At 41.2% G+C, this 260,606-nt stretch overlaps 5 protein-coding genes across 28 annotated transcripts; 1 reads left to right on the forward strand and 4 right to left on the reverse strand.

Moving 5' to 3' along the window:
• Window positions 1-20,152: 20,152 nt before the first annotated feature.
• celf6 (CUGBP Elav-like family member 6) lies at window positions 20,153-158,507 on the reverse strand. Of its 13 annotated transcripts, XR_011239640.1 has the most exons (14): window positions 158,138-158,504; window positions 147,642-147,724; window positions 70,715-70,763; window positions 60,163-60,291; window positions 56,242-56,321; window positions 46,942-47,115; window positions 45,922-46,069; window positions 44,547-44,696; window positions 43,638-43,700; window positions 42,979-43,059; window positions 39,111-39,254; window positions 34,001-34,150; window positions 30,149-30,222; window positions 20,153-27,895 (listed from the first exon to the last, which is right to left on the reverse strand). XR_011239640.1 is itself a non-coding variant. In XM_069517326.1 (13 exons), the coding sequence occupies exons 1-12, from the start codon at window positions 158,385-158,387 to the stop codon at window positions 34,023-34,025; spliced, it is 1,443 nt and encodes a 480-aa protein (XP_069373427.1). In that variant the 5' UTR covers window positions 158,388-158,507; the 3' UTR covers window positions 20,153-27,895; window positions 34,001-34,022. The 13 variants fall into 13 exon arrangements, 12 of the variants coding, with proteins under 12 accessions (XP_069373427.1, XP_069373387.1, XP_069373324.1 ...); XM_069517326.1 differs by lacking the exon at window positions 30,149-30,222 and having other exon boundaries at window positions 42,979-43,056; window positions 45,922-46,066; window positions 46,972-47,115; window positions 158,138-158,507; XM_069517286.1 differs by lacking the exon at window positions 30,149-30,222 and having other exon boundaries at window positions 45,922-46,066; window positions 46,972-47,115; window positions 60,163-60,288; window positions 158,138-158,505.
• A 36,458-nt stretch (window positions 158,508-194,965) lies between these two features.
• Window positions 194,966-217,579, reverse strand: LOC109624759 (protein mono-ADP-ribosyltransferase PARP6). Of its 5 annotated transcripts, XM_020079654.2 has the most exons (23): window positions 217,267-217,579; window positions 215,716-215,873; window positions 215,145-215,222; window positions 212,646-212,740; window positions 211,304-211,364; window positions 211,008-211,098; window positions 210,781-210,847; window positions 210,272-210,421; window positions 207,898-208,048; window positions 207,371-207,502; window positions 206,568-206,663; window positions 206,271-206,363; window positions 205,995-206,120; window positions 205,660-205,725; window positions 205,267-205,334; window positions 204,761-204,809; window positions 204,489-204,601; window positions 202,572-202,644; window positions 200,452-200,521; window positions 198,911-198,990; window positions 198,509-198,572; window positions 197,944-198,028; window positions 194,966-197,017 (listed from the first exon to the last, which is right to left on the reverse strand). In XM_020079654.2, the coding sequence occupies exons 2-23, from the start codon at window positions 215,716-215,718 to the stop codon at window positions 196,915-196,917; spliced, it is 1,914 nt and encodes a 637-aa protein (XP_019935213.1). In that variant the 5' UTR covers window positions 215,719-215,873; window positions 217,267-217,579; the 3' UTR covers window positions 194,966-196,914. The 5 variants fall into 5 exon arrangements, with proteins under 5 accessions (XP_019935213.1, XP_019935215.2, XP_019935216.2 ...); XM_020079656.2 differs by lacking the exons at window positions 215,716-215,873; window positions 217,267-217,579 and having other exon boundaries at window positions 211,008-211,023; window positions 215,145-215,267; XM_020079657.2 differs by lacking the exons at window positions 215,716-215,873; window positions 217,267-217,579 and having other exon boundaries at window positions 207,371-207,424; window positions 215,145-215,267.
• Window positions 217,580-218,899: 1,320 nt separating this feature from the next.
• On the forward strand, window positions 218,900-236,978 carry pkma (pyruvate kinase M1/2a). 8 transcript variants are annotated; one of them, XM_069517625.1, is made up of 11 exons: window positions 218,900-218,961; window positions 226,817-227,001; window positions 227,766-227,857; window positions 229,962-230,093; window positions 230,211-230,397; window positions 230,539-230,809; window positions 231,067-231,217; window positions 231,412-231,564; window positions 233,206-233,372; window positions 235,408-235,589; window positions 235,741-236,978. In XM_069517625.1, exons 1-11 carry the CDS (start codon window positions 218,915-218,917, stop codon window positions 235,845-235,847), a joined length of 1,674 nt encoding a protein of 557 aa, XP_069373726.1. In that variant the 5' UTR covers window positions 218,900-218,914; the 3' UTR covers window positions 235,848-236,978. The 8 variants fall into 8 exon arrangements, 7 of the variants coding, with proteins under 7 accessions (XP_069373726.1, XP_019935569.1, XP_019935570.1 ...); XM_020080010.2 differs by lacking the exon at window positions 218,900-218,961 and adding an exon at window positions 220,407-220,779; XM_020080011.2 differs by lacking the exons at window positions 218,900-218,961; window positions 233,206-233,372 and adding exons at window positions 220,407-220,779; window positions 234,178-234,344.
• Window positions 236,979-237,790: 812 nt separating this feature from the next.
• Window positions 237,791-241,858, reverse strand: dhdh.2 (dihydrodiol dehydrogenase, tandem duplicate 2). Its single transcript, XM_020080013.2, has 7 exons — window positions 241,701-241,858; window positions 240,757-240,868; window positions 240,383-240,546; window positions 239,634-239,886; window positions 238,793-238,917; window positions 238,370-238,520; window positions 237,791-238,155 (listed from the first exon to the last, which is right to left on the reverse strand). The coding sequence occupies exons 1-7, from the start codon at window positions 241,788-241,790 to the stop codon at window positions 238,046-238,048; spliced, it is 1,005 nt and encodes a 334-aa protein (XP_019935572.1). The 5' UTR covers window positions 241,791-241,858; the 3' UTR covers window positions 237,791-238,045.
• Window positions 241,859-242,773: 915 nt separating this feature from the next.
• Window positions 242,774-247,633, reverse strand: LOC109624939 (trans-1,2-dihydrobenzene-1,2-diol dehydrogenase-like). Its single transcript, XM_020079874.2, has 7 exons — window positions 247,396-247,633; window positions 247,193-247,304; window positions 246,943-247,106; window positions 245,689-245,941; window positions 244,740-244,864; window positions 244,388-244,538; window positions 242,774-244,111 (listed from the first exon to the last, which is right to left on the reverse strand). Exons 1-7 carry the CDS (start codon window positions 247,483-247,485, stop codon window positions 244,002-244,004), a joined length of 1,005 nt encoding a protein of 334 aa, XP_019935433.2. The 5' UTR covers window positions 247,486-247,633; the 3' UTR covers window positions 242,774-244,001.
• Between the last annotated feature and the right edge of the window lie 12,973 nt (window positions 247,634-260,606).

Raw genomic sequence — 260,606 nt, forward strand, 5'->3', positions numbered from 1 at the left:
TGTGCCATTATTGGTTTGTTGTCCTATTTCATGACCCCTTTTCAATGAATATGGAAGCCCTGTGAGGCATCCTTCACATTTACATGTTAATGTTTGTAATTTGTAAACATAAATTGAAAATGTCAGAGGCTCAATAGCTAAATGGAGATAAGTAAACATATTATTGAAATGCTGTGGCCACTTAAAGTCAGACACCCATTCCATACAAAAGCTGCAAATTATTAGGAGGAAGAGAAGGAGGAGGTAGGAGAAGCAGGAAGAGGACAAAGAGTTATAAGAAAGAGAAAAAGAGGGCAGGGGCACTTTAATTCGCACAGCACGTACTTGCCGAGGGGGTGAGACGATTAGGTTTGTGATGAGAGGCAGCAGTGTGACGGAGAGGGCATGGGGGGTGTCAGGATGAGCGAGGATGAGGGAGATGAGAAAGAGAGAAGTATTATCTTGCTGTGGTTTCAGAATCACACACATGCACGTCCACAAGCACATGTTTTACCTGTAGATACCTATACATTCACTTTAAACCTACCGTAAGCATGCATATTAAATGCATACATGTTCGCACTTTGTGTCTTTGTCTCCCGCACTTTCAAACACACACACATAGATGTCCACACAGTCGGTGGACAAGTCAATGCAGTTGGCACCCGGTTCCCCTCGCTGCACACACATTCATCACTCAGTCGTGGGCCTGACAGAAGCCTCTGCCCCACAGGCCATGGGTCCACACATCCACACAAGCATACACACACACACACGCATGTACTCTTTACCACACATACATAGACAAGAGAAGTCGATTGAAGAGAGATCAGCAGCACTATCAAGCTATAAAACTGCCCACAGGCAGGGGACCTGCATTTAAACACACTTGCACTGTCCGTAAAATGTTTTTTCAAGGTGTGGTACTAATGTTTTCTTTTTTTAAGAAATAATCCCCTCATTGTATGTATTGAACCATTATAACAATTAATTTGGGTGAATGAATAGCTCAACATTTTGGGGGGAAAAAGTTATTCACTTCTTGCCAGAGGTTGGACTAAAGGATTGACTACTTTATGTTCGCTAAATAAGAAACTATTGTGCCAGCAGACGATTAGCTGGAGCACCTCGAAAACTCACTAATTAAAATATTATATGGCATTTGTTCAAAAGTCTGCTGGCCTGACTTAGCCTCGTATTTACTTTACAGACATTAGAATGGTATTGACCTTTAGAAGTTGGGAAAGTAGATTCTCATAAGGATCATGAATTTTACCCTCTACAGTTCAGAATCAGCTCGACGGATTTTGTACATCATTAAGTTTTGTTGACGGAGCAGAAAAGGTGAAACTCAACTCCTGAATGTTGTCGACGGTACACACGCTAGAGTTATCTTGCAGTTAATCTTCAATAAAGGCTTTATTTTTTAAATTTAATAACTATGTAAATGTTTCTAATGCAAAGTCAACTATTTTGTGGATAATTTTTACTGCATCACCTGGAAAGCTGATGTTAGTAGCTTAGGGGAAAGGTCAAAGTTTCATACGAAACCATGATAAAATTCCCGATGTTAGTATTTCCTATTCCAATTATACTTATTGAAGCCGTTCAATTACCGTGCTTAGCAACAATTATACCATCCGATGTTGACCAGTTTCAAGTGCTGTTGTGTTCTGGTTTTTATAGGAGGGCAACACTACTAATCATCTTCTAGACCACCACCTGTTATAGTGAATGTAATGTAAGTTAGTTTTTAGCTCAATGCATGATAAAGGGACATTGGTGAAGATATCATGATTCGTGTTTCTTTCTGGTGGCTTGTCAATAATGTTAACTGAAGTATTTTGTGTTACCTACTTTTCTCATAACACAACATATTATGCTGCTGTATACTTTGTGTATATCCAGACCATATTCACCCTTTGCACATGATGACACGTTACCCAGTTTAGTCACCATAGTGTTAATTACAGCGTAGAGTATACAGAGTGTGTGTGTGTGTGTGTGTGTGTGTGTGTGTGCTTGACAGTAAGTCTCCAATGATGCACTACTTAGGTGTCCCAGTAGGAAGTTGAGAACTTGGTATTGAATTGATAATAAAATATAAATATTTACCACATTTTCTATTTAAGCAGTATTATTGTTATGAAGCTCTTGCTTCTGTCATTAGGCCATAGGCCCATTTTGAAGTCTTCTATCTGTAGAGTTCTGTGGAAATAAACGACTAGTCCAATAGTTACATTTAAGTAGTTTTATCAAAGTTAGATAAGCACCATCAAACCGGAACCATTGGTGTTTTTATTCTGAAGCAACCAGCTAGTCTCGGGCTGAAAGTGTTTATGTAGTTGCTGTAAACTTGAAGGTTCCACACAACAGATGGTCAGTTAGCAACAGTTGTAAAAAGTAAAACCACTACTGGTGAGCTCTGCTGATTGATTCAATGTTGCTGTGAGGCAGGTAAAATTGCCAAGCTCCCTGGCTAAATGTTAGTTACTGTTTACATTATAGCTCAGTATAAATAATAGATACAATTTCAGTTCAGGATACTGCATAGCAAATTTAAAAATATTAAAACTCTGATCATGCAATGACTATTAATGTACTGTTACAGAAACATTAAAAGATTCAACCCTGTTTTAAATATCGATGCCAGACCAGCAGTGCTAGACAAATGTGTGAACTGCATTCAAGAGGGATTAACCACTGACTGCAGTTTGAATGTGTATTTTTCTCCACCAAACAGGGTTGTTGTGTATACATAGTTGCAGACACTTAGCTGTCGTCATGGGATGTAAATTTCATCTCACAACAGAGACGAGATGAGCTGTTACTCTGAGGAATGAAACATTGTCTTACAAACTGTCAAAAAACTGTCTCTGAGGTCTGTAGCTTACACCATCAGATGGCATCCACAAAATGGCAAGAACTGTACTTGAATAAAAACATGTTTATGCTACTTGTCAAACATAAAGCCTAATAAATAGTGTTTTGTCTGGTACAGTTGCATTATTTAGTAATCAAGATTAAGACCTCTTCTGTTATTCATTTTTAAAATTTATAGATTTAACTGTGAGTGCATTGTTAGATAAGATTTAAACAAAAAAGGTAGGACGTTTGGTATGAAGACACACACACACACTGACTGACTGAAGATTTGCTCAATAAACAGCTTGTGTTTACTCCTGTCATTCTTCCAGTGAAATTTTGCTAATCACACAAGCCCACGTTAAACGAATAGTGGGCCGTCATGTGTGAGATATGACAGTGTTACCTTAAGTATTGGGTCTCAGGTGGTAACTAACTCCATTAACATTTATGATGTATTTGCATCACCTTTCTGATTAATGTGTTACAAAGCCAAACCTTCTTTTGTATATATGAAACTTTGATAACTTGAAGCATTTGCAGTGTTTTTCTTTTTCTGTTTCATATGGCCATTGTTTAGTATGTACGTTGAGGTACAGTATCCATCTCAACCGATCCAGTTAATCTTTCTTTGGTTATCTCAAAAAACAAAAAAATGCTGCATCTTATGCTGATGTCAGTTATAACAATAAATTAATTCCATTACCTCGATAAGTCCCTGTAACCCACAAAAAAACCCCTCCATTGTATTTATGTTTCAGTCCATGTGGCTTACAGTTTATGGTCTATCTGTAAGACAGTGCAGTGTCTGTGCCGGAAATACTCTAAATGCAAACTGCTGTTTATGCTTTCTGGCACGATGGAGACAATTAACATTAGCTCTTCTTTGAAAAGTAAATGAGGTGATAAAGACTCTTCCAGAGGCCTTCAAGTAAATATAAGCAACAGCAATACATTTTTTAACTACTTGAAAATCCCATTTAAAAAAAGAGATTGGATGGTAAAGTCATAAAGTTTACAGTATTAAATGCTTTTAAAATGTCTTATCACTTTGGTGCCACAAGGCATTTCATTGTCAGTGTATTAACCTCTCTTGTAAGAAGTGCCACACAAACACACAATCCAGTAAAATGCACTGATTTTTGACATTTCGCTGCATGCCATCTCATCAGCTGACCTTTAGAGAGGCCGTTTACCCTTCTCACAATTTGTGAATCCAGTCAGTGGTGCGGATATATTTTCCTCTGCCAAGATCACAATGTAAAACAATATAAAACAATGTCCATGTACACAAAGCTTTGCCTAAAGAAAGGCATTTGTGTGTCCCTGACTGTGCTCATTTGAATGTGAGCACTTGTGTGTGGATTGCAGTATTAATGGACGTTCCAGTACATTTGGTAAGACGCCAATGGGCCCAATTGCTTAGCATGCCTGCAGGACATTAATTGATGGCCGGGTTATGCTTCCTAATAAGTGTCATAAATAACGGTTTAGCAGGACGAAGGGAAAAATCTCAGATACATTAACCACTGCATTGACATCTTAATGGAGATTCAACTGAGATGTGATCAAGTAGAATCCGTCTAATAGGAATCCATTAATGCAGGGCTGAACCCTCCGCAGTGGAGAACTGATGACAGTGATCACAGGCATGGGACAGACCAGCTTTACTGCTGCTCATGTGTCACTTGCAGCTTTAATGGACAGCCTTGTCAACATCCTCAACCCCACCCGCGCATGGCCCTCCACCAACACAGCTGTTGAAGATCTGTCAAACCTCTGTGTCACAGAGCCACACACACCCTCCCAAAGTCACTTATGGAGCCAGTAAAAACCATGGGCCATTCACTGGCAGCATCATTGATTTTATTCCCGAATTATTGTTGAGGACCCAGCATGCCTTGCATACCAATGACGGGCCTTTCAGAGGCACACAGGCGGGAGGGGGGTCAAATTATCTGCAATTGCTACATTTTTTGTTGTGGCAATGGAAGATGGAGAAGCAAGCGCTGGCAACTTTGTTTGGCGATTTGTCTGCAGGCACAGCCACACAGACACAATAAACTCATAAAAACACACCCATGCACAGTTTGCCAGATTTACCTCCATATCAGGGTTAGAGCCAGGAAGCTCATCATTGGAATTGCAGGTTTAGCCAACAAAGGATATTTTTTCTGTGTAACCAAGCCTCAAATGAATAGGATGAGAAAACCCTGAGCTCCCACATTATACTGAAAGTGGTGTGGGAATCAGCAAAGGTACCATCTTTACTCCCATGCTAGGGCTATGGTACACAGTAGTGTATGTAATGGAGTGTATGTGTGGGAGAGACAGAGTATGCATATATATACTGTATATTTCTTCATTTCTGGGTGTGTTTATGTATGAATGGGAGTCATGGGTTTTTGGATGTGTAAGGTGTCCATGTTACACTCTGTATTTCATGGTGCTATGTAAGTTAATGCTTAATGCAGAGTTAGATAAATAGATGATACGGCAAGAGTGGTACTCCAAGTGATACATTATTAGATTTGTACTCAAAATACAAAAATGCAAAAGAAAGATAATTAGACATTTTCCACATAGCAGTTGTAAGATTATAACTTTTTACATTGTGTTTATATGACCAAATTACTGTTAGTATATTTTTTGGAGTAATAGCACCTTCATTTGAGTTAAGTTTAACTCTTGTTATCAATCTCTCTGACTGGCTGTACAGTGGTAAAGCAAAATAAGTGCCATGTTCAGTTCTAGAATTCTCAGCATACTGAGTGCTGGATGTAGTCTACCATTAGCTTACATAGTGACTTGACAGGTGCTTTTGTTGAAGGAATTGCCTCAAATTTATCAGCTACAGTCTCTGAAGTTTCTATTGTGAATTTGCCAGTGTTTGGGAGGTAAGTAGAACTGGTACAATGACAGCTACTGTAAGTGTGTGTGCGTGCCAGTGAGCGTGCATGTTGGTGCGTGTTTCTCTATGTGTGCTTGTATGTGCATGCAAATGTCTGTTGGGGCCTGGGGGTGACAGTTCTGCTCTCAGCAAGTAGGTAATTAGCATGCATTATTCAAATGAAAGACAGAGGGAATGAGGGTGGGGACCTGTCCACCTGGTTGTCAGCTCCGGAGCCCGTCTCGTTCAGCGCCACTTACTCCACACATTTAGAACATTAGAGCATCTCTTGTTAATGTATTACCCTCTTCCCAAGCGTGCAGATAATGCACTTTTACAGGGCCCCATTATAAGGCAAGATATTATCGAAGAAAGTCAAAGTCAAAGACATTTAATCTTCAAACCGGAACAGAACTGCCCGTGTTTCACATTTATATTTTAAGTCGGATCAAGTCAATTTTATTTTTACAGTACTTTCGGCAAAACGGCCTGACAAAGTACTTCACACTGCTACAGAGGGCATACGCAAGTAGACAGACCTTCACATCAAAACATTAAACACTTAACCCTTCTCGATGGAACTTACAGCTGTATATTGAGCAGTGCTTTGAGGAACCAGAAGCTGAAATGCATACAAATAAGACTGTTTCATCTTCTCATACGCAATATAAAAACCCTCACTTTCAATCTCACTTTTGTGATGCTGTTTTTTTTTTGTTTGTTTGTGCTTGAGTGGTAATTTAACTTAATTTCTAATTGCTGTATGAAGCTGTAGTTTTTGGTGCTGCTGGATTTCCAAGCTGTTTTGTAAGTTGCATCTCTTATAGTGTGTTTTTACTCACTTACGTATTTATGTTGGTTTACTTAATTCCCCTTCTGGTCAAATCAAGTTTTTAAACATGTCCCCCTCGTGCCTTTTATATGATATTATTTCTTTATGATATTTTGAGCAAAATAGGCAGTTGGCAACATAAGCACCATGGCTGGGTATTTCCACTTTCAACCTTCCACCTAAAATAACAGTAAACAATAGCCAGTCTGAAAAAAACACATTTGGGGCACGGTCACACATACACAAGTGTACCTGCAAAGTTTTGCCTCCCATTCACTTCCAATCTCTGTGAGCGCTGGGCTGATTCAAACATTTGCTCCCTGTGGTGCAGCAAATCTGCAGCATGGCTTCATATAAAAATGTCACTTTGACATGCGATATTCGCCTTACATTCACATATGTGCAAACCCTCAGCAAGCCAGGTTTTGTGATGTCTCAAACCTAAGAAACCAATCCTGTCAACGTACGGGTAGGGCTCAGTAGCTGGAAAAGGCTTCCCAACTGCAGGTGAGCAGTGAGTGTGGAAAGAAAGGAAACCCAGTCTCAAAGTGAGGAAGGAGTTAAATGAATGCCATTTTTAGGGGGTTTTAGGGGTAGTAACTTATGGGCAGCAGAGATGCAGGAATCACAATTGGAAAGATCCTTTACTCCATGCAGCAAAACAAATAGAGATATTTGAGATCAACTAAAGACTTTTATCCTCTATTATCTAATGTGTGAACAACTCTCCTCACTCAGCCAGCAAGTCTCTGCAAAGTCTGAAGCATCTGTATCTCTGGCAACATGTCTGTATGTGTGCTTGTGAATGAACTAAATTACGCCTCTGGCAGCTAAAGAAACTTAAATACTAAATAAATACCTCATGAAATCAAAGGTGTAAACGCAGAGCATGATTGATACAGGATGATAAATCATCACTGCACAGGAAGTATTCTGAGACGCACACACACTGATACTGACTTTTGGCCTAGCTTCTGAATCTAGTACACTGACAACAAGGTGCTCTTACCGTTCTGGACTCTCATCTCCAGACTCATATTTTAGCTGCAGATGAGTCATTAGCATCTTTCCTTATCTCCCTCCCATTCTCCAGCCGTATGCACCATAACACCTACCCAGGAGTGGTCCTGTGTTTACATAATTGATCAATTAACTGCTTGAGAAGGGTCCCTTTCCTCCATGCTCCCCATTTTGCCAACATTTACATGTGTCAGTTTAATTGTGTCTCTATCTCCCTCTCCCAAATGATTTAACCACTCACTCACCCTCACCGCAAAGCTCCCATTGTCCCCAGGCGACTGATGGGCTGACTGAAATGAAAATGTGTTTACCTGGGTGATAATTTGACCTTTTTTTCCTTTTACTAGAAAATTATGTTAAAGGCAAAATATTCACATCATGTAACCAGTGATCACTACGGTATTAACCTTCATGGCCTCTTGGATTCTGTTTACTAACAGTATGGCTGACAACTTTTACCAGGCAGCTGCTCTTTGTTTTACAGTCGGTCTGTCTCTGTCAGGCATGAAAACAAAGCCAAAAATGTATCCCCGAATGAAAACTGTAGAAACAAAAACAATTGTACAGAAAAGTGATTGTGTGTCAGTGGCTGACATTGTAAAATGCCCTTTTTTCCGTGTAACCATTCAGCCGTGGGTCCTGGCCTGAGGTCCGTTTGCTGTGAGGTACCTGGGCATGAAATCAGACTGGCATAACCCTCATCTGCCACAGTGAACTGACATGATTTACATACAACAGTCTTTAGATTGTGACCACCAACTAATCCTTTGTTCCCTGAGAGCTTTGTTGCTTGTTCACGCTGTCTGTCACATACTCCTACTGCCCTCATGTGGTGCCACAGCATATTACATCTTTTTTGAGAAAATAGGATGATCAATTACTGTTGAGACACTTATTTTCTGCAGAATATTAAAGCACCCATGAATGAAGGGAATGTTGATGAGATTATATTTGAAAATTTTAATTCAAATTTATAAAATTAAATATTAATTAAATATTTGGTAATAAAATTACCCTTTACGTACCTTCTCAATTTTATGTAACATGCATGAATGGCCAGACACATTTTTGTTGATTTCACTCTAAATGTTTTTGTTGGTCTTTGAATAATAGTAAATGTAACTTTTGCTTTTATCCTTCAGCAACCACAAGGTGGTGGTAAAGCACTGAGGCTTTTGAAACATTGGGGGGGACAAGTCTTTTACTGTGAAAACAACAGATAAATGAATAGATGCCACAGTTTGAACTCATGTGCTTCAAGTATCTTTGCATGAAAAATTGAAAATAAACACATTAATTGTTGTCTCATGTGTGAACAGACTATTTGTAAAAAGCCTATCACTAACCAGGCAAATAATCATTTTAATTAAAAAAAGCCAAATAGTTTTGCTTTAGTTATTTCTTTTACTTTATTTGATAGGGACAGTGAATTTTCTTGTAAGAAATAAAGACGAACTCCTCCAGTCCTTACAGAACAGTTTGCTATTATTTGAAACGAACATTAACAAGAAGACAAATCAGTATATATTTAAACAGCTTAAAAGAAAAAAAAAGTCTGAATATGGCAAGTTTGTCCTTTTCAAACCATAAACTGTAACACAGTGGGAGTGCAGGAGCGCAGCAGAGCGAGGGTCAGTGTCCTTTGTGTGGTCACGTTTCCACTTCTCTCCCAGTGTCCTTGAGCAAGACACGGGGCCCAAACCTGCTCACTGCTCTTCTGACTGAACCTCCCCCTCAGTCTCCTGGTTACAAATGAAAGTCACTTATGATCTTTGTGGAGGTGGTAGTGTGAGGAGGAGGCTGGAATAGCTCAACACATAGAATCATGCACTGTTAAATTACATAGCATGTAGTAATGGCATAATGTATACTGCGGGCACACATAGGATAAATAGCGCCAAAATTTTGAATATTGTCGTTCACAGAGAAAAAAAATCTACACAAACCTGCATGCCTCATATCAAAAGTGGGATACAGAAGTCATATATCGTTTTTTCAGTCCACAACCAACGATGTAGTAGTATAACCTGGCATTATGTGATATAGTATGGTACAATATAGTAAACCCTATTATATAACTATATAAATTGTAACAAACGATGAACAAGATTTAGATACATTGAAAACATATTGCAAGTAAATTAAAATTAAATAATTAATTTGCAGCAATCTTTTAAAAGTTATGCAACTACATGCATTTAGGATGTTATGGTGGAAAGATAATTTTTGCTACTAACAAGTATTGTAATATTGTATGATAAGTATTCCATAATATCATAGTATAGCATGACACAGCATACTACAACATATGGTACAGCTGTAAAATTTGGTGGAGACAGATTTGTTTATTGTACCCTTTTGGTGTGGCGTAGAGGTAGTGTGTGTTTGTGTGTGTGTGTGTGTGGGTGGGTGGGTTGAGTGGGTGTGGGTGCGTGTGCCTTGGAGCGATCTGTTCAACACTGGAAGGCTAATGACACAGACCTCTGTCAAATTTAGGCTCCAATCACAAGCTTCCCACCATCAGGGTTCAAACTAGGATCTGCCCATTAACACGGAGGCCGAAAGATGGAGGCTGTCAACACCAGGGGAGGGAAAGCGAGCTTGAGACAGAGCAGGTCTCTCTCCACTGTGCGCTCACCAGGCTGCACTTTCCAAGGACATTACGGCTCCATTCCCCCAGCTCTCCGGTGGCAGGCTATCATTAGTGCGCTTGTGAAAGCCCAGAGAGATGATAGCAGGGGAATTGTGGGCTTTCATATCCACAAGCTGGTCCACAGAATGCCAGGCAGTGTGTGAAAATTTAGCTCAGAGGTGATGGAAAATAGTGGGTTAATTTAATGACAAATGAAAGTTTGTGTGGCCATGTAAAAGCACTCATCAGAGAGTGGGTGAGAAGCACCAAAATGGAGAGAGAGAGAGAGAGAGAGGAGGGACTTGTCATTGTGTTTTTGAGTGTGTGCACGTTTCTTATTCAAGCTTTGATTTCTTGTTTACTAATTTTCAGTGGATTTAATTTTTATTTCAAAGAAAACAATCAGTGAGATTTAAGGGATAAAATTTGAATTTCATCCCTTCTGCATTTTCTTATTTTGATTAATTTATAAAAATAATTCCCAAAACTTGAGATTTAAAAAGATCAGAAATAGTACAGCAATAATATATATATAATAATATATAATATATTTATATAATGTGTATATATATAATTACAAATAAAGGAATTATATTGGTCCAAATACTTCAGTAGGAAAATACATTATTTGACAAATAGATAGAAATATATGTCCCTTTAATACATTAGTACATCACTTAATTTGTTGAAATTTAAGTTACTAAATTAGTCTTTTTTATTATATTTATACATGCACTGCTAAGAACATCAATATATCATGATTAATGTTCCTAATGTTTAATTGTACTCTTTACTTCACAGAAGGTACATATCACAAAAACAGGCTTTGCTTATTTGTTCATCTTTGCTAAACTATATCAAGATAAAGAATAAAGCTCACAGATAAAACTGTAAATGCATTATCACCATTCATAAATGTTAGTGTGCAAGTCTTGATGCAGTGTTTATTCATGCATCTAATTCACTTTGAATTTCATCCCTAAGAAAAAAAAATCAATCCTCCATCTCTGTCTCCCGTGGCAACAGGTTATAATCCATAGTTACGAGGAGCGGTTGCTAGGTGCGTTGCCGTGATACAGACCCTTCTCTCCACTGGTGCTACGTAGGAGGCCACTAGGTCCTTGATGATGGCAGAGAGATGAGGGACGGGTGAAAGGATGACAAGAGACAGGACAATGAGGATAGGAAATAGACGCACACACCTGACAGAGACTGTGCGAGCACATGAGGCACAAAAAGAGCACAGGAAGAAAGGCTGAAAATGAGAGCAGAGAATGGAAAGTAAATACAAAAAGGATAATGTTACCATCTAAGTGGGCAATCTCCACACCTCAATTTGCCGCAGCTACATTTTAGCCTGGGTCTGTTTCTGTGCACGTTTGTGTGCATCTGTTTCTCTGTGTGTATTTGCACTGGATGTGAAAGTGAAACGAAAGGAAGGGGGGGAATCCACTGTTGACTCTTTGAAATGCTATCATGCAAAAAAAAGGGAGGGTGATTAAAAAAAATGTGCAGGTAACATCGATTGCTGAATCCTTTGTGTGTAGTTTTTTTTTAACCTGGGTACTGGTTAAAAACTGAATAAAATATGAGAGAGAAACTTTAAGTATGACCATCTTTACCGAGTTGCCTTCTCTATGACATAACAACACTAGCACCATCATCCCAATACGTGTTTTACCTAAAAGAAATTATAAATTCGTTTTTTTTGTCATTTTGACGTAATTATGATACTGGGATTGTAAAACTTTCCAGTTTTAGTATTTCTCAATGTCTCCACATATTCCCACAGATGTTGCACACGGAGACAGTAACAGCTCTCTGTTTATTAGTGCTCATGGCCATATAACCACCTGACTTACACGAGCTGTCATCTTTTTTTTTTTTTCGAGGCTGATCCGATTAGTATGGTGATGATAGAAACCCATGGGAGTACTAACTCCTCACGAGTTTTCTTGTTGGTAGATAACACGAGTATTCTTTGGTGCTGAAGCTGCAGGAGCCATCTGCCGCTCCCAGCTCCAATTATCCCCAGCGTCTCCCCCAGGGGGCAGTAGCATCGTGCACACGGCTACTAGGCAAACTTAGCCCTGACATCAAAGAGATGGTGCTTCTGCTTCTGCGAGCAGCTACTACTGCCCTCTCCTCCGTCTACCTCAGGACAAGTTTTCAACTGTTTTTCAAAAAAAGAATATTTACACAATGTCACAGAATGAAAACCAACCTCAAAAGCAGAGGCTTTCAGCTTCCTTTGAACAGGTAGCACAGCTCTATACCGTGCCTTTAGCCTCCGACAATGTTATTAGGAAAATAATTCTCACAAGCAAATAAACAGTGTGTGACACCCCTGTGAGTTCTCCTTTCAGGTTGGGTTATTGTGCGTGTTTTTCACTGATATTGTGTCATCTGGTGAGGGAGCAAACATCAGGGTTATTTGGAGGTGAGGCGTTTGATCTCTTGTGTGAGAATAATTGAAAGCGATGATAGATTATCCCAAGCAACACGTAACATTCAGCTGCAAACATTGACAAGACTTAAAGTTTAAATGGTAGTGTCATATTTGTCGTTCACAAACATCACATTTTATTAGTGTTGATTGAATTTGGTATCTGCATCTCATGCTTCTTTTTTATATCATTCAGTGCTAAAGTAATGACATTATCAACAGAAAAGACAAAGAAAACTCCAAATTATCTACAATTTGTTATTATTAATGAAAGGTAATGATTTGGAAATCTTAATTGTTGGCTGCTTAGTGTGATTTGTTTGATTTCTTAATGTAACAAAACAAAATCCAGGAACACGAAAGAAAAAAGCAAACAAAGAGAATTCAATTAATTTCTTATTAGTTTGTGAATTGTACTTTCTCACTAAAAGAAAATTACAAAAAAAAACATGTAAATCACAACACTGCTTTCTAACGGTTTATGGTAAACTGCTTTCACTTTTTATTACTGTGTAAACCTGCGTTGTGAGAGATGACAGAAATAGTGTAGCTATAAAATAACAGCACATGGACTTTGACTCAGTATCTCTCTTTCAGCTCAGCAGCCTCTTTACACTGTAGGCTTCGCTCTGAGCAGAGACCCCTGTTGGTTGATTGGAATGACTTCCCTAATTGGATTCAATTCCTAATTGAAATGTAATAAAAATGCATCAGTAGACGTGGTGCCAACAATTACCTCATGCAAATCTCTTGATGAATTGACGTGAGGGGCGTAATTGCAGCTGTTAAAAAAAATGCATTGATTTCTCCTGGAATAACATCAATTTGAATCAGTTCACACTCGCGCCTCAGCCCACGTACGGAAAGCATTTGTCACCACTCAGAGTCCCTGTTTGGAGGTATACAGAGAAATAGTTGGAAACATCTGCACCTCAGATTGATTGGGCTTATGAGATGTGTCGAATATGCTACATCTACGCAGATTCCGTAACGTGCTGTCAATGCTTGAAGGAGGGAAATAAAAGAAAAGAAACATCTTAATTGCTTGTTTCTGTTTTCATCAAGATGGTGTATGGATTATGACTTCTACTGGTTTGTAGAGAAAACATATTCTGCTGGGGATGTGCCACAGAAATATACACACACACACACACACACACTCTCTCTCTCTAATACACACACATGGTCAAATACAGTTAAAGAAAATACATCAAATACACACAGAAAAGAACTATGCAGGCTTTGATCCTTCTTTCAACCAAATGTTCTGAACATTATCCGTCTGTCTGATAGGAGGTGGCAGTCTAGCAAAAAAGGGTTAAAGCATCTTCTGAGTTATTGCCTACCACCGTAGTCATAGCAACAGATTAATAAGTAGCTTCTGTGATCTTCCTCTGTTGCTGCACAGGTTGCTAAGATACAAATAGCAGTGCGGACTCAGTGGACTGAACTGCAAACATCTTTTGATAAAAATTTACTTTAAAGATTCAAAAGTAACGTGGAAAGGCAAAGTGGACTATATGCAGAAAGGGAGAGCAGGGAAAAAAAGTCCAGCATTATACCTACAACTATAGTGATTGCCTCTGCCACGTTTGACCTACCCAGAACAAAAAGGAACACAGCAAAACAAAATTGAACACTTGCTAAATCCAGCTACCTCATACCTCTGAGGCGAGCGGTTGGCCCATGTCTAAAAGTAAGCGGGCCAATCAGCTTTGGAACAGAGTGGCTGTTCCTAGACGAGTGTGCGAAACCAAGGGCAAATTAAAGCGTTGCCTCCGAGTTGCATCATTCTCCCCTCACAGCTCTATTAGTAGGCTAGCCACAATGTCTCTTTACGAGTGCTACACTCAGAGCAGAATTGGGCACACTTCCCTGCAGTTATATGTCCTTTTATGAAACACATTGGCATCATGTGTGCCAGTTCCTACAGCATCACACCACAGCTGTGTTAGTGGGAGAAATACATGTCTGGATGCCTTTTTACTCCTTGTAAGGTGATCTTATAGCAAAGCAGGAGATAGATGTGATTTTTTAATGTAAGTCTGTCTTGATGAATTACTCACAGAAAATAGATACATTAAGATGTGAATAAGATATTAAGAAATCTGATGTCAATACCAATTTATTTAGTTCAAAGATAGTCGGTCAAAACCTTTCTGTTGTTATTTCAACTTTTATTTTTCACCCTCTTCTCTCCTCTCCCATCAAGTAATAGGAGCTGAAAAGTTCATTGATTCAAAAAAGATGGACAATCTGCACTGACACAACAAACAAGCAAACAAACCAACAGCTTGACTGGAGGAAGCTGTGAGGCCGAAGTAGGGAGCACCGGAGTCGTTTTTGATGATAATGTTTGATCTTTCCGTTCTCTCTGTCACTGGGCCTCACAGTCACTTCAGCTCAGCTCAGCTGTCAACTGGCTATGCTCATTCAAGTGCACACACATCTTCATGCACTATCCAAGGGGGCAGGCTTGTGTGCATGCTTGCACATAATTATAATTGAATGTGTGATATAGGGCTGGGCAATTTAACGGAAATGTATAGAAACCGACATTTATAACCTCTCACCAAACTGCATGTCCTCCCTCTTTACTCCCTCTGCTCACTTTACATTTTAACCACAAACACTAATCAGAAGTTATTAGGACCTGAACCGTCCTGAAGTTTACTTCGTGTTTACTTGATTTGCTCGATTGTTTGTGAGACAGATATTTAAACACAGTGAAAAAAAAGTCAAACCTTTGCACCCACATAGTTCAAATGCCACACACAAGTTGACATGACGTGCACAGCCAGAACGATACAGCGCAACAGAGACGAGGAGACACACACACACACACACACACACTCCTGTAGACAGAAGAGAAGTTCTTCCCGCAGATTATTATGCAACGCAGTGTTTGAACTTCACTGTTGCAGAAGAAGCCTCGCCCGTTTATCGTAATCGAGGTAAAAGTTTGAAATAATCTTGATGTTGATTTGAAGTCATACTGCCCAGCCCTTCTATGATATTGTACTCCATGAAAATGTAGCGTATGAGTGCATCGTGTCTCAGAAATGTGTAACTTATCTACGTGTGGTAATTTGGCACGCTTATAAGCTGCAATAATTATGTGTTTGTGTGATTAAGACGGCAATCAGAAAATAATGACACTTCAGTGTGATTTATGAGAATGGATGAAATCTCCCAGCTGAAAAGCAGCAGGTTAAACCACACTGACCTGCTGAATGCCAGGAGAGATTTAAACAAAGGCCAGTGCTAATACATCACAGAAACAAAGAGGGGTGCAGAGTGGGCTGTGTGCGTCATCAAAGCTTAGGACAGCATGAGGCGTCTGCAGGTCATACAAACCTTTTAAGACACGAAGAGATGTTAAGGTGACTTATGCCACCGATGGGTAAAAAACAAGCACCCATAAAAGATGTTCTTGTTTTATTTAAATGATGCACAAGGTGATTTTCGATTCAAAGTGAGTAAAAGAATCACCAGTGTTATTGTGGATATATCTCCAGTTGAAAGCAACCCTTTCTCCAATACTGATTAAGGCTCTTTGCTCCCACAGGGCTGCACGCTGGTTGGGGTTCATTCAATCTCGGCCCTGATTACTCGATTGGACTCATTGATTGAAGGAGAACTTTAATGACCTATTATCCAAAGTGTTAATCAGGTGTTGACAGAGAGGGCTCTGTGGGACTGGGCAGGGCTGAGGGCCAGAACGGACAGAACTTGCTGGATTTCTGCCACCAACAGTCTAGGGTCAAGTGGAACATAAAATGCGGATGTGACCCTCGACAAAGTTTCCCTCTGTGCACAGCGATGACATCATCTTTCAGATGTTGTTGTGCACTTGCTTAATCTTCCCTTGTTAGTTTTACCATGCAGCCTGTGAATTACTTCAAAAGGAGAAAGAAAGGAATTTGAATTGAAGGCATGTTTGATCTCTGTGTTCATTTGAATTTGTTTTCATATGCAGTTGGAAAAGTTAGGGCAACTGTTAACCTTGATTACTCACTGGAGAAGCCAAAGATTTAAATGCATGGGTGACTAATTGAGTTTAGAATGAAATAACTTTACAAATGTGTACACTGGTCTTACCCATGTATTGTAGTAATGTGTGGTATTTTGCTGGTATTTATCTGTCAATGTAAATGGGGTGGTAAATGGACTGTATTTATATAGAGCCTTTCCAGTCTTATTGACCACTCCAAGCACTTTATATTACAATTCACAGTCATGCAGCATTTCACAAATCTTTTTCTATACAATTGCACACAATGCAGCAAGGGTACCGTCGGGGGGCAATATTGAGCATGCAACAACCTTCTGCTCAGTCGACGACTTGCTCTGCCAGCTGAGCCACAGATGCCATAACCAATGGAATGTTTGTCATGTGTTAAATCTTTTATTATCTTAAAATATAAATTGGATTGAAGTGTTTAAGTCAAGAAAGAAATCCTTGAAATTGCAAAAATCATTGATGGTAATATTCAACCTTAATTTTTTACTTCCGTGTGCTTCCAAAGACTTTGTTCTTGGAACGCTTCTCTGTAGGTCTGGTGGTATTGGATGTAAATCTTTGCAAACACTTCATACGTCCAAGTTGCACCTGTCTGCATCACCTCCTGTATCACCATCCTAAATCTCTTTTGTCTCCTCCTCCACCCACGACTCCTGCCATATCCCTCTCTTTAATTGTCTCCTTTTTCAATCCCAGCATCTTCAAGTCTCATCAATGCTACTTAATTTCCATCAATACCTCTGCAGCCTAAGCTCTCCACACCTGTCCAGTCACCATGGCAACCTCACCTCTAACAACAAAGGGCTCTGTAAGACATGGCATGCTATATTCCCGTTGATTAGATATTGATTAAGCTTTTGTAATACATAATAGGATCAAAGGGATTGTGCAGCTTTGCTTACCCAGGTCTTCTTCACACTTTCATTTAGTTATAATCTTTTGTTATTTTGGATTCTGCATGTTAGGAGGGATTGAATCGAAATTTGCCACCCTTTGTTGGAGCCATTCTGAAGCTCCTTCGGGGGCTTGTAGATGCACAAAGGCCTTTTTCATAATAATTAGAAGTGGAGAAGACAACGCAAATAGCCTCTTCTATGCAAATCTACAATTTAGAGAGTGTTGACAGCAGTTCAGTTTGCTGAGTGGCGTAGCTTATGCTTAGTGTTTGCGACATGCTTCCCATTACAGGACATGCTAATAGGCCTGCTGGAGTGTGCAGAGGCTACCAAACATCCCTAATGGATACATTGATAGATTAATGGACGATAAAGTCAAATGCTAAATGTGTGGTTAGTGACAAGTGATGAGTCAATATAGTAAATATTTGTGTAGGGCATAGTTGAAAGGCCATTATTCATGGTTACATACTGACAAGTCCTTCCTTGGTAAGGTAATAAGGTACAGGGCATAAATTTAAAAGCTTATGGAAGTAATAAGCGGAAAGGCATTTCTGTCAGTTATATATTAGTTGCAAAAGAATCAGGAAGACATGAAATTATTTCACTTCATCATTACAAAACCCATTAAATTGGCATTTTTAATCAAATATTCCAATTGAAGAATAGAAATTAATATTGTAAACTATAAATAATGATGTGTTTTCACAGTAATCATGTGTTTTTACTTTACGTATAAAGTTTAAAAATAATTTTACATTTCAAAATTTAGACCATAAAATATGTAGTGACAAAGGAGTACTGCTTTTAGTAAAGGAAGAATAGGAATAGTGCATTCTTTTTGATGCAGCCGGTTCACACAATGCCCTTTCAACAAGTCCATTTGTTGATCTGAATGATGACACGTACTTGAAGACACTAGTAGCATTAAGGCAGATCTTTTTTAAGCTTGTTTCCTTTTTTGTCTTTTCCAATGTGTGTCTGGGTGACAGATGCAGTATTTGAGCTATGAGCCAGCCCATCCCAATCAGCACCACCAACAAAGTAAACACACACAAGAAACACTGCAGCCAGAAATGGAGAAGGTTGTGTGAACTGGAGATTTAGAGGGTTACAAGACTGAGAGAAGCGAGAAAACCGATTTTTCCTCACCCACATTTAAGAGAGAAGGGGAGTTAGAATTGAGGATAAACCCACAAAGAAACATGTTTGGAACAATCTGACCTTTTTTCCCTGACAAGTCAAACAAGGATAAAGACAACAAAATGTAATAACTTTCCTCTATCCAATCCATACTTCATGATTATCCCTCACTCCAAAACATTGGAAAAATGGAACTGTCAAAAGAGTCTTGTTGTTCCATTTTCTTTCTCCTGGCCCCCCTCCTGGAGACAAACAAACAAACCCCTGTTAGCACATTTCATCAGCTTTAGGGGTTACAGAACAGATTGAGTATCGACAACAGTGGCTGTCGAGGCTTATGGCTCAAAGGCAACAGTAGAGGAAAATCTCAGGGGTAGGAGATGCAATCGAAAGGACCAAAATAATTCAGCAGGACTCACTCGAGGAACAATCCAGTTTGTCATGTGGAATCATGGAGTGTCTGCCGCACAATGAGAAAGGGTCCCCTGAGACCCTGCCCAGGAGTCAACATGTGAATAGCCAAGAGTTAGTGCCCCAACTGGCCACTCTTTCCCTTTTTATCACCTGCAAATTTAGCAACCATAAATCTGTTTCCACACCAACTCTGCTACACAGATATACCGGAGAGGCCCATAAACAAGAAATGATGTTTGGTGTCTTGGGGAGGTTCTGTCATTGATGGTCTCTGGGGTGTCATGCACTATTCTCGGAACAATTACTGCCAGCGAGTTTTGATGTGTTCCCTCTGCTGTGATGGGCATTTGCAGTTACTGGGGATGGTTTAACCACGTTGATTTGCAAAGAAACAAGTTAAATAATTTCTAATATTGTACCAAGGTGGCTTTGGTTAGTTGCAGACTTGTAGGCTTTACGGGCGTCTGATGACTGTCGAGGGTTAACGAGGGAGGGGGATACTCGGAGGCCATAAAAATAACACTGACCACAGGTTTCAATGTGACCTGACCCTTCTTACCGTAACGTCTCGGTCAATAAAATGCAGCGTGAGGAAAACCTCTGATTAATCGATTGACGCCCTGCTTCTTATTCACAGATGATAAACAGCAGCACGGATTCCACATGATTTTGTTTCCACTGTAACACCTCTGCAAGACAAGAGCTGAATATTCATTTCCCTTTAATCAATTCACAATTTATTCCCCTCCCTCTTCCAATCTCCCTTCCATTTATTATGCATTATTCGCCCTTTTTAAACGATTTTCTACTAACCGTCTCATCTAATTTGGTATTCGGATATGGTTAGCGCTGTTAGCTCAATTAATACAACGACAAGTCCTAAATACATTCTCTCTACAAACCGAGTGACAGAGGACACTGAACATTTCACATCTTTGCAAACAGGGTCATACATGCACACTAAAGATAGACCCAAACCTAATGAGAACAGATAAAAAAGACAAAGCAGGCTCAATCTTCTACAGGACTGTGCTTTATTTTAGTCTAAGCAGAATATAATGAACTAGAGAACTACAGAGTTCAGGAGCACTAAGGGAGATATCACTCCGAATCAGGGAAACGGACCCGAGCCAACGCTAATTCAAATTACATCTCTGTTTCAAATAAAAAGAAAACAGAAACCCAGTTTGTTTAATTCAAAGATATGATTATTCCGTTCCTTGTGAATATGCATACCTAAATATCATATGATAAATGGACTTTGCATGAGAACAAATGAAGATGATGAAATGAATAAGTGAAGCTGGGAATGTAATGATTCATGATACAAAGATGATGGATGCAAAATTACTTATGGCTAAATGTGAATTCTTTAAAGGCTCTCATTGAATGCTTGATTGGAGCAAACTCCTCAGTTAGCTGAGTTTGTTTACATTTTGGTCCTTATAACCAATGGAATATGGAGGTGCATAACAACATCCTCATTCATGTCAAAATGGGTTTGAGGCAAAACTGACTCTGGTGAGGTGTTTTTTTTGTCTTTTCAACAGATTTTTGACTTTTGAAGATAGAGCATTTGGCATCCCCAGAATACAGTGTGTCCGACCACTGTTCACAGGTAGTACTGTCAAAAAGAACAGGCTGGGTTTAAGGCAGAATTCCCTCCTCAGATTAACAAAATCAACCTGACTGGAGCAAAACAAAATGGCGCTGTCACTGTTGGTACAGTGTCTTCAGTGGATGAAGTCACATTAGATAATAACAAACTGAGAAATAAACCATAGAACTGAAATCAGAGATATGTAAATGATTACCACCAGCCCTTCAAAAGAAACAAACAAGTAAACCAATGAAAGAAAAGCAATTACATTAAGAGAGGTTCATTACAGGAATCCATTCATGGCTTAAAGACAATGGGATATGACAGCATAGGTATTCAAACCTGGCTGCAAAGTTATTTTCAAGTTATTTTTTTTTTCCATCATTTTTTTGTATTTTTCTCAAAACAATAAAAGGCCTCAGATGAGATTCTTTTTGAACATGCAATGGTGATTCATTTGAACACAGTTGTGCAATGGACTCATTTTTTCTGAATCCACATGACCAGTACCATCAATCATTCTGTTACAGTGCAGATTGTTAATTCTTGTATTGATTTTAAGAGCTTTCTGTGGCAAAATCCCTTTGAACTTGCTCCTTCTCAAGGGATTTCCTACATGGATTGTGCAACCAAAAAAACCCCAAAAAGATCAAAGCATATTCGAATAAACCTCATGACAATCGGCCTATCCCAGCTTCAGCCGTTAATAACAAAATTAAAGAGAAAAAACGATTTACCAACATGAGTATAAAATCCCATTTTTGAACATCAGTGCTTCAATGTACAAGAAATAAAATCACTTTATCTTCTTTTTGATAAATTATTTCATAGGTTCCTTCTCTTAGTTTCACTGAAATATATTAACTATTATTTTAATTTTTTTTAAATGTTTGAACATGATCTATTGTACGGCCTATAAAGAAGGTTAAACAGAATTGAAAAATAAGCTATATTGTATGTACAGAATTAACTGTGTGGTCAGAAGAGCACTGGCAGATTGGGTCAAGCAGGCAGGGGGTTGTTCTGCTGGGTTCTACAGTAACTGCTGTCTTTGTTTGTCCCTTTCTCTCAATCTCGGCCGAACCATGTATGTGTAACTCCAACAATGTGTATTAAACTTTTTTTTTTTTTTTACCCCAAAAAATGGTTTATGTACATGTTGAACAAATGTTACCTGGAGTTAAATTTTGTAAAATTATCTTCTTTAAAGCCTTAAAGCCAAAAATTCACTCCCAAAGAATGTGAAAAAGTGTGGTGTTTTTTTTTTTTCATTAATTTTTTTTTTTTCTTTTGCTGCACTGTTGAGCAGTAAGCATGCAGATGGATGAACTCTACTGTCACTGTCATATCTGTTCATCAGCCCCAATTGGACTAATCCAATTACAGCACAGGCGATCCTTCTTCTGTCAGAAAAATCAAGACATGTCGGTGTACACAGAATCTTAATTAACGGATCACATTGGGGGCCGTGGCTTATGTTTGACACTAAGTCAAATGCTGTCTAAGCCATGGTCTGACGCTTAAGGTTGTAGGATGCATGTTCATAGCCCAAACTTAAGGGGCTTAAAAGGACTAAAACTCTCCCTGCACTGCTGTGGATACATTATATAGTGACATCATTGTCCCACAGAGTTGGGCGTCTCAACACAAGCTGCTATACAACCACCTTCTGTTTTTGTATTTTATAGGCTATTTACATTAAGGAATAAAAAAAGTATTTGTCTTCATCACTCTCAGCCACATTGTTAAATTTCACGCCTCCAACTGCATTTTCAGATGGACAATGGCATTTTTTGTTTCTTTCATTGTTAATGTGTTTGTTTGTTAGTCTTGGAATTGGATGCCGATACTGTAAATCTAAAGCATGTTTCATCAGCCCTTCTGTTGGCTCAGCACTCCCTGTGACTGGATGCGATCTCACTGCTCCTGCTGAACATGTTAGTGATTCAGCTCAACGTCCCTTAGAATCTGGGGTAACGCAAGGCTCTGAACCTCTCCACTAATCGTGACATCATGGCGCCTGATGCCCTGAGTATTGGGAATGATTATGTGGAGTTTCAGTTTAGCACACAGCACCCCAACCACCGAGCGCCTATTTCCACCTCCACCTTTTTCTATACAAAATCCCATTTCTACAGCGAAACCTTTTTTTGCGCTTAAGTGTGATGAAGGAAAAGCTCTCTCCCAAAGCAGCTATTAAATGAGAGGCATTAATTTCTTCCCTCCTGTCCAACAGGTTCCTTTAATTATCTCTCCACTTTCAGTCAATTACATTTCACTTCCTTTCCTTGACAATCACTGCTATTTTAGGGTGAGTGTTATGCACCCAGGGGGTTAGAGATTCGTAGACATGCTCTAGTGGTTCTCCCCTTGGCCGTGCCATTGGGTGGGCCTCTTCCTCTCGAGGACTAATCTTTTAAGCAACGTATACCCAGAGTATACCCATTTCCTGATACTGTGTATAGACCACCTGATTTTTAATTTAATGATACAAGGTCAGAGTGGGAGATGGATCATTTGCAGAGGAGCAAATGGTTGGAATGATTATTGAATAAGAACTCGCTGTGCTTCTGTATATCTTTCACTGCGTTCAGGCATATTCTCACAGTTAATTAGATTCATATTAATTTCCTTGGGGTAAAATGCCAAGTTACATTTTCTCTTTGTAAATTTGAGGGCAAATGCCAAATAGCAGTTTGGCAACAGCTCGGTGAGTTCCTGCTGGGATGACAGTTGTCATTGCTTTTAGAGGTGAAACTGCCTGGACTAGAAACCAGACCAGACTGGAGCAGGACAGGCAGGGACTTGATAAAGGAGGGAACAAGAAGACCTTAAAAATACTTTTTTTCTTTCTTGTTTTGGTACTTCTACAGCCTGTTTCACTGCTATCTTTTTTTAAAAATACATGTCACCTCAATAACATCCTCCCTGGGGTGTAAAAGTAATAGGTGCACCCTCGTTAAAAATTGTTGAAATGCGTATTTCACATCGCCTAATTTAGCCCTGGCATAGCAAAGATGCTACACGAACACTGTGCTGTTATCCAAGCAGACAGCAGGACGGGCTTGGTTGAATTTTGGCTCACTGGGAACTCAACCTGCCATTAGCAGTGGGAACTAATACAGCATGTGTTATAAGACGAATAAGAGTGGAGCAGGCATGCAAGGTTCATGTTTGGCCTGATGGAGCCTCACTCGCAGAACATACTCTAAAGCCGGCTGAGACAAGCATGGTAAAGGTTGTGGAACATTAGATTTGCCATTGAATTGTTGGGCTTTCCATGAATAATGAGCACAAACATCCTGCAGAACATTGCTTTGTTTTGACCTACTTCACATTAATTCATGAAGCTTCCTGCATCGTAAGTTGTATTGAGGGCTGATGAAGGAGGGCTGGGATTTACCTTACTTGTACTTGAGGGCATTTTCTTTTTTAATGCTAGCCTTTTGATGGGCATCGTTTGAATCTGAAGAACCACTGTGCTTCAAAATGACTCTGTCAGTGTTGAACAATACTGTGCTTTGCAATAGGGACACAAGCAAGAAAAAGAAGGAAGAGTGCAGCAAGTTATTTTGTTAAACAGGCAGCCATGGTGGGGACTGTTGAGACACAATTATGAGCTGAAAGAGGAAGCACAATAACATAGGCCTCACAACAGCGGCTTCTACAAAATTGAGGATTTCCAGTGAAAGTGAAAGTTGGTCTTGACCTAATTTTTTGCAACTGTGACTGCAATGTTGGGGCCAAAGGAAAAAAATAATGTTTTGTATACAATTTGCCATCCACCTTTCTCCTCTAATTTATTGTAAAAGCAATCTACTTTTAATATCAACAACTTGTTATGATAAGTCTTATCCCACATCTTCCTTGCCTTTTCGGGTACATTTTGCAGCGTAATTGGTGCCAGGTCTGCTGTCAGCAGCTTTGCCAGCGAGTAGGCACAAACATAATTCTCTCTAATCTTCCTTCTGTCATCCATGTGCATGCTGGGGACCATTTCTCCCGTCATTTGGTCCAAGTGATTATCCCGGTGATTTTTCACTTGGTTGCTGCTAATGTATAGAGGCTGGTGATTATAGTGTGATTAGAAGGAAAGGTGAAATAGCATGTCTAATACGGTGCAGAAGATAATTGAAGGGTAGTGAGCAACCACATTAGCCAGGTTTGGAAAATGCTGTTTTGAGGTGTGAGCCTGCTGAAAAATGGGCTGAGGTCTGAAAAGGCATGACTGATCTTAGGACAGGGGGGAAGAGAGAGGGACACATGGAGTGGGCCCAAATCAAGACCTTCTGCTCATTTAACCCACTAAGACCTCCGGTGCCAAATAGAAAAGCACTCTAAAACCTAAGCATTATTTGAAAATTAACCCTGAAAACCCGGGGGGTTTCTGAAGAGCTGACAGAATTGCCAATTTTTACAAAAACGTTAATTATCTCAGCCTCTGAAGCAAATACGAGACATGAAATAAAACAATATTTGCTAGTTTAAACATTCGGCTTTCGTTTTAAATGATTGCCATTTCCAATAAACTTTGTGAACATTAAAAAAACAAAAATATGTAATCTGCTTCAATATCACATCTCACTTAGATCGTCAGCTATTGTCATGGATGCTTTACTAACTTTTTAGCAGATATCGTGGATGAGGACCACATGTCTTATCCCACTCTGAAGGAAATAGCACGCCAACGCTGCATCTGGTCGAAAAGTTAAATATATAGGTTTGGTCTTATGGTCTTAATGGGTCATAGAGTCTGGAATCTGAGAGCAAATCTTTTCCATTCCCCATTTGTTGATTTTGAATAGGTTTGAACAGAGAAAGAGGGAATGCACAAGAAGATACTTTTCTCAGAATGAAACATGAACTCGTTGGACTGGAGCATAAGGTACCAAACTAAAGCCTCTAAATTTATCGATTAAATCACTGGGAATCCCCCTCCAAGCACCAGTTTAAAGGATCTCAATGTGGGTGTTGACTTCCTTTCTTCACTTCCCTCCTTGCTTCTCGATGCCCAGTGATCAGTGCTCAAAGAACTGGTGTCCGGATGTGAGCTGGTGTTAGATGGAGAAAATTGGGACGTGTTAAACAGCATTGCAACTCCCTCTAGCCTCATTTCAAACATATTGATCTGCTTTAAGAGAAAGTTCCTGCATCCAGAGCTTTAAAACAGTCTAAATAAAGGCTACGGGACTCTAAATCAAGACAGGACACTGCTGGAGTGCTTTATTTCTGTCCTGCCTGGCGTCAATGTCAGAGAGGCTAGAGGCGAGCTGAGTGATGGTGAAGAACGACGGTTAGATCTAATTTAGATGTAGTCCGTATACTTATTTTCTTTTGTAGGTTGTGTATGAGGAAAGCAGGTGAGGGAACAAAGTGGAATTTACATTATATTTGACAGAGCTAAATGAACTGTAAAACCCTGCACTCCTTTGCCATCAATACAGTAAATTGAGTTTGTCTTCAGAGAAATGTTTGTTTGGATCTGCCAGACACAAGGGTGAGTTTTTCTCAGTCTGGAGTTCTGTAGCAGCTCTAGTGGACACACATATATCCTTGACATGTCACTTATATAATCCTGGTTGTTTACTGTAGGTGTATGCTATTCAATGCCATAAGGGCCAATTCATTTGTATACAGGAGTACATTCTGCTGGCAGTTTCAGTAGCTGTCGCCTCATTCCTCATCCTTCTTTTCACTCCCATCATGACTATCCATTTGTCCATCTCTCTTAATAGAACCATCTCCTTTTTAACAATCTGTGGCTTCGTAATTCACACTTCATGTTGCAATACAAAAGGTCAAGAAAAAAACAAAATAAAACAAAAGTCACCCCATGTCCATTTTGCTTGGTCTTTACAGTGGATTGTCGCTTGAACACAAAGGCTAGTGAGAAGCCTGAAACGTCTGCACCCTGTCCAGCACAGACATAAGTTCACTCTTTTTTTTCTTTTTCTCGTCATTCTTTTTTTCTTCTTCCAGAACAGTCTGTTCATAGCTGTCAGAGAGAGCAGTGACTTGTACATCATGATGAGCGATATATCCAGTGGCTGAAACCTTAACATCCAAGAGAGAGAGAGACTCGTTGCTTACGTGGGACGGGGGGACTGATGAATGTTTCCTTTTTTCCCCCTCCGTTTACCTCCCTTTTCATTACAACTTCAAGTATTTTTTCAAACAACAGCAAAAGTTAGCAAATCTACATTTTTTTTCTAGTCTACTTTACTATTCTACAACTTGGTGCTAAATCAGCATCCAGAGCAAAAGATCAGCCCCTATACTACGATTCCATGTCTTTTTTTTTTAATACATTATTTCCATTTTCTTTTTATTCGTACTTACAGTAGGCCACTGGATATTGATTTAATGATTTTTTTTTACTACGAGTAAATTGTAATACTTGCAGCTACAAGGTATGAGTTTTTAAATATATATTTATATATTTATATATTTATATTCTTTTAAAAAGCATTTAGTCCTTTGGTCCCTATTTCCTAAGGAATGATGCATGTAAATTATCCTGGATTCTCCTCTTCTCTTCTTCCTCTTCTTCTTGTTTTCTTCTTCAATCCAGAGCTTGCCCTGGCACAGAGCACAACACCTGTGTAGGCACAAAAACCAAAATGGCAGCAGGCTGGTGTGTGTGTTTGTGTGTACGTTTGTGTGTGTGTTTGCTTCAGTACTTGAGTTGGCATTTGCACGTATTTATACATGTACAAAGTAGATTTTTTTTGTCATTTTTCTTTTTTTTCAGGTGTAGCATCTTTAGATGTGTATGTTTGGTTTGTTATCTGTACTTGTGTGTTTATCTATATCCTGTGTCAGTATGCATGCTTTGAGCATAATGAGTCTATAAAGGTATTTTTTCCCCATCATGTCTAAAAAACAGCAGCAAAAAGTTGGTCTCTGCAAAAAATCTTCTTCCACAGACGCCAAAGCAAAACAGGGAAAAAGGAGGCATTTGCGAAGAAAGAAAAAAGTAAAATAAAAAAAGAGAAAAAAATACAACTCTGGGATCCTTCTCTCAGTCACCCAATCTTTCAGTGGGTTTTCCAGCAGGATCAAGGGACCACCCTTCCTTCATGATATGTAGCAGAGCAAGAAGTCTTTGTACTTTTTACTGCACTTGTGGAAATAAGGTGTTGTGGCCCTTCATCCTGTGACATAGAAAGAGAGAGAGAGGTAAAGTGAGAGAAAAGAGAGAGGGGGGAGAGTAAAGAGAGTGGATTCAGAGAGGCTGCTGCAAACATGCTTGGGGTTGCTGGCTCCTGGTTATCACACAGACTGACAGGCACAGCTAACAGCATGAGAAACAGACGGAGAGGAGTTGGGGAAAAAAAAGAGGAGTATGTCAATCAAAACCAGAAATAAGTGGGCAAGAGGTGGGGTGGGAGATCTGTGTTTTAACCATATGGAACAGACATCTACACAGTGACAGCACTAATCCAAGGAAGGCCTAATTTAAACTGACTCCATCTCCCTGCATGAGAAAAAAAATACAGCTGAATGTTTCCTGAGATGTTGCTCTCATTCATTTTATTGGTAATTTATTTCAAAACAAAAACATGTAAATTTAAAAAATATTATATTTATAGATTTCAAGAAATGGCCTTAAATTAAGATCCCATGAAAAACCCAACCAATCTCCCCTTGTGTTGTGTTGACTTGATATGCTGCACGGTTACTGAATGCGTCTGTGCCACTGAGGTATAAAAGATCTAGTTTACAGGCTATCATCTCTAATATGTTGTGTGCTATGATGTGGGTGAAGAAAGGCTATGAAATCACGGCAAATCACTCTGTGGAAGTGAACATGAAAGGCTCCTACTTTGTTACAGGAACTCACCCAGATGCTCTTTGTTCTACCTTCCATCTCCGTAAATGAGCTTGTTACCATTTCATAATAGATCTGCCTTTCAGATGAGGGGAGCACACTGATCCTAACTCTTTTTCCTATGTGTGCCAAAATGAGCCTGGTCATTAACAGAATAAAGCAATAAGAGTCGCAATCACAGATGCCCTCTTTTTTAAGCCACTCGCGACGCTGGCTGTACATCTACTGCAGAGCTAAAGAAACACAGTGGCTTTAAAATAGGTATTTCTTCCCCCTACGAAGTAAACAGCTTTTTTGAAAACATCACAACTACTTCACCCTGCAACTTTGTCAGATAGTAAAGAATTTATTTTTCCACAAGCTTTTTGTTCCAGTGTTATGCCCTGCCCCTCCCACCACACCACCAGCTTCTTAGATGGCTCCATAAAAGACACCTGGCAGTTAAGAGGCACGGTTGATGCCAGAAAGACCTCATCCCTCCCGGCTTGCCTCGCTAGACACCCCCCTGAGTTCCTTGAATAGAGTATGGGAGGGGAGAGTCACCTGCAGGGCTTCAGATAGAATAGAAGAAAAAAAGAGTTAGATGAAAACAACTAACTCTTATCAGGGTTTTGGCCTGGAGGGAGAGAAACAAACCCCTTTTCCTTCCAAATCCGTTGGCTCCTTTTTTTGGTTTTACAGAGAGAATAACACTTATCTGTAATGCAAACAGCAAAAATATTGCAGCTAATTTATCTTGGTGCCATAATCCTACTAAAAAAGACAAGGATAGGCAGCGGCAAACACTCATCGCAGGTACTCTTTTTTTACACCTATGTGAACAGTCAGTATGGCTGTGTGGTGGACGGATGTTAGCCATGTGGGTCTACAGCACTGCCTGCAGCTCTGCTATCACAGTGTAATTGGTTTGTACCCTCATAAATAAATAAATGGGAAGTGATTCTCATGTTAGGCAAACAAAACAATTGTGCAGAAGTACTCCCTGTGCAGATGGAATCCACGGAGAAGTTTAGTGTCAACATTTGCCTGTGCTCTCTGCGTGAACAGTGGAGATATAATTGGCTACACAAACATAGGGTCATGTTGGCCACCTCTCAACTAAACAGCTGTCGATAGGAGGGGGGGGGGGGGGGATTTCCTCTGACTTTAATAAAAGAAAGAAGAAAATCATAGTTTATTTGGGAAAAACACTTGATGTGAAAGTGAAGAATATAGAGAAAACAGTACATCCATACACATGAACCCCACAAGAAAAAGTAAAACGTCACAAGGGCACACGGTACAATAGCACAAAGGGTTAAAGGCCACTTCCAGTTATAATCAACCAACCAGTTATAGCAGCACGTGAGTTACATTATGTACAACAGGTACCAGCCAAGAAAGGCATCAGTTTACTGCACTCCACAAACTGCCAATATACAATATAGAGTATATATAAATATATATATATGAAAGGAGGGCATAGTATAAAGAGATAGAGTTTAGAGATATCAATCAACGCCACGTCATGCAACGCAGTCACAGTCCCACCACATGACGTCATCCAAAAGAAAATGACACCATGGGTTCAACTTACAGCTGTGGGAACTTGGCCCCATGACAGGTGTAGGGGAGGGGTGTGGCTTTATAGCGGAGAAAGGCCACGTCACACTGTGATTGGCCGTGTCAGGTTGCCAGGTTGGTGGGGGTGCAAAAGAAGGAAAGAAACAGTGGGATTTTCTTTTCCTCAGGTTCAGAACTCAAAGCACCCTTTGCATATTTGTTCCACACTCTCACTTATTCTGCCTGACAAGTCAAATTAAGCTATTATAGTCATTACTATAGAAATGTAAAGAAAAAAAGAATTGACAAGTAAAACAGAAATAAGAGAACAAATAATCTTCAACACAGCACGAAAAAAGGGCCTCAGTTTGGTTGTGAAATATTTTCAGGCTGACAAAAGGTTTAAAGGTTGAATTGATGTTTTTTTAAAATATATATTCACAAAGATAACCCTTAAGGCAGAAATGCATATTTCAGAAACTTGTCCTGTCTACAGTAATTGGATTTGCCTTGCATTGTTTGCTATGAGGGTGGCCGTACAGTGAGTGCTTCAGCTTTTTTTTTTTGCATTAAGTTTATCTTTAAGACACAGAACGCAATTTCAGAGTAGCAGGGCTCCTGAGACCAGCGGAGGAGAATACTGTCTGATGGTGTTTTTAATTCAACTTCAAAGTAAAATTGTCGGTATTAGAGTGGGTCCTCTGAAGTTATCTACATGTTAAAGTTTCTTACCTGAGGAACACACACACACACACACAATCATCATTCCTGTTTCATCAAAGTTTACAATGTGGTAGAATGTAGAAAATTAAGGTTAAACCTGAACTTTATGTATTTCACTCAGTTGCCCAGGAGGTTCAATGCACTGTCTGCCACAAATGGAGTTAAAAAACGAAAATGGTGATTGGTCAAGTCTTTGAAATACTTCATCTTTATAAAGATCCCCCATGATTTCGCGGAATCTACTAAACCTAAAGCTGTGATGCAGAGTTGGCTTCAGAAGCCCTCGCCGGTAGCGTATTGTTTTCATGCGATTGCTTTTGGTTTTGGTCTATTGGTTTTCCTTAACTCGACAACAGAAATGGTGTACTAACAGAGGAAAAAACAGAGATGGATTGATCGGTACTGGGGACGAAGGAAGATGAAAAAACCCACATATGCACCAACACACTCAAACACACCTCCTGATAGGGACAGAATGTTATTGGAAGAAATGTGTGCATACGCTGAGACATTCTGAGTACATCTCAATGACCGTCCTGTCATTCAGGACTGTTGCAGGATATTTTCCATTTGTTCCTCATTGATGTGCATCTTCTCCGCGTGTCTGCCTTGAAAGCTTCTCTTCAATTAGCAGGACAGAGCTCTATTCAAATGCTATCAGGCGAGGGGATAAAGGCTGCATCTATCATTTATACTCCACACTACCTTCCATTAATGCCATCTTGTGGCTTTTAAAGAGTCAAATCTAAAACAAACAAATGGTATTATGATGCTTTATTTATAGAGGAATATAATCCAGGCTTATGTTATTGTAATGAAAAGTTGTCTGGCCAATTGGGCGAAGAGAGCGTGCATCTATATTATTTTTTGCGCTGGCAGCTGCACTTTGTGACAGATGGGCGATGATTCTTTCAATCAAGGCTGACACTGTGAAATTAGTCTTTATTGAGGGATGGTGCTACTTTAGGTAAACCATCTTTTTATTATTTTTGCATGATAGCTCTTACATTCTGCTGAATACTGAAGACAGTAAATATACTTTTCATCAAAAGTAAAGGTAACCGTGCATCTGATCGATCTCTGAAAATAGAGCTTATGTTTGCTCTTATTGGTGAGTCATTAAAATCAGTCCCATTACAAAGGTTAAAAGCAGAAAATAAATGATCCACATAAATAAACGATTAACGTTGATTTCATTTATGTTATAATACATTTTATTGTGAATTCTTCAGTATTAAATTCAGTCTGTCGTCCTACACATGGCATAAAATAATATATAGTTTTGAACACTTGCTCACAGTTTTGTGTTGACATTTTGAAATATATAACGGTGTTTAGTTTGTGTACTTACACATTAACTATAACACAATTATATCATGTGTCTTAATTTTATTTACGTTATAAAATCATAAACAAAGTACTCTGTGCTGTTTCCTAAAAGTTTATAGTTCATCAGAATGAGATATTACGATGTGTAGTCATGGAAACACAAGAACAAATGTCGTAATTTGAAAAAAACATGTCCAATATATTTATTATATATATTTCTTTGCCTTTTTTTTATTTGAGAACATTTGCAAACAAAGCAAATGAAAATGGAATGTGATTGTTATAGTTGATGACAGATGAGTGAAGCAAGTTATTATTTAGTTTATTTATTATTTCTCTGTAGGTTGCAGATTTGTTTTATTTCAACTTTCGGGTAAAGGGAAAGGAATGTGGTTTCTCTTTTTTTTTTTTCACCTTTCCTATTTCTTTGTCGATTATAAGGTGGGAGTAGAGCTCCAATATGTTCTGTTTACCATCACCTTTTGCTTAAATTTTTCATATTAATAAGAGCCACAATACGGATCAGTTTTTGAATGTGTCACAGTAAGGGGCCTGCTTAGCATCATCTTTTTCCCGGGGCTGCTGCTATTTTCCATCATTATTCAGACCACTGCAGTTTACGATGTGAGTAAGTGCTTTCTATTAAGCATCTTTTTGTCTGTTTGTTTGTGAGCCCAGAATTTTCTTTCAAACATCCTGCATTGACTTGTCACGCTCATCACCGCTCTTGTAAAAAGTCTAGATGCTATAAACCTGCTCTGTGTTATCGTGGATCTCCTCCATGAATTTCCTTATAAGCACATGCTAAAAACGTTCCCTGGATTGTGCTAAGCAGCAGACAACTCTAATGCTGAGCTATTATCGGGGAGAAATGATTGCTAAATGCTTTTTATAAATCTGTAGCTCAACAACTTGCATTGATTGTTGACGGCAGCCTCAGTAGAAGGGTAATCATGCACAGCTGGGTATTGATGATGTCATCAGTCAGCAGTGAAGTATCATGCAGGTACAAATTAGATTTCTCTCCCCAGAAGAAACAAAAAACATTGAGTGGACAAAAACCTTGAGAGGCTGGTTCTTTAAATAGAGGCTATGCAATTTGGAAAGTGGTGTCCTGATGTTTTCACAGATATGTAAAAAAAAAATGTTGACCTGAACATCTGATGGGGACAGAGTCAGGTAACGATTACAGATGTAAAATGTTACTTTACCAGTAGTGGACCATATTTAATACTAAGTTAGATAACATGTTTCATATTTAATTAGATTGGTGAATAAATGGTGGATAATGATGGGTTCTGTTTTTTGATAGTGATGCCTGGGAATTCAGTCCATTGAATTTCACCTCCTTAACATGTACCCCACAGTTGACGTTTTGACACAGGCAAGAACCCAGGCAAACTTCTAATGGATCCAGCAGTATTCTTTTCACATTTTGAGATTGGGCGCTTTTCAGCATTGTCGTTGATTTCTCAGAGAATAATTCATGGATCTTGATGAAAAGACCATTCATGTTTGGGGGACTGACATGTACGATTGTGTGCGTTTTGGTGCCTGTAATGATAAAAATCTAAACTTAGTGAATTTAAATGTGGTTTCAAAAGGGGACTGTTGGGCCTTGGCCGAGTTATTTTCTCTACCCAGACTTGAAATACTCCTTGTTTGTGGATCAAAATTAAAACTTGAGTCCTTGCTCTTTGACATTCATGTCTACTGTACCAACAAGACTGTGCTAAATCAATAGCTACTTAAATAAAATGGACAGTTTGTTTTTTAACACTCATTGGATGACGTGACATTTCCTGTTGTGTTATGGCATTGGCTGTTACTGTACCTGGCTATGGACAGCAGGCGAGTCAATAAGGTCGGTTGGCATCCTTTGGCCGCTTTAGCTGCACCTTCAGCCTCTTCATGCCTATCTGAAACCCGTTCATGGCCTGGATTGCGGCTTGAGCACTGGATGGATTATCAAAACTCACAAAGCCTGAGACAAGAATGCAGAATGGTGGAGAGAGAGTGAGAGATGGGGGCATAGAAAAATGGAAAAATGGAAAAAAAGAACAACACATGAAGGGAGAAGAATGTGGAGGGATGAGAAATGGATAAGGATATAGATGGGGATAATAAAAACAATGAGATGTGAAAGAAAAATAGGGAAGACAAAGAAGAAGACCCTTTATAACTCTCAACAATGATACAACAATAGGTCTTTATTTTCTCTTTTCAGCAGATTAATTGAAAATCTCTGAATTAAAACGATTACATGAAATACAACAATGGCTAATAACACAGATATTAAAAATCAAACAAAGAGGAGCTATTAGAATTCAACTTGAACAGAGAACAAAAAGAAAAAAAAAACATGAAAAGGTGTTAAACGATTAGAAGGGGAAAATTAGTTTCATGTTGTGTGTGGATTTGTAGAGGAAATCAGTGTCTGTAAATGTTACCTGGCTGCTGAATGAGTGGCAGGTCTGTGTGTCTGTTTGTGTGTGAACGTATAATTCCATGTGCGGGTGTGTGACTGAGCGTGTATCTGAGTAAAGGGCACGGGGGCCGTGACAAGATGCTAGGAGCAAGGTGTGTAGGACGGAGGTGCCTGCTGCTCTGAGTTATCACCTGGGTGTCGGGGCGGAATGAGCCCACAGCTTTCCACGCCAGGACTCCTTGCCTGCTCTTATCAGACACCTCAGTGATTGACGGCCCAAATTTTCTGCCTGCCAGCTGATTTGATCACACCGCTATGGGCCCAATTTAATTTGGGGGGAGAGGGCAGGCTTTTGTCAGTGCGGGTGAGATAAGGCAGCTTCTTTTACAAACCCTTTAAACAAACTGAGCAGGGAAGGGCCTGTCAGTTGGCAGTGATCCCCCCCATCTCCCAATCTTACAAACATGCACACACGCTCACACCATCCCTGGCTTTAATGAATCTCCATACCTCACATTTACATCCACATGCCAAGACGGTGATAGGTAGCTGGGGGTCAAAGCACAGAAGAAGAGGAGAGGACGCAGGAGAACGCGCCGCAAACTTTGAGCACTGGAATCCTTGTGTATAACAATAAAAGCAGAATGGGTTTTTTGAGCAGGTCTCCACTTCAGCTGTTTTTCTCGAGAGAAAGTAACTGGCTGATATTTCATGTCTTTGATGCAGCACAGACTTTGTGGAGCAGGAAAACTCAATGCTCCAAACGCTACCAGTGTTTGAGGTATGGCTCTCACCGCAGCCATCCATATCAGCAGAATGTCTGTACACATTCTAATGTTATGCATTTTTAATAGAAAGTTGCAAACATGATTTGGGTGACAGTGGGGAAAAAACAAGATGAGCACTGAGAAGTAGAGAATGATGCACTACATAAGTCTCACAATGCTGTACAAAGAAAGAGCTATAAGAAATGAATCTATGCACTATTGATATATGACAATCTTTTTCTGTATTAATGCAGGGTGCTGTACAGCAGAGTTGAGCTTCTTAGAAGTCAGAAATTCTCCAGTAGAGCTCTCAAAGGCAGAGCAGTGCTGCCAAATGTTTTGAGTTTTGATCTATTTTAAAGCCCCCATGCCTGCGACAGCGATAGTGGCCAGACACATTATGTGTTTGGTATTTCGTCAATCCTTAACAATTTTGTGAATAAGATATCTCAAGAACACCTTCAGGTGTTCTGCAAATTTGGTACAAACGTTCAGTCAAACTCAAAAATTAATTGATTTGATTTTGGTGGTCAAAGGTCAAGGCCGCTGTGACCTCACGAAACACATTTTTTGTCATGTGAATGTAATATCTCTGAAGCGTCTCCATTGATTGCTTGCAAATTTGGATTTGGGCGTTCAAACGTCAAAATTTAAGGTCACTGTAGCCTTACAAACGTCTTTCGCTTGTGAACATCTTCGGGATGCATGGAGAGAAACCTTTCAAAAATGGCTCAAATGTTCACTTAAGATTCACGGATTAACTGATTAGATTTGGCCTTTTGAACGTGATATCTCAAGTCTGCCTTTTGGTATATTTCTTCACATTTTGACCAGATGTCACTTGGACTTTAAGATCAACTGATACGTTCAAAGGTCATGGTGACCTCAAAAAGGTATTCAGACTGCACAGGTTAGCAGAGGCATTTAACTGCAGGGCAAATTCTACTTTATGTGTATTTTAATTATTCATTTAATATTATTTTATATATATATATATATATATATATATATATGTGCTGATATAATTGTCTTTTCCTCTGTGGCTCTTAAAGACTTTAAAAGTATTAAACTCATTCTAAAGACGGTAAATCTGAATCATTGTATGACAAACCTTAACAGGCAACTTTCTCCGACTTAAAAGTCAGAAAAAGAAATAAGAAAAAGTGAAACCACTATGAAAAAAAAAAACAACAGAACAAAAGGTAGATCCTGCTTTCAGAAGCCCTTCAGGTAAATTGCATCACTTTGTGTGAATTTTCTTTCACCGTATCTAAAAAGCAGAGGGTTTTTCTATTTTTGGTGTGTGTCTTTCTGTTCTCGACAAACCTTTTGAAATCCATTTCGAGCTAAATCCAGCTAATTCCTTTTAACAAGGTGAGCTTTGATCACTTTTAAAAGTCAATATTGAGTGACTAAACGCTGAGGATTAAGACTAATGTTGTTCCCATAGAGTCCCAGATTAAATTAAACACATATAGCTCTTAAACTGTGAATGGTGGATAATGTGAACTTTACATTTGAATGAGTCAATAGAGCACAACACAGGCTAATACCACAGCCTGTTAATGTGTGAACAGTATTTAATGTTAAAGATGAACACAAAGTTACATCACCCTTGTCCTACATGGGTTTAAAGCGTGTCAGTTGTCATCTTATTTACTTTAAATTGGTTGGGTTCAATATTTTAGAAATCCTTTTATATCTTTCTCATCTCACCTGCACTTTTTAATACCACACTCTTTTACATATTCGTATCAATTTTATCACCTTAGTGAAAAACCTAAACTAAACAGACGTCTGTCTGAACTGACACTGATGCCTCCCTACAGAGAATACTCAAAATCCTAGTCCAGACACACTTTAGGAATACGCTTCAAGTGCTGCTCCAATGACCTTTTCATCATAGTGGAATTTCTGAGCTTTTCTGTAAACACTCATTCACTCGAAAAGTGACGTCTGATTAACTCCTCTCAAAATCTCCAAAATCTACCTGTGCTGTAGAGGAGTCTCTGTGGAAACTCAAAAGAATCATTCTAATGTGGTTAGCAATTTGCTAAAAAGTACTTAACTTAAAATGATCAATTCAAGCTTAATATTTACCAGACTGTAAGCTATTGTATTTAGTTAACTTTTAGACTTACAAGCTTGTGATAAGTGATAAGTGTTGGTTTTATTCACTTGTTTATAAGTTTTAATCAGAAGAATACATTTAATTAAATATATTATATATATTAGAAAATGTCAGTTTAATTTTAATAGACAGTAGGAAAGTTAAAATCTTGGTTTATTATTATTTAATGAAAAGCTGACATACCCCCCTGGATTGTTTTTATGTGACAGATTATTAACATATAATTTCTTATTTTGTCCTCTTGGAATACACATTACACAAGAGTGCTTAAGAAATTACCTCTTCAGTTTATAGCCAGGACTTTAGTTTTAGTTAGCATTCCCATGTAAAGCACTGAAGCGATCGGTAGCTAATTATCCATTTTTTTCCACCCCTTTATATTATGCACATACAGTTTATCTACATACATGTCTGCTACCCGTGAGTTTAGGCCTGATGGCATGGTTCTATCAGGCGGCCTAATAACTTTTCCCTCTTAATGCGCAGCGTCATCTTACTAATTTGTTAATGTCTTACAAAGGAGCCCTGGGGCTTCTGCTATAAAAAAGGAGTGAGAAATTATTTTTTTAAAACACACACACATAAAAGAATCGTGGGTTAATTTGCTGTTTTTCAGCCAAGATCTTAATTACTAGCCATGGAAAATAAGCCAGTGAGACTGATGAGGTCGCCGCCCCTTTGTCCTTCCCCCTTGGTGACTGACGGATAGTGATAGCAAGAGACATATGTTTATAGAGGAGCAGACAGAGGGAGAGAAAGTGAGAGACTGTCCTGAGAGGGACAGAGAGAGAGAAAAGGGAGGAGAAAGCCTCATAGACGTGGCATGTTGAAGAGAAAGTGAAAGAAAGCCAATGCTGCATGGGAGTCTCTCTCTATTTTTCTCAGTGACTGTCTCCTGGGTGCTGCTGTCCAACTGAATCAACAGCAAGGCCCACACCAGTCTATTATTATCTCTTTAAGCTCATGGATTCCACCTGCACCGCCTCCACCCTGATGAACTGGTTTGCTGTGTGGGAGGCAAGAGAGGAGGAGGGGGAGATGGGATGCTGCTGGGTTGCCCGACTGGAGGATTGTGGGTGGGGGGTGTCTGGGAAAATGCTTTCCTCTTGGGTATAAAGGAGGCTGGGAATGGCAGAGGAGAGGGAGATGGATACTGATTGTGTTAGGAGTGGTGTGATGGAGAGGGTGATGAACAGATGTGTGGAGCAAGTGGCAATTGTGGAAGGATCTTGGGGTCAGTAACCAGACGAGGGCCTCATTCATTGCAGAGCGTCCAGCCCCCAACACCTCGCTCCCCACTTCCCCTGCCGTCCAAGCCCGACCATCTTGTTAGATATGCATGTGTGATAAAGCCAGGGAGCATGTGTGCATCGCTCCCGTGTCCCTCCTCACCCCCCTGCTCAGTGGCATGTAACGGCACCTTTAAAATGTTAATTGCAACTTGATTAGGATAGACACTGGGAATAAAAGCAAAAGCAAACACTAATTGCAGGAAAGCAACAAGAGGCATGAGATGATTGCCAAACACAGCCCCTGTGTGACTTTGTTTATTTAAATTATGTCTTTATTTTCTTTCTTTCCCCCTTTTACTTTTCTTCAACGTGAATTTTTGACTCACCGAAACATTTGCTCTGATTGGTCGCTCGGTCCACAAACACTTTGGCAGAGATGACGTTGCCAAAAGGCAGGAACATTTGCATGAGCTCCGCATCTCCGAACTCCTGGGGCAGGTGATAAATAAACAGGTTGCAACCTTCTGGCCCTGGTGATGAGAGAAAGTCAACATAAACAAGAGATGCCAATGAGCGAGAGACACTGACCATAATAACAGTGGTGGAAAATTATTTACTTAAGCATTACTCAATAAAGCAATGAAGATGATAATCAAAGGAACATTGGAGCCATATGGCACAAATATTAGTTTTTATAGATATACAGTATTCACACAGGCTGTTCGGTCAGCTCTTTTCATGGTTTCAATTCAAATCCCTGAGAACCTCATTTCACACAACAACTGGATAGATAGGTGCCACCTTAGTAAATCTCATTTTACAGTTTAATTTGACTATTGTCTCGTAATCGCTGTGCGCACATGTTAACAGCCATGGAGAAACACAGATAGGAGAGGTTAAAGAGAAAAACAGTGATAAAAACAGAGACAACAGGAGGAAGAAAAACAAAGAACCACAGATTGAAAGAGAAACTCTGAGACGGTTATACTGAGAAAGTGAAAAACATACAGAGAAAGACAGAGACGTGGAGGAGGCAGAGCACGCATTAAGACATAAGCCAAGTGTTTGCCCCAATTACTGTGTGACAGTAGGACTGTCTTCCAATCTCTCTCCATCCCTCCACACTCATCCACCCAGCTGCCACATATTGTACAGACCAATCTGGAGAAAGGCAGGAATGAACTGGAGGGAGACGGAGACAGAAATGGAACCATGGACAGACAGAGAGAAAAAGAGAGGGAGAGAGATGTGATGGACTCGCGGACAGTGTGCGTGCAGCTGGCAGCCCAGCTAGCGTTCTCTCCTGTCTCATTGCTCAGGGTGATCGTGTGACGAGATGAGACCAGGGCTGGTGAGAAGGCTGATAAGACGGCTGCAGTGGTGACTGCCTGTAGTGCTGCTGTGCCTCAGAGAGATAGAGGATGCACATGCACACACAGGTTGACAAAGTGGTGATAGATATATATATATATATATAATTCTATTTATTTAAGGAAGAATCTCAGCTCTGTCTTTTTAGGTTTAGAACTCTACAGAAGACCTCCTACTTTGAAAAGAGGAACAGGAATGTGTTAAACTGGTGTGTAATGACGGTTCATGTTGTTCTTGCTAAAATAAAGCCCCTTGTTTTTATAAATGACAGCTTCATACCAGCCTTTCACATGCTGATAGTTGGATCTGGCTGCATTCATTATACAGAAATACTGGTTGTATGGCTTGTTCACATAGCTTAGGGTGAGAATTTATTATGTTATGATTCACATATGCAATATGTATGCATATTTATTTTTTTTAAAGCAGAGGAAATATATCAAATAATTGTCTGTTTACAGGTCACAGGCAGTGCTACTTATACTCAGCCTTGTAGGACTCCAGAGGGAGCTGTGCAAAGTCTGATAAATTACCTCAAATGATGTAACATGAGGTAACATCAGCAGAGGCTATGATGACTATTCACACTAAAAACCTGTGGCCATGCAGTTAGAAACAAATGCGCTTACCCAGTGTCTATACAACTACCATAACACAACTGAATTAGGTTAAAGTTGGATTTGGGAAATGTAGTTTTGACAAAGAAGTTTATACAATAAACTATCCACTGTAAATCTGTGTGCAACGAGAACTTGCTATTTTTCCGATACATTGATAATGTCAGATAACATACTGTCGTGTCAGTTTTACTAAACACTGAGACAAAAAGAAAGTTTTGACCTCAATAAAGCTTCTTTATTTTTTCTCCTTTTGCTGGTCCGTCAAGCATCCACTGACATTTGATGAAGATTGAGATTTGTTGCTATGTCTTTTCACAGAGTATCATCTGCAAATTATTCAGTGGGGATGTATCTAACCCAGTGCTGTTGAAATGGGTCTTAGATTGTGTCCGAAATCACTCCTGCATTCACTCCTTTCTTTAATAGATCCATAATAATCAGTAACATTCATGTACTAATCATTGTCATTTTGAGTCATTGCTGTCAGTTGTGGACTTAAACAAATGCCATTTTCACATCTATAAAATGCATAGCAATACATTGTCTGTAGCATACACTAATACTAATATACATTTTTTTTCTTTCTGTTGTGAAGTGGCCCAATATAGTTGAGACATTTTCACAGTCAGAATTATGAAAGTCAGATTAAATAGCAGAAGGTAATCATAGTATAGTATCCGCAATGCAGTGTACCCACCTTTACACTCTCCATGCAGGGATACCCTTTACTTTTTAACAGGTAATTAATTTACTGTATTGATTTAAAGTTAAGGCATATGTAGTTTATCCACCAACAGTTGACAGTACTGCATTTCTCTGGCCGTAATGTATACAGTATTGATATTTAACGCTGTTTCATACTGAAATGCTACCATGTTGCCTCAGATGTTCAGTTGAAGTAAAAAGGACACACATTGTCAAATAGTACAGTAAAGATTTGTCTGGTTAAAATTATATTTTAGGATTTGGGAGGATTTTATTTATTGATCTACACACACACAGGCTGATAGAATACATTGTTGAAATTGTCGTCTTTCAGAGGGAGGCTGAAGTTGAGGCTTGACTGTGCCTGTGTATTCCGGTGTAGGTGTCTCTTGTTAAATGGCAGAGCTGCACACTGTGGCAGTGGACTGAGACAGACTGGGAGAGCTGCCAAAACTCAGAGGAGGCCAGAACTCAGACATGCCACAGGCTCAACCAAGAATAGCTTTGTGAGTGTGTGTGAAAGAGAGAGAGTCTTTGTCTCTGTGTGTTTGCATGACCAAGACTTCTATCATTTAACAGTGAACAATTAAAATGTTCAGTGACAGATGGATTGCCATCATTTTAGGATAAGTTAAGCAGTTTTCAGACATGAATGCAGGAAAATGTCAACTCTCAATTTGGTCTTTCTAGGTTGACAACACAGTCGGTGTTTGTGTAAGCCACCTCTTTTCCATCTTAAAATATTGGTATTCTTTTTCAGTTTTGAGTCTTGTGCCCGCTCACTTGTGGTGAATCCTCCGGAGGATCTCCTGCTGTATTGTCACTTGGGCTCAATTCAGTTTTTACTGTGGGGCTGGCAAGAGAAACTCCAGAGAAAGTCTGGAACCTCTGACTCTGCCACTTGTGTTCTCACATACAGCCCTTCTGGATAATTTAAAGAGATTATCTGGATTTGAATGCATGTCTGAAGGCAGCTTTAATGAGGCTACACTATACTCACACACTTCTGCATGCCCCCTCACTACCAAAACTCACAAACATACAACTTTTTCTCCAGGCCTTGTGCACAACACTGAACTTCAGCGCTCCTATAATGAATATTAATGCAACTCTAAGCTGTTTCATACAATCATATAGATGAATAATTGAGACCGACAAATGGCGTCAAAAAGGGTGATTTACCATCACAGTATATCCTATGCTTTATTACATCTGATGCTGTGGCATAAGAATGAACACTAGACCAGGAATGGTAATAAATGATTATGCATGCAGCTAATTAATCTGATGAATATTTATAACCACTTAAACACATTGTAATGGACTGATTAAGCAGTCCAACGTTGCGAGTTTGAATTAGTGCAGTTTTTGAATAATGACAGAGTAACTTTCCATCTCACTGCTAATGTTCTTCTCTTTAAATGGGAAACCTTTTTCTCACATTTTCCCCAGCCAGTTTTTCCCCTCCCTCGCTAATTCAAAGCAGCGCAGCTACATTAGAATGGAACATGGCAATTATCACCTTTTATCTTGGGTGGGCGCGCTTGCTCGCTCTTACCTTCTCTCTGTTGCTGGGGAATGATGGTTGGTTGCTGAGGGAACGCTTGGCTGATTGGCGCATAGGCGGCAGGGTAGGCTGCTGTTACAAAGGGAGAACCAGAGTGGATTTTTTCACATCATCATTTTCATATTTAACACAACAAAACTTCAAATCATTATTCCATAGTGTTCATTGGCATCCTCTAGACACTGTATAAATAAATTGCATTAAGACTTGGAGCCGGAACTCATTTGACTAGTGGATCACTACACAAAGAGTACAGGGAAATGGGAGTGGAGTGCAGTTCAACTGAGCAGACACACAAAGAAAGAGAGGTAGACTTAACACCATGTTAATAAAAGCAGATATCAGCCACTATGCAGTGGACTGAGGGGTTGTATGTCATCCCTCATGTAGGAGGCTATCACAGGTTCACACCCTTGTGATGTACTTTTGGAATTAATACTTTTTGTGTGAGTGTATAATCAAGTCAACAACGAAAATCCTTTTAAAATCCTAATGTAAAGTAGCCTAATCCGGGAGGAAATTGGCTAGTTGTCTGGCTATCTCTACCTGTCATAGTGTCTACTGATGTGACAAACAGAGAGGGAGAGGGTAGAGGGGAAGAGACAGATGGAGGGAGTGAGAAAGTAGAGGAGGTAGGAGAGACGGATCACCTGCGTAGTGCTGGACACCGGCATAAGCCTGTTGGAGAGGGTCGGTCACAGTTGGACTCTGTGCTGCAGAGACGGGAAGAGAGGCAGAGAGAAGGGGTGTCACAAAGAGGAAAACGATAGCACAAAATTCAAAGCACAAAATTCAAAGACAGGACAAGGAATGGTAAGAACAGATACAGAGGTAAAAAATACATATTGAGAGAACGTTAAAGAGAGGCAGAAATTAGCTTATCTGCAGAGAATCATCAGGGCGTGAGATCACACAGAGAGCAGGAGAAACATGGCTTGTCATATCTCTAAGTTATTCAAAATACTTGTTTGCCCCAGATGTTTGCATCAAATATTAACAACATGCCAAACAAACCACTTTGTAGTTCATTACAATTGCAGCTGCCTGTGCATAATGCAGAATGAGAAATGGGCGTCTGTCATTTCTTCAGGAATCAGTCCCAGACAGCATTAAGAAGCTGAGGACGGGCTGAGACACATCAAATTAACCGTAATGGACTGATGGATGAACTGATGGATTTATCATGATACTGAGGCTGGCTGCTCAGAAATCTGCCAAAGACGCCGCTGATTGACCCTCAAGCCTTAAATACTTCAGATCAAATCAGAAAAAGATATTGTGAGAGTGTGAAGTAAAAAGGTGTCTTGTCAACTCTTTAAAAACTATAATGTGATATAATTTAGTTTGTCACGACTGACAAGTTTAACTTGCATTGTGGCAATTAGGTATGTTCCTTTTCAGATCAGGTGCAATGCTAGAATCATCAAACATTCATAGATCACAATTGGTACAAGCAGGTAATCGTACAATGGAGTGTCAGGGTTTGAGCAACTGTCTCCTGACAGTGGATGGTACAATACATCTCATGTTTCTTTTATGTAAAACCTTGATTTGCTCACCTGGGTAAGGATGAATACCATTGGTGTAGATGGTCTCAGAGGTGGGCTGCCCGTTGCTCTGAGGCGGGAGGGCACTGAATCCGTTGACCCCCATCGGGGTGGCTATGCTGGGTACAGCTGTGGCAGAGATGCCTGGGGGTGTGCTGGTGCCTGCAAATAGGGACAGAGTCATTATGGAAACTGCAGGGTGCAAGGTACAAGAGGGGTACAAAAGAGGTATATTTTTAATACAGAATGTTTTCTCACAAATGTAGGACTGTACAACAGGCATGTAATGGGTCCTTATGAGCACCAATGTATCTTTTGACCCACCACAAATGGTACTTGTTGTTTGGTACAAATTGGTACCTATTCAACTGGAACTAAAAGTACAGTTGCTAAAATCAGTCATGGTAGCGAACCATTGTAGGTGTGGATGCAGGGTGGAACTGGGCAAAAAGGTTGCACTTGGGCTTTCTGGATATATTCTCGTTATTATACGCCTGTTAAAGCTATATTTTTGGCTCTTGTGATTCATAACGGCACTTTTAAAGGTACGCAGATATACAGTATATTAAATGCAGAAGCCTGAGCCTCTTCATCTAACCACCGTTCCAACTTGTGTAGATATTCCAAGTACGTCACCTTGTCATTGCCCCTTTGTGCTGATGGATTTTTATTATTTTTCTAATCCAGGTGAAGGGCATTTAGGTCTTGTAGGATTATGTTTGATGGGCATTACCTAGTGTATGTAGGCCTTGTGGATTACAAATGCCAGGTACAGCATCAAGCCTCTTTTATTTAATACATTTGCAATGACCCTGCCTCCAGGCAGCCGGGCTACTTAGTGTCGAGCCTTCAAAGCTTCTCATGACAAGGACCAAAAAGATAGTTCAGACTGGGGTCCAGGATTATCTCACACAAATCTTTGCTCTTATATTGTATAAGCCAAGGACTCTGCATCCAAAGTCATCGGATTGGCTGCGTTCCCAGAAAACACACACTGTCACAGAGACACAGGGATAGAGAGCGACGGACAGAGAGGGAGAGAGAGCGGGGGAGATAATGAGAGAGAGGAAAAGAGGGAAAGACTATAATGTGGCTGCCAATGAGTGTCAAGGAATGCTGTACATCTTCTCCCATCATGCCTCACTCAATACATGGCTCCGCTTCCTTTAATTCAACACTAGCAATGTCTGCTTAAGTCCAGAATAGCAAGCCTACATCTTAAACAATGTAACAAGGACAAAAGTTGAAAGGCCTTGAATGAATACATTTGTACTGCTCCTATAATTCTTGCTAATGATGAAAATGTCTCCAGGTAGCAGTGAGAAATGGAGAGATGAGTCCTGCATGCCAGTTAGTGTATGTGTGTATGCATGTATGTCGCCTGTACCTGAGGACGGTGTCATGGGAGTAGCCACCAGGCCGTTGACATTGAAAGCTGCCATTTGCTGCATTTGCGCGGCAGCAATGGCTGCCATGGGGTTCAGGTAGGACCCTTGTGTCGCTGCCATCAGGGCTGCTTGCTGTTGCATCATCTGCTGTAGGATTAAAGAGCAGTGGGGAGGAGAGGCGAGTGAAGGGATGGAGGGAAGGACAGAAAAGGAAAGGAGGGTGAAATAGCCGCAGGACCAGAACATGTTTACTCTCACATCTCTGTTTGCTTGGCCCATGCCTTGTACTTGAACAGAGTGGTCTGTGTTGCCCTGCAGCGCTGCTTCCCAGCCACTCTAACACTGCTTTGGTCTTGTGCTCATTATACTGACACACGATAAAAGCTGGAACAACTTTAGCAAGCTGTGTATCTATATGCAATGTATATATGAGTGTGTAACAGAAAAAGGGCGGCAGTGGTGGCAGAGTTAGTGGAGAGATTTTGCGTGAGCGGGTGATTCTCACCTGTCAGGGTGAGTTGTTAGCTACTGTATGAGTGCAAAATCTCACAGACTCTCATGTGTGAATATGAAGAGGGGATGGAAGAGACAAGGGGTGTGGGTTCCTGGTAATGACACGCACCTCTGTTTGAGTGTAAAAGAACACTTGTAAGCAATGTAAGCAATGAAATGTTAAAGAGGCAAGCTCGGGTTGGCAGTTTAAATTCAAAGACCAAGTCAGGAAATGTGAGAATGGGAAATGAGTGTGAAGTGGATGCTTGCAACTGTGTGAAAGTAAAACAGTGAAGCACTGAGCATACATGATAAGCAGCTTCCCTGGACAAATGAAGGGATAAAAAAACAAAAAGCAGTGCAACATTTTCTGTAAAAGCCCTGTGTAAATTTGGACTTTAACAGCCATTTAATGGTGTGAATCACTTAAAGAGTTGTTTTCTGGGAGTGTCACATGCCTGGTGGGAGAGATTGTGAGTTTAAACCGCAAATCACAACAGTTTTTGTTATTCTTTTTAAAAGCTCACCGTCTCCTCCCCCGCCGGGCTGAGACTTACAGCATGAGAGTAGGCGCCATAGGCCCCAAACTGGATGGTCATGGGACTGAAGATGCCGAGCTGGCCCGCCATCTGGTGCATCCTACGCAGGGTCCTTTCTTTATCGGTGTCTGCAAACTTGACTACCAGACTGGATGAGGCACCCTGGTGGGACATGTATTTTTACAAGGTTAGTAAATATGTAACTAAACATCAGTATTAATACTGGGTTTTGTAGATTCGTAGGTTCACTTTTTCACTTTTTACAATCTTCAAAAATCCTTTAAGGAGCTTAAACATAATCAAACCTATTGCCTTGGTTAATATGAGATTCACATGACCCAACAACTAAATGATGGCTACACAGTAAACAAATATATGTAGAACCTCAAAAACACAAGTGTGGATTATTTGCATAATTACAAGGGAGAAACAGCCACAAGGGTATATATGTATAACTATATAACTGATGTCCAGTGTACACAACACTTCAGCCTTCAAGGCCTAGTCCTGTATTTCTAAACCACGTAAGCCACTGGAGCTGAATATGCACATTACTGCAGTCACTTATCTGTCAGTGTTAAATGGAAGAGAATTGTGAGTGATATTTGCTTTTGTGAACTTTCCAACTCCACTGTATACACTGGGAGTGAACTGTGATCCTAACCAGGTCCCACAGGAGTCCCAGTCCCCCACTGGTGAAGCTCCACTGAATACAATCCTAGGTAATTAGCTCTGACAAAAGCCTTTGGCATGTGGAGGGCGAAGTATTGACTAATGGCTCTGCCTTATGGCAGATATAGTTCCATATTGATGTCCGTGCTCCTGAGTTTGCATCCAATTAAATCATTTGAGAGACAGAGACCAGAGTCACTTCCTCATGTGACATCCAGGCAAGGAGAGAGGGAGGGAGATTGTCTGAGTGTGAGTGAGAGACAGAGAGAGAGAGATATGGAGGATGACAAGGCTGCCAGGCAGAGAAAGCAGCTACAGATACGTTCAAGAGGACCAGGCTCCTATTTAATTACAAACAGTGTATGCTGGGAAAGAGCATGGAGCACCACCAGGACAGAAGGACACAGGCAGCCAGGGGGCAGTCAGGATATGATTAGTAAGCTCATAAAAGCAAAGACACAAGGAGAGAAAGACTCCATAATCACAACTTGGATCCATCTCTCAAAAATCTCTCATCCTGACAGGGTCAGTACAACTTCATGCTTTGATTGATATTTCCATATTTTCTTTGGATGTAGAAAAAGGAAACACTAGTGAACTGTAGGACAGTGACGCTGACCAGTGTGATTGATGCTACATACGGTTGTTTCTATGTGCACACCTGCTTCCTGTGTATGTGCCTCAGTGTATGAGAAATTGAAATCAGCAAAGCTAGACCAAATGCCTCCACAGTCCCAAGTTAAAATGCTGCCCACAGACACACATTACTTAAGCAGAACCATGCAAACATAAAATCATAGAAACAAACAAACTTGTGCCCTGTGAAGTTGAAAATTGCAGTGGCAAAGTGAGAGTGTGTATTCAGCCACAGAACAAACACACAGTCTCTGTCTGTAGTTCAGCCTTACTTCATTTCAATTCATACTAAAAAGTGTGTCCTTTTTTTGTAGGGCCTTCATGAAATTTTAAACAGGGAAAAGCTAAGCGATGGTGCCATTGAGAGGGCAGTTTGCCAAGGTGGTCTCGAGCTTTGGGGTTTGGTTCGTCATGGCTGCTGCAGCGATCCTTACAGAAAACATACTTTAATTATTCATACATTTATCCTGCCTACACTTTTACACATTTAGGCCCAATCCGATTTCCCCCCTTAGCCCTTCCCCTCTGTTTTGCGCATTTTCGTGAAGAAGGCTGTCCCGATTCTTGTTGGGATGAAGGGGGAGGGCCAAGTGTTAAGGGCTGTACAGCCCTCGAAACTGAGATTTTTCAGACCCACACTTCAAATCAGCTATGATAATTTCCTAGAATGCCTTGCGAATCACTGGCAAGCTGGGAGAGAGACCCACAAATGTAGTATTTTCTCCATTAATAAGGATTTAACAATTAGGATAATAATTGTAATATCTTAGTTTCATTTCGTTTAAATGTATTATGGTCATTGTTTTCAAAACAACCTTAAAAAAATCCATGATAATCCTGTATTTTGACCCCCCCCCCCCCCCTTTGAAGATACACGATGCGCTTGATTTAACCGGCGTATAGCAGCGGTGTTACTGATATTAACTGCTCCTCTAATAACAATGCATTCTGGCAGGGTTGCCTACAGACCACTGCTAGCAGCCTGAAGCTGGGTGCTTCTGCTTTATACGTGAAATAATGCTGTGCATCCAAGCTTTTCAATTTCAAATGTCATTGATTCACCTGCATTAGCATAGATGTTATAATTATATTATAGGGTTGCCACTTTGGCAACTGCAAGCCATAGCATTGGTTTATTTAAGATCTCAATGTTATAACAATGACAACCCCTGGCAAAACTTTTTGTTGCGTCTCTTTACATCGAAGGCTAATGACATGTTGGGTTTCCGTGACGACTACTGAGGATGTAATGGCTTCTTAAAGTGCTCCTAATTCGTAGGGAAAAGATTTCAACCACTACCCCTTGTAACTCTGTTTCAAAGGGCAAGATAACCCTTGAAAACAATGGGTAAGAAGAAGGGGTGAAATTGGATTGGGCCTTATTGTTTTTTTGTTTTACATCAGTGTAAAATCACTCATCTGAAGCCGTATCCTCCTTTCAGCAACAGTTTTTCTCCTGTCTGAGTTAATCATTTTTATATACAAATACACCAATGTGTGTCCACTGAATGTAAAAAGTAAATAAGTTCTTGGTCAGAGTTTTTTTTTTGCAAGCTATTCGATTAACCCATGTGAAAATGTGCTTGGAAACATTTTATTAACGCAACCAGGAGAATGTGTTGGCTGTAGATAACTGTGCGAAAGAAGCTTGGGAATGAAGGAAGGCATCAGCATGCACCCCAGGGACAGTGCGCCTCAGATGGGATCCTATCAGAGCCAGCCAGCACCCCACCTCAGGCCAGAGGAGACCCATCTGGTGTTTCTCCCTTGGAGCCATTTCAATTAGTTAAATCAATACACTAACGTGGTGGCGTTAGCGGCACATTTTCCATCCCTTTTTCATTCCATCCCACCTCCTGACCTTTTTCACATCATTTTTTCAACGTCGTGGGCCAGTTGACGGGACGGGGCTGCTGGATTTAATGAGGCTGGCACTGAGCAAACATCCTCCTCCAGCGTTCTTGCTCAAGCCTGCACACAGCACGGGGGCCTGGCATTTAGATCACATTCATTTTCTGCTTTGTGTATCTGTGTATTCTTATATTCATTTAATGCCTCATGAAGAATGCATTGTGAGCATCAGGACTGTGAAAGCCTGCGGCTGCCTGTAGTCACTGCACCATGACTCGAGCCAGACGAGGCCAGACTGTGAGGCGAGTCTGGACTGGATTCTCCCAGCAGAATGCTCTGCTGCAGACGACAGCACGGGAGCAGAGTCTGATGTGTCTACACTGAGAAGTGTTGGCAGCAGCACTGAAGCAGTACACCGGAGCTCTGTAGGTGTTGTCAACACTGCCACTCATGTCAGAGTCGAGCATTTCTGAATTTCATAATATTAAAGCCAAATTTCCCCCCCAAAAAATATTATCCTCACCCCTGTAAAGGAGACTTTCATATAAAGCAGACGTATCCTGACTTGATATAAGGCACAATCAGAAAAAGCAGGTTTCAGAGTGCGACCCTCTCATGGATCAAGAGTTTCTATCCACATAAAGAAAGAATAATATGTGGCCAGGTAATGAAGGAACAGGTGGCAGCAGACAATAGGCACTGGATGCAAAACAGCCACTCCTCAGCGGTCGCAGAAAATCACAAGCTGACAAACAAACAGAATAATAACCTCCACCGGCATGACTCCTATACCTGGAGAGAAAATGAATTTGCTGAATTTGATAAGGGCCAACAGGGAGCCCTCACTTTTGACAGTTACAACTAAGGAATTTGTCATGGGTTCAAAAAGTAATCAAATTTCTTCAACAACACACTTGACTTGTGAAAATCTCTCATATTGGATTTTGTATAGGCCACAGAATATGTAGATGGAAAAATACACAATGGTAATTGAGGGATTAGAAGTAAACTACATCAGTAAACCAGCATTATTCTTTTATCTCTGCACTACTGTGATGCAAAGGCTGGTGTTAAGTGTCTACTAACAGGTAAACAGACACTCATCTCCTATCCTTTATGAGGCTTAGAGAAATATAATTTAACAACATGCTCACTGAAGGGGAACTAATTTTGTAAAGCACATTCAAGACCGGCCAAAACTGTGGTAAGAACTTTCATTTCTCCTTATTCAGCCAACATATAGCAGTTACTTTTAAATGAAACCTGCAGCTTTCTACACACTAAGACTAAAAGTGCTAATCAGGAGTCTGTTTTAAATTAATGGAGACACCATGACACGTTTGTTTGGTAATTGGTTGACCTTCCCTCTGGCCTGGTATTGTACTCTGTGAACCTTGCTACATCTTCACTAGCTTCATGTGAGGACTGTCTCTCATTAGCAGTGGCTGATGCTGTATCATTTAAAGCTGCATCACACAAATGCCCTGTCCAAATTCACCTCTTAGCCCTACCACTTGGCCCTACTGCTTCTTTTTGTGCGTGGCTGTGAAGGGGTGTCTCATCTCTCTATGTGATGTAGGGGTAGTGTCCATGTAGGAGTAGACAATGAAATTCCCAATTTTGTACTAACGGACGAAGCAGATCAACATGGCGACCGCTGCGGGTAAATTGCTCATAAATGTACGTATGAAATCTTGCAAAATACCCATGAAAAATGTTTAAATCCAGTGGAATTCTTATTTTGATCCAGTGGCAAATGAAAACATTTAATTGCTGTGACAAGCGTTTGAGGAAAATCGCTATTCACGCCATCAAAACAAGCATGTAAACACTCTTGAGTGAGAATAACATTCATTACTCCTGTATCCCAAATGTGAAGTTTGCTCATGTTTTCATTGTGGAGCAGAAGTTCAATAGGTTTGTCCTGCAGATGTGTCAACATTATAATGTTGGATGATAACGGTTGTTGATATAGTAACATTAGTTGATATTGTTGATCACTGTAATAACGTTGTTTGGCTGCTGGTGATGTAGCGAGTGGTGTCCTAATTCGTAGGGGAAGAGTTTCTAGCCCTCTCCCTTGTGGCTCTGTTTGGAGGGAGATGCTCCTCTAGGGTTAATGCTAAGGGAGAGGAATTGTGACAGGGCATAAAAGACAGAAGAACAATCCCTGTCATTCATAAAGGTATTCTGAATCTGTATTAACTGCTACATTTTATCCATTTATACCAGTTTTTACTGTCATATGTGAGGAGCGCCAAAAAACAAAACTCCATGTTGCATGTCAGCTACAAGCCTGCCGAGGTTCAACAATAGTTTCATGTGGCTTTGATGACTTGTGTATTACAAAGACAACGGACTTTGGCTTGGGTCTTATCTCTCATTAATCCAGAACTATCATATCACACACATGCATGCTCTTGTTGCTGCCAACATCGGCAAACTCCACAGGCCCTGTCAGCCACGCTGTGACACCGAACATGACAATGTCTGCAATTTGCTGGGTGCTGTCTAGCCTGCCCTCAGCCTTGCCATTTAAAGCTTTGCCACCGGAGCCTTGTACTGTAATACAGCAGCTAAAAATCGAAAGAGTAAAGCTCCTGCAGTTTGCAATAAACATCAATTAAGGCTATGACCCAATCTATCAGCGCATGCCCTTTGGTGGCATCCCATGTCCTTAAGCTTTGTTAAAGTCTTTCAATTTAGGCCAGTGTATTTTGGTGGAGGTGTTATTTATGGCATGCCATGGAGGTGCCAGGTAACACAGATGCTGTAGAGAGAACATTAAGAGGGAGAGAGAGACAGAGAGGGAGTGAGAGACAACTCTTTGTTCAAGGTTCATCCAGACCTCACAGCTGGCAGCAGGCAGTGAGCGAGGCAGCCCACTCTCTGAATCCTGCCTCCTGTTAGTCTGTTGTTGACGACATGTGGCAGTGATATTATCCAAATTAACTGCATCCCCCATCGGTACCAAAGCTTTAGTTGGATACTAATGGCCACCTTGCCTATTAATCTGAGGGGAAGTTGGATATGGGCAGAGGAGGACAACAGGTGCAGGGATAGAGGGAGAGCGATATGGATAATATAGATTATTAATGAACTTTTGGATGGCTAGTGATCCACCCCAGGTCTGTTTGGGGCTCCATATGTTGCTTGGACAGTTCATCTGCAGCAGACCTCAGGTGGCTTAGTAACCAAACCAAAAACAATTGTGCCTGTGTTACAGCAAAACAAATACAGAACCATAGACACACACACACACATGCGTATAGTTGTGAGGACACTCATTGACATAATGCATTCCCTAGCCCCTTACCCTAACCCTAACCATCAAAACAAAATGCCTAACCTAAACCGAACTCTAACCCTAAAACCAAGTCTTGACACTCAAAAAGCCAATGTAATTTGTGAGGACCAGCCAAAATGTCCTCACTACGTCAAAATGTCCTCACAATAATGGTATTGAACCCAAATTGGCCCCTCATAACTATATATAGACATGCCCTCCCACAAACAGTCACCAAAGTGTGTAAGATTTGTCCTCAAGTGCCAAATTTCTGTCTGTACAAGTAGCAACCTCACAGGAGTTCAATGTGTTGCCTGGATGCAAACATGCATTGATTGAGTCAACAGCTATTTTAAGTAGAAAGTAAATGTCTTGATTATAATTATTTTCAGTAATGATCATGATCAGTGCACAACATGATTATTGTTTGGCTCATGGCCCACTTTGTATTAGATTTTGACCATTGTGGGTTACATCCAAAAAAGTTTGGTCTGTACTGAGCACATCTACACGCACGCACACACACACACACACACACACACACACACACACACACACACACACACACACGTGCATGCACACTGTTAAACCAACTCCAGCACTTATTTCCCTTCCTCACTACTTCAGTGTAATGCAAAATGAGGCGGCATCAAAAAGATGTGTAAATTACATCTGGCTTCCAGGGCACTATCTGGCTGCCAGGAAGCATCCGTAAATATTTATTGCGGAACATCAGTGAAGTGTGTGAAGGTGCGGATGTCTGCCAGAAAGAGTGTGTGCTCGTGTGCATGTCCAGCTGTGCAGTGTTCAACACACATCCAGCACTGGCAGTGACTTGCTTTGTAATTCATCATTTCTCATACTTTTCTGTTGGCCTTGTTCAAGCCTTACAGAAATATGTCCAATTCGTAATTAACTGACAAGAGCTATGGGTTTGGTGGCCTCATTCTTCAACTAAACAAACCAACACCAACTAATGCTATTTCATGCATCTCAGAACTATATCAAGCTGAAACAATGCATCATTAACTACTTTCTACAATTCCTTATACACAGCTTAAAAGCACTTGTAATGGAGGATTCTTTTATCATTCTCTTATATATATATCATGTATTTTGTGTCTATACCACCTGTATTCACAATTATTCATATGAGATCTGGTTTACAATATTATTGAGTAACAACATCGCAATTATTTACAGCATAAAATGATTGCTAACATATAAAGATAAATACCCTGGTCTGGGGTGAATGATACTCAGGCTGAACTATAAATGTATAAAAGTCAAAAGTTAATTTAAAGCTGATAAACTGCCAGTGTCCCACAATATAATGAAAGACTTAATGTTGAAATATCAGGAAGCAGTTAATGAAACAAAGGTGGCTAATAATCTGACCTTATATCCGAACTCCAGGGTTCTTTTCAATATTATTGACTTCCTTGTCAACCTCCCTTCCAATCACTGTAATTAAGAATCCCTTAATAAATGTTTTACCTGTTTTAAATGATTAATATTCTAAACTGTCACTGTTTTGGCAGCAATGTTGCTACAAGAGGTTATGTCACCACCATATTACAAAAATATTCAGTGGTCAGTGCTTGTTCTGAATTTATTATCTATTCCACTCTTGCCAGTGGTTTAACTTGTATTTTCAGACAAACAGTCAGTTTTTGAGATATAGTTTTTAGTCCATCCCAAAAACAATGGTCAAGCTCTGTCCTCATCCCCAGTGGAATTATTTTATGTTTAGTTTCAATGGAATGTAATCATTAATTTATTTATTTTAATCATCCAATTATTTTTTTCAAATTTCTAAAATAATATTTCTTGTTACACTATAATCAGTTGAATTGCATCACAATGAATTTGACCAACATGACGGACTGAAATTTGTGCAAATTTGAACCTTGTGTGCTGTTTAATCATTATACAGCAACAATGGGAATCAACAAGAACAATCTCATACATATGGTTTTATGTTATACAATGCTACAGTTCCTCATTTTTCTATTTCCATCATTACACCCATGTCTCTACTTCAGTTTCATGTGCACTATATTTATGTAAATAACATACTGACACAAGCTGTACAATGTCCTCCGAGGAGACATTCAAAGATTGTTGTGCAGTGCACAGTAATCATATCTTATAATGCTGTGAATGTAAATACCCTATCAGTCTGCTGGAAATGTAGTTTGAATTGCAGGAGAAAGAAATGGATACTGAGTGAAAAGACAGATACAGAATATGCAGCTGTGTGCTGTAAGGTGGCGGATGCTGACTGTGGGAATCTTTTGTGTGTGATAACACAGAGAGAACGTATGTGAGACTGGACTGTTGACGTGCTTTGGAAAGAGTCAGTGTGGTGGCTATGTACATGTACAGTATCTACTGTACGTGGTATATTTTCAGCTGTGGATATAAAGAAATAGATACATACATAGATAATAGATGTCTGATATCGTCTATGTATGATTTGGTCTTACATATTTTGCATAATTTGCCAACACTTATAATAAGATAAATACATTCAGTATTGAATTTCAGCACCATTTCACACCGGGCATGTGCATAAGGAATAGAAAATGTTCAAGTAAGAGTTTAAAGAACATCTTTCTCTTCGCAGAAAAAAGGAATAAAAAGTTCTACCTATCTTTGTTGTAAACTTTATTCCAGTCTACCTCAAACATCTTACAAACACAAGCAAAACAGCTGGCACAAACAAATAACATCATATCACTTGCAAAACATTCTCTAGCACTGTCCACATTCTGTGTAAACACAATTGAGCTAAGTTTATACTCTAGTTAATTCTGCCCAATTCAGAGTGCGTTACTTACAGGCATAGTCTGTCCACCATGCAAGCTGTTGATGGCGGCCTGCGCTTCTGCGTGGCTGGAGAACTTGACAAAGGCACAGCCTGTATACAAAGAAAAGGGAGAAATAGAAGAGAGGGCACAGCATCAGGGAGGTGGTCTTGCAAATGGCGAGGAAACACCATTCATTACCATTGTTTTCATGTTATCTGGTTTGTAAATATATCCTGCCATTGGTGTGTTCGGCGCATAACTCTGAATAACTCAGTCTAATTGTGGCTAAGGCGTCAGCAGCGTGGAGCATTCTTTCTCTTGCCCATTTCTAATTCCAACCCCTCCACTTCGGAGCATGCAGCCAAGGCATTTGTTATCCTGACTTGTTTGTGATTATTAATCTGTTTAATATTTACACATTGTGATTTGTGTGCAGTCACTCATAAAAGAGATTATGATGACAAAGGAATAGTATTATAATCTGCCTATCTAACCGAATCTTTGCGCACATAATTTCAGATAGAGGGGTGGGGGCTTTGCTCAAGGGGCATTCAAATCATCTTAAATCTGTTGTGTAGTTAATGCACAAAAAGAAAAAGTCAACATAAAAAGTTGGCCGGAAGAAAAGGGAACGGGCGTCGGCAGCGGCACACTGGAGCCTCACTGCATTAACATTTCAAATGATATTAAAAATGACTCAAGTAGATAATATTAATGCACAATATGTGCTTTTGAAGCTTACACATCCTTACCACATGATTAAACAGTGTAGCAGTGTGTAGGTTAGGAAAGGCACTAAACTACTACATGAAGAGAAAGCTAGTGAACTGAATTACAGTGGCACTGAAATGTGGTAATTTTCCAAAAGCCATTAAATTAAACAGGAGCTATTTCTCTAAGCTTTATGGTCGTCATAGACTGCAAGAGTTATTTTGTAATGTCCTATTCTTATCCTTGCCTTCAGGTATCTCATGTGTTAAGTCAAGAGATACCTAATTAACAAACTCGTGGATTAATTCTGCCCCTTTTCATTAATCGAGTAGCCCCCATGTCTCAGAACCAGACAGGCTTCTCCCGAGTTCAATGTGTGGTTTTGTGAGAACCTGATATCTCTTTAAAGAAGATACATGCGTCCATATACTTTTATTCTCTCTGCGTTCCCAAAGGTGTCGTGATGATTCATTTGAATTCCAAACACTGATAGGCTCAGGAGAAGTTTTTGGCAGCGATCCATTCAGTCCTGCATCTCAGGTGTCAGCTTTGCTTCCCTGACATACAAGTGTCAATGAGTTATTTTCTCACAAAAATGTCTAATTGAACTCAATGACATAAGGTATGTGCACAATCATTTGAGGACACATTCTGCCTTTGCCTGAAGGCTTTTCATGCACATTGCTGCTGCACAATACATGGTCAGTATTTTTGTGTTAGTAAATGTGGTGAGTAGTAAATGCCATGTGTTTTCTCTACTGTCATATGTCCTTAAAGCTGTGTAAATGTAAAGAGGCATCAAAAACATCAAACAAACCTTAGATACTTTTTTACAGCACTCTAGCAACCTATACTTTACTTGAACGTCCCTCCTAAAAGAATTGTTCATCAGCCCACTGTATCAATTTTACTGTAACCCTGTCTTTGAGGGAATTAATGCATTTAATCTTTCTAGTTGAAATAATAAGGAGCAGTTTGTCCTCACAAAAAACCTTTTGGGTTTTGTGAAGCATGATAACTTGCTGATGTTCCACTAACAAGGCCCCATTGACCCCGGCAGCTCACCCCAACCAGAAAGACGTTCAAAACAGCAGTGCACACCATCAGTGACCAAGTCATGTCAAACATACAATGTCCTCAAAGAAACAATGCTCTAGCCTTGATTCTCCTGACCTAAAAAAAGTTAGGGGACACAGAGCACAACATCTCAAAAGAATTGGAAGTGCTACAGCCTCATAAATTATAGTGCACATTTGAGTTTTTGAATTTGATGGCTCAGAATGAGTTGGGGGGGAAGAAGGAAAAAGAAAGATTGTATTGCTTTCAAGCGAGAGGTTCTGCACTGCCTTTTGAATTCCCGGGGTAATAATATGTATGCATGAATTCCATCCCACTGGATGGGTGACATTTATAACACAACTTAATTATAGACCTAAAAGCCATCTCTCTATTATTCCTGACAACTCGGGGCTCTATTCAACTCTGGCAGCAAGTGTTGCACTTTGAAAGTACTTTGAGGAGCAGCGCCAAAGAGAGATGGATGTTAAACTTCTCGGCCTTTTTTATTGGGTGAAGAGGGGTGCTGAAAAGCCTCTGAGTAGCATAAATTTACATCAACAGGGGACAAAGCCTCCATCATGGAACAGATAGCACTGTCAATTTCAAGGTCTGTCTCATTCAAATTACAGAGACCTCATCCCAAGCGAGGCGGCTGGCAAAATAATTTGCCGTAAAATCTCGTCATGATTGCATAGGACTGTTGCAGAGTGAGTGATAGGACCAAATACCTATATACTATATGATACCTTTGCCTCATGGAAGCATTCATAGTTAACATTACTTCACAGTTTTCCATTCTGTAGCAGTGAAACTTGAAGAAAAGGGAATGATTGAGCCAGTGATAATAGAGACAAATACCAAAACAGGAAACATATGGCATGTGAAGAGAGGAGAAAGAGAAGGGAGTTGGAGAGTCTGGTGCAGAAGGGTGAAAAGGAGAAGAAGTGCGAATGAGAGAGAAAGCTTGCTCCTCTCTGTAACAGCGGCAGCACCGGCCTTATTTCATTTTATGTGCTGTCAGTCAGCTTGAGGCGTCTGAGCCGACAGGAAGAGAGGGTGCTGGAGAGGCAGGGAGTCGTAGTGAAAGAGGAAACGAGCCGGGGTAGAAAGGTAGGTGGGCTGGTGAGGTGACACAGAGCAATACATCCAAGATTAAGAGCGAGAGGAACGGATGCAGACACTGATAGGTGTGTGGTTCAGTAAAGCCAGCCTTTCTCTTTGATATACTCAGCGGGATCACACATTACCAACCCCTCTCCCTTGCCCTCTCACACATTCTCTTCAGACATTCATATGCTTCTTATAGGAGAATGATTCACAGTAAACATGAGAGAAAGTCTGATAGAGGTTCCGAGCAATATCATTAGTGTTCTCCCTCCAAATATGTCTGCGAAACAGGGAACCACTAGCGGATGATTTTAGAGTCGCACTCTCAGAACAATCCCACCTACGGCACACTTTTCCCAACCACCTTTCCTCAGATCATGCTCTACTTACTAAATAGCACATGAGCCATATGCATAAGGCAATGCCTGAATTCATGCAAATCTGCCGCACAGTGAGTGACAGCAGCAAAACCCAGAACCTGGCTGCTTTATTTACAGTAAGGAAGTTATCGTCCAATGGTGTCTCGGGGGAGGGATGACGGTAATGTGGGAAGCAAACGTGATTACACCCGTACGTTCAGATAACAGGAGGAGGAGAAGGAGGGAGAGGGGAGCAGAAAGACAAGGTGTTGTGTGATGTATTTGTTGAGTACAAGCCCAGGGTGAGAAGAGCTGCTGTGATGAAGAGACAAAGTAAGAGGGAAAAAAAAAGTTTGGAAGGTGGAAAAAGAGTGAGAGGTAAAGTGCGAACAAAAAAGGGATAGAAATACTGAAGGTAGTGAGAAAAAGAGTGGAAAGTGAGTGGTTGGAGGTGCTGTAGCGTGGTGACAATGAGGTATGAGAGAAATGTGAGCGAGACACATACAGTAAGTGGTGGTGGGGAAAAAAAGGTAATGGCTGAAGGAGAGGATGAGTTATTTTAGAAGAGCTGAGTGGATCGCAGACGATGTCAATGAGTGCATGGGCGGGTGAAGACTGGCTCCAGAAATGTAAAAAACAGAAATGACGTGTACAGGAGGATGCAGAGACAGACAGGGTGAAAAAAAAGGAGAGTGGCAGGTGTGTGGGCTCTGACCCTTACTGGCCCCATCAGGCCCTCGCAGGACAGTGCACTCCTCGATCTGGCCGAAGGTCTCGAACAGCCGCCGGACATCGTCCTCGCTCTGCTGCTTGCCGAGCATTCCCACGAACAGCTTCCTGTCTTCTGGATGGGAAGAGGGGAAGAGGGTGGAGGGAAGGAGGGGAGGGTGGAAGAGGGGGAGAGAACAGACAATGCTACAGCTGATGGCACCGTTCTGCTGAGCTGAGAGGAACTTGCACCTCAACCCCCCTCCCCCCATTCCCTTTTATCAGTAGTCTGCTCTGTTGAGCCTACACCGCTGCTGCTGCTGCTGCTGTTGTTGTTGTTGTTGTTATTGTTGATCTTACTGTTGTGTGGTGTGCCACCCCACGCTGGCATGAGGGTAAGATATATCCCTGTTTCGAGTGAGCTATTCAAGTCTACCACAGTGATTTGTGATACAGAGGATGTTTTGAGCGCTGTGGGTTTCAGGTAAAGGTAGAAAGAGAGTGAGGATGTTTTGCTCGGTTTGACAAACTGTTTGATTGTCTGGATGCTTAAGTCACTAAGTTGTAAGAGAACATGGAGCAAGAACATGGTATTTCTCTGCAACAATGCAGAAGGAATTGGAATAAGCAAGCGTAAACTGTGTCAGAGGTGTTTTCTTTTGTGCAATGGATAATTTCCAAAATGACTTTTCAAGGTTTTCACTTTAAACACTTTTTATCAAATGATGACAATAAGAAAATTAAACAATGATCTGTCACTGTACACTGGTTTCTCATTATACTTCACTTTCTGTCGACTTTAATATGTAAAATATGTTGTTTGGAGACAAAGTTTAGGACAAAAAAATTTGTTTACTTAGAGTAAAATGTATGAAAATGAACTTGATTCTGTGCGCTGTGCTTTATTAGATGAAACTTGTTGTTGTTTGTGGATAATTATCAAGTTCTTTTTTTATCTGCATAATATAATAGTAAGCATCACCAACACTTTTGCAAGACTTTTCACTTCGTCCATAGCCCAGTGATGGAGAACGGTGAAAGCAGAAATCATTGGAAAAAACATTACTATCATTAAAGCTACAAGGTCTGGTTCTAATGCCTCAAAACTAGAATAACAAAAGATCATAAATATATTATTACTCAATATTGAAATGAATGAACCATGAAAATATCCCCAACTGACATCTCTAAGGTCATGGGCGAGTGGTGGAGGAAAGTGAGAAAGCACCAAATATTGGCAAAATGTAGTATGACTTTAAAATCTGGGCTGACACTGAGCACTGATTTTTTTCCAATTACCCAACCAAGAGCTACAACTAAGTTTGAAGGGCAGCTCCACCTACACCAATGTCTTCACTGCTACTGTATGTCATAGTTGCTGCAGAGCTCCAGAGGGGGGCACTCTGGCTCAGACGTATGGGCTCTATACTGTTACATTTTTTTGGCAACTCAGACAGCTGGATTTTTATAATTAATCTTCCCGGTGCTCTGGTATCAGACAGAGCATTCATCTTCTTTACATCTTTTACATTATGCATCCCCTGTTCTGCGATGTTGTGGAATGAAATGGCTACAAGAGCCCAACGCCAGAACTGATGGAAAGTGGCAGGAAGAGGAAGAAGAGTTTATTGGAAATGACACTGTTGATCTTCAGTGTGAGTCATTTGACGCGTCGGGAGTGGGTGAGGGAGGAACGGAGGGCGAGAGCATCACCTGGGCCTCGACAGATGTGACGCCTCCTGTACCTGCCAGGCCCCATTAGACGCAGCTGTTCTAAAAATAAAGCACCAGGGCTTCCTTTTTGCAGCAGTGTAGTCAGATCCTGTTCCATTCCTGTAAAGTTCAAATGAGACACGTGCCTGCTACTCGCTTGGCCACATAAATGAGGACCTGCATAATCAATAAGGCCTCGCTGCCTGGTCTCTACTGCTGGTGCTGTAGCTGTGGTGTCAGTACGTGTTGCTGCAGTCAAACCTCACACAGCAGGATTTCTTAAACCCACCAGCTGAGCCTGATACTACTGCTCATTATAGTCTGTTCTCCTCTGGAGCTCCAGGGTTGGAAGGGACTGCGAACCCTGAGGAGGTCGCCATATAGAGAGCTACTTTCTGTATACTGTCAGCTGGGATTTACCAAAGGCCGACAGGAGGACATCTAGCTGGATATTGAGCATCAGTGGATGAGTTGAGTAGCTGTAAAGTCAGCCCTGAACAGGTGTTAGAGAGAAATGAGTCTGACCCCTGTCTGTGGCAGCAAAGGTGAAACGGACGTCAGCCCTTTCAGAGTATGTGACTATGTCGTGATAGCACCACCCTCTATCTTTCAGATTTTCACCGAGGTGTCACTGTTACAACTTAAATGTGTAGAGTTGAGTTTTACAGGCCTCCTGCAGCGTGTTAATGTTTTGGGACAAAAGTTTCATCTTGGTCCTGGCCCGAGGAGATCTAATGGCGGCTTTACAAGGCTAATTAACAAGCCATGAGCGAGGTAATGAACTTTCCAAATGTGCTGGCAAACGCAAAAATAAATTACACCCCAGTGAAGGAATTAAAGGAAGTGTGAGTGTACTTCGGAGCCTTCCTTTGGGAGAGCCACAGTGAGAAAATGAATTTGGAGCTGCTATCTTTTCATTGCCTGACCTAAGAGTGTCTCAGTTGGCCCACTGCAAGCCCTGGCCAGAGTATAGATTGCTATTAATTAGTCCACTTTGCACCTGTCTCCAAAATAGCTCTTATTGGATTCCGCAAGTTCCTGCTCATCTCCTATGGCCACTTGTGAGCTTTAAATTGGCATTTTATGAATATGAATAAATATCGTGTAGTGCCGCCTCTGTACAAGAAGATGACTCCATGACGCCAAAGAGTTATCCATTAAAAGTCTGGAGTGGAAGAAAAAATAATAGCCATCACCTCTAGTACACTCATGTACTTGCATTAAGAGGGGTGAGAGCTTTCCTATGGGACTGACTGAGGAGTCAAAGAAGTATGACAAAACTCACTGAGCCTACAGTTTGACCTTTGTACTTAATCTCTCATTTAGAAAGGCTCGTCTGATCCCTCTAACGGAGCTGAGCCACACAGCTGAAGAACATTTGAGCTCTACAGCACTTCTCTGCTCTACTCTGAAGAGACTTTTGTAATCTGCACTTTTAAACCTTGTCACTACTTTGAAATAATAACTTGCGTGCATGGTAGTTAGAAAGCCTCGTTACATAATGTTGAATTTCTGGTGCATGGTCAAACACCATTAATTAATCCATGTATTTCCCTGTACTGTATACTGTAATACCACTTTAAAATGTAATTTCAGGTTATAAAGGATATACATTCAAGAATATATATATGCACAGTTTAAAATGTTTTGGGTGTACAGCAGACTGTATGAACACATACTTCATATCGCTTTCTTATTCTTACTTCTAGTACTGTATATTATAAGACACAAAGTTTTGAGGCAGGCTTCAGCTAGTACACGCTTACTTTCTCCCACACTCACACACGTCACACAAACGTCCTTTTTGTTTTCCCCCAACCTTTCATCTCCCGAGTGAAGGTGGGAGCAATCGAGTGGAAAATGGTTCCATGTCAGTCTCCAGCTATGTCCAAACTGAGGTGGCATGTGGACAGCCCCATTTTATAAATGCAAATAAAAAGATCAAAAAAGTTATCAAAACACTACTGACATCTGACAATTGCTTGTCTCAGGAAGCCTTTTCATTTCACTGCCCGGTATATTAAAAATTAATGGATTTTGCACAGACGCCATATGCTGTCAAGATTGATGCTTCTCTCCCCGGAATAAAGTGCTACTTGTGTTGTAGGCTGCAGTATATGCATATATAGTGTACTTTTTCCTTTCCTCTCTTCTCTTTTTGTCTATTTATTACTCTGTCTGTAGCTGTCTCTTTATTCTTTACTGTCATGCCCTCGCCCTGCTCTTTCTCTCCAGGCATGGAATTTGTTGCTGTGAAGTCTACTTTTCAAAATGTTCTGCTATTGTTTGCCAATAATGGGGATATTCTCTTTAAATTATTACTCTCTTACTCCTGTGTGGGGGTGAATATTTCCTTCTGTTTTTCCCTTTTATTTTTTCATGATTCTATCACTTATTGCCCACTGGCAGTAGTCAGGGAAGCTTGGTAGTAGTAAGTGTTCAGAAAGCATGGACAGCTGCATCCAACGATAAAAGATGCCTGCTAAGCCACTGGGTGCATTTCAAATGCAGAGTAATGTTCCAGGCAGCACAACAGAGGAGTTGTGCTTCTTATGGACTCATTAGAAAACCCTGACTCTGGTGCACTGCTGCCTGGGAGGCCCGCCACCAGATACGCTCACACATGTACATGTAGGCGTACGGACTGGGTGAAAAAAATGGTGGGAATGGCTTCTTATTAAGTTAGACTTTGTTTTTCATCATCTACTATATTTCCCCTGTGGTGAGGAGGGTACAGGACTCTGTTTGACATCAAACAGTACTATTTGCTTTTGGAATAGGCTTTTTAGATAATGAGCATTAGATATTTACATCATGAAGAGAGAGAAAAACACCTAGAATAATCTAGAATTTTGGAATAAGGGAGGTTTTGCTGTGGTCACAAAACTGGCATCCTTAACGGATGGAATGTTACTTTCCCAAATAACTTCAGAGAATAATTTATCTCCTGCAAGCCTCATTTATTCACAGAAAACTTTTTGGTGAAAGAAATAGTGCTTAAAACTACCAATGAATTGAAACAAGCAATCACTAATAAAACTAAATAATAGGGTACTTATTATAGTGATTGGGAGACAATTATTGATGATAAATGATAAAAATGACCGAAAGGTTTAAATTGCTTTCCAAATAGAGTATAGAGAAACAACATAAAGACAAATGGAGGCATTTGACTCAAAATAAAAAGTGTCTGATTAAGCACAGAAATGCATACATCTTATATTGTGTAAACATGAGTTTAAAAAATTGTGTTCATGGGAATTGATGAAGAGAGATAATAACCAGACAGTCTTACCCAGTAAGTATTTTAAACAATGCTGAAGGTATATGTTTTTTTCTTAACTTTATATGAACAAAGTCAGTAGAAATAGCAGAGCGAAGATTCAAGAAGGCAGTTTGATGCTCAGCAATGTATTCAGGAAAGTAACTCATGATCTCTGCAGCTCTTATTGTATTAGATAGTGTTAGCAGATGCACCAGAGAGGCTGGTTTGCTCATACATTTCTTCAGTATCATGGACTTATTCACGCAACAAGTAGTATCTGTTTGCATTCATATCAACTTTTTAAATCTTACTTCTTTAGAACAAATGTAAAAAGGGATGACAATCACTTTATATGCATTGATAACACTATTGCTTGACATAGAGTATTTATAAGGGTTACTAAACAATAATACACCCACTCAACCACTGTCCAACAGCAGTTTTTTCTTAAATAATGCAATGTCTGAATTAAAAAATACTCAAATTTAATGTATAATTCAGTGTAAATTTACATTGTTGAAGTTTAGTGTTAAAGGTAAAGTGTGTAGAATTTAGTGACATCTAGTGATGAAGTTGCATGTTGCAGCTGAATACCACTCAGCTCACCCTCTCCTTCCAAACATGAAAGAGGAACAGTGGTAGACTTCAGTTGTCATAAACACTCAAAAGGTGTTTAGTTTGTCCAGTCTGGGCTACTGTAAAAAATGGCAGCCTCTGTAGAGAGGACCTGCTCCTGATGTCAATATGAAGTATTTAAATATAAAGGGCCCATTCTAGAGTAAAGAAAACAACAATTTGTACAAAACACACTAGTGAAAAATCAATAGGAGTATTTTATATTCAATTTCTGTCAAAAGATCCCTTTCACCTAAATCTTACACACTGAACCTTTAATGCAGTTAGTGTAGAAAGTGTAAAATAATGTAGTGAGATAATTGTAAAACAAGATTCATGATGTATGTTCCGCTGTACTTCCCAAACCCCACAAGTATTTCCTTTACGCTTCAATATTCCACCGCTTAATAAGCCCCATTCTACATCTAACTCATGTTTAGTTCCTACCCAGTTAACAGAAGTAATTAGACCTCATCTCTGTGAAAATGCTGTGCAGCCACACACTAAACCTTTCTGCTGCTGGTCCCAATCTGATGTATGCAAGTGGATTATCCAGTATAGTGAGGTGGTAAATGGAATAATCAGAGGAGAACAAATATTCAAATTGTCAGTGTATCAGGCACGATGAGGGGATACAGGCTTCGTGTTTGTAAATGCATTACTCGTACCTCTAGAGCTATCACATCCACTTACCCAAGGGAGGGGGGGGGGGGGGGGTCTTTCAACCTTCTGGTATGCATGAACAAAAACTAACAAAGAACTACTGAAGGAACATGTAAAAGTGTTCCTGTTGTGGCTTCTCTCCAGATTATTTAACAGTTTTTTTTTTCTACATTGGAAACTAGAGATATTCTAATGCCAATACCAGCATTGGAATTTCCTGTTATACTGCCGAAAATGTCTGCTCGAGCATCGGCAAGTACGCAAATCTAAAAAATAAAATTTTCACTTTAACTGTTATATCAAATACACTGATATCGGATCGGTACTCTGTATCGACCGATATGCAAAGTCCAGGTGTCGGAATTGGAAAAATTGTACCAGAACATCTCTATTATAGAAACATTTTCTCTAATGGCTCAGCAAAAATTGCTATTTAAATGAATATGCTGCAAGGGTCTGTGATGGATACCCCTGTATCATTTTGTATGTCCATGTGTCTCCGTGTCTCAGTGTGTCTCAGTGTATTTCCCAACACACTCATATCAACTGCTGCCAGGGTTCCTCTTGACTTTTCGGAGTTTTGCACCACCGAGTCCAGAGGCACACAGGGATCTTTTGGCTTCATTTGCATGTAAAGTGGAGCGTGCACCTCTGTGGGCATGAGGTGCCTCCAGACAGTCCCTCCCCTGTGGCCTGCCAGACTGAGCCAGCCAGCAGCCCTCACTCTTCCCTACCTGCTGGGGTGGGGCATGACAGCACAGTGCACAACATTACAAGGTCCTGTCAATCTCTCTACTGCCCGCCTGGGGTCAACCTTCTGAAGAGCAGCAGGTTGGCAAGGACAAACACAACCCATTCACAATGACTCCCCTCTGCCAGACAGACAAAAGGCATGGACAAGATATTAAAAAGGCTCACACAGGGCTGCTGACTTTCAAATGCAGGGATTGCAATGCTGCTGGCACTGTATAAGTATCCAATAAAACAAAATAGGGCAAGCTAATAAACAAGTAGACTAGCATAATAAGTTTGGACAAATGCACTGTGAGTGGCACACTGTGAAAAAGTCGATGTTGATGGTGGTTGCTGGGCATTTCAAGAGAGTGTTGAAACCATCTTATCAGAGTTAATAAAGGGAGAGGGTGTTGCAGGCTCACCCATCATCTCTCTTCTCATCAGTGTGGTCTCCAGTCTCAAAGCAGTTGCTAGAGGAGTGGGACCTGGCTCCAAGATTGTGTTTAGATAATGGCCATCTCCAATCATAGATAATCTGGCCCCATCTTTTCTCTACACACACAGCGGTAGACAAGGTCAGGGGGAAAAAGATTCCTGGCGACGCCAGAAGGAGATAGGGACGGGGCGGCTCTGAGATGATTTACTGCTGAGATTCACTCAGCTGCCTCCATCACCCTCCGTTAACTTTCTCATCCTGTCATCTCTACCACTCTCACTCTTTTTGTCTTCCATCTCTCACCCCTCTTGCATTCCTCCACGGGCCTTGTACAGAATCCCCACCTCTATTTCTATCACTCGCTTCATCTCTTTCTTTGCACTGTAGTACCAGTGAGAGAAAGAGGGGGGATAGAAGGAAAGCAACAGAGAAAAGGAGAGTGAGACATGTCTTCTTTTCCTCATCTCTGTTCCCCTTGGATTGAAGCAGATTGCTTGGGCTTCAAGAGTATAAATTGTTTTTCTCTGTTCTTACACTGACCACAGAGCAAGTGAGCAAAGGACCCATGACTCCATTGTGCCTCAGTATGTCTGGGTTGAATTCATGGTTTGATCGAACTGGGCAGAAAAGAAGTGGTGCTTTAGCTCATCAGATAAATGCAGACATTGTGGGGAAGAGGTCAGTTGACTCAAGGAAAAAAATAGATTTAAAGGCTGTGAAGCTCCCCTCCCATGCACCATTCTTTCTTGATAATCCAAGGAAAAAATAAAATAAGCCATGAGTCATTCTAATAGACAGCCAGAGAATCAGCTCTGTAAGCCACAATGGCTGCTGAGTGGCAGATTTGTGTGGTGCCAGCCCCCCTAGTCATTTTCTGAGCTCTGGTTTTACTTCTTCTCGTGACACTTGCGTATTCCCAGGGAGAGGATGTCTCTCAGGGACCGTGAACAAAAGAAGGGCTACTGGAGTCTCCAAACGGAGTAATGGGCCCTAATGCCTTTGCTGGCACGTAATGGAGACCTCTGCACAAGTTCCCATGACAAGTAATTGCTGACGTCTTGGTAGTGATAAATGTAAGGTGCAGATGTCCAACCCTGGATTTGACAGTCCAGAATCACCACTGGGATTGGTGCACCTGACTGGTCCTTATTGCTCCACGGATGAATCCCTTTCACCTTTCCCTCCTTAAGTCAGCCCTGGCTGGGCTGTCTGTTTTCCTTTTAACCACAGGCCTTCATAGTAAATCTCATTTCATTGTCAGCCACGACTGTGGTTTACTTTCCTGGCCTGTCTGCTGACTTCCTGTTGCCATTAACGTTCAATATCTATGTTGGGGCCTGTCTGCTTGGTCTTATTTCATTCTGTGCTTTGTCCTATCCTGTCCTCCCATATAGAAAGTTCATCTGACAGACAAGCAGGGGCTGTGCTTGCCTAAGAGCCCTCTGTATTTCATTCACACTGCCTGTTCATCTCCTTTCTCTTTCTACTGAAAAAAGAGTAGTAATTGATATTGGGACCCATCCATCCTCCTCTCTTAAGCCTAGAGATCCAATTTATCTTGGTGAGAATACCGATTGGCTCTCACCCAGGCCTTGTCGGTCAGACTTTGCCTGTTTTCAGATGGCCGTTAATTAAAGTGCCGCAATGACAAAAAAAGATCTACATCGGGGTGTGTGTGGCAATAGAAATGGGCCATCTGATTCACACTTGACCACATAAATCAGCAAAGTGGCTCAGTCTAATCTGACCTAGGCAGTCTAAATCATCACTCTGAAATGCAAGCACAGAGCAGACACAGACTGGTCCAATTAGATCCAATTCCAGCCATGTAAATCTTTGACTTGCTTAATCTGCATTAACCTCAGTGATGTTGGTCACAAATGGCTTCAGAATGATGTGGTCAATCACCATGCCAGTCAGACTAAAGATGGAGGGAGGAGACAGCACAACAGAATCTTCACAGTGTCAAAGCAAAATTGGATAATTTCATGCAATGACTGGGGCTTTTTACAAGATCACTTTTTAGAGTAGAGCATCATTTTCAAACCAGTCTAATGTAACCAATTGAACTAATAAATACATATAAGTAATTATGAACAGTAGTTCAATTTAATTTAACTGAAAGTCTCAATCTGAATCACACTGAATCTTACTGAGATAACTTTCAGATGTTTCAATTTAAATTTAAAATTTTCTAATTTCAAGTTTTAATCCTAGTGTAATATGGCAGTGTTAAGGCTTATAATTAGGATATTAGCTAAAGGTTTTATTTTGTTCATTTACTAAAACAAAACAATACACCTATTGACTTATACTTATTAACATTTCAAGAACAAAAAGGAGTAGAAAGACATGATACAGATCCCTTTTTTGATTTTCTTTCTTTTCACAAATCACATAGCAAATAAATTATATAAATATATATTTATATAATTATTATAAAATGTAATAAATACATATTACTCAATACACTCATACTGTTTCATTGCATTAGGATCAGTTGCTAGATAGTTAGGTAAGTTGGAAGGCCGGTACTGTGGTTACATTGATTGACAGTCATTGATTTAAGAGTCGTGAAACTGGCTGTGTAAAAATATTAATTAATTGCAAAACAGATACCATGTGCAGCACAACAAAGTTTCAAACTCCTTAAATCATGACATGTCACACTTAGAAAGACTTGAACTGTCTCCTCCCTTCATTTAGAGACCAATAAATTCATATATTTCTCATTATATTCCTTACAGTGATATAAATTGATAGTATCTCCAATATGATAGTCTGAGCTGTTCCCCAGCCTCTAAACTGTAAGCAGACTTTACAATCACTCTGTGGAAATCCTTCGGCATTCGTGTCCATCCTCTCTCTCTCTCTCCATGTCTCTGTCTTGTCTTTGAACTGCTCCCAGTGACTGTGAACCTGAGACAGCCCCTCTGCTGGCACAGATGGGAAGTCAATAGAAGCAAGTGACCTATATTACAGGCTACTCTGCTAACTCCCAGTGTGTCTCCAGTGAGAGCAGAATATTAAGGATTGCACGTGTGCTACTCCAGTGCATTTCTGTGTTTGCGTGCATGTGTGCGTGTGTTTTTAAGGAGGGTGTGCAACAGAGACAAGGAGAAGGTTAATTACCTCCTCGTCCTTCGCTGTCGGCTGGCTTCACCTGGATAGGCCGGTTCATCTGGAGAGAAGGAAAAGAGGGGAAATCCCTGGTTAGTACGCAACAATAGGAGCAACTGCTGCAATGGGTGAAGTGGGAAGAGAACAAGTGATACGTGGCAGTGTTCCTAGTGCTAATGTCCTGAGTTTGTCCAGCTCTGTGGGCTAAACACAAAAATCAAACAGGGACAGTGTCGTAAAAAAAAGATAAATCTGTGCAGTGCTCCATGCCAGCGTGTTTAATTAATCCAGGGCACTGGCTCTAGAGATGCCTGAATTCCCCTCACAGTTCAGCAGAATTAGCACTTTTCAATGACGGAGCCACACTGTGTGTCAGATGGCACTTGGAGATTAATGCCATTACATCGGCCACTCCCAGCCCCACAGGGAAAGGTCCTTTCTAGCTGGCCCTTGCTCTTCCTGTCCCCTCCTGGCTCCAGACTCCCAGTCACCAGCTAATATCGTGCTCATCCCTGACCCATAGTAATTCCTCTTTCTCTGACTCCATCACTTTCACCTCTCTTGCCTCTCTATACACAGAATCTCTTTGGAAACTCACGACCAATGTCGATGTGGTCAGCCAACCCCACCCTGCACCAGCCTCCTCCTCCTAGAAACAATTGAGAGCCACCAAACAGCGAATAGCTATGAAAGAGCTTGTGAAAGGTTAACAGTAGGGAATCGATAAACAACCTTTGAAGATCCATTTCATATTGAGGTGAAAGCAAAAGGACGCCAAGCTAAGCCAAGAACCCTTTTAAAAACTGACTCCATTGAATAGAAAGAAATCCCTTGGTTCTTTTTGCTCCCCTGACAATTTTTTTTTCTCACTTACCAGAGTTTTAATATGAAAACAGAAAAACACTAACTTTTATACCTCAACTGAAACAAGAATAATATTCCATCTCACCTCTGTGAAATGGGTGAATTTTAAGAGCAACCCTTGAAGAGGACCCTTGCTTATTGTGGCTAGCCACTTTTGTCATATTTGGCATTGTGATCTTCTGGATTCAGCTGGCATTGGGCCCAACTTTCTAACTAGGCCATGTGGACAGCTCCATCATGTGATTTCCAGTGAATGGCACACGGTACTGCCCACTCAGATCTGTCCACTTGGGAAGCAAAGTGGGTGTTGGGCCCTCAGGCAACGCAGCACTTGACAGCAGTTGACATGAGCATGGACCATGGACAAATATAGAACTAAGACTGGTGGACATGTATAGACAAGCATATACATGGTGATACCCTGGGGACACAAAGTACTCAGCTAGCAATATGCTGTGACACTGGAACAAAGCTTTGAGAAATGATGGACGCATTACAAAGACAAGCACATGAAGCTGCACAGACACACACACCCACACACAATGACTCAGGGGCAATAGCACCCATACAAATGGACCTGCATTGTCTAAACTAATAATATGTAAAAGCTTAGACAAATTGATCTACTGTTGCTTGGTTGACAACGTTGATAGTGTGCAGATGTTAACAAACAAAATAAATACTGTCAAATCACATCTTGCTCACAAATAGTCTTTCACGTTGCAATGTTGCAGGGTACGTTGCATTGTCAGAATGACCATCGTCCACATGAGCACAAATACAAAGGTCATATACTCAGTTTCTGCAGCTGTCAGTGTCAGCTGAGATAAAGTATCTCTGAGAATGACGCTGACCTGCTGACGCACTGCCAGTCACTCTGAATAAACATCATCCATCAACACTAACAGTGCTACTATGACATATTTGTCTATCCTTTCACTGTTATTACATTTAATTAAAAGGGAAGTAGAGGTGACTTGCTTCTTTCAAGCCTAAACAAAAAGGCTTGAAAGAGAATGTGTCCTTATGTTCTCGAGGGGGACCTTGATTCCAGATGTTTCGGTAACTGTCTGGCTCACTGAAGCTCTGGGGGATAGAGTGAATATGGAGTCCTGTTGGGTTGTGTTTATAGTGTGGATCCAGACTAGAACCCTCTCTCTTGATTTATCTGTGGATACCAGCCATCAATATTACATTGAATATTGTTTACATGTGAGTCTTAGGTAAAGTTCAGGTGAGGTGAAGCATTGATGTATGTCAGTGTGTGGTGGAGCGAATTAAGGTCAGTTGGAGCATTGTAAGCAGTAAGTTAAGATGCTGTGTGTACACACATTATTATAAGTGTGTATTTGTGTGTGTGTGTGTGTTTGAGTGCAGCAGCTCAGGTCTGGGGCAGAATTTGTCTCACATAAGAGGTTTAGGGTAGTCCCAAGATCCCTACCCAGTGATCAGTCAGCATCCAGGTCTTAAACGCCAGTGATTGGTCAGGAGGCTTCATTAGTAGCCCCTGAGCCAATGCAGCAGCAAGAGTCATTAGACAACCCAAAAGTACACTTGGGGTTGCTAAGCAACCGAGCGGAGCTGACCGGCAGGCAGACGAGGCGAGCTGGCCGTCGGTCTGTGGGCTGTTCGCCAACCAATTGGCACTCATTTCTTTCTTGTTATTTTTTCCTTTACTTGGTCCAAGGAGGTCATAGTGAGAAGGGAGGGAAAAAAAGATTTCTCAACTCCCACCTTCCAGCATGTCCCACTTTCATGTCCCTTTTCGGTGACTGTGACAATGAGTTTTCAGAGCAAGTCTGCTGTAACTTTTGCTCCATCTTCCTGCCAAATTATGAAGTTCAGCTCGATGCCACACTACGGAGCTGTAAGCAGCGCACTTACACGTATGGTAGCAGTTATGTTGTCTGCTTCTCTGAGCTACTTTTATTGTGTCCTCTACATATATACTCTTGCGCAAACAGAAATCTTGACGTTGATTTTACTTGTACTACTTTACTCTCTCTCTCACTCTCTCACACACACACAGAGGCACAAAAAGTCTTTGGGCTCAATAACAGCAGGTGGCTTAGGTGACATTTTAATCCCTTATTACTGAGTGCAGGATTAGCCAACAGATCAAGGCAGAGTTAATTATATGAATTCATCAGAGGCTGGGCGAAGAAGCAGCCCACTTTCCCCTTAGGCCAGGACCCACCCCCACCACCCACCCCTTTGCACAGACGTACATTCACACACATTGAGCAAGAGGGCAAGTGACATTCGGTCTGTCTGAGAGAGCTACTTCCTTATTAGCATCGCAGCAGCAGAAAGCTAAGATAGCACATACAGTGGAGCCTCAAGAGACGCTGTAAGACAAATGACATCTACTACCTTCCTGTCGGGCCATAGCGAAATGAACTGCATAGACGTCGGCGAGGAAGACTACAAGCTTTTTCATCCTGTAGACGTGTGGCTGCAGAGGCTGAAAGGAGTTCAACACCACCCCCCGTCTTGCTTTATCTTTGTCTCTCTCTGCCCCTTTGGCCTCCAAAACCAATATGCTTCCCACCACAGCCCCTTAATGGGTTGATCAATGCTGACAAATAGGCAGCTCATGCTGTCTTGCCTAGGCTCTCTCAGCTCTGTGACTGTGTGCTGCTGCACTTAGAGAGGCCATCTCTCTTTCTCCTCATCTCCCCTTTTCTGTCTTTCTTTTTCTTTCCCTCACTTTTTTTTCTCCTCTCTATATTTCCCCACTTTCATGCTCTACTTCCTTTATGTCTATACATTCATTTTTTTTCTATGTTCTAATCTCCAGGGGCAAATCTATATTTTTCATTCTGTTATGATGAATAAAAGTCAGCTGAAGTCACGGAGGGGTGGAGAACCAACTGTGTGGAAGAGAGAAACTTGCTCACAATTTCCAGCAAAGGACTATGTGTGTAAGTTTCAGAGCATACAGTTGAGTGTGTGTGTGTGTGTGTGTGTGTGTGTGTGTGTGTGTGTGTGTGTGTGTGTGTGTGTGTGTGTGTGTGTGTGGGTTCGTTCATGCATTCAAGTCCATATGTCTTTTGCCAGTGCGTCTGATTGATATAGTGCAGTGGAGGGGAAGAAAGAGAAGGACACCGCTGGCCTTTGACCGCGTTTGACCATGCTGTGTGAATGTCACTGCTCACAAAGCAAGCAAGGAGAAATGCTATCTATCAGAGCCTCTAAATACAGAAAAATGTTCCCTCACAAGACTAAAGAGTGAGCACTGATACTCTTACCTCACTCTAGAGTCACGTTTACTGTTACTCTGTAACACTTTCTTGCTAGATGACTAGCATCCAGTGCGAAGATGACCTTCCTACCAACATTTGAATTGATGAATAAACCGTTCTGATCTGTACATTTAAAACATTAATCTTTAGGATAACAACCTCTACCAAGGAGGTTATGATTTAACCCCTCTCTGTTTGTTTGTGAGTGAAATTACACAAATACAACTGAACGGATTACCATGAAACTTGTGGGAAGAATGCAAAGTTAGCACGCACATTATATTGTAATGATTTGTGCACTTCAACAACTAATACCAGAGACTCAGAATTCTGAAGTCATCTAAGCAGATGTTTGGTAACATACAAAAAGTCATTTAACTGCTGCATGTGGAGTAAATGTCAAGTCACTCAGAAAAACACCCAAAGGAATATGATATAAAAAATTATAGGCACACACACACACACATATTATAAATTTGCAATGATCCCTGTAAGTGTCGTGTCCTGTGCACATGATGCACATTGAAGGCGTATCCGGTCGCACCTGCTATTTTTGTTCTTCAGTGAGCATCCACGCAGGGTGAAGTGGGGTATTAATAGGAGGCTTTGGTGATGAATCATTACCTTCTCAGCCAGTCACATTACTCATCCCGTAACTTTTAAACAGCTGTGCCAATCACAGTGGCACATAAGGAATATGGCTCACAAAAAGAGGGGAAGAGTCTAGACCAGTTTGTTTAAATAGGACAATATGTATATGTAAGTAAATGCAGAGGCAAACAAACAAATATTCAGTGTCTTCGGACAAGCAGGGCACTAAAGGCAAATGATGAAATCTACAATTTTGTTGGGAAAGAGATGATTTGAATTTCTACAGTAAAAGTCTCTCATTGTCTTTGCTTTAGTTTGTTTTAGTTAGGAAGTTAATGAACTCATTTCGTTTTGGCTTCATCCAAACAACAAATGCACTATACTGCCAAATCTGTGATTGAGCATTAGTCTGTTTAGAGCCCTGCAAAAACTGACATTTTCCTCAAATCAAACCTAGTACTCATTGACTTTCTCTGGGGAAATGTGGGAATGTTTTTGTTCTAAAACAAATCTTTGCTACCTACTCTTTCTTAAGTCACCATTTTCAAATTTAACAGAAACACTTTTCTGCTCTACCACAGCTACAGATCAATCTCTATGTGAGAAAATTGCAGGTTTCAAAATACTGTACATTTCATAATGAAAGTAATGCTACACACAGCTCATCATTTTTGATGTGGATGAAGAGAGAAGATATTTTATATACTGAACTCCGTAGTCGTGAATCACTTCTGTTGTGCAAATAATGAACATTGAAGTCTTAAAATTTCCATGACACCTTTTAGCAATGGACAGACGTGTCCCGAAGCTCTAAGAGTTAAATAATACAAACAAATGAGTAAATGAAAAAAGAGTTAATTATTTCCTCTTTGTTATTTCATCTGAGTTCCCCTCGTTTCATCCCTCACATCAAATACCGTTTGGTTTTCCAAGTCGTCGGGTACCATTCTGTTGATAAGCCATCTATTGTTTGATGCCTCTCATTATCATTCTGTGGTTTCGTCGTCAGTGAATTCATTGGAGCTGTTGATGCCATTTACAGCCTTTTAAGTGCTGTTAAAGATATTTAATGCACACTGACTTTTCTTGAAGAGCCAATAAAGGCTGATACAGGGGAACCTCTTTCCTAAAGGAGATGTAAGGATAGAGCCCGACCTTTAACCATTACAGAACCACAATACATGTAAATGCCCTGACCTCTGTCAAGTGTCTTTAGAGGTTTAGGGAACATTTGACTGTTTCATTGAATGGATTTGGCATTTCTGTCAATACTAACTAAGAGGGTGAGTATTAACAGAGTTTTTTATTTTTTATTTCATATCAGCTTATGTCATACTAGCCCCACTGAAAGGAGAATAGTAAATACAAACAGGACAACATGTCTTGATAACAATGAGAATCTGTTTAGGTAATGTTATTATTTCATTTGAATAAAAGGAAAAAGAAATACAATTATAGTACTATTATCTCGGTGGCGAGACCCCCAGATCCTTCACAGCCTGTACTGTACCAGCCCAAATTACTGCCTCCGTCATCCATCGATCACATTTCAGGAAATCCTGTACCTCATTTCTGTACGGAAGAGAAACAGAACCAAAGCAGCGCAGCGGGAACAAGTCTTTCTCTTAAATTGGTGTGCAAGTTCACAGTGGCTTTCCTGTGAGGCTAGTGAGTCGGGAGAGGTCGAGCCCGCCGCGTGTGTTGGGAGGAGACGGGTTAGAGTCGGAGTGATCATACACTTGCCTGTCTCCCTTGAAAACACAGGGAGGAGGGCTGTGTCTGCCTCGCTGCGAGGAGAAGAAGAGGGAGAAGGGGTGCTGACAGCTCAGCAGAGGGTGGCTGGCGGTGAAACGCTGCCTATTTTTAGCTGTGAGCCCAAGCTCCTATTTAAAGACTAGGTACTTTGGGTCGGGTCGAAAAGGGGAGGCGGGCAGCAGCGGCAAATAAAATTTTTGTCGTATCCGGCTGGGACAGTATTTCCTGGAATGATGCTGCAGTTTGTAGAAGATCATCTCTGTTTGAGTTTTGTCTCTGGATTCTCTGTCCCATTTTTTTAACCGTTGGGTTTTAATTTATCTCTATAAATCTGTTTGACTCTCTGAACCAGTCCATTCCACCCTGCCCTGTTTAGTCTGGTCCAACCCAATCTTGTCATGGGGACCTCTGCCCGGCCTACATTCATAATAGCCCTATTCTCCTTTCCTATTTTTATTCCTACTCCACCGGCACCCAGCAGGACTCCTCTTGAGGTGGGACAGTTTCAGACAGAGAGTGGATGAGAAATCGAGCCATCATGTTATCCTCTGCTCCATAAAGCCTCTGTTCTTCCTCTGAGTGTAGATGGATTGCTGTGCAGATCACTGCAACCAATGGGCAGCACACTACATTACATTTATTGCCCCCCCCCCCCCCTCCCCCTTTTTTTTTTTCTTCCCCCCTCCCTCTTCCTCCCATGGATATGGGGTGGATGGAAAGAAGGACAGGGGGAGTCTGGGGTGGAGGTGCATCAGGGGGAAGGAGGGGGTGACGATTCGACACAGTGAGACAAGACTAACAAATTAGTCAAAGTGACAGGGTGTTTTATGAGGTCTGCTCTTGTGAGGCGACTGCTGCTCTCCCCTCTCTCTCTGTCTCTCTCTCTCTTGCTCTGGGGCCGCAGGGACACCAAGCCGGGGCGGTGTGTGTGTGTGGTACATTTTTGTGCATTTGAAAATGAGAGAAAAGCGGCAAAGGAAGTGGTGGAATATAAAAGAAGCAGCAAGCAAGTGTAAGATAGAGGAAGAGAGAAGGGAGAAATAACGAATATGAAAGGAGAGGCTCAGTGATTAAGAAAAAAGGCGTTTTTCAGCTTGGCTTTAAGTTTTCCTTCTCATTTATCATGCCATGATATAACAGCCCCTCTTACACATTGATTTATCTTCAGTCCCAACATATTGAAGAGGGATATTGAAGTATTTATGAAGAACTTAATTATTTTTTCATGTATAGCCTGTAAAGTACATTAATGTCCCCATGCATCTATGAAATAAGTGCTCTTACTGTCAAGCATTTATTATCTATAACTTTGTGAAGTGATGTTCAAACTGTCACGTAAACTCTTTTATAAATGGAGATATTGGATCAGAGACCGTGAACGTGAAGATCTTTCCAAAAGCAAAACAATCCAAGTTGATGATAAAACAAACAGTTTGCACAGAGGATTAAATATCCACACTCGAGCCATGCACACAAACAAAACGCCAGAATAGGAAAAGCAGCAATAACCTGGTACCTCCCTGGGAGCATCTATCACTCTGTGCAGCCACAGTACAAATGTTTCTGAGTCGGGCCAGAAAAACAGCCAAAGTGGCTCACAGTACAAAGAGGAGAGGGAGAATAATAATAAGTGGAAGGTAATGACATGCCATGCATCTATCAGATTTATGAGAGTCTATATCCTGCTCTGCTCCTCTCATACACCCGCCAGCCGGGTCTGCGCCGCAGCCGGTACACACCACAGTGCTGATGAGAGGAGTCAGAGGTGAGCAATCATAGAGCACAGAGTAAAGGCGAGAATGGAGCTGGATTCGCTCTGCTATGGGCAATGACAACATCCAGCAATCGAGCTCTGAAGGCCCAGAGCAAACACACACATACACACTGCCACACAAACTCAAACGTCCTGCACAATGCCATAGAAAAGCAAATGTGAAACAGGCGAGGAGTAGCATTTCTAAAGTGTACACAGCTCTACATGAAATAAGATTTAAATAGTTAAAAAGTTTACATCAGTTTTTGGCACTGTTAGTGTTGTGGTGCTGGCAACAAATTAATCACTGTATGGGAAACACTCAGAGGTGTACAAATATTTTCGGTTCATTATGAAACTGTTTTAGGTTAATAGACGTCAGCTGAGGAGGTTGTCCTTCAATGTGGTCCAGAACTCTCTTGCGTTCACACAGCAAAAATGCATTCACATCTGAACTTAGAGCTGTCCAAATTTTAATTCCTGAACCGTCGTTCAAATCCACGTTTGTTGCTGTCGTTTCTGCGATGTACATATGGAGAAGTATAGTAGAAGTGCGGCCTCCTGGAAGTCTAAGAGTCAAATCAAATCGACTAGGATTCTTCGAGTTGAACCTTTATTTTTATTAGAAGTAGTGATCATCACTTTCACATTATTCTCTGGGGTAAAATCATTCCACTACGTCAAGTTGACTTGACCACTTGGTGAAAAGATCTACGACCTGGATCCAGGGTGAGTGTGAGGGTGAGCATGCAGTCTTTGACTTTCGTTTGATATTGAGTGCACATTCCTCCTGAACCGTTGTCAGTGCAGTTGGAGCTGTTAGCTTGGAAGGATGACTTGGCTTGATTACTATAATATGTTAACCATACTGTCACTCTGAACATTCTGCTAAGACATTTGGCAGTTTAATAAAGTGTTGCTTGATAGTCTACTGTATATATAATCTCTATATAAATTGATAATATACATATGGTGAACCCATTGTTTTTGTCTTTCACTAGTCGGTTAATTTGCCTTGTTTAAAGATTTAACATTTTTTGGGTCAGGGCAGTGGATGAGTTGGTTTTTAATTGGATTCAACTTGTCTGTTGGTTCACTAATAAAAAGGTATAAAGAAAAACTTTTTTTTATACAATTTTAAAATAATTTTCAAGAACAACAGTCATTGTAAGACTTTTCAAAATAAAGTACTTAATTTGCTAAATATCACAATCATCATTTTTACATTACCATCAACATCCAGACACTGCAGATATTAATGTAATCTAAATGATGATATTGTGGTGCACATGCACACACAAAGGGTTTCAGCACGGCAAATAATGGTGCAGTATCAATAACACATACACTCACACACTGTAATGAAGCTACATTACAGTACATTAGCAAACCTGTGCATCACATCACATTACATCAACCTGGTATGAACATAACACAACATAACTCCCAGTAGGATCAGTGCAAGATCTGAATTATAATAAGTGTACAAACATTACACAAGTGTCAGACGCACAGAATGTAGGTAGTGTTGGGTTAATAACATTCACGTGTTGACCTAAGAGGGGAGTCATTGCATTGTCCCTCTTTTCTCTTTAAAGCAGATGCATGCACAAATTACCAGAAGATGGTAGAACCCGGTGGGGTTTAATGTAAAGAAAGACAATTAGGTTTCAACGGTTATTGACATAAAAAACAACATTAACAGCAGTAAAATAGCCCAAGTTTACTTATCTCCACCATTTTTCACAGGATACACTGTTAAAAACTGAAATATGTATCTTTTTTCTGTTGTTTCACTCATTCATTTTCACTTGAAAAATGTGAGAATTTTGATGATTGTTACAAACACTTCAGGTCTTAGTTTTGAATATTTCCAGGGACCCAAAAAATCCAAAAAGGATGAGCCGATTAACATAACGCTTATGAATACTGATTTTATTCGGTTTGAGGTGAAATCTCAGGCCATGCACAGACTGCTGATAATATGAGGCACAAATAACAAATGTTTCATGCATGTGACTGCACATGCAAAATACAACAGACCACACGAACACAGACACACACACACACAGGCTGCTGATTGTAATAAAAGGCACAACCATGAAGATGCTCATCAAACACACTCAAAAACACACAACCACAGTTAAATGGTTTCATAAATACACACAGCAGAATGCACACAGAAATAAAATAATAATTATGATAATAAAATGATAATAAAACAGAAGATGTATTGTTGTAATGAGCAATAGAAGACTGTTATTATACACAAACGCATGTGGATGATCAAGTATATGCATACACACTAATACATACTTACTCACTTGCACACACATTCATGCACATATAAACACACTCACAAGCTGAGATGCTTGCGCCAAGATGCCTTTAGACACATAGCCGCAGTAACACACACACACACACACACACACACATGCAACCCTGCAAGTGTGTTCCAAGACACCATTAGCACAGAAGGCTGTTTGTGAAAATGATCACATCAATCGAAGTGATAGATAAAAGACTGGGAGCAATTGATAAAGTGCCACAATTATTTGGAAGATGAATGGCTGAATTTGCTTTTGAAATTGGACTGGATCTCAGCGCAATGGAACAGAACTCATCATCATCAATGAGTCTGCCATTAGATTGCTTTCTGTCACAACCCAATATCAACCCGGACAATTGGATCCATCTGCCGAATGGGATCAAATACACCTACTCACACAACATCAGAGGTGATGTATAGTGACCATGTGTGCTACATATTACATTGCAAATACACGATACATCACTGCATACATGTTGTGTTGCGTGTGCTTGGGTATAGGGTTTTCTGTCACAGCGCATGAGCATGCTCAATAGAAATGATTTGAGATACATTAAGGAAACACAAGTAGGACACCCAGGGAAATGATGGCACTTGCGATGCAAGGAGCAAAAAAAAAAGGAAAAACAAGAACACAACCACAAATGAACCCATCAGTTCATCTAATGTGTGTGGGATGATTGTAAAGACATGTTATAGTGTGAGTAGCCTAAGATAGATGTGCAGTTAAAGGTGGGCTGTAACAAGAGGAATCATTTTAGCACACCACGCCGCTTCTAGGAAATTTTTCTTTTATTATTATTATTTAAAAGAATAGTTGTAACTCATAAAACTTGCACTATCGTAGCACATAATTTATTTAAGCCTATAATTCCTTTGGCTTTCGCAGTTATACGCCTCATAATGATGCATTGGTTAACACGGCCTGAATATTTGAGCCACATAAAAATGGTAATAGATTAAACCAGGGGAGTGTATAGGGCTGCAGTGTGTGTGTGAGCAGAGCTATCAGTAAAGAAGTATTACTGCAGCTTACACAGGCCTTAGCATACAGAGGCGAGGATGTCTCAGAAAGCACTGTATCTTCCCTGCATACACATGCACAAAGCAACAGAAGAGAGACGAACACAGCAGGGGGTCAGAGGGAAACACACTAACTAATGCATTGTGCTGGGAGGGTCTGACGATACACAGGAAATGTGTAAATAGGCTGCTATTAAGGGAGAGGAAGGCTGAAGGATTGTTTACGGCCACAGAGAAAAACATCAACTAAAATTAGTCAGTCACCTTTTCCATCTTCTGTATTTGTGGTATAAATGGCAAATAGTTTGTCTAATTCACATGTATTATATATTTCATACACTTCTGATTCAACCTGAAATTATGTGACGTGTGTCATCGTGTGTACTCTATAACTGTACACGATATAATTTATTGTTGCTCCATAATGTCCCACTTACAAAGAATGTCTTCTATTCTGTCTAGTATCTTGTATATAGCTGTAAGGTGCAGGCTGACAATCTCTGTCAAAATCAGTGACAGGCAAAGTTAGCTGAAATGCAGTTTAAACTTTTCCAAGCGCAGACACACACTCATATAAACGCCCACACTGTTCCCGACATTTGCAATAAAATGGGCTTCTTTCTGCTTGTCTGTGAGGGAGTATGTGTATACTGCTTCTGTATATACCATTTTCTTAACACTCATTGTCGCTGTCAACCTCAAGTGCACACACCTACTCACACACATAAACACACACACACACCTACTCATACACAAACAAACTTGTTTCAATGTCCTTGTGGGTGACTCTCATTGTCATAATGCATTCCCTTAACCCCTAACCTGACCCAAACAAAAACCTACCTCTTAACTTCAATTTGTGTCCCCACGTTGATATGAGTCCCCATGGGCTGTTGTGTATTCAAGTCCCCACAGGGACCTAGAAACATGCCCACAGTCTCTCGCTCTCTCAGTCATACATGAACACACACAGACGTACACATGTGTATTCAAGCATGTGCGTATGCATGCACTAGGAGCTCCACACACATATACACACATTTTTCCTGTGCGGTAAGTGTCTGGGGGAGCTCTGTGGGGACCTGTGCTGTCAGAGAGCAGACCACAGAGTGTCCCTGGTCCCTGCTCCACCTGCTGTGACAGCTAATTAGGCCTGGCCACAAAGACTGGCCTGTCTGGGTGCTGGAGTAGGAGTCGTGGCATGGCATAGCAGGGCATGGCATGGGATGGCATGGGGATAGCGTGGCCAGCTGATAAGGTGCCCTGCCATGTTGTCCAGGGACACGCTCAACCCGGGAACACCCACGACCACAGCGGTGTGTTCTCATCTCCCTTAGGCTCCCCTTTCAGTCATTAATTACACTCACACACTTCTATTAGTCCTCCATTTAGGCTAATCAACAAGCCAGGCCCTCCGCTGACATCATTAGCTCTCATAACAAGCAGCTGTATTTGGGGAGGGGCCCTTCAGAGTCGTTTGTGAACATTAACCCTTCCTCGGCAGTAATGAGCCGTCCTTATCTCGTGCTGCACCTCAGGGCCTTTTGTCCTGCTCCTGTTGTCCAACACCCCCCAGCCTGTCCTTCTTGTGTGGTTGTCATTAGGAGACAGTAGCAGCTACAGCACCAAAGCTGTAGTCGCTACAGGCAGACAAGGAAGCTTAAATAGCATGGCAGGAAGTTAACACAGTAAGGGGGAGGGGGGTATTTTTGGGAGGGCTGGGGATCAAAGATGCTGAGGAAATGGGATGAGACAGGGCAGCCTGAGCCCTTTGGGTGTGTGTGTTTCTGTGTGTGACTCAAATTAGATATGAGGAGGGGAAGGAAACAGGTTAGATATGGTGACAGTGAGCTCAGCCGTTTGCCTGGACCAGCAGGGAGCATGGGAAGAAAGAGCAGCCCCCTGAGCGACTGCCCAACCTCCTGGGGTTGGAAGTAATATTAAAAAAAAACACTCACACTTGCGTAAATACCAGACAGAGCTAAAATTTGCCAGTTGTCGTCAAGGAACACACATGCCTAACTCCTAAGTGTGTTTTCACTTCAATGTGTGACTTTTGTGTTAGTGTTATCAAGCTTGTATCAGTCACCCTCCATTAGTGCAATCTTTCACATATATTCACATCCAAACACAAGTCAAGCTCATGTTATCTAACATGTGAATGTGTATCTGTGTGTAACTGATGCCACCTCCCTCACAGATGTATGTTTAGCAATATGTGACTCATAAGTCAGGCATAAATTTGTGCATGTGTGTGAAAGGCGGAAGATATCGTAGGCACTGTTTACCATCCGTACTCAAACACAAATCAAACAAATCATCTTAATTTTTCTTCAAGCTGAGGTGTTAAGTGTCCCTTTTGTTTGTCTTGTGTTCACACAAATAGATTCAAAGTAATTGGCAGTATCTGGCCTCTCATGAATCTGCTGTACTGAAGGTGTGAGCATGTCATTTGCATCCACTGCTCCAACTGGACAGTTGCTGTTGGCTCTTGACTGGCTAGTGTTCAAACTGTGTCAGAGGATATTTTGCATAAAGTTGCGCCTTTTTAAATTTTCCCCTGGGTAGTTTTTGAATCCGTCAAACTCTGGGGTACAAGGCTGCAAAGTCAGGACTTGTTTACAACGAATAGCTGTCCCAAATCAAAGTGCGAACGGCCCTCATGCCTTGTTTGCTTTAACTACTGCAGCTTGTATGAAAGCCAGGGACATTGTGATTCTCAATGGCAGTTTGGATGTTGTGGTCAAAGTTGTAACTTTCCATCTCATCAAAAACATTTAAAACCACAGACGGCCATAATAAGATATCTCGATGTCATGTGGGTGAGTAATTTAAAACGCAGTTGCACATGCATCAGTTGCACAAAAAAAAGGAGGACACCAGGCCTGCAGAGGTTCAGACTTTGATTTTGTCATCTATTTGTTGACTTGTGTATTTACTCTACTCTACAATCTCTCTCCAAAAAATGTGCATGTGCATGTCTTTGAGCCCTCTGTGTGTGGGGTTGTGGGTTTGAACTGCATGTGTAAAAAGGTGTAAAATGAGTGTAAAAAGAATTTCCCCTTGTGGGATAAATAAAGGAAGTTTAAATCTTAAAGACAAACTCTTGCAGTTCCCTCTATGTGTTTGGCAAGCAGCTGTCATTAGAATGAATGGGGCACCATATTTGGTTACCTCATCCATTGTTTAATACATCCATGGTAGCTAATCACCCGTGGAGTAGAGTTTGGAGCAAAGACCTTAGCTATCGTAGCAAGGTTTACGGTCCAAAGAGCACATTCAATAATTTACCAGATGAGAACCGTGGACCACCAATGAAAATAAGCAGAGAAAAGTACAACAAAGTCAGAAAATCCTTCATTAGGCTCATACGCGTAGCTGCACGTTGAGTCTGAAGACACAATCCTAGCCAATTACTGCATCCCAAAACCTATGCTCAGGGCAATGGGCAGCCCTGTCTGTTCTTTACTTATTAATCCCAGGGGGCCCTGCTGTATGGTTTCCTGATTGACTGTTCATGGTGAAAAATTTATGTCATCTCATTTTCATCCTCTGTCTCGCTCACCTTGTTGCCATTGCTGACCAGTAACTGGATTTTCCAGTCTCCTAAGCTGTAATTTAGACGGGCATGCACGGACTGCTGCCTTCAGTGGGCTGTTGAGGTTGAACTGTGTGAAACAAGGCTTTAATGTTGCTGCTGAATAATGTAGCCATGTTGGTGAATGCTTTGTGACCCATTAGTTGCAGTGCAATTTTGAGGTGTGAGATATTTTACATGTGCTATGGACAAAGACAAATACTGAACGTTGGATTTCAAGGCAGAAGAAAGAAACTGAAATACATTAGCGCACCTATATTTGTTTGTTTTCAGAGTCATTTGTTGGTTAAATTTTCTCATTTGCAAATCCCCAACAAACAAGCATATGCTCACATTCAATCATGCCCGCACACATGTAATTTGTGTCGAGAGGTTTGGTATGAAAAGGGTTAACACACTATTTTCTAGCTCTTATCGGTGCTTGTAAAAGGATAAGGAGAGGGAAAGTGAGAGAGAGCGGGGGAGCGAGAAAAATGCCATTTGGGGGGAGAGCCAAGTGGGTCTGCTAAACGAGTGGATTCTTATGCAAATACATGCTAATTTATGCGCACAAGGCAGTGGCAGCGCCCGAGGCTGCTTTGATTGGCAGTTGCAGGTCTGTGTGTGCTGAGGAGGGACGCTTGGCTCCGGGTGCTTCTCTAAAGTTGGGCACGGCTGCCTCTCCATGTTCTACATGCTCTGGATCCACCGACTGCACACGTCTGTAGACTAACGTCTCCACCGGACTAGTCCCAGCAACCAGCAGGGCTCCCATCCAAAATACTCTCCACACACCAAGAGCCAAGCTCAGCCAGCTCCAATTCCTCTATGGCTGGAAGCAGCCAGAGCATCATTATAAAATCAATGCCCCAGCTTCATCGTGTGTGTGTGTGTGTGTGTGTGTGTGAGTAGAAGGGGCAGCATTATGGGCTTGTTTGTGTTGATTCTAGGGGGTGTTTCTGAGTGGCAGAACAGCAGAGGCGCCGGTGCAATGCTCTCCACGCTCACTAATGGGCTGACAGAGAGGCTCGAGGTCAGGGCCTCCCATTACTTCAGGAGGGAAACTGGCTAAATGAATAGGAACCTAGCACCTAGCCACTACCCAGAGGAAATGTAAATGCCATTTGTTTCTGTGGCAAGGTGTTGTCATGCAGAGCTGTGGTACATCTTAAAATGTAAACATAAATTCCTGAATAAGGTGATGCCAGAGTAATTGGGTGGCTGCTATTTATCATTTTTTTGTCAGTTTTTTTTTGTATTTGCAACGCAGGAGGGGGAAAAACAAATTTAGCCGGGTGAGCATGAAGCCATTACTCTGTCTATTACTCATTCATACAGGCCCCTAGGCCAATAGAAAAACACTTGGAAATCACCAACATAAAATAGAATATGTTCCCTAAAAATATTGTGCATTTTACACTGGGTCATAAATATAGTCTGCTCTGATGAAGTTTCCTGGAATGAAACAATGAAGACATTTCTTTTTTTTTCACTACTCTGTACTCTACAGTATATGTGATATTGTACACATGCATGTGTTTTGTGAACATCTCATTCTAACATGCATCCATCCTTTGTACACACAATACCAACACAACTGACCCCACCCCACCCTCACCCGCCAGCTTTTCACACGTGGCAAAGCAGAGTGGGCATTTTTAAGGTCTGTAATTATACCCTCTGCAGAATGTAGGCAGCAAAATGACTTGGTTGGCACCCCCAGCACCCCAATCTCACACTCATTGCACACCCCATCTCAATGGTAAATAAGGCAAAACAATTTAGACAGATCTGGAACAAACACATCCAAACCTTTTGTTTGTCACACCTGGGGATCACAAATGGATTCTCATCATACAGTAGATTGAAATTTATGCTTATTTACACTCACATCACTCTCTTTCCAAAATAACACAGTCATTTTGCTAGCCATGAAGTGGTCCCCGCATCTGCCCATGTTGTCTTCACTCAACTAATCTCCCCTCTCCAGCTTTTGATGACACCAGAGACATGATGTGACGTTCCCTCATCACCCGTCACATGTTGCCCAGTGTTGGCTTTTTGAAATGGCACACGTTCCATATGCATATTTCACCCTCCACCCCCACTCGTCACTGTAGAGGCAATGAATAATACATCTTTTATTATATTATTGCAAGAGATTTGTAACACTTGAAACAGAATGCAATATGCAGTTTATCTCCTTGCATGGCGAACACAAGGTGCTTCCGTGGCGTCTGTCTGTGTCACCAGGCGAGACGGGAGGAAAAGAGGAGAACAGAGGAACAAGCTCGTGTGACTCCTGACAGTCCATCAGCCTCCCGCGGCAATTATTCTCCCGGCTGAGGGGTTGGATGCTAAGGCTGGTGATGGCATTTGTGCATGTCTACACACTCAAACAAAGGACATGCCATTTTTAATGTGTCTATGTGCTCTGCATGTGTCACTTTTCAGCACAGCGTATGGTTACAGCAGCTCATGTCCTCATATGTGTGATATCAGCGTCAGCGGCCAAAACCCTGTAAGCCATTGTGACGATTCTGCTGTTATACTTCCCATACCACTCTACAATATATAGTCTACACAACAAGAAAATATGAAAAGAAATTATAACATCATTCCGACTCCAGTAAATATACAAGATCGTGACAGAAAAAGTTTGTGGCTTTCAGGCTTTTTGTTCAATCTACTAACCTTTCAAGACCTGCAAATTATTTCATTCATTCCCCATATTCTGCAGACCTGTGAAGAAAATCTGGCATTATTAAAATCCACCCTTAATCATCAAGCGCCTCTGTTTTGCTGCCATAACCCTGGTCCATTTTAAAATTTAATTTCCTGAAGTAGAGGGTCGAGAGCTGATGCCATTTTAAACCGAATAATTGAAGTGTTTTTTGTTTTTTTTTACCCCCCTGCATGTGTGAGCAGCAGTGTTTGTCGTGTATCTGCCTTGTCCTCTTAAAGACGGGAAGGGGTGAAAGTGTACTGAAGGCCTGCAGAAAGCCCTCCAGCCTTTATCGTTTAATTTGACGAGGAGGCGTGAGGTGAGCTGGAAGAGGAAATGCGTCTCGCTGTTGCTGTACCACTTGAGAGCTCATTCACTGCCTGGGGCTATTGACCACACCGTGTCAGGCTCTATACTAGAAACGCGTCCCCACACAACACTTAAATTGCATTTGGACCTTGGCTGGGGTGAGCAAATGCCTGGCCAAAAATCAATGGGAGGATACAAGCCTCAGTGGACACGAGAAGGCGTTAGCTTACATTCCAGCTATTGATGAATGCCAGGTGCATTTCATCAAACTACTGTAGCTCACTGAGTTTTTGTTTACGGTACACATGCATAATTAGAGATCGGGTAGCTTGCGTAAAGAGACTACACTCAAATGAAAGGCGGGAGAATTATCATCAGTGTGGGATATAGCCTCAGTGTTTTCCTCTCGCTGATATCTCGACAGACATCTTGAGGGATATGGGTTAAATGGTTAAAAAAGAAAGTATATGGATAAATAAACATTGTATCCTGGCCTTGCTTAGCTAGTCTGTGACTAACTGGATAGCCATTAAGGATTAAACATCCCAGTGTGAAACAGACTGGAACACATTGAATTAATCAACTTCCTTATTCATCCTTTTTTTCCAAGGAATTAATATAGATCAGTGTTAATGTGAGCCAAATAGGTGACTGGCAGCATGCGGTGAGCAGGCTCAGTGGAGGAGAGCAGGCTTTTCTCCTTCACCAGGAGCAGCATCTGTTGCTCCCCTGCTCCAACACTATTTACAGATAGCTGCCATTATTTACGCCTGATGAGATTCTATCCAATTTACCAATCCTCCCTCTTCACAGAGACATGGACAACACGAGCGCTTTACAAGGAAGCATCGCAGCGAGGCTTGTCAGCCAGCGCATGCAGTTTTCAATTCAGGATCGGCTGGAACAAGTATGAAACGATTTGTTGCTACGGAGCGACAGCAGAAGAAGGATTATTATTGACAGGTCTTTTTTCACCAGAGACATTTTTGACATGTCACAGTAGGAAAAGCACATGTGTAAATAATAAAATTAATTACTGGGACGCTGCCATTATTAATGTTATCAGGAACATCTGGGCCTTTCCTTCTGTGACAAGTCAAAATGTCTGCTGTGAATAAAACTGTCTATTTTTGGGGAAGGGAAATGGCGGGGCACAGACAAATTCAAACACTACTAATCATTAACATGCCACATAAGTTGGATAACCTTTGATTTTTAGCATTATAGCAAAAATATATCCTTGTTTTAGTCACCATTCAGCATTCAGGAGCAGAAGGCTAACTGAGGTGCCCCAGTAAAGAGACAATATGTATACTGAGATAAGGATGGCACAAAGCTTGTCGGATAAAATTCTCTCCCTACCATGGAACTGCCTCACCCCCTTCACACATTATGTACACGTCTATCTAACTACTATGCCTAAACCTTAGGTGCATCCTTGGAAAGTCTGATGTGCCAGCTTTCAGCTCTAGGCTAGGTGGGTGAGTGTTATTTTTCAAGTGAAATAACGCACTGTGAATTTTCTGTGCAAGTGACCTTTTTTGTGTGGATTTTGGAAATCATTCTCTTTCTCTATTTTCAGGGACAACAACTATTTATTTATGTATGTTTTTTATGTGTGTGTGTTAGTGTGGGTCTATGACACTGTGGAAAAAGACAATAGCCTGTGAAAAAGAAGTGACAAACACGGCAGAGAAAGGAAGTTACACACAAGAAAAGACAAAGAAGGAGAAATGTACTTGATGAGAATAAAATGAGGTGACAGAAAGTAAGAGACAAATTATTATATATTTATATATATATATATAATAATTTGTCTCTTACTTTGTCTCTTACTTTCTACATACATATATATATATATATATATATATAAAACGAGGTAATTCAAAAATACAGGAAAAAGAGTAGGTAGGACACACAGAAAGAGAAAAACTTTAAGGCGGGTTTGCTGTGGCGACAGAAACGATCTCTCTATGATTGCTGTTCTCTTTGCAAATAACATATAGTGTCAGTTTTAGTCTGCTCCAAGCACCAGATGGATGATTTTTTTACACATAAGGACAATTCAGATGCCAGGAGATGAAAAAAAGATACAAAATTGTCAACTGTAAATAAATAAGTTGACTTTTCAAACACTCTAAACTGTCATATCCCAACCCATCAGACTGGGAGGAGATTAAAACTAAATAAATATTTGGCTTTTACGGGCAGATGTGTGGATCTGTATGTTGTGGCGCTGTCATCCATCTGAATTGCCTCGTGAGATGACAACAAAGTATTTGCCTCTACATCTACAGTTTTCTCTTGCTAAGTCTTCTGTGGTGTTACAACATCTAGACGTTAAACGTAGGCAGGCAGCAATGTGAGCAGAAGTATGTTTTTTTCTGGAGAAATATGAAATTAAAATGCAATCATTTTAACTTATACTACTTACTTATATGAAACATAGTCAGCCACAAGGATTAGTTTTATTGTGAAATCCTTTGACATCATCTTTGACCTCTTCATTTCCTTTGAAATAACTGTCTCTTCTGACACCGAACCAGCTCGTTCCTAAACATGGATCACAGAAATGTCCACTGATGTGGTAGTTTGCTGCTTGTAAAAAGTCCCACAATGTTTTAGCTTCCTAGTCACAAGCTTCTCAGCATGCCATCGCTGTGGAGATACATTGACAGCTGCAGGAGTGCTGCGACAATACACATTTTACAAGAACACAACTTACCACCACAACGAGAGGACAAGGTGGCCATAACCTATTTGATGTGAGTGACTGTGTATGTAGCATGTGTGTGTCATCATGGGTTACAGGTCATGTCAGACATCATATGTTAACAGGTCCAGATCTGATTTGGAGATGATTGCAGGTAACAAGTTGAGTGTATTACAGAGCTTTGCACTTGCGGCGGGTGTGGGTTTGCTAAAATTGTGTCTGTCATTGGTTGTTCACTGTGCTATCATTACTAAAATCTGATGAAAATTATATTCACGTTGTTCCATACACACGAATAATTGATTCCTCCAAAACTACATCCACCAATGGAACTGCTTTAACACTGCTGTGCTTTTTTTCTACTCTGTGCAGACAAAAGAAAAGCTAGAGAAGTTGTATAAAGTTACAGGCTGTATTCCTTTTCCGCCTTTTCACTATGACTGTCACTCTGATGTCTGCCGTGCCTGTCACTGCAATAGGAACCAAAGGGACAAAGCACACACACCCATGCACACACACACACTCTGCACATCTCTCCCCTTTTACCAGAGGATAACCCTGTGATGTTATACCCTTGCAGGGTGCAGCATCTATAAGCTCATTTTTTGTCTATTGAAGAAAAGCGTTCCACTCTGCTAGATTACGGTCAGGGGCGATTAAGATCTTTGCCTCACTGAAGCAGGGAAAAGGGAAAAAAGGGACGTGCTCTCTGTGTAACTTTAAAAAAAAAGAAGACAGAGGAGATAAAACAGATGAGATCCTTCTTTCACTCCAGAGCCCTAGGCTGCTCAGTGGGCGTGGCGATGCCAATGCATGAGCGGCATCATTGGTTTCTCTCTTTGAATGTCTCTGTCTTTCTCCTTGTCTCTTTTTTTTGGATCTCTCTCCCAACTGAATCTCCTTGTCTCATTCTCTCACCTTGCTACTCGCAAAAAAAATCCCTTGTGTGTCCGTCCTTCAGTGTGATCGCTCAACACTCAGAACATCAGTGCACAGTGCTGCATTTCATGATGTGTTGAATTTTGCAGATCTAATATGAGCTCAGTCTGCTGTTGCACTCTATTGTAAGTCAGACTGGATAAGTGTGATTGGCATGACTAAAATTTGTCTTGTCCCTCTTTCAGACACATATTCAAGTAGAAATAAATTAACATTTTAACTACATAGGTTACAACCCTGTTAAACATAAGTTATACAGGGCATGAGTATGATTTTTAAGTTGGTGGTGGATTCTTTACGCAAAGATTTTGGCCTTTGATGGTTAATAACATTTTCAACCTTCACTGCTACGCTACATATACCATAAATCAATTTCAAAAAGGGGAATAAGTGATATCATGTCAGGACACTTAGTAAGACTAGATTATCAAACTAGAAAAAAATGACAGAAAACTGTTTTAATCTCAAAGCAGGACAAAGTAGGCTACACCTGAAAATGATTCATAAGTTGCCTTCTTATGATAAAAATATGATTAATCGGTGAATATATTTCAGCTAAACTTTGTATTTCACAAAAGGTAGCAGTTGTCAACAGAATGTGCAGACCCTGATCAAGATGCAGCCTGGTGAGTGTGGAATAACTGCTAGTTTTTTAAGTTAAGAGAAAAAGTGCAGCCCTTCTTTTTTGATTGGATTGATTCAGAAGTGTTCAGAACCTGCTATTACTGTAACTGATTTGACTTATATGAAATCTGAATGTCAATTATCTAAAATCGCAAACCTCATACAGAGATGGAATTGGCCGTCACAGCAAATTCCGCACCAACATCAACAAAGAGCGAGTCTTTTAAGAACCTTCTCATATGGATCAGGATGTTGAAAGTTTTAAATCAAAGGGCACAGTTGATTTTCAGCTCTTCCTAAAAGCCCATCATCTATATTATAAATTGAATTTAGTCCCATGATTCTTAGATCTGTGCTCTTTTATTTTATAAAAGTTGATTCAATTGATGAACATGTCACTCACACATCCTAACTTTGACCATAGATACTCCACCACAAACAGCATGAGTAATAGAAAATAGAAATGGCTACTTTGGTGTTTTGCTCTGCTTTTGGTGCTTATGATAGAATGCCACAACAATTTTAAATTAAGCCGCCTAATGTTATTATATGTGAAGAAATCATGTAAGTGGTAGAAGAGTCAATTCTGCCAACTACAAATATCAGTAAATAAAGTTTATCGTTTGCCATAGAAGAGCTACTGCCTTTTGAGTGCCACTCCACTCTTGAAAGTGCCCCATCTGATACCAATCAATCCAATACTTTTACTCCAGCCATTGCTCCCTGTCTTCCTCATTTACGTTTGAAACGCAGCCCTGTAGTTGGATGGACATTTCAATATCAGGATATTTAACAATCCATTATACCAATATTTGTAGGATGATCACAAGGACCATCCATATGTTTAAAAAGTTAAAATCCACTGCTGCCCCTTTCTGAAAGCCCCTGTCTTACACAGAGAGGCAGGGTTTTGATAAGCATTACATGTTCGAGGCACATTTTTGAAGAAAGGGAGAGATTGCAAGATAAAAGGTCTTTTTGTGACTCCCTCCCTATGCTTGCCTTTAATGACCACACTGCAAAATAATCATATTAACTATTCAAATTGATTGGGGTCTGGTGTTAAATTCTTATTGAGTGTTTCAGTTGTTTACCGATTAGTTTAAAATTCATTGCAACAATGTTCATGAGCCCACATTTTTACATATCCAGATTGTCAGGATAATGTCGGCTTTTTCTGAGAAAAGAAGTCAGATTACATCAATTCAGATCATCTCGCAACATTGGCAGCTTTGCTCCTAATTTTAAGGAAAATAAGATTCTTTGAGCAATGGAAGATTAAATGACTTGTAAAAATAAGACACTTTGTCACATTGCTTTCTCTGCTTGTCTGTAATGCCTGCACTCCCTTCGCTCTCTCTCTAAACTCGAGCAGGGAATTGGCCATATGGCAAAGCATCCCCTTTTCTCCTGTGTGCTCTCCATTCCACCTCCCATTTCGACTCCTCACCCACAACACACCCTCATGCATACAGGAAAAGAGTAAACCACAGGGATGCTATGGGTCCCAGTACAATAGGGCATGGCAGGGTGGGTGACCACAGCAGATGTCTCTCCCTTTCCCTCTGTCTTACTGGCTGTGTGTGGTGTCAGCCTGTGCCAGGGCACTAGTACGGGCACCATGGCGCTCCACATTGACTAAAATCTATTCATACAGGAGTCATCCGTGGAGATAAAGCACCTCTGCGCTGTCGGCAGGACGGGGTCAGAGTTGGCTGGTAACGAGGAGCGGCAGCACAAGCACAGGGCAGACAATAAATCTTTCCTGTATGCCAGCAGACCCATGGACCTGCAACTCACGGAATGCTTTGTTTTTTAAATGAGCCGAGTTGACCTTAGTGGTGCATTAATGCACATTTCAGATGCAAAGACATTCTAGCCAGGAAAAAGGGAAATGCTGCTCCTGGCTATATAAAAGAGAATGGAGAGCGAGAGAGAGTTTACTGTTATGACTGTTCACCTTTTTACCCTGGCTGCAGAATTAATTTCAGCATTTGAATGGTAACGCTGATGTTTGGCTGAAAGATACTGCCAGTGCAATGATCCTCAATAAAGAGCTATGAGCACTTTACATGGAAAGAGACATTTGCCATTTGCAGTGGGAGGCCCATCGGATCAGTAGCTGAAGGCTTAGAGGGAGAGAAAAACACTGGGGCTTTCGTAGGAAGCTGATCGAATAGCCCCAGCACATAAAAGCCCTGTCATACTAGAACGGGATAAAACAACTATTCTCTGTACTCAGATTATGGGTTGTTTACGCTCCATTTGGAATTCAAATGGTATTTCACACTGACAAAGAAACAAAGCTGTGGAGATAAAGGCAGCTGGTGTGAGAGTTGTCATAGTTGCGGTGATGTTACTAATGTCTATGGCAGGTCCAGCCGTCATGGGCAGATGGCTGCTGTACAGAAATGCCAGCATGGGTTCCCAGCACAGCGCCGCCTTCTGGCAAGATGCTTCATGCAGTTCCCCTGGAGAAACAGACTCAAACTGAGAAAAAATTGGCTATGACGACTCAAGCTGTCAACTTTTTTCATTAGCAGCTTTTGATTGACAGTCCTGTACACTTTCTCGCTGCCTCTACCCGAACACCACCCATCACTCATCTTGGCCACCTTTGAGACGAATGTCCATCCTCCAAACGGTCGTGCTTGCATCAGAGCGTATAGCTCAGAACTGAATGCCAAGATGAAACAAGGGATGAAGGGCACACCAAAGGAGCATTAGCTGGGGCCAGATTAGCCATTATTTGCCACACAAACCCTCATGATGCGAGGCCAAGGTCAGACAAGCAAGCGGGCACAGCTGGGCGCAAATTTTGAGGCATCCCAGCAGCAAATGGCCAGCCTTTGATCAGACGTGTAATTTCTGTCACGAAGGTGACACAAGATCACACCATGTCCACTAGCCAGCTCCTGCGATTGTGGCAAGGAGCGATGGCTAACATTCATACTCTTGACTCACCATCCATAATAAAACTGGAAAAAACATTTTGTGGCCATGTCGTCCTCATAACATGAGGTCGTGCTCTGAGAGAGATCCTCTGTTTTTGTGTCTTAGCAAAGCATGAGCTGCTATTCGCCTCGCTTCCCTAACCTCTGCTGAATGAGGGCTTATCACAGAGACAGACAGTAACAAAGTGAGAGGCAGAGTAAGCTAAGAGGGGGAGGGGCCCAGTGGACAAAGCATCGCAGTAGTGCCAGCCACACTAATGGTGCCCCCTGCAGCAGACTTGCAAGCATCCCATGATCGCCTGTGCCACAGACCTCCCTCCTCCTCATTCTCACTGCCTTTGCCTTTTCAACTATAGGAAGAGAGACTTACATGCAAGTTAATTAAGATTTTAATCCAGGGTGAGTGTCAGTTGAATACCACACAACAAACTCAGGCCTATCAAGATGGGTGAAAAACGAAAAGGAGATTTGGATGTACGCTATACAACATGACAATATTCCCCCACTCTGCCAGAGGTCAGCCAGAGTCATAAACTTTGTTTTGCACGATAAAAAAGTGCTTGACATCTATGTTTGTTTCTCCAGGCTGGGGGCTCAGTTCAATGCCATCTACCGCTGAAATGATAAGTTAATTTCCAAACACAAAATGTATAATCAAAAGCCATGTCTGGTGTTGTAAACATGAGGAAACAAATTACCCAATATAGTAGAGGAGCGGCAATCCATGACTGACTAGAAGAAAGAAGGGAAGAAATCGACTTGGAGAATTTGAATTCCTCTATTTCTCAATAATTATCTCGCAAACCCGACTTCAAAATAGGACAACTTGCTACAGTTGACGTGTTTGGAGATGAAAGATAAGCGTGCACAAAGGCTGATTCATTCCTCATGTTTTTTCACTTAGTTCCAAATCAGATTTGAGGACCTTTCTCCATTAATGCATCTCTGGGTTCAGCATAGCCAAGAGTAAGGCCTTCTGGGAAATGTGGTTGGAGTGAAAATACGAGCAAACTTTCCCAGTGGCCTGATATTAGATTAGGAAGCGGGCTTCAGGAGAGGCAGGGGCCTATCCCATATTAGGAGGGTTCACCTACGTGGCAGGATGTGTTTGGTGGAATAAGTGGGACAACTCCCAGCAGGCTGAGAGAGCACTGGCCAATAAGTGATAAAAGAGCAGAACTAGTCCCCATGCTGCCTTATTGAAGTTTACCTTTGTACATTTAAACTGAATCCCAATTTGCCCTCCCTGCATTTTTTTACTCATACCATATCCCTCCTCTGGAAGTCTGGGGACTGTCAGACACATCCAGACCTGTTTTACCTCAATGCCCTTTGTCACAGGAAAGATAAAAGAAGAGATCAAACCAAGCTGCAGGAGAACTACATCTATCCAGAAGCAGTTGATTCTATCCAAACTACTGAATTCCCCTGCAGAAATAAAAGTTTTTAGATAGAAAATGAAAAGATGTGAACCAGCTATACATTTCAAAAAATATATGAAAAAAGAGGAGAGAAAATTATGCCTTTGTTCCCACTAAGCCTCCCATTGTACAAGCCCTAACCTTGGATTAAAGAAAGCAGAGATTCTTCAGTCAGATGTTCCTGAGTGACATGGCTTCTCGCCAATATGCAATTTATAGTGTACTAATCATTTTATCTCTGATGGTTGTGATGGGGCAATTCTCTCCTAGAAATTAAGTTTCAACCAAACTGCAAAAGCAAATACATTTTGTCATGAATATTAAAGCTGGATGGATAAAGTTCAGAGGCAACATTTTTTTTGAATGAATGAAGCACAACCTTTATTACACTTAGGGAGAGGTTGTGGTTTTAGTTAAAGTGAATAAACAAGTCAGGTTGATTTTTGTTTTCCAGAATAAACCAGACCATGACCTTTCCCTAACCGTTACTGTGTTTGATATGCTGTCGACACTATAATAGGATATTTTACTATGACTTGTTATTTGCAGTATATCATCATTATGTTCATAAAACATTTTGCAGAGAATTTATTGGAACAGATTAGTGTATTGAAAACTGATTTTTAAGATACATCGGATATACAGCGGACTAAATTAAATATGTATACACTAATGTAACTTTTATCATTGCATATTTAAGTATCCCCTATAACCCTAAACTAAACAAACATGCATCCCTTTCTTTCTTTTCATAACAAAAATAACCTCAAGATGGCAAAAACTTCTGATTTCTGATTTATGGTTATTTTTCTCAACTGGTTTACATCAAGAAGTGGGTTTCATCCAGAAAATGGATAAAACATTTAATAAAAACAAGTAAGCTAATATTAAATAATTTAATGCAATGGGATAGTTATTTACTTGAAATTTATGATGTTTTTTAATCTTTCATGAATAAAAGGTGTAGCAGTATATAAACCGTTTAATCAAGTGTTGTGTAGTAACTTTAAAAAGAAAAGTAAGAGATTTGTAACATGATGTTGACTGTAAAAAAGAGAACTCTGTTCTCTGAGCCCCTCCCTCTCCTCCCTCAGACCTGACATTAGCCTGATAATACTCTGACCCACTCGGCTGACCTGAAAAACTCTAATCATATTTGCACTGATTGCCAAACATAAGCACTTTAACTTTACTCGGATACGCAAATATGACTTCACACTGTCCCCTACAAGACAAACTCCCGGTGATGTGTTTTTTGCTCAATAGCCGGCTTTTTGCTTTCCAGCCGGCTCAATACCTTTCCACTTAATATGCTGTCAAGTTAATCAACGATGGTTGAAATCCGAGAGATCACAGGCACTTTAGCTGCTGACGCGCCTGGTGTTCCTCAAAGGCAGTGGCTGATGGATCTTCTGTGTTCATTATGGAGAGAAAGAGTTCTCTTTAATCAGCCTGGGAGCCACTTATCATAAGGACATTCTGCCGCACACACACACACACACACACACACACACACACACACACACACACACGTGCACATGCTCACACACACACGTGCACATGCTCACACACAGGAACTCCCACTTCCAGACATGTATACTTGGGCAAACCTTCATGTAGAGAAACTCACACACACACTCTTATCAGGGTGCTTCACCACATACACACCTCCAGTAGGTCATCAAGACATTTCTACCCAGACATACAAAGGAGGCAAAGGAGGCAGATCATAAACGTACAAATATAGTGTATGTATTCCTCACTGCAACACACACACACACACACCCACACACACCCACACACACACACACACACACACACACACACACACACACACACACACACACACACACACACACACACACACACACAAACCTCAACCAGCAACACAGAAACAGTCTAATAATATACAGGTGAACAGATATTACAGGACCTAGTATGAATATGCTTAATTATAGCACTACACTCACATACACACACACACACACTTACAGCCAGCTGAGTACAGCATGTGAGCTTCTATACCTGGACTCGATGTGACAGGCTGAGAGATTGTGATCTCGTGGCACACCACATTTAAGACTGAATAAATATTTGACGTTTTGTGTTCAAATACTTGTCTCGGGGATGTGGGTAAATATATGCCTCTGTATAGATGGGTCTGTACTGTGTCACCATGTGTAAGCGTGTTTCCGTTTAAGCGTCAACGCGGGTGTTTGTGGTGTGTACGTGTTTGTGTGTGTGTGTATATGCCAATCTCTTTGGCTTGTGGACAGGCGTACACTGATTTAATCACTCCCCAGGCAGAGTGTGGGGGAGGCAGAGGAGGCTGTGAGGCAGATAGGAACAGACAAACGCGACAAGGCGAAAGAGGGAGAGAGCATGCTCACCCCACGGGCCGGCTCTGCTGCACAATAAATACAGACTTATACACATACGACACTAAAAGTACAACTACATGGACACATTAATATATGTATGGATGCACTGTAACATTTAGCCTACTGTAGTTGAATATTAAAGAACAACCCTGAAGTATATGCATGTAAATACTGGTTGCCTGTGTTTGATGTCCATGGCTGCTTATGCATGTGTTAGCATGTGTGTGGTTTATTCCATGTAACCTTCCCTCTGTGTGTGTTTGTGCAGTCTGGATGAATGCACTGTTTACATGTAGTACCAAGCAGAGGTCACTAATGGAGAACAGGGTGGTAATGGGCCTGGCAGTACAGGTTGTTCTGTAATCTCATCATGCTTAACTCAATAAGGTAAAGGTCAGTCTGCCCCCTGGTAGACGCCCTGTCCCTGCTTTGACCTGCTGAGGGACAGGAGGCATGGCACCCCACCTCAGGGATACTGATGGAGGCTGCATTCAGACTTATTTAGTAGACTTTTTCTTATTCCCCTAGTTTTAAAGCTGCAAAAGGCATTTTATATGTCGCACTAAATGGCAGCAACAGGAAATCTAATCCAATTTACTTAGTATACTACATACAGCATAGTCATTCTTATAGAAAACTATTGCATTCCTAACAACAGGAAAAGGTTGGCAACTTTACTTTTTTTGTTTCTGCCTTTTGGCCTGTTGTGCAAAGAGAATTTTAACTTTGGCACTGACACTTATTTCAGGATAACCAGATGTTCTTATCTTTTTTTCATTTTATCGGGATTATCATTGTATTAAAGTAACTAATCTACTTTAGATTAAAGGTTAAATTGCTTAGCGAACATTAAGGTTACTTCTTAAAAATCACAGAAGTTTCTTTTGTTTAGGGCCCAAGGTAGTGCAGTGTTGAATTTGGTGTAATGTGGACACTTGATTTGTTAAACTTTTTATCAAGCAATTACCAGCAGTAGCCTTGGCAGTAGCAGTGGTGGTTTGGACTCATCGATGTAAATTGTCGATCGTGACTACATTGCCTCAACGACAGCAGCAACGACACCCGATTCTCCAGCTAGGGTCCGTGTACTGAGTCGAGTTTCACCAAACTTTGAGCTCTTTGTGCAGCCGCCGCTGCAGCTTAAGGGTTTTACGTAAAGTGCCTTGAGATAATGTATATTATGATTTGGAGCTATACAAATAATATTGAATTGAATTGTGTGCAGTAACTTGCTGCTGCTCAATCTCTGCAGGTCACTTTTAAGTATTCAGAAAGAAAACTCCAACCAGCATTACCAAAGGCCAAGCGAACAGCCCATTCCAAAATTTGACAAGACTTTTTTATGTTTGTGTATCTTTCTTTTGTTGCCTGTTTAGTGGGAGTTTAAGAGAGATTTGCCTATTTGTAGCTACTACCTTTGTAGCTTTAAACCACAAAGGTTGTGCCCTCTAAAACTGTGGTTTTAAGAAGTAGGCAACAGTGAACATCTTGTTCCGAGAGCTTATCAATCAGAAATTCCAAGACACTGTTTCAATGCCTCTCTGTTCTCCACCCTCTCCCTCACACATCCCTCTATTTTAAACACTTCACATTAACACTATTTGCTTTTCTTAACCTAGGTTTTATTTTCCTGTGAAATAGTCGTCCAAAATTGTTTAAAAACATAAGGAACTTGACTAAAGCCAAGCAGTTCACACATGTATTACATACAACACAGATTTTAGAAACAACTGTAAAATTGCAAGAGCACGATAACAGTGAAAAGAGATTATTCTCTCTTCATCGTTCACCATCTTCCTTTCTCTCTCTCATGGCAGCGAGTGGGTTTGAACTAGTGTTTGACAGAATCAGACCATGTGATCAATCAGAGCACAGCGGTGACAATGAGGACCGACAGGTGAAAGATTACACACACACACACACACACATACACACACATACGCACATAGTGGAAACCTGAGACTAACAGAGGTAATTAATTCAGAACTTTCTATCACACACACACTTACACTCACACACACCACAAAATGACTAAAAACAGAAGTAACCTAGAGATAACAGCTGTAAAAAATATGTCATTTTCTTCAGGAGTCATCTCCCTGAGTCTCGGGTGTCTGACATGGCAGCCTTGCAGGATGGGGAAGCAGCTTAAAGAGTGACCTGGGAGTCTCCCAGTGAAATGCCTCTAATCAGCCCCGGGGGATAACATCCTCTCTGGGCTCTGGCTGAGCTGGGAGCCGCGAGCTAGCACATGGCAAGTCTGACAGACTCTCTTCCCAGAGATCAATACCCAGACTCCTTTTAAAATGTGACATGTTGAGAGGCAGACAAGGAATTCTACGTCTGAATTCCCAGGGAGGAGAGGGTTTTTTTCATGTGAATTTCTGGTGAAATTGCCTGACATATAGCAGGTGTGTGAACATCAGTGTGGGGTTATGGGCATTGTGTTGCTTTGGATTACATCAGCCTTATCTTCATTAAGGAGTGCGGATGGGAGAGAGCGTGTATGTTCAATATGTGCACAGCTAATATGATTGGTGGGTCATTAGTCAACTCAAATATTCATCAAACTAACATAATTATTTAAAACGTGCTGCGACCTAATCAAATGTCATTCAGTGGATCGCTTGAGTACAAGTGTGATTTTTATTTTGTCTTTTGAGTCTGGCCACTGAGACCATCTGTGACGAGCGGTCAGTGCTTTGCTGTTGTGCTTCACTTCCCCGTGTTCGCATTAGAATAGTGTTGGCAGCACTTTGACGTCACAGGAATGACAGCAGTTCCCCAAATCCCAAACAAACAAGAACAGGCTGTCCTACTGAGACTGGTGAAATGACTACAAATTACAGAACAACACCCAGTGCCTTAGAGCGACTGTGTCTTCGGGGATGTATTATCTGTATTACATAGATTTATCCAGAACAAGTGAATGACGGCAAATCTGCAAGGCTACGTTGACTGCAACTATTTCACTGTAATACACAATAGTGAATCCAAAGAGTCGAAACACAACACTGGCATCCCCACTGCTCTTTTTCAATTTGCAACAGGCCCAGTCTTTATCTTGTAAGAGTAACTGATGTTTACACTTATTTGATGTTTTTTTCAGAGTAGGTGCATTTTGTCTATTGCTCATACCAGATTCTGTAGATGGAAGCATATAAGCTCCTGAGTGGCAGAGGGTTACGACTGTTAAACTAGGACTGGGTGTTTGCTTTCATTAACCCATTACACAGTATCCTCCATTGCTAGTGTATGTATTAATTACGAATAACAGATTTTACATGTTTTGACTTGTTTGATTAGTTGAGTTGATGGTGTGGTATTAAAAAGGCAAATATCGTATGTGGTGATTTATCACCGAAATAGAGAAAAAACAAAAAAAATGTTTTTCACACAATTTCCTGTTGATGTTCTTGAATTCTGACACTTATATGTGTTGTCTTACGAAACAAACAAGTGACACATATCTGTCTCCACAGTAGGCAAACTGTTAAAAAAAAGGTCTCTGCCAATTTTACCTGATCCAGGCCCTGCTCGTTCCTCTGCATAACTATCTCTGCCATCCATCCCATCTGACATCTGGCACCGGCTGACTGGGCACAGCTCAGCCCAGCTCGGCTCCATAGCTTTAGGGGAGGTCAGTGACTGGGGGCTGAGCGCTGGGGCCGTCAGGGAGGTTGTTCTGCATACTGAGTAGGCTGATTAGGCAGAGGAGCACAGAGGGGCTTCAGCATGAGAGGGCCAGTGGGGAGACAGGCGTGACGGCACACAGCTCTACAGCTTCCTGCTGCCACTGTCCAGGTACCCGATGACAACTCACAGACCGTCTCCCCTAGCACAGAGGATGAATCTACAAAACTTCCCCTCTGCTCTGGTTTCTGAGGACCAGCAGTGCCATCAAGAAAAAAGAAATACAGTTACCATTCTTAGATTAAAAGTAAATTGATTGGATGATGTTTTGTGAAAAATATCTTTCTAATCTGAACCAGAATCACTGTTATAATAGAGGAATGCTTTTGTGGTTGATTCATCTCTGCATGAGGCAGAAATGCAAAGGGGAGAAACTATCTAGGACTTAATGGATATGTTTGCATACTAATTGAGGGTACAGCATATTATGCTCGTGAGACATTCATCTTCTGATCTCACTACTCACTACTGTCCCTATAGTAAGAGCAAACTGATAAAGATAATGAGCCCGTAGAAAGACTGGCTCACATCGAGCCCAGCACAGTTGACTGCCCAGAGCGATGCATCCCCCCTGCTTAGCCGCGACGAACACATTGCCTGTGTGACGGATAATTTGTGTTATACAGGTCCACTCTTCCTCATCCTGCAACGGACCAAAAGTCGTCTGCATGAAAAAAGCCCAGGTGCATTGTGGTAGAAGAAGAGGGTTATCCCGATTAAAAATATAAATCAGGCACACGGAAATCAGAAGATGATTGAAGGAAATTATTCCTGCAACACAGACATAGGGTTTATGAAGCGTCCCTGACATACACTGATTACTTTTGATTCTGTTCACTGTGTCTTTTCCCAATGAGGTGAACAATTGGAGGGTGATGTGTGCGGGATTATTACACTATAACTGTAATGGTTGATATGAAAAATAGGTGTTCAGGCAACGACTCAGTGGTTTTCTCACATCATTCCCCACGGCTCATTGTTGTTTGCTCTCAGATCAGCCTGCCATGTGCACAAACAACGCCAGCATAAGCAAACACACATGCATGTTTTCCAAACAACTACCTCCACCTGAACCCAAACACACACATACATTAAGAAAAAGAGGGATTCCAACACTGCCAAGAGCAAGAGAGTGAGAGCAATAGAGGTAGAGGGGTCAGCCATCCGCTGAGATGATAATGGAAGAATAATAATACAGTACAGGATGAAATTACTGAGCTTTACCCACAATATCTTCTCTCATTAGCACCAGCACTAATGTTGTCGTTTATGCTTGTGTTCTACACCAGCTCCCCCTAATTAGGCATGGGCTTCTAAAAATAAACAGCAAACTAAATAGTGGCGTGAAAGTACATGCAAATCTGTTGATGTACAGGAATAATGGTGGCGGAGTGGAGGAGCGGCGGGGTAGGGATTAGTGGTGCGCTGCAGACTAAAGTAATTGAGTTGGGTTGTGTTGACACCCAGGCGCACTCAGAGTGCCCATGTTGTGGAACGTGCTGCGTACGTGTGTGCTACAAGGCTGAGCCGACGCTCGCTTTGTGTGTGGCTGGCAACATGGTAAAGGTGTTAGTGCTGGATAAAGGACACACAGATACTAATCCTGGCATTTCTTTGTAAGAGAGGGGCAGGGTAGCATCCTCCTCATTTGAGCTGGACACAGGACAGGCATTGACAAGTAACTGACCAGTATCACTCTGATCCAACTCAAAAAAACATTAGAATCCTAGAGTAAATTATCAACTGTAAAAACAGAATTATCGAACCAAAGTCATGATTCTTAGATTCTTCAGTGTAACTAAAGCTGCAAGTGTCTGGCCTGCCAGTAGCCAGAGCACCATGTGGGGTCATCGGAAACACAATGAAAATGCACAAGTGCCACGCTGAAAGGAACAGGGCATCTTCTTTTCACCGTGAGGGAACAGAGCTAACCACTGAGCCACCGTGTGTCATCCTGTGTAATTTTTTACTGAGATGAATTTACCATAACAAAGACTTAGAACCCTAACAGAACAGAATTCAAATTCACTAGCTCTCAAATAAAATCCAATATAAATGAAAATGGGGTAGAATGTTGACAGTTTTATGATATGTGGGAGATAAGGTAGAAAATACAGTGGCTTAGAGCAATTTTCACAGCAAAGTGCCTGTTTAAGCACGACAGGGGCAAAGTAGGGCCAGACTCATCTTGATAATTCCTTTCTTAGCCTTGTCACTCTAGCTTTACGACTTAAAGGAATTCCTTGATCTCTTGACATTGACTTGGTTCAGTTTTTTTCTGCATGGCATTTATCATGTGTTTTTTTTCACCTTCGATGAAATGAATTTTTCCCACCATGGAATAACACCGTGCACTTGTGCAGAGTATGGAAGGTATAGTGTTTATACTGAGGAGATGTTGTAAATCAACAAGGTACCTTCACATCTCTAAAAAAGCCATGTAGACAATTAGAAAATTATATGATAGGACAATTGCTGATGATGTACAGCTTTTAGAAGTGCTGTCCCAATTCATAAGGGAAGATTTCAACCACTACCCCTTGAAAACAGAGTGACAAGGGGCAAGATAACGAAAAAAAGGGGTAGGGGTAGGGAGAAGGGGTGAAATGGGATTGGGTCTTTGTATCATATCAATTGGAAATCAAAGTTAAAATTGTCCAAAAAATGACTTCAAGACCCTGTAAAAACTTTGGGTGGATCCCCTGGTGGAGTGTTTCATCTTCTACAACCCAGTGGCTGTGTGTAGGAGGGGTAGCTGATTTCCTATTTTATAAGACTGTATAATATGTGCATTGATCAATTAGACTCATATTTTGAGACATCGTGGTCCACTCACAATATTGGGCAAAAGCCTAGTATTTGGCTGAACTGTGTATGGTCATGTAAAATTCAAGACCTTGCAGTTTGTTCCTTTTTTCATATTGAGGTAAAGCTGGCATCTTGGTCACAGCTCAGCCATACAATCCTCCACTACCACTGGAGCTTTTCTCCCACCGTGCAGCTGACAACCAGTGTTAACTTGGCATAACACTAGTCTACACTTTAACTGTGCATATTCCTGTGGTGGACATGCCGTTCTCTGCAGGCAGGTAGAACTCAGCAAACACCTGAAACCAGAGCTGAGAGTATCGGAGCAGCCAACGTAAATCAATCACACGCCCTGATCATGACAGTCCAAACCACTGGCCAACCAATGGACAGAATAAATACAAGACAAATTATACAAATTAAATCTTTAAAAACACTGTCTTATGTCTCATACCTTCAAAGCAGTCTGGTAATAAAAGAATGGAACAAATCAATTAATATTTTGTTCTAAAATAATTATCATTTGATGAGGTTATTGAAGGGTTAAACTGAAAAATAAGAGATTGGACAAAGTATAGAAAGAAAATATAGAAATTATCACCTTTGGAATTACAGAGTGAAGATAAGTCTGTCACTACTTTGTGCCTGTGGTTCTTTAAGAGGCACTTTGTTGTGAAAATAGCTCTAATCTGGTGCATTTCCTACCTTATCTGCTGCATATCATAAAGCTGTCAACATCCCGACCAATTCTCATTTATATTAGATGTTATTTGAGAGCTATTGAGTTTGAATTTGTTCTCTGAGCAATGTCACTGGAGGACACCAAATCTTTGTTATGGTAATTACAGCTCAGCGAAATTATGTAGATGAAACAAATGAATGGGCCAAAGTTTCAGCGAGCAATGCACTTGGGAAAACTCTGCGTTTTCTAGTTAGTAATCTTAGAAGGGTAAATACAGCTTGATAAAAATTCAAATCAAAGCTAAGCGTTGGGACAAAATAAATTCAAATTGACTAAAAACTGCTTATTTGTGACATCCCAGATGGAGAAAGATCGAGGAAATTACACTCAGGCTTACTCTTACATGTGATGATAGGTGAAATAATCACATCGGTTTCTTCTCCTCTATAAGGAACAACCTTTTAACATTCCTCTGCTACAAATCCTGCTTGAGTCAATGGGTATTTAAAACCTCGACTGGATAAACTGTGCTTTGTATTTACTACTGGCACGTCTCATTTTTCTGGTCAAAACTAGTTACACCAGTGTGGTGTGCTCAAAGCCAAAAGTGGGGTGACTAATATCTGCCTTGAATGCAGTCCATTTGGCCTTGCTTCCAGCCCAGCTCTTTCCATTCCTGCATCTCTGAGTCACAAACCTCCAGACCTGAAGCTCTCAGCAAGAGTCACCCTGGTGGGGGATCGTTTAAACACACAGACATGCGCTCCATGTGATTGTGCGCACATACACACACATACACACGCTCTCCGCCTACTTCTCACACCATGACACACACATTGTTCTCTTTCTCTCTCTAACACATACACACTCACAACCTTATTTCCACAGGAATCCGATCTTTTTATAGAGTGGCTGTGTGTTGGCGTGGGCGGCGGTATGGCCATTCTGTTTCAGCTCAGACTGGATCTTGGATCAATATCCTGTCCCCCACTGGCCAGCTAGTTCAGACTGGACAGACTGCTTCTGAAAACCTGTCCTCGTTCATGTCTGCCATCTCTCATAAGAGAAAAAAGCCTGGTCATTATTTACCCACTTCTAATACATGCAGCACAATTTCCTCAAATCTACTGCTTGAGAATCACCACTTGATGTTGGTGGCCTCTAAAGTTAATAGTGGTTCATGTGTTTATGTGCTGTTGTTGTCTCAGTGATATTAAACCACTCTGAATACGAGTAGTAGCGTTTTTTCCAGAATATAACTTTGTCATGAACACATTCAGAGACATACTAATTCAGCGCATTTTGCTTCTTCGGTTGTTTATCTTTGCTCATCCTGTTACAGTTTCATCAGTGTGGATGCAGAGCATATGCCTGTGATGTCATCTTTTCCCTTATGTTTAGTCTCTGTAGCACCTGTGTGTGAATGAATAGTGTTTTCGATACAAGAAAGTTTTTTTTAAAAAGAATAAGGGAGCAGGATATCATATTTGTTTTAATGTGTTCTCTTCTCTTCTCTAAATAAAAACTTGTTGATCAAGGGTGAAACACTAAGACTAAATCCTGAATTTGGTAGAAATTAGACAAGATATTTGATTGAACAATAAAAAATGATAAAAATAAGCCAAACAAACAAACAAAACAAATGTGCGTACAGGACCTTCGGTGTGTACACCTAAAAAAACATGACACACCCAAACTAACCTTCTTTACAGAAACAGATTTCAGTTTGTATGAGTTACATCTCTGTAAAAGCCCTTGAGGTTGCTAACAGGGCTTACTCTAAAATCTCAAACCCTAAGGTTGCCATGCGACTGGGTCGATTGTGCAGCTAAGCTAATCTGAGCTCCGGTGATCTCTAAGGCTACTTGGGCCCTTTCACTACCCTGTCAGCCCCTGACGGCCCTTCATGATCAAGGTGACTTATGGGGGAGCGTCTGGTGCGATGACATTGCTGTTGGGATCTCATTCCCTGACAGATTATAGTGTTGGACAAGCTGCCACTCGCAGCAGTGTGGCTGTGATGGCTCTGATAATTGAAGTGCTCAAAGTTGGATGGGTTGGAAAAATGAAACCCAGCCAGTCAATGGATCAATAGTGTAATCGTTTGCTCCATGTGCTGGAGCTAAATGGACCAGTTAGACTGGGCCTGAGCAGGAGAAAACTAAGGAAAATAAGGTCACATGTCCTTGTTTGTCCATATTCTATCATTTTTGTTAAAAATATATTCATCACCTGCCAAGATTTGCCAATATGGGAGCGAGAAGCCAGGTGCTAATAAATCCCATTGAGCCACAGGTGCCCCAGGCAATGTCTATGATGTACAGAAACTGACAGCAAAGAAAATATACCTTTACAAATGATTTGACAGCCAATATCTTCTAGCCAGTATGTGGCATTTATAGAGTATTGGACAGGGTTTAGCCTTTAGATTCTGCTATTATTGTTTTATCTCGCCCAGTCCCATTTCACTGAAATAACCATCTATTTGGTTATCTTTTTTCCTGGCAAATAGACAAACAGACTGCTTAGCATTCATTGTGTGACGGCAAACAGATTTCATCATCGTCACTGGCGCTGCTCACAAGTCAATAGCTATGACTTTATCAGCAGGAAAACACACAGAAGGTTTGTTCATGGACTTAATTGAATAGGAATAGCTGAGCCCTGGCGTCATGCACGCAAAGTCATTTTCATATCGCTCAAATGTCACCAGTGGATGGGGTGACAGGCTGGTCTGGCCACCTGTCAGTCCTCTTTGTGACAAGTACCACCAAAGAAAATACCCTGAGCCCATAAGACTTCAGCACAGAAAGACCATCAGAATTTCTGTATTCACCTTCTATAAAATTAGTTTTTACGGCACGGAGGAAGTGTTATCAACTGACATGGTTACAAATGCGTTTGGTCAGATGTTGAACAGGAAAGACAGGACTGAACAATCAGCTCAAATGGACAGTGCAGGACAAACAATACATTGAGTAATATAAATATCACTTTACAAACATGTCATTCAATCAGTAGGTGCATTCAGGCAACACAGCGCATAGGGAAAGATGAGAAATATTAGCTTTGTATAGGGAGAGCAGCCGCAGGGATGTGCAGGAATGAGGACAGAGATGATGATTTCTAATCCATGGAGGAGAGAGAGAGAGAGAGGATCAGTAACCAGGAGGAGATGAGCCTAACCAACTAACCGTAGCCCTAACACACACGCCCACTGGTAATTTACACTCATCTGCACCATGACTGAGCCTGAAGGAAGGTGAAGCACACTGCGGAGGAGATTTATCCCTGTCTTTAGATGCTAAAATGATGCTTGGTTGGAAGGACAAAGGATTACATTTGACCTTTTACATTTACCTGATGCTCTTAGCCAGGGCCACCTATCAGAATAAGCTTAAATTGTTATATCACCAACATGACAAGCCACCAATATTAAGTACAGTGTGTGCAAGGGTCAGAACCACTGTGGCAGAGCCCTGGGATGACAATATAAAAGAGTTGCGCTATAGAAAATGAAATAAAGAGGTAAAGGAAGAAGGAACTGACAGGGTCAGATGAAGATAAATGCCAGATGCTGAAGGCCAGAGTTGTGGTTGAGCTACACAAGAAGTAAAACAAGTGTATATAAAGGCAAGAGCAAGAATGTGTAAAAGAAAGAGAGCAACAGAGAGTGTGAGTGCGAAACCACATCCAGAGTGTATGGGGCGCGAAGAGGTAAAGAAAAGAGAGGCAATCCAGGGAGGGGGTAAAAAGTTAAAGCAGAAACAGGGAAGTGGTGAGAAGAGAAATAGCCAATTAGCAGGAAGCCAGCAGGTGTGCTTTCTCTCTGGAGCCCCCTCTTCCCATACCCCACATCCCCGGCATGGGGTAGGGGGGCGGGCTAATGCTGTGCGGGCCTTAAAGAGCAGGGTGTTGCTATGGCAACCGCCTGGCACGCTCTGTCTCCAGGGAAACAGAAATGTCACAGCTTAAGAGGTCTCACAGAAAGCGAGTGAGGAAGAGAAGCGGAAGAAAAGACAGGGAAAATAAGGTATAGGTTCGAGTGAGAAAACGCAGCAATGTGATCAACGCATTGCTTCTTATCTTTGTAGCAACTCTGTCACATTATCTGTGTTGTTTCTGTACAACCTTATTAATCATCTGCCATCGCCTCACAATCCTCCCACTCACTTCTTAACTTACTTTACAGCCTGAACAGGAGACAATGTAGAAGCTGGGTTATTTAGAGACGGTCCTCTAGTAAGAAACTGAAACCCAAGTCGCCTGCTCCTGAGCACAACAAATTTCCATGGCCTTTGAGAGCTAATCAACCTTCATTTATTCAATCAAATATTTGCTGTCATAAGCGGCCGAGGAGCCTGAGTGGTGGGAAAGCGAAAAGTCTGCATTGGCAGCGTGTGGTGAGGTTGAATGTGACCGCCGTTTGCTGCTGAGCTATGGGCTGACCCTCCAAATCACACATTAGCCAGGGCCGCCTAGCTGAAACCCCATTAACCTGAATGGCCGCTGATTGCTCCACTATTAACACAGTCTGACTCCTCTCCTCCAGGGCTGTACCCACTTACACAGGTGCTTCAGCACCCCTCAAGGTCTTGGCTTAATCAGGGTAAACAAATGTTGTTTCTTTGTCATGGCACTGCCACTATGTTTGATGTATGCCACACATTACAGCTTTAGTCACTCCCAGTTTTCTCCCCCGTTCTCACTCTTTTAAAAAAAATGTATTTGTAATTGTGCCCATCTGGCATAATTGACCTTTCGTGTGTAGCCTGGCGTGATTCAGAAAGGTTGTTTCAGTTGTACCGGAAAGTCGCAGAAGAAATGAGCAGTGTGTGTATACGTGTGTGGTATGTGAGGACAGTCAGTTCACTGGGAACGGAGACGGCCAGTTAAATGGAGCATTTCTCCAGCATGCTGCTGCGTGCCTGAGAGTGTGGCCTGGCCATGCCTAATTTATTTCCTTTTTTGTCGTTGTTGTCTCCATTCCTCGGTTGATTAAACCAACCTCATGCAGCTATGCTCAACAAATAGCCTAATTGAGTACGACCTTGGCAAATGATATATCAGCCCTATCCTCCAAAAACACCACCTGCACCAGACGCCCATCTCCCCAGCCCATCGCTCTGCGGGCCGCCGCACCAGGCACAACAAACATAAGCAGGGGATTCGCCTCCTCAGCCAAAGTCATTTCTTGCACGACCTTTCCCACAAATCACCGCGATGGCACAGGGCTGGATGGATCACTGAAATGGGACACATTTGTATCACTTAGACCTTTCATCAGATGCAAGCAGATACTCATCTATTATTCCCCCTTCCATTTACAACTTTCACCGCACAGCCTGCACATGGAGGGCAAAATAAGTGAACAAAATATTGCTATCTCTGTTCCATGCAGCAGCAGCTGCAGCAGGCTTAAGCAGCGTGGAACAGGGAGGGGGCTGAGCTGTTGTGTTCAAAGGGGCCTGCTGTAGAAGATCTGATGGCTCTCTCTCAGTGCAGACTCTGGTGGGATCTCTCACAGGATACAGATGCCTGCTCCAAGATGGCTTCATACCTAATGAGTCTGAGTTCCAGCAGGGCTGCACACAAAGCAGCATTGCCCTCGATTCTCTGTTTGTTTGCCACCGTCAGCCCCACCCTCGTTGTCTCGCTCACTCGTTCGCTCACTCAGCACTGAGCGATGTGCCTGCCCACAGCTACTGTGTGACACTGATGTGTTTCTCAGGAGGGATGCATATCCTGCAGGTAAACACCTGGAGGCTGAAAAATCACCCCCCAAAAGCAGGCAACGGCTGTAGCCAGGGACTCTTAACAAAGTGAGACTCATCCCTCTGCCTGTCCGTGTGCCTGCGTTGGTCTCGACACCGAAGCACTGGACAACAGGAACACGTTCTGTGTGGTGGAAGTGGATGAGGAAAAATCTGTTAGATGCTCATATCTGAAAGTGTTGTTCTTTGAATAGTGTGTTGAACAAAAAAGGGGATTAGTAACCACAAATTAACAATACGTGCTGAGAATGTATAAATTAGATAATCACTTGAGTCACCTGACTATGGGATGGGAGCAGGGTTCACCAATATCGTAACTTTTACTATTTGATAGTAAACCGGCAAGAGCTAACTATCAGAGGGGATCAGGATTGTGACTGTAATTATGAAGGCTAAAGAACAATAGCCATTATATTTTCACCATGTGTACATATATAAGGATGGTAGTTAAGGGAATCATGTTTAAAATCAATAAAAAGCACATGATTTATGTTACAAGTATATGTCTTAATAAATGTAGAGCATCTGCCTGTGTTAGTACTTCAGCATAAATGTGTCCTTCTTTGTGTGTTGGTGAGACAGAGAGAGAAAGAGAGAGCCCATGCTTTGGTGACCTCTACTAAAGACATGGAGGGGACAGAGGCTTGGTAAACAGCACATTTCCTTTCACGTCCCTCAGAGCTGTGTTGCTTCTGGCCTAGAGGTGGGATTGGGACGTGTTGATGAAAATAGGTCACACTGCCAATATACAGCCTGGGAGGATGGCAGAGGTTAGGACAGCAGGGAGAGGAGTTGGACGGATGTGTCTGTCTGTCAGTCATCCTTGGCCTGCTGGACGATTAGAGTTGCAGGGAAGAAGCATTGGGAGAAACAAAAGAACTCTCATCCACACTTGCCACTAAAGGTCAGACACTGTTTTGAACACTTGAGTTCTCAGCACTGCTGATCATTTAAATGGCAGCATCTGCAGGCATCCACTTTTAAAATCAAATGGAAACATCTCACTGGGGGGTCATGCATATACTGTAGCTCATTAAAATTTCACTTTAGAGCTCATTGACGAGCTTCGAGACTCCAAGACAGCATGTCATCGAGGGCGTGTGAGAATAAGTCCCTCAAGGCCACTCACACTAGACAAACTGCAGGGGGTGTCTATGTTCTTTGCCATGCGGGCGATTGATACTACCACATACTGCACTGAGGGCTCCATACAGTCCGCGCTCCCCCATGCCATTATAAGCCCTTCTGCACTGAGCCGTCATCGCAGAGACTCTGGCTGTCCCAAGGCGGACTGGCTTTAATCAAAGCTTTGTGAGGAGCCAACAGCCACTTGGGACAAGTTTCATTGGGAGTAATGTTATAAGAATGAAGGAGCTATGCAATCTCAACTCCTCCCAGATGGGACAGAGGGATTAAACAGTGAAGAAGTGGTGAAGATGGATGGTGAGAAAAGGACCTTCCCTACACACTTCTCCCCATCTTTACCTCAGAGGGCTGTCGCGATAGCCGGCCCGGACTGCTTATTTATTGAGAGCTTTCATTCATGGGCTGACTGAGTGGGAGCATTTAAACAGACCTGGGTTTCTGGCCCTCGGTGTGCCCTTGCTTACGTTTTAAGCGGCCCTCCTTCATAACCATCAATCAATTGATAATTTTATCATGCACCCCACGTAACTGACGGTCCACACCAGCAGGGCTTCACCAACACTTAATAACATATTCCTTTCACCACTTCTCTGCAAACGTACCAGGGGATTTATTAAAAAACTCTTCACATGGTTAACAATTTACATATGGCCAATATCACAAGACTTCATTAAATAAATAATGTGGGATCGCATCTCCTCTCAGATGTTTGTAAATCCAATTATTGCTTTATCAAATTGGATTTCGCCATTATTATTTTTATTTTTCAGGGTGTGGTGTCTGGCAGTAGGATGATGAAATTGTTGCAGTTTAATATCAGTGCTGCTGATAAATGTGTTTGGTTTCATCACTGCAGCTGTAGACAGTCCAAAGGGCAAGCGCAGTGCTCTGGAGCATGGGCCACTGCTGGGACGACTTCTGCGTTAATCATATTACAGAACAGCTCCAAGGTGTGCAGAGGACATTTGCACACAAGGAAATGTGTGTAGGACAAAACTGATAGGCAAGGCAGCACCACGAGTCACCGCAGGGATGCTATAGCGTACAGCGCTGCACAAACAGGATAGTTGTGTTTACTGTTTAAAGACGCAGAGAGACCATAACTTTCTACAGGGAGTGTAATTAGCTGTGAAGCGTCAAATAGACAACAAAGAACACGACATGAAACTGCCTCTGATGCATATCCTTGAGCTCTCTCTACAAGGAGATGGCATCTTTTCAGAGCAAAAAGATCCGACGTCTCTGTCTCTCATGTCCTCTGATCTCTTCTCTTTGCACAACCATCATCGTGTTTTCAAAATAAAAACAATAGGGAACAGAAAAGGGAGGACTCTCTCTGTGGGACAGGTCTGATGAAATAGTTCTTCAAATGTTTTCCCTCTGGAAGCAGGGAGACAGTGTTAGTCCCCAGAGTTCCTGTGTCCACTCAGAATGACACTCAAGCAGCCATGATCTCTGGGGACGAACTATTCAGAAGGCCCAGGATAAAAAGAAAGAAAGACGAAAAGGAAAGAAATAACTGCTTTCTTCTCTTCCCTCATCTTTGATGCTCCTCTGGTACAAACCTGCATTTTCTGTCTCTATGGAGCACCATGCAAAAGAAAGAAAAAACATATAAGGACAAGGAGAGAAAATGAGGATCCCTAAAAAGGAAAGAGAGGGTAGAGTGTGAATAGGGGAGCACTGAGGTCATTTACAGCGAAGCCAAGAGGAGTTGTAGAACGTCTTGTTAATGTGCTGCCTGTGCAACCTTGCCTCAATATTCCCTGATGTTGGAATGTGTGTGTTAAGTGCATGCATGTGCACACACACAGGTCTTGTATATATGAATGTACGAGAGGGACCTATATAGCGACCCGTTCTGACCTCTGAATGAAAACGCTGAACATAAAATGGATGGGAGTTGTGGTAAGTAATAAGCTTGTCATCTCAACATCCCCGGGAGTGAAGGAGGTAGGCAGGAGGACACAGGAAATAGACATGGTGCATGGTGGGCACGCTAATTGTCTGGAAATGCTAACAGCTCTCAACTGTTGACTCTCAGTGCACTGTTTATTCTGTCCCTTGACGGCAGAATATGTGGATTCTATGTGAAACATCATTATCAAAAAAAAAACATGTCAGAAATGAGATAATTCAGAAGAGAATAAGGCTGTAACCCCCTAATGTCTACTTTTTCAGTTTATCTCAACCCTGCCTCTCTGCATGTATCTGTCGCTGATTATTGTACTGTTTACTCCCCTGAACACCAAAAAACAAGTTTCTGCTAATGCAGATAGCAGCTTAATGACTGCATCGGCCCAGGAGGTTGATTGGCTAGTCATACTAAGCCATGGCAGTAACAGCATCAATTGGATAGACCACAAAAACAGTTTCATAAAGGGCTCAGGCTGGGAATTAAACTGGGAAAAGGCAGGGCAAAGGCAAGGGGCATGACAGTGCAAGGAAGCAACAGTTTAAACTCAGAAAAGAAACTGCAACACTTCTAGACAATGCACTGCAACACACAAGACAAATAACTCCAATAAAACATTGCAATAGCATTATGGGATATCATGGACATGACTCCCACACTCATCCCCTACTTTAGGATTGTACAATAAAATGACAGGAAATTACATATAAAAAATGTAGCAATAATGAAGTATGATGTGTAGCAGGACAAGCAAGTCCATTAATACCCAAATAGGGAGCGGCTTTATGCCTTCCTGTGCCAGCTTCTGAGACCTGAGCATGTTTATAAACCAGAGGCCTTCATTGTATAGCCCACAGATGCCAATACACTTAGGCCCTCCTCCATGTCCTCCTTCTGTCTGCCTGCCAGACATCCATACAGCTCAGGGGCCGTATACAAAGGGAAGCTTACAATCTTATCTGTCTCCTCTGCTTTTCCTGTGCCCAGTCCACCACCATCTATTTATTCATCGCGATCCTGAAAATAAAGAGGGAAATGAAAACACACCTTTTTCATTATTTTTTTCTTCATTCAAGTGCTTTCCAGCTGACTAAAATTCATATTTATGCTAATGTGCGGCACCTCTTTCCGCCTCAGCCTCGCATGGGAGATGGGAGCCAGGCTAGAATTAATGACATTGCATTGGCGGTAATGTTTGCTGCGTTTCATTAGCTGGTATATCTTTAATTTCCAATAAACACAGTAATTAGGGGAGGTATCCGCGGAGACAGGCCCTGGCAGGCTGCTGCCGTGGTAACAGCTGTAACCGAATCTGCACAAAGGTAACAGCAGTCAAGGAGGACTTTCAGCTTAACCAAATCCTACCTCGCAGTGGGAAGGGCCTCGATTCAATTATATGAAAATGAAGCCCACCATAGATATCAGCCAGGCCGTTCACAGAATAGTGAGAGGTAGGGGAGAAAAACATATGCAGGAGCATCTGCAGAAAAGACAGAGCCATTTATATGTATGTATACCCTATAAAATAAAAATAAGAGATTTTACACATTCACACATCAGGGCCGGATTCTTTCCCTACTTATATGAAAATCAAACACTGACTGAAGCTTTCATTTCACTTTCTTTTATTTTAAACCCCTTTCACAGCAGGATCTTCCTTTGCTTATCTTTCAAAAGCCTACTCTTTCAAAGAGCACTTTAGAGGGAGGAGAAAACATTCACAGAATGTTCCAAAAATCAGCCCCTTACATATTACGCAGGCTCTTGTTAGCTGTGAGCACAAAGGGCAGGCGAATGGATTAATCCTACACATTATAGTCAAAGGACTAGTCAGACTCATGTACAGAGAGGCAATTTACCATCCTGACCTTTCAATCTTTAAAACGTTCCACATATCCCATCCCTCCCCCTACACACATACTTTTGAATGCTCTCCATCGCAAGTGCCGCAATCATCTGAGGATTTCTTCATCTCAACATGACTTGATGAACACAGTGAGATAAAAATGGAGGACAAAAGAACATCAGAGAGAATAAAGGGAGGGACGAGATAGGAGAGGGATATAATGATAGAGACAAAGAACTAAGGATTTCTCCCCGAGAAAGGATACGGGCGATGCAGGTAAACGAGTGGCTGCTCTGCAAAGAGAGACGAGAGCTATAATTGAAGCTGACACCACCTGCAGTCCCAGTTCTGACCTACCAGTCAGAGTGTCCTGTTTACTTTGACACAAACAAATAGAGAACCGCAAAGAGCTAATATTCTTTGCTGGGTACTCAAGCTCAGTCATACTGAATGGCACCCATCTCACAGGGTCTAAGGGTGACAGGCCTTAGATTTGTCAACTTATTATCCTTCAGCTTCACACAACAGATTGCAGTGCAGATTTATAACTTGTGCTTAGATTTGAAGCTTAAAATGCTAAATACTGAGTCTCTTGGAAAATACATGATCAGATGTGCTGATTTTGCCTTTCTGATGTTTAAAAGGTACCATTATTCTTTAACATTCCCAGTGACAAAATACTTGTATATATTTCTTCTTCTTTCCTTTATACTATGGTGACTTCTTTGTTGCATGATTGCTTTTCCTGGCAATTTTCAACTTTGTCAGCCATCTCTACATTCATTCCTCAGATCTAATCCCTGCTTGTTTCTGTTCCACCTCTTTGGGCTGAATGGCCAAATATCAGTATACCAGGGGCAAAGGAAAGGTCATATCTCACTGGTGGGTCCCTGACAGTCAGCCTATCCTGCTGCTCTCCATAGGATATGGTTGTGGGGGGGAGCAGCCTGACTTCCCAGTATGCTCCATGAACCCCCAAGCCCAGTCTGGTCTCCCAGCATGGGGAATCCATAATGTCAGACATCTCCATATCCTCAGTAATCACCAGATCAACTCGAGACTCTGTGTGTGTGCCGGGCTGTGATTAGCGACAGTGGCTTAACCGTCCTGTCCAGGCTTTGCACAGGAGAACAATAAGACTTGACGTCTCCATCTGCTGCCATGAATTATTGCAGCTGCCCACCTCAACAAGAGAGAGATTTGCAACGAAGGGAAAGAAGAGCTCACTCGCTTCGGAAAAGCTCGCATCATCGCTATAGTCAGAAAGCAGCACGCTCAAGCTGTGCCTCCTCGCTCTCCCATCTCAGTTGATCTTTGGGTGAGCATATGGCCTGAGTGTCGAGAAAGTGCAGCGTCTCGGCAGGCTGGATTAGGGACGGAGTAACAGGCTGCGAGGGAGTGGTGATGGGCGCTTTGGCTGGAGCATGGCGTAATCTACCCAGCAAGGCAGAGCACAGATGCTGGGCCAGGCAGGGAGGCTCACTCCTCGTTAAGGGTCTATTACAGAAAAGTCCTCGTTAAAGAAACACCACTGGGAGGAGAGACCATCCGATAGATGAGCATGAACATAGAGGCGAAGATTGAATTAAATAATGAAATAATGGCCCCACCGTTTTCAATCCGATCATGTTTCCAATTCCCTCATTACAGGTACAGCAACCTGGGTGAGAGGATCAGTTAAAGTCAAAGCTCATAAAAGCTTTTTCCCAAAAACCTGTTTAAGTTTCTGTTGCAAACTCTCCCACAGCCTTAGTCTCATCTTTTGTTTGACTGAATTCTGCCTTCCTTTTCTGTTTTGGAGAAAAAGCTTTACCTAAAGCAAGGAGATATGTTGAGGTAAGAGAGGGAGAGAAGCCTAAGGAAATCTGCTCAATAGTGCACTGGGGAGGGTGTTAACATGGGGCCCTGGCCCCTTTGCCAAAATGAGTTAGCCTTACTTGATGTTTCAGTGTTGATTAAGAGACAGAGATGGGAATAGGTTTTAGCCCTGCTTGGTAAAGAAGCAGCAGGTGCAGGCTGGAACAAGCCAAAGTGATGACGGTGATGACTAGCGTCAGTCTGTACACTGCAAAAAAATCTCTTTCCGAACAAGGATCCATCACAGCAGAGCGACCACCATATCATTCTGGTCTTACAAGCAAAAAGCACTTTTTTAAAAAATGTTTTTAAATATAAACACTTTTTATACAAATTTAACAATATATGTTTCGTATTTTGCTGGGATCGTTGCAAGAAAACTCATAATTTAGGCCTCAATCATTTTATCACAGCAGCACTTGGCTGTGGAAGCATGGCCTCAATGTATTTTAATGTATCTATGTAAAGAAATTATATCTATTTTGTCCTTGCCACCCAAACAGCTTTCTTTTACAAAACTGAACTGTTGTTAATGTGGTTACAGTTAGCAATCAGAATTGTTCCAAATAAAAGTATTATTCACATTTGTGAACAAATCAAAGAACTTTAAAGAACCTTTAAAGCCTCTTTTCTTTTAGAAAAATATTCAGCATCTGCAGATAATACAAATTCTTGAAGCGATGGAAGCAAAGTGTACAGTGATATCCCCCTACAATCTAGTAAGTTGACTCATTTTAACAACAATAAGAATCATTGATCAAATATGATTCAATAACATTTCATATAGACATTTTCTGCAGTGTGGAGGCTGGAGATTCTCTAGAGAAGCACGTAGGCTGAACTGATGTCGAGAAGATTTTTCCTCTCCCTCTTTTTCACTGTAACAACCTCCCTGAGCATTTCATAGCTGCATATGCTGCTGCTTAAAGCACCACTGAGATTTATGCCGTTGTCAGCTCACAAGGGTGCAATCAGGAATAAAGATCCCATAAACCCCTCTGATGTGTCCACAGGTACAGCAGTACCAGGTTATTGCTGATGGTGGATAAAACCCATGTAACTGTAGGTTTGGTATTCTCTCCTGTTCCTATTTGAAGTGAAAGCTTATACATTGTTATGTTTAGAGTGAGTTTCATGACCCGTAGACTTCTGAATCCTGGATAAACTCCATGGAACACTTTGATATATACATCAACGCCAACAAAAAAACAAATTTAGCTCTTCCCTCCGTCCTCCCAACAGCAGCACTGAGAACGAAGGAAGGAGAGAGGAGAGGAGGAAGCCATAAAGATTGCAGACTGCCAAAGAAAGAAAGAAGAGATTAGGATGGATGGGAACACATGCATGTCACGTCAAAGCTTCTGGGCCCTTTGTTTTAATCCTAAGTAATGCTGATTTCCTCTGGGTTGCTGAGGTTGCCAAGAGTGCTTGTATGTGTATGTGTTTGTCAGTGTATGCATGTCTATGCAGTATGTGTGTTTAGATTGTTTGTCCAAGTCCAGCCAGGTTGGCACCCAATGCGCTGTGTGTGCTACTATAGTGTGACACTGCATGAATATGTGAGAGAAACTACTGTGTCGTGTGTGTGTGTGTGCCCGCCCACCTGGCCATCTCTCAATGGGTTACATAAGTATGTGTGAACCCTTCAGGGGACTCCCCGGCTCTGGGTCCAGCTGGCACCGTGCTCCGGCTCCTAGCTTCCCATCAAGCACCTGATTTTATTTATCTCCTCCTTCACCTTGACAATAACTTTTTTTTTTTTTTTCTTCATTTTAATTGATTTATTTGTTCTCGGGATTGTCTTAACTGGCGTAACTAACAAGGCTTAGCTGATACAAGCCCACATCGCTGCTGAGCCAACTCATTTCTTTCTATTCAGTTTTTTCATGGTGAGGTTGTCTGTTGTCATGGCTGGCTAGATCGAATCGACTCAGTCCTGCCTGGCTCAAATATGTGGTCAAAACTACCGCTATAGAAAAATACGAAAATATCTGTGACTGTCCATATGCCTGCTCAGTGTGATGATTGATGGGAAAAGTATTTGCGTGAAGGCCAAGGTATGAGAGGTGTCTCAGTCCTGTCTGTATGAGATTGTCGAGCAGTAATCAAAGAGGTGGCACAGTGTCATAGCCGTCCACAGGCAGTTTTTTTCTGCTCCCGGGGACAGACAAGACCAATTGGGCAAAGCTTGGATGTCTCGGGCTGAGCTGAAGTTGCACTGCAAACACCCCCTCCGAGCCCCCCTGCGGGCTTCTCAAGGGCCATCTATCCCACTCCATCGCATCACCGTAGCGACAGCTCTCCCTCGTCTCCCCATCAATCCCCTGGCCAGTCGCAGCTTCCTGATCTCACTGCCAGCTCCTCAGCCAGTCAGCAGCTGCCCAACAACGCCAGGCCTGACAATCGCTTACCCTGCCGCCTTCAAGTCTGTCAGCCCCGGGCCTGTCAAATTACTGTCAGCGTAAACAGTGGGGGAGGCAGGGAGGGAGAGAGCGAAGGGAGAAAGAAAAGAAGAAGGACTGGAAGTGGATGAGAAAAGAGTGAAGAGAGCAGGGTGGGGCATGGAGGGTGGGATGAGATGGTGAGAGTGTCATGCACAGTCGCATGTGGGTGCTGGCACACACACAAACTCTGACATATATATATATATATATATATATATATATATATATATATATATCACTCTTGCCCCATCTTCTTCTGACGCTAGCACTCACTCACTCCCATCAATGTCCCCCTCCCCTCTCTTCTCCACATCTTTCTTTCAGGTAATTCCCTCAGTCACATCAGTTCCACTCATCTCTGTGCTTTTCCTCCCCCCAATTTCTCCCTATGCCCCTCCACCACACATGTTCCATCTATATCCCCCAGTCTCAAAGCACCAGCTCAACATTACTTTGATTCAGAAAAAAAGAAGACGAAGAAGGAAAAAGTAATGGGCAGAAAAATGAAATGACTTTCTGGGCCCTCACGTAAAAGCGTGGCTGGCTCTTGGAGACAGGCAATATTCCCTCAATTATTGCCACTCACCGAACCCTCTTCACCAGTGGATGAAGTTTTAATTCCAGGCCTCCAATAAAATGGATGTCCTAGATATAATGTGGGAGTAACTCCTCAGTGTTTCTGGATTTGCATGAACTGTACGTGTGAGTGCTGCACACAGGCGCTGCACATAGAGTTGGTGTTCTCACATACTATAGATGAGGAGGAGGTGGTGTGGAAAACTTCATATTGATCTGACACTAGCCATGGGCTCTCAGCTTTGAACTATACAACCTGCTTTTTTCTTCATAACTGGAGTTTTTAAATTCTCAGTTCGTCACATATTTAACGCTACGTCTTCAAAGGCCAATCTAGACATACATGTGATGAGTCATGCTGTGATGAATCAGCCACGTTCTACATTAATATCCACCTATCACTAAGACATTTCTTACACTACCAACACTAACCAACTAGTTCAAAAGTATGCAGTTATTTTGACTTTGTTCGTTGTTTGAAACACTGGCACTTGCTATATGTAATATATAAGCACATCCCTATTTCCAGTTGTCTAAACACTACAATACTAAATGTGTTTATTATTAAAGATTCTATGCTGAAAGATGAGGCGAAGGCTTGCTGTAATTTGAATGTATGAATAATTACAGCCCTGGTTCTAGAACTAGTTCAATGGGTAGTTAAATTGGGATTTATGAGGATCAATGAGGTTGTGGGGGTGAGGTATGGTTGAGGTGGTTTTAATAGACCACACTAAGGACAGTTTAAATTATTACTTTTGCAATTGTAGTTCCAGAGAAATCTGGGGATGTTGACGTTGAAGTTTCTAACGTAAACTTTTTATTGCTGCACCACAAATTAAATTCCATCCACCTAAATTATATCGTTGAAACTGAAGCAACTGTTATCTCAAATACAGTCAGATATTATGAGAGAGAAGCCAGAACACCTTTACTTTATTCTATTTATTTGTTTTTAAAAGTGGAGTTTGCATGTTTTTGTTTGTATCTGTGTGTCAGCTCTGTCATAGACTAGCGATCTGTCCAGAGTGTACCCTGCCTCTCGTCCAATGTCAGCTGTGATTATCTCTAGCCCCCTGTGACCCTCAATGGAGAGGCATTATAGCTATAATGAATGGATGGATATTGTTATTTTTTTGATCATTTTGGAAGACCATTAAAATAATATAATTAAATGAACAACAAATACACTCTCAATCAGATCATTCTTTTCATTGGATGTACGACTCGCAAAAAAGTGACATTTTTGAATAGAAATACATTGAACTTGTACTAAAAGATCTACAGTATCTAACAGGTTTAGTGCATTCAAGTTTTTCTTACTATCTCTTTCATTCTTTTTCATTTACTGATTTATTTATTATTGGAGTCTCATGCTTGCAGTAATGTCACTGTGCCAAATATTATTGTTTCCAAGCAAAAGCTGTGAAAACTCCCTGTAATAATCTGCTTGACAATATTTTGGCGACAGCTTTGATGGTGCTGGACTCTGAGCGCTGGTTTAGTATTCAAAATTATGTTTCAAGCCAAAAGAGGGAGAGTTGGCAAAGCAGTCATGTTTTGAAGGTAGGTCGTCCAGGTTGGACAGGTCGTCAGCCTGTCACAGGCAGAAACAACCACTTACATCCACACCTGGCAAGTCGTCACTTAACCTAACCTGTATGACCTAGCTCTATCAAGGGTTTTAATTGTAGTTAGCTAGGCTATAGCTCTGTATCTACAGTAGCTACAATAAAGTTCACCCTCTACTTTGACATTTGGCATTTGACTCATAAACTGTATATTACGATGGATGACATGACTTAACCCATCAAGTGTCTTGATTGCCACGTTGACTGCACAGTTCCATCCCCCGATCACTACTCTGCACAAACCCTAGCGCCAAATGCGCAAGAAGTTGGCGATCTTATGTCCGAGATATTGGCTTTGTTTCTGCATAGTCGGAAGAAGTGGAGATGCGTCGTCCATACAGTCTATGGTTTGACTTTGTGTTGGGACGCTGGACTAATTTGCCATACGGACTAACCTCAGGCACTCAGGTTTCTGATTGGTCAAGGGATGGGAGTGGCCCCACTGTGCATAGATGAGTGCTCAGATAATTGGTTGAGAGAATTGGGAGTCGTCAGCAGCCACTCTAACAGAAATGGGTCTAGCCAGCTGAGCTCCCAGCTCCTTAAGTGCCATATTAACACAGTCATTCCCCCGCCTTTTAATTGCAATCAGACTTTGAGGGCAAAGATGGGGCCCTGGCCTTCCATCATAACCCGACTCACATGTGCTAACCTACACATTCAGGGGAAAAAAATGTGTTAGACTTCTACTGATGAGCCACACAAGACACACGCTGACAGAAATCTTTCAGAGCCTTGCTGCTGACACACCAGGGGGAGTAAACATGGCAGAGAATTCAGCTTGGTCTCTGACAAGTAGAGAGAGCGTGAGGAGGAAAGAGAGAGGCTTTGTCTTGGGTGTAGCTGTGTGGCTGTGGGAATCGATAGGTTTAACCAGCAGGGGCTTGGGTCTGTGGAGCAGGAAGAGACACACACAGGAGGTTAGGTCTGGGCAGAACAGCCTGGAAATGCTTTATCACCACTACCAGCAAGGCACAGTCTCCCATCCAGGGCAAAAGAAGCTTAGGAGCTTGAGAGGCTGCACATATGTGTGCGTGTGTGTGTGTTTATCTCTGTGCCTTTCAGGGAAAGGCCTGTGTCTGTCTGAAAGCGTGAGCTGTGCGTGACAGATATTAAGCTATTGTCCAGGGTGCTTCACTTGCATGCTGATATTGTTTGATTCAACCTGGCATCTGAGAAAAACCTCAGGAAAGCCCTTTACTGTTGTTTCTGTTTTACTCCTCCCTTAGCCAACCAGGTTCAGATTGAGTGATCAGAGAGAAATAAATCTGAAGTGAGAGGAGAGGAGAGGAGAGGAGATAAAAGACAAAGAGAAACCAGTAGGAAACTGTAATGTCAGGCAAGGTGTGCTGATTCTCAAAGCTGACAACAGCCCAAAGATGGAGAGGAAGAAGTGGGACAAAAAAAAAGAAGAGAAAGAAAATAAGACAAAGAAGAAGAGAGAGATGAGTATGAATATATGAAGAAGATGAAGACAAAGAGGAAGAAGAGAAGGAACAAGAAGACAAAGAAGAAGAGGAAGATGAAGAAGTACACAAGAAAGAAAAAAGGAAAGACAAAGAAGATGAGGAAGACGACGATAAAGAAGAGTAAGAAGAAGACAATAGAAAAGAGAAGCAGGAAAAGGGTGGATTAGATGTCTGCACGGCAGAAAAGAGGAAAAGACAGTGGATTTGTGGAAGCCAACGAAGGCTGATGCAACATGCTGACCTGTCACACTGTAGATTGGTGACAATGACATCACCCGGCTCAGGGCTAAGAGGTGCAGCTGAGTACAGATGTTCTATTACTTCAGCAGTGGGGCGAAGACGTTTTACCAGAACTGCGCAGAATGTTTAAATGACTCTATAGGCCGATCACAGCTTACACCTCCTGATGTCACATCCCTTCACTTTGTGCGCATTGTTTTTTAAATATCTGTAATGAGCACTTCATAAATGTAATTGTGCGTATAGTGAGTTTGAGCTCAACAAAAAGATCACTGCGTGTTTAAGAAACTCGAGATGACAAATTAATCCCCTGTGAGTTATTCATCTCAAATACCGACAGTTTTGGTCTATGACAATTTCATTCATTAAGCCGGGCGAGTCGTACAGTAATTGAGCTGAATAAGTTGGCCTAATGTCTTAGCCGTCCAAACAAACAGCGCTGTCATAATTTGCCTTTAATCGGATTGCATTGTTTTGGCTGATAAAGTATGCTAACTTGCATTATTATGAGTAATGAGAGGAGCGGAACTTGCTGAGCAGCGTTCCTCTCCCCAAACAACTAAAGAGACTGATTGTGTTTGTACAGTAGATGCAAATCAGCCTGTCTTCCTGTTTATTGATTCAGAGGACGTCATTTGAAGTGGATGCTGCCGTCTTTCGCTGTGATTTTGGTACCTTTCACATGAATCAGACTGGTTCTGTACCATGATCCCTGGGCTTTAATTGAAATGCGCTCTTCAGCTCAGTATTTGGATTATCTGAGGTTTAAGTGCAGACTGTGAAATTCAATTTGATACATTTTCAGGTGTAACAAATAAACAGGTAAACAATTATAGACTATTCATATAATCCTTTTTATTTCCATAAGGCATTTGGGTTGTTAAAAATACCTTTTTAGAAAGTGTTCTTTGTATATGTGCAATGTTGTGTGTTCGCTGGTGTGTGGTTTATCGGTGCTCTGTACTCTGTGAAACCATATTGTTGCTGTTCACCAAGGTTCTGTAAGGACTCTGGTGATTCCTGGAGATTAAGGTGATACTAATATATATTAAACACAACCCAATAACTTCATTACATTTATTACCTCCGTCAAGGAGGTTATGTTTTCACCTCTGGTTTGTTAGTTTGTAAGCAAGATTACACAAAAACTACAAAACAGATTACTATAAAACTTGGTATGAAGTGGTATGAGTCAGGGAGGATATGGATCTAGATCAGGGGGTTAAAAGTGGAATTTTTTGAGTTTTCTAGTATGTTTCTAAGTTTGTCCTGTTTATTTATAACATTTTAAATTAAACACGTACGTGCACTTTATGCCTACTCTAAAAATACAGAGAAATTATTATCACAAAATTATTCTTGGATAAAAAAAACAAAATATGGTCGGATATGAAAAACAGTAGCTGCAAAGCTGGGTCAAGTACACCCGTCATCCTATTTGCTGTCTGTGTAATTTCTATTTACATGGTAATAGTCTGTCAATTCATGTTTGCAGAGGAAAATATGAAGGTGCACGGCAATAGCTTATCCTGAATATAACCTGAATCAGGAAATGAGCTTTACTCAACTACAACACTCCAAAACCATAAATTGCATGTAAATGTACATTATGAGACACAACATCTTGATTCAATTTTCCAAATAAGTCCCTGCTGTACCAAAAACAACTACAAGGTTGACTAAATGTGAATCAATCAACAAGTGTCCGAGCTGTCAACCCTTTAAAACACTGGTAGCCTGCTCAAACACTGACATGAATGACTGAAACTGTTTTGCACCCTGCTCAAATTGTAAAATGAATTAACACGATCAACTGCCAAGTGTTGTTCTTGCCTGTCTTAAAACGCCATAAGGTATAAAACTACACTAACAGATGTGTGGGGGAAATAATTTCTTTCTTCCATCTGCATGAGCATGATGATTTGAAAGTGTTTTTCTGTTTTTTTCTTGATCCATCAAAATAATGTTGGCACTAAAATATACGTGCTGCACAATCAGGGGGTATTGTACAGCTGCTGCAATCCAAGAAAAATAGTGACTGTAGATTCCTCCTCATACTCATGATCTCTTATTTATGAAGATTGCAATCATTTGACCACACTCAGACAATCAATCATTGAAGCTAATCCTTTGAAAAAATATAGAATGTTAAAAATAAAACTCCCATACTACTGCAAATGAAATGCTGACCAATAAGAATAAATAGTAAATGTGAGGGAATCCAGACTGTCCATATATATGGATGTAACAAAATATGTTTTTACACTAAAGCACAAAGTTCAGGACATCATTAATAAGATTTAGTTTGAAAACTCTCAAATAGGTTACTTTTAGTGTTTGTCTTACCCTTGTACCACTTTTTGTGATAAGACAAAGCTCAATCATGACATATGTATCCCCTCTCTTCAATGAAAATTAATCTATCAGCTAATTAATCAGTGGCAAAAAGAACTGAGATGATAATAAGACCTTTCCGGTGTGCGAATATCTGAAACCAAAATGGGTCTAAATAACCCAGAGGTAAGGAGGAGATAGGAACCTGGCAGCTTAGAAGACTGATAAAGGTTTTACCTCCATTACAGGGGCTGAGACGAGGCTCGGGCCACCGCAGCTCTGGATTCCAAGCACGCCTCTGATTTGTCAGCTCTGGGAGAATGCTGTAATAGTGGACGTAATGGCACAAGGAGGCTTTTCTGTGTGTGTGTGTGTGTGTGTGTGTGTGTGTGTGTTTGTGTGTATGTGTGTGTGTGTGTGTGTGTGTGTGTGATAAGGTGGGATGAGGTGTGTTGTTGGTAGACAGAAGGAGTGAATGACGGTAGAAAAATGTCTGCAGATGGATGCTGAAACAGCCATACATCCTCGTTAGACCCCCTGTCTCCCACCGGCCAGAAAGTCCCCTTATCTCCCACACAGCACCACACACACACACACACATTCAAAAGCAAGCACTAGATTGAAAAATTCCTACTGTGGCAATGAAGAATTAGTGCATGCAAGATGCACAGGGAGAAACACACACTGTATATAGGGTTGGGTATACTACTTGAGTTGTGTATCCACAAAATGTATAAAAACTCACTTTTTTTTTTCATAATGTTTTCTTCTTCTTCTTTTTTTTTTAACTAGTACAGTGCCTGTTCTAAATGTGTCTGTTTGGAATGGGCTGTTGTTTGGCCTGTTGTGATGCTGGTTGCATTTTTGACTTGTAGTTACTGAGCCACGGCAAGTACCTGCTGTAGGACTGCATATTCAATGTTAGCAAACAGAACCCCGTACTGCAGAATCAGAATGTTGTTGTCAATGCACCTGTTGTCGATCACGATGTAACTTACGTTGATGAGTCCCAGCTGCCGCTGCAGAGCGCTGGTCGCCTGTTTATTCAAAGTTTATTCATATTGAAGATATTGGTTTATTTTAGACTGAGGGTCTACATATATGCTAAAAGCTCTGTGAAGCTGTGTTTACACACAGTGGTGCTCTGAGCCAACTGCTTAGTGTGTTGCTAATATTTACCATAAAGTACAGCTAAGGCAAAAGTACCGGCAGCTATTCTGAATATCAGGTGTTATATTTGCATTGCCATTAAAGAGATTCAAACAGGAAAAATCCCTTCACATACATTTCCTGCTGGTTCCCTTCAGGACACTCATCAGGGCTTTCTGAAACTAGGACAAAAAAAGTGTCTGTCACACCAACTGCCACCAATCCCACAATATTCACTTTAGTCCGCCCACTCCACAAACATCACAAACAGCCCACCACATCATGTCCTTTCCCATGTTGTCACCTCCTCCTCTGTCCACCCACAGCACAAGTCACTTGCCCTAAAGGGAGCTGGCAGAAATACAGTGACGCAAACAAAGATACAAATGGCCGCCCCGCACCGCTCGTGCCTGCATTCATTACCTCTCATTTTCCTGACACACTAAACCTCTCATGGAGCGACGTCGCGCACGTTCGTGACGAGGCTTCACGGTGCCGACACACTGGCCTTCGGGGCTCGCGGCTTCCACGGTCGAGATGCTCAGAGGTCAGTAATGAATATACATGTGTGGTCTGCAGCAGGGATGATACTGGGAGAAATAGAGCGAGGGGAGGAAGATGAATATTGAGTTAATGTGCTGAGCAGGATGGAGCCACACTTCCCAGTTCCCCAGTCACAATGTCCTCTGCTGTTAGTCTCAGTCTGGCTTGTGAACATAAATATTTACACGGCTGTCACGATCAGGATTTATAGGACATTCTCTGCTCTTCCCGTAAGAGAAATACAAAGTCTGCTTTATTCCCTCTTTTCTTTTGCAGAGGTAACTTTCCTTTTGCACAATGGCACTGAGATTGGTGTTTGCTCTGGGATGTCTATGCAACCGTGTTTACTCTGTATTGTACACTGCGTGCACGGGGTGTGAATATTGTCTCATTATATTGACAGTTCTCGTCCTTGCCAGTTTCAATAACCAACATTCAGCAAAAGAAGTGCTGCAATATAAACAGTGTGGGTATTTCCAACTGGTTAGGGAGAGGCAACAGAGGTAATAAAAAACACAGACAATATACTTATTGTCTTTCTTTGTAATACTGGGTGCAATAAAAAATACTGTGGGCTAACCTGTCTGATGTGTGTTTTTGTGCAGTTGTGTGTCCAGACAAATTCTGAATATTTGTGACCATTTCCTGGATTATTCTCGACGGACACAGCACAGATTCAAACACCTTCCTGTCTCCCTTTCTCTAATCTTCTTCCTCCTGATTCCATCTTAGCCTGCCAATGCCAATTCTATTTTGTCATGTAACTCGTCTGATAGGTTGGCATGTAATTAAGTCCTTGGCATGCACTGTGGGTTGTCATTTGCATGGTAATAAATCTCTGCTCTTTTACTGTAGGTGGGGGGTATACAGACAGGACTGTGTGCTTTTAGCTTCAGCAAACATCGATGTCTAACCTCTTATGAACCCTCTACCCAACTCCAACCTGTTTGTTCCAAGAGGAGTTATTTCAAGGTGTTGGGCCAGATTGACGAAACACTGCTTTTAATCTCTATGAATGTATTTAAGGGGCTAGCTGCTGGGAAGGCTTTTGGATGACTGACTGCTTTTTATCTGATCGAATTTATTTGTTCCCTACGAGTCTTGTTTTCTTTTACAGAGTCATTTCCCTTTGTCCACTTTATCAATTGTGAGCTTCTGCTTTCCCGGAGATCCCTGGCTCTGGCGCAAATACTGGTTCAGTCAAAATTCATGAAGAAGAGTCTCAGCCAAAGCATGTGTGTGTGTGGTGTGTGGTGTGTGAGTATGTGTATATTCGTGCCCCTGAGTACACTTTACACTCACAAATAATAAGCCGAAGAGATGAGCCATTTGGGGTAAGGGGTGTGTGTATGTGAGGGGGTTGCAAGGTGATTATATGTGTGTGTGTTTTGAGAGATGGATGAACGGAGTGAAGATTGTACTCATCTGTCGTGGTACAGTGCTCCCATCAGGTCTAATGAGTGTGCCGGGGTGACCTCAGTCTCGCAGGTTCACAGGCCTGATTAAACATCGTCTCTGAGGCGGCTCAGGGGATGCCGGGTGGACTGGCACTTGCTTCGCGCTCTCTCCCCCTTCTTTGCTCCCCTCCATCGTCCTAATGGCTCCATATGACCTAACCCCATTCATCTCAATGCCCCCCCCCCCCCCCCCCCCCCCCGACCCACATGCACACACACACACACATTTCCTCACACCTCTGGCTTCACTCTACTCGCGGTATTCCCTTTGTTTGACTGTCATCTGTCTTTGTTAATATTTGATCTCTTGGCTCATGTGTGTCTGTATTTCATATGTTCTACAAAAGGAAACTTGTAGCCTCCTTTTGACTGTCATCAAAATATATTTGTGTGTGTGTGCGTGCGTGCATGCTGCCTCTGTGCTTCCAATCCCGACCCTCATATTTTCTCCAACTACCATCTTTCTATGTTTATTCTGAGCTAGTAAGCCATAATGAGGCTGAGGTTGAGGGATGATGATTAACTGCAACAGGATCCAGGAACTGACATAACTCATGATAAGACAGCTCTCTGCCGAGACTTTGATTTATTTGGCTGTAAGGTGCAGAATATCGGCTGTTCTTTGGAGCCGGGGGCCGCGTGGGGTCATGAGTCGGAGACGTGCAGTTAAGACGCAGCCGGCTAGTGCGTTTTTAATCTTTCTCTCTTCACTTTGATCTGAGTAACTTCACTCGAAGCTTGCTCAAATCATCACCTAAGACATTTTAAAGGGTTGCAATTAGGGCCAAATAGCCTGCCATTTATCAAGCTCCTTTCATGTCCACCATTTTATTTTATGAAAGCAATCGATTGTCTCTGTGGCGTGGAGGCGCAGCCCGACCACGGTTTGGTGAAAGCTATGAGCGCAGTCTGGCCCATTGCTCCAGCGGTAAGTGAGAGAAGGAGAGTGATTTGGATATATATATATATATATATAAATCCCAGTTAGTCCGAATGCCAGGGGCAGCAGGCATCTGTGTTTGCTTTCTGGGGTGGGGCTTAGCTATTTGGAGAGAGACTGAAGAAGAAAAGGAACAAAAAAGACAGAGGTCAAGAGAAGGAGAGAAAATGGCTGGAGAGAGAGATAGCAGTCAGGGGGGAAGAGAAATCTAGCTCGTTGTTTATTTACTGGTGTGTGTTACTTCGTCACCGCTCCAGAGAGGTGCTCAGCTCCTTTGTAGACAGACAGCAGGAGAAGGACGTGTGGCTGACTTAGACAAAGAGAGAGGGAGACTGCACACACACACACACACACACACACACACACACACACGCTCACAAACTAACACATAACTGACTGGAATTTGCTCATCATAACAAAAGTCTGTTTGGAAAATTATGTCCAAAATGAGCACCATTCATCAATATTTAAATTCTCAAACTATGTAATGAAAGGTATTTAATACCTAAAATATGCATGCACTCTTTAAAGATTTGGTCTGCAGGAGAAGTGTTTTTTTGTCATAGCAGGTATTAAAACAGCCTTTATGCATATGTATTAGCAGCTTATATTATCGTATTAATGAGAGGAATATGCACACACTTACATACACAAACGAGCAAATTATCTCATATTCACATAGTGGGTAAACACACACACACACACACATAGAGACAAACAAACGCAGAGCAGAGCTCCAGCAGTGCAGGGCAGGAAAGGAGGCTGCAGGGCCCTGACCACATAATCATCTCCTAGAGAGTGATCATCAAGGCCTCCAACATCACTGCACAAATACACCAACCCTGGACCCCCTGGCACGAGGGGAGGGAGGAGGGGGTGAAGACAAAGAGTGTTTACAGGAATAAAAGGGAGGGAGAGTGAAAATGAAAAGGGTGGAGGGGGAAAGAAAGGAAATTAAAAAGTGGAAGGCAGAAAAAAGAGAGGGAAGAAGGGGGTCTGTGTATACAGGGGGGGAATGGGAGGAAGACAGAACATTAATGGGGCGAGGGAGAGAGAATATTGAAGATTGAAGAAAGAGTGAAAGACAGCACAGGGGGAAGGGAAGAATAGATACTGTGATGACAAGGAAGGTAAAAGGAGAGAGAAAATTAGGAGGGGAGAGGGATGGGTTTGACGGAGGGAAGGGAGAAAATTGGGAATGGAGAGAGGCAGGAGTGAGACAGCGATATTGGGGAGGAGAGGAGAAAGATATGTTAAGAAAGAAAGGAGAGGGGAGGAACTGGGGTGAATATTGGGCCGTTTTGACAGGAAACGGCCGAGGAGGAGAGAAATCAGAAACCTAACGCAAGAGACAGAAAAATAAGGGAGTGTGTGTATCTGTTTGCCACGCATGAGTGTACGACAGTGTTGCCGTGGAAACGCCAGCCGTTTGGATTATGAGCTGATTAGTTGCCCTCCTCCTTGAGCTGCCTCCACTCAACAGGGTGTGTACATACTACCTGGGACACGGTCTGATGAACAATCTCACAAACACACACACAAACACACACACAGACAGAGTCTTCATTCAGACACATACATACTACTGTATAAAGTCTGTCTTCACTCTTGGTTGACCATTGTATTCGCTGCAGCCAATACCTCTCGGCGCTAACATCTCAATCTTTCACTCTCGGCTGGACTCGGCCTCTCTGTATCACCGCCTCTCTGTCTCTCCCTGCGTGTGACGTGGCGGGGTGCTAATCTCGCCCCCTTATCTTCGCCTGCAGCTCCACTCGCATTCCCTTCTCCGCAAGCACCTTATCTGCCATCACTGTCAATCAGAGCAGATCAGGCTACCTACAGCTGAGTCCGCTCAACCCCGCTCCCCCCGCTGCTCCCTGCCCCCTGCCAACCAGTCTCCCTGTACATGTCCATTATCAACACTTGCACCGGCACGCTCCGGCTCGCAGCGTGTTCCACGCACATGCGCCATCAGCATTGGCATCTTTTGTGCGAGTTAGTTAAATTGGCGTCCTCTCTTGGCATCTGTCTTGCACAGTAACCACAAACACTTTTGTTGGGGACCAATTAGCATATTTGAAGACTAAACTCTATATCTGTAGCTGCTAATTACCAGATCCCTTCTTGTACCTGCTTAGGCAAATACACGAGTGAAATTTAATTTTGATTAAAATCTTCCTCAAGGGAAAGGAAGCAAAGTGCAGCAGTAATTCAGTTGTAAATATTTTTGCTTTACAACAGTTCTTTTGCAATCACCATTTACAGTGCATGAATCACAGGCTTACCAAAAATCTTTGCTTTTATTGTCACCTTGTGCACTTATAGACAGAAAGGAATGTTGCTCAAAGACATTTTATGTGTAGTTTAAACTTTGTCAGTCATGTTGTAAGGCATCGACCTGTGAGTTAAATAAGAAAATGAGAATATAAATTCCATGTTTGTGATGAAAGGTTTAGGAATGAAAAATAATTTTAGTTTTAGTCAATTCATTTTCAGTAAAATTTGATATAAGTTATAAAAGTTTTTTATTCTTCATTTTATCACTATAAAAAAAATATTTGTACTTGTGTCCAGTGCTCTGTTCAGTGCTTCCTTGGAAAGACCCCAACATATTAGCCATGAATCAAATTAGTTTGAAAAAATTATGTGATATGTAAATAATTCTTTTGATGCCGCAATCACCATTTCTTCTTTAGTCTAACATATCTACTTACAGCAATGACCTAACAGACGGCCACACACTCTATGCCACTCTCTTTCAGTCTGGCAGAGCCCGTAACCTCCCATCTAAATACTGTGCACACAGCCCACATGCACACACCCACCCACTCAATAATCAGAAGCTCTCATCTAGACTGCAGGAATTTTCGGTTCACAGGCTCATCGCGATGGCAGCCACAAAGCAGGTACAACAAAGAAAGGAGAGAAAAAAATAAAATAGCACAAATCCCTTTTGGGCAGGTTTAATATTTTTAGGCGAGGGCACTTTTATGTGGGGGCAGGTGTGCTCTGACTCCCTAATGCTGAAGTAATTGTAGATAATGGAGTTTTAAGGACAGCTGTTGATGCAGGTTTAAGTAGGATTTGGGTAGAGATTTATGGTGGAGGGAAAAAGGGCGGACGGGCGGAAAAGTTGGCGAGGTGCGAGTGTAAGGGAGTGAAGGAGGAGGTGGGAGAGGAGGTCTAGAGGTTAGGGGAGAAGGGGGGGGGGTCTGCCTCAGCTTATCCCAGCAAAGGTGAGAAGCAGGAGGAAAGGTAAAACAACAAGATACGGCTCTATCTTCTTGCAGGAAAAAAGAGCTCTGGGACTGAGGAAGTAAAAAAAAAAAACTCAATCGTAGTTTAGTGTGAAACGAGAGCCCGTCTGGCCTGGTGCTTTTTGAGAAAAGGGGGTTATAGAGGGCACAATCTGGATGACTAATTGGGGAGGATATGAAATGAGGCTTGACTCAATCTACACCCTTGAATCAACTCTGCCCTACACTATGCATCAAATGGGCTCCCTAAGTGGTACTTTTCCATTGATTATACCCTTTCAATGTTACGCTCCAACTCCTTGTTGGAGAAATTTGACAGAAAAAAAGAGAGAGGATCCGAAGGGGGCAGTTGAAATACCGGTCAATACTTAGCAAGGGGCAAACCAGAAAAGTAGGAAAGCAGAGAGTGAGTAATGTCATATAAACAGATATTCATGGGAGCGATCAAGAGCAAGAGAGAGAGGACAAGGTGTGTAAAAAGTGCATTTGGTGCGCCGTAAACGCAGCGGTGCGTGGCACTTCGCCTGGCATGGCACTCACACTTTATGAGGTGTGGAGGGGCCATCTCCCTCGCCTCTCTGCCCATTTTAATGATACAGTTTAAATGGAAAAGCTGGAGCTTCAGCCGGCACCAAGGACTCCACTCCCTCTACACACACACACACACACACACACACATATACTTACATACACACATCAGCATGATCTCTGGAAGTTTCACTTTTTTAACAAATCAAGAACTGTAACTTCTCATCTAATCACCAAACCTTACATTAATTTCAACTTATATTTAAATAGTCTATCTATCTATCTATCTATCTATCTATCTATCTATCTATCATAGGAAATACCACACACACACACCCTCTATACACCATAGATATGCTGTGCAGATGATCATAGGCTCGAGGTAGAGCCGTGGATGAGGCAGTGGAGCGACAGCGATGAAGGCAGGAGGTGAAACTGGTTGTCTGAGCTGTGAAGTCTCCTCAGATCTGCCCTGTGTGTCTGGCCACTGTACAGACAGAAAAGAAGGTTCTTACCCGCACCCCTCACCTATCACTGTAACCTCTGAGAGGAGAACATACCTCAGTAATGCAATATTGATCTGACAGTGTTGTGTGTGTCTGTGTGCGTGTCTGTGCAAAGGTGTGCAGGTGTGTGTGTGTGTTTGGGTGAGATATGCTCTCACCAGCCATGTGTACAAGTGTCTGAGGTGTGAGAACTTTGTTGATGTGTGTTACATTGTTTGTGTGTGTGTGTGTGTGTGTGTGTGAGAGAGAGGTTGCTATGAGAGGATGCATTAATAAGCGGGAGGAGAGGTGTTAGCCTTGGTGCTATTTCTGACACCTCCCTGTCAGAGCCTTCCTCTGCCGTGGCAGGCCTGACTGATCAGAAACTTGGGGGGGCCTGTGCACCCTCATTTCACCTCCTCTGTCTCACTACAACCTGTCTGTGATGTGACAATGTTACACAAGTGGCCATTTTTTACTGTTACGATTACCAAAGCTCATATTACCAAGTAACAAATATGAAAATGATGCCTTTCCAGACATGCACTGAACTCCAGACATTTTCCTAGAATTTTACGGGGGGGCTGTATGTGAGAATGCGCATTTTTTTAAAACAACTTTTTTGTCCAGCCCCCTAGTGGAATGTGTGGAAAATGTCTGAGTGAATCCATGTGAGAATACAGCAGGATGGGCGAGTCAATGTTTGTAACACGCCACAGATGCAAAACATCAAAACTTAAACCAATATCTCAAGACAAAAAGAGGATACACAGAAGATACCAAAGACGATGGTAAATTGGAAAGACACAAGATTGTCTAGAAAATTGAATTTCTGACATTATCCAGAGTTTATGTTTGAGAATGGGTTTAGTTATTTGATAAGCATAAATAGAGGAATATGCTTCAAATACTAATCCTTCTTGCTTCTTCACTGCTGCAATGCACTCAAATAACTTACAACTTAAAGAATGATTTGTGTCAACTGACTGACTGATAATTACATTGATTACTATTTTCATCACAATATTTAAGCTTCATTCACATCCTATTTCATATACACTTTTGCTTAATTTTAATTAATTTACTATAAATGACTAAATTTATAAAATGTTTATAATTCATAAATACATATATTTCTTAATATCATGATTGACTGTCAGTGTTCTCAAAGTATTCGCTGAAAAATGCCAAAAGAGATAGCATCCTCACAAACTACTGTATATAAAGCATTCTGTATCAGAGTCTACAGACTAAAGAGAGAAATAAATAAGAAATCATGTGCAAATTCAGACAGGTTCTGCTTTCTGCTGCTTTTTTTCATCTGTCCTGAGGACACTTAGAGATTGCCTCCTCAAGTTTTTCCTGTGGAGTAAAAAAAATCCTGAGTCTCTCGGTTCATTTCCCTAGACCCTGTAACTGTTTTGAGCTTTATATTTGTGGGAGTGGGTCCTCTCTACCGAAGCCACCATGTTTTTTACAGTAGCCCAGACTGGACAAACCAAACACCTTTTGAGTTTTAATGACAACTGAAGACTCCCAGAGGTTCTCTTTCATGTTTTGAAGGGGAGGGTGAGGTGAGGGGTGTTCAGCGGCAACATGAAACTTTACCACTGAAAGCCTCTGTGCTGGATTTTTGCAATGAGACTCAGGCTGGTGCTCTGATTGTAAAGCTTTACTGCACAAAGGGCTTGATGGTACACAGACGTACAGGCTGCAGTTACTCCAGCGCGAACAGATAAAACAAAGATATCCTCTGAAGTAAAACAAAGGGGCACACGTAAAAGTGAAAAAGAAAAACACGAAAAAAAGCAGAAGAGATATCAAGAAACGTGGCCTTCATTTTGAGAAACACTTGAAATAGAGACTTACTAGTCTCAGACGCTCTGTGATTTTACGAGAAGAAATTACAATTATATTTTGTAAAGTGAAAATATCCAGGTCACTTCATTTAAACCAAAAACGACTGTCCTCTTAAAGAAGCCACAAATGCCTTTGCTTCAAAGGTCTTAAATTCTGGCTGGTAGATAAAAAAGAAGAAATAAGAACACACACACACACACACACACACACACACACACACACAGATAGTTTATAAAGCCTGACTCATAGAAGCCCAGAAACACCAGCTATTCCCAGTGCAATAAAACAGGCAGACTAACTAATGGGACCACCTACACACTAAACATACTTTTTTTATGGCACACCACCTTCACAAACAAACAAACGCTCACACACACACAAGAGCACGCACCTTTTTTGGCTCAGCCCACTCATTGCTTCTAAGCTGCTCCATCATCGTGAGTGAGTGAGTGAGTTTTTTTCCCCGTTACTGCTCTGACACAGTCTGGGTGCTGCTCGCTGTATCTGCTGAGAGCACACCACCACCGACACTACTCCACTTAACAAACTCTTCTGATTACCGTTTGACTTTCTCGCTGTCTCCTTCTCTCCCTCCTGTCTTTAATCAGCATGTAAACAAGCGCAAGGTCATTTTCTTTCTTAAACAAAATGGGCGAGATAAGGGGAGCGCGCTGTAGTTAATCCTTTGGACACGCTGATGGAGGAGTTTGTCCTGGTGATGCTCGGTTGTTAATTATGCAAGAATGTGTGTCCTCTCGTCTCTCTTTCTTCCATGATGACTCATCAGTTTATCTCTTTCCTCTTTTCCTCTCTTTTCCTTCCTCTCTGGTTCTCTCCCCTTTCTCCTGTTTCTGTCCCCTCCCAAAAACGTTCAATCACACGTTTTCACAAGATCCGTGTGTTTGTGTGATCCAGGTATTACTCATGCTGTGGGGGGCTTAAATCTATTTACACAGTCACATCATGGCCACTTGTCTTCCTGTAATGTTTGTGTGTGTATGTGTCACAACGTGTGGATATGATTTTCAAATCGGCTCGGCGGTTTACACTTGTCCCTGTGTGATAAACTGCAACTGAGTTTGTTAACTCAGGCTGATTTGCTGGACTCAGCAGCATGATGTTTTCTTCACCCCCTGTTTTGTCCTTGAACAAATGCCTGCAGGTTGTCCTGCATGTCTTAGGTGGCTGAATGAATGAATGAATGGTAAATGGCGATGAAAGGCTATGACCTTATCTAACAGGTAAACAGAGAGAGGTAGAGGGATGGAAAGAAAAGATGTGTACTAGGTCTACTTAAAGAGAAAAAAACATCTGAGATTTCAAGAATAAAATTGGACTATTAGAATACTAATAGTCATTTTGGAGGGGTTATATAAGATTAGCTTCTTGCCTGCGTTAAAATAACGAATAAAGAATATCTTGTTTTACTTTTGGTACTTTGAGTTTAACAAACGACAAATGTGGTTGAGTGTAATCTGCGCGATATTCAAGAGGGTTCTTTGTTTCTCAAGAAACAGTAAGATTGGTTCAAGACTTTACATCCATGAGTGGTGAGCACGGTACTTGTTTGCTAAAGAATGTACATTTTTTATTTCTCATTAAATTACAACTTTATTCTCATAATATTTTGGCTTTAATTTGTAATATTACAACTTCATTCTTGTAATGTGACAAAATTATTCTTGGAATCTCATGTCTTCTGTGTCATTGCGTCATACAATGGAAACAGCAGGAAAGAAAAGTAAAGAAAAAAACAGTTTTCATTGTAGCGGTCTTAGTAATGACAGCAGCCAACTCATTGTGAGATCTCCTGTTTCTTTCTATTTAGATGTTACATCGTCTGAAACTAGATGAAGACGTCTCACACAACTTTAAGAAAAGGTTTACGCACTAATCATCTCAATATGAGCCGGATGGAAGTGTATTGCTCTAATCAGCAGCATTTTGATGATTTAAAAATCCAGCATCAAGTATTCAGTTTTGGTTTGTTTTGGAGTTTCCCTTCCAGCTGTTATTTCCAAAACTGCCTGATCTTGATGCGACAGAAACTTTGATGTTTAATTGGTTTAGGAAATGTCATATTGCAGCGTGCAGCCTAATAGACAGCAGAGGAAAAGACTAAAATCATAATTCTTGGAGGTATGACAGCACCCGGGCCTCATTTCCATCCTTCTCCCACTATTTGTCAGCCTTCTCCTCTTTCCCAGTGAAGCAGCAATGTTAACAATGCTGTCCCCACATTTACCAGTTCTGCCTCATTACAGCTAAAGAAGTGGATAAATTAGTGCAAGAGAGCATGCACGGCGGAGTCCGACTCCACCTGTCAGAGAGGGGGAGATAGTGAATGTGTCGATGTGGGGGAAGGGTGTGAAGGGTGTGAAGGAGCTGCTCAGCTTACAAGCTTTCAACACATATTAAAAGAAAACCAAGTCAGTGAGGCTGACACACGGCAGACTGCCGACAGATTTTAGAATGAAGGCAGCTATACAGAAAGGTTTTCACATCTAGTCAATCAAGGATTCCCTATTCATCATCTTTAAAACTTGTATAACCTTGTTTTTCTTTGTTATAATGATCATTGTGAGTTGTTTTACGGGTTCAGCTTCTTGCTTTCAAACCTTTGGTTTTAGCACAGATTAAAAAAGCTGTCACCTGTCATGGGAGGATGATGGTGATGTCAAGTGTAGAAGGAATTTTGGATCTTATTTTGAAGACAAAGTCACAGCTTTGTTTTGTTTTCATGGTGGCTACTTTGTCTATAGTCCACCAATCTTTCAATAAGTCGTGAGGCTGAGGTCGTTTCACTTTTACTGTATTGCAGTATATGTTTGAGATCTAAAGGACAAATGGGCCTTAGTTGTTGCCATCCTCTGAACACCAAAACTCTCCTGCCCTGCGGCCTTTGAGAAGCACCATCTCTCCTGCTCATCTGCCTGGTGCCTCTGGCCTGCCATCTTTATGGGCTGGTTAAGAGCTCTCTCACAGACAACTATGTGTGTGCCCAGTCCACATTCACCCGTGGAAAAAAACAAGCATTCCAGTGTCCACCCGCCTGCCAGGATTAACATTTTGCACTCTCCAAGGTTGAAAATCCCATCAGATGGAACAAAATTAATTTTTGCACAATATTCAGGGCCACCAGTCACATAATAGAAGACAATGCCGAGTGCATCCCTCGATTGTGATTCCATCCACTCCCTAATCGGCTGGATGGCCGTGCACGGTGCAGCAGCGTAGTAAATGCTTTCATCCCAGGGGGATAAGAAAAACAATGGCCCTTTTTAATTTCTTTTCTAAAGCGGGCAACAAAAAGAAAATGATATAGACATAATTGATGATGAAGGGAGCAGGGGGAGCCTCAGCAGAGGTCTCACGTCCAGTGCCCAGGCCTCTCTTTCTTTTTTTTGTCTTTTGCTTCATAATGGCAACTGCTCAGGGGCACGGGAGGTTGACAAATATGGCACAGAGGACAAATTGATCGGCAACAGAGCACAATTTGTCCCTTAAAAGAACTGGTAAAGGCTCTGTGTGGCCTGAGTAATTAGTTTAACCTGCAGCATGTCTGTCCAGAAGTGGACCTGCTGTAGAGGAGCTTTGTGTGTCCTTTGATAACACTGTGACACACACACACCCACACACACACTGGATTACGCTTTACCTCATGCTTAATATATCAACTAGATAAATGAGAATAAAGGAAGGGGATCAGCTAAGAGAATGTCACGTGAGCTTACTTCTCTTACCACCTCACAAGTTCCCCGTGAAGTCAGTGAAGAGCAGTCACTCCTTAGTGAACAAAAATCTGCTTTGACAAAAAATGAGGTAATAAACTATTTGAGAACACATCCCCAAATTAGATGTTGCATTCATACTCATTGTTTCTTCAATGCATGGGTGATTTTTAAGGAGGTCAAAATGACAAGGGGGAAAAATACTGGTTGCTTTCTGTCAGCATGGTCTGAGCCACAGACAAAGACATATGACAGCTCCTCGATGGCCACATCTGTGGTGCGATGCAGGAAGAGGTTGTCGAGGACAGAGATGCACTGGTCCATGGCAGAGTGCTTAGTGACACATAATACTGGTGTTGCACAATGTCCCCCCTGACCCATTCTTTGTGACACATGCTGAAGTCAATTTACTGCACTTTTTTAATGCATGGAAGAGGAAGAAGAAGAAGAAAAAATTGAGAAGCCTGAGCATTCTTGCGACCCACTTTGGTGAGAGCTGAAACCTTTAAGCTTACCTGCTCAAATTTGACGCGAAACACTTGAGGAAGTAGGAGTTGGTTACTGTCTCTCCCCTATCTTCTTCTTTGCTGTGCTTGGCTGCCTTGTCATTTATACAGGGGTCAGGTGCTGGGCTGCTGGTGCTCTCACTCAGAAACCAAGAAATCTGGATCCCTCCACAGAAAACCCTCTGCGTAAATGACAAGTATACGGTGTTGGCGCCATCGCACACTCAGCACATTCCTCACAGAGGGGGCGGAAAATGAGAGTGGGGGAGTGAAAGTGGTACAGATTGATGATGAGAGAAGACGTTGGGGAAAGGGTAGGAAGAGGAGAGCGGCACAAGTGAATGAGAGACAAAGAGAAGCTTTTTTTTTCTTCCTTGAAAATTTTAATTGGCTTTTGGGCTTCACTAGCACCCAATTAGCATGCTTGTTACATGTGAACACCAAGAGCTAATTGGCCTGAGAGGAGAGAGCAGCACGATCCAGAAAGGAGAGAGCAGGATTCATCTGAAGATCTGCGGCTCCAGTAGCAGCAGGCTAGGAGGCTATTTGGCAAATGTTGTAAATAACATTGTGGTTCTACAACTGCAAATATTATTTATACTTTCTTTCTTTCTTTCTTTTCTTCCTTCCAAACAATCTCTGTCCACACAAGTTTTTTGGCTCTGGATCAGTTTGAATCCCAGTCCATACTAACACACCTGAAAACACATATCAAGTGACCACTCACAATGAGTGCTACACTAGTAGCTCGTCTCCTACACGTTAGCAGTTGTATCATTGTAAAATGCAGAACTGCTGTTAGCAAAGACAATAGGATCAGCAGTGCCTGTAATTGATTATCCGTGTCGTTTTCTACACTAGTGGCCGAGGCTGTGTCATGTGATCAGAGCATCATGGCCAAAAAGACCCAATCAGCAATCGGTTGTGAGTGTCTACGTCATTGTTTTCAAACCTCTCTGTTGGGAGTAATGAGGAGACCAGGCGTATCCATAGTAGAGTTAATGCATTTTCATGCATGTGTGTTGGTCATCATCACAACTTTGTGATCATCAATTTAGCTGGTCTACACAAAATGTCCTGAGGTAAAAGGTATGAGCGAATGAATCGTGCAGCAGCTACAATTTGGCTCTGTGTGTTAACATCCCAGGAATTAATCAGATCCTGGGAGAAATCATTCACAGGCATGACCTAACCTGTCCACTTACAGCACCACACTGCCCTACTTTGGGGAATATGCTGAATGTGCACGTAAAACACATCAACAACTACAAGCTCACTAAGGGCAAGAGGCTGAATCTCTGATTACATTTACTGTACAAACTGTAGCAGCAGGATCTGATGCACAGGACATCAAGAGCTCATTATGCTCTTTACATGCAATTAATCAAACAATGTAAACAAAGCTCGCCTCAGCCACGGCAGACAGAGCCAGATTCCCTGGTGGCAATTCAAATGCAGTACACGCAGTACAAGATTTAGTAAATAAAGGGGATGTGAATTATGGGAAGTAGGAGACTCGCAGCAAATCTGGAGATGATGTAAGAGTCATAACTTCCTGCTGAGAGCACACACTCGCTCACACACACAAATATTTCTGTCTCCTCTCTATCACACTGTTCTTCACTGTTCCTTTTTGTGAAATACACACAATGCGTTTAAATGAAACAATAAAATATTGCACGGACAGACAAGAAGAAATACAGCACCCTGACTGAGATACTCAGGAGGCTACACATGTTCCTTTCGATTTAAGTCGTAGCTGGGAACTTTTTTATTTTTCTGGTAAATACTTTCAAGATGTAAGCCTAGAATTTTCAAGGTGTTGATTTAAAAATGCTTAATTCATCTGAATCAAATATAATGTGTTATTACAGGAACTAAATTCTCTTTCTCTTTACAGTAAACAACATATTGTACAACATATTATTATCTTGCCGTTCATGAACAAGCAATAGTGTCATGACTCATGAAGAGACAATGAGAGTTTCAAGTCTCCTGTTGTCAGATACAGCTGCACTAACAGTGTGCACATGTCAGAGAACCCCTGTATCATGCACCATCACTTATGTGTAACTCTTCATCTCTATATATCTCAACAATGTGAGTCCTGTTTGATGCTGAGGGTGTTCTTACTTTTTCAACTCCAGCAAACCATACTGCTTCAGAAAATGGAAACAAGAATTTGGAGGCTTTTATCAACTCTCTTGGCCCAGTTCTGATTACCTTCCTTTTGACACGTCATACAAGACAGGCCATAATCACACTCTCTGTCGCACACCAAAGCCAATTGGCCAAAATGACAATGGTTGATCAGACACACATACGCCTTCTTTCCCAGTCCACCTAAAGTTTGGTTGGAATGTTTTAACGTACCGTATGAATCCGTCAGGATGGCACTCCCCCTGCAGGTCATTCTAAGTAAACTTTGTTAACACCGTGCCTGTGTGGTGCTTAAACTTCTGACTGACATTGAGACGAATTCATAGTTCACCAGTCCATTGGCTTCCGCTATGGTACTCATGAAGTAAATGTGATAATCCACTAATGTCAACTAAGGTACACACAGACCCCTATGTAAATGTCTGTGTGCAGCCCAAAATCTGTGACCCCGTTGACTATATATGCGTTGACTGCACATGCTTCACATCTAACATATCCACCAACCTGAATGGAACGCAGGACCGAATTTAAGTGTGAATGGAATTGTGGGCATGTGTGACCGGATCGAGCATACAGTTCTCAACGGGCATGGAAAGTATGGTGAGAGCTTTGGTTGGAGACTCCAAATTGCCCATAGTTATGAATGATTGTTTGTGTCTGTATGTCAATATGTATGTGGCAACCTGTTGAACCCCATCTAAATGTCAGCTGGGATTGGCTCTAGCCCTCCCCCCACCATAAAAAGCTAAAAGACGGATTGTCTGGATCAAACCTGGCAGTTAAAAATCTGCAATCTTACCTAAAAACTATGATTGAAGGCTCATTCACACAAAGAAAGGGATAAACATACTGAGTTAGTGTGATGACTGTCAGAGTTTGTTCAAAGTCAAAACACACTCTACTTTACAGTTAACCTCATAGCATTATACTGTACGACTGTTATTACAAATGTTTTTGATTATTGTTTTGTATTATTTTGTTCATCCGATTTTTTATTCTTACTTTGTCTCTTTCATCCTCTTCTGATGGAAAGATGTTCTTTTTTAGATATTTTTTAATGCCCTATGTCTCATCGTTTAAAGAAAATTCGTTTTTAAGTTTCTTGACAGTCACACAGCCACAGCCAGCCTGCACACAGTGTCGTGTCCACAGTGCTGTGTAAAGAAGCTCCTGAAATGGCAGCATTATGCGAGCGAGCATCTCAAACCATCAGGCCATGACAGTGACAATGAGGCTTGTCCAGAAGTGTCACCTCTCCCAGTCTTTGTCTGTCTCTGCCTTTCTCCCATTCACATTGTTTTCTCTCTCCCCTCTCTCCCCCTCTCTCTCCCCCTCTCAGAGAGACAGAACATCTATATTATCCTTCTGTATGCAGGCTGTGCTCAGCCCGAGATTGCAGGGCTGACCCCTCGCTGTGAGCTCTACAGGGGAAATGTTTACCCAAGCCCCACAGAACATGCCATTAACCTCTTTCTAGATAGAAGACAAACAAGAATGTGGGCAATAAAGCGAGTGAACACCTATCCAGGACCATCACGACAATCATCTCATTATGGAGCTGGGGGAGGTGTAACGAGCCAGGGAGCCTGATCTCCCAGGAACTCTTTCGCCACAGTGTGCCAGTGTGCTTGACATTCAGTGAAGTGCAAACAACATATTAACACAACAATAAGGAACAATATGAAGCTCTGCAACTCCGTCACCTGCCTTTGCCACTTCTTTCTTTGCAAACCATTCCCTATCCCGACTTTCCTCTCCTACTACCAATCTCTCCCGTCCTTTTTTCTCTCTGTACCTCAGGCTCTGATTAAAGCCCCAAACTGAGAGGATGTCTTGGTACGTTGTGAAAGAAAAGTAACGGTGGGGGGGCCAGTAAGGAACTCAGGCACTGGAGCAGCTTCTCCTTCTTAGGGACCCGCAGGGGTAATTCAATCACACTTCGATAATTCCCCTGATGTGGGAGACGAATCCCCCCTCACACACATCAAGTACAGATAGACACTACAAGCTCACGCTCATCCCAGATTGAGGGTCTCCTCCTGGGTGGGCTTAAGAGCCCACTGTTACATATGTGCTACCTGTGTTGTTTGAAGAGGCTATTATATTAATTGAAAAAGTTACCTGCTCGCTTACGGCAAATGATAGAAGAAGGGAGGGGGAAAAAAACGGGGGAGAGAATTAAAACAAAAACACCAGATGGTGACATACATGGTAAAAATGATTGTTTATACTTACTGTTTGATTATATGTGATAATGAGAGTGGGATTCCTCAAGGCAATTAGTGTCTGCGGCAGCCATATTGTGAGAGGACAGGGGAAGGACGGCATTGGCTGCTATGAGGGAGCGCTTATCAAATATCTCCGCCGGGGTGATTAGTGTAATAAGACACTGCAAGGTGAGATAGGCCACTCACTCGTTTCTGTGTGTGTGTGTGTGTGTGTGAGAGTGTGTGTGTGTGTGTTTGTGTTATAGAGTGAGTAAAAGAAGGAGGATAAGAAAGGGAGTCTGAGAAAATGTGAGTGACTTTTTCCATCTGTTTCCAAATCTGTGTCTTAATGTAAACTGTGTCGCCATGTGCCTCAGTGTGCGACAGTTTGTGTGAGTGTGAGAGCAACTGTGATATAACTCCTATGTTAATGTAGATCCCCTGGTTGCCCCGGGGGCTTTAGCCTATGACAGAGGGCAGATCGGGGGCACTTACCCCTGGCAGAGTCTTCTGTTCATGGAGGGCGCTCTGGGCCTTCAGTGCTGACTCTCTGGCACAGTATGTTAGAAAGGCACATCCTACAGGGAGACATGAGAGACAAAGGCTAATTCAACCAGACAATAGTTATAACACAACTACAAACCAACATTAATGATAAAAAAGAACGAAAAAAATCTGGTGACTGAGGGTTGTTAGGGTTGTTCCAGAAGATACAAGGTCATTTTAATGTCATTATGATACTGTAATCTGAGGATTTTAGTATTTAATATGCATCAAGAATAATATCTGAAATGTAAAAATACTGATTATAAAGGAAAAAAGTACAACCCATTTAAAGGATATAAATAGATCACTTTAGCTTAAGCCCATTTTGACTGCATAAAGTGAATTCATGGCTGAATACATAATGTGACCTGTGTTTAATATCTTATCTATGAAACTCCTTTAAATTAAGTCAAGTCAAAGTTTATTCATATAACACATTTAAAACAAACTGAACAGACTTAAAATGTAAATAAAAGAATATTCAAATGTTTAAAAGCAGAGATTACATAAAAAAATACAAAAGCAATAAAACGTTAAACATCATCAATGATTGAGGATTCAAATATTGCACGGTAACAAATGAAATCAAGGGCTCTAACTCGATGTGGAAGCAGCCTCACACCTCTCTCCCTCTCTCTGTTTGTTCAGAGATGAAGCGTTTCTACAGTGGTCTTCCAGAAACCACATTGTAACCTTCCAAACGGACCCAGAGATTTGTGACTTCACTGAAGTTATTCCAATCTACACAGGGCCATAATATAAGACTAACTGGAGTTTTACAAGCTATTGCCAAAAACATGTATTATATTACAATGGAATTCATACACAGGGCTGACAGCTGGAATGTGGCTCCCTGACATTAATAGCTCTATACTCTCTGAGAAAATAACGGGCTGGTTAGATTAAAATCTTACGCTTTTTTTTCAAAAAATGAATACAGCTTCAGATTAGATTTACTGGCCTTGTGCATACCTTCATTCTTTAGCCTGTCAAAATAAAGTATTTGCCACAGAGTTTATATCATTATTATTATTTGTCATCTAATTCTTTCTATTCATCTCTTGATTTTATTAAAATGACAAGCAAAATAGAACAGAAGAACATTAACACAGTGGTGTGATCTTGGAGGAGGAGTTTAAACAGAGGAGTGAAATGCTTTCTCCCTCAAGCTATTTGTTATCATCGTCTAAAAGCTATATGTACTTCTGTCTAATGAGTGATCACTTTCATAGTTGTTGAACAGGACACTGGAGAGAAAAGTCAACCAGCATGCACATGTTTTAGCTGCCAACATATTAATGAAGCTCTGTTGATGAGCTGAAACTGTATCATCTCTGGAGACTTTTCTTTAAGTTGGAAAAATTAAGGAAAGCAGAATGAATATGCATCAGTAAATAAGTCGGCTTTTATTAAAGACTGAGTGGTTGCTGTGTTACGGGCTTGGCAGCGTTGACAGTGGGTGACCCCGTTCAGAAGAGGTTTTGCACTATGCAGCATAATTTCCCATTACTACATGTCACACCTGCTGCCAAGGATTCCCATGGGAAGAGAGAGAGACACACACACATACAGACAAAACCCGGCGTGCAGCACATAGCACCCATCAACCCCGAAACCCAGCGGCACACTCTGGCGCTCGGCCAAGAGAGCTCCCATTCACGACAACCTTCAACCTCCTCCACAACTAGGCAGTTACTCAAGAGGAAAAATCACCTAAATGACACTGATGAAACAGCGTGTCACACAGCAAAGCAGAAAAGTTAGGAGGCCTGGGGTGACACTCTTCATCCTTTGTGACATTACAAAACTGTGGGACATGAACCAAGGCCCCAGGGGGCCATGTTCTAGCAGAAGCTGACATTCTGCTACTGCCCTATAACGTTTTTTTATATACATTTGCCACCATGCCACTTTGCCAGTGTTTTTTTTATATATCTTAGCAAGATTTCATCACATGTTTTTAAGTTTTTTTTACCCTTCTCCACTTTAATACATCAGTGTAATAAGAACTAGCTAAAATTACAGAAACCATCTTTGAGGAAAAATTAGTATTTAACATGTCTTTTGACTTTTCAGTTTGTGGATTCATGTCCAATTCACAAACATGGTGGAGGTGCGATTTATAAGTACAGGGCAGCTGAGATGCTTTGGCTTTACTTTTGGGGAGCACTCATTTCGTCAATCTTTAGATACAGTCTTTCTCAATCTGTCTCATTTGGATTGAAAGAATTGTATGATTTCTTAAAGTTACTGGGGTAAACACCTCCAACTAGGTTTTTTCCTTTTATTTCCTGCCCCCTGCTTCTTCCCTCTTGTGTGTTGTTTGTCTACATTTGGTCTGTGTCATGGCTCCTGCTGTCCCTCCAATTCACCTGCACACCTGAGCCACACTGTCCAATACGTCCTGAAGCATAAGAACCGGTTCATCTATCATGACTCTGCCAGATCGTCAGACACCGTCTCCGGTAGACACGCTCCAGCTGTTCCTGAACTTTGAAGTTCGTACTCTGTCTTAGCCTATTCTCGTTATTGCTAAAACCTAATACCTGAAATATCTGCCACGCTCTGCTGATCACTTCACTCAGATGCCTGCTTGCTCTGCTGCCTGTTAAGGTAGGACTGCGGAAACTGGATCTCTGAAACTCTCAACTGTACCAGAACCTTGAACCTGACAATCAGCAAACCTGTTCAGTCTTTTAATTGAGCACCTAAAAACTTATTTTGTCTCCTTTCAGTGATAGAGAACAACATCCACTCTAAGGCACTGTGCCTAAGAACAGTTGAGGCACTTGTTCCATATGAAGCTTTAAACTATACACCACCAACTACTTTTATGATTAATATTTTACATGCAAAAACTCTCCATAAACCAGCGGTTTATGAAGCAGTTAACATCAGTTTCACCTTGAGCAACTACAACATTTAAGTAGCACTTATATATTAATCATATAAAAATAAAACCACATATAATGTAAGCCATTCGGTATAATGAGTACTTTTAATTGCCATACTTTGCAGAACATTTACTTTTAATGGAGTACTTTGCTACTTTTACTTGACCTAAATACAGATCCAACACTGACTCGGTTTTTCCCGACACACTTTCAAAGCCAATGGAACCACATCTGAAACAAGGGAAGCAGTATCTGCAAATGTTGTCCAGTTGCTCCAAGAAAAAAAGCATTTATCTACCTTCTAATTCCATAAACGTCTCATGTCTGTCTGTCTGTATATGGAATGCATTTCGAGCTAAACGTTCATCTTATTGGCTTTACACGTGACACATGTATTGTGAATTACCAAAAAGATTGCAGTTCTGATTTTTGGTACGATTTAGAAACATGATACTCAATAATACTAAAAATGTAATAAACAATTCAGCTGGCTATAGCAGTCAACCAGGGCGAGGCAGCGTCTGTGGGTCGAATTTAACAAATCTTCTTCTACATCTGATAATCTACAGCAGTGGCTAAAAACCTCAGGTCCAGATTCTTGCCGAATCATTTTGATAATTTCACTTATTTCACCATATCAGGCTGACACATTCAGGAGTGCTGATCTCTATCATTGCAACAACATTCATGGAATCACTAGTTGTCGTCAAAGTAAAACGCAACATTTGTTTCGTTGCTGTAATGTTTTTTTACTGAGCTTTATTACAGAGCCTTTTTGAGTTGTAAATTTGGGTTGATTATTTAACAGACAGCATTAAATCATTCAAACTTTAACAGTAATAAAGCAAATTCAGTTTCATTTTAGGAAAAACACTGACTAAAATCTTCACTGCAGATAAACCAGGTAGGATGAGCACAGTCTTCTAACTTCACTCTGTTTATAAAAAGCTATGCAAACAATGTCAAACACACAAAATATAAAAAAGTTTATTGTAGAAGTGTTTGAGGAGGACTCACTATTGACAAGAAATAATTCTCAAGTATCTCCGGAGCTTTAATACAGGCCAAGAGAACAGTCCGCTCCAAACAGGCATGTTGAGAACCGGCAGTTTACATGACAGATTTTTTTCGCATTGTAGCCTTTATATATTACGTCTGGCTAGACAACTGCCTCTGCTTACTTGTAGTGGTGGGAAATTAGCAGGAGTTTAAAAAAGCTTCATATCCAACACTGTGGACTCTAGGGACATGAAGCCCAGAGGAGTCTGTGATTGAGAGAGCGAGTTGTGGAACAGATGAGCATTCAGCTTGAAGAACATGAGAAGAGGCACAGTGATATAATGTGAGGAGGGAACAGGGATGTAGCAGCTGGTAGAAAGTTTGTGCTGTCATCTTAAATTTTTAGGTCGGTTAATTGACATGGGATTACATTCATATTACACATTATCATTGTTGTCCCCTCAGTATGCAACCATGCAAAATTACAAGAACATACCACTTGTAAAGCAGCATAAAGTGCAAATGATTTCTAACAGGTGCACAACATTGCAACAAAATAATTTTAGTTGGAAAATAATGTGATGTTTACTGATCTAAAGCAAGGTCTTTTAACTGTAATGTCAAGTACACACTATTTGTAGTGAAAAAAAAAAAAAACTAAATGCTTAAGATTTATTCATTTTCAGAAAAAATTTTCAGAAAATATTTCAATTTTCCACATTGTAAATTTATAATGAAGCTAATGTTACAAACTCTGGAGGTTGAGTTGAATGTGAGAAGAAGAAAAGGAGGTAAAAGTGGACAAGGTTCTGAAATGAAGACTGAGTTCTAGTGGGGGTTGAACAGGAGGACTGTTTGTGTCCTGTGATGAGCAGGTTAAGTGGGGTGAAAATAATACTTTGGTAATCAAAGACAATTTACCACACTACAATTTTAGCAATGGAAAAAAGTTCTGCAAATTATATTTGAAGGAAAATGAAAAAGTAAACCCTGCTGGTTCAAAGACAGAAGCAGGAAATATGTTGTTGGGTTTGCGAGACACGTTCCGGGTAATTACTTAAAGAACTTTTCCCCCTTAACGCTTCTTCTAACAATTTGTTTTAAAATGGAAATTAGTATGTGCTCACAATTACATGCATCCAGGCATTAAAAGTAAATTGTGCTTTTTTTAAAGCATCAGCTACCTGTAATTGAAATAACTTTAGAGAACATTTGTATAAAATTTGAATTCATTAGCAGTGAATTCATGAATCATGAGCAACTTGCTCGCCTTTGCTCTCTTCACACATGTCTGATCCCAGAATGTTCATTAAACTGGGAAAAGGATGCAAATTAATTTCTGAAAAATATTCAGGCACATTAAAATAAAAATGTAAAACAACAGGATGCTGCAGAGTGTTATAGCCTGACCCCTTCACGGGTACTGAGACAAAAACGATGTAAGGATTCATCCAGCGCTTCATGTTTCTTCATGTTAACCACGCTATTACCTGCAGAGCCTATTTCAGTCATTCTATCCATCTCCACTTGGAGTTGGCTGTTCAGCTGTCTGCTTCACACACAGCCCCCTCTCTAATGATCAAACAGGTCTTCTGTAGACTTAAACTACACCTGTCACTCAACTTACACAAACTGTCAGTCACTGCCCCACGCTTCCTCTATAACACTCACTCTGTGGATAAAACCCTACAGAAGCAGGGTTCTGTAACTCACTGGTCATTACTATAAGTCAACAGAATTGAATTTCACAAAGAAACTGTCTACAAATCGTCAGGACACCTTCAAAGATTTGTTGTTACAGCCTATGAGTCGATTGTGAGTAGATATTAGTGCCCTGCTGAGGTTTACTTTTGACATGTCAGAGCCTGTGAGGGGTTTTTATGTCAAATTGTCAGCCTATTTATAGCCAGTTACACTGCATGGACCAACAGAGGGGGAGCAGAATGGATGAAGATATTTAACAAACTCTTTGTATCTCTTCCTCCTGGCTGTGTGCTGCGGTTCAGTGTCCCACCTCTCAGCATCAGAGACGGATTGATAGATTACACGACTCAAGCAAAAGATTTGCCCCCTGCTAACATTCAGCATGTCTGAACAATGCACGCGCTCTGGCACCGACGCTAAGTATTATGATAATGTAGTGCTCGCCGAAATGATGGATGTTAAACAGCACGACCTGGCTGCAGCACACAATGATGAGCGTCGTGCCCGCCAATAGTGTCAAGTCATCCCACGCGCAGTCTAAGGCTCCCTGACGACACACAAACTATCAAAGCCACATTAAAGGCAACAGTGTTGAACAACTCCGAGGTGGGACGTAATCATCGTTTTAAGGAACAAATAGAATAATGTTCTCTCTGGATGTCGGTTTGATGCATACAGGAGAAATATAACATGTAAATTTACCCAGATATTTAGACAAGTCCCAGGAGACACCTTAAACGCCCCAAGTAAGAATTCACAAAGCAGAAAAAAATCTCTTCAGACTGATGCGGCACAGTCCACATTAATTAGTCGTGAGCAAACATGACATACTTTGATCTGCTCTTAATTGTGGTGTGATTCTTTGTCACGGGACTGTGTATAAAAAAGATGCAACAAATCATCCATTTAATATGTTTTACTAACTGATACCTGCAGACATATACATCATCTGTGTGGAACAAATCAAACCCTTCTCAGCCACAAACTCAGTTTAAAGAGCCATGTGAACGTGGTAGTCAAACTAAATTTACAGCACCACACTAAATCTTTATGAACTTTATTTTTCTTTTATTTAAGGGATAGTCGATCTAAGCTGATTATATCATCTCTGCATTCTTCTCTTGCCCCGCTATGAAAAATGTTTGTGCTGCTGTTTATGATAAAAAAGTGAATTGAATGCGTGATAATGCTACAATATTAGATGCCTCCCAGGCCTTTGACATAATAGCCAACCACTATCCAATGGCACATTACATATTTTTTGTGAAGCGAACAGAAAATAAACTACTTTTTAAACCACTATGTAATACATAATCTATGAACGAAATATTATTACCCAACTTTATTTTCTGTAGTTGCGCAGGAAATGACTAAACATTGTTGATGATGGTTTCACAGCTACAACACTGTGCAGATTAACACCATTCATCCAGGCAGTGCAACATCAGGATATAATGAAACTACCCACAGGCCTGTAGCTGCAGATAAAGAAGCATCAACGCTGATACGAGGGATTTCTATAGTGAGTCTTCGACATGTGACCCCGGCGTGTGACCAGCCCAGAGAAATTCAAACGTCCACGCCTCACTACCAATCATCATAATTTGATTTGACACATGGTTGTTAATTTACATATCTAGCAGACACATAGTAATTAGCATACATTATAATAGGAGTCATGCTTTTGGCCACCTGTTGAATTTTCATTCTCCCTTCAGCAGCTCTGTTGTTCTGCTCTGTTGAAAATGTGTGAATCTCTAGCTGCTAAATGCTCCAGTATATTCCTCAGCTGGTCCCTAATGCTCTACTCTGTAGCTCGGCACCGGATGACTTTCTGTAATCAGGAAGTGATGACAGTGAAAACAATCAAACTGAAAACCAACACAATGAGCTGAAAGATGCTTCAAAGCTCATACAGCTGATTCTATGTGGTTCCATCACCATTATCAATCTTATAAAATTATTATATTCCATAAACCTGTATATTAAATGGACATCCCTGAAAGCTGAAGCAGATCAGTGTCTTTGATTTCCGAGTTATCGACATGCTGAGCACACTCTGTGATATAGAACCTTTAACTCGAGGGAACCTGATCATGTTCTGCGTTTAGCCACAAGTCGAATGGGAATTGTCAGATATTCCCTCAGTCCACAACACAACCGTGTCACAGCTCTGCAGCTACAACAGCCGAACGTCATCAAGCTCAAAGCATCAGTTCAAATACAGAAATCAGATACTTACTGAGGAAAAACAAGTATACAATTTCATTGTAGGGTTTTACATCACAATTCCTTTTAATGGTAAAAGAGGGTGAAAATATTCACCAGCATGATGAGACCCAATGTAATTGTTTATGATTTACAGTTTCTTGCTATAATTGTTATCATTGTAATTATTATATTTTGTTTTGTAAAGTGGACTTAGTATAAAACACAAATTACAATTTAATTTAAAAGTTGTAGCCTAAATCTAATCATATGGGAGACTCAGCTGTTTACAACAGAATTCACTTTGAATAAATGTGCATTATTTAGAAGAACTTTCACAGTTAAGTAAGTGATTAATTTTACCTTCACTTCCCCTACAGAAGCTTTTCTCTGTTTCAGACTGGCCCCTCAGTCCATGTTTTAAACTGCTCTCCTTGACTGACACAGCTAATGATTGCACTCTACCTACTTATGTTTTGTTAACGACACTAATCCCATTTTCTTACTCTTGTCCCTTCCTCAGTCTACAGGTATCATGCATGGACGCGGCACGAGGCATGAACATGGTTTAGGTGAGTGGCCAATAAGAAAAACTCATCCATATAATGCATTTGTGAAATCTTATTAAAAGTGCACGCCTGTGCTCCCAAAGTGACTTTGAATGTCATGCGGGATGAAGTGGGCATACTGCATACATCAGAGTGGCCTTGGTGGAGGATGATTTGAGCGAGCACACTGTCTGGCTTTGGAACAGGATTATCCTTCCCGAGGCAACCATCCTCCAGAGTGTTGACATTCAGGGATGGTTGAGGACAGGCGTAAACAACATGAACATCAGAAATATTGTTTTAATCGATCACCGGGCGCCAAAGAGGAACGCTGGGAAGACGAGGAGCGTGTTGAGCACCAGCAACTGATGGTTGGAGGAACAGGTGGTGCATGGAGACCTGCAGGGCTGCGTGCACACACAGGAAAGTGATGCTGAGCCGTACACTCCTTTCTCCCACATGAGAGCTTTACTCGTGCTGATCGATGAGATCATGAACTGTAGCCACTGACTTACAAATCATACATAATTTGCCTGCCATGTGAATACATAATTTTTTACTGAGGGGGTGAGCTGATTGTGAATTCAACACCACTAATGCTTGTGTGCAAATATGAAGTTGTTAGTGTGTGAGTGATTTTAAATGATTAAAATGATAAAAAATAAAATAAAGATTAACTATCTACAAAATACCATAAGTCAGGATCAGCAGTAGCAGATATATTTATTTAGATATTTTTTATACAGCACAGTATTTTAACTGATAATAAAACATTAAAAAAAAAACCTGCAGCTCAAGACAGCTTGGTTATAATGACACGGATAGTACAGGAAATGTGACCTTATTTTGGATTTTCATTCAAATTTACCTATAACATATTATAAAGGTCGAATTATTATTGTTAATTTAATAATGATATTAATAATAATAGGTTGGCATTACATTTTGATAATACTAGACCCATAATAGAATAAGATAAAGCACTAATAGAAATGTTAGTGTAATAAGTGAAAAGAGATAAACATCTAAATTAAATCGTCTTTTTTTAATTAGTCATTATATTTATGCTACTGTTTAAATAAATCTGTTGTAGCAGTTTCTGTAGTGAAGATAAAAAAAACATGAACGTAGTAGTGTATAAAGTACCAGAGCTGGAATTTTGGACCTGGTGTTCATCCTCCAGCCCTATAACTACACTCTGACAGCCATTATTACAACTATCATTTATAATGATAGCTATAGAAATGATCGATTCCTGATTATCAGTGGCCTGTCTAACTAATTACTAAGTGAACACAGCTCCCCGGACGTTTTAGACAATGGGTGTGTGTGTGTGTGTGTGTGTGTGTGTGTGTGTGTGTGAATTGAGGGGTGGCATGGGGGGGGGGGGGGCGATGCATGCTGGATCTCAGCCTCCTCTACTATCCTGCTTTGTACTTCCTGACTGCAACCCGCCCACGGAGCAGCAGCATTACAATACAGCTGCCATGCACATAGTATTTTCCAGCGCTAATGACGTCTGAGAGCGTGCACGCTGCATATTAGCCCGCTGAAAAGGTCAAAGCAGCACTACAGCACCACGTTAATCACCGGTGCTGATTGCCCTGATAATGGTTTTGCATTTTCCGCTCCCCTGAAAGCATTTTATATCTCTCCGACTATATGTGCAGCAGCAAATGGACTGGAAGGAGAGCAGGAAGGGGCTGTTTCTTTCTCTCTTAAGTTGTGATGAAATGTGTGCAGCTGCAGAAATAACACAACAGCCCACCGTGCCTGTCCCGCCCCCCTTTAAACCGGGATGCTCGGCGGCCACATGATCGTCAATGTAAACACACAAAGGCGTTTTCAGCTGTAGTATTCACGTGGACGGGCTGGACCATCAAGCCTGCAGCTCGGGAAGCAGTGCACCTCCACGTGTGCTCCCTCTCACGCTTCATATATATCTGTGCATGTGTGTGTGTGTGTGTGTGTGTCCCAAACATCTGCAAATTAACACACTTTTCCTGCGCCCTCCCCCTGAACTGGGACGTTTATCCCCCTCTTTTTTCTAAAGGAGCATAAAAGTGACATATCCCAAATAAAGACAACCAACCTTTATGCATTCCCGTGAACCTGTCTTTCAGTACAGTGAGTTCGTATATCTTTCCGAATTCCTCAAACAGCGGTTTCAGGTCTTTTTCCTCCAGGTTTCGGGGGATCTGGCCGATGAAAAGCTTGATGGCGTCGTGGTCCTTCATTGGAATAGTGTTCTGGCCGATGGTGAGCCCGTTCATCCTGCCGGCGCTGTTCGTGGTGCTGAATCCATTCTCCTGCTGCACTCCGTTTGCAGTGACTGTAGCCATCTTTCCTCAATGGGCCGGCGGGCTGCACTCTCTCTCTCTCTCTCTCTCTCTCTCTCTCTCGTTCACTCTCTCACTTTCTCTCTCTCTCTCTCTGTACTTATAACTGCACAGCGCACACTGCACCCCCTCCCTTATATGTCCCCTCTTCTCCACTCCTCCTCCGCTTCTCCCTCCCTACTACTCCTCTCTCCTCTCTTGTTTTTTTGGAGATCAGCTTTATTTATTTATTTGCTCATATCCTTTGTGTTTTCATATCTTTTTTTAAGTGCCCCCCCCCCCCCCCCCCCCCCCCTCCACACTCTCCACTCAGCCTGCCACTCCACACCGTGACGTCAGGTCGTACTCTCGGTGAGCAGGCCCAGCCCACCTACCCCATCATTTGCATAATGAGCGCGTGATAGCAGGATGGCTGAGGGCCCCACAGGGTAGAGTAAGAATGCAAACATTTGTGTAGAGTGGAGAAAGCTCGGGACATTTAAATGGTGCAAATGCAGCATCTGCTCCGACTTGTGTGAGGTCATTTAGGTTTGTTTTAGCAACGAGGCAAAATGGGGATGGAATAGTAGCTTTAATGGTGAATGATCTGTATTTATAAAGCACTTTTCCAGTCATGATGGCCATTCAGAGTGCTTTAGAGTACAGTTTTACATTCACCCATTCATACAGTACCCTTTTCTCTATGAGAGGCTTCAGTATCTTGCCCAAGGACAGCATGTGGAATGGGGAAGACTGGGATTGAACCGCAGACTGCTCTTACCCCTGAGCCACAGGCAGCTGCCCTAGATTTAAATATTTATTGCAAATTTACTGGTAAAATTCTTACATACTCTACAATGATGTACTGTATGTAGAGTGTCACAATGAAGTCCTGTCATTATAACATAGGGGCGGCTGCGGCACAGAAGGTAGAGTGTTTCATCCACTAACCATGAGGTCTGTGGTTCCATCCCAGTCTCCTCCATTCTGTATGTTGAAGTATCTTTGGGCAAGATACTATACCTGGCAGTGTGTGAGTGATGTATGGTAAAGAAAGTGCTGCACATAGATGCACTGTATGTTTGTGAATGGGCTATATAAATACAGATCAGTTAGCATTCTGGTCTGTAGTTTTCTTCTAAATGCTGTCAGGTACAAAAATGCATACATGTGGCAGAGTGGGAATAAAAACATCCCTGTCAGATGTATATAAATGAAACCAGCATTGGCTGTACATCCTGAGGACCTGAGTTATGAAAGACACTTGTAGAAATGTTCTCTGCAGCACTGGATCTCAATCCTGGTCCCCAGAGTCCTGCTGGTCTTTCGCTCTAACCATGTAACAGGAACTATTTAACACCTGGGATGGAAAAGGTGAATGCTATTAACTACCTGAGAGGATAGAAACTCCATCTCCACTGCACTGTGTTCACATTGTCTGACGTAGGTTACACAGAAATATGACACACTTGTCAATGTGTTCAGTTGTAACAATACCATTATCATTAAAATGTTTGAGAATTGGTTGCAATAATATAAAAATGTATATTGTAATAAAGTGCTATAATGAAAAAAGTGTCTCAGAAAGGTGTTGGGCCACTGCAAGTTTCAGTTTGAATTGATATTTATTCTATGTGTCTGTGGACAGATAAAACATAATTCTTACAAAATATATCCGCCCATTCTATGATTTGATGATGATGGTGATGAGAGAGTTGTCCAACGACTCAAAATTTGCCATTAGTGTTCATACAATTTGAGATCTCGTCACTCACATATTTTTCATACCATCAAACCATACAGTGTTCCTGCTGCTCTACAGATAAGGGCATGGGCATCCTCTTTCTCCATTCATTTTTCAGGTTTTTACTTTTTGTCCATTTGTCAAACAAGACTGAAAAGGCTGAAACACCTGATGATGCTAAGGTACATAACTGAAGACATGTCCCTAACATCTGCTGGTGGCCACTAACATCTGCTTACATTAACTGGTGGCATTTTAAATAGCGCAGTAGAACATACAAGGGATATTCTCCATCTTGTCCAATGTTCTACACAGGGAAAGCTTTTGACTCTGTTGCCATCACAGGCAACAGAGTCAAAAGATTAAGTGTTTAGTTTAAAAAGGCATAGTGGTAACAATCTACTGAGCGGGCCACATGGCTTTTATAGTACTGCCATACAAGCCAGTAGCCAGTCAGATTTACCTTTAGCCTCAGTGTACCCTAATGTTTGGCTTGTATCTTTAATTACAATACCAAAACACTTAATGATGCTAAGGCTCACAACTAAAGACATGTCCCTAACATCTACTGGTGGCCACTAACACCAGCTAACATCTACTAGTAGTTGTTAACTTAATTTGTGTGGAAGACCTTCAAACGTTCAAGGGATATTGACCATTTTATCCTATTTTCTAATATCATTAGTATTTGGTGGTTGATCTTATATCTTTTTATACAGAGGGTCCAATTATATGTACATCATCCATTCCTGAGTCAGTGATTCAGTTTACTGTTAGCTCTGTAGCTTTGAGCAAAGCCACACATCATTGACTATACTGTAAATCGTTAAAGCTCATTGTGTTCAAACAAAATACAAATACTTTTTTCAAAGAAACTGTCATATTTATTGTTTGTATTGTTAGTAAGTTTGTTTACCAAAAAAACAGACTACTGGCAGTACAGGCCCACTTCAGGGGCCAATCAGATTTCAGCTGAGAGCCAGTGCCTCCTTGGCCCTGCCCCTGGATCCACTCCTGTCAGCATTAGCAATGATCATTCAATCAGTATCTCTATCACAGAGAAACCAACAAGTTAAAGAAAACATGTAACAGAATTTTCACAGTTCTTTCAAAGGATTACCCTTCTGCCATTAAGAACTATCACCCTTTAATATATGTCACACACTCTCTACACATCTGATGCTTTTCTCCAACATAGTTCCCTATGCTACAGAGCTTGTTCATGAATAAATATGTTCTATAGTAATAGACCTCAGCTGCTTTCCTTTAAATGAGTGACTTAAAAAGAAAAGGAAAGCTCGGTCAGGTGCTCAGATCAAAGACATAATTAAAAAGATTGCAGCATGCTGGAATGTTACTCACTATCAGCCTTTGGAGCGTTGCACTATTTAAAACGTGCTCCTCTTTTTTTTGCTACATGAGAACAATGTGAATAGAAAAAGAAGAAAAAAAAGGAGAGAATAAAGACGCTGCAGTTTGAAATGATGTCAGCTCCAAACCTCCACAGTCAGAACTGCCTTGTGTCACTGTCCGTGGTGCTGAATCAAAGCTGCCTTTCAGAGAGCGTGAAATACATTGTTGAAGCTATATATTTTTTCCTTTTTACAAAACATGTTTGTATTACAAATTCTCCACACTCTGTCTACTGTGTACAATTACTGTCCTTTACTTAACAAAGGGAATGTTGCATTTGCAATTAATAGTTTGTTATTCATGTGAGTGAGCATGTGTGAGCAAAAAGTGATTTCTGTAAACAGAAATGTCTGATTAGTGCAGATGGGAATATAACATCAATACAAGGGCTGTTCAGCTCATACTGATGTATGTTGATGCTTTGATTATATCATGTAACAATTATTGATTGCATGTGGCACATTTAAAATGAATAAGGACTACTGTATGTGTTGCCATACAGCGGACTATGATCTACCTTATTTGGAGTGTCAAAGACACAAGAGTCTGTGACACGTCCAGAGGAGTTGTTTTGTAACTGATCCTGATTGTTTGATCCTCCAGTGGAACTGAAGAGGAAACACATCTTCTGGGATCAGTAGACAATCACAAAAAAGCTACATGTCTGCTATTGAACAGCATTAAACAGACATGCTTAACCTCTGTGAGGTCAGAATTAATTGGCTGGTAACAATATGTAATTAAATAACACTGATTAGTTTGTCCTGTTGCTTCTGCTTATTAGTGGATTAAAACTGCCTCAAAATAATAGTCAATGTTTTGAGTGTCATACTCTTATCTATCTATATATCTATATATCTGTCTGTCTGTCTATCTATCTATCTATCTATCTATCTATCTATCTATCTATCTATCTATCTATCTATCTATCTATCTATCTATCTATCTATCTTTCTTTCTATCTCTCTCTTTCTCTCTGTCTGCGTTCAAATGAAGCAATTGTGTACTATTTCATACCTTATGTTATTTTATTGACACTTAAAAACATTGAAAATGGAAACATCATTTCCCATGAGTGATTGAGTTGACCAGCTTACTTTGACTCTGGTACTGATGCAAATTTGACATTTGAGCGACTGTCACTGAGTTATTGACTGTTATCAGAGGGACGGTCTTATCTGTCACAAATAAACAACAGGGGGGAACCTTTTTCAAAAATTCAAACAGTGTGATAAGCACATACATTGCAGGGAGTCGCCCCAGTGGGAAGTGTCACAATCTACCTCTTGAACTTGTTTGGTCACCAGGTAGTAGAGAAGTCAGCTTTGATGGATTATGTGCTGTTTTCTTTGCATGCTGCTCCCTCCCTTTCTCTTTCTTTCTGTCAGTGTGTGTGTGTGTGTGTGTGTGTGTGTGTGTGTGTGTGTGTGTGTGTGTGTGTGTGTGTGTGTTCACCCCTGATGTCTGTCAGAGTGAACGGTCTTTGGGGATACTGGTATTCTGAGAGTAACTAACAGAAACATCTGGCGCTGCTTTGGCTTTGTTAGTAATATTTATTTATTTCCAATTTAATCATGTCTTTGTAGACCATCTAAAAAAAATCCTGCATATTTTTTTTGCTCTGAATGGAGATCAAAAACACAATGGGTCTCCCTTGTCAATAACATTGGGGCCATTCTTTCCCACAAAGACAGAGCTAATTTAGCTTCAGTGCTGCTTATTGGCTTTGTGATTTTTGTTTCCTTGCTTTTTTGTCATTTCTCTGGGGGAAAGTTTCCCCGCACAGCTGCGAGGACTCGGAAACCGCCCGGCAGGAGTAAATGCAGGTACTGCATGATCTCTTCAATAATGCCTGTGTGTAAGCATCCTCTTTGTTTGAACACAGACAAGCGTATCAGAAAGGTTGACAGGGTTCCTCTTCTTGTCTGCGCCACACTCAGCACCTGGATGGTTGCACAGGGCACCTCTGCTGACTGCTCTCCTCTCTGACAAAAGACAAGTCAGAACAGTTCCAGCTGCGTCTGTGAAGTGGGACAACATGGAAGAAAAGACGTCCCTCTCGGATCTCTGCACACTCCAGAGACACATTTCATTCAAATTATTTTCTTGTTATTTCTGGATGGAAGCTTTATTTACCCATTAGTGATGAGTGAGGATTGTCCCTCACTGGACTATCTAGAATTGGAATCAGGAAGGACTTTGAATGTAGTAAACATGTCAGCGAAATTACTTTCAGAATAATGCAAAAAGATACCTAATCTGAGTATATTTCATACAGTAAAACTGCAGTTTTATTGTCCAGAGTGAATGTCATTTCAGTTTTTATTACAAAAATTATTCACACCACTGTCAAGGTGACTTGTTGGAATGTCACAGACACACAACCATGTGCAAGCTCCCTCAAATATAATCCCTTGAAGGAGCAAAATCAGTGACATAAGTCATGCATTGTGCATAGCAGCTTGGTGTCATGCACAATTCCTTTATATTGTGAGTTCATTATCCCATTAAAGTGGATATTTGGAGTGGGCCAGGTGGAAAAGTAGTCATGCATGAACATTTTTCACTGTCTGTTTTGTAGAGTGAGTCCAAAAGGAGAGCAACCATTGATATTCATGGCACAGCCAGTATGAGGTGTGACAGTATTTTTTGTGTGTGTGAATCTGTGAGTGTATATGGTAATACCAGAGCAGCCTCAAACCTCAACCGCAGTCTCTGCCTGAGGGAGGGCTGCACTGTTCCCCCCACACGGGTGCTGCAAGATAAAGAACCACTCATTCACAAGCCATAATTTTCTCTTAAAACACAATTTCTTGCCAGTTCATTTGCTTCGGCGCTGTAGGGAAAATGCAAGAATGATTGTTGGTGGAGCCCGAACAATGTTTTTGATAAATTAAATTTTGCTCGTTTTTATTTTTGAAGAGGTGGATTACATCTCTATTTCCCCTTTTTATGGATGGTGTTTCATCTGTACTGCTGCTGGTGTTCTGCTGAATGATAAGCAGGCGTCTTGCTCCATCTTTAAGTTCTCCAGTGACGCTAGGTTGGGAATAAATGAGAGAAAAACAAATAAGAGGTCAGGGAGACCACAATGAGTCATCTGCTTTCCAGCAGCTAATGAATCTCAGAATTCTCTGTGCAGACCTCCCCTGGGTACAGTCACACAGCTTTTACTTCCACTGCTATTGCATGTAATTACAGCATTTTTCTTTGTATACCGTGCATCAGTATATATGTATATCATGTGTGGGCAGTGTGGGATATCACTCAACATCTCCTGACAGAACTGTTGAAAAACATGTGGTATAGGCTTGAGGTCAGCGAGGTCGAGTTATGAACTAAAAAGAAAACTTCAACACATAAATGGTTGGTGCTCAAAGAGCGGCTGCAGGTTGTTTATAAGATTGCTAATCACTGCTGGTGTGCACGCTGAAATCGCAGCAGAGTCCAACAGAAAACTGCAACACTGCTGTGCCACTCAGTGGTGTTGATTTACCATATATGTGTTGTGTGTGTGTGAGTGTGTGGCATTAAGGGGTACACACACCCTCTCTCCTCACTTCCCTTCCTGTAGGCTGTTTTTACTAAACGAATGTCACTTTTCTGTCAACGTAGACTCCTCTGATATGGATTAAAATGTGCCTGCGGCTGTTTGAGCGCAATATCTGTTACAGTAGCTCATACAACTTCTTAAAAATATTGCTATATATGCATGAAGTTACTGTGTTTAATAGTGGCATTTTCCCATTTATCTGTAAAGTAAAGATAGTCATTTATAACTTTGGCGGAAGTTGCAATAATGTGTCTGGGGTTTCTTATATCATTGCAGTGTTTCCTTTTGATGTAATATGTATCAAAGCTGTTTTCAAAGCCACTTAGAGCTAGTATTGTTTCATGGCCTCACTTTGATAAGTTGACCCAGTTATTTTATCTTGCAAATGTTTTAAAAAGTTTAGCACAATACACTATAATGCACACACACACACACACACACACACACACACACACACACACACACACACACACACACACACACACACACACACACACTTATCTGCAAACAGAAAAGTGCTTGCGTGCACAGAAAGTCGAAACACACTTACTTCGGTACTTGAGAGGCTGTTGCAGGACAATTACGTTGCAGTTAACTAACAAAGGCCGTGCCTCAGCAGAATGGAGTGTGATGCTTTAGTGTGAATGTTAAGAGAAGCTGACTGGAAATGGGAGGTGATGAGGTCAGGGGGCGGTGGCGGGGGTTGAGTCTCAGTATGTGGACAGCATCTTGGCTATGAGTCTTCAGGCTTTCACCTGAGGTTCACCGGGAGAGAGGACTTTAGAAAGAGAGCAGAATGAGTGTAAAGAAGTGGTGGGAGGGAGTCAGCACTGGAAAAGTCAGTGACGCCTGCATCGACACAACCTTCAGACCCAAGTTCACAACTCATCAATGTGAAAACTGCAATTTAGCCTATTATAAAGCATTGCAGCAATGAAACAAACTTTATGTTTCTACTTTGAAGACAAATTGCCAAATAGGAATTCAATTTGTAGGTAGATCTTTTTGGGAAATGCACTCGTGCTTCTTGCGGAGAGCTCGATGACAAGATGAATTCCACGCTCATACTTGGTGGAAACAGCAAGTCTAGCTTTGTCCAAAGTAAACAAAATCTGCTCACTAACTAACACAATATAGCTTGTCTGTTAAACCAGGACTATTTTTAAGCAGTGATGAACTTCCTGGTGTCTTCATTGTGAGGTTGTTGGAAAAGCAGCAGTTACTTAAGGAAGTTACTGCACATGGACAAGACATAGTTAAACACAACCATTGACAACTACTTCAGTACCTCGCAACGTAGCTTTCTGTCTGGGTTTGTCAGCTGTGGCCACTGTGGAGTTTATGTTGTTTACAAATCTCCACATTTTCTGATGCTTTATTATGTTGTTAATTCCATTAGAGGTGACAGGCTTTTGATTTATGTAGATTAATATTGCTACATAAAGTGCCTGACTGGGATTTATTGGTTTCTTTCAGTTCAGTTCTCACCTGAACAGCTTATATGCATACACACTTAAAGATTAGCCTAAAGATGCTCTTCAGTGTGAGAGTTTTATCATAAATAAGTATTATTTGCAAATAATATTTTTATACCTCGTCTTTCACCTTTTAAAAAGGAATGGAGAAAGATTAAGTGACTTATTTTGTAAGTTGTTTTCTTCTACATTAAAGGCACTTATATTTATCAGTATTTTCCTACAAATTATAAATGCCAGGTTAAACAACAATATCACTTCCTCATTGTGAATAAACCAAGCTGATACATACTACCCGGAAAATATCAAAGCCATGACAGTATATCCATTCCTTTATTTCTTTGATATTTCTTTGTACACTATGGGCCAGTCACAGATTACTGTGGATTATTTTTTGCAGGTTTCAGGAAAATAAAAACATTTCATGGCAGAAGATAAGCACCATATATATTACAGTGCTTCATCAGTATAAGTATGATTCAATAATCATATAAAAGGCAATTATTGGGCTGAAAAACAGTGTCAAAGGTAGAACTGTGCTGCAGTAAATGTATTGTATACTATATATAAAACACATGTATTTCAATGTAATGTAAATGTAATGACAGGTTGTACTTTGCTGGGAATTACCTTTATTTGATTGTTAAGACACTGGAATTAATGCATTTCTTTTATAGACCAGGCAAAGACAATACAGTCACTACAGTCTATAAAAGTTATTGGCAGCTTGCAAAGAGAAGAGTTTTCAAAGCTGTAGTCCTGAGTGCCTGTGAAATAAACACCCCTCTGAGCTTGTCATTACCAGCAGTAACATCAGCACAATGTCATCAGCATCTGAAAAAGTCGGGATGAAATTGTTGCTTCAATTTCCGTGGCCTGGTTTGACAGATGTTTTTTGTATACATGAAATTAGAGTTAGACTGAAATGTAGATGTACCGCAGTGTCCTTGGATTTCAAATCCACATTTCATATTTAGGTAAGGAAGAACCCTGGATGCATGGAAACCAATAACATTACAGAAATTAGTGTCTGTAATCTGTTAATAATCATCATGACACAATGAAAAAATCTATTTGTGAGGTAGCATGATTGAAAGATCAGCTTCATAAAATGCCTATAAAGAGCCTGCCCTCTTGTATTAATGGTAAAAAAGTAATGTCCTCACTCACAGCACTCGACATAGACTGCCACTAAATGCACAGGGATTTGTCTTTGTGACATTGTTGCATAGTCAATGACAACTTACAGAGATTCACGGGTGCACACTGAGACAACAATTGCACAAGGACAAATGGACTTAATACACAGTGCAATGCAAAAGACGACACATTTCTCAGCGTAGATTGCTTGTGAAGTATAGAAATTGGATAGATCAGACGATATACAGTCTGCTTATAAAAAGCAATACTCAATTCTGATTTACAGTGAGATACTGCAGATGAGTAAATAAACAAATAATCTGCCCGGGTCCGCTTGGTTCATTGATGAAAACTCTTATGACTGAACATTGCATAAAGTTCCAGTCGGTATTTTGAGACTGTCCCAGTAGAAAAGCAAATTTAAAAACTTTTGAATGAACCAGACTGGGGCACAGACTCGAGACTAGCTATTAAGAAACAGCTGCTATTTGTAACAGTGAATGGCCTACATCCATGGACAAATTACACAACGAGCCCCTGGTCACTCAGGAGCCCCCTCCCTCACACCTTCCTTCTCTGCTGCAAGGCTTTGGGTTTGTGTCTCTTTGTCGTTGCTTTTCATTTCTTTGTAAATATTTTGTGTCCCTTTGTTACTGCTTTACATCTCTGTAGCTGTTTATATCTATTTGTCCTTGTTTTGTTTGTCTTTTCAGTTTGTTTGCACACCTTTGTTTTCGCTTTACATCATTTTTGTAGTTGTGTGTCTGTGATGATATTGCTTCTCTTTTTAGTTGTTTTACATCTTATTGTGCTTGTGTCTCTTTTTTCTAGCCAAAGTCCCTTTACTGTTGTTGTTTTATGTATCGTTGTAGCTGTTTTGTCTCTTTTTTGTTGTTTTACATTTCTCTGTTGATGATTTGTATCAATTTGTGGTTGTTTTCTTTGTCTTTATAGACACTTTGGACAACTTTGCTGTAGTTTGAATCTTGTATCTTGTTGTAATGGGTGTCAGTGATTAGATTACTTCTCTTTATATTTGTGTTTCATGTCATTGTGCTTTGTGTTTTGCTCTTCCTTGTGATGGTTTCGCACCACTGTGTAGTCATTTAATTCCATTAGAAAACCTCAACGGTCCCATTATGAACTGGTTTGGATTCTGCGTGAGGCTGTGCCACCCTGCTTTGACCTCGCCTCTGTCGTTGTACCTCCATCCCACCCACTGACACCCATGTCACCACGACATGACATGAGGCCCTTAAATTTCCAAGCAGACACAATCATATGCACATAAGTTCACCCTATAGTTCTAAAAAATCTGATGAGGACACTGTGGACCGTCCCGCTGTGCAGCCTGACAGAAAAAGCACAGTGAAGCTTACACAGCACTCGGCTAGTGTCAGGCTCGATGCCATGCCCAGCACCAACAGCTTGCGTTCTCTTTCCATCAGATGTAACACACAGTCTGGAACTGCAGCCAGTCAAACCTTGTTAGCTGCTTCAGCCTATGTTTACAAAGACTGGGCATTTTGTCATCTTGGATTTTGTTTATCCTATATGTGGTTGGGAATGTTTGATCAAGGAGGGGTGTTGGGTTTGTTTTGTTTTGTTTTTTTGCTGGAGGATGCTTTGACAGCTTGAGGTGAGCTGATCTGGAGCTCCCCCCAGCAGCACCAGAAACACTCATTGTTAATGGGCGTCTTTATGGCACTACAGACTTGTCATCACAGTCTATTTTTACTTTGGTGGAGGCCCGGCAGGCTCAGCGGTGTGGTATTTGAAGCTCACGCCATTGACTCACAAACAGCACTGCTTCACAGAGCCTACACAACTAGTTCACAAGCTGTTCTGTCGCACATGCTGCCTTTCTATCACAGCGCTTTGGAGAGACTGAAATAAAGTAACGTGCTCCCTACTAAATCTATTTTTCATTAGCTTTTAGCAATGCGTTGTGCAAGCTGTTTGATTCCAGCGGTGCTGCCTTTACAGGATTGGCTCAGCACATCAAAACTCCTGCATCTCCTTACAACTCTGAAAACCTTTGGAGGTGCCTTTCTTGTGTTGGAGTCCATAAATAGGAAACACTGAGTAGACATAAACAAATACATGTGCCAAAAAAGGCAATTTGATAAGAGGTGTGCCAGTTTGAGTTCTCAGCTTCAATAAAAATTGAATTAAACCGGTGTGTACCAAATGTAAACATACAACTTTATTAAAGGAGACTCCTTCGTCCTCATCCTCCGACTCAAACAAGAAGGGACTGCCCCCAAAGTCAAATGCTTCATCGACAATGTCATCATCAGAAAATTAACCAGCCATAACAGTGTCTCTCAGTAACATCCAAACTACTCTCTCCAACTTTTTCTCTCATTCACGCTTCCTGCATCAACCCAAGTCTCATGAGACTTGAGAGTGCACTGTGAATGGACATTTCATAGACTGTTGCCCTATAAGATTACATTGTAGCCACTGCCACCATGTCAGGGCTGCCAGCGGAGATGATACTGGACTGATTCCATACGTTTTACTAAGTACCATTCATTTACACACCCACATTTATAAACATAGGGCCCTGGTTGAAAAATACCGGAATCCCCCTTTAATAAGAAGAAAGGGAAGAATAAGACAAAGGCACATAATATACTCACCTTTTCTGCACCTGTCACTGTCCTCAGTTCCTTCCTTGAACTGAATACTTTTTACTTTACCCACAAGGGAATGTTGAAGTGTACATTAACGTGTGTGTGTGTATGTGTTCTGTAAGATTCACACACCAGTCTGAGTGTGTGGCAGAATCGAAGCCCACCTCTCTTAAGTTGTCTGAAGACCTCAGGGGCTCAATATAATATTGTTGTTTTCTACTTATTTTCTAAGAGTGTTCCATTCCCAGTAGTGTGCTTCTATCCAATATAATGCTGTTTATTGTGCTGGAAGGACAGGCTAGTTTGTTTTGCAGTCTAAAGGATGTATTTTGTGTCTGCGAGCACTCAAGGTTTTACTTTGAATACCGTATAACTGCACTGACAGCGTACAAATACAACAGTCCATAAACTTTTTTATGTATTTTGCTCTTTATGAAATATTTTCTTTTTGAACGCACTCACACACACACACACACATATATGTTATATTTTTTATACATACTGTGTATATATAGACATGCCATAACCCTGATGAATGCTGCAGAGCAGAATCATATTGGTTTATTATTTAACATTTGTTAACAAGTGTTGCAGCATTATGTATTTTTGTTGTTGAGTCCTTTTCAAGCACCTTGTTGTAGCAGCAAATTAGAGACAGATTGCTCCACTGAGTGATTCATAAATTAATTAGCTCATGTTGACCTTTGGCTAAAACTGCATTAGGAATAACGTTTAGTTTCTTGACAAGTTTCTTGATTGGCCACAGTTCATGTTGTTGTTTTGTTTAGCTGGGTATCTGTAAAATGCAGATAAATTGTAACTGCCTGAGACGTTTGTGGTACATTTACTGTCTATGAATTTCACCTGTTTGTCCTCTGTTGGGATGTTTCTCTTCCTTTATTTTATCTGTGAACACATTCAAGCACAGGACTTTGATTATTGACAGTGCCTAACTCAAATTAAAACAAAAGCATAGGCAGAAATGTGGGTTTTATATTAAACACATTCTTACGTCTAAACTCATACAGATTGGGGTTAAGTTAATTGGAGATTTTAAATTGACTCTAGGTCTGAATGTGAGTGTGAATGGTTGTTTGTCTTTGCATGTTGGCCCTATGATACACTGGTGACCCGCCTCTCATTCACTCAGCTGGGATTGGCTCCAGCTACCCCTCGTGCCCATCAACGAATAAGTGGGATGGATGGATGACATTATTCATAAGCTGTTTTAAAACTCTGTGTTTTAAAATAAGAATTATAACGTACAGTGGTGCTACACATGAGCCAATGCTGAAGGGAGATGTCGAGGTACAGCGGTAGAGGTTTGACTGATGACTTTTCAAACTAACTTTTAAAGTAAATTCCAAAATAAATCTCACATAAAACTCTGTAACTTTTGGTATCTGGTCATGTATTTTGCAGAGTGGATTCAAAGGCATTAAAACCGTCAACCGATGAACTGAACCACATCCATCGTTCTACTCTGATGGATCATTTGCAACAATCCAGAGATAAATCTGCTTTCTATTTTTGGGCCCTGACAGCCTACCTGTATCCAGCCGCCTGTAATACAGCCCCCGCCCTGCAGACAGTGACTGGCCTAATGTCTGGTTGCAGTGGCTTCCTTGAAGCGCTCGTGCAAGTTAATAAATTCTGGGCCATCTGTTTTCATACAGCCCCTTTCCATTACCAGGTGCTCCCCCTCCACACTCTACCCCTCCTCCGTGGACCTCTATCTAATTAACTTTCCTCTCTCTGCCTCTCTTTGTCCCCACATTCAAACTGGGGAGAGAGAGTTAGGGAGAGAGAGGACAAAGATAGTGAATGAAGGGAAAGGTAAATTTGTTTAACCTGCTGTTTGGAGGCAAAGTAAACCTTGCGGTAACCTAGTTAGCCACGTTGCTATTTTTTCATGCGCTTTAGCAGTGATGTTATTAATAACCATGTGAGTCTGAAGGGTACTTAACAATGCAATAAAGAGATGGGGTATTGAGTGCCACTGTTCTGCCATCGCTTCGGAGAGGAACTCTAATTGCTAGTCGGGGAATCTAATGAAAACCCTCCAAACAAATAACAAAGCAGACAGAGAACAGTGTGTGAAGTAGAACAAAAGGAGGAGATGCAATGCAAGGGAGAGAATATATGAAATAATTATGATAAACACTGTTAGTACAGTTATGAAAGGCAGTTAAAGCTTTGCAGACAGTGAACCAGCAGTAATTTAAAGTCACAAGGAGAGACAAAAAAATCCCAGCCATGTATAGAAATACATATTAGAGATCAAAACAGCAAGTTTTTATGGTAAGACTAGGGAAGATGGAACAAATATTCTGAAAAAGTCTATTTCTGTGAAACATATTTCAAGAGAAAATTTAAAAGCTGACCTAAAGGGACACGAACTTATCTCATATTATCATCGGGATAGCTTTTTATCAGATAAACACGAGCTGCATGTTCTGCTCTCAGAGATCTTTTTGTCTCCTCTTTGTATGAATGCTGCTGCTGAAGAACAGAAATGGCTGAAGGAGGAAAAATGACTCTACGACTCTGAAAAGACGAGCGATGCCCACAGCGAGTAACGTTTTAACTACTTTTTGCTTTGGCAGTCAAATTCAAAGTATGAACTATCAGAGCTATTAGGGTGCCAGAGAGCCCCTGTGGTTTTGCCATTATCTCATAATATATTGGCGACAACATGGTGCTACAGTATCAACGTATATACACTGAGGAGAAATGCGACACATAAATAGCCAAGTCCCCACACAAGCTTAGGATTCCCCATTGTGGAGGAAATGTTAGTTATGTCTCTACATTAAGCTGTAATGTTCTTGGAGGAGATGATGACACTTTTTTATGGTGAGGCTGTTGACTATTCATGAAAATCATGAAAGTGGCTGCAGGAGATTAGATTCCTGCTGTTGCACGAAACCCTTGTAAGTCCAAGTAGTAATATTTCCATGTTTCAACCTGAGCTGGAGGTTTATATGGTTCTTTGTGGGAAGTGCCAGCTGTGTGACCCCGAGGCCCACCAAATCTATTCATAAACTACGATGAGCATCATGGTTGTCATCAGGAAAATAGGGCTGCTTCTCAAACATACAACCCAGCGGTATTTCTGACACATTCCAGCCTTTCCCATTTACATGAGTCCTATGCATATTACATCACTAGCCTGGCCTGTTGGCTACCGTGGGGATTGTCATCATCAGTTGCTGGCAATAATACTAAGTTACTGCTGCTTGTCATATGCCATCCTGCTTCCGCTGTGATTTATGTGCACGGGACCATTGTCTTCCGGCCCAGGGGGCATTTTGTGTGCCTTCAATTTCTACTTTATGACGCTGAAGAGCGGAGAGCCTCCACTGATGCCAAATGAACCACAACCTGGCACGTGTAGGCAAACTCCTCTCCAAATGAATGTTTCACTTCTCTCCCCATCTATGTGGTGCCGAGGGGAGCACATGGCCGTCCTGTTGACCGAGTCAGAGCTTGCTATATATGAATAAAAAAAGAAAGAGTTTACACCTCTGTGGAGTTCACCCAGAAGGGCATGTCTATCATTACAGCTGTTTGGAGGGAGGTCTTGTTTTTGCCAGCGCTACTCTCCACCTGCAGCAGGTCAGGGGAGGGAGGGAGATGTCTCTGACATGACCTCGAGTGAAGTGAGCATGTCGGGGAGCCGCTGGAGATTGGAGGCGGAACCAATGCCGAGGAGGGAGAAACACATGCCTCGCAATCAGCCATGAAATGCAACCTGGCACCAATTGGACTGGGACTGCAGGGAGCCTCGATAGGCCTCAGCCCGCAGAACAACGGGGAGGGAAGCGTGGTAGAGGGTGAGGGATGCAAGGGAGGGGGGTGGAGATAGTTGGGAGGGTGCGAGGTCATTCTACCTCACAGGGTGTTTTATTAATGTAATTAAACACGGGCGAGCTCTCTGGCGCTGCATCATAGCTGACCTCCACAGTGGAGGGAAGGGAAGGAGGAAAAAAAGAGGAAGAGACGGGGGCCGGGAAAGAGGAGGGTGAGGGAGTGTTGGGGGAGGTATAGCATGCAGGGGAAAGAGGTAAGGATAACAAGGACATGAGATTGGCAGGATAAGACAAGATGAAACAAGAGAGGACAGAGCTAAGCAAGAGGGATACAAAAAGAGAGGGATGCAGCATGATGCATGAGTGGGAAGGGAAGATGTGAAATTAGTCAGAGAATTAGTGCACAAGACACGGCAACTGAGCCATGGAGGAGTCAAGGCCAGGGCATCTGAGGGAAGAGAGGTCAACATCAGGGCAAACACAGGCCTCTGGGCCCGGTGCAAAATGTGAGAAATGTCATGTAATCATATTAGACACAGTTCACTGCTCTGTCTAAACACAAGGCTGTGCTCTGCCTCTCTCAGCATAATGATAATGTTCAATATCTGTTTCCCCCACACTTAAGCTTTTTTTTACATTTCTTGTGGATTATGTCATACAGAGACAGACACAATCATCAAATTACCATTTAAAGATGTGATATCCAACAATTAAAATAATTTCTAACAACAAGTGGGCCTATATAATATATATATATATATTGGAGAGCATATATATATATATACATATATATATATATGTATATATGTATTTGTTGACCTCATCCGAAAAATGTCCAACTGTTCAAACTGAACAAAGACATCCCCACTTTTATCCAAGGAAATGACACATTTAGTTTTGTTCACTTTTAATTGCGTCATATCCATATATTATTATGTGTGCTAATATTCCAAGTATAACAGCTCATGAGCTGACAACTTTTAGTAATTGTGGTGGTGATGGAAGTCACAACTTTGTTCTTGGGCAGGAAAGTTGAAGGTGAAAGCATTCGAAGGAGAAGAAAAGAAAAAATCGATGCCCCCCCATCTGCTGTTCAAGTCTGTATTTTATCATCGCATTCTGATTCATCACTTTTTAAATTTTCCTTTCTGGGCAAGGCCTAGCCACCCTCACATCAACAACAAAAAATATTATCAAAGAGAACAAATCTGTTATTTAATTTGAGGTGCACCTTATAGCAAAGTCACAAACCTGTTTTAAAGTCTAGGACCTGTTATCAGGGAGAAAACAAAGTTCAAATAAGTCTTTCATGCTCTCTCCTTATCCAGAGTTTGGCTTGGAAACATCAGGGCCACAAACTTTCAAACCACAGTGTTTTTTTGTTTTGTTTGTTTGGCTGTTTTGCTGATTTCCTTATTTCCACATTGCAAAAGTCATGTAGCTTTCACAATATCTCGGGCATAACTCAGCAACATAATGATATGACATCTTGTTTAGCGGGAAAATGTTCACTTCTGTTCAATAATAGTATAATTATCTTTAAAATATAAACTGTTAAATGAACTCCGTCACATCCAGGCAGATAGAGGGACGTGCGCTTCAGAACACAAACAAAAAGGACGGAGCTCTGTGATAAGTCAGTGGCGCTGTAGAGGAAGGGTCGGCGAGAACGCATCGCCTTACGTGACAGCTTGAAGCACACGCCGTCACAATCCATTTCTCATCTCCACGGCCCGCATTAGACGCCTTGTCACAATAATTACATTTCTCTGTATTAATTGATGACTTATAATGGAAATACGAGCTGTCAGGAAATGTATCAAACTACAGCAACAATAATAGCAGAGGCAATAACCAAACAAATATCAAATGGACAAATGAGGGAGACTATTAGATGTGATTGATGAGGGGGAGCAGGCCCAAACCACACACACTGCTGTGTATGTGCTGTGGGACTTCTGCTGCTGTACAATTTGACAGGCTTGTTTTGACTGGGGGTGTGTATGTATGTATTAAACAGAAATGTAAGAGTTTGGGTGTGTTTTATTCATGTGTTGGTGTGTGTGTTGCATTCATCTCGTATTCACTTGTGGCACCGGCTGGAGACTTGCTTGGAGGGAAATTATAATAACTAATAGAGGAATGAGGAATTTGTAATCTGTGTCTGAATTGAATTACTTTCCAATAATGCTTATTTCAATACACAAAAAGACATAATGCCATTTATCTGTGAGCTTTCCTATTGTCACCAGTGTTTACACAGCAGCAGAATATCAATGCAGAAACAAACAGTCATTACATTATTGATATGAGAGCTCATTTGTCCTTTGCCCTCCAAGTTCAGCAAAGCTTAATGAGGTATATCTGTTTTTCTTTTTTTACAGGTATAAATATTTACAACTGCTGCATAACGGTTCTGCACAAAACATCATTAGAATGAATGCTTTCCTCGAGTGTAATGAACTGAAAAACCATTGCACACAGTTAACGATGCAGCCACAGTGTGTCCATGTAAACACTTACACCTTTCATTTATGAATGCTGAACCTTGAACTTTAGTCACCTAAACCATCCTTGCATATAAAACACTTTCACTTTCATGCTATACCAAAGACTGAAACAACACATGACATATGACATAACATGGAATATTATAGATTGTAATTATCTCAATGTAATTGTGTTTTTTATATTATCATATGTATTATAGCTTAATTTTCCATATCTTGAACCAGCGGGCGAAACATAGAATGTGAACTCAGACGTAACCATCTCAACCAACATAGCCAGGTCGGGAATTGTTCAGGTAAGACAAAAAGAAAAATAAATAATGTTAAAAAATATTTAAATAAAAAAATGTAATAATTAAAGTAAGAATAAACACAGGGTGCATACATACAAACAGAAGCTTACCTAAACATGGCGCACATAGACCATATCTATGTTTGTGCATCTATATTCATACAAAAATGCATACATACATACATACTTGAAATATGGGGGAGCAGGCAAAAAACAAGTGTGCTTAGTAGAGTCTGTTTGGACTTTGGTAAAAGTCACTATCATTGCATCAACTGTTAAGTGTTTACCAAAGTCTATATTTATATTTTATCAATATTGACAGTTGCATTTATTTAACTTTTCTCTGCGTATTTAAACACATCCCATACGAAGGTGTCATTCACAGTCACACAGTCACTCTGTGCTTCTAAATGCCGTAACTGGAACAGATGAATATGTTTACAAACTGACCGTCCCTAAAATTGGGCTGATGATCGGCATGAAATTATATTCTCAATCAAATCTGAAAGTAAGTTGATTTTAACCTTGACTCTGGAACAGTCAGCAGACTCCAGTGGCCTTTTGAGCACAGTAAAGTAAGTAACTCACTGATGTAACCTGGAACCAGGCCACATAAAAAAACTTGTAAATGTGAGTGATGCAGTAAAATGGAAAAGATAGTGACCGACCATCAACTGTGCATGAGAATATAAAAGAAAATTATTCTCTCAATATTACTAAAAGACAGTTTTCTTTTTTATTTCTGTTATTTCCACTTGAGTATACTGTGTAAGACGAAAACCTGTGGATGGACGGAGGAGTGGATGGATGGTTGCAAAAATCACCTAAATCAATGTCAAAGAATTTCATTTTTTTTCTCGTAAATTTACGATTTTATAATCTCAGAGAATATTTAAGTTTTTTCTTGGAAATGTATCACTTCAATGTCAGATAAGTTTGACTACCCCACTGTAGAAAGCTATTCGAGTCATAGTGATTCATCTGTACTAGTACAGAAACTGATTTGTGAGGAAAAGGTTCTGCATTTTAAAATTATCAGTTAAGAAAGATTCTTGATAAAAACGAGGTGAATCAGTTCAAGGCAGATCCACATGTACCCATCTATGACTCAGTTACCCTGCTGATGAGTCATAGGCTGTGCTCAGGTCAAGTAAAGGGAAAATGGTACACTCATCTAAATACACATTTATCAATAAATCATCAAGTTTGTTCTGTCGATAACTGTAAGGATATAGGATGATTTCAAAACTACTCTCATTTCTTTTGTTGTGGACTGTGAGTATCAAGTCTGGATCATTCCAGCAGCCAGTGATCCTTAGCCACTCTCAAACCTCTGGAACACATCCACATGACAGAGAGCTGCTTTGAATAAAAATCTAACTAGGACCAACAGTCTTCATAACCTCGATGAATAAACGCGTGGGAGGGCGGCCTCGTATGTGACAATCTCAGATAATGTCAGTGACAGGAGGAAAGAAAAAAATCCCCCCAAATGATTCAGCAAATTTGTAAAGAGGCAAAAGAGAAGAGACAGAGAGATATGAGACCTTCAGACTGAGCAAACCTGGAGAAAATATTTAAAGACTCTCATGTTGGAGAGATTATATAAATATTTGGAAGACATTTCATGTTCCCAGTGAGGTCACCATTATTCTGCATGCTGTCTTATTGGAAATTAAGCTGCATGTATCATAAGCTTACAGAGACACTCTGTGAGTTTCTACCTCTTAACTAAAGAGAAAATGTCCTTACATAACATTACCCAACATTTTAAACAACACAGCGTCCCATAAAAATGTAACTATCTGCAATAGTGGGGTTAGGGTTAGACTCAGTGAATTGTTGCAAAATAAAAAGAGTATATGATGACAATTTATGAACTAGAATGGAATTCAGTAGAGCACCTACTTCCACCCAGTCCCAATAGGGAAATCACAATAAAATTCACTAGGTCTGGATTTTTATTTGGATCTGCTCCAAATTGCACAGTCGTATAAATATCAGACCTAAATTTGCCAAATTGTTTTCATCAAGATCCATAAATTATTCCCTGAGAAAACACAACCTCCCTGGCAGAGGGAATTAAAGCCATGTTGTGGCCATCACTGTTACAAGACCCAGTATTTTACAATCTGACCCTTCGTATCATAAAGCTGTCCAGCTAGCCATTAGCATGTTCAATATATAGGCCAGAGCAAGTTGCACTGTACAAACATGTTAGCTACACAAATGTCAGTTATGCAGCAGTAACAATATATTGCATTAACATTTACAGCAACTTATATACAACATCTCTATTGTTTGTGGCTCTAATGTGTTTTTTGTATTTCTGTCTACAAAGTATCCAGGGGATGTATTGTATGTACTGTACATATTGGATGAATCTGAAGTACACAATTGACTGATGATAGTGGTTTTTCACTCAGTTTAGCTCTGCCTACTTCTGACTTAGAACAAAACCTATCCTCACTCATTGCACCAGCATGATTCAGCATCTCGTAGGGAGACACTATTATGGCAAAAACAATAGGGAATTATTTCATTGAGATGTGCTGTACAGTGATGTGGACATTTTTCAAGGTTAGATGAACATAGAAGTAACGTGAGGAGCATCTTACAGGTTTGCTCAAGCACATCCGATTCTCTTCTATGGTTTATGTAGCATTTAAATTGTGTTTGTGAGGGACAGTTTTTATCTTTTCATTCACTGAAGAATGAACAGAGTGCAGGACATTGACCAGCTGCATGAGTCAAGTCCAAGTTTAGCGTGACTCACTGACTGAGGTTGCCATTGGGTGCCTATTTCAGGCAGCATCCTGCTCCCCTTTGGAAACAATGAGAGCAGCCTCCAGGTTAGCAACCTGCATGCTGAAAATGTTTTGTTGCATATTTGGATCATGCAATCACATAGTTAGCATGCATCTATTTCAATCAGGAGAGACTCAATTTGAAAAGGGGAATAGAATGTATTTCAATGCACAGTAACAGATGAAAGTGATGTGATATAGATAAGAGTCTAAATTGTGCTTAGACCTCTTGTAGTGTCAAGGTTGGAAGAGGGTATGGCTGCATAGGCATGGGGGAGGCATCATCTGATGCAAGTCTGATGAATCAGCAAAGACCATGTCGTGACCAAAAACATCAAATCAGTAAGCAGTAGTGTATGTATTTAATAATTTCCAAAAATCAATTTTTCTGTGTGGCCAGAGTTTCCAAACTAAAACGCAGCCCCAGAGTTTTCAAACTAAAACGCGGCCCCGAAGTTTTCAAACTAAAACAGGGCCCGCAGCATTTCCAAACTTCTCTGTTTTAGCAGCTCTAAAACTCCAGTGTAGTGTGGGAACTGGAGGTGACTGGGGAGGAGGAGGCTTCACAGCGAATCACTGAATTGACAGCTGACAGCGACAGATTTCAAGTTTGACAGAGACAACATGATTGGCTGATTGAGATTTTATTGGATCGCCATAAACTATCCAACAGTCAGCTGATTAGAAGAGGTGGGGAGAGTGAATGGGAATTGTGAAGGAACAAGATACAGAGACGGTCTTCCTCATGGAAGTAATGCTCAGCTTCATCACTGTTTTTGGGGAAGTAAACATTTTAATGGTGGTGCATGTCCCTCGCATTTGCAAATATTCCACCAAAACAAGTTTCCCAATGACATTAACTTGCAGCGGCACTCTTGCAGCATTCTGGGCTTTACACTTCCCAAGACAACTGTGATTGGATTAAAGGAATGCAAACAAGCCAGAGCATTTTCCCATATATCAAAAAGATAATGTGTGCAGACACAGTGACACAGCAGCGTTCAGGTCTGGTTATGCAAGACTGAAGTTTGCCTCACTGCAAAGAGGATGTGTGTCTATAGCACTAAGTATGTTCAGTGGAAGCCAAACATAGTTTTGACATCTTGGGGAGCTCAAACCTATCACCAGGCTGTTAACATATTTAAACTTGATAATGGGTCATTTGTCAGTGCTAATTTGCTATGCAAATTTCCTCATCAAGCTTCCAAACAAGATTAGCTTGGTGAAAGCCAAGTACAATGTAAACCGCGTAGACAAGTTCTTCTATTCTGCTGGAGAGATGGGCATGAGTCAGTACTGGCTGCTTCTCATTTGAACAGGAAACAGGGACAGTCCTTAATGCTACTTTTATTTACTCACATCAGTTTTTTGTAATGAAATGCTGCTTCTACAGTTTGTGAGACATGAGTCAAATCTTGTTTTGCGTTTGATCAACAAAGCATGCAACCCCTACAATTTTCCCAGAATAATGAAATATATATTTTATAATGTATTTTGCTTTGTTTTAACAGTGTTTCCTGTCTTTATCACAGCATGTCATTTTCTTTAATTGTTACTTCCCACAGTGCATCATAACATCAAGGCTGTTTGACTGCATCATTGGAGAATAGTTTCGAAAGCTGATTGTTTGGATTTCCATGTTATGCTCTCAAATCTTTTAGACTCTTCTATTGTAAAAAAAATTTCACTCGTCAATAAACTGTCAACCCTGCAGTTAGTTAGAAGAAATGAGTCTTTGTGTAGAAGTTTTTGAATAGTTTATGAAAAAGAAGGTAGGAAGACAAAATGTCTATGGGAGGATCTTTTGTTATTACTTGAATTTCTATCTTGGAGCCCTCTGATGACAATTTAGCCTCTGGCCAATATTTGGGGGCTTAGAGTTTAGACAGTGGATGTCTGGCACAAGACTCCATCATCTGTTCACTGAACAGTTTGAGTCTTTTTGTTTATTTGAACGTTTCATCACCAAAAAACACAAACAGTGATAGTTTTGTAGGTCCAGACATTTTGGCTAAATGCTTTTAACAGCTATCTGCACATAAATGCAGATAAATTAAATAAAGCCGATAGCCAATGCATTTCAGTCAATGTGTTCTACCTTGTTTGCTCCCCGCAGAGACTCTTTACCTTATAGTAACTATATAGACTGCTCAAACGTGGTCAAACTAGAAACAGAAACCAGAGGCGTCTGGCCAAAACCTCTTGTCGTTCACCTACAGATTATATATATTTACATGCAGAATCTGTTTATAGAGATTACTTGAATTGTGAGTAAAAGATGTTGGCAGAGAAAACCCTGATTTCAATGTGGTTTTTGTAACCCCAAGTTTTTTTCTTAAAAAAGCTTGACACAAACATAAATTAATGATTTCGAAACATTCACGGAAGTCGTCTTGAATACATTTGATGCACTGATGCGTTATTTACAATACAATGCTCTATTTAGAGTAAAGATGTATAATGATCGAATGTCTGTGGCTTTTGGCACAGATTCAAATATTGCAGGTCACATGAAAATGTAAGTAGTACAAAATCCCACCGTACAATTGTGAGGCCGTAAGAATCAATAACTACATCAGGAAAATCAATTAAAAACAGAAACCAAGAATTTTGCAGGGAAGATATAAACCTTGTAGTCGGCTAATATTACTGTCTCTTCGCCACAATACTGAAAAGACAGGAAAACGCTAGGTAATGTACATGTTTGTCACTGTAATTAATTCCCAATTGCATATGTACAATTTAAACAATGTAATTAGAATTTCTAAATAGAACATGAGTTCAAAATGTTTAGAGAAAAGAACACATTTGCATGGGGTGCATAATATTCCTCTTGAGACTGGAGGCCGGTATGCCATATAAAAAGGGGCGATGACAAGTTAGAAAACATCTGGAAGGAGGAAGGCGACGAGGAAACCAGTTAGGAGTTATAAGGGCATCTGTTTGGCTCTCCTTCCTTCTGCAGCCTCACTTGGAGCCGAATCTCTCCTTCTTCCTTTTCTGGCATCTTTATCCGAGAAAGACAGATGGATTTGCTTCTCCCTGGATACGCCCTCAATCACACTCACACACACACGACTCTCTCTTTCTCTCTCTCTCTCTCTCTCAGTCTCTTCTTCTTTCCTCTTTCTTTCTCTTTGTGTGTCTCCCTCTAATTCCAATGCATGCATGTACACACGCACACACACAAACACACACACGCACACAATATAGAGTAACACACAACCAAAGGCACAAATAACTTACAGAACCCAGGCATTGTGACTTTGACAAACAAATAGACTCCAGCGGGTACAAACTCATACACTCAGCGCTTGGAAGATGGACAGCTGCGCAAATATACCCGGCTCCTCATTCTTGGGATCTGAATGGCGCTCTAACTACAACAGCAAATATTTCCCCTGCTGTCATCTTCTCTATTTTCTCTCCCTTGCTCATCCGAAGCGTGCCCAGGAAGTGGCAGGAGATTTTCGGCAGCTTCAGGATCCAACGCATCCCTCTTTTTTTCCCCCGCATTTCCCTCCTCTTCCTCCAGGAGCCAGATGCTGATTGAGGAGGGGGGAGTGGTGGTGGTAGTGGTGGCGAGGTGGGACCCTACCTGTCCCCCGGGGAAGATGAAATGTAAATTTTGCGACGTGGGCTCATTTGCTGCAGTCTGGAGCTGTCTGATAGGACCTGACTGGAGGCTTATTTGATTAGCTTAATTCCATCCTCGCGTGGACCACCACGGCAACGTTCCTGGAACATTTGTTGGAGCATTAGGCCCACAGTTAATGAACAATTTGTTCCGTTGAGCAACGAACCGCACGAGCAACAGTGAGTTGTCCGTGCACTCTGTGAGAGGTGAGAGGGGTTGCATAGTTGTGACACCTGCCCAAGAAATTTGATTGGAGAACTTGTGAGTGTAAAAAAAGTGCAGCCTCATTAATTTTTCAGTGCTCAGATGATGGAAAAAACAGCCTTGTTAATTTCTCTATGGTCGAGTGATGCCTTAATTTGACGGCTCGTGCAGGTTCTGTGTTATCCCAGGGCCCTGCTGTGAATTGTAATTACTTGAAAAAATGCATCACATCTTGTCCACTACTGTGCGCACATGTTGATTTTCCTCCCCTGGTCAATATACAGTGTTTTATCTCACTGTATATGTTGCATATAAAGAGGTGTGGGCAAAAAGGCTGAGGCCTGAGAAGCCTCTCAGCACGAGTTCAGACATGACTTGTGATGAAGTCATTCCGCTCTCATCTAACACAGTGCATCTTTCACACCCTCTCCATATGTTACAGTGCAGCATACATCTCCGTGTGAAAAACGGCACGAGTCACAACATTTTGTAAACAGCAGCAGGGACAATCAAACATGGCTGAGGGAACAGTGCATCACAACCACACACATAACAGAGCGTCACAGTAAAATACAGCCATTTGACAAAATATTAATATAAATAATAAATCCTTTTGAAAGCCATCCTACTGTGGGTTTTTACAATAAATTTTCAACTGAACTTTTGAATTTAGTTTAAGCTCAAAAAAGTTGAATTAAAGGTACAGTGTGTAGAATTTTGTGATATCTAATGTTGAAATTGCATGTTGCAGCTGAACACCCTCACCTCACCCTCTCCTTCCAAACATGAAAAATAACCTGTGGTAGCTTCAGTTGTCATAAAAACTCAAAAGGTGTTTAGTTTGTCCAGTCTGGACTACTGAAAAAACATGGCGGCCTCCACAGAGAGGACCCCTCCATGTAAATATAAAGTATGTAACTATAAAAGGCCCATTCTATTATAAAGAAAACTACAATTCAAACAATTTAGATGAAACTAACTAGTGAAAACATCACAAGGATTATTCTACATTACATTTCTGCCAATAGATCCCTTTCACCTAAATCTTACACACTGGACCTTTAACATGGTAAAGTCAGGTAACCTCAGGTTCTGTGTGATTACTCTTCACGTGCTTCTCTCTTGACCAAACTATTCTCTCACTTTTTATACCAGCACTATCATATTTGAAGTGGGTACCGATGTCAACCTGTTTTGTTCCCATCTTCTTCTCTTACCTTCACTGTAGCCAGAGCGTTCAATAGCACATAGTCTCACGTTATTGTCAGTTATGCTGCTGTTGAGCAGAAGAAGGACGATTTAGGTGCACATGAAGACAATCGTGGAGTACAGCACTTTTATTTGATGTTATATTATGTTTGGAGAAATGCCCTGTGTGTCTTTGCTCTTCTTTTTTCCTGATTTATTTCTTAGACAACATTTAGTCTTGTCCTTTTTCGTCGATGATATTGCATGTTGATACAGTCACAGTCAGTGTGATGCCGGTGCCATCTCATTATTTTCTCGTCTCACTCAAAGGTTGTTGACGAACATGTTTTGTCGTAGTTTTCATTAATGAAATGAACCAAAATGAATTGATCACATTATCCACGTTGCCACACAACAGCACCATGGGCTTCAGCACAAGTGATACCTTTCTTTCTCACCCCTCTCTTTTTCTCTCTCCTGTCTCTGCCACTCAACTTCTGTTCATGTGTTGCTCTCTCTCTCTCTCTCTCTCTCCCTCTCCCTCTCTCCCTCTCTCTCGTTCTGCCCTTCCTCCTCTGGCCTGCCACGCTCTCATTTGTCACATTTACAATGAAAACATCCAAATTTACAGATGCTATCAATTAATCACCTCCGCTCTAATTACAATCCAATTAACCTCTGTTTCCACGCTCCATGCTGCAGGACAGCCAGCACCCTCCCTACTCAATCACACCGCTCAGAGAGAGACAGACCGAGAGACGGGGAGCAAGCGAGAGCGGAAAGTGAGAGTGAGATTTAATGGAAGAAAAACTAAGTCCGACGTGGAGAGAGATACTGTAGATGGATAGATAGATATATTGCATGGCCAAAAGTGTGCCCAGGTCCACATACTGAAGATCTTGAATAGGTTTTTGTTTTATGATCTTTTACACTTGACGGAACCACACAGATTAAACATACAGTCGTATTTTAGAATGTATGTAATGCTTGGGGGTAGCAGTTTGTGGAAACTTTCTTGTTTCAACAGGATAACGCCCCCGTGCACAACGAGATCCGAGCGAAAGTGAAAAAAACCTGACCAGGTCTGCACAGAGAATTGACCTCAACTCCAACACACATCTTTTGGATGCACTGCAACGCCAACTATGAACCAATGATACTCAGCCCATGAATACATGCATGCATACATATATCCATACATAGATTTACCAAAGACAGAGAAGAGGAGCTGAGAGAGGAAGCAGACTGTCGTTGAGAAAAGAATCAGAGGAGAAAACATTAAGGCTCAGCTCGAGAGCTGATGTCTCAGCAGAGGATCACAGGTGTGACTTGTGCAGAGACAAAGAAAGAAAGGAAAGCTTGAGGAAGGTAGAGAAAGAGAGAGAGGTAGATGAGGAAGGGAGAAAAGGATGAAGAGCGGTTGCCGCTGTTGTCAGGAGGATTGAAGAAAGTGGAAGGATGTGTCCATTACCGACGAGCCTGTTCTCCTGGTCCGGGGGGAGACCAAGCTGTCACCATGAACCACCTGTGTTTGAGTCTGTATAAGTGCGTGTGGTGTCTATATGCGCACACACACACACACACACACACACACACACACTCACAATATGCAGTATCCACTCAAACATGCACATATATTTATTACTGTGCTTACACAAAAACACAGCTGACATCCACATGGAATACACACAAAAACTGTCAACACCTTACATGTGCAAACACATGCACGTGTTCTGTATTTAGATGCACACACATGCACCATGTGAGCATTAACATCATGTATGTGTGTGCACATGAAATAGAAAGGGGACACACATACACAAACGCGCTCTCAAATCCAGCTCGAACACAGATGGATATACACTACTACTATTAGCTCCACTGGATTTACAGTGGCCCGTCAGCCTTCAGCTTTTAATGCCATGTGGGGCCTGATTTACAGCTCTGCCCCAGGGCCCCAATCGGCTTTCAATTAGCAGGTGAGCTGCAGCCCTGTTCCCAATCAATAGCCCAGTACAAGGCAGGCTGCCGGCACCAATGGGCCCCCAGCTTGGAGCAGGGAGATAGGAGGAGGAGGAGGGGAGGAGGAAGGGTTCGGAGCTGGTGAGAGAAGCTGAGGTGGTATCATGCCATGCTGCTGGGCCCCGAGGGCTGATTGAAGGGGCGAGACCTGTCACATCCTCTCTCTCCACACAAACACACAGCGAGGGTAACATCGAGGAACAAAAGTGTTTGCAAATTCACTCTTCAAATCTTCCTTGTTTTTTTAGACAAGGAAAACCAGGCTAAATTAATCGACACACTAAGTGAAGAGTATTAATGCACTGCTGGCAACCTTGGAGGAGGAAGCTGCCCTCCAGTCCAGCTTAGGAAATAAAAGCAGTATTTATCAGCGACTCAGGGCAAGGGACTTAGAAGAAAGAAAACTGGCTACATACAAGTTAAATTTCATGACTTGAATTACATAAACTGCACAAATAGAAGTTTTTGGATTTATTCATTTAGCTAAGACAGTTGGGCAAAAGCACATTTAAATGTTATTGTTGCTCATAATAATCTCTCTATACAAAGATAGTTTCATGTTTCTTCAACAGTGTTCCCTGGATGAAGAGTTTTCCTCAAAACAAGTGACAGTATCTTCAAAGTAGATGATTAATCTGTTTCTTTTCAAGAAGGCACTTGAAAGCGATTTGGATGAATTAGACACAAGTGAATTTGTCTCACAAAAGCTCAACTGTTTTACTGACAAGACTATTGATTTAAAGAGAGATAAAGATGAAATAATACGATATGGACATTTTGTCAGGAGATCTTTAATTGATCTTTGCTGCTTCTATCCAGGGACATCAATAAAATCAACATGAGACTGAAATTCAGGCGACATATACACCACTACGTTTTTCGTTAAAAAAAACTCATTAACTCTCCTACAGATAAGTCTGGCGTCCAGCCCAGAGCCACTTGAACTGAGAACTTTGGAAACACTGCTGGCCCTGTTTTAGTTTTAAAACTCCAGAGCTGCATTTTAGCCTGGATGGGCAGAAACAGAAATGTTTGGAAACAATGATACAGAAGCTCACACCTGCTGATCGGGTCTCTTCGGTCACGATGTAGCCTTCACTTAGTATTAGTCAGGTTCCTATCACATGACCAATGAAACAACTGGAATCAGGCTCAGCTACCAGTGTAGAACTCAACATGGATAATCAATTACAAGCATTGCTGACCCTGTGTCTTTGTTAACAGTTGTTCTGCATTTTACAATCTGCAATCTGTGTACACCTACACACGCATACCCCTAAAAAGTGAGTGGTCAACATTATATATGGCAGGACATTTTAATGCTCCTGCAATTTTTTTAAACAGGGCACACACACTCACACACACACAAATATGCATCTAGCTGTCAAAGTCATCAATGCTCGGCTCAATCCAACTCCACAGAGAGGAGGCACCAAGTGAAAGTAAATTAAGTGTTTCAATTCTTATCCACCTCTCTGAGACACCATTGCATGGCAAAATAGCCAAGTCATTTTAATTAGACCCACAGAGCACCACATTGGTTCCTAAAAAAAAGAAAGAAAAAAATCCCATTCCCCTTCCCCAACAGAGAGCGAGGGGGGATCTACCAAAGCAAAGCTGAATAATAGCGGAATAACAGATCGCCATTTTTACATCATGGCTGAACTTGATTGTCAGGAGAGCAGCCCACATCAAGCGATTTACTGTCTCTGTTTTATTTATTTATGTATATATTTTTTCCTCTTATGTGTTTTCTAACATTGTGCTGCTAACAAAGGGATCGTGGTGTACAGAGGAGAGGTTAGAGAGGATTGAAAGGCACTGAGGAGGAGGAAGAAGAAGAAGAGGAGTGGGCGGAGAGGAGCTACGGGGTTACTGGAGTGACACGGGTGTCTTTGAAGGCGCCACAGTAGGAGGGGCTGGCAAGGTGGAGGGGGTTGGGTTGATAGGGGAGAGCTAGGAGAGATAACCGGGTCCCCCCTCAAACACTCTGCTACTCTGCCTCGCTCCCTGCGCCAGTTTTATCAGAGGGGGGCAATGAGGGTCTTTGAAGGCATCTCAGTAGGAGGTGCATGATTGTGTGTATGTGTGTGTGTGAATATGTGATGTGTGATGGTGTTTTTATGCAGATATGTGTGCAGATGTAGGAGCATTAATATCAGACATGCATATGTAGCCCATGTAAGCACAGTTCTGTTCATGTATGTGGATGAATTTTCTCTGTGTATGTGTGTGTGTGATGGAAAAGCAGCCGCTACATTACATCTTACTCTGAGTGGTGGTGAGGCGGCGCTATGTAGAGCTGCTGGAAGGGAGAGAGACAGGCAGTTCTTCCCTCCACACATCTCTGTTCAAAGGCGCCATCAAAGTCTGGCAGAAATGTCAGTGCTGCAGGCAGGGGACCGGCCTCTGAATGTCAGTCCTTCTCAGGTCAACACCGAGAGCCAGCCTGCCTCGCACAGACAGAGAAGAGGAGGAAGAGGAGGAGGAGGAGGAGGAGGAATGGGGCGCTAGATGAAGATTAAAAGAGAAAACACAGGGACAGTGATTGGGGGGGGGGGGCATGATAAAAAATAATGGAGAAAAGAAAAGAGTGAAATGAAATTTTCTGGAGTGAAGAGAGCGATGAAGAAATAAGAGGGAGATTGCAGGGCAAAAAAGAGCAGATAAGAGACCGAAAATGTTGGGTTTGGACATTTGTGACAAGTTTCTTTTTATTCTATCAGGAATGAGGATGTCAAGTGACTTCAGGCCAGAGATCTACGGGGGGACTTTGACTGAGAATAAGGAAATAGACATCAAAAGTAAAGCAAAGCATAAAATGAAAAAAAAACATCCTTGCATCTGTATGCATCTCAAACACAGGGATACACTCTCAGAGAGACAGATATAATAACAGGCACAGACGAGACATAGAGGGAGAGGTGCACTCATACAGCACATACACACACACACACACACACACACACACACACACACACACACACACACACACAGGTGATTGTCCCAGTACAGGCCATGAGGAGCCTGTCAGATTACAGGAGGGTAATTGAATGGTAAGGGAGCAGACAACACATCTAGCACAGCCGGACTCCAGAGGCGGCTTCCACCATACCAGAGCTCAGGGGAAATTCAGGGCCCACTTAATAGTGAATTGGAGATGGGACATCGTGTGTGTGTGTGTGTGTGTGCGTGTGCGTGTGTGTGTGTGTGTATGTGCTCGTTTGGTAAGTGTGGGACAAAGGAGAGTGCCCATGACAGGAACGAAAATGGTTACTAAAAATCTAAAAAATGACTGATTTGAGAAACAGAGGAAACAGGAAAGAAAGAAAGAATGGCGGGGGGGAAAGAGAAGACAAAGAGGCTAAAAGAAAAAGAGGAAAATGCAGAGGCGAGAAAAAACATAAAAGGGACAGAGAGAGAGCTGAGGAAAAGTGAGAGAAAAAAGACAAATAGGGAGGAAACGGATGAAAAAGAGCTGCTATATGATGAGCCAATGAACATGTCTCATAACAGAGGGAATCAACATGTGAGCAGTGTAAGGGATTCAAAGAGAAGCACTGTGCATTGCTTCATGAGGAGAAGATGACAAGTGATGAATGAATGTAGATTTTTCTCCAGTTGCACCTTAATAGCAGCTCTGTGTAATTTCACTGGCATATGAACAGGGACAGACGAGCTTACTTGACATGGACAGCATTTACACACACATTATGACAATGACTGAGAGGTGTGAGCGTGTACTCGGTTTGTATTAGCTCTTTTCCAGCATGAACACTGACCTCATCAGGAACAGTAGACTTCATGGAGACCAAAGTCCTAATGAGGCTTAACTTAATCTCTGAGCTCCTGGTTAAGATCAGTAGTAAGATGTGAATTGTGGTTAGGTTAAGGTAAGGGATAAGGATTTTGTTAGGTTGACTACAATGAATGGAAGTCAATGCAAAGCCCTAATAAGGATGGCAGCACTATGTGTGTGTGTGTGTGTAAGTCAGTACACTTTAAGGTGAAGGATTAGGTTGAGTTAGGGTTAAGGGTTAGAATTAGGCAAGTAGTAACTATGGTGAAGGTAAGGTTAAGTCTCCGGGAAATCAATGTTAGTCATGGAGACACGAGTGTGTGTGTGTGTGTGTGTGTGTATGTGTGCATGTGCTGCGTAGAAACTAACAAGTAAGTTGTGGAGTGGAAGGAGAAGAGTGAGAAACAGGAGCGTCACAAAAAGAGAGGGGGAGAAAAAATGAAAAGAGGGAGATGGGGGGAGACAGGAGGAAGGAGAGGAGAAAACAAGAATGTCTGCTGGGTGTAAAGTTTCCCCTGAATGTGATATGTGGATATGGGATGTCATCAAGCCTGTGAAGTGGAAATAATAAAGAATTAGGATTGTCTCTGAAGACAGGGGAATTAATCCAAAATGAATTACGAAGGGGGGAGAGAGGAGAGGAGGAAAAAAAATCAACATCAGCTATTTCCTTTTCCTCTGCTTCAAGGCAGATATGGGGCGAGTTTGTGCGAGTACTGTGAATCCCATAAAAATTAAATTAATAACAAAGGGAAAACGCACACACACGAATAGAAGTGGAAAAATTAGAGGTACGGGGGTGGAGGGAGATAGTCATACGGAGAGCAAGGGTACAGATGGAAAAAAAAAGACAAGAGAGAGAGATTTGAGCGAACTGAGGGTGGGCACTGTTGCTACCAGATTGCACTGCTCTTTTGTTCCCCCCTCGTCTTTCTGGAAAGAGCTGCTAGTGTTAAAGAGGAGATGCCGCCGAGGCCATTGTAATAAATGCCACTTGTAAATTGCGGAGTGGAATTATACAGCATGCAGATGGATCCATACGCCTGAGCAAAACGTGGCCAAAAAAACCAGGAGCGATAATTAAGACTTAGGGGGTGAATGACAGAGCCATTTGTGACGACGGAATATGGCGTCTCCTCGCTCTCTGGGAAACAGAAGGGCTCAGAGAGGCTCGGTGTCACAAAACATTACCCACACAGCTGTTGGCTTTATGAGCGGCAATGGTGTACTCCGTTTCTCCCTCCCTCTCCTCTCTCATCCTCTTCTATCTTTTTCGACCCTCTTCTTCTCCACACACACCCCTCCTCCAAAACTAAACACACACACCCATCTCCCCTCGGTCACCGCACAGTGGTGCTGTTCTTTCCCAGTTTGCACCATCTGACAACCATCCCCTTCCTCTCCTGACCCCCACCACCATTGGCTCCTCCATCCATCGCCCATGCACCCCCTGCACCTTCCTCGCCTCACACCACCATCCTTTTCCATCTCTGAGGGACTAGACAAGGACTTGTACTCCATCATTCATATCCAGGGGGGTGGAGGAGGAGGAGAAGGCACTCCGCATGCACACAAATATAGAGTAACACCAAGGCTGAAAATTCAATAAAAGGACTGACACTGACAGCGCTCCGTACTGTTTTGAATGGGAGTTTGGGCTTACTGGGGCTCTGGGATGACTGTAAAGTAGGAAAATCGAATTCTGTTGTTTTTCTTCTATCTCTCTTTGTTAGAAAAAACTAAATTTTTGTATGCCACCCCTGCTCTCACAATGTCCACATAAGATCAGGAATCATGTCCATGCTTTGTTGAGTATTTCAAGCTTTTCTTTCTAAAATCATTGGACACCGGTTCTGTTGCTGTCCTGGGAATTCACCACACATGCTCAACAAGTGCAGCCGCTACGGAACTAAACACCTCTATTGTTTTGTGCCTCATGCATAAATTATGCTGCTTTCTATGTCAAGAGAACCTCCTGCACATTTAAACCACTTAGGCAAAGAAAGTCATTCTGATTCCGATGTGTCCCGCAAACTCTGCCCTCTAGTCTCCGTCTCCTCTGTTGAGTCCATCTATCTCTCCTGCCTGGCTGGCTCGGCCTGTCTTCTGGTATCGTCCACCTCTTTGTCTCTGTCCCGGGGGCCTCCGCTGCGTGCGGAGTCGTCTGCAAAGTCTTAACTCAAACGAGACCCCTTCGCGCCCCGTTAAACCACCGACCTTCTCTGTCACTCCGGTCACCCGCTGCCTCCGCCGCCGCCGGGGGCCTGAGCTGCAAGCTAAGAGACCCCGAGCTCAATAAAAGTGTGGGTGATTAAACAACTCCTTGTAATTGCTCCTTTTGTGCAGGAATCAAACGGTCACTCTTATTACGGAGGCAGGAGAGAGGGAGGCTGAGAGCAGTCACTTCCGCCAAGGGCCAGACACCCTCAGCGACCCCCTGCCCTCCCGTCACTACTCCTTTATCTGACCAAACAACCACTCTGCAGCGTGTGTGTGTTTACCTGCATGTGTGTGTGTACGTCCTGATGCCCTGTGTGTATGTGCCACAGAGTGTATTAGGTATGCAAAGAAAGTTGTTGAAACAAAGCAGGACGGGATAACACTAGAGCTCCCCTCAGTGTTCAGTGACTGAATTACACATAGGAATGAGCCACGGTTGGATCTAAGAAACATGCAGTTGTGTGCGACCAGCCAGCTGGCTTTGGTAATGGGGGACAAAGCCAAACCAGGGGACCATGTCCAACACGAGGGCTGGGTTTCAGAGATCATTGTAACACATGAACCATACACATCATCTGCTACACACACACACACAAATATCAGTACAAGGGCTCAGACACAGGCCCCGTCAAATGGGTCAGCTTAGAAAAGGGAGGGGCCCAATTACCGTAGCCACAAATACACACATAAAGTGCTTTTCAAGGGTCCACGAGTGCTTCAGCTTCCCCATGATTATGCCCACTCTCCACACACACACACACACACACACACACACACACACACACCAAGCACTTGCTGTGTAAATACAGGCCTTCCTGTGCCAAAACAGCCATCAGCCTGGACTTTGGCTGAGGATCATCCACGAGGATGTGTTGGACTGGTTTGAAAGATGAGAGCTTTCTGTGGTCGGAGCGAACACGGGGAGGGAGGACGGAACGAGCTGTCGAACTAGTCAGCAACTATCAGTGATATGTTCTGCCATATTTAAACATAGAGAGATTGAATTTAAAGAAATCGATGTAAACTTGAATCAATTTGTAATGCATTAAAGTGAAAATATTACGATGTAGTCTTAGCCTGAACAATCTGCGGTGTATATAAATATATGCCAGTGCATGGGTCGGTCCTGCACCACTTCCTCCAGAAGTAAATCAATTACATTTGCACAACTCCCATTTGCACAGTATGTGTTTACAACATGAAGCAGGGCAGAGTATTTTGAGTGCTTGGTTTTATTGTGTACAGTGTATTTGTGTAGAATATGTGAAGGTTAAATCTCAAATAAAATATGTCTATAAGAGACATTATAGACTTGAATCGGTCCACAATTGTTTTTTTTGTAGTAGTCCTCTTCATTCCTTGAGAGACATAAGGCAATGACTATCTGCATCTATCTGGACCTGTCCTATGCTATGTGTTGGGCCTCTCCTCTCTTTAAGCTTGGCCGTCACAGTTCACGGACATGTTACTTTGGGCCGACCTTGTTTGCGTTATCCAGTTAGTGACCATCTAAGGGCAGTTTTTGGAATGCAGTTCTGGTCCATTCTGAGGACACGCCCAAGCCATTGTACGCACCTACAGCTGATCTCTTCTTATCTTCTTGTCATCTATAATAATGATTGAGCCTAATTTATCTCTGTCTTTCCTTCATTCAATTCAGTTCAATTCAATGTATCATTCCTTCCTTCCATCGTAGCATGAATGCATCTTGTTTCCACATAAAAAATAAATGGTCTATTTTGTTTTGTGTGACTAACCTGCATTGTCACACACAATCCAGATAAAATGTGTTTAATTATATATTAATCATGTTACAATCAAATGCTGAACATAATGGCTTTGTGTGCTGATGGAAAGTAATTGATTGACGTCACTACATAAGGAAAAAGGTCAACAAACTTTGATCACAAAGATATTACACGCCACATATTATTATCATTATTAACTTTTTCAAGTGATTATAAATGAGAGAGTTATGAATACAAAGGGTAAATGTGGGGTTTTGATTTCCAGAGGAGACAAATAGAGCACAGGACTGGTGGTGCACGTATACAATGGTGGAGTAATGGAGCCCCCTTCTGTCTGAAATACAACATAACTCTGCATTTAATGGTCACACTGTTCTCCAGAGTCATAAAAAAGGAGACTTTATGTAAAACTGTGCAAAATCAGGCTTTATTCTTCTTTTTCCTCCTGCATTGTCGCCTTTCATCATAATCATAATCACCATCATTGTCGTTGACATCATCTCTGAAAACATTACTCACCAGAGACAGGGAGGCGAGAGAACAGATTCTCAAAGAGACTCAAAGCTCAAACCTCTTGGCAAAAAAAACAGGCATCAGTTTTTAGCACAGTCAACTGCACACACCCGTCTCTTTCTTTGCAAAATGGTTAAAGAAGTCCTCCCATTGTCCTTATTTACAGTTCGTTCTCTTTCAGTGCCTCAGAGTCCATTCAGTAGTCGGAATCTTTAGTTCCAGGAAACACTGAAAGCCCATATTAGTACAGACATAGTTAAGATGTTGAATATTATAGTTTTCCTGACTCCGTTAATATTTTTTTTACCCTCTTTTCCTCCACTGCTGCAGGTCCGAGGACAGTCCATTTCTCCAGCTTAGGCAAACTTTGAATAAGTGCAATGTCTAGTATAATGTCAAGAAAATACAAACCCACACATACATACATACGTACATACATACATACAGTACATGACTAACTGATAAACTTGATTAGCTATACAAGGTTCTCAAAGAGCTGCACTTTAATGCACCTCTGTAACATCCAGTGTCCGATAGGTCGGAGTGGGAGGGATGTGAGCTCACCTGGACTGGATACTCTCTGTAGATAGTTTGGTTAAATTGTCCATGTTTTTCTGTACAGTGAATTTTTGTTCATCCAATGAGAAGTGTAGATCATACACAAAGAGATTTATTGAAAAATAAATTATCGAAAGGAAAAAGATGCCTGATTAAACAAACTTATTTTTAAACCTATCTTTGTCAAAATATCAAGACAGGAGTGTATTTTCAGACAAATGCATGAATATGCAAAAATAATGTCCAGTGGAACACAGGCTACCCTCTGTAAAACAAAACAATGAATTAAAAGCGGAACAACAGTGGAATCATACCAACGCTTTTACATTACAGGGTCTAATCTCATTATTGTTAATCAAAAAATATAATTAAATAAAGATTTAAGGACATTTCACACGTTTGTCCAGTCAGATAGAAGTCATGTTTTTTTTTTGAGGAGCTGTGAGGTTTTGAAAGTGCATCATCGATCAGAACGGTCTTGATCCAGTCATGAAAAATCACAACACTGTTAACTGCTTTTTTTTTTTTTTTTTTTAACATTTGATAATCAAAGTGCCCATAGTGTACGTAACTACGCCTCGTTTACTGGACTCTGGCAGCTTCATCCAGTCAGACAAGGACAAAAACAACAGAGCGCTGCCTGCTCCCCGTCAGATTACCATAAATTCACAGAAGCTTAATTCATGTCTTTAGTTGAGGAAAATGAAATCAGAGATAATGCCTTCGTAAACACAATAAGATAACAAAGTTCTATGTGCATGTAAATCCATCCAACCACAAAGGGATTTAATTATTGTTTGGAATTCTTTTTTTTACTAGATATTCACAAAGAGAAATGATAAATAGAGATAATTAGTCCAACGGATCAGTGGAAGTGCAGCATGAAGGAGAAAGCCCAGTTGATCCAAGATTTGAAAGTGGGTGTGTGAATATATTGTACGTGTGGAGAGCCAGTGACTACCCTGGTTTTTTCTTCAGCAGAGTTACAGTTTTGTTGTTAGTGTCATGAACTGAGAAAAGCAGACAGACTTTGACCAGGCTCAAGTCTAACGGACGGTTAAATAAACATGTAGCGTGTAATCATTTAGGAACAAGAGGAGAGAGGGTAAAATGAGAGGACCAGCAAAAAAAAAAAAACTCTAGAAACAATGTGCTCAGGAGCTGCCTCGGCCTTCAGTATCAGGCCCGAGGTCCACTCGCCAAAACATTCGCTCTTTCAGCCTGCCTGCCTGTGTGCCTCCTCCAGAATCCGTCGGTGTGTCGCTGCTGAACCTCTATTAGCTGGAGTAGATCTGGGTCCCAATCACACGCATGATCTCCTTCTGAACCTTAGGCTCCTGGGTGTTGATGTTGGCATCTCCTACTTGGCCATCCTCATACCTGCACATGTTCATACAGAAACCTGGAGTTTGTATACAGTACAGCTACATATCATTCAGTATGTTTTATTACCCTGGGAAATAAGTAAAGTTTATTCATTTTTCTGTTGTGTTTTTCTCTACTATGTAGTAGTATAAGGGCCCCAGATGAATAAGTATAGTAGAATCTCATTTTATAAACAAGGCATAGTACTGTTGATAAAAAATAATCTTTGCAACTGAGTCTCCTTGAGTTACTCTTATACCTGCTGCAATTTTCAGTTTCAGACCTTGACCAGGCTCAAGAGAGAACTAACCAAGCTGGACCTCAACCTGACAGGAATTCTGTTTTTGTGTCCAAAGCCGATCAGGCACGTGCATGGTAAACATGGAAAACAAGTAGACACCCCAGCTGACATGACAAAGCCAAACTCACACATGCTTATCATTTGTATGCACACACTACAGTGGTGTAAGGTCTGACGCAACATATCATCTTGTTTTAATTCCAAACAAGTTGAATTATGTTTGTCTGTGATCTGAATAAGATTCTGGGCCGTCACAAAGCTTCTGATCCGAACTCTAACATCAGCAGCCACGATTAACCTGATGGACTCTAACACATAAAAAGAAATAATATTGAAAGTCTCTGACGTGATAGAAACCCAGTTTAGAGGAGCAGTCCCACCACTCAACCGTGAGCACAATTCATTCATGATCAGTTTAAAATGATGCCGAGTGATGAGGGATGACAGCAGCATGTAGCTTATAATAACTCTCCATTAAATTACCATCATGTGCAGTTTAACAGGTGAAACTGTGCAACCAGCGTAATGAGCGATCGTTTGTTTAAGGGTCATGATGATTTCCATTTTGCCTGCTCCCTGGTTGCCATGTATTAACTCAGGTATTAACTCTTTGGGGTTAAAAAGCTTTGGTGATACTCACACAAAAAAGAAGCGAGTACAGACGTGGTCGGAGACGGGACACACCCAGATGTTTCCATGTTTCTGCAGATCTTTAGATGTGATAACTGTTTCAAAGACACAAGCATATTTCACCAATAGTAATAACACTCTTATTATTCTATGATTGTATTAATGGTTGCTGTTGTTGTAGTGTTGCATTATAGATTCACACAACTATAAGGGCTTAAACTCAATTATCCTAAGTGATGCACTTTATTTCTTCTGTTTTTTAAAATGGTTTATGATAATTATGACCATATTATTATAATTGCTGAGATTTTTATATAATTCTAAATCATACATTGACACACAAGTAACTTTTATTAAGATTTCAATTGTATTAATTTATGGAATTTTCTTCCTGTTCTTCATTTCTTTTGTAGATCGTATTTAAATTTAACAAATGGGACGTTTTATTCATAAAATGTTTATAAAATAATGAATATTAATTACTTTTACATTTTATTAAACTTGTGCTTGTTAATAGACAGAATCAAACAATTCTACAAACTCTCTTTTATCTCAGCTTTATCAAATGTTCTTACCTTCACACAGAGCGATGCAGTTCAGGTTTCGACTCTGAAGAAACCTTGATTGTATTGGTCGGCTCTATTGAAAAAAAATTAAGAACAACATAAAGTAGGCTTTAGCAACTGAGCTGCTCCTGTAAATACCAATATCTAACTGAGCTCTAACACCAATAGTTACATAATAATTGAATCTAATTTAATTTAAACTTATTTTACACATTTTAAATTTAATTCTTCCTTTTGCTCAACAGTTCTCATCTGGAAATCAGTGTTGTTTTCTCTCAAAGATATAAATTGTCCTGTGTCTCTGCCCCTTAATTTTGTCTTTGGTTGCAATAGGAATCTGGAATCATGTTGCCCGACAATATATGACTTAATAAATTCATTAAGTAACGATGTAATGTGTCATGCTCTCACCTGTGGTATGGTGTTCATGCGGTTGTAACGCTGCACCAGTTCATCTTTGGTGGGCATGCGGTGCTGTCCTTTCCCCATTCCTGCAAGAAGCAAAAGCACACAGAGAGTAAACAACCCTCAGTCAGAGCGACCTTACCTCGAGTCATTCATGCTGTGAAAAAGCTGCCTCTAGTGGTCTCCAACGCCTTGTAAAGATAAATTATTACCCACAGTGCTCACCTTCAGATCAAGGTTACTGGCCCAAAATGCTGTTGAACATTTCTACATGAGAAAAAACTCCCAAATGAATTTCAGCATCATAAACAAAAGTGGGTACAGCATGTACAGCTGTCATACCTTTTATCAAGAAATGAGCTGAAACTCAATATTCTTTAGAGAGTACAATTATCTATAATAATCTAAATAACTGGGTTTGATCTTGCAAGAGCAGATAAGACCAAATGGATTCAAGACCAGAAATGTTGCATCAGTCTTGAGCTAACATTCAAAAATTCCAACGTTAAAGCTGGGAAACCATTGTAACAGACGGGCCCTGGTTCCAATCTGCTAACCTGCTGACCACAATACCAGCCTCTGACTACCATTGTACATCCTGAAATCAAACTTTTGAATTTGGGTTCAGCAGAAATAAAACATGACTGACACTTTTAGAACACCTCTGGTTCCTGAAGTGAATTTCCTATTCGTTTCCTCCACTGACATTTCAGAAAATCTTTATAAAAGGATTTTTAAGGCCGACCAGCTACAAGATGAATGTGACAATGAAACATTTGATTCGGAGAAAATAAATGTAATTGACACTTTCATCATCTCTAAATTACATCAGTGTTTTAGAGAGGGAAATCATGGTTGCTTTGAGGATGACGTAATAAAACGCTAAATGATCTGATTGTAGTTGACATGATTTTAGCAGTTGTGGTAAACATTTCCATGGTAAAAGTGAGCTCCACCAATCTGAGATGTCACAATTACACCTGAGGATCATGGGTAGTGTAGTACGTCTCCTTGACATTGTGAATAAAACACGGTTTTCTTAAAATGCAGTTGATATCATAAGACAATCTTGTATGTTATAGATCTACATTGGATGGTAACAATATTATGGCTGATAATCAAAAGCTTTATTCAGAAAACGAATACGATGTTTACTCCCGGAACCACGTTGTTGAGCTCTATAAACAGGAACTCATGTACTAAAGGTTTAAATGGTTGTACACACCCACCCCACAAAAACAAACCAAATAGCTAAAAAAGCACAAAGTAACACACACAAACCCACTGAGCAACAACAACAAGTATGGTATGGTAGGTGGCAGACAAGCTCAGAGGCCCGAGGCCTGACACCCATGATGAACACACAACACAGTGAAGCACAAGAGGATAGCATGGAAACTTCCCGCATGTGAAAATGAAATATTCCAGGATGATATTCAGGCCATGTCACACACAGAACACACAGAATCATGTTCACCATCACGATGGAAAACAGGGAAAAGGGGGCCCGGCAGGGTCTGATTGGCGAGGGATGATCCATCACCTACCTGAGTATCCAAAAGATATGCTGGAGATGGGGCTCAGATAGATGCCCTTTCCATACGCTGCCCCATGCAGCTTGGGTTTGAAAAGAGCAGGAAGGAAGGTTTGGGTCACTGAGCAGTTGCACAGGACGTCACACACTCACACACACGGTATGTGTACACTCACACTCAGCTTACTGTGTTTAAATCGTAGGAAATGATAGGAAGATATATCTCTTTCTGTAACATTTTACCTTGCAAATCCCACCACAGAGCAAACTGAATACATTCCACCCAAATGGTGGATCTCACATCAGGACAGCGGAGAGTCCACACATCTTCCACCGCAGGCTAAAAACACATCTCTTCCGACTATACATTGGTTAAGAAGATGATCTCAGTCAGGTTGCACATATATGTCGCACTTGCATGTAGCACTTTGTATTTTGGCTTTTTTAAGCTAATTTACTTACATGATTCTTGCTGTTTTGAGTTTTTACCCTCATAGCTGAATGCACTTATTTGAAGTTGCTTTGGATAAAAGTGTCAGCTAAATGATATGCAATGTAATGTAATACATATAACAACACACATATACATAAACACATACAAAAAATCTAAAGATGGCAGGCAGTAACGTGCCGAAGAGAGAGAAATAGGTTGCATTATTCAAGTGATCTGAAGCATCTCCAATAATCTGCAGAGTCACACCGTTTATCTGTGGACATATTTTCTCCTTACAGCACAGTGCAGTCCAGCGAGGATCGTTTCATGCTCTTGAATTTTGCGAGTGAAATTTATGTATAACACGACCAGGTATTTAAGGAATGCTGGTGTCAGAAATGAGGCCACGGATGCTGGTTTGAGGATGAAACATGACATGAGGATGACAATGAACCTTCACACAAGGATGGATGTCCGTGATGAGAAAGCACAAGTGCGACATGGAGAAGTGGTCGTGAGCTACAGTAAAAGAAACAAGAGGAAGAACAAAGAGCAACTTGATAGTTTGGGAATAAAAAAGCAGAGAGATGGAAGTCAGGACGAATCTAGGAGAAATGAAAGGAACGATGGGGGGTTGTGTGATGACTGGAGCTGCAGGCTAATGCCGCCTCCCTCCTCCTCTTCCACAATGACCTGGGGTGGTGGCGTCGAACAGGCAGGGATGGGTGGGTGCTTGTCATTGCTCAAGGTGAAACGGAGAGGAGAAAGAAAGAGGAGGCGGAAGAGCAGAGGGGCAAGATCAAAGATGGAGAGTTCAAAAAAGTTGGGAGAACAAAAGAAGGTGTGAATTAAACACATCAGCGTGATACAGCGATCACAGCCGACAAGATAGTTTCACAGATCCTTGAGATTTGAGATTTAATTGTGTTTAATCTTTTTTAAGGACGAGTTGGTGTATCAGTAATTATCCACCGTGCTGTGCTGTGCTCTCTAGCGCTCTATTAATCTTTTCTTGTTTTTGTTATATTTATCTTCTGCAGACCTGCATCACTAACTGCAACACTTAAAATGAAATGAAGATGCAGATTGAAGCAGGGGAGAATGGAATGTTGTTGTTTTTTGGTGTCTGCCTTGAAATGATCTTTTTGATCCTGATGTGGTCATTTGTAACAATCTGGTATTTTTTAATGAACTCTTTAATGATTCGAGGCAACTATCTGACCTTCAGATAATGAGGGGTGCCAGTTACTGACCTTATATTGAAGCCTTCCTTACTGTATTCACCCACAGGAAGGTACTCACTATCACAGAGCTTGTCCTTTGCATCCTTCAGCTTCGGACCTACCCTACTCAGTGCTCTAGGTGGTTGCCCCCTACAGGGCACACAGGGCAGCCTCCTGACATAACAGCTGACACCACAGCCCCCCCCCCCCCCCTTTGTCCCCCCAACAGGAAGAGACGTGCTGTCCGCTGCTGTCCGCTGCAGTAATAGTCAGAGAGCAGCCGACATTGGCCAGGAAAATCTCCCTGTGTGCCCTGCTCGCTATAGTGCCAAACGCAAAAGCTGATGAAAGGGAAGCTGGCATCCATTAACTGCAAAAATGAATCAGCCGGACAACGAGCCTGCTCTATCTGAGAGCAGGTTTACTGTCCGAGAGGAGATGCGTCGTAAATTCCAGCCAACTGCCAGGGTTACGTACCTGCAGTTTGGTATAAGAGGCATTGACTAGTCCATTTCTCAGAACAGAGTGCCAGTTCTCTATATGGGAACCACTAGAGCAAGTGTAGAGAGAGGGAGAGATAAGAAAGGAGAGATGAAACCAAGTGTTGTGTGATGCGTGGATCTCTCATGATGTGTGCTGGCTAGACCATGCTGGTCAAGAACATTGGAATTAAATGACACTGGTGCATCTTTTTATGTGACCTCTGATTCACTTAACAGTCTGTCCACCAACATCTGGAATTCAATTCAATTCAATAAAATCTGCTTTATAAATCTCCTATATGATATATAAATTATCAACACAAAGCAGTGACTGGGACTAGCTAGTGGCCATTTATAAAAATTATATTTATTGTTTGTAAATATCATAAATTATTAGTCTAAAGTAAGATAATATAATCCTTTGTTCGTCCCACAACAGAGAAATTTGCAATGTTACAGCAGCAACAGGGAGTCAAAATAAACATCAGTAAGTAATAGTAAATAAGCATGCCATACTAATTGTACAGAAATATAAAAATATAAATAAAATATAAAACCCTTATATATATATATAGTGTAAAAACAGAATATATACAGTATATATATATATTTGAACATAAACCATTTACTCTACTAAGCTGAGCTTTACAGCTTTTTAATCTTTATCTTTTAATTGTACATACCTATTTTTGAAAGTCTACTTTTTTAAATTCATGAGGTGGGCTGTCAGCATCTGATATTACAATTCTGGTACATAATTGTAGTCATCTGAATTTATATCATTTTATAGTGTGAAAACTTATTGACAACCCATTACTGTATTGTTTGTCTTAAATTTTTAACTACGAAAGCACATTATAACTGTGTTTTGAAAGGTGCTTTATGAATACAGTTTATAATTAATATTATTGAAATGGGCTGGTTAAATACATCCCCCAGTGAAGGTATCTGGATTAACTTAAAATAAGATGCAGTCAGTCGCCACAGTGCCATCTTGGCTCTGTTGTTATTCTTATGGAAAGTTTTAAAACTATGTAAGGTTCTTGTTCCTACAGCCTAATAAATAAACAAGTGGAAGTTCTTTAGATTCGCTTGTAAATCCCTTAAATCATAATTAAACATACTCTGGACATGCATTCATATTTCTAATCTCTTAATATCAATGTAAAATAATTGCTAACAAGCTGACTCACTATTTTTGGTATTTTCTGAGGATGATCAAGTTTGGAGAATTAATCAGCAGAAAGAGAGTGTTAACACTGCTCGTGTGTGAGCTGAACCGTGCAAGTGCCCAGATGGGCCGAGTGTATCTAAAATATTCAGCAGAGCCCCATCTGCTACAGTACAAGTGTCTATCCCACAGACACTGCTGGCTCCATGTGCTGGCTCAGCAAGGTGGTTTCTTTGTCCAAGAGAAGGACCACTGCTCTGTGCTGTTGTTTGTTATGGTTCCATAAAAATCTGCTCCATCCACAGCATAATGACCGGGTGTTACACTCGGACATGTTCCTGTGTGTACCACTGTACTGCTAAATTATGTATGCATGCAAGTATGCTTGATATGACATCAATTATTTACAGAATGTGATTTCTCATATTTCCTCTACAGCCACAAGTTTAACAATATAAAAACTACACATTAAAGCTAGGATTTAATGGTAATCCTGGAAAATCAATAGTAGGCTTCACTTTGAAAATATGCAACAGATACACCCCCTTTCATTAGCCCTCGTCAAAGCTACGCCCCAAAACACATGAACATGCACAGCCTGCACAGACAACTGCTAGAGGACGACTTTTCCATGACTCGCTTGCTAACGTCTGGATATCATTTCTGTTTCACTGGTGTATGTCTCTGTCTGTTAGTGATGGACAGGTACCCCAAAGTGGACAAAGGCCAAAGTGGACTCACTGGAAGGCGAAGGTGCTGCCGTATAACTTCTTGGCAGTGCGAAAACGAGCCTCCTTGGCCGGGGGACTGCTGAGCAGCAGGAACTGGTGGGAGGTGTGCATGAATTTCAGTTGCTGCCATGAGGAGATCACAGGGGACAAGTGAGGACAAGAGAGAGAGACAAATTGAAAGATTGAAAATGTGAGCATTAACAATCAAGTTGCTCATTGAAGATTTAAACAACTCATTAATAATAAAGGAGAGTTGAAGGGGATGCTATTCTGGTGTCCTACCCTACTGAGAGGCAGCTTGACAATATGAGACCTGTTACTGGAAATAATCCTGCAGAGAGAGAGAAGATCACACAATAAATAACATGTGAATTTAGCCAAATTTAAAGTTCCTGCCATTTGCTAACACCCTCGCACAAAAGCATGAAGAATGTTTCAAAGTTAATCGGTTCTGTTTCTTCATTATTGATGCTTCTATTTGCCAGTGAATAATAATAATAATCATCTATAGCATATCTGTAGCACTTATTGAAACCATGTTATACAGAACAAAATAAGACTTAATAAAAATATGAATGATTATATCATGACCGCATGACGGAGAGCCTATTTTTCCTGCTGAGACATATTAAAAGCTTTATTAATGTCTTCAGTATTAAAATGGTGTCCTTGATCATAGTTAATATCGCCAGTTTGACATGATCTCTAAGAAGTACTGCCGAATATTTTCTCTGAAACAAAGTCAAAGCAGATTAAATCCATTTTTAGGACAAACCCTGTTTACTCACCACTGCAGCAGCGGATGGGCCAGAGGGTCCAGTTTGTCCATCTGTTTCTTGATCTCCAGATATGAGCCCTGCGAACGCCACATAAAGCACGTGTTGTTGTCAGATAGTTTTCAGCATTTCAGCAGTAAACAGCAGAGTGAGTTAAAGTAACACAGACAAGATAAACTATATATTTATATACGGGTATATACTGTTCATATATAAAAACTGTCACTGTGAAGGGAAAGTCCACAACCACATGCAGCTTGACACAACAGTGGAAAAAACAGGACTGTGGAACCATAATTATGGTGGGCAAAGAATGAGGATTTTATATAAATGTAAAACCTTAAAATTATATTTACACACAATAAATCAAGTGTCCCTTTTTCCCCTCCCATTTCCACCTCGTACCTGGGTCATTTCCCGGATGGACATAACGCTATCCAGTGCTTTCTGCAGTCTCTCATAATTCTTCTTCTGTGTTCATTGGTTAAACCAAACATCCATTGTATGCAATGAGAGAGGGAGAAACATACAGAGATCTTAAATCACTTGCATGAGGTTAAAAATTGTTTTTTTTAAATGTTACCTATCCATCTTATAGAAAAAATGTTCAATGATCTCATGCATTATCTTACATAGCTATATCAGCAGTTTAATTTATTTATTTTGACACAAGTATATGTTTATCTTGGAATGAAATCCACATATTGAAGGCAATTAATTATGATTCAAGCAGTGCTGACCTTTGGGTTGAAGGCCAAGGTCTTGGGGTCATTGGGGTCGACGACTGATGGGTAGGGCTCAAAGATGATGCTTTTACGAGGAGACTCAAGAGCTGCTCGACACATAGCCACAAGTAGGTCCACCACCTGGAAAGACGGAGGTTTTACATTTATAAATCTTTTATTTATAAATGTAAATCTTATACCTAAGCTATATATCATATACTATATTGAATCTATCTTTTTATTATATTATATTTTTTATTAAATCTGCAATGTACTATGTGTTGCTGTCACCTCTGCTCCAGTGGCCACTTCCTCTGCAGCTCCTGACATCACACCCAGAGTGTAGAAGGAGAACACACACAGCTCCCTGGTGCACACTGCAGGCTACATTAACACACCAAGACACAGAATAATGAAATAACGCTAATTTGAATGTATATTACACAGCTAGACAAACACAAGTACACCTGCTAACACATGGACTGACACAAACTATCTTGTTAACAGGATCATTTATTAATAAATGTCACATTTTGGGAAAGGTTGTTTAATCTCTCCTCTATGTTTCTCTTTCTCTGCCTGCGTTACCTTCAGCATGGATCCATTCTGAAAGACGTGCTGTTCGTCACAGACCACGCAGTACTCGTTGAGTGTGGGGATCCTCTGCTCTGAGTACTTCATTATCTGTCAGGAGAAAAGCATAGTTGTGCACTGCCGCATAAAGGAATAAAGAATTGTTTGGCAGAGGAGTTGTCACAAATTACAATTTTGCACTGCAGCTACTGCTGGCTTAGAGTGCTGGGAGGTCCCTGCTCATAAAATGCAGTGTGGGTCCCCATAATTTGCCTTTCCAACTACCAGCATACACACAATGCACAGCTTAGGGTCCTCACATTCATGTAGATTGTAAGGTAGGCTCTAAATGTTGATAATATACAGCACATACAAGAATTACTCTGCCAAGGAGATTACATTTTTTAACCTCTGGTAGTTAGTTTAAAAGCAAAATTATGCAAAAATCCAGGATTCCCCCTTGATGTTAAATCTGGTGTGTTTAAGTAAAAAGTATCTAAAAGTGTGTGCACTTCGGTACGGCTGGATTGGATTTGATTGGACCGTTTGGTTTTTGGTGGTGGTATGCACTCTACTTAGCGCCATTGGAGTTATGAACTGTACTTAAGGTCCTGACCTTCTATGTAAAGTGCCTTGAGATAATGTATATTATGATTTGGCGCTATACAAATAAAACTGAATTGAATTGAACTTCCTCCTTATACAAATTCCCATTGGTCATTGGTTTTAAATGCGGGAGAATACACTAGAGAGGACTCTCACAAGACATGGTGTATAAGTGCTTCTTCAAGTGATCTCTAATCTCCTTAAGGTCTAACCTGCACTAAGAAGCCATACTCCAAGGTAGGGATGTTCTTGCAGTGGCCGCCCGCCTGGGATGAGAAAAACAATTCAATCAGCTGCCTCGTGGTAATCTGCGCTGGGGCCCTGGCCGCCGGGACAGCCACAGTCTGATGAGTCAAGTGAAGACAAAGCATTATGGGAAACGGTGCAGCAGCCATGTAATGGTAAGGGCAGGGAAAAGACTCGGGTGGGGGAACAGTGCGGGTGGCAGGTGACTAAGAAGGAGGGTCAGAGCGGGTCACAGTGGATTAAGAGACAAAGATACAGTGCCTTAAAAACAGCATATATATTTTTACATTTACACATTAAACATGTTTTTCAGGATCGTGGTTCACACTGAACAAATTATAATCAAATCAAAACTTACAAACCAGTGTAAGTAGTGTAGTATTTACAGTTTCAGTGTTGTGACACATTAAGAAATGTTAGGGAGACACACCAAAGGCAACAAGATGAATCTGGCTGAATAAATAGCTGCTCATTCATTCTGACTGGCACTGACCTGGCTGTTTGGAGGATAACTGTACAGCTCGCCTTTAGGGTTCTTCATGGTACATGAGATGGAGCGGTTCATCAGACGGGTCACTCTCAGCTCAGGGACACTCAGCTTCCCTTTTAAAACTGTGTCTTGGATCAGAGGGAAACTTGGAGACCTGGTAAAAAGCAAGACACAAAACATTTGCATTAAAAGGAAATGCTACTACTGGTGTTATCTACATCTTTGTAAAACGTTTATTTACCATTAACTAGTTGTTCATTAGCGTACATATTGGATCTTTATTTGTCAATATTCCAGCTTATTAAAATAGCTGTGTGTGTTTTTTAGTTTTTTTTCAGTTTTACTTTTGTCTTTTAGTTTGAAGCGGGGAAAACTTTGGAGTAGGGGACCTGTGTGGGGTAATAAGTACCTTACTACAGTACTAGTAAAGTAATTATGAGCAAGACCTCACTTATATATTCTATAGACTTGATTCAGACTTAACAACTTTATTATTTTATTTGAACCCTAACACTTGTAATTTTGTATTTTTGTATATATTTATATATATATATATATAAAAGAAGAAAATGAGTTAAGCATGAATACAACATTAATAAGTGTTTTATGATGAATAATAAAGAGACAATATGTTATGTGTACGCTAACCAATAAATAGGTGCACCTTATTAAAAAGTGGTACCTAAAAACTTAACAATAAACAGTTGTTTGGCTTCAACGTGGGAAGGGTTTGGCTTACACTGCTAAATTATAAATATAGCTTATTATCATAATTATTATAATGATCCTATGAATAAAACCTGAATTATCAATGACATCAATGACATCTCCTCAGCTGTCTAGTGAAAAGTTTTTTGACAGTATCTGAAGTCGCTAACTGTTAAAAAGAACAAGAACCAGTGTTCACTTTCAGCATCACTCAGGGTATGATCCATGTACCCTCTTGACATGAGACTCCTGTCAAGTCATAAGGATGTCAGACAGCCTGGTAGTTAGTGAGGCTGACGTCCAGCGAGTGGGCCGAGACTCAGTCCCTGTGCACCCATAACTGTCAAAGCATCTTGAAGTAAGACAGAGGCCAGGGAGAGGACCTCTCCCTGAGGGAAACTGGTTGTGTTTGTGTCAGATTTTGAATTTTAGTCAATCCACATATTGTGCTGTGTCAGAGCCTCCTTTGCTCGGCTCGTCATCAATGCTACGCTTCACCTTTCACAGACAGAAGGGTATAAAGTGTTTTCAACACTATCTTTACAGTTTGTTGACCAGAGTGATACGTTTTACTCCGATCCCTCAGAAATCTCCTGTCTTGGAAAAATAGCTTTCTTGTAAGTGTCTAAAATCTACAGCACCATTCAGGATCTGACAGATGTGATGCTGTGGACAACATTCACCATGAAACTGGATAAACAGCACGTCTCCAGAATAAAGATGAGATCTTTTGTGAGCAGAAGTAGACTGAATCACACAAGTTTAGAGATGCACAGTGTACTGTGACACAGTGACCAATCATAAGCTCTTTCTAAATCATTACCAACCAATTGTAAATGGACAAAGTTAATCAGCAAAAATTTACACAACCTGAAAAAAAAACAAAAATATACCATAGATTTTTTCGCAAATAATGCTGTTCTAATGTACTTAAACATGAGGAATCAGGTGTTTTTGCTTAGATGAGTTTGGCCCCATCCTCCCATTCAGACCAATATCCATCCTTCCTGAAACTAGTCAGTCATGTGACAAACATTAATCTAAAATGAGGTGGGTTGATATGTTCACTACCATGAGGAGCACCCAATGGGAATGCCGCTTAAGCATTTTCATAAACAACCAAGATGGCTGCCGTTGATAAGGAGAGAGGTCTGCTGTCAAGACAGTTTAATATTTTCTCTGTTTGAAGAACAGGTGTGATCGGTTTATATTTTTCAGTTTTCCTGATGCTGTGATGGATTGGAGGTCTGCTCTGCAACCAATTAACAAATGCAAATTGGTGTGCAGAAAAATTCAACAAAAACAGAGGCACTTTCTCATCTTGCTGTTTTGCCTACTACAGGGTACTTTGACTCTGGAAAATGGTGATTGAATCCATTCCCATCGCAGAAAAAAACAGACGTCAGTTGGCGTTAGTGGGTTTTATGACCAATGGAAAAGTGGCAGACTAATGACAGAGGCTGAATTTGCAATGAAATGAAAAAAATAATGCATTTGTGTTGGCTGTATCAGTTTTCAGATAACTGTTCATAAAAAAACATTTTTTTTTAAACTGCACTATATCAATACAGTGCACAGGGGTAGAACTAACCTTTTTAAATGTTAAAAAATATATATTGGACAGCACTCTGATAGCTCAGATAGCTGAGAGAGAGAGAGAGAGACCTACTTGGGTATGGGGGAGAAGATGCTGAGCCCGGCTCGGAACTTCTTGATGGTCCCTCCGGCTTTGAACCAGCTGTGCCTCTTCTCCTGCTGGGCCTTGAGGAACTCATTACTGAGGTGCTTCCACTGCTGAGAGGTGAACGTGCTCAGGATCCTGCCATGTGACGAAAACAGCACGGCAGGGAGTGTGAGTGGCAGAGGCAGTGGGTGGATTATTACTCTTTAAATCAGATTCTGTTTGTCACTGGTGAACATTGTTATTTAGAGTGAGTGGGCTGGCCAACCAAAGGATTACTAAGAGGGATTAAATGTTTATGCCTCATACATCTATTTTGTCTATTAATGATTTTAGAATCAAAAATACGAAACCTAAAATTCTTATTCTTATTTAAAACCTTTGATTTAGCAAAATGTTACTGTTTATAGAAAACTAAGATTCAATCATGAACTCTACAATGTACGATTTTACTGTAAAAAATATTGGTGTTCAATAAAACAGCTCATATAACTCACTTTTTGAGCTGCAGGCCCAGGCTGAAGCCTTCTTTATTGGAGGGCTGGAACACTTCGACTGACGGCTCTGTGTAAAGATGACTAACATTATTACACAGTGTACAGACTCACACATACTCTCCCTATCGTGTAGCACATACTGTACTCACCTCCCACGCTCAGTGAGTAGCACAAATACCTAAAGTCCCTCCTAGAAAACCAACATCCACACTGACATCTTTACTCACCAGGTCCATCGAGGTACTGAGAAAGAGAAAAGCGCAGTCTCAGAATAATGGGCTCTGTTCTGATAACTTTCCAAGCTGTCGCAACCTCCTCCTGAGTCAGACACACACACACGTACACACATACACACACATATACAGAGTTAGCACCCTAATTAAGGCCATTTCTCATTACATAAATAAATCATGAGCACATGCTGCATCATAAGGGATGTGTTACTTTGCAAAATGTCAAAGTTAGAATAGTAATCGGCAAAGATGGAGGATGTGCCCATGCAGAAAAAATTATGCTGACTCACGTCTAAGAAACCGATGTTAATGTGAAGATCGATGTCCACGTCATCGATGGTCCCATACTCTCTGTTCAGGGAGAAAACAAGAGACACGGTTAATTATATCTTCATTTAGTTTTTTTCTTCTGCACATTTTTTGGTTACTACAATTCTTTCAATTCAGTCAAATTCAGGACATTTATACCTACATTTACCTTTTTTCAAATGTTCATACTTATATTAAAATTGAAATATTCAATATTCAAATTTTTTTGCATTTTTTTGGAGGTGTTCAACTCAAAAACCTTCAGCTCTTTGAACGGTGTCTACTTCTTCATATTTTGTTTGAACCAAATTTAAACTTTCATTAAGTTTGTTGGTATCGTATATAACAGTTTCTATAACAGTATAATCACTGTTTAAGTGTTTCAGTATTTATGCTATATTTCTGATATTTTGGGATTTTATAATGAGTGTGTGAGTCTGTTTCAGCTTCAGTGGTGACATCTTCATGCACTCTAGGATTTTTTTCTACTATTTTCTATTTTTGTACTTCTTCTCTTGTAGCTCCTTCATCTTTCACTTCACACAGACAGATTTCAGCTCATTTTGTGGATGAATTTCTGATCTTTCATACAGTGTGCTTGAAGCAATAGGACTTATGATCTATTTACAGTGGCACCATCAACAACCAGAGGAGCCTTCACCAGCCACATCGACATCAATGTCCTCTCTATCTCTTGATCAAAATCATCATTGGGATTTTATAACTGTCACATCTCAGTACTTTTTTACACAATCAAAACAAATCTTACATCTGTGTTCGGTAAAGCTTAACAGCACTCACTGAGACACACACACATGCGCATCTCTCTATAGTATAATCCCCTAACCCCTTACCCTAACCTAAACCATCACAACTAAATGCCTAACCCTAACCTTTACCCTTACCCTAAAACCAAGTCCTAACCCTAAACCCGCCAATTTATTTTGTGAGGACAAGCCAAAATGTCCTCACAACGTCAACATTTTCCTCACAATGATGGTACTCCCCCCCCCCCAACCCCAAAGCATTTTCAGCAGGAAATGCCTTTTCTTGTTCATCATAAATATCTGATGCATTACACACAAGGGAGTATAATAACAGTGGTTAGCTATTTTCCTGGCAGTGTCTCGCATAAAATTGGTGTGTATAATGTATTTGAATCATGCATTTTAATTTGTGCTGCATAACAAATTAAGAATAGCCAGCAGACAGATTCTTATTTCTATGTGGTACTTTGATTTATTTCAAAAATCGTATAGTATAGGAGATAAAAAAAATAGTATAGGAGATATATATGTGTGTGTCTGCGTATTTGTGTGGTACCTGACAGACACAGCACTGTCAGTGTAGATATCTTTCACTGCCTCGATGTCAGCATCCAGTTGAGGGTGACGATACAGGTCAGCAGCACAGCTCCCCTGCAACAAGCCGAACATCAGCACTGAATTTACTACACATTCATCCTCCATGCTCCAAATGTCTTTATTGGAATTTTGAAATTATTTTACTCTGGTTGTTATTTCACATAATTAATAATACAATAGTGGGTATCATTAAATAAGAACTGTCACTGTTTCATTTGGTCTGGTCAAGTTTTCTTTCATAGTGCTACTACCTGGAGTGACAGATGTTGTATTCAGTTATTTATTCTGCGTAACTTCTCTGCTTACTCAAATATTTTAACTATTTATTCATGAGTTTGAGCCATTGAATTTCATCATTTACTGGTACCTATTTCAACCATTAAGCCTTACATGCTTTTAATTCCATGTTAAGCTAAATATACCCAGTTCTCTATTATTTTAGCAGAATGTTATCAATTTTTAGCTACATCTCTGCTCACTTGCTATTTTAAATGCAATCTGTTAGAGGCATTATGAGAAAAACTAGTTAACAAGAGTACGCTTTAAGTAACATTCAACACAAGTAGCGTAATTCAACAGTCTGACCCTATTTACCTTTATTTTCTGTGATCCCAGTTGGAAAATGTCGGAATTGTCCTTTAAGGATGATTTGCAATGTATTCGATGCAATATCAAGCACATCCCATATTAGCAATCAAAATCAGTTGCATAGTTGACAGGGTGATAAGGAGGAAGACTTGTAAACAGACTGCCTGGAGCAAGTCTTGTAAAGTGGAATGCTTTGACATAATCAGGATTTCACACAGTGGATATTTTTTTAAATAAAAATAAGTTTAATTGTATTTGTATTAAACTTTTTATGTTCTGATTTGTAATGTTCTGACTTGAGGACCTTTATAAAGAGCATTTTCAAGTATGAGGAGTAATAATATTAGTTGACCCAAGTCCGTCACATGTTACCGGTGTCTAGACTTGAAGTCAGACTCTCGTCTCCTCAGCTCTGAGTGTGTGGAGCAGATCCCACACTTTCATCTTTATCTTCACTGCGCCGCTTTCATGTTCTCTGAGTGCATAGAAATGAGCTTTAAGTCCCAGACTGGATTTAAATTTCAATCACAGGACTTGGAAGATAACAGAAAAAAAAGATGACTGACAGATTAAGATCTCCTGTGGAAGTGAGGCACTGAACTTTACGAGATGAGATGATACATTAAATTGTGGCCGTGGAAATGAATTTGGCAGCGCTGCTCATGATAGACACTTAAGGTGGTACAGGGTGGTAGCACTAAAAAAAGTACTTTGACACCTGATTAGAGAGAAAATGCAAAATTCTTTCCAGAACCTGATTTGTACTTCAGCGTTAAATGTCATATTTCGCCACTGTCAGCTTACAAAAAATCCTATTTGCTCCTAAACTGAAAATGCTGACACACTTCTCACATTTTAACAGAATATTCAGCTTCACAAATTGAAATATTCGCCCTTCGAGCAGTGAGGCATTAGGATGGAAATGTCAGTCCACTAGTCCATCTGTTCTGCATTCCCAGAGTAAGATATCTCAAACTGCCATGACATTTGGCCTAGATATTCATGATCCAACAGTATTGTTATTATTTTTGATGAACTCTAACTTATTGTCTTGCAACACTAACACTAACAGAATGAAAAGCTGCAGCTGGTGTAATGCCAAACTTGATAGAAGAAGATTTATGTGTTTGGTAACCTTTCCATGAGCACCACCATTAAACTAAAATATCAACTTGTACAAAACATGTTATAATTTCATTGACATATTGCCACAAGGATTAATTAATTTTAATAACTCCTTAGACCCCCATATTAAATTATATATTTTCTCCCCTGACAACTGAAGCTTGAACAATAACAAAACTATCAAAATCTTGTTTGGTCTGTTCATCGCTATTATCGCATGGATGAAATTGACTCCTCATCCTGTAAAGGCTGTTGGTCTTCAGATGTTTTTATCTTGTCAAATTATAATGCTTTTTCTTTCCGATTAAAATAATTTTTTTTTAAAAACACGTCAACATTGACTAGCATTAGTGAGGAAAACATAGGCTGGAAAGATACAAATTTTCATATCAGCTGGTTTCAATAATTATCAGAATAAATGTCATATTATTATGTCTTTTTAAGTTTAAAGACTAATTGTTGTTCCAGAGTGAAGGTTCTACTTTTAAACTCTATGGGCAGAGAAACAACTGACATAAAACAAAACATTTAACATTTCTGAGGTAGTTCAATAGATGTCTTACATCTCCTCGCTGTGCATCCACAATGCATAAGCAATGTATCTATATTTATTGAACCTTTGTTATATTTATATTGATAAAAACTATATTGTAATAATTAGTGATATTGTTTTATTGCCCAGCTATGACACCAAAACACCAGATTGAGCATTGAGCTTGAGGAAAGGTAACAGCCTCTTCTCTACCTGAATGCCATACAGGAACTGCTCCGACTCATTCTCCCCGTCCGACTCCTCGTCTGTCCAACACTGGCCTTTGATGTCCTGTGGGCCCACACATTGTGCAAAGGCCATTATAGTGGAGCGGAAAAAGAAAATGCGGCCCCTTTCATCATCCCTTCATCTCAAATCCTTTTTCACATGTCCATATTTAGCCTCATGTTCAAGAGCATCAAAACACTGCTTTAAATAGCATCTCAGAGGGACAGACAAAGAGATGTGATAAATTTCCAATAAACAGAATGTTCTTTGAATTCTGCCTTCAAAAGAAGAATCAACTGACAATTACAAAGGGATGAGTTCATAAAAATACATTTTCTAAAATAAAAATAATCATGTCTCTTGTCATTTTCAGGAAAATCTGAAGCTTGAAGGTTCTGTTGCATAAACTTACTTACTTAATTATGCTAATATATCATTTACATGTCTATAGAAGGTCTGCACCTGAGTTAGTAGCCACAACAATATAATCTGCCACTTTCTACATCTTAAACAATAACATAAATGGATGACTCAGCTTAATCAGATGCTGTCTTACCATTGGGTCTTGTGTTCATAGGGCTCACTCAGACAGGTTTAGGCCTGTGAATGCTGCCAACCATTTCAGCCTTTTTCCAGATGGAAGGAACGAGAACAGAAAACCGGAGAGCTTCGACTGACCACCCCTCTTTCTCACACTCTATAGGGCTGCACAACCTATGGAGAAAAATGCATTAAAAAACAATAAAAAGGAGGAAAAACATGAAACAAAGAGGCCCTATCCAGTGATGCCATGCTTTGTAAACGGTGCCCTCCTCCTCTTTTTTTTCCCTTTAAAAACGTCTGCACTTCACCTTGCCATGTATCCTAGCAACAGCCATCTCTGCCTCCTCTCAGAGTGGCATTAATCACTGTGCTGAGTGTGTGGGAGACATGTGCTGTACGTTCAGGGACCATGATGTCTCCATTTCTTTGTTTTGTATTTTCTTTGTTTTATCCCAGGAACTTCATCTTTTAATATAGATGCAACAAAGGTTGGCATACAAATATGGCTGTGCAGCAAAAACAGAACATGAGCTGATGTCATTGCACTGTTGGTCTTTTTCTTTGTCTGGCAAATACATTCAAGGAAATCTTGCAAATGCTTGATTTCCTGGGTTAGCAATAGGAGAGGACACTGTGGCTACATCATTTCAAGATTAAAAAAAACAAAACAATGTTACATAACAACACAATGATTTCCTAATACAGGAATAGTTGCAGCTATTAAGAGGGAGAAAATAAAGATCTTACATTTCATAAGGCCAAAATGCAACATCACTGCTGACATGACAAAGGCAACCACAGTACACTCTGTATTATAGCGGCCCATTAGGTTTTGTGTCAGACATGTAAACACTGAGCTCGGTGTCTTTAAGCTAAAGATACTTATTTCAGCCTGCTCTGTCAGAATGCACATTTCAGTTTACACGTTTTAGTTCATATTAAACCAAAATAATGAAGAATATATTATATATATCAGGACTGGATCGTAAGGCAAACAAAGACTAGAGGGAGTCATAGCTCAACACTACAAGGCAGAATACCCAACACAAGTGTCATGCATGAAAGCATCTACGCTTTATATGGGTCAATTTAATTACAAGAAACCTACTTATTCATTTTCTATTTGTTTTCTTTGTACATGTCTACTGAAAACCATCCTGTCCTCATATTGGAAGTGTGGTACTTTTTGTGTCTCCCTTCTTTTCCTCATCACCATCTCAGACATCAACTGCACCCAATTAGACATGGCTCCCTCGTCGTTGCCACATCTTTACCTCCTCTCAGTTTTTCTCCTGTTTATCCCTGCTGCCCTGCCATGTCCTCAGCCCTGCTAGCATCTACACCACCCCACACACGCCATTCCCATAGCCCCTGTCGTCTAACATACCATCGGTCTCCAGCAAACCTTAACCCCCCAACCCCCATCCGCCGCCGCCACCACAACCGTCCCCATTTCCCCCTTCTGATAACTATTTAACACAAACACAGATGCAGTCAGGCGGATTACCCCCTCCCCCCTGCACTCTGCAGCCCCCCACCACCCCATCCATCCATCCGCACTTACCTCCACAGAGGATGGAGACTTGGATGCTGTCCTTGCCTCAGCTGCTCCCCCTCTTAAAGGGCACACCTGCCTCTCTGCTGCGGTGGCTGTTTTTCCACTGAAATGAGAGCTGACAATGAGTCCATCAAAATAAGATATTTAGAGAAAGCAATCCTCCACATCTGTAGTGTCTGCCTCTCAGTGCTCTCGGTGGTGTGTGTCTGCAAGCAAGCCAGCTGGTGTGTGTGTGCGAGAGTGTGTGTGTTTATCTATTGCAGATCTCTGCTCCTGCTGCTGCTGCTGTCTTATATTTTGCCTGACAACACTGAGGGGTCTGAGCATGCTCACTGAGCCAGTCATGTGACCTGCAGCTGACTGCGCTGCTGCTGAGAAATGACAGAAAAGATGGCTCTGCTCCTGCCTATGCCTCTTCTCCTGTATGTTTATGTGTGAGAGAGAGAGTCTGATTTCATAAGTCAGCGTCTATTAATGTGCAATTATGCTTTGAAGGCTGGTTTATATGAAGTGCTTTCAAGTACTGTGTATAAATTCATACAAAAACCAAAGAAAAAAATGCACAATGAATACATTTAAGCATTCAATATTCAAACTATAATAAAAAGAGTGATACAAAAATGTACAATATAGTTATGTTTCCATGGCATGTTTAAAAACAAATCTAATTGAAGACTAAAAATCTACCAACCTGCTGTTAGACTGTGTCCTTGTGTGCAGGTGGGAAACAATGGTCATTGGGCCTTTGAGCTAATCAGCATAAGCCTCATTATCTCATGGTATCTATTAGAACTGACTTAAAGAATGGATGGATTAACGACCAGGTGTTCAGATAACTGTCTGTCTACTGGCTGCAGACAGGTTCGCATGAACAGATCTTCCAAACAAAAAGGAAGCTGACACTGATGGTTGAATATTCATTGGGGGAAACAGTCTGACATCATGCCATGTTTGCCTCATAAGCCAAGCCATACTGTTGAGTATGTTTTGCATATGATTAGGCTAAATCTGTGCAATAACTGGAACTATCCTGACCACACCTCCTTAGAGATGCATATAATACAGTGAGCAATTCAGGAATTCTAAAATGAAAACATTGCTCTTCTTTTATAGAAAAATACATTCAGTCAGTCAACAGTTGTCTATATGATTCAGTCAACCAAGTTGACTAAGTGACACATTTTAGCTTTTACTTAATGCTCGATACTTGAGAACCAGCCAGACAAATGGAATTCTGACTCTTTTATTTGCACTGTAACAGTAATCCTAAATTGTAAAGGCTGATTTAGGATATCCCACCACCAAGTTTCTGTGCTGTCTTCTTCTGTCTTCACATTTGTGTCTCTCTTCTTTTGGCCCTAATATTCAAATTGTATTGCTAACAGCAGTTGGACTGGTGTAGTAAAAATACATTCAGAAGAATTAGGGCATCCTGTCTCATCCTCTGAGATTTATCTGAGGATATTCCCACAGTAGCTGGTAGCGAAGAGGTTAGCAGCCATTAATGCTGACTGACAGCCAGGGGCTCAACCTATGGACAGGCTGACTGGTTGGTAGATCTGCCCCTCACCTGAACAGGTGTGTCCCACTGGCCCCAGGTTGACTGGAGGTGAGAGGAAAGACAGAGGCTGCCAGCAGCCAGTGAGACAGCAACATGGGCAGTGGAAGCAGCAGTGCTAATACCAACACAGCTGTGAACAGGTGAGAGCAACATGGGACTGGGATGGGAGGTGACATGGACGAAGTGTAGAATGTGACCTTGCCATACGTCACAGCGAGTCCAGAGAACTAAATCCTTGCAGTGTAATCGTACTTCCAAGAGCATCTTTGCCAGATTGATTTGTCTGACCTCTATCTGGAGACTGAATATTAAGATTTGAATGTCACTATGGTTGAGATATTTTGAGTATTTGTTTTGGTGTCAAGGACCTGTGCCATCTTCTTTGGCAGAGCTGGTTATCACAAAAGAATGAATCACCCTGGGGAGCATATATGACAGAGCTGTATATTGTACACTGGACAAACACTGGACAAATAAATCATGTTATTTTCTGTCATTAACACAGGAGCACATGACAAGAGTGAACAGTACATTCATGTACATCCAACAAAGTTCCTCTCCATTTTCAAATGTTCTCTCCATTGTCCACTGTTGTTCCTTCCTGCTGCTGTTAAATTGTACAATCAGCACGGCTCCCACTAGGCCACATGAACCTCACATCTATATCACACAACTTAATTGGGCAATAATAATTTTCTGTGCAATTTCAATGTCATTGATGTGTATTTTGTTTCACATTTCAATCTGTTATAGTCTGTTATATCTGTCCTTATGTGTTTTACTTATTTATTACCTTTACCAAATATGTCACAATCTGTTTTATGCTGCTATAACATGGTTAATTTACCCATGGTGGAACTAATACAGGACTACCTTATCTCATACTCTCTTATCTTATCTAAAAAATATATTATTTTAATAGAATAATTAAACATACTAAGAGTAGTGGTATAGTGCTGCTAATGGTAGCTGTATTTGTGATTCGCACAGTGATGTATTTACACAAGATTGGCTGTGTGCTGAAAATATAATATTTTGTAATTTATAATACTCCTCCTACTACTACTTATACTAGGACTAATGATGTGGAATAGGAATTGTAAATATAGTTAGAGTTTTATTGTATTGTTTAGTATTTAATTTAAAATATAAATAAGAATATCTAATATCTATATATTTCATATTTTCCCCAATAATCTATGTACTTGAGCAATACAACGCAAATCACTGAAAAGCATCTAACGACTGCTGGATCATTTTTCAACACTAGATGGGAGTATTGGCTCAAACACTGCAGTGGAGAAGTAGCAGCACGTGAGGAGGGGGGGGGGTGAATCCTCAGAGAAGCATGAGTCAGGCATCCATTGAGCGGCTGAGAGCTGCTCGTCCTGTGGAGACAGTCTGACGTGTTTTAGTGTGGTCTCGTACCAGGCTCCATGGAAAAGCAAACAACGTCTTCAGCAGCGTGCGTGTCAGAGTGTACCTGACAGTCTGATGATGTTTCCCATGATGCATTTCATGCTCAGTGGCCCCATGTGATCGTGAAGTGAAATAATAACATCATGTTCCTGCTTCAGCAGCGCGTGTCTCAGACTCCAGCGGTCACATGTCTCACCCCACGAGCCACTGATGCGTTCAAGCGCCCTGATTGGCTGCCTAACTTTACAAAGCACTTCCATGTTTCCGCGTATCCTTCCGCGCTGTTTTACAGTTTAACCCCTATTTTCTGACTTTCCCATCGCATAAAGCGGAAAATCCGCACGTGTGTGATCTGTCAAAGAGATAGGAAGCTGACTGGAATATATCGAGGCGGCGTGTTCCTTTACTTTTACATATATGGCCTCGGATGGATATGTCTCAGCATCCCTAGAAAGTAGTTCGGCGGAGTGAGGAGCAGGAAGATCACCTTGAGCGTCTCTCACAGCGGCTTCATCTTTCCACGAGGGTCTGACAGTGAGGTAAGGTCCGAGTCCTCAGCTCTCTCAGCACACACACACACACACACACACACACACACGGTCACTTCACCGCTCGACCCACAGGACACGGTCACTTCACCGCCTTCAGCCACTTTTATCTCCTCTGCATCCTGCGAGTTGTGTAAGTTCGCGAATGTGCGAGTCACTGCGACTTATTTCCACTCAACTTTTAATGGAAGTCGTTTGTTAAAATGGCGGAACACTTGGACGTTTATAGTTATTGAAGATAAGTCGTGTTATATTGGCTGAGGATGTGTGAAACGACGTTGTTAGCTTAAAGTGCAGCTAAGGGACGGCTGGACTAGATGAAGCGCAGGGCAGCTCATACTGTCCCCACAGCTACAACACGTCAGGTGGTAGTTTTATTCTAAGACGCAGCGTCTATGTTTGAAACAACGCGGATTCCTGTGATGTGTGGAGGACGTAGAGCTGCAGAATCGCTTCCTGTTGCCTCCAGATGTGGGTGTGGCTGCTCTGCGTTCTCGGCCTCCCATTGGTCCGTCACCGTGATGCCTGGAGATCAGGAAAATGTGACGCAGGATGAGAACGTGATCTTTGGTGCATCGCCTGTGCTGCATGGGTCACCATTATCAAATCTATACATCACACACAGCTCACTGGCAACAAAACCGATGACATGGATTCACCAGATGCAATGAGTCTTTTATCAGCTGCGTGTTATCGTCATATTCATTCACATGACAGGTTGAGTCACGACATTAAAGTATCGTGTTCATTCTCTGATTGATCATCCTGCAACATTTCCTCTGGAACACTTTAATCGCACCGTAACCTCTTTGTGTTGCAGTACGTAACCATCCTGTGATTAATGTCATTTTGTTGCCCGAGCAGCTTCTCTGCAGTGTCATGCTGCAGTGGTACCTCAGAGAATATAGGCCTGGATCACACTGGATATAAGAGATGCAGGGCACATATCACTACGCCTGTATAGGTAGCAAATACTTGAGTTACAGCTCTCTATGTGTTGTACTTTTTATGTGATTACAATCATCTGTCTGCCATTTTCTTTCCAAAACAGCTGAAAGGAAAGTGGCAGGGCTTTGTATAAAAAATGTCAAATCCTTTGTCAAACAGATCCACTGTTATATGTGTAATATATGCACTGGACCTGCAGGATAGCCCTGACATGCTTTGTTATGTAGGGTCTAATCATTGTTTTGTGCATAACAAAAGTTCAGGCGACACTTGTCAATTCTTCGTCCAGGCCTCACTGCGGGTTGGCACTGTTGGTAATGGAGTCCTTCTCTCATGGAACCAGTCAGGTCACAGTATCAAGTGGTGAATTTAAGTGATGAGCTTAACAAAGGGGAAATCACAGTGTCTGTCTAATGCAGGCTGTTGACTGAGAGCAGATCTAGTTATTTATCTTGAGACTTATAAGGCTTATAAAGTGCCCCCATACCCAGATTTCATATCAAATCCCATTGTACTTATGAGTCTTATAACTTATATTTGCAAGTCCATACTGCTGGCACTAGTTCCTCCAGACATTTGAGATGCTTGTAAAACACACAGCATGTAAGTATATTTTTAATTTGGTTATAATTTTAAACTGTTGATGTTAGTCTTCTTGAAGAGACACTCTTGTAAGTACCTGGTTATTTGCAAAGATGACAAGGAACTCCCATTAGCTACATCAGCTGGCAACACTATACTTTCTATTTTGGTGTAATTATCCTTGGCCTGCTGTTGTTGTTAAACAAGTTCCAATGTAGTACAACCAGTGGTTAGCGTCGTAGATTATGTATTTTGCAGCTGGCACTGCACCCATGCACTGTTTCCCAATATGCAAGTGTAATGGCTAATGCTATGCAGAGTCACAGGTTGGAACACTACCAATCATGGGTTTTCTTTGCCACTACACACTGCAGTGACAAACTCTATGAACTCAGTCATAGCGCAATGCAGTTGAAAATTATGCCAAATGATTTAGCATGTGTTTTTAAATGCTTCATATGTGCACACTGCACAGCATTCTACACTATTCATGCACTTAATTCCATACAGTATGCAACGTTTGTGTTTACAGGCCTACATACCCTAAATACCACCATACACTCTGAGTATTGGATTTCTACAAACAGACTCTGCGTGCTGTGTGTTATTATTAGTCAGGGCTCTGTTTTTAGGCCTTGAGTGTTTTGTGACCTTGGCTGCTTGTAACATTGGAGCTTCACTACTCTGGTGCGTCGTGGTGGAAGTCTCATGTATGTCCGTTGTATCAGGTCATGGTGAGTGTCTTCTCACAGCAGGCACGCTCCATCTCCTTTATCCTCATTGAAGGGATTTACTCTTGAGCTCCTGAAAGTGTCAAACATGCGCACTGCAGTAGCCATTTCTGCTTGGACTGCTGTTGCTGGGAGTGGTGCGATAGTTGGCACTGCAAGTTCCAAGACACTGGGCTTGTTGTGGAGGTCACTGGTTGTAACTTGCCTATTTTTCCCTAGAAGGAACCGGAAGATCTACTGTTGGTATGTAGTCCAACCTGCATGTGGTGCCTTGAATATGACTGATATTATACTGTCTCTGTGAGCCAACATGGATAAGCCCAATGTTAGGTCACTATCATCTAAAGCAGATAATAGTAAATGTCACGACACCCTGACAGCAATGCTTCTGTTGCTGCTAATGATTGTACAGGCTTATTATATGAGATAGTTACTGAGAGTATGTTACAAAAGTAGATGTGTTGGGAGGGGATTGGAGGGGATTATTGGCAGCCAGCTCTAAAGTTAGCCCTGTGTCTGCATCTGTGTCAGGGTTACTATGGCTGTTAGCCTGTGGCGGTTGCTCACTGGCTGTCTGGGGTCAGTGAGTCATTTAGGTCAATGAGATTATTTTGTCTTTCCATAAAATCGGGTAGTCCAAGACATGACTGCACTTAGAGAGTCTCCACCTGACTTTCTGATGTTTCATTTTCTTTGGTGTTCCCTCTGATGGTTCCACAAATATCACCTCGTTTCAGGATGCAAGGTGTTTTTGAGCTTTAGTTGGTCATGAAAAGTCATCGCAGTCAACTGTTTAAATGCAGGCTATGACTTGTCTTTGGTAATGAAATTTGATCCCTACCTCAAGACAGTAATGCAAAGACATACGTTAACGTTTTGATGTATGCTCCATGAAAGATGTGCAGAAGAGAAATGGTTTAAACACAAAACAGCACATAACAGAAAGTAATCATTTAGTAAGTCTGACTGTAAATGCATGAAAATAATGATTCAAATTGGAAAGGTGAAAAAAAAAAAAGAGGGTTGAGCAGTTTTGGTGAGGATGATTTTAATTATTAAACATTAAGCTACTTTGGTTGTCATAAAAAACATAGTTTAAACGTCACAGCACCAGTGACATTCGCAACAGCCAGTCTGTGGTACAACTAGTGTGCAAACCACTATCTATATATATTATTTGGGCCAGTGACTTGTTTGTAGTCCTCACACAGTGGTCAAGTAGCATAGCAAATTGTCGGTAGCACTGCCGGAAACGTAATCTCTGCCTTTCACGCTTAAGACAGAGTTCCCCTTTTAGTTTTGCAATAGCAACTGCCAGTATTGCACTGCCCTTCGAATTACATTTAAATGTAAGGTGCATGATATCTGGAAGTTAACAAAGGTATTTTACAAAATACCAGCATTTAATATGCCTCGATAGTTGGTTTTTACTGTTAAGTTAAAAACTAAAATGTTAGTGTTTGTAAAGGCTAAACTGAACCCCCCCCCCCCCCCCCCCAGGACACACACACACACACACACACACACACACACACACACACACACACACACACACACACACACACACACACACACACACACACACACACACACACACACCCACACACACACCCTGCATCCTACTGTGCCAGTATTTCTGACTATTTTCTCCCCTCTGCAGTCTTTCTCTGTGGTTCAGTCTAGCCTGAGGCCTGCTTCTTGGTTGTGTGTTGGATTAATGGGGATGTGACAGGGCTCACGTACAGCACTGGTCTGGCAGTGGTCTCCCCATTGACTCAGATGTTACATCATCAGTCAGTGGCTGCAGTCAAAGGAGCCTGTTGATATATTGGCTGTGCCTGGAATCCCCCACCATTCGTAATTGGGACGTGATGAGGAAGAGGATGCAACAGATTTTCCTTAAAGAGAATAAATTTGGTTGTTCAGTCAGAATGTGTCCTCACTTGCAGATGCTCCAACCACAGATGCAAGCGTCTTCCTGCTCTCATTTTAGCCTTTGCAGTTAAGCATTTTCTCCTCACTCTGGTGTACTTATGTAACCACAGCAACCAGAGCACAAATAGAGGCTTTATTCCTCATCATGGTAGATTAGCAATACTTCACCCTGCTCAAATACACCTACTTTGTTGGTTTGTTCAAACATGTCTTGATGGCATGCCTATACATTGTTTCAGATAATTCTGTCAATGTTAGTCTGAGCGAGAAAAGAACGTCTCTGAGACAAGTCAAACATCCGTGCTCATGACAGCACTGAAGTACTGAGCAGTTCATTATTTCAGGATGCTGACATGTTTTATGCAATGTACTTTATTTTTTTGCTTTTCTTGCTAGATAAGAGTGCAAAGATCCAGCAATCCTAGCCCTGTTGATCAGCTTGGTGATAGTGTCGTTGCCATGGGTGACTCAGTTAGCAGTGGGTGCGGGGACATAATGTACTATATCGTGTCACAGCTCAGGAGGGTATATTCCAATCTACTCGGTTTAGCATTTGAAGGCTGTGTTTTGTGCTTAAGTATTAGCCTCCTACATGTGTCAAAGTGAATGTCTCACAGCTACATGAAAGGGCTTGAGTGTTTTTTCCTTATCCTCAGGTATCACAAGAATTTACTTTCACTATAAACTAGGGCTGGGCGATATGACTTGATATCATCAAACTTATACTTCGATAATGATTTAACACTCCCTATCACTCACAAAACACAAAGTAAACCTCAAATCCTCTATGTGTCTTAGTAACTTCCGATTAGTGTTGGTGTTTGTTGTTGACGTGAAAAGTGAGCGCAGAGCAGCGGGGACAAAATAAACATAGTGGAAACCTGATTGTTTGTGAATGCATGCATTGGGGAAAGTATTAACCACATTAATCACAAGATCAATAAGCAAGATTAGGTCAGTTGGAGGTTAAAAATGTCAGTTTGGATACATTTTCAGTTCATTGCCCAACCCTAGTTTTTACTATTGGTTGAGTAAAAGTACCCAAAAGCTAAAATAGTAACAAAAGACAGTTTTATTAAAAGTATCTCAGAAAGACCCATCATTAGAATTGCAGTGATTACTGATCAGAATCCTTATCATGACCTTTGTAGCTGACACATATGCAGCTTTAAATTCAATAACAGTCATCTCGTGGTTGTACTGTGCTGGATTGTCAGCAAGCAAAATAATTAATTGATTCCCACAAGGACATTCCTAGTTCATTTCACTACACCAAGCTCAGCTACAAAGCAGCATGAGGTACAGTATGTTACTAAGGACACATGGCAGGGCAGGTTTTCTAAAGGTGTTGTCACAGCTGCACTTTCCCATCCAGTTAAATCACACAATGTTTTTTCCCCGTAAGCAGAGAGTTCTCACATGGATTGTAGTCATGCATTTTGGTCCACTTGGATTTGTACCTTGTGTGGTAAAAATCCATTAAAATTAAAACAAGGGGTATTGACTGATTTGTACCAGACAAACAAAGTGCAGTGTTGACATTGCTCTGATTTTTAGGCTTCAGTCTGTTAGGCTATACAAAGTTATGCTCAGTGCGAAGTTTAATCCAACTGTTGGCCAAAGGCAGTTTAGTTGTGACAATTGCTGTAATCTAACAGTCACCCAATGCATATAACTATCCAATGACCAAAGGTCCCATTCTGTCTTTTAAAATCTAATTCAGTTTATGAGCTTGGAAAGCAGCTATTAAAAAAAGAGTTGAGCAGACTGGGGTTTACAGAAGAACGCTCTCACTGACCTGTACTGTGTATTTGTCTCCATTTCTGTGGCAGGACTTCTTCAGCTGCACCACCAATCACCATGCCTCAGTCAAAGTCTCAAGACATGGGCTCTGCCTTCATCCAGACACAGCAGCTCAACGCTGCCACGGCCGACACTTTCCTGGAACACTTGTGCCTGCTGGACATCGACTCTGAGCCCACCACTGCACGCAACACTGGCATCATCTGCACCATTGGTTGGTATTCGTTCTTGGTCTTCACGTTTCAAGACAGACAAACATGTATTTTAATTCAAACACAAGGAAACACTCCTTCCTTTGCATGTTATTGATGCTGTACATTTCTCAAGAGAACACATTAAAAGCAGATTCAATGAAAGGTTATTCAAACATTTAAAGAAACATTTTGACCATTGCTTGACAGTTCAGTTGTTGAGACATGAGATTGCTGCAGATACAGAAAATGATCATCACAATTATTCTGTTCCATTAATAGACCATCATTATTAATGACAGGGGGGGCGTGGCACTGTAGTTCCCACGACGGCGACAGGCATGCTATCCGGTTGTCGGATTTAGCTTCTTTCCCGATAAAAAAGAAATGTTGGCCTTGCCACGCAGTTACAGCAGATGATAGATGGCTTAACATATTTAACCTACAGATGCCGCTATTCCGCCTCATTGCGATGCGGCCTTATTTTAACCTACTGTCTATGCATGCAGGGATGCAGAATATTTATTTATTTATTTATTTTCGGGGGGACGTAGTCAAGGCGGGGGGCCGTTGTTGTCAAGGCGGCCGCCTTAACTATAAAGTGCTGCGGGAAACCCTGGTAACCTTTTGCAATAGTACATGATTAATATATAAATAGAATCTACTTTGTTCACATGAAAATGAAACAATGCACCTCAGTTTTAGTGCACAATAAAATGTGTTGATCTATTGAGAGAGGAATTATGCAACATAAATTTCAACCCTTTCCTTTCAATGACTGCTGCAGGACCAGCCTCTCGTTCAGTGGATACCCTGAAGGAAATGATCAAGTCTGGAATGAACATTGCTCGCTTGAACTTCTCACATGGCACACATGAGGTGGGTCACTGCTTTCTCCACTGTGTGAATGAGTTAGATCAGGCTCAGCCAAAAGTCAGACTATTAAAAAGTCACGTTTAAAGTGATCTGATCATTTGCATCACGCGTGGTTCTATCAACAAAATCCATTGGTCGGTTGGTTTGGTTATCTTTGCTTTCTCTTGTCTATTTTTATTTCGATTTTCACACTGGTTTGTCAACTCTTTGCTCCAAATAACTATGTTGAAAGTAGAAGATCAACAAAGCTCACAGTTAAAAAAACATATAACTCATTGTAAGCTGTAATCAGCTCGACTCTTGAAGAAGGAGTCCACCCACCATTAATGGGGAAATATAGTAGTGCTAGCTTCTAAAAATCTGAGTTATTGCCAGCAGGCCAACATCTTATAAAGATTATCTAATGTATGAGAAATGGGTCCATTTAAACCTATTGGAACAATTCACAGTTAATTATCTTGTCTATTGAGATGAAGCAAGATGCTCATATAAAACATTTTTTCTTTAAATTTTTAAATATTTCTCTCCACATAAATGTCACACTTAAAGGTCAGTGTGTAAGATTTAGGTGAAAGGGAACTATTGGCAGAGATTTAATGTAGAATAATCCTCATGATGTTTTCACTCATTTGTTTCATCTAAATTGTATGAATTGTAGTTTTCTTTACCCAAGAAAAGGCCCTTTATATTTAAATACTTTATATTTACATGGAGGGGGTCCTCTCTACGGAGGCTGCCATGTTTTTTAGAGTAGTCCAGACTGGACAAACTAAATAACTTTTGAGTTTTTATGACAAGTGAAGCTACCACAGGTTCTTTTTCATGTTTGGAAGGGAAGGGGAGGGTGAGGTGAGGGGTATTCAGCTGCAACATGCAATTTCATCACTCATATAAATATAAATATCACTAAATTCTACACACTGTAGTAAAGCAGAAGAATCCAGAGCTTCGTTGGCTTTGACTATAAATAAGTCACCTGTAGCCTTGTGCCCTGCCTTTATCTGCTCAGCAGGTAGCATGCCTGGATTCTGGAAGTGTTTGTGTACACTAACCTGCACCAAGGTCACCACTTTCAGCCAAAGTGGGAAGCGGAAAGTAGCTTATGTTGCAAATCCAGGAAGTCTCGTTTCTTAAACCAGCATTTTTATTGAGCGAAACTAAATGCAGATGAACAGTTACTCAATTTTCAGTTTACATAATGTAGGGAATGAATTCTAAATGTATTGACGTGGACCTATACGCACATGTTAAGTTTGTGTAACAGTCACCTGCTCTAAAGACCATTCAGTTTTTTTCAATTTAAGTAAAGTCAGTGTAAGTTTGGGGTGTTGCCAATGTGAAAGGCAGCCAACGTAATTAACTGCCACTTAAGTTATTACTGAAAGCTCTGGTTACCCAGGTGGGCAGCATAAGCCAAGTGCAGTGGACAGCTGTCTTCAAAGTCACAAACATCGTGCCATGTGTTCATTAGCCTGCACTGACAGGAGAAGATGGCTGCATCATTTATATGACAAGATTCTCATTTAGCCAGATTGCACTTGGCAGCAGAATTCACAATGTTTCTTTAATACTTTTAAAATTGAACTTTTGTTCGTCAGAGTCTGTTTATTTGTTGTTGTATATTGTTTTATGTAAACTGTTCAGTCTCAGTGTGAGATCAACCTCAGATAATGAACTTGCCATATACACTTGCAATGTCTGCAGTGGTGTTGCAGGTTCCACTGGAACAAAGTGTGATGACGTTCTGGACCAATATATTTATACTTGACGTGCTACTGTCTCATATGGACTATCCTAGAATGACACTTAATTTGCAAGTCATTCTAACTTAAAAGTTCAGTTACACAACAGTTTATTCGTGTAGGAGGAAGAAAGATATGAGCCCTCGTGGTGCTGTGACAGTATGACTCATTTTTATGACTGAGATGTCAGGCATACCTTTTATATTTACAGTGGAATATAGTTGTTTGCTGAGTATAATCTTAAGGTTACTGGTATAACTCTCACACCAACAAAGTCTGTGTCCTTTAGAGGGTAGTAAATCAATATCATGCTTAGAATTTCTTCTGGAGATATTTTAAATGTGTTACTCTCTTCCCTCCTGCAGTACCACGCACAGACAATCAAGAACGTGCGTGAAGCATGTGAGAGCTTCGAGCCTGGCAGCATCCAGTACAGGCCTATTGGTATTGCCCTGGACACCAAGGGTCCAGAGATCAGGACTGGCCTCATCAAAGGAGTGAGTCCATCACTTCTTGTCACTCTTTAACCCCAAAACGAAACAATGCTTCTCTACAATGACTCAACAATTCTCAACAATACTGATCAGTAAAACTGTGTTTTGATGATGTGACAGAGCGGCACAGAAGAGGTGGAGCTACTGAAGGGCAAAATGATCAAGATTACTTTGGATGATACCTACCAGGACAACTGCAGTGATGAAATTCTCTGGCTTGACTACAAGAATATTACTAACGTGGTGGAAATTGGCAGCAAGATCTACATTGACGATGGACTTATGTCCCTGCAGGTTAAGGAGATTGGTGAGTACAGGAGAGGCATACACTTACAGTAAATAAGGTTTGCCCCATAAAATCTCTTTAGAGCCAATAGAAGGTTAAGAAAACACTGGTGTTGCCCAAACAAAAGTCTTGAGCTCATTAATATTTGTTGTTTGTCGCCAGGCTCTGATTTCCTCATGTGTGAGATTGAGAACGGTGGCACCCTGGGCAGCAAGAAGGGAGTGAACCTCCCCGGTGCTGCTGTAGACTTGCCTGCTGTTTCAGAGAAGGACATACAGGATCTGCAGTTCGGTTTGGCGCAGGGAGTTGACATGGTGTTCGCCTCCTTCATCCGCAAAGCAGCAGACGTACATGCTGTCAGGGCCGTGCTCGGAGAGAAAGGCAAAGACATCAAGATCATCAGCAAGTTGGAGAACCACGAGGGTGTACGCAGGTGTGGATGAAATATCTTCATCTTTTCTTTGTTTCATGTGTGGGTCCATTAATTCAGGTCTATTGTTCATTTCATGTATGATTTGTGCTATAATTGCAGTTTTGTGTCTTATTTTAAAGTTGTATCTGTTATAAGTTTAATTGTGTTTTATGTACCCAAACTCTTAAAATCCATAATTAGTGACAGGAGTACTTTTAGCACTGATTTAATTTGGTTTAATTGGTAAATAAAAATTTTATGTAATGTGTTTTGCACAGATTTGATGAGATCATGGAGGCCAGTGATGGCATCATGGTTGCCCGTGGTGACCTGGGTATTGAGATTCCAACAGAAAAAGTCTTCCTCGCCCAAAAGATGATGATTGGTCGCTGCAACAGAGCTGGCAAACCCATCACATGTGCCACTCAGGTCAGAGAAACAGCAAATTACATCCTGCGTTTCTTATATTTTCAGGAGGTGTATTCATAATTGAATTTAATAATGAAGAAGAACAGTGTTTTTATTATCTTGGTAAAACAAAACTGCTTTTCTTTCCTATGTTAATATCAAACGCTGTTATGTTGTGGTTTATCTTTGGAACCCCTCACATGATCACCACTCAGATGTTGGAGAGCATGATCAAGAAGCCCAGACCGACCCGTGCTGAGGGCAGTGACGTAGCAAATGCTGTGCTGGACGGAGCCGACTGCATCATGTTGAGTGGAGAGACCGCCAAGGGTGACTACCCTCTGGAGGCAGTACGCACCCAGCACATGGTGAGTTAATGTTTATTAAATACATATATAACAACAGTAAATATTGTGGTCATTTCATAAGCACCTATTGATTATGTTTACACAATATTGCATGGTTTTTAGAAAATTGGTCTTGCACATGATTTCCAAACTATTGTTTTAACTCTTAACTGCCACAGAGGAGGGACACAGAAATAAGTGAATCTTAAATTAATGACATGTTAGAATGTCAGAGTCTACCTGAACTGAAGTGAATGCCTGCACCTCTTTATCTAACAAAGTCACTGTGGCTGCCCTTCTTTACCATTTCTTAGTGTGCGATAATAACCCCTAAAGTCATCTAGACTTTTTTTGTCAACGGGTATTTACAGTGCACATAAGTCACCCCTGACTACTTTTGTTTTTTTAGTCCAGAGAAGTTAAAACACCATTTAAAAGAGCAAAAGTATGAACGTTCTTCAGAAATGGTTGTACGGTTGCACCACTACCAATAATTATGCATGATTACTATAGACGGATAATGCAGCTAATGCTGCCGTGCATGTCCTCCATTGTTCGGTTCTTTCTTGGATAACCTCCACTGCCCTCGGCTACACTCAGTCTGCATTGCTCTGCAGATGCAAGAATGACTCAGCATTTCTACAGCCTCCTCCCTTTGTTTGTTGCATGTCTCACTTCCAGTCTATGGTTGTTTCTCAACTCACAGTGAAGCACAATTTAAAGTGCAAAAAGTAACATAGACTTACTTTGTCTCTTAGCTGTTTTTTTCTATCAAGCTTTTACTTTTGTTTCTACTGCTTTTCTTGTTAACCATCTCTTCACCTTTGTATGCTTAGATCTCATTAAATTTGTGGCCATTAGATTTTTCATATAGTTCCTTTTTTTAAATCTAATTTTAGCTTTACCTTAACCTCTAGATTGTACTGTTATATTGTTATATATTGTATAATTGTGCTGTGTCTCAAATCGATTACTTGAGTCAGTGCACTCACATGATTTAACCTGTGAACAGCTTTGCTATAGTCTGTGAATTTCTACGCTGTAATTTGCACTGAATCAAACATGACTGTTGTGTACTCACCAAAATTCTGATCAGAATTTTCAACATGACCATGATTTTCTGCCGCCATAATATCTATTTGCTTTGTGTTTGGCCTATGTTATTAGATATGGAAAAAATGTTGCCACCAGAGTCAACAAGGTTTAATTCATAAGTTTGAAAATACGATCATGATGGTGGTCCCTCCCTTTCCAAAACAAAGCCAAGATGGTGACCATTGACAGTGCGAGGTGACGATCATTTTACAAGTCTTTGGCTGCACCGTCTGGGTAGTTGTAGTGCAATGATTGTTGCAATACTTGGAAGTATTGTGTGTGTAAATATGGAAGTATGTGAATTGAGACACAGCATTTGACTCTTGGATATGTTCTAATATTGATGTTCACATGTTTCCCCGCCCACTATCTGCACACCTAACCACTACTTTTCACTGTCCAACCTGTCCTCTGTCCCATCTGATCACCTCTAACTTCTTGTGTCTCTCACTAACAATGTCTTTCTCCATGTTCCTGTCCCTTTTTTATCTCCTCCTATTTTCCTTTTTTTACACCTTTGGCGTGGGACTGCCTTTGCTCGATGCATTTTGCCCTCACTTGTGCCAGATTGCTCGTGAAGCAGAGGCAGCGATGTTCCACCGGCAGGTGTTCGAGGACCTGCGACGTTCCACTCCGCTCTGCAAAGACCCCGCTGAGGCCATTGCGATTGGCGCTGTCGAGGCCTCCTTTAAGAGCTTAGCCTCCGCGATCATTGTGCTCACAGGCTCCGGAAGGTAGGCAGGTTATCTGATCCCGGCAGGTCAAGGAGGACACTCGTATCGGCTTTTAAGGAGTCGGAGAGAGGCAGAGTAGGGCCAGACAGGGACTGACTGCATGACTGAGCCTGACAAATACCTTGAGTGGACAGCTTGCTGTGAACATCTTTTAAAGAGCAAAATAATGGTGTTAAAATGTAGACTCTTATACATTAAAGGTTCAGTGTTTAAAATGAAGTGACATCTAATGGTGAAGGTGCATGTTGCAGCTGAATACTCCTCACCTCACCCTCCCCTTCCAATAATGAAAGAGAACCTGTGGAAGCCTTCAGTTGTCATAAAAACTCAAAAGGTGTTTAGTTTGTCCAGTTTGGGCAACTGTAAAAAAAAAAAAACATTGCGGCCTCTGTAGAGGGGACCCGCTCCACATGTAAATTTAAAATATTTAAATATAAAGGGCCCATTCTTGGGTAAAGAAAACAACAATTTGTACAATTCATATCATTACACACAAGTGAAAACATCACTGGGTTTCTTTTATATTCAGTTCCTGCCATAGATCCCTTTCACCTAAATCTTACACACTGAACCTTTAACTCAATAATTTTCTAAAGTCTCTGACCGAGCTTCTTAAAGGACATATCCTTATTATCCTCAAATCTAAACAACCAGGTGTCTCACTCAGCATTTGCCAGTGTCTCCCAATGGTGTGAATGACTTGGCGAGATACTGTGGTGTTATGCGTGTGACTGAGAGTAACCCCCAGCCCCCACACCCCCACTCTTCCTTCCTTCCTCCCTCCCTCCCATCCTTCGGGCCTCAGATTGCACGTGAGGCTGAGGCAGCCACCTTCCACAGACAGCTGTTTGAGGAGCTGAGGAGACACTCCCAACTGACCAGAGACCCTTCAGAGGCTGTAGCTGTCGGAGCTGTCGAGTCATCCTTCAAATGCTGCGCTAGTGCCATCATTGTTCTCACCAAGACTGGGAGGTAAGGAAGAGAAGGAAAGAGGTGAAAGGATCCTGGTCTTGACAGTAAAGTGTCGCCATACTCAAGGCGGCCTGTCATGCACTCTCGCTTCTCCCCCAAAACACCTAATGTGCGCTTATCTGTACCCCCTGTCCTTCAATTGTGTGTGTGAGTGTATGTGTGCTGTTAAATAGGGTGGCTGGATATAGCAACAGATTTCAGAATGAAAGTGGAGGTTGTTAGTAGCACAGTCATAATGGGTTCCCTCCTTAACAGCACCTGGCTCTGTGACTACGTTTGACCCAAGGAGGTTGCAAAAAAAATGCTTCAAGAAGAACGAGACATTTGGTGAAATGTTACCAAGGACTTTCTCTTTCCAAATGGAAGGCTCCTATTTCATATGAAATTAAACTAACCTGACTGGTACATAGTTATTTCTCTGAGGGGAAGTCCAGTGCCTTCAAAGTCTGGTGTTAAAGAGAGAACATTTGGATCACGCCATTGACTTCTGCACTCCCATAATTCACTGTAATTTTGTCTGATTTGATGTCTCAGGACCATGTGGGCATTTACACCCTGTGTTCAAGGGTCCGTTGTTGCACCTGTTATGGCGAGACAACTCGTGATTGAGTGGAAGGGTTCAACCCCACAGCATGAAGTTAATACACATGTTGGCCTATCAGCATTGAGAGAAATGACTTGCATGACGTTAAAAGGCACACTTTAGTTTAAATAATTATTATGTATTGTATTTGTCTAGTGCTTTTCAAGGAACTCAAAGACATAACAGGATTTTAAAAAGATTTAATATCAATCATATAATAAATCAACATCAAATCAATGTATAGATTTTGAAATTCTCTAGTAAACTATTCGACATGCTACCATGGTAACTGAACCTCTTTCTGACTGGAAACCAACACTCAATAGATTTTGTCACACTTGACATTAACATGACTTTAGGCACTGAATTTGTTATGTTCCTTTTGTTGTAAGTTATTTGTAGTCATAAGACGGGTGTGAATGTTTGTGCATCTGTGCTGTAACAGATACTTATCAAATATGTAACTGTGCACATGTGCAGGTCCGCCCACCTGATCTCCAGGTACAGGCCCCGTGCCCCCATCCTCGCTGTGAGCCGTAACGCTCAGACAGCTCGCCAAGCTCACCTGTACCGCGGCATCTTCCCTGTGCTCTACACCAAGCCTGCTCACGACGTGTGGGCGGAGGACGTCGACATGCGTGTCAACTTTGCAATGGATATGGGTAAGATATGAGTACTTTTGGAACTTGGTCCAGTTGTTGCAGTGCACAATGTCCGACTGCTGTGAATACTGATGCCAAGACATTATGTTAAACAGAATTTAAGAGAACATACAAGCTTGTCTGGTTTACATTTTTATATTTTATCTTCCAGGCAAAGTCCGTGGCTTCTTCAAAGAGGGAGACGTTGTCATCGTCTTGACCGGCTGGCGTCCAGGCTCTGGTTACACCAACACTATGCGTGTGGTTCTGGTGGCTTGAACAGCCAGCGGGTCTGCTATGCTTTCTCTCTTCACCTTCATCTATCTTTCATAGTGCCCCCCACTCCACTGCAGCTCACAGCCTTTCACATCCAGGATTACAGAATCCACACTTTGAACAATTTATTATTTAGGCAATGATGAAAAAAATAGAGTATAGCCTTCTTTACAATTCCACTTTGTTTCCATTCCCTTCACACTGATATTCTCTTAATCAAACCAGTCTTCAGGGCCTCAGACGAATTCATCCTAACCAGAAACTGCTGTATTTATTAATTCAACTATCTGTATCGTTAAAAGTGAACCTGTCCCATGAGTGAATGCATCCTGGTTCTGTGTGCATGCGCATACTGGCTCATGTTTAGGTGGGGTTGATGGTGGGGCAGACTGATCTTAACAGAGCTCCTTGATTACATTTATTAATCACGCTCCTCTTTCGCCTGAATGAACAAACTTGTGGCTTTCAAAAAAAAAAGGGCTCCTCCTGCAGTGCAGCCTCAGCTCCACCCAAACAGATCCTTGTGTTGTGCTGTCATTATGAAGTGTCCTCTCTTAAATGCCAGCTCACTGTATTTAAGTGTACGTGTTCGTGTTGCACTCCTAATCTACTCCAGACGATGTTACAATCTATATTACTTTTGTGGATGGTGACGTTTTGCTGTGGGACATCCAATACTACTTATATTTTGTCTGACAATAGAGAAATGTTAGTTTTGGATGTCCTCTCCAGAGGTGTTTGAACTAGTTACTGTATTTTGTGTTATTAGATGTGTCATAACGCCTTTACATTTCTTTGTATTTGGATCATATCTAAGTTGGCACTTATGTATCATATCATTAAAGTTGACTGATATGAATAAGCACTTTTAGGGTTGTTTCACGGGAGCAGATGCAGGGATGGAGCCTGGTGCCTCTCAGTCCCAGTGGGTGATGAGTGGGTAGAACCCCTTAGTTAATCTCTCTCCTTCCACATCAGTGACCTGTAGTTGTCCTCATGTGTCTAACATGCTTTTGATTGTAATGCTTAAAATGTAAAAACCAACTAAATGTTAAGGGGTATTAATGTTTAGCTGTGGTCCTGAGCTGTCCGAGAAGATTGGATTTCCATCAATAAAAGAGATGATCACCTGAATTAACTCTGAAGTGCAAATGCTATCTTTGATGACACAAATCACAAATTGAAGTTCCTGGTGTGCATTTAAGCATCTTAATGTAAAGTATTGAGCAAAAGGAAGGCTGGAACTCTGTCATAACAGGGTGCTGGGAGAAAATATATATTAATATATTATAATAGTGCAGCAGCACAGTCCTTTTTGCATTGAGTTAAAATGCCAACATTTTATACCAGTGTTGGGGCATTTTACTCAACAAGTTGGCTTTAGGACAATTATAAGAAATAAATTCTTTTAATTGTCCTAAAGGCACTATTACCCACTACCACTAAAATCTGATGCTGTCAGTTCACACTTCATATTGTCTGTGCAGCCAAATATAAATAATTTTGTTTGCGATAAAATGGTTTTCATGTAGAGAAAAAACAAAACATACTGAACTGAAACAACTGATTAGTAAATATTACCCATAATCCCCTGCTTCCTGAACCAGAAGAGCTGCTGCTGTAACAAATAGTTGGCAAATATCTCCACCGTGGGACTTATAATGGATTATCTGATTTTAAATACATCAAACCCTGTTCAGAATTCTTCATATTTTTAGTTTTCTCTCTGATTATTGGAGATAAACCCTGGTTTTAATGTGATCTACCACATTTCTAGCAGGAGATTGTACCTGATCACCAGCTGCATTGAGAAAGATCAGGCATTCAGGGTGAGGAGGGAATGGAAGCAGCACAATTCTCCCTATACCAAGACATTGTACTGTCAATGTAATTCTGAAGTTTTCTTTAATTGGTGGATTCAGGTGAAACATTCTGGAAAACCAAACTGTTCAGCAAAGTGTATTTATTTAAAAAGGTGTAAAGTTTGTCAGTGAAGTTCAGATAGGTTCAAGATGAACTTAAAGTTGCTTCAAGTTCCTTTATCAGACAACATTTACTGTACTGATGCTTATACTTGCATTTCATATGAAAACTTCATCCTCAAAGTAATCAGCAGCAGTATATGACTGTCAAGTACTTGGAACAGTGAGAGAGCAATTTAATCCCCATTATAAATATGTATAAATGATACGGTGAAAGATTTACTGGCTGTCCTTGTCGTACACCACCCCCACCTGCCTGCGGATCTCATCCTCCACCTCAGCCAGCCACAGAGAGTCAGCATGAGGCATAACTGCACTCTGCTTCAGCCCTGCATGGAGAAAACACTGAGTGAGAACATTTACAGTGTAGGGTCAGGTCTTCACTGGAAACTGCATGACCAGAAGAGTTTAGTGTTTCTGATGCCACCATGTGTTAAAAGAGTGTATTACAAGTATACAGATATCCATTCAAAAATGCTACTTCTAGTTTGTGTATGTATTAATTCATTTCTCTGGAGTAAAATACATAAAACATCATTGTACCTTTGAGCAAACACTGTCGAACCGCCTCTGCTTCATAACGCATCCCTGTGCTGTTTAGGAAGTTGAGCGGTAGATGGGGTTCAGGCACCGGGTACTGAGTCTCCTTCCCATTGACCACGAGTGACGTGGGGCTCCACATGTGGTCAGGGACCTAAACACATGCAACAGTAAATCAATGACAGCAAAGGTAAAAATCACAGTGGATAGGGAACATTGTGTGCAACTTTAGTATGAACTTTCTTTCATTACACAAGGTGTTTTTCACAACACACACCTTCCTCATTTCCTTCCTAATTTACTCCACAGATGACCTTGAGTTCGCTTGGTCAATTTTAATTTTATTCTGAAGACACAAATGGTGATACAGATGTGGTGTTTCAGACGTTTTATTTGATTATGTGCGGTCCTGGTGTGATGGCCTACCTTGATCGTGCCCTTGGTGCCCACAATGACGGCCTCATTGGACAGCTTTATACGTGAAGAGCAGGTAAACACAGCGATTCTGTTCTTGGAGAACTTCAGAGTGACGACCACAGTCTCATCCACTCCTGGAACAACATACAAATATAGGGTAAATGGATTATATGTACATTATATTCAAAGTCGCTCCTACATGCAGCACTTTTTTCTATCACATCATTTATACAGCTGTCAGGGCTAATTGCTTCATCCCTTGCCCAATGACACTTCAGAATGCAGCCTGGAGGAGCTGGGGTTTGACCCACCATCCTTCTGCAGCTACTGAGCCACATGTGATGAGATGATTAAATAGAATAATGAAAGTGGTGACATGGTTTAAAAAAAATAAAAGCATCATAAAGGACTCTTGTGATGTTTCAGTATTTTCTCTGCAAAACAAAATGCAGAGTCACTGAAATCTACTGCGATTTATACTTAAGATCATTCAGACTTTTATCGTGGGAGTTAAGTCATAAAAGAGTGACGAAGATCAGATCTGAGCTCTTATCGCACATGTACGCTCCCTTGTTCAGAACTCCTCAATTCAAAACCTAACAACTCCCATCATTTATCAGGTTAGAAGCTGAACGATGTCGACCCTGCTGGTTTTAACCTGTGTGACCTGAGTGTGATGTCTTTAAAGAGAAACAGTGGTGGAGGATGACTCACTGAGAATAACAGGCTTCTTTCTTAACCACTGGGGCTGACATCATGTTGTTGAGTGCAACATGTCCCCTCATGATAACTGGTAAATGCTGTGCTTTGGGAAATGATGTCTGTGAGACTCTGGCCCGTTGGTGCGTACCTGACTCCAGGCAAATCCCTGTGGCTTGAATGCTCCCTGGCTTCTCTCCGTCACACACCATGCATATGAACTGCAGGCAGTAGATGCCAAGATCTAGAACCGCTCCTCCGCCCAGCTCCTTCTCCACCGATCTCGGCACGTGCATCAACGGGACACCAAACTCTACTCTGACGATCCTGACCTCACCCACCTCCTCCTGGGCCAGAAGCCTTCGGATCTCGACTGAGGCCGGGAAAAAACGGGTCCAGACGCCCTGAAGCGAAGGACGGGACAGAATTTAATGATTCAATGATTCACAAGGTTTAAATCATTAATGAGGGTTTGCATGCTCATTCCTTAATTTAAAAGGACTTAATAAAAAAGGAGTTTGTGTGGAGGCCCCCTGGGGACAGTTGGGAAAAGAAATATTAAATGACTACCACTTAAGACAATGGAACGAGATAACTTACTCGTGACCACAAGATATGACTCTTTACTGACAAGACCAGACGAACTGCATCTATAAACCCATGAAGAATTTGTTATAGTTTAAGTTTAGAAACAATTTTAAGAATAATGAATATTGTACAAAATTTGTAATAAAGGTTGAATTGATGTTAAGAGAAAAATAACTGAAAAGCAAAGCAAAGTGTAAAGGGCAACAAACTCCATCCTCCTGAAGCCAGAATGACATTGCAGGTGAGAAGTAGAAGAGAAGAAATTAAAGTCCAGATTTTGAGTCCAGAGTTTTTTATCTGCTCCACTTGTACCTCCATGAGAAAAACGTTGTTCCTCTCAGCAGAGGCCAGGATCTCCTTCACCTCCTTGGTGTTCATGGCCAGAGGCTTCTCACACAGCACATTCTTCTTGGCGTTCATGAAGAGCAGACAAGCACTCAGATGGCAGGGGTGGATAACTCCGATGTACACCACATCTGTACACACAGAAACACACACACACACACACAAGGCTGTAGGAGGACACTGGCACTGAAGTAAAAATGAGTGGAGATTCACCAGGAGCTTGACCTGGAGATTTCCGAAGCAGCAGATACAACACACCAAGGGACAACGCATTACAAAAACAACAAAAAAACAAATGCACAGAGCCAATCAGATTTAACCCTGAAAGGTCAGAACCTGACCAATGTCTGGATCTCTGGCCAGCTCCTCGTAGCTGCCGTACGCTCGGGAGACGCTGTGCTTCTTGGCAAACTCCTGCGCATCCTCCAACCGGCGAGCAGCCACAGCCACCACCTGAGAACACACTTTCAAATCATTATCTATCACACTCAGCTGCTCTTCACTAAAAAGTCTCACCACAGCTGTGCTGCTGCAGAGTGTAGTCTGAGGCTGAAGCTGGAGTCTGATGATGTCGTCTTAGTACATTTACCTGTGGTGCTCAGTTAAACACAAGTTACCTACAACTGCAGCAACACAAACAAATACAATGAACTAATGATGATTCTCACTCTTTTTCATTCAGGCACAGACCACATGTTATAAAGGCACTACTGTGTCCATCACCTGAGGCCCCCTGCCTTTCAGAATGGGGTAGTTTATATAGATCATAAGACCTCAAAACATCATATATTATTTAAAAACATTAACAGTATTAACAGATGTAACTTGTGGACCGGAAACAAAGATAGCCCCCCTTCAAAGTAAAAGTCTCGTGCTGTGACGCGGGTTGACGGCAGCGGTCAATTTAAAGAGCAGCTTGTAGGTTTTAGATGAGAGTCAAACAATGTGTGTGAGAAACTAGATAAAAAAATCACTCTACAGTGATCACTGGAGTCATTTTGGGAGAGAATTTGACATCCGCCTGTGAAAAGGATAAGCCGGACGTGACGTTAGAGAACGGAACCCGACTAAATCAGAGAATGTTTAGATAAAGTGAAACTAAAAGAAGGAGCAGGATAAATAATGGATGTAATCACTTTGTTCATCAGACCTGCAGCTTCTATATGCTCGACAGTGTGTGTGTGTGTGTGTGTGTGATCAGAGACAGTTTGTTAGGTTGTTGACAGTGTTGTTATATGATCAGCAGACACACACGTCTCCACACACACTCACTACACTCTGGTACCTGGTGGTCCTCAGCAGACAGAGTCCTCAGCGCCACAGTGAAGTCATTGCTGATCCTCCCACTGCTGCAGATCCCCCACCTGGTTGCCATGTTGAACAAGGAAGTGACGCAACAGCGATGATGGCCTGTCTGTTAAGTGCCTGGTTTCTACCACAAGGTGGAGACACAGTACTGATTTTGACCGTGTGGCGTTGTATGAAAACAGCACGATGATGATGATGATGATGACGATGATGATGATGATAATAATAATTATTATCAATTAAATATTGAATCACTTCCTGCTCCTACTTTTATTAATTGTGTTTATCCTTATGGTTGTGATCATAATCTTATTTATAAAACTCTCTGCTATTTTCACAGTTTTTTCTTTTTACTTTGCTTTGTATTTTATTTTCACCACTGACAATTTAATTTCTTTTTTTCCTTTATTTACATTTGAATTCCTCATGAGATTAATTATCTTTAATCAACCATCTCATTGTGGCGTTATTAGGCTAAATTCTTATTATCTTGATATTTATTATTAATATAAGTATTATTGTTGTTATTTTTATGTTCTTTTGTCTTTTCTTGAATGTTATCACTGAAAGTGGTTTGAGGTCAGAGGTAATCTGACATGTACAGGTAATATTTACCATGGCTTGACACTGTGTGGTGTGTAAATTTAACTTCATACTTCAACTATAATTGGTGAAGCTGTGGCACAAGAAAAAAACATTGAAAGAAAGTACTATGGATGCAAACTTCTAATTTCCTCACAAAGGAAGGTGTTTCTTGGTGTTGGGCTGCTCAGTGTTTCAGTGAAACAGCCTCCATGTTTGAGGAGTTTATTGAGCACAGAAGGTTGAGAACAAATATTAGATGAGTCGTGCTCTTTGCTGACTAACAGAGGCCTTTCTCTCTCTCAACCCTGAGAAGCAGACAGTGCAGGCTAATTTTGTGCAGGCGAACATGAATCTATTCGTCCGTTGCTACAAGGGCCAGACACGACAGAACATTTTGATTCAAATGTGCCACTCCACGTCTCTTCTTATCTTCTCTAGCAGAGGATATTTGGAATGAAACACAGCTTTCACAATCAATCCTTTATTGGATTCATCAATCACACACCTCACACTGACAGCTGGGGTTGTCTTTAAAGGGCCAAGGACTTGATTACAGGATTTTGACACACAACATGGTAGGTCTGTTTGTTTACCTTGTGATTTGTGTCTGTCATGTGCTATATTTTAAAGAATCTGCAGGTTGTTTACTTTGTGAGTTAGAGTGACTGTGTTTGATAACAGACTTTATATATAAAGACTGATGACATCTTCCTCCACGTAGGGGAACCAAGGTGTCAATGCACATGGTGTCATCGACCAACCATGAGTCAGTCTCAGCGGTCAATCATGACTTTTGACCCCTTTTATAGCATCAAAAGACAAACTAAAGATAAACTTCCTGGAAATATGACTAGTGAACAAACGTAAGTGTGAGAAGAACTACATAAAGTGACAGAAACCATTTTAGGAAGAAATGTATTTTGCACTCGACTTTTTATTTGGGACAATGTCCCATCTGCTTACATGGAGAAGGTGGGTATGTGACCTATACTGCAGTCAGCCTTCAGGGGACAATCAATATAATTTGGCTTCACTGCTCCATTTTATATACACTTTATGTATGTTTGTGTGTTTGAAGTTATCACAGATCTCTCTATGATGCCAAACAGGATGTATACAATTCTACTAATACTGCCATATTGCCATATTTATATTTCACTGATAATTCTGTTTATATTGTCATACCTATACTGTCAGACTGTTGTTTCTGTTTATACCGTTAATTCTGTTCATACCGCCATATTTAGACTTTTTATATCTTCTATATTGGCCACTGTCTTTTTCTTAGATATCTTTTAGCTTGTATATATTTTTTTACATTTATTTTATATCTTTTACTTACTTATATTTTATATTTCCTGTTTAATGCTGTTTGCACCGGGGATAAGAGGGAAACGCAGTTTCAATTCTCTGTATGTCCTGCACTTATGGCATTATTGATAATAGTTGACTTGACTTGACTTGATAAAGAAAAACAGTGGTAAATAAGCTATAGATGTACATGCTCCAGGAATGTACTGGTTGCATCTTTTACTGTGAGACAGCTGAAAATGTGTGTGTGCTCAAGCCGTGTCACACGGTGCCATGACTGATCTGCTTGTGCCAAAGATCCGGCACTTTCCCTCGAGCGGCTTCCCTCTGTTCCACCTGAGCAGGTTTAGGTCAGGTGGAACAGCTTGGCTCCGGACTGATGTCACTGGCTGTCCTGGCTGAAGACAACTCCCACCTGCTTCCTGATTTCATCCATGATCTCCGTCAGTAAGATGGACTCAGCCAGAGGCATCCGTGGGCTCTCCTTAAGTCCTGTGGAAGAGGAGGAGAAAATCCCACTGATGAAAAGACACTTCTGTTTATAGCCATGAATAATTATGCACATACTCACAAAGATGCATAAATTAGGTCAAAGCGGGGATGTAATGATTATGTAAATTGCCATGGGAGTGTAATTCTGCATAAGCTGATCTGATGAGTACATTCATGTACAATGAATTTCAGACTCACCTTACTTTTTAAACAGCGGCTCCAACAACTTCATCTACTAGAGGCTACATACACAACTTTCCTTCTACCATGACCTACCCTTCAGCAGGCATTGCCTCACTTCCTCTGCCTCGAAGCAAAGCCCAGTGCTGTTGGTGAAGTTCAGAGGAAGGCCCGGCTCAGGTAGAGGGTACTCTGTCTCCTTGTCATTCACAACCAGTGTAGTGGGGCAGTGCATGGGGCCGAGGACCTGCACGGCGAGCAAAAAAGGAAATGAGCTTTGGTCTTAATCCGATCATTCGACTTGTGTATCATGAAACGCAGTGGGTATGGATCTTTTGTCTGATATATACTTCAGTTTAATCAAATGAGAAAGTAATTAGGGGCCATCTTAGTCTCAATCATCTCGTAATCAAGTGAAAGGTTCCTGTACAAGACTTGCACGGCGTACTTTAATGGAGCCCTCAGTGCCGCTGATGACAGCATCATTCGGGAGTCGAGCAGCGATTGAAAAGGAGCAGAAGGCCATCCTGTTCCTGGAGAACTTCATCACCACCACCACAGATTCATCCACTCCTGTCAAAATATTTGGGGAAAAAAATCAATCTGATGAAGGACCAATGAATTAATGAAGGAAATCTTTTAGTTCAGTTTATGTACGGTCATTGTAGCACATTTCTATTCAGGTCATTTCAGCTTTACTGGCATGCAGGGGTGGATCCAGGGGTCTGATTGGCCCCTGAAGGGCTCCTGTCCTGTCAGTCAATGTTTTCCATTAATTATGTAGACTGTGATGGACTGCCATATTCTAATTTGTCCCATCACAGTTTCATAATGGAATTTGTTTAGCTTTATTTTCTTAGCTTTTGGTTTGGCTTTTCTCAAAGACTTAAATGTGCATCCTACAGAATCAGGAATAGTGCACAGATGTTGGACGTGTAATTTGCCCCTCTGTGCAAATTGTGGCACCTGATTTAGAAAAATCTTAGATCTGCCCCAGCTGCTGTGACTTCTCTAAGAACAAGAGAAGGAAAACCTGAAGTGTGTGATTATCTTTCAGTGAAGTATAACTAGTTGTGAGAAATGCCGTTACACCCCCCTGCCAGTTTTATTACTGTACTCCACAGGGAGGATTTGGATTAGTCTGACATTTAATAGATAAGTGTGGGATTTTCTGTGTGAAGAATTCTTCCCTGAGGTGTTTACATTTAGGACAGTTCAGTTAAAGATGTGATTTTCGGTCTAATTTTCACATCACGTTACTCGAGGGATTCTTCTTTTCCTCTTCTTTTTTTTCATGGTGAGGAGCAGCTAGTCTGTGATCACTGATTCGTGCTGTGTGGTTAATGATACTAATCCGTATCCCACCTCTGCTGCGTGACCAGAGTGCTGAATCATACCTGAGTCAAGCAGCACCCCCGTGGCTTGGATGGACTCTGGCCTCTCTCCGTTGAACACCATGAGGACAAACTGCAGGCAGTACACTCCGATGTCGAGCAGCGCACCTCCTCCCAGCTCTTTCTCCACCGAGCGGGGGATGTGGAGCTGGGGGGAGCCGAAGTAGGCCTTCACCAGCTTCACCTCCCCGACCACCTCCTCCGCCAGCAGCCTGCGCACCTCAGAGTGCACGGGGAAACAGCGGGACCAGATGGCCTGGGGGGGACAGAGGTGAGAACACAGCACCACTGCATCAGTAAACAGTTTATACAGGAGTTTCAGCTGAGCAGCAGTTCCTCAGCACAGCTCTTCACTTCATATATGAGCAGATGTTCTGCTCAAACATGACATGACAAGATGTTTTCATGAAGCACGAGCAGTAAATACTCCCCAGACATTCAGGCTTAATGACTCCTGATCTATAAACTCCCTGCAATGAAGGGAATATGAGTGTTTTTCCAAAATGTCAGGCTGCTGCTTTAAGGATCAGCACGACTGTGCGTGAGTGAGAACAGTGTGGGTGAGCTCGTTTTGACTTCACGACCTCACGTCTTAGATAACTTTACAGCAACAACATCTAAATCCTTTTTCTGCATCTGATACATGACATGGTTTTTTTTTCTATTTTATATATATAATGCGTCTACATATATACATATGTATGCATGGATGTATCTATCGTCTTATTGCCTTCCAGTGTGTTGAGCATTGCACTTATCATGATGAAGTTTGTGTGTTTCTTAAAATGTTCATTGTTGTCTTATTTTTGGATTTTCTATCACGCACATTTTTTTTGTGGTTGTACGTGTGTTAGGGCCTCTTGAAAATGCATAATTTCAAAGGGATTTATCCTCACAAATAAACAATCATTACAAAACAACGAACATTTTTTTTGTTTGCTTGAATAAGACCTGAAACTACAGCAACTCCCATGGCTAGCAAATGGTAGGGACTATATTTTATATCGAGGGTTTCGAGCCTTATTGACCTTTTAAAGCACTTTCCTGTCCGAGTTACATTCACCTTGTCACACACGCAGTTATGCAGCGCTCCTACATGTTATACTGTTCTATCACACTATTCACACACTGCTGGCACATGGGCAATTTGGAGTTCCGCATCTTGCCCAAAGACACTTCAGTGTGGAGTGGAGGAGCCTGGGATCAAACCACCAACCTTTTTGTTCAGCCAATGACTACATCTTTTTAAAACCTTACCTCCATCAGGAAGACCTTGTTTTTCTTTGAGGCTGCGACAAGCTCTTTCACCTGTCTGGAGTTCATGGCAAAAGGTTTCTCGCACAGCACGTTCTTTCCTGCATTGAGGAACAGCAGGCCGACTCGCCAGTGCTCCGTATGCAACACCCCCAGGTACACGATGTCTGTGAGGACACACATGATGACAAGAACACTGACACGCCATCATCTCTGCCTGTAAGTGGACTATTCCTTAAAGCACTCAACTCACCGATGTCTGGGTTGTTGGCGAGCTCCTCGTAGCTGCCATAAGCCTTAGGAATACTGTGCTTCTTGGCGAACTCTTTGGCGCGCTCCAAGCTCCTTGACGCAATGACTGCTATCTGCACATAAAGAGAGAAACACGCAAATATATTCATCACCGTAACAGCAGTTCTGTTCACTGCGAGGCAGACAACGAAGAGGACTGAGTACCTGGTGATCTGCAGGAGGCAGAATCTTCATGGCCACGCTGAAGTCATGGCTGATCTTCCCGGCACCACACAGTCCCCATCGGGTTGCCATGTTGAATCGGAGGTTGGGTGGCAAATGTGCTGAGTGATGCTTCAGTAAAGATCTGAGCTGCTGGAGAGCTTTGACCTTGGGAGAAGGTTGCAGATTCAGGGGGGAGGAAATGGACTAAACAGTCTTGCTTTAGCGCCGACAGCACTTCAGCGAGAAGGCTCCTGCATTTATATGCTAGGGGAGGCAGGATGTGTCACCTTCCTTCTGCTCTCACCCTGAGGTATGGGGTGTAACGCAGACACACACACACACACACACACACACACACACACACACACACACACACACACTGCTGTATTGTTGCTGATACGGGTCTTTTAATCCAGGCTGAAGTGGTTTGGACCAGTTGTCTCTAACAGTCTGTAGAAGGACCATCATTGGGGCTCTCATCATTAATCATTAACATAAGTTTAAAGTATACAGGGTGAGGGTTCACCTTGCTCTCCAAGGAGCCCCTTTTGTTTCCCCCGTTGAGAGAGGCACTGATTGGGCTGTTTGACATGAGGCACAGAAGCCAATGATTAAACTGGAGTCTTGGTTTCTGGGATAAATAGGTACATAGGGTTCACAGAACACTCATGCAAACCGGACAAACTGGACAATTTAACTGGCCAGTGTGAGCTGAGCCAGGATGACTATGGAAAAGCATTGAATCAGTTGCCCTTAAGCTAAATATTATCCTTTTAGTCAGACAGGCAGTTGTGCAAACTCTTCTGCTGGTAGCTGCCAGCAGAGGACACTGTGTCGTCAGCTGAATTCACTTTTGTCTCTCTCAAGCTCTCAGGATTTGGCACGGCTCATTGCAAGGAATTATATAAAGGTTTGCAAAATGAGGTGAACCACGAAGGAGGCAGATCGAGGCAGTTTCGAGAATATCTGCCAGAGGTCATGCAGAAGTTCTGGAGAAGAAAAACAACAGATTTTCATGCCAGTATCATTTTTATAGTCTGACAGTAATTCATTAATTTTAAACATATTTTTCTAAAGAAAAATATATTTAATATTGCAAATTATCTGACCTATTCACTCATCAGCCTGTCTTGAGGTTTGAGAATCATATTTTTTTCCCCATTTCCTCCAGGTATTTGTGTTTACATGGGAAAACAGTGTCGGTCAAAACGTCTTCATTATAAAGGAAAAAGAATTTTAAAAATGACTCTCCTCGCCAGCTGCTCTCTTCTTGTATTTCACTTCCAAATGAATTCTGGGAGCTGTGTGCCGTTGTCATAACAACAAGGTACCAGCTGGGCAATTTGTATGCAAATGGCATTGGGCTTGGCCTGATATCCCTGCCTATACCACAGGACCTGGTTGCCATGGGAATGCCCAACTCCTAAGTAATTTCTTTTCGAACTTTTTTTGGGTGGGTGGGGGAGGATGCAGCAGCTCGGGCAGGAGCTACACATCTGTACAGGTGTTAAGAGAAGAGGTAGAAGTGTGAGGGATGAGGTGTAATCTAACGGGGCAAGTGCAACTAGAATTTGAATTGGTGTGAAGCAATGAATTGGTTCTGTCCTCCCTGTGCAGACGAGCTCATGCAGTGCAGCGGCTCAGGTGTTCGGGGAAGGAGGCGTTCTGGACAGGGTTAACCAAAAGCCTGGAACCCTGACTATTCTCTGCCTCACGGATGGATGTCTACTTTTTATGGGACACTGAAACCTCAAAATTTCCTGCTGAAAGCCACCATCCTCAGCACGAGCTCAAGGTCACAAGGAAGATCAAGCCTGTAAAATGATCCGTCGTGCAGATTTAATGAAGACTGGCTAGAGTGGCTAACGTAGTACAGAGTTTGAGGCCCGGAGGCAGACAGCAAAACCACGGCTTCACACAAAGTCATTCAGAAACCTGGCAGACGGAAGGAAGCCAGCGCCTCATTAATTCAGCATGGCTGGGACGATTGCCTTCCACTTCTATCACTGTCTTTATTAGATTAAGAATTCATGCATCATCTTTCGTCTGCATCACTACTGTAGAAAAGTGGCGTCTGGCGGGTCACGTGTGAAAGCGGTCACAACAGGTTCCTTGGAGGGGCGTGGATCATTTTGCCGGTGAAGGTGGTTGATGGCAGCGGACAGTTTAGTTTCACACATTGTCATGTCATTATCCGCTGTCGGAAAGACTCCGCTGCTCTTTGTCATCTACAATGGCATCGTACCAGTGTAACAGTAAAGCCTCTTAACTTTCTCGTAATGATGAAAACACTTCCTAATTCTGATGTTTTTGAATTTAACTTAATTACTGAAGAGAACTAAAGCTACAATGTGGCTCTCCAACCTCAGTTACCATTTAGCGGTTCAGATTTCATCAGCACTGTGAGTTAATGGGAAATAAAAAGGGCCGTAGAGATGCACCCTAATCCTATTTTGATTGATGTGGATATGCAGAGGGTTTTTCCCCCTCCTCCAACTGTCAGTGTAAGTGAGAGCTATCTCACTTTGGTGTTTTCTGGGGGGGAGGGGAAGTGTATCGCAGCAGTTGTGGGAGCACCATCACTCCTTCTTCTCTGTCTCAAGGTCACTGCAGAGGAAGGGTGACAGGCTAGACAAATGCCAGTGGGTGCCAGCCATTTTGACAGGGAGGTTGGTAGCTTGATGAATCTGGGGAGGGAGGGAGGGAAAGTGGGCAGCAAAGAGCAATAAGTCATTTTGTCAATGCTACAACGTCTTCTGATGTGTGGGCCGGGTCATTTTTTTTCCATTAGAGAAAGTGCGATAGAAGGAGTCTGAGAGGAGCAAGCAAAAAAAACGGGAGCCTTTGTGCCACCTAGCATTGTGCTGGCCCCCTTTGAGAGTCCTATCTTTGTCCGCAGCACACACACACTGGGAGGCTGAGCTGTGGAGCAAGAGTGGGCTGGAGCTGACTTAGCAGCCCGTCATCAGGTTGTTAGTGCCGATAGAGAGGGGGAGCAGGATGTAGAGTACAGATACACATAGAGCCATTATGTCAGGTGACCATTCCTCAGTTCAACTCACTGCCGTGTATTTTCATGGGTGTTTGTCAGCCAAATCCACATTTGCCATGGTGAGGTTTGTTCTCTCCATATGTGGCTGAGGACACACACTTACACGGCAGAAGGAAGACACATTAGGCAAAATGTCAGCAGGCTGGGAATCATGTGGTTGATATTTATTCTAGTCAGTGCTCTGCATTTTGTGTCCCTGATGCTTGGTGGCCTGTTGAAGGTCCAAATGTTGCAGCGTTAGTGGCACAATATATAATGAGCTTGCTGTCGCTGATGCCAAGTGTGCACAATGCTACCCAATACCCCTGAGCAATGCTTCCTAATCCCCAGTGTGCTCAAACTAGCAAACTCTAAGCTAATTTTAAACTTTACTTTACTTTTACATAACACTTAACAATGTCTCACTGTTGTAGAAATCTTTATTTATGCAAATATTTAACACCAGTTACTCTCTCTTATTAATCTCTTTTTAGACACATCTAAATTCTTACTTCACTGACATATAAAGCTGATTAAAACAAGTTAGCTTTGATTATCTGGATAAAAAATATCATTACAAAAACACAATATTGTCATTATGAAATCAAGGTTTTATGATATGAATTAATTAAATCATTAATGAAGGGTTGTTATAGGCTAATTGCATAAGATTTATATACATTTAAATGTTTCACTTATAATCTGTTCTTTCTCTCAAACATGACCTGGTTGCTTCATATATAAAGATGAACTACACAGCTGCTCCCCAAAAGTGAAGCCAAAATGTCTTCATCGCCACCTGGTGGCTGGTATAGGTCATAAATCCCACCTCATCTGAAATATGTTTTCTGTCATATTAGATAGCTCTTATCACACTGAAGTTCATCCAAGTTTCTGGTGATTTGATGCTATAAAAACCAGGTGAAACCTCATGATTGATTGTTGAGACTGACTCGTGATTGGTCGAACAAGTGTGTGGATGGGACCACAGTACTGCAGCTCCATCCCCTGATGATGCACAGAAAATCATAAAGAGCATGGCCGTACCAAGGGGAATTTTCATCATTGCAAATATGCTGGTATATGTTTACATCCAACATCTGATGCAACAAATAAAACCATGCCAGAAGACGTTCTGTTCCAGCAGTGAATGTTTGTGTTTGTTTGAGAGCTGAACAAGGTGTCAGCTCAATCAGCTCCTCTTCTATCGGCATATGACATGAAACATGGGCCCCACGCTCTCTTTCTCGGTTTTCTCTTTATCTCTCACACACACAAAACCAAAACAAAGTTGTGTGTCCAGTCCTCGGTGGTGGTGTGTCCGCCGGGTGAGATTGTGTGAGGAGATATGGAGTCCATGACAGACCCTCTGCTGAGGTGAGAGTGGAAGAGGTGACAGGAGCATCGACGTGAGACAGATACCACCCAGCTGATAATGTTCATTTGGGTCTGAGTAACGTCCATTAGGGAGTGTAGATCAATTACCTCCATGATGTTCTGCATATTCCCAGTTGAAGCAGTGTCTGGGTCTACGTGCAGAAGAGCAAGTCCCTGTGATTGCAGCAGGGGAGATGCTTGCTAACATGCACAGTTCCTCTCCATTCAAGTGGCTCCATATACCAAGCTCATAGCAATTTGACCAGCCGATAGTGTTAATGACTAAAGTCATTAAACTGAGAGGAAATGAGCAAAATAAAATAAGGTGATAGGCCTACATGCACTTTGTAGACTTGTAATTAACTGAGACATTCATTCTTATTACTACCCTTTAAGGCATCGATAAATGACTTGTTAATTATTATTGATAAACCCATGAGCCATAACTTACAAACCATTTCTAATGAGCTATAATAAGCTAAAAATGTTGAACAAGGTTTTAGGATGAGCACAGACCAAATGAGAAATTAACAGTAAATAACCCCACTGTTAAAAAAACATATTCATTAAAATGAGTAGAGAGCACAAGGCCAAACAAGATTGTCTTGTTAGAGTGCAAAAAAAAAAGGTGTCTGATAACCTAAATGATTGATTTACCTCCACAAAGGAAGTTGTGTTTTCACCTCTGTCTGTTTGTTGTTTGGGTGATTTGTTATTTTTCTTTCCATGTCAGTTTTTCAAAAACTACTGAGTGGATTTCAATGAAACTTGGTGAAAGGGGGCATGGTCCAGAAAACCCCCCATAACATTCCAGCACAGACATGAACAAAGATCCAAGTACTTCTTTAACATTTTCTTTAACATTGCAAAATATATATTTTTTTACATTTGCATGAATTTCCTAGTGATTGATGTTTTTTAATTAGAAAATCTTGCATATATAAGCAACTGATGTGTGTAATCTGGTGCAGATATGACTGAACATCTAGTTATGATTTTGGTAGAAATCACTTTAAAATTTTTTGTTTTTGAATAATCCTGCTAAAAAAACAAAAAGAGGCAATTATGACTCATTAATTATTACAAACTTTCATTGTCTCACAAGTGTCATAGTGTCACAGAAAAGGGTTTATTTATACTAATGATTCATTGTTTTATTATTTCTCCCTCAAATGTAAAGTTTAAACCTTTTTTTCCACAGAAACATTTCCACTTCCCTTCTTCTACCACATGACAGAGAAACTGTTCACTGAGACCAATGTAACTGCTGCTCCATCAGTGGTCTGTCCCCCCCCCCGTTGGCTAGTCACACTGATAGGGCCGCAGGACGGCTGAAACCATTAAGCAGTCAACACACTGTGTTGCGTCTCCATGTTTAATTGCCTGATAGGGCTTGTGTTATTTTTATCAGCCGTCCTGTGGTGGATGGCTGTCGTGAGGGGAGATGCGTGTGTGAACGTGTGTGTGTGTGTCTTTGCGTGTCACGCCTCGGTACACCTCTGACAGGAAGGCTGCCTGTTTGCTGCAGGAAACTCTGCACTTGTGTGCACCTGCATATCAAACTGTGTGACCCAGCATCTCAGCTGGGACATGCCACAGAACATCATATACCTAAATACATCTCTGGCTTTGACGCCTCATCATCACTGAGCGTTATGATAATGAATCACTTTGAAGCATGGTCAAAATACAGCACATGTACAGCTGCTCCTCCACTGCTGCAGTGCCGGTGTGTTTTCATACGTGAGGTTTAAAGGTGGCTCTGGTAAATATGTTGGATGGATTTATTCCAGACTCCAGTATCATATACAATGCTTTTTCCTGCCTATATATAGATACACATGTTCCTGTGGCTCTCTCCCACACACAGACACACAGACACACCACGCAACAACTTCCCTGTCGGCTGTTAGGTTTATTAACTGATGCTTGTGCACAGTCACAATGATTTAAGGGCTTTGGAGGGAGGGGAGGGGAGGAAGTGTCAGTGGGGGAGCTACAGAGAGGGAAAGACGGAGACGGCATAGAATCCTATTTGGAGCTTCAGAGTCAACTAACAACCGTCCAACATAAAACCAGAGGAAAAACCAATTCTCTCTATTTTTCCAGCTGACTTTTTGGCAGGGGATTAGGAGGTGGATTTCACCTCCATGGGATCTCTTTGAGTGGAAGCTCTGTCTTATGTGGGAATTATTGAATTCTCTCAGCTACTCCTTCCATGTGGTGTAAGACATTTCACCAAGGTCATTCCACACACTGATTGGATGCACCTAGTTAGTCACACACACTATTTCACAGAGCGAGCACTATTTCCTCTAAAATGGGGTAAGACTCAGAACTCATGAAAGCATCTGCACTATATTTCATGTTCAGTCTGGATTTTTCCTGCAGCGAAATCAGAGTCTGCTACACTTGCAGTATATTATCAGTAGATATCAATTTATTTGAAAGGAATAAACAAGAATTGACTGTTTGCTAAGTTCCTTACTCAATGTTGTTAAGCCTGTCAAGCTTTATTGTCCTTTGCAGGTGGAAAATACGCAGTTTGCTATGACAACAGATTGACCTTTTGAAATTCATTTTTTTTAACAGATTGATTTCTGACAGAGGTAAATTTCATCAATTTCATAAATCTTTTTGGAAACAGCCACATCACAACAAACCTTATATCAAGGCAGTTGACTTGGTGAGGTGCCTCAATATAATCACAAGACCAAGAGACATGAGAGATGAAGCTGATGCAGAAGTGCCTGAAACTGCAGTTCACTGAGTGGCCGCTTGAGGCTGGATCCAAAAGTGAGTCAATCCCCATATATTTGAGCAGTGAGAAACAGGGGAGAGAAGAGAGAGAGGGGGGAGGGGGAAGAAAGGGAGAGAGGATTCACATTGCCCTCTGTCAACAGTTAAATCTCAAATGTCAATGGCACAAAAAGCTGGCTATTTTGTGTGCAGCGAGTGGGAAAAGTGACCACATGGTGTTTATTTAGTCTCACAGAGTGAGCATTTCTGCAAGAACGTGTCTGAAACAATTGCAAACTCGCTTTCCCCTACACACTCGCAACAGCCCAACGTCACTAGCTGGTCAAGTTCAAATTTGAGATCTTGGAGGAGGGGGCAGTGGCTGATGTTTCCTTCCTTCGATTGGTCTCTTTGAACAATCCAGTCCGCAGCCTACACCTCTGATCTTCTAGCCTGGATCCTGTTCATTTTTCTGTAGCAGTTGTCAACTTCGTGGATCATGTAAACCACGGCTGTTGACACATGAAGCCTATGTTTCATTATATTCATGCACTATTTTACTTTTATCATGCACCTGTGTGTTAATGGCATCATAGAGGTGGTTGTTTTCTCTTAAACTTCAACATTTACCCCAAATATTCTGCTACTAAGAACAATGCTAGAAGATCAGAGATATGCTGCCAGGGACAGGAGGTGTTGAGCAGTTGTGAACATGTAGGGAAGGTTGAGTTTGCACTTGTTCTGCACATGGAGCAGAAATGCTTACTCACCAAGTGGATTTCCACTTGTGGACACTGTTCTCTACTGTAAACATGTTCCAAGGCAATTCCAAGTGAATGGTTTTGTGCTCACAGATACTGTTCTGTGCACTCATATCAAATGCATGAGCATCACTTTTATATGCGCAGATTTTGAGACTCAAAAAATACGATATGATTGGTCATTGTTGTTATTAAGATTGTGCCAGCACTAAGCATCATGCACGCCCAGCGTAAAAGCAAGTAGGGCTGCGTTATTTGTGTGCTCAAGGTTAAAAAAAGAGAGAGAGAGAGAGAGACAAAACTCCTCAAATTCCAAGTATTAATGAAGCCTCATGCACATCAGTACAACATCCTGTGTCGGTCACGGTAAATAAACTCTGATTGGATTGGCCATTTGAGGTGAGCAGAAAACACAAGGGGCTGCAGAGGTATTGGGGGGGGGGGCGAATATAGGTCAACAAGAACAAACACTGCTGACTCCAGCGTGTTAATAAAATTAATACAATTCTTTGTGGCTGACGAATACAAAAGCATGAATAAAAATAATGAAATGTTCAGAGTTGAACTGCCTCCTTTAATCCCAGTGGCTCTGCCAAGATTAGAGATGAAGCAGAATTCACCCCGTTTCTCTCACTTGCCTATTTGTCTCTTCAGAAACACACACACACAGTATACCTACCCTGGCCACAGACCCTCCATCGCTCACCCGTCACTTGACAGGTCTTTTCTCTCGGCTGCAACAACCCTCACACCTCTTCCTTCCTTCAAATCTCTCAGCTCTGGGTTGGCTCCTTCACCCCCCTCCTCCTCCTTCGTCCCTCTTATCACACACACACCACACACATTTGCACATGCTGACACACTTGCAGCTTCTGCATCCTGGCACATATACATAACACACATTCATTGACACAGCCAAGGAGGCAGGGTCACACACACACACACACACACACACTGACACTGACACAAAACACAATTTTCCCCACTCCTCCCTCTCTATGATTTTTCTGTGTTTTGCCCTGGGGAAATTGGCACTGTACTGTAACTGTCTATTGAATCCCCTGCTGTGAGACACACACACACACACACACACACACACACTTTACAAAATAAATCTTGTGGATTTTGCAAATAAAAGTGATTCCCTGTGAAACACCTGAGGAGGAAACATCAAAGGTGTGAAAGCTCAAAAGGTTCCACTCCAGCTGATGAAAGAAAGTTAGCATCTGCTTCCTTTGTGTTATGTAAAGACTCCATAGACTCCATGAAACGTGCTCCACACACGGCTGCTGGAACTGAGACAGACATATTGATCAGGTACAGTCTATCAGATTAGACACCTAAGGAAAAACTGTTTCCAGCACATACTCAGCAGCAGTCATTTCAGCAAATACCCTAATATTGCATATATTCACTTTCAAGAGACAAAGCGCTCTCGTTGCATTTATGTCTCTGTCCGTTGGGAGTAATGTGATATTGTTATAGGTCCATTAAGTCAGCACAGGCAGGAGGATGTGGTTCAGTGTGTCAACAAAAGGATTCCACTGTTTGTTTCGTCTTTATTGCAGATAGTCACCAATGGTTTATTTTAATAATGACCACATTCATTCTCTGACAATAATCAAGTTTTTACTTTAACATTGATGAAGCTGCTGTAGCCTTAAAGGGAAAATCCACCATCTTAACGCATCAAAGTCTATTGGCTACTGGCTATAAATATGAAAAAAGTCATTTAAGATCTGACCACCATGACTTGTGAGGTGGCATAACAATGATGTGGAAGTATCAGCCAGACAACTGACAAGGCATTTAAGAAGCTCCAGCAGCAACTGTTTTTCCTGTTTACTGTACATTTGGGATTTTACATTGGCTACACAAAAAAACACCAGACCAAAGAAAAAGACTGAAAGAACATCAGAAAGTAGGTACAAATGTGACAGCATCATGGAGTAACATTCAGAGCAATGTTTTCCCTGAAGCTATAATCAATATTTCATAATCAAACAGTATCAAATGATTACGTGAAAACAATCAGAGTCAGATATGTCACTCATAAGTGGGTGGAGACCAAAACCAGAGCTTAGAGAGAGTGAACACTGACATTCACTTGGTTGCAAGAAATAAAACTCTGTAATGAATATTATTGTTTATCCATAGCTGCTGTGCAAATATATCAACTTAAGATGTGTTGAGTCTACTTATTTCCATGGCTGCAAAATGGCAAAAAGAAAAATCAACTCTTGCAGCTTTAACATTAAAAATGTGTTTGTTTTAACCCAAACTGTCTGCACATTAATCTTTGTCCTTTTGTATCTAAATCAAACATTAACCACAACTGACATGATTAAAGAATGAACAAACTTATGATTTAAAATGAAGGAAATCTGTTTTGTATGTTCCTCAGTTTTTACAGTATTTCTCTGTGTTGTCAGGAGCCTGACAGAAATGGAAGATCTGTGCAGTGCTGACAGGCAGAGGGGGAGAATGGCAGCATCACCAAATGCCTGAATGATCTGCACATCTCCTGGAGCCGTATGTGACTTGATTCTTTCTGAAGTCATATTGGCAAAAGCGCAGAAATCATTTTCAGTGCCCTTTGGAACAACGACCAAAAAGAGGATCCAACGTGGTCAATACGGCCTGAATTCAATACACAGGTATTTTATAATATAGACTGTATAGCCGATGTGTTCAACTTAATTAATTTTGCTCGAGGTCTCCCTCCCGAGCCCACCTCTCATTCTTCTGCCTCCTCTCTGCCCTCGCCCTGCACGGCCCTCTCTTTGTGAATGTGCTGCTGATTGTTCAGTGCTCCTCTAAGCGTTTCAGCATTAGAGCCATTTCTGGCTCTAAAGCGCACCAGGGGTAGTCAGTGACAATTTTTATGTCCCATAATAAGAAAAAAAATATTTCAGTGAAAAGACCTTTCAGGCTGACATTGTACTAAGATCTTACCAATTTCACTCAGTGCTGATATTTGAAACAGCTCTCCTGGGCCATATGACACAAGGCTACTGGATACTTGACATATGGGAATGATTGAAATTTCACCATGTGTGTCCCATCTGTTAACTGGCTGATAAGAAGTATAATGTTTATAAAATGAGGGTGTGCAGCAGAGAATAATGTGTCTTTAATGCATAATTAATGGATATCTGTGTTATTTAAAAAAAAATAAAGGTAAACCAAAAAGGATTTTTTTTCCCCCATGACATCATGTTCGATATTGTAAGCCGAGACACTCTCTCACTTTGCTGTCTTGCCAAATTAGGATGTCTTTCATTGTGTTTCCATCACTGCGGATCAGAGCTGGAGCTGATGAAAGCCCATGTCTACAGCAGAGTCATTTAACCAGGGAGTGAGATCTGATTGTTTCCATTCATTTTGCACACACAAGCCAGACGTTAGTGGTCGTTCGTGGGTTTTTGACCAGCTGAAAAGATGGCCACCGCAGGAATGCCTGCACGCTGGTTTGGTTTGTTTGTTTTCAAAGGACTGAAGACGTAATTGGGCTCCTCTCACCTCGGAGGGCTATCTTAGTGAGGTCTTAGGATTTTCTCCAATCACATTTGGTATGAGCTTGGAATCCAGTCCATGAATATGCTACTTATTTCCGCCCCCTCCCACCAGTGGTGAGGACATTCATTTGCAGTTGAGATGAAGCATGGAGGTCAGCAGGGGCCAGCTTGACATTCACAGCTTTGGCTGGCTGACTCGAAAATTGCTCCTCTTCTCTTCTCTGCCTCCCCTCCAAAAGCGACTCTGCTCCACAGACTGGCTCTTCTGCAAAATTATAATTACGGGAGTCAGTAATGACACTTCGAACTATCTTAATTATTCTGAACAATGGCTCGTCCTGCACTGGTGTAATTAAGCCGTTGTACATGCATATGGCCGAGGATAATTTGGTCCTGGCTCCCTCAGCGCCCTCATGGCAGACATCCTCATGATTTTATCACAAATATATTATGCTGCTAATATTTATTTGCTTTTCGGAGCCAAAGACGATAACAGACTCTGTGTGTGTGTGTTTTTTTTTCTTCTGATCTCCTTGAAGGCCGGAAGCAGGGCCGTGACAGGAACACAAGCCTACCAAGACAGCCAATCAAGATGCTCTGCTCTGAGGCCCGGTGATGGTTTAGTACAAGGACACTTACTGTCAGAATCTAAACCCACATGATTTATGGTATGGCCGCCACAGCCTGCTTTCTTTGCTCAGTTCAAAGGATGAGTCTGGCTGCAAAATGCTCAAGGGCACGAGCTAATATGATAAACATGGAACACAGGCTGCAGGCTGAGGGGGCTGGGGGTGGCGGTAGGAGCCTCCTTCTGCTCTTTCTAAGGTTTACCCTCACCCTGTGAAAAAAAAGTGACACGATCTTTTCCTCCATCAGCTCTCTCTCTGGAGGATGGGGGAGGACAAGGGGGAGGAGGATGGTGTTGCAGGGATCACCAGTCATGGAGGATTATATTGCTAAAAATAAGAAAATTGTATTTTCCTCTCTTTCAAATGAGTTCCTCTGGTTATTCTTTTAATATTATTATTTTTAGACTATTTTAGAGACTTTTTATGAAATATGCAGGATTCATCTGCTGACCTGAACTTTAGAGCATGCTAATATATTGGAATATATTCAGTTTGGAGAGAAATCTATGTCAGCTTACCATTCAGCATTTCACTGAACATCACTCATTTAAATTAAAACCCCAAAATATCCTCTGGAAATACTTTGCTCTTGTAAGCAGAGCAGGGGTCACATTTTAGAAATAGCGGATATCGCATTTTTGGAATGAAGCTATGCAATTCAATCTCAAGGACCAATTCAATAAACAGTATTTAAAAATTTTTAGGAGCATTGCAAGTTGAGACTTTAAGCCTTTCCTAGTCAGAAGTAAAGGCAGCTAACTGTATCAGGCTCTGGGGGGGTTGTCTGGAGGGGGGATTGGCTTCGCTCAGAAAGCGACATTTAGGACAGACTGTTAGCAGATGGCAGGGTGACAACTTGAGCTGCTGGTTCTTGTGCTGACATATCACAGTGGGGTCACAGCTCAAGGCTGCACATCATCACATCAAAGTCTGTCTCTCTCTGTTCAGATTAACACTCACAGATGACCTGGAAACAACCAGAGAAGGTCAGAGAAAGAGTGGATATCATGTGTTTTACTGTTAATTATAGTATGAGCACAATATAAGTTGACTTAAATCCCGTCTTGATATATTACCACAATGTAAAAATGTATAATACTGCATCAAAAAACTTGTTCTGCTGTGACTAGCATATTGTTACCTCACCCCTGTTTTT

The sequence above is a fragment of the Paralichthys olivaceus genome, chromosome 1 (assembly GCF_024713975.1).
Source record: "Paralichthys olivaceus isolate ysfri-2021 chromosome 1, ASM2471397v2, whole genome shotgun sequence".
NCBI lineage: Eukaryota > Metazoa > Chordata > Actinopteri > Pleuronectiformes > Paralichthyidae > Paralichthys > Paralichthys olivaceus.

What these genes read in the sequence shown, in the direction of transcription:
- LOC109624939 (XM_020079874.2), bottom strand. Translation starts at nt 247,485, where the DNA reads ATGGCAACCCGATGGGGACTGTGTGGTGCCGGGAAGATCAGCCATGAC. An exon ending in GGGGGTGCTGCTTGACTCAG is followed by an intron (nt 244,865 to 245,688) that starts GTATGATTCAGC and finishes ATATTTTGACAG; the next exon opens with GAGTGGATGAATCTGTGGTG. An exon ending in GAGGCAATGCCTGCTGAAGG is followed by an intron (nt 244,112 to 244,387) that starts GTAGGTCATGGT and finishes CCTCTTCCACAG; the next exon opens with GACTTAAGGAGAGCCCACGG.
- dhdh.2 (XM_020080013.2), bottom strand. Translation starts at nt 241,790, where the DNA reads ATGGCAACCAGGTGGGGGATCTGCAGCAGTGGGAGGATCAGCAATGAC. An exon ending in TGTCTGCTGAGGACCACCAG is followed by an intron (nt 240,869 to 241,700) that starts GTACCAGAGTGT and finishes GTGTGTTCTCAG; the next exon opens with GTGGTGGCTGTGGCTGCTCG. An exon ending in TCGACAGTGTTTGCTCAAAG is followed by an intron (nt 238,156 to 238,369) that starts GTACAATGATGT and finishes TTCTCCATGCAG; the next exon opens with GGCTGAAGCAGAGTGCAGTT.
- LOC109624759 (XM_069516062.1), bottom strand. Translation starts at nt 215,252, where the DNA reads ATGGCCTTTGCACAATGTGTGGGCCCACAGGACATCAAAGGCCAGTGT. An exon ending in CCTTGGCCTTCAACCCAAAG is followed by an intron (nt 205,726 to 205,994) that starts GTCAGCACTGCT and finishes CAATGAACACAG; the next exon opens with AAGAAGAATTATGAGAGACT. An exon ending in GGCAGCACCTTCGCCTTCCA is followed by an intron (nt 202,645 to 204,488) that starts GTGAGTCCACTT and finishes CACTTGCTCTAG; the next exon opens with TGGTTCCCATATAGAGAACT.
- pkma (XM_069517523.1), top strand. Translation starts at nt 223,138, where the DNA reads ATGCGCACTGCAGTAGCCATTTCTGCTTGGACTGCTGTTGCTGGGAGT. An exon ending in CAGTACGCACCCAGCACATG is followed by an intron (nt 231,565 to 233,205) that starts GTGAGTTAATGT and finishes CACTTGTGCCAG; the next exon opens with ATTGCTCGTGAAGCAGAGGC. An exon ending in GTGCTCACAGGCTCCGGAAG is followed by an intron (nt 233,373 to 235,407) that starts GTAGGCAGGTTA and finishes GCACATGTGCAG; the next exon opens with GTCCGCCCACCTGATCTCCA.
- celf6 (XM_069516935.1), bottom strand. Translation starts at nt 158,387, where the DNA reads ATGGCTACAGTCACTGCAAACGGAGTGCAGCAGGAGAATGGATTCAGC. An exon ending in CGACAGCGAAGGACGAGGAG is followed by an intron (nt 60,292 to 70,714) that starts GTAATTAACCTT and finishes CTTCCCATCCAG; the next exon opens with AAGACAGGAAGCTGTTCGTG. An exon ending in TGGTATTCATCCTTACCCAG is followed by an intron (nt 43,701 to 44,546) that starts GTGAGCAAATCA and finishes CCGTCTCTGCAG; the next exon opens with CACAGAGTCCAACTGTGACC.